Raw genomic sequence first — 232,674 nt, 5'->3', positions numbered from 1 at the left:
CAATTAATGTGTGTTTATATTCAAACAATTATTATTATTGGTATTGCAAGTATACGTTCACCGTTGACGAATTTTCTTTATTTATTTATATGCTGGATTACCCTTTGATGAACAAATGAAGATCATAATAAAATTATATGCGATGAGAAACAAGAAAAAAATTAAATTGAGTAGGAAAGTGGGCCCAAGTTGATGTGACTGACTCAATTAACGTGTGTTTATGTTCAAACAATTATTATTATTAGTATTGCAAGTATACGTTCACCATTGTCGAATTTTCTTTATTTATTTATATGCTGGATTACCCTTTGATGAATAAATAAAAAATGTCGTGAAATTAGATGCGATGAGGAATGAGAAAAAAATTAAGTTGAGTATGAAAATCGGCCCAAGTTGATGTGACTGACCCAATTAACGTGTGTTTATGTCCAAACAATTATTATTATTGGTGTTGCAAGTATACGTTCACCGTTGTCGAATTTTCTTTATTTATTTATATGCTGGATTACCCTTTGATGAACAAATGAAGATCATAATAAAATTATATGCGATGAGAAACAAGAAAAAAATTAAAATGAGTAGGAAAATCGGCCCAAGTTAGTGTGACTGACCCAATTAACGTGTGTTTATGTTCAAAGAATTATTATTATTAGTATTGCAAGTATACGTTCTCCGTAGCCGAATTTTCTTTATTTATTTATATGCTGGATTACCCTTTGATGAACAAATGAAGATTATAATAAAATTATATGCGATGAGAAACAAGAAAAAATTTAAATTGAATAGGAAAATCGGCCCAAGTTAGTGTGACTGACTCAATTAACGTGTGTTTATGTTCAAACAATTATTATTAGTAGTATTGCAAGTATACGTTCACCGTTGTCGAATTTTCTTTATTTATTTATATGCTGGATTACCCTTTGATGAACAAATGAAGATTATAATAAAATTATATGCGATGAGAAACAAGAAAAAAATTGTATTGAGTAGGAGAGTGGCCCCAAGTTAGTGTGACTGGCTCAATTAACGTGTGTTTATGTTCAAACAATTATTATTATTAGTATTGCAAGTATACGTTCACCGTTGTCGAATTTTCTTTATTTATTTATACGGAGGATAACTCTTTGATGAATAAATAAAGAATGTCGTGAAATTAGATGCGATGAGGAACGAGAAAAAAATTATATCGAATGGGATAGTGGACCCAAGTTAGTGTGTACTGACCCAATTAACGTGTGTTTATGTCCAAACAATTATTATTATTAGTATTGCAAGTATACGTTCACCGTTGTCGAATTTTCTTTATTTACTTATATGCTGGATTACCCTTTGATGAATAAATAAAGATTATAATAAAATTAGATGCGATGAGAAACAAGAAAAAAATTAAATTGAGTATGAAAATCGGCCCAAGTTGATGTGACTTACCCAATTAACGTGTGTTTATGTTCAAACAATTATTATTATTAGTATTGCAAGTATACGTTTACCGTAACCGAATTTGTTTTATTTATTTATATGCTGGATTACCCTTTGATGAACAAATGAAGATTATAATAAAATTATATGCGATAAGAAAGAAGAAAAAAATTAAATTGAGTAGGAAAATCGGCCCAAGTTGATGTGACTGACCCAATTAACGTGTGTTTATGTTCAAACAATTATTATTATTAGTATTGCAAGTATACGTTCACCGTTGTCGAATTTTTTTTATTTATTTATATACTGGATTACCGTTTGATGAACAAATGAAGATTATAATAAAATTATATGCGATGAGTAACAAGAAAAAATTTAAATTGAATAGGAAAATCGGCCCAAGTTAGTGTGACTGACTCAATTAACGTGTGTTTATGTTCAAACAATTATTATTATTAGTATTGCAAGTATACGTTCACCGTAGCCGAATTTTTTTTATTTATTTATATGCTGGATTACCCTTTGATGAACAAATGAAGATCATAATAAAATTAGATGCGATGAGAAACAAGAAAAAAATTAAATTGAGTAGGAAAATGGGCCCAAGTTGATGTGACTGACCCAATTAACGTGTGTTTATGTTCAAACAATTATTATTATTAGTATTGCAAGTATACGTTCACCGTTGTCGAATTTTCTTTTTTATTTATTTATACGGAGGATAACTCTTTGATGAATAAATAAAGAATATCGTGAAATTAGATGCGATGAGGAACGAGAAAAATATTATATCGAATGGGATAGTGGACCCAAGTTAGTGTGTACTGACCCAATTAACGTGTGTTTATATTCAAACAATTATTAAGTAAATATTAAAAATATTCATATGTATCAAGTATTTCTTTTATCGAAACTAAGTTAATAAAGATATGGTTAGTAAAAATTGTACTTTATAAAAGTGTTAAGTAACACTTAAAATATTTGTCCATTCTTGAAAATTGAAAAATCATGTAGTTAATACTTATAAGCTTTTAAGAATTTGTATATTTTACATGCAGAATAATCTGTAAAGTGCATTTTGCGATTGCACCACTGTATTTGTAAAAAAAAGCTTGTCAGCTAAAATATTTTTCGGTTTTTGAAAATTAATTTAGATCGAATTAAAATAAAATAAAATAATATAAAATAAAAATGATCTCCAAACTATATTTTGCGATTTCAGTGTACTTGTAAAAATAGCTTGTCAGTGGAGAAGCAAAGTATGGTAAATAGTGACAAATTTCCCGCCATCGTGTTTTCCTAACTTCGGTTAAAAAAGAGTTATAGCCTGTCCCAGTTACTAGATACACCTAGTATATCATAGCCTGAACTCCAAATACTGGCATCACACGAATGTCAATACGCTTTTCACACAACACGTATATTATTGATCCAATATAATTTACAGTAAACAACGTTAATATTGTTATGTACGAATCATGTAACGTAAGGTCTTAGTGCTAGTTCAGCGTTGATATAATAATCTATTCATATTACAGTAACGTTTCGCGTTTCATCATAATACTAAATACAGGGCGTTTCGTAATTCTAGGTACAAAATGGGTCAAATGAATTCTATGACGAAAATCAAGAATAACGAAATCGCGTAGACTTATTTTACGAGAATATTGAATTTAAATATTAGTCGAATACACATCTACTTAATTAATAACATACCTTTAACCTACTTCGCGTTCGAATCGCCCACAAAATGAATTTATATTTCCCGAAAACAAAATTTATAGTGAAAAAGGGTGGATATGACCTGCAATGATCTAATTTAAAGTGCAAAATCTGTAGTAAAGGACAGTAGAATGAGGCTGAAAAATTACTGCAACAATCGAGGTTGTATTGTTTACATCGAGTTAGAATAATAGTGGTGAAATAATAACTCGGCCACTATGCCTCCACTAATTCAACGCCGTTCAAATTTTATTTATGGAGTAACGTTAATTGTGTATTCTGAAGAAATTATAAACGTCAAGTAATAAAAAGAAAAGATTAATATAGCCTTTGACGAATTAAAACTACAGAATACGCAGGAAAAGTTGATAGACTTTTTTTATTCTAAAGAAATAACGAATGTCAAGTAATTACAAGAGAAAATTAATTTGCCTTTTGATAAATTAAAACAACAGAAAAACGTAAAAAGCACTCGTAAAAATTTAATTAGAAGAGCAAAATTGTAAATATGACAATTTTTTAAATAAAATATTCCTTCTCGACATACCTTATTAGAATTTGATATTTACACTAACTTTTAAAGGACACGTACACAATACTGTATCCGCCATATTGAATTGACAAAAACCTTCGAATGACAAATTGCAATGACAATAAAGTATTATGAGTTAAAATATTCTATATTTTCGATTTATTTTTTTTTTCTACAGGGTGTCCGACCACCCCTGGGAAAAATTTTAATGCCAGATTCTAGAAACCAAAATAAGACGAAAATCAAGAATACCAATTTGCTGATAGAGGCTTCGTTAAAAAATTATTAACGTTTAAAGTTCCGCCCGTACTGAATTTTTTTTCTCGAAAATACGCATGATTTCAGGGGTAGGTCTATTCACCAAAAATTATTGCAATTGACCCCAGCAACCAAAAATAATTTTTTTAGAACGATTTGAAATTTTTTAATTTTGTCGAAAAATTTCACACCTTCTCGAATTTTTTTCTCAAAAGTGGCTAGGATTTCGGGGGTATGTCTATTCACCAAAAATGCTTGTAATTGATCCCTGCAACTAAAAATAATTTTTCCAAGACAATTCGAAATTCTTTTTTTTCACCCAAAACTTTCAGCATTGACTCGAATTTTTTTCTCGAAAGTGGGTAGGATTTCGGGGGTATGTCTATTCACCAAAAATGCTTGTAATTGATCCCTGCAACTAAAAATAATTTTTCCAAGACAATTCTAAATTCTTTTTTTTCACCCAAAACTTTCAGCATTGACTCGAATTTTTTTCTCGAAAGTGGGTAGGATTTCGAGGATATGTCTAATGATAAAAAATGCTTGTAATTGAACCCCGCAACCGAAAATAATTTTTCCAGAATGATTTGAAACTTTTCAATTTTCAGGGTAACAGACAGTTACGGTCAGACATTATATTTTCAGTTATGAATTTTTTTCTCGAAAGTGGGTAGGATTTCGAGGGTATGTCTATGCACAAAAAATGATTGTAATTGAACCTCGCGACCGAAAATAATTTTTCCAGAATGATTTGAAACTTTTTAATTTAATTTTTTAATAACTTTTTAATGAAGCCTCAGTCAAGAAATTGATATTCTTGATTTTCGTCTTATTTTGGCCTCTAGAATCTCCCATTAAAATGTTTCCCAGTGATGGCTGAACACCTTGCATATACAATAGAATCACCTAAATTCCGGTTGTATCGCTAATTAACGAACAGCCTGTCGAAACGTAAAGAAAGGAGAAAAGCACTACGTCGGAAAGACAAATTGATAGATCAGAGGACTCGCGGTGACGTTGCACGGCGTGCATCAAGATACTGTCAGAAATATCTCATGGCTACTAATGAACTTCAGCCAACAATGAATAAGCTGTTCGACGCCATATTGGAAGTTCACGCTGTAATAGCTTTAATTTAGATTATGATCAAACAATAGCACGGACCATCGGATCATTATATCGTACGGACAAATATATTCGTTGCTCGAATACACGATTACGTTTAAATGAAACCCCTAAAAATCAATTCGACAGAGAAGTTACTAAAACATCTTATTACCGAAATCATATTCGTCCTTCGTTCGAAATTATTTTTTGACCAAACTTGGATAGTATTTTGGCTCCGACTGTGGATCGGTCAATCAGTAGTAGAGCCGTGTATCTGATCGGACTATGCGCCCTGACTTCGAAAATAGGTCAACGCGCGAATGTATCCATCAGGTTACGCCGACGGAAGTTATAGTTCCGTCGATAGCGTTTCGCAGAAATCGTGATTGTTCGACCCGTCCGCGATTGTAAGTGAAAGCGTGATTACGATCAAAGCGTCCAGGTGATTGAAAGTTCTCGCGAACCTGGCGATGATGGCGGATCTATTCAGCGAATTTCTACGACGAAAGAAGCGATCGGTCATTTACAATGCCTCTTAACTCGATTAATGCGTTAATTGCCGCGTCGAGCCCCTAAAATTGTCCACCGATGCTTTGTTTTTAGACGATTGGAATGGAATTTACTTTCTTTAACACCTAATCTTTGGAATTAATTTTTTTTTTTGCCCTCAATGACGGTAAAGTTACCCAAAAATAGCGACCCAAGAAAAATTAAATTGCTCGATAGTTTGTGTCGCCTGAATACGCTTTGCTGTATTCCAATTTTTTTGTTCCCTTGTTTATCTCGATGTTTTACGCGGACGATGATCGATCGTTACGGATATACGATTTCTTAGAAGATTGTGTCCGTCCATTCGATAGGCGCGTGTTCGGTGTTCTTTTCGAATACCTTGAAAGAAAAAGATCCCTGGCACTTTTCCCGACACCGAAGCGCGATAATGAAAGCATTCATGGGGCAGTGAATCAATCGTCGCGATCGTGGCCGTTTTGGGAAACGGAATTGAACGTTGTGCCTGGACACCCGATCAGCCGCATTGCGACAAATCGTTGGATCGTTGAAAAGTCTAAGGATCGATGCAACGAACTGCCGTTAGCCTCGAATTAAATTCCAATGACAACGCTATACTTCCTACGATATTAAAAGCTACGATAACGTCCGCAAGATAAACTACGAGCCTTCATGCTTGTGCAATCGTTGGAAAACTTGTCTACGAATAAATCTAAAACTCTTCTACATCGTTCGTAAATAAAATTTTCTACTTTAATTGTTATGTGTCTAAATAATTTTAACGAGGCAGATTATAAATTATTAATAGTGAAAATATGTACACTTTCTTATTTGAATAATAATAATAATCGAATAACGATATTAAATATTAGTTACACTCGAATATTTATTTAGTCCATTTGTCTATATATCCAAATAGCTAACCATTCCGAATAGTTCCAGTCCTGTTTGCGATACTTTTCAAAAGATAAAGGACCGATCGATCAACGGTAGTTAAAATACTCGCGTGTCGCGTTAAAATAGAAGTGATTATGCTCGTGGCGAAATGGATCGGATTAACAGAGACATTAGGCAAATTACGACGATACCGGAAGCTTATCTATTGTCGATTCGAAGGACTTGGTCTGAAACTACAAACGAGATAATTACTCGGTTTAGGGATCGTCTCGATTTCAATGGCGTCCTTTCATAGGCGAATTCAACCGATAAGCTTCGGCTCTGAATTCAAAGAGGTTGACATGCAATGGTTGGTTGGAATGGTATACAGGGTGTTCGGCCACACCTGGGGCAAATTTTAATGAGAGATTCTAGAGGCCAAAATAAGACGAAAATCAAGAATATCAATTTCTTGACTGAGGCTTCATTAAAAAGTTATTAAAAAATTAAATTAAAAAGTTTCAAATCATTCTGGAAAAATTATTTTCGGTCGCGAGGTTCAATTACAATCATTTTTTGTGCATAGACATACCCTCGAAATCCTACCCACTTTTGAGAAAAAAATTCATAACTGAAAATATAATGTCTGACCATAACTGTCTGTTACCCTGAAAATTGAAAAGTTTCAAATCATTCTGGAAAAATTATTTTCGGTTGCGGGGTTCAATTACAAGCATTTTTTATCATTAGACATATCCTCGAAATCCTACCCACTTTCGAGAAAAAAATTCGAAGTGTGAAATTTTTCGACAAAATTAAAAAATTTCAGATCGTTCTAAAAAAATTATATTTAATTACAGGGGTCAATTACAATAATTTTTGGTGATTAGACTTACCCCTGAAATCCTACCCACTTTCTAGGAAAAAATTCAGTACGGGCGCAACTTTAAATGTTAATAACTTTTTAACGAAGCCTCCATCAACAAATTAGCATTCTAATTCTAATTCACTTTAAGAAGTATCAAAAAATGCGATATTTTGAAACTTGAATTGTAATCATTTTTTCTTAAAAGGCAGGGCATAGTGTAATATATTACATTAATAATGATTTCTTTTATTTTATTGTAAATGAAATTATACATTTCGCTAAATACACAAAAGACTAGAGTAAATAAACAGTATTTCTGCAATGAACTATAGTACAATACACTGTAATATAGTGTATATAGTAAGTACTATAATTCTATGATACATCATCATATGATGTGACAAGATTTATAATACAAATTTTCTGTATAAAAATTGCGATTAATCCGTGAAGTATTATAATTAAACACATTACTGTTTATTTGAAACTAGGACACTATTACAAATTATCTTAATCTGAATATCCATATAATGGCCCTTCTAAATACGCTTTTTCCATGTCCTGCGAATTTCTACGAATACGTCTTCCAATAGGTTCTAAATCACTATAACATTTATCAAAAACTCTCGACACCGCTTTTCGTGCTTCATCCTCTGTAACTTTTCGTACAGCAAGTATCGATTGTAAAGCCTTCTTCTTAACACAAATCTAAACAAGAAACATTGTAAATGTGGATAAACAGGATAGACTATTTATCATCACACCCAGACCATTTTCATACAAAATCGCAACTATCAAACTATCAAAACACTATTAAACAATTCGAATATTCGGAAGACCTGTTTAATCGAATTTGACAAGCGAATAGATGTAAACAAACGACACGACGACTCAGTAAATCAGAAGCCAAATTTTTGATATTCATAACACAAGAACCAATGCATTCCTAGACTCAAACCAGGTATATTACACCTCTATTCACAGAGTGCTATTAAAAAGTACAAGAAAAGTTTTTAAAAAAAAGTGGTATCTCTGTACCAAATTATAAAAGATTCGTGTTTGCTACAAATATATTTTACCTGGTGTGCTTCTTTAAAATTAAAGAGCGAAGTATCTCCCTGTGACCAAGCACTAAGAAAACTGCAATGACACATATTTGCTGCCCTTATTTCTGTGCAAGCCAAGTGATCTAGATTGTTGAAATCCAAATTATTACGGCAAGCATCAAACATATGGATCATTTCATGGCCCAAAACACCTTGAACTATCCCTTTACTATTATTCTGACAAACGACGATCTAAAATATATAAATTATTGTACTTTAATTATTGTATTTATAAAAATTATAATACAATAATCACCTGATTTAGTTCTGGATCGTATCCACCTGTTACCGACGTGTTACATATTTCGCACGAAATATGTCGACGAATATCAATTTCACTGTAATTACAATTTCGACATATATTAAAATGTAGATGTGTATTATAAAATTTTTTGTTCGTTACGGAGATTTACTTTAATTTACTTTGGTAAACTGCACAAGGTAGAACAAAACTTTTGTAAACAGAAGTTAGTCACTGTCTTTAAACGAGATCTGTTATATAATAAATGATTTATCAATTTCTTGAACAACCGAATAAAAATTACGAACAACAATTGATATTCTTCTTCAAATTTCTTATTTTTACGTGAAACCTCAGTCAGTGGTTCAAGTAATGAAAAACAATATAAATAATGCTTTTTTAATACAAATGAAACGTTTGTTGTATTACTGAATCATTCTTATCTGTAATTAAAGAACTTCTCTTTTCAAAGGAAATAATTCGTACCACAAAATACAGAAATGTAATAAATTATATTTTTTAGCGATATATTATCTCATATTCGAACGAATATTCTGTTGATTAAAACCTAAATATCTGAAGTCAATCACATCCAAAGGTCATGGTATATCAGGTCGTTAAATTCGTTTTGACATGATTTATAATAATATGAAGAAAAAAATATGCGATGCAATTTAAAAAAATGAAGAAAACCTTGAGTTTTTATAGTAAACAAGCTTTTTTTTAATTTCACGTACCACACCCTATACAGGGTATTCGGCCACCCCTGGAAAAAATTTAAATGGGAAATTCTAGGGTCCAAAATAAGACGAAAATGAAGAATATCAATTTCTTGACTGAGGCTTCGTTAAAAAGTTATTAAAAATGAAATTAAAAAATTTCAAATCGTTCTGGAAAAATTATTTTCGGTTCCAGGGGTCAATTATAATCATTTTTGGTCAATGGACATACCCCCGAAATCCTAACAGTTTTTGAGAAAAAAATTCCTTACCGAAAATATAATTTCAGGCCAGAAATATCACTCCAAAATTTCGTGCGTATCTTTAAAACGTCATAACTTCTGAACGGATTGAAGGATTTTAATGTTTAAAAAAGCAAACAACGCGTATTTAGGTGAAGAATATGTAGAAATCCTAAAAATATTCAAAAAGTTGATCCTTGACACCGCAAAATGAGAAAAACTCCATAAAAGTGGTTCAATTTTCAAACAGCCATAACTCTTACAATAGTGAATATATTTCAATGAAACTTTTTTCTGAAGTAGAGCTCATGGGTACCTACAAAAAAGTATTAGACAACTTTTCTGTAGGGCGTCAAACAAAATGACTTAAAATGAGAAAGGCATTTTTAAGAAAAATCGACAAGGGGGTAGGTGCCTAAATTTTTCAACGAAAAAAAAAAATTTCAAATCGTTCTGGAAAAATTATTTTCGGTTGCAGAGGTCAATTATAATCATTTTTGGTCAATAGACACACCCCCGAAATCCTGCAAATTTTCGAAAAAAAAATTCAGTACGGACGGAACTTTAAACGTTAATAACTTATCAATGAAGCCTCCATCAACAAATTAGTATTCTTGATTTTCGTCTTATTTTGGCCTCTAGAGTCTTTCATTAAAATTTTTCCCAGGGGCGATAATATTGAAATATCTAAAAAGTGCTAAATTAAAAAATATCAATCTACGTGATACATGCGACTGTCAAAGTGTTAATCTATACTTATACTATAATTATAAATAAACATTAATAATAAACTAATAAAGCATTTCAACCCCAAACATAATTTTTTCTTTTTATACATAAATTATAAGAATTCAGACAATAAAATAACACATTTAATCTACAAATTACAACTCGCTAATATTCACAAAAAATAAACATATTGTGTATTACATACCATCCTGCACTCTTTAATGCCGCCATCATAAGTTTAACAAGGGGACCTAAAATGTATACAATGCTTAAACTATTTTGACTAAAACATCATTTAATTATTTAAAACATTATATAAGTTCACTTTAAATTGTTTAAATTGTATGGTACATATTTTTGTATATAATATGATAGCTTGTATCGAAACAAATTTAATTGTGTTATGCACTATGACCTTCAGAATCATATAAAGTCAGGAACAAAAGAAATAATTCGAAATACTAGTAAATACAATAATACAAAATACTCGAACTATTTCTTTCATTCCTGGCATCATATGATCTTGAAAATCATAGTGTACCACCATAGTTCAATTTGTCTCGATATACTCTTTCGTATTATACATATAAAGAAATATGTAGCGTACAATTTAAACAATTTAAAGTTAGCTTCGTATCTCGTAAATTATTGCAATGTAAACTGTCATTTTCTCGATTCGTTTTGTAATTTTTTTTTTTAATGGTAGGTAGGTTATTTTGTATCCAGATTATCCAGATATGTTTATTTTTCTTATAAGTACGTACAGTATTTTTTTCATCCAAAAATATTAAAAATTGGGGTTTAGGTTAAGTTTGGATTCAATTATGCTATGTGTCAATGTATTAAAAATTATCATGTTATCAAGATTTCTGGTGCGTATCTTCTCAATCGATGTACTTGCGAACGCAAATTTCGTTCCGACACCCGTAGTATATCGATTTCCACGAGACTTCCTTCATTTTCAACGACCGGCATGAACGAGCACTGCTTTAGTTTCATTCTTGTTCATCTTCTTTAGAAACGAAATAAATGCAGGGACACTTTCATAAAACACAATATTTCCACTTGAAACGTATACTACTTAACGTTTGCTTTTACCAATGATTGAAATTAGACACAGCCCGAATGCAAAAAAAAAAATGATCATTAGATGCTTATTTGCATGGGTTTTTCCAGGCAAAACAGAAACGATCGAAAACGTTGTAGAGGAAATCTATACCTGCCGCTGCGATAAAACGTTATTAGACGTAACATGGTATATTCAAACCTCTTTACCACCATTTTCACGAATTAAAACAAATGGTTTTGTAGAAATACTTTCGAAGTCAGACGATTCAAGAAATGAAATAAAAAAGAAATCGATTTTTGTCAAAATTCTATACTACGATACCCGTAGGAATTTTACGTACAATTTTGCGAATAACTGTACTTGCTTCATAATTGCAGCAATCGACTCGTCTATTTTATAATCATAATTTAAAGTTATTCCAACTTCTGTATCCGATGCTTTAATATCTCGTCTGTTCTTTGTATCATTTTTATCGAGGATACAGCCACCTCTTATGTAACAGCTGAACGCAATGATAAAATTTATAGTTACCTTTAGCGCGACAATAGAATATAAAGTATCAAACATAGATCCAATACACTTGTTAGATTATTGCCAATCTATTCACATACAATATTACATTAACTTAAATACATATATGAAATACATTGATAATGTACTTTAAACTATACTGTGTGTAGAAATGTCAATTACAATCATTATTAAAATTATATTGTATTATAGTATAAATATTATTATTATTATTAAATATACAAATTATTATCTACACAGGGTATTTAAAAAATATATAACCAAACTTTAGGATTCTATTTATGTTAAGAATGAAAATCCACTATAAGAATATATGGCCAAACACATTACTTTTTCCAGTCATAAACATTATTTGTTTATGACAGTGTTTGATAAAAACAGACTATAGCAATGCATATCTCTCATTCATACTTTATACACTATTGAATATGTTAAAAAATTCCGAAAGTATTTTGAATTTTGTCATACAAAATGACAATATGATTTTGGAATACTTTCGTATCAGCTACACATTCATACGATTTTTTTTACCATTATAGTAAGTAAGATAAACTCCTATTCATCATTAAAGTATAACCTTAAAATTGTGCATAGTTTTAATTCGTGCACTTTCTTCATCGTGCTTTATGTAGTTTTAATAAATTAACTTACGTAAACGTGTATCATAAATATTTATATTGATAAATTAAAAACGTGTATCATAAATATTTAAACTGATAAATTAAAAATGCGTAGAATGAAATATACCGGTTGAAAATAAGAAAACAAAGGTAATAAAGAAAAAAGTATAAACATAATTACAAAATTCGTACTCTCTGTCACACACTTGTAAACATTTGCTTCGCACTTGAGCCTGGATATTTCTTCTCGTTCGTCTACGCGAAAAAATTTATTAAACCAACTACGGGGTTTCTGTCCTCTTCTTTCCGGATAAAGATCTGAATGTTCGAACTCTGTATCAGTATTTGTACTTGGAACTGATTGTTCTTCCTTTTCCTCCTTTGTAATTGCCATAATTATATGAATAATTATGGTTTATATCGCCAATTAAAAAGACACAAAATTAATATAGAAATAACCGTATCTCACATCACGTTTTCACTGCTACTAGAATCAACCGGAGACCAAGCAGTATGCTTGAGGCATTCCCTCGTATTTTTCTTTCTTTCAACCCTCTCCAGATGGCGCGACAAACTTTTTACCATATAGGGATTTCTAAATCCCTAGAGAATCACTACCACAGACGAGGTATACGAGTAGAGAGCCTACACCTTATGGACTTTCGTGACCCAATCTGACTGCCATACCGACCTGAAAAGTCGGAGGTGATTTTAATCACAGATGAGGTATACGAGTAGACCAATCACCTTATGGACTTTCGCGGCCGAATCTGACTGCCATACCGACCTGAAAATTCGGAGGTGATTTTAGCGACCTCTTCTCATGGATGACGATCAGTTGAGAAACTATTCACTGAATTAGTGTTGATGGGCAGAAAGCTGTAGTGTGTGCGTAAATACATGTGAGTTGGCAGTGCAGTATTATCAGACGGCAAGCCTGTGGCCAAAGGAAACTGCCCCACCACTTACACACACAATGCACAACTACCTTGTATATGAGTTCTGGCGTTTCGTATAGCTTCGGGGATTCGAGAAAGCCGGCGAATGTGAGTCTACCCTTCTTGCTCTCAACACAACTGAAATTCGATCTAGCATCACTGGCATGCGATATCGAATCTCGACTGCCCAGGCATTTTTTACTTTCCGACCTATGTATGCGCATATAAGCAAAATACCATAATGAAAATACACGTTTCAAGACTCCCGAATCATATTTTAACTATTAAAAAAAAGACATTTTTTTACTATGCTTATGGACGTGCGTTCATATATTTATACTATTTATGCGATTGAGTCTAAACAACCGAATGAATTTCAATGGAATTTTAAATTTTTAAATCTGAAAAAATTTGAAAATACTGTCCTATTTGTCCTCTTTGTTTAGCAATTTAAAAAAACGCTGATTCGTTAAAATTAATCATATTAAAATAAAAGACTGGAAAATTTTTCTTCTTTCAACGAAGGAAACTCTTTTACTTAATCTTTTTCGAAGGCGAAGGTGAAAAAGTCGATTTCGCCACGGCAACAATGGTTGGACGGCGACGCATGGACGTTCCCCCGAAATAGGGGATCGGTTTTTGTTTTCCAGAAACGCGAGCGAGACGATCGAAAACGCGAAACGTGTTAGTTAGATAACGGAGAGAGTCGCGAGGTTCCGTATGAAATAAAAAGACACGACCCCTAGCAACAGCATGCGTGTTTTGTTTGCCCCACATAGTCATCCAAAGGCTAAAGCTTGAAATTAAAATCAAAATAAAAATTAAATATACAATATAAAATTTTTCTATATTGCAGAAGATAGGGATAAATTATAGTTAATTGTATTATGTAAAATTTATTTCAAACACTTGAAAAATCATCTTCAGTCTTCACCATTCATCATCAAACCTTTCTTCTTTGAATGTAGATTAACTTGTTTTATTTCCAATTAATTTATATTTACAGGCATGTTTCTATAAATTTCAAATCCATTAATCAATTTGAATTTGTGATATTATGTCAGCCAGTTTCGAAAAAATGGTTTCAAGAAAAACGCATTTAAAATTTCTGATATGATTATTAACCGCTGGGTACTCTTCCCTTTAAATGACTATAACTTTGTTACTTCTACAAATTTTAATGAGTCTACGTTTATAATAATTGCTAAATAAAGAGGACGAGTTGCAAGCCAAAGATCAGTTGCAGGGTTCTTAAAAAAGACAGATTGGCATTTTTCTTCTCATTGTTTGCGGCGTGTTTGTGAGGGATGTGTCCGATATATACATATGGATATAATCAATTCATTTTCCTTCAATAATTCTCCATTGCAAAAATTCTACAGTATTCTTACATTCTTTTATATTTAAAAATTTTCCCATATGATTAGAAAGTAGGTATACGGCGAAAGCTATACAACTTTATATGTATACAGGGTGTTCGGCCACCCCTGCGAAAAATTTTAATGGTGGATTCTAGAGGCCAAAATAAGACGAAAATCAAGAATATCAATTTATTAATGAAGGCTTCGTTAAACGGTTATTAACATTTAAAGTTCCGACAGTACTGAATTTTGTTCTCAAAAATGCGCAAGGTTTCGGGGGTATGTGTATTCACTAAAAATGATTGCAATTGACCCCCGGAACCGACAATAATTTTTTCAGAACGATTTGAAATTTTTTTTTTTCGTCGAAAAATTTAGGCACCTACCCCTATCGATTTTTCTTAAAAATTCCTTTTTCATTTTTAGTATTTTTGTTTGACGCCCTACAGAAAAGTTGTCTAATACTTTTTTGTCGGTATCCATGAGCTCTATTTCAGAAAAAAGTTTCATTGAAATATATTCACAATTGTAGGAGTTATGGCTGTTTGAAAATTGGACCATTTTTATGGGGTTTTTCCCATTTTACGGAGTCAAGGAACAATTTTTCGAATATTTTTGCGATTTGTACATATTCTCCACCAAAATACGCGTAGTTTGCTTTTTTAAACATTAAAATCGTCCAATCCGTTCAGAAGTTATGACGTTTTAAAGATTCACATGAAAATTCGGGCAGACATTTCTGGCCAGAAATTATATTTTCGGTAAGAAATTTTTTTCTCGAAACTGAGTAAGATTTCGGGGGTATGTCTATTGACCAAAAATGCTTACAATTGACCCCTGCAACTAAAAATAATTTTTCCAAAACGATTCGAAAGTCTTTTTTTTTTACTCAAAATTTTCAGCATTTACTCGAATTTTTTTCTCGAAAGTGGGTAGGATTTCGAAAGTATATGTATTCACCAAAAATGATTGTAATGGACCCCCACAACCGAAAATAATTTTTCTAGTACGATTTGAAATTTTTGAATTTAATTGTTAATAACTTTTTAACGAAGCCTTCATCAACAAATTGGTATTCTTGATTTTCGTCTTATTTTGGCCTCTAGAATCCTCTATTAAAATTTTTCCCAGGGGTGGCCAAACACCCTGTATATAGTGCATGATCGCTTCATATGGAAAGTCAATAAATGTTCAAAAAGCGTCCAGGTCCGATTTCGAGAAATGTAAGGTCTGTAAGTCACGATGGCTTTTGCCGTTTACTGACGATCCGAACGTGTGGCGATTAGGGATGCCAGGCCTGCTTTCGAGAAATATAAGCGACGTCAACGATGCAAGAGTGAGAAGGAAAGCGAGTATCAGCCTGTTCTTCTCGCTTCTTCCGAAACTCTACGAGCTCACATATACGCAATTGGGCATAGTGTGCGAAAGTGGAATGAGGAGTTCCTGGGGCCCCCGATAGGCGGTTTGATAATACTGATTTCGAGTCGCAAATACGTTTTTGCCGAGTTATTTTTTAAATAAATGATGTATTACAATTTAAAATAAAAAATAAAAGATTTGCGGTGTACGTATCAATGAGATACATTCTTAGGTATTTTAATAATCTTGAAATTTTTAAATAACCTTAATCGATTGATTATTCCAATGAAATTAATCGATTAATGTCCAATTATGGACCGAACAGCTTTCATTTCGTTAAAAAATAATACAATTTCTGAAATTTCATTTTCTGTCTCACTTCCTCTTTTGTTCATTTCTAAATCTGTTGGTAACGTTGCGAGTGACACGGAAATGGTAATGGGGCTCTAGAGCCCCAGAGAATCGGGCCGAAAAAATACATTAGGTGATAGGTCTACTCGTATACCTCGTCGGTGTTTTAACGTCCTCTTCTCATGGATGGCGGTCAGTTGAGAAACTATTCACTGAATTAGTATTGATGGGCTGATAGCTGTAGTGTGTGCATAAATACATATGAGTTGACAGGCACAGACGAGGTATTCGAGTAGACCTTTACCCAATGTATCTTTTAGGCCCATTTTTCTGGGGCTCTAGAGCCCCATTACCATTTTCGTATCACTCGCAACATTACCAACAGATTTAGAAATAAATTTCAATCCCTGCATAGTCAACTCACATGTATTTACGCACATGCTACAACTGTCTGCCCATCAATACTAATTCAGTGAATAGTTTCTCAACTGACGATGGCGCTAAAATCACCTCCGAATTTTTCGCTCGGTATGGCAATTGTTCGAACTGATGTTCAAAAAGACACGTATTAACAAAAATTAACGAATAGAAAATGAGTAATACTACAGATACAGAAGTTATACATATGTGTCTTGATAAATCTAAAAATTGATTCATAACAGTGTTATCAGATGGCAGACCGGTGCCCAGAGTAAGCTTACCCCTTCATTTACGCACACCAATCCACAACCACGTGTACGTGAGCTTAGGTGCTTTGGTCAGCTTCGGGAATTCAAGAAAGAAGGCGAATGTGAGTCTTTCTTTCTTGCTTTCGAAACAGCTGAAATCCGATTTGTGTCAACCTGCATACGATTTTGAGTCTCAGTTGCCCAGGCATTTTTATTTTCCAACCCATGTATAGCTATTACACATAAACGAGGTAAAGAATAGACCTATCGTTAGTGGGATGAACGCTATCGCTGTACCACGAGTGTCTTATAACATGAGATACACTCTTCCAAAGTGGAACCAAATGTTAAAAAGATCATGCATCAAATTGTAATGGGATCCTCGTAAGAAGGCTTTAATCTTAGTAATGATTTTAATGGGTCGATGATCAATAATGACTAACTTATGGTCACTGGTGGTCAACAGTGAGGTTGGCATCAAGGTCAGTGGTCCAGTGAAGATCCAGAAATGGTCAAGAGGTAGGACCAATCGAAATAGGGTTGTTCTCTAGACCAAGCGGTTCTTAACTCTTCACGTTGACACTGTCTCCCCACTCTTCGACTTCCCCACTTGAAGACTACCGCTGGACAAATTCTTCAGTACCCCTGGAGCATCCAGGGGGATCGGGTCTCGCGGGCCTAAGTCAGGTCATTCGTGGAACGCTGACCTCTGGGGACCAGTGCTGACCAGTGCAGACCAATGCAGATCCGACTACTGACCACTACTGACCAGTGCCGGGCCGTGATGATCACTGGTACGAACTATTTAAAATTGCTCTCCCCACTTCTATTTTGTCATTTGATACCAATTGAACGTTATGGAACTGTCCATCGGTTTTGCTAAATTACGAATTGTTTCTTATGTTACAGCTGGACCTTTGGTGCTTCTTTGGTAATGGCAACTAATGCTCAACAAGTAGTAAGCCCACTTTACTTATTTATATTGTTGCGACGGATTGAAGATGCATCGATGCGGCAACGTGAAGGCTGTTCCGCAACGATGTGAAGCTGCCCCTACGAACGAGCGGATGCGAGATCCCATGCTTTCCGGTTGCTGAGAAACCGGCAACGATTTGAAGAAGAGAACTACGATAGATCTCGTGACGAACGAACGTATTCAAAGCATCATTGTCAATAAAGTTCATAGTTTGTGTTAACAGTTGTATTACGTTGAATATTTGTTGTGTCAATATGAGTTTCTGGAAAACGCCCCGCCCCGGCGCAACAATATTATTACCACAAAATTGACCAGTTTATTTTATTTGTTTGGTCATAATTCAGTGTTGTTTGACTGTCCGGTTATATCTGGTTATTATGTTTTCTTCCTCTATTTCTATTTCTGCTTTATTTTTTGAATTGGCATGATTGTGTTGAATCATGTATCATTTTTATTTGCATATTATTTTCTGAATTTTGTTAAACCATGTATGATTTTTGTTTCTATACTATTTTATGAATTTTGATGTCACTAATTACAATAAGATTTTTATTCTTGTTCTATTTCGCTAAGATATTTTGTTTAATTCTTGGATACTTTCATTCTTTGATTTCATTGTTGGATTTAGAATAAGATTTTCATTCTTGTTCTATTTCGCAATGATATTTTGTTTAATTCTTGGATATTTTCATTCTTTGACTTCATCGTTGGAATTGGAATAAGATTTTTATTCTTGTTCTATTTCGCTATGATATTTTGTTTAATTCTTGGATACTTTCATTCTTTGATTTCATCGTTGGATTTTCAATTCTGCTCCATCTTTGTTTCTGTTCGTCTTCGTTGGTATGGTTCTTCAGATAATTTTTGTAATCGTTTGCTATTTTACTTCGACATTATTTCATGAATTTTTATCTCTCGTTACGCAAGTATAGGTAAGATGCTTCGTTTGTATCATGTGTAAATTTTGTACATTTCCTTAGATAGGTTTAACATCGAAAATCTTATAGATTCTCACTCTTCGGTACATCAGCCCGACAAATTATTCCATCGCTTTGTCTAGTTTGCATGGTGTTTATTAAATTTCCTTTCGTATGTCACTAATATGTGTATCAATTTTAGTTTCAGATTATTCGCAGGGACATCGAAGTAAGACGCCACAACCGCCGAGGGACATTTAATTCTAAGTCGATTAGATTTAAGCTTCGTCGCGAATCTTAAAATTAACGTTGAAGATGTTTTTATTCTACATATTTCCGTGTCCTACCAAGCAATTATTAAACAAGTAGCTTCTTCTCTCGTTATCTCGTTTCTTGCTTCGGTCGCCACTGTCTCATCGATTGAAACATGTGATCGGCCGTGTATCTGGTCCGAAAGATCTAATCGCCTTCCCTTGGTAAGCTTGATCGAGGGAAAATGGCACTTCGCTGGAAGGTGTGGAGTTTCCGTATTCTGCGGAAACGCATACCTTCCAGCGGAAGTCGACCCTGTTTCAGGTACTCTCTCTTTGTCAGACAGCCTAAGTCGGGTCCTTCGGGCTCCCGGCGGGTTGCGTTGGAGAAATGGAGACCTCGACTCGGGGTTGCAGTTATCTGTTTTCTTGTTGAGATCAAGTTAGCAACGGCAGTAGGTTCGATACTCGGATCCGCTGCACGGTTCAGCGTCGCGTCGCGTCGCGTATCCCACGATTTAGCTTCATCCCTCTTTTTAACCACGTAATTGCTTGGTACAACTAACATCCAAGGAACTTTGTTTCCTTCTATCGTCCGAATTTTAGCTTCAACTTGACTAGACTTGAGCTTCGACGTTAATTTTAAGTCCCTATTGTATGCGTCTCCCAATATTGCCAAGTAATTATTTAACAAGTAGCTTCTCTCGACTCGTTATCTCGTTTCTTGCTTCGATCACCACTGTTTCGTCGAACGAAACATATGATCGGCCGTCCAGTTTGTCCGAAAGATCTAGTCGCCTGCCAATGATAGATCGATTTCTAGAAATAGAAATCAATCTACCAAGGGTAGTGTCGATTCGATCCGAAGATCTGCTGCACGGTTCAGCATCGCGTCGCGTCGCGTCTCCCATAATTTAGCTTCATCCCTTTTTAAACAAAATAATTACTTGGTATTTAGACTTAAGTCCCTAGTGTAGCCGCGTGTCCTACCAAGTAATTATGTAACAAGTAGCTTCCCTTTCACTCGTCTTCCGTCGCCTTCGATCACCACTGCTTCCATGTAGAAAGCAAGTGATCGGCCGATTAGCTGGTCCGAAGGGTCAGTTGCCGCCCTCTAGTGAGACGATCCAAGGAAAAGAGTATTTCGGCCTTAGAGGGGATCAGGGACTGTTCCTGTCTACGGTAGCCCCGACTCAGGATCCCTCTCTCTGTTGGACATCCCGAGTTGGGTCCAGTTGGCTCCCAACAGGATGCTTGGGGGGAAATGGGGAACCTGTATCGGGTGCGTCGATTCCCTTCCCCTTCGATCGGACTTGCCAAGAGGCAACGAGCTGACCCTTTTGACCTCGCTATTCGGTTCGCGTCTCTCGTTTCTTGCACTATTGTATGGTGCATCGCGTCGTATTGCGTCGCGTCACCCACGATTTAGCTTCGTCCCTCTTTTAAACAAAATAATTACTTGGCATGACTAATCTAGCTTCTAAGGATGTAAAAAGGAGATCGATGGAACTTTAATTCCATCTATCTCTCTTCGGGTCTCCACTAGCAGCAACCTCCACGTGGTGAGACCTGGTAATCAGTGTCACCCACGATAGAAAAGTTATTCTTCGTGGGTGACACCGAGCTAATGGCTGCGAATTTAGAATTGTTTCTTGATATAATAAACGAATTTAGTTTTATAGTTAGACAGGTGTTTGGTTAGCCATTATGTTAAGCAGGTTATTTTTATTTGGAGACAAATTCTTTTGAAAATTCTTTCAACTCTCTTCGTTGGTTGTGCATCTTTCATTGGTTGCACTTTCGTTTGTTTCTTCTTTGACCAACGATCGTTGGTCACAGAAGATCTTTATTAATGAAGGGTGGTTGGGAATCGGTTAGGGCAAGTAATGGGGTTTCGAGACCCCATAAAAATGGGCCAAAAAAATACATTGGATGTAAGGTCGACTCGTATAGTTCGTCTGTGCTTTACGCGAGAGAGTGATTCTCTTATCATTTCTGTATCATTACCGACATTATCGGTTCAGTTTAGAATACGACTTCCACGCTCTTAGCGTTCGGAACTCAAACTAAATATTCAGAAAAGTAATTTCCAAGAGTCAAAATAAATTGTAAAAGGTAAACAAGAAAATTTGTTTTTAAATTACATAAATCTTTAAATAATCTATAATTTTATCGAAAAATAAGAAAAAGTAAATTACTATTTATTTGTATTTTTGGGTAATCGTAAAAGGCAATCGACCCGAGGCTATTTCTGTTCTTTTTAACGAATTAACGCGTCAATTGTTAATCTATTCCTTGATCGGCCAACAGCTTGGGCATTATTTACCTTATTCCTATACACGGTTTAAAAGAGATACGTTCGACTGTTACAGTTTCACGTGTTAAATATCGTTCCGTCTCGAACGTCCGCAAGAACACAAACACAGAAAAAACTTGGTTTACGAATCTACATAAGCATCGAGTATATATTAGTTCCAACGATTGTATAGGCACTCTTGCAAACGTACAGAGTGAGAAAACGCGACATTTCCAATTGGTGAAATGAGATTAGTGTATTCGACCAATAGAATCGGAACGACCATCCGTGTTACTGATTTGCCATTCATTTTTGTAATCGAACGGGGATCAGTTAGATTCGTGAGATAAAACAACGATGAACCGTCGTGACCAAACATCGATACCAAAATCACGGATCGTACCGTCCGTAAAATCAAGGGGTCCGCCAAAAATTGTACCGAGTGGAAAGGAAAATACGCAAGCTGCTGTGAAAGCAACGATTAAACAGTTAAGGAAACCCAGCATTATCGATGCAAATAAAGCAAATGGAGTTGTTGGTGCACAATCGCGTCCTTCGATCGCGAAAACGTTTTCGGCGAAGAAAACTCGTTTCCACGTTCACTGCGACAAGGCGATCGAAGATAAGAAGAGCCAACAGGTATGGAAGGAAGTGATTCTGTTAACTGGGGAACGTTAACGACGTTTTCCTTCGTTTTCAGCCGAAGGAAAGGGCTAAAACTTTGCCTCGCGTTCCACGGAAACATTCGTTGGATGCTGAAACGCAAACCGTTCGAAAATATTTACACACGAAAATTCCTATTCGCGTGAGGTAAGATTCTTTTCGGTGACGACTACGTTTCATTGGAAAATGCAACCGTTTACGTTGGTTGTAGGTCTATCTCCGCCACTGCTGTTCCGTCGAATCGACGAACGGAGACAAGATGCACTGGTACGAACAACGTCGCAAACAGGTACAGATTATCGTCAAATACTCTTGCAAGTCTTTTCATCATTTACGAGGGTCGTTCAACGAGTCCTTAAAAAAAGATAGAAAAACAAATTATTTTAGGTGGATTTTTTCTTATTTTTCAACATAATCTCCTTTTAGCTCTACACACTTTTCCAAGCGTTTCTCCAACTTTTTTAAGCCATCTAAAAAGTAAGATTTCGGAAGATCCTCAAAATAGGCATCTGTTTGGGTGGTGACCTCCTCGTTCGACGTAAACCGTTGTCCGTCGAGCCATTTTTAAAAATTTGGAAATGAAAAAAAGTCACTGGGAGCCAAATCCGGTGAATACTGAGGATGTTGTAATAATTCGAACATCAATTCCATGATTTTGGCCATCGAAACTGCACACGTGTGCACCCGTGTGCATTGTCTTGATGGAAGAGGGTCTTTTCTTGATTTCTTGATTTCTTCGCTCAACCAGTGCAATAGCGATGCATAATACTCTCCAGTTATTGTTTCTCTTTTTTCCAAGTAATCGGTGTAGATGATTCCACGTGCATCCTAATTTCACCGTCTTCGCCTTCTTCGGAGCCTGTTCGCCTTCAAAAACCCACTGTTTTGACTGTTTCTTTGTCTCTGGAGTGTAGTGGTGTATCCACGTTTCGTCCACAGTTATTTATCGACGGAGAAACTCGTCATCGACTCATTGAACGACCCTCGTACCATTTCCTGTTAATGTTCATTGGCAACTTCTCGATTCAGGAACGCGGCAACACCAATCGATGGAGTCACGCTGCGAACACCGTTGGTCCCTTCCAAGGTCTCTATGTCATATTTATCTACTGCTCGTAAGTGGAATAAACAAATAAATGGATATTTTAGGTGATGGCTCGACGGGTGAACCTCGTTGCCCCATCGACTTTGAAAATCAAGGAAGAACCGCCTCGGTGCTTCTCCGAGGCAATGGATTCGTTGCCTCCCGACTTGTACTACAACGTAGAGTATCTCGATGAACTACCAATCGTTGAACTAGAAAGGGAGAAACAGTCGCCAAAATTATCCAACAACTTTTTGAAGCAACATATGAATGCCGAGCAGAGGAAACTGGTGGTCGCTTTCCTGATTCATACGGGAGTAAGTAGAAGAAACGAATAGCTTTTCCATGAGCGTAGCCGGACTTGAACTGACTTAATCGCTGGGCAGAACCATTGCAGGTATTCGTCTAACGTGGTCTATCAAGCAGTGAAATTATTCGACGCCGCGATGGATCGAATCGCTGTCAAGACTACTCACATTCAGTTGACGGCGATGGCTAGCTTGTGGATCGCGCTCAAACAGCACGAGAACTTTCAGAAAATTCCTCAGGTTAGCAAAATTGTCTGTTGGTCTGGTTACGTCACCCTTGAGAATTCAACAAATCTGGAAAATATCTATGGCGTACTCACCTCCCGTACTCGCCACCAGAGGGCTGCGCTCTTGTCTCTCTCGCAAGCGCTCGACCGATCTTCCGTTTACGCTTCTCGAATGATCATCCGATATTCCAAGGTCCAAGGCAGGGTCTTACAAAAAGTCTGATAGGTCCACTGGCAGGCCCCAGGTCCTTTCTCGCTTTCCTACTAATTTTTTCGTTACCTCCACCAGTGAAGCTGAAAAGTCTGATAGGTCCACTGGCAGGCCCCAGGTCCTTTTTCGCTTTCCTACTAATTTTCTCGTTACCTCCACCAGTGAAGCAGTCCCACAGATCAGCTTAAATTTTTTTATTAAACAATACCTTTATAATTTTATCGATTTTAAGAAAAGCCTATTTATAAAGAAATATCTCTTGCTTCGATATTAATATTAAAAAATCGTACCGTTGGTTGTTTTTTCCATTACTCGAAAAAGTCAGCGTCGTATCTTGGTATCGTTGTCAGTTTTCTTCTCGTTCGCAGGCTTCGAAGATTCTGGCCCTCGCCAAAGGCCAGTACAGAGGGAAAGAAGATCTGCTGAGGGCATACGAACGGAAGATATTAAACACTCTACATTTCAACACAACGTTCGCCGATGCGTACTCGCTCTTCAACTTCTGCCTGATACATTGCATATCTTGCATGAACGTTTGCAATGGGGCAACCAGGCGCCTGTATTTTTGTGGCGGATACGCGGTACGGTCGCGAAACAAATTTCTTTTTCAACGCAATTCCATCTTTGGATGGGACTTTGCGTCGGATTATTATTTGTTTATCGAATAATAGCATGAACCATAATTTTCCAGATCGACGTAACGCTGCTGGACGATGCATTTTGTCGAACGTCGGCTGGTCTTATCGCTATCGCAGCAACCGAATTGGTTCTCAGTTTGGTTTATGACGATGTTGACAAGTATGCTCGGCCTCGATGGCTGTTCTGGAGAGGTATACTTTTCGCCAGGTCTCCTCGTTTCATTCACAGGTCAGTTTCGCTGGAAAATCTAGCTTTCTTGCGATCGATACGTCGCGTCCCAAAAATGTGAAACCTTTTCCAATTTTTATTTATTACTCAATTTGTAAGGTTTATAACCGGAACTGTCACAGTTACATCGAGTTGTTCCAAATATTCCATTTTTTATACTAATTCTTGAAATATTGATTTCTCGATTTGCTTTCGCTCGTGTCTTACCGAGTTCTTTGACTCTTTAATGTCGTTAAATTGTGCTCTGTTGGTTATACGTACTATATAGAATGTTCGGCCACCCCTGGGAATAATTTTAATGGGAGATTATAGAGGCCAAAATAAGACGAAAATCAAGAATATCAATTTCTTGACTGAGGCTTCGTTAAGAAGTTATTAAAAATGAAATAAAAAAATTTCAAATCGTTCTGGAAAAATTATTTTCGGTTGCGGGGGTCAATTATAATCATTTTTGGTGAATACACATACCCCCGAAATCCTACGCAGTTTCGAGAAAAAAATTCGGGTAGGTGCCGAAATTTTTCGGCAAAAAAAAAATTTCAAATTGTTTTAAAAAAATTATTTTCAGTTCCATGGGTCAATTACAATCAATTTTGGTTAATGGACATACCCCCAAAATCCCAACCATTTCCGAGAAAAAAATTCCTTACCGAAAATATAATTTCAGACCAGAAATGCTTCCCTGAAATTTGAGCCGTTTATTTTGAAAGTGGCGTAAGTCCATTTATGTTCGAATCGAGATAATGAAGGGTTTGCGTTGGATTAAATTTAAAAATATGGGTAGAATAATATTTTATCATCACAATTAGCATAATTAACATTGTTTAAGAAATAATATGTGTTTGATGGCTATGATTGGACTTACGTCACTTTCAAAATCAATGAAATGACGTTTTCAATTCTTAAGAAAGCACAAGTCCATAGGAAAACTAAATTTCCCTTGAAATAAAAATAAATGTATACACTTTTATGTTAAAAAATCAAAAAAATATTCAACTTTAATTCTTTGTTAAATAATTTTTACATTAAAATTAATATTGTTTTATTAATTATTATTAAGTCTTCTCCAGTTTGTGTATAAGGGAGAGATTTAAAATAACTATGATGGTATATAATGTAATAAATCCATTAAATCCTTGTATTTCAGGGTTGTGAGTGGTCTCGTTTTTTTGTATAGTGGTGCCAACTTGATATTATTAAAGTTTTTCGGACTTCCCCGTTGCGATAGTAAATCCAATGTTTTGAATGGTGCATCCTCGTTTGTTGTCGTTTTGTAGAATAACTTATATGGATCGCTTCTCAAAAATCTCATCCAACATATTTTAAACCAATTTACTCATTCACCGTCAGTATTTTTTAGTCTCTAAAAAGTCGCGTTTCTGTCTTTCTGTGGACAGGCGCTGTTCTGTATTTATAACAAATTCATTGCACATTGATAATTCAACTGCTACTTTGATAACACTATGCATCAAAATAAAAAAGCTGGGAACTCATAAAATTTTATTGCATAATATTTTCCATATCCATTTGAAACTCTCACAATGGGGCTTACGCCACTTTCAAAATATACTTTTTCATCGCTTCATTAACCAGCAAATTTTCGTGTTACAAAATCTTAATGATTTTAAATATATTAGTAACAAGTTGCTTCAGAATGAAACGATCATGTAAAAATGTAACTATTAAGGTAGCTAACTCGATTTTTTTGGAAAATGGACTTACGCCACTTTCAAAATAAACGGCTCATTTCATGCAAATCTTTAAAATGTCATAACTCCTGAACGGATTGGATGATTTCAATGTTTAAAAAAGCAAACAACGCGTATTTTACTGAAGAATATGAAGAAATTGCAAAAATATTCGAAAAGTTGATCCTTGACACCGCAAAATAAGAAAAACCTAATAAAAATAGTCTAATTTTCAAACAGTCATAACTCCTACAATTGTGAATATATTTCAAAGAAACTTTTTTCTAAAGTAAAGCTCATGGGTACCTACAAAAAAGTATTAGACAATTTTTCTGTAGGGCGTCAAACAAAATTATGAAAAATTAAAAACGAACTTTTAAGAAAAATCGTCACGGGGGTAGCTGCTTAAATTTTTCGACGAAAAAAAAAATACCAAATCGTTCTGGAAAAATTATTTTCGATTGCAGGGTTCAATTATAATCATTTTTGGTGAATAGACATACCTCCGAAATCCTACCCACTTTCGAGAAAAAAATTCGGGTAGGTGCCGAAATTTTTCGGCGAAAAAAAATTTTTGAAGTCGTTCTAAAAAAATTATTTTAGGTTGCAGGGATCGATTACAATCATTTGTGTCAATGGGCATACCCCCGAAATCCTAACAGTTTTTGAGAAAAAAATTCCTTACCGAAAATATAATTTCAGGTCAGAAATGTCACTCCAAAATTTCATGCGAATCTTTAAAATGTCATAACTCCTGAACGGATTGGATGATTTCAATGTTTAAAAAAGCAAACAACGCGTATTTTACTGAAGAATATGAAGAAATAGCAAAAATATTCGAAAAGTTGATCCTTGACACAGCAAAATAAGAAAAACCTAATAAAAATAGTCTAATTTTCAAACAGTCATAACTCCTACAATAGCGAATATATTTCAATGAAACTTTTTTCTAAAGTAAAGTTCATGGGTATCTATAGAAAAGTATTAGACAACTTTTCTATAGGGCGTCAAACAAAATTACTAAAAATCGAATACGAATTTTTAAGAAAAATCGACAAAGGGGTAGGTGCCTAAATTTTTAATCATTTTTGGTGAATAGACACACCCCCGAAATCCTGCGCATTTTCGAGAAAAAAATTCAGTACGGGCGGAACTTTAAACGTTAATAACTTTTTAATGAAGCCTCCATCAACAAATTGGTATTCTTGATTTTCGTCCTATTTTGGCCTCCAGAATCTCCCATTACAATTTTTCCCAGGGCTGGCCGAACACCCTGTATATGAATATTGCACGTGATAAAATTCCCCAAAAACTTTTTATTGGATTTAAATCGGTTAGATGCGTGGTCCGCTTCGTAAGTGGGAATTTTTATCGTTTAAAGTTTTAATAGCGAACATTCGAGTGTTTTCGTGAGCCACTGTAGATACGCAACAAAACGGATACTGGGCTTTACGCGCCTTTGTACGGCAAAGTAGGTTTCAGGATAAAGAAATCGATCAGTGTCGGGGCATGATGCTGACTCGTATTCTGGATTCCAAACAGGAGAATGGCGGTTTCCAGGTGGTCAAAAAGAAGTACTACCGTAGCAGGCATTGTTCCATATCGGAATATTTTATAGAAAGGATTTCCAATATGCCACTTATGGAAATATTTTACTAAGTCACTATATTAGTTAAGCTTTTAATTTATTCGCGGTTTTTATTTTGTTCTTTACGTATTTATTAATCCATAGATACAAGGTATATGTATTAAAACGAATACCAAAATCCTCTTAGTATAAAGCTCGCGATAATCCAAAATATATACTAAATAATGTAATTGCAATGTATTCATTTATGTTTTTATGCGTTTATCAAAACTCGCGGTAATATCAAAGAAATATACACTCGATAATGTAATAATTGTAATAAATTTATTTTATTAATAAACGTTGGATGTTCAAAGATTGTTAATACGAGTATAGCGTTAATAGAAAGTGATGTATATGCTTTAGTGTAAGATATTAGTGTTTCTGTTTAGTTTAACGTAACACAATCGTAAGACAATCTTCGTATTATGGCTCTAATATGAATATTTCTAAATCGCGTTTTGAATTTTAAGCGATAATCATACTCGCGTTAAATTGCAATTCCTACCACGTATAGCGCTATGATCTGTTTCGAAACCCCAATAATTATGTTCTTTCGCTCTGTAGATATTCCCCATTTAATCTGTTTAGCTAAGCAATTTTTTAAACAGATTTATGGTCGTTGCTCGTAAAGCTAACATTCGTTTTATCCATTTCGAATGCAACTTCAACGATTTAATTGATTTCGAGATCTATAAACAAGTTCACAGATGTCAAAGTACTTATGCAATATGATAATAACAGCTTAATAAAGACAAGAATCTTATTAGATTATAATACAGGGGGAGGACGATTTACAGATTTATAGATTAGCCATCGCAGGGAACCCTGTGCGCGGCCAGAACTTTGGAATTAAACGTTCTATTCAAAACGCGCAGATCAACGGAGATATACCTTTATCCCCCTTAGCCAACAGAAATATCTTGATTATTCTAAACGTTCGGAATAGCTCGTGTCGTCGATAATTTCCACCTTATTGCCACGTATTTATTTCGTACCGAGGAAATCGTGGACGTTTTCCTACAGATTTTTATCTCCCGTCCTGTTCTGTCCCGACAGACGCGAATTATGTATTAATATTAAAGTGGAATATTCATCGAGACAATCGATTTTGGTAGAAATCGGCAAATGATTCCAAACGGTTAAAAACTATAAAAAGGATCGAGCTTTCCACGTTTATAAACAACAATTGGTTAAGAAAACTATCGAACAATATCGTAAAAACGAAAAGACTAGAGAGACTTCATCTACCGATCAACCTGCGCTCTCGATTTACAATCGACCTTAATAAATAATAACTAATTAGTAATTTCACTTTATTTCTTGATCATTTTCACTGTTCTATAGAAATCTGTGATAAGGTTGAGCCTTCCAATTTGAAAGTAAGATAATAAAGTGAAATTACTCGTTACCTATTGGGGGTGGGGCTAATAAAGGCTAATTCTTTTTTACTCAGAATTCGATATTCTTTCATATTTTCAAAAAAATTCTATTTTGAAATATGTATAATTCCTGAAAGGCTTTCAGTCGAATATCTTCGATTTACAAAGCAAGCTTTAGAACGAAGTATGCAAATGGGTCAATATTGTCTCGTTCCTAAAAATGTATCTCCTCTTGTTATTCGAAGAGATCTAAATTTTGGATTCTCGATCGAGTATCTTTTGTTTTGGAAATTCACTGTGGCAGGGATGTACGCCGATAAAACGAATCGATTCTGCGGGCACGGTAAATCGAGGGGTAAAGGTTGTGCACCGAACCATGGAACGTTCAAGGGATCGTGCCCTCCTGGCAGAGGGCTCGGCCACGGGGACACCGCAGGGGGCAAAACATCCCCCTGAGTACCGGAAACGGATGCAGGAGTGGATATTAGACAGGTGGTTTGAAGTTCGCTCGTACTGACCGATGGTTAAATTAGCCGACGATTCGGGCGACACGCTCGATCGCATGTACGACCGGATGCTTTGGGACAAACATTGCGCAAGGTGTGCTTACGCTATCCTACGCGCCATTTTGCATCGTCAAAGTACTGTTCTATCAAATTTCTCACAGTAAAATCTGTCAAGAGATTCCACGTTTTCTATTAGACTCATTTTTTCATATGGATCGAGTATTTCGAGTCGTTAAACCTAATGGTGGAAGTACTGGTCGCTAGTATTACAATTCATAATTGAATGGATTGTTCCTATGGAAATTTCGTTAAACTTCTATAAAGTCATTACGTTTATAATAAAAATAAAACGATTTTTCGTTCTTAACCCCTTCGTTACAAGTCATGACTCACTTGTCATCGGATCTTGTGTATTATTTTGTGTATTATTGTGTACGTAGATTATATACCTATTTTTACTGAAATGAGCCAATTTAACTCATACAACAAAATTCAAGTTGTTTGCAAAAAAAAATAGTTCCAAATCAATTTAAATGAAAGATTTATTATTAAAAATTTCATTGAAAACATTTTTTACGTATACACTGTGTTTTTAAAATACATTTAGCAAAAGAAATTTTTTCTGATTTTTTCGAAGGATGGGAACCCTACGTAATTAGATGTAAAATAAATATTAATTGAAATACCTTTTAAAAATAAACATCGAAATTAACTTGGTGAACCAAATTATTTGACAAAAAATTGATTTTATAAAATTATATTATTTCACTAAAAATGCTCTGTTTACGCGCGATGTATAAGTCGGAATTATGAAAGAGTTCTTTTTGGCCTCAGCTAACTAATAAATTGACAAGATTGAACATGAATGTTTACGCGTAATTGGTGTTAAAATTCTGATTTTTTATGTAAGCCAGAAATTTCATTTGCAAAGCAATTAACTGTTAAATCATTTTATGAGTCAAATTGGCTCACAACCATAAAAATAGATATACCACATTGGACAATACGAAATGAGGGGGTAAGTCGAGGGGAGGAATACATATTTATGTATAATTCATTACGGAATTAAAAACCAACATATGTTATTAAAAAATAATATTCAAGTTTTTTATATATATAGCGACAAAATTCTAAATGAGTCAAATTGGCTCAGTCCATAAATCTAGTGTTAAAATCAACATATTTCTACATTTGCGAGGTATTCGTAAAACAAATCTATTCTTTTTCGTGGCCATTCCTCGTACGAACAAATTTAAATAAAATTAAATGGTATACCTAAGGGATTAATATTGGTTTTCTACTCTTTATTATTCCTTAATGATTTCTCAACTCTCGTGACCTTTCCTATGCGAAGCAGTAGTGTTGTAGAAATTTGTTTGGATTTACGATCTATGTATAATACTCGTTCGCGACGAAATTTAATCCGTATGAAAGTTCGTTTCGAGAACTGCATTGTAAGATAGGAAACGCTGTTGGGTAGGGTGGTTGGTCCATCGAAACCAAAAACTGAATCGAAAGCATGCGTAAATCGATTTCACACTCCCGCTGCGTATAAATTAATAGACACTTAGGGGCTGCGCCGCGTTTCGGGTACCAGGATGTTCCCGGGGCTGGGTCGAATAACCAGGTGTTGAACATGGGTTACCGAGTGCAAGGATGTGTCATGAAAAATCGGTTACACACGGTTCGTCCCTCGGAGAAGGGACGAGGTTTCGTAAACAATCTTTCGAGCCCAGTTTTCTACAATTCCTTATCGCATAAATGTTATTTTATTTCCAACACACCGTCAATAATAACACACAGTCCAGATAGAATTTCACATCGATATCGAAATACCACTTTATTATATTGCAACTAATAATCTGGAGCTAGAAGCTTTTGCATTTTCGAGACAAAAATGAAAATTCTGAAGAACTAGAACTCTTCTTCCGCGAAAGTGGTATTCGAATATTAAAATCGTGGTTAGCGAAACTACTTGTAATTCCCGTAACATAAATTTTATTTTATTTCTGACTAACTCTCCGTTAATAATAATAGACAGTCCAGATAGAATTTCACATCGATATCGAAATACCACTTTATTATATTGCAACTAATGATCTGTAGCTAGAAGCTTTTGCATTATCGAGAGAAAAATTAAAATTCTGAAGAATTTGAACTCTTCTTCCGCGAAAGTGGTATTCGAATATTAAAATTGTGGTTAGCAAAACTACTTGTAATTCCCGTAACATAAATTTTGTTTTATTTCTGACTAACTCTCCGTTAATAATAACAGACAGTCCAGATAGAATTTCATCGATATCGAAATACCACTTTATTATATTGCAACTAATGATCTGTAGCTAGAAGTTTTTGCATTTTCGAGACAAAAATAAAAATTCTGAAGAACTAGAACTCTTCTTCCGCGAAAGTGGTATTCGAATATTAAAATCGTGGTTAGCGAAACTACTTGTAATTCCCGTAACATAAATTTTATTTTATTTCTGACTAACTCTCCGTTAATAATAACAGACAGTCCAGATAGAATTTCACATCGATATCGAAATACCACTTTATTATATTGCAACTAATAATCTGTAGCTAGAAGCTTTTGCATTATTGAGAGAAAAATGAAAATTCTGAAGAACTAGAACTCTTCTTCCGCGAAAGTGGTATTCGAATAATAAAATTGTGGTTAGCGAAACTACTTGTAATTCCCGTAACATAAATTTTGTTTTATTTCTGACTAACTCTCCGTTAATAATAACAGACAGTCCAGATAGAATTTCACATCGATATCGAAATACCACTTTATTATATTGCAACTAATGATCTGTAGCTAGAAGCTTTTGCATTTTCGAGACAAAAATGAAAATTCTGAAGAACTAGAACTCTTCTTCCGCGAAAGTGGTATTCGAATAATAAAATTGTGGTTAGCGAAACTACTTGTAATTCCCGTAACATAAATTTTGTTTTATTTCTGACTAACTCTCCGTTAATAATAACAGACAGTCCAAATAGAATTTCACATCGATATCGAAATACCACTTTATTATATTGCAACTAATGATCTGTAGCTAGAAGCTTTTGCATTATCGAGAGAAAAATTAAAATTCTGAAGAATTTGAACTCTTCTTCCGCGAAAGTGGTATTCGAATATTAAAATTGTGGTTAGCAAAACTACTTGTAATTCCCGTAACATAAATTTTGTTTTATTTCTGACTAACTCTCCGTTAATAATAACAGACAGTCCAGATAGAATTTCACATCGATATCGAAATACCACTTTATTATATTGCAACTAATGATCTGTAGCTAGAAGTTTTTGCATTTTCGAGACAAAAATAAAAATTCTGAAGAACTAGAACTCTTCTTCCGCGAAAGTGGTATTCGAATATTAAAATCGTGGTTAGCGAAACTACTTGTAATTCCCGTAACATAAATTTTATTTTATTTCTGACTAACTCTCCGTTAATAATAACAGACAGTCCAGATAGAATTTCACATCGATATCGAAATACCACTTTATTATATTGCAACTAATAATCTGTAGCTAGAAGCTTTTGCATTATTGAGAGAAAAATGAAAATTCTGAAGAACTAGAACTCTTCTTCCGCGAAAGTGGTATTCGAATAATAAAATTGTGGTTAGCGAAACTACTTGTAATTCCCGTAACATAAATTTTGTTTTATTTCTGACTAACTCTCCGTTAATAATAACAGACAGTCCAGATAGAATTTCACATCGATATCGAAATACCACTTTATTATATTGCAACTAATGATCTGTAGCTAGAAGCTTTTGCATTTTCGAGACAAAAATGAAAATTCTGAAGAACTAGAACTCTTCTTCCGCGAAAGTGGTATTCGAATAATAAAATTGTGGTTAGCGAAACTACTTGTAATTCCCGTAACATAAATTTTGTTTTATTTCTGACTAACTCTCCGTTAATAATAACAGACAGTCCAAATAGAATTTCACATCGATATCGAAATACCACTTTATTATATTGCAACTAATGATCTGTAGCTAGAAGCTTTTGCATTATCGAGAGAAAAATTAAAATTCTGAAGAATTTGAACTCTTCTTCCGCGAAAGTGGTATTCGAATATTAAAATTGTGGTTAGCAAAACTACTTGTAATTCCCGTAACATAAATTTTGTTTTATTTCTGACTAACTCTCCGTTAATAATAACAGACAGTCCAGATAGAATTTCACATCGATATCGAAATACCACTTTATTATATTGCAACTAATGATCTGTAGCTAGAAGTTTTTGCATTTTCGAGACAAAAATAAAAATTCTGAAGAACTAGAACTCTTCTTCCGCGAAAGTGGTATTCGAATATTAAAATCGTGGTTAGCGAAACTACTTGTAATTCCCGTAACATAAATTTTATTTTATTTCTGACTAACTCTCCGTTAATAATAACAGACAGTCCAGATAGAATTTCACATCGATATCGAAATACCACTTTATTATATTGCAACTAATAATCTGTAGCTAGAAGCTTTTGCATTATTGAGAGAAAAATGAAAATTCTGAAGAACTAGAACTCTTCTTCCGCGAAAGTGGTATTCGAATAATAAAATTGTGGTTAGCGAAACTACTTGTAATTCCCGTAACATAAATTTTGTTTTATTTCTGACTAACTCTCCGTTAATAATAACAGACAGTCCAAATAGAATTTCACATCGATATCGAAATACCACTTTATTATATTGCAACTAATGATCTGTAGCTAGAAGCTTTTGCATTTTCGAGACAAAAATGAAAATTCTGAAGAACTTGAATTCTTCTTCCGCGAAAGTGGTATTCGAATATTAAAATCGTGGTTAACGAAAGAAACTACATAAGTGTTTTTTAATGGAGAGAAGCGTTGGTGGTTTTTTTCTTCGTTTTCGCCACACTTAATTCCTCGTCTGTATCGAGTGTAAGCGCGCACACGTGCCTAGGGGGATTTGCCATTTAAATCCGATCCCCTTCGGTTATCTCTCGATCTCGAGGATGAAAAATCCCATGGCACAATGGACCTGTCCCGATCCAGTATTTTCGTTACGGATTAGATCCAGACAGGCTGCGGTTTACGATCCGCGAATCGATTTCTGCGCAATAACCACATCTCTCGCAAGCTTTTGCACCTGCGCTGCGCGTCCAACAACCCCCCGAGACGCTTTTCACATTCAAGTTGGTTATTTTTAAACAAATTTATTCGTCGAACCAAGTTAAAGAAGCTTATCGATACCTGTACGTACAAGATGCAGTAATATCGTTAAACAACCACTTTATCTCCCAAGTTTCTGAAGCCGCGAGGCTTTCAAACATTTTCAACCCCCTCCTAGTTGACAGACTTCAAATTATACTAGAAATACTTCGCCAGTTGTTAACCTTAATAATTTAATATATTTAATAGAAAGGGAGACCTCATCTTTTTACATACCAATTATTTTGACCAAGTAAACTGAATTTAAAAAAAGAATTTCTTCTCAATTAAACGTGACTTCTGGCAAAAACGATCTTGCATCTTAGCAAACAACCACAAAGTGATTGTTAAATGGTAACGATCATCGAAAGTTTACTAGGAAAATCGATTTCTTTCAACGGATTTCTAAACGTTCAACAAGGTTGATTAATCTTTTCGATATTAATGTTAAAAAATTTTATTCTACGATGTACGTTTATAGCGTTCTAGATCAGAGGATTCCCCTAAATTGCATCCGTGGGAAACAGATAAATCGTCTTCTTGATTTCCTCTGGAACAGCACACCAGATGGAGCGAATAATTCATCCTAGTGCACGGAACCCTCTTAATTGCCACTATGTTAATTATCCGAACTCGACAGTTACGTTTAGTAAATTTTGTGGGAAATCGATAATGGATCGCACTTTATGTCCGGTTGGCGTGTCAAAGAAAACGTTTCCAAACCGTTTCCGCCTCGAATTAGTTCTGATATAACACTTCTTTTCACTTTCAACTTTTCTATTCTAAGAATTATTCTATTTTGGAAAAGTTGAAGTTTTTTCAAACAAATTTATATCTAGTTCCCCTATCTCTCTATTTAATTTTATCCGCAACTGTAATAACAGTAATAATAATAACACTAGAGCGTCTACAGCCAAATTCAGCAAATATCTGCATGAAATTGATACGTTTAGTGATTCGTTTAACAAAAAAAAAAAAATGAAGATAGTTCCAAATTGCAAACAGCTTTATGTGAAATTGAAACAGAATCAAAAAAAGGGTAATTATTTAGATTACGAACGGTACTTCCGATTTCAATGATTTTTGAATATGTTATAGAAATCAACATTTTGAACAACTTTTTCCTATACACATAACCGCTGCTCGGCCTTAGTTTTCGAGATATTTTCGAAAAACTGTCGAAACTAATTCTGCCTAATCGTGTGCATCCGTGTTACACTTCACGCGTTAGTATGCGATCGCCGTTTTTCTACTGTTTTGCAGGCAGCAGCACACCGACGGACACCAATACATATACACATATATAATGGGTGGGCTTAAAAATCAAATTTAACTAATTTTAGTGATTTTGAATCGAAGTTTATGTCTGGTCGCCGTTAGGCGACCAGAATATTACCTTAGACTCTAACCTAACCTAATTCATTGATTAGGAATATTAGATTAGGTTAGGTTAGGCTATTCTCCATTCCCGGCTGCCTCACGGCAGCCGGCACACGCAGGTTCAAATAAAAAATCGTAAAATTTGGTTATTTATATTTAATTGTCACTATTTGCAGTTGGAAATATTTCAGCCATAATATCAAACAATTTTATTATTCGATTATCAAAACCGTGTTGCCGCCGGAACAAAAATTCAGCTAAATACCCAACATAATGTTTATGGCGTGTACCATATCTTGGAATATTTACCCTTGTTTCTCGCCACAAGCGTTCGATATTTTGTGTGTGCGCGTTCGTTTGTGGATCTACAAAGTTTATTCTATAATTCACTCTTAAATGGATATATTCTTCTTTTTGAAGGCAATCATAAGATTTCCAGCAATCGGATATAATGGTGGTCCCAGATTTGATCCATTTCCGAATGATATCTAGCAAGGTGTCTGATGATCTGTCTGGAACTGGCACGATAAAGGCACGTTTACTGGAACGTTCAATTCCTCCAAATATCTATTGGCCCGTAAGAAGTCGTCCTTTATTAAATTTTCGTTTCCCAATCTTGGCCTCATCAATCTCGACGACTTCATTTCCACCACCGATTGAAACGGAATGTTTTTCCACCCACAATGTACACAACTCACGACAAAAACTGGCCCAGTCTACAGCTGTCGTCGATGATATATTTAGTTCATTTTGTAGAAATTCTTGTCGCAGTGGTTTTATCATAAAATGGTAGCCGATAAATCGACAAATGTCTTGAATAGAGGCACGTATTTCACTAAACCATGTATTACGTAGTGCGCTAATTTTTGAATTGCAGTTTATTTTCACTTTTTTCTAATTTCGATTTTTAAAATAGCAATAATTGTGGCACCTAAATACTAAATTATTACGGTCAAATGTCATTGGGTTTTCACTTCCACACTTCATGCAATACATACTATTATGGATCACTTTTTTTTCAATTAAAAAATCAATTAAATCATTATAATTATTACATATATTTAAATATTCGTATAATTTCATTTTGTATTATTTCCAGAAGTACACACGGTTTCGAATGGTCATTGGTCGACGTGCCGCTGCCTGCAAAACAGTAGAAAAGCGGCGATCACATACTAACACGTGAAGTGTAACACGGATGCACACGATTAGGCAGAATTAGTTTCGACAGTTTTTCGAAAATATCTCGAAAACTAAGGCCGAGCGGCAGTTACATGTATAGGAAAAAGTTGTTTAAAATGTTGATTTCTATAACATATTCAAAAATCACCGAAATCGGAGGTACCGTCCATAATCTAAATAATTACCAAAAAAAGAATCGATTCAAATGTAACCATACTAGAATCGATGGTGGAAAGAAACCTTGAAACTTTTGCAATTTCATGGTTAATCTCGATTGTCTGTAAAAAGGCTATCCATGAATCAAAGGTGCAATAGAAAAGGAAATTAGGAGCACGTGCCGTGCACGTGCACTAGAAACGGTGCGCAAGGGTACATCGAGGGTTAACCGCTTCGGCAACATTTGGCCCTACCGCGGTAACGTGTAATTATGCGTCTCCGTAACAGGTTCCATCTGATTTCTAGTGCGTTATTATATGTCGCAGAATTTTATTATTTAATAGCACAGTCTGTCGCGACAATATGCTTCCCGGAACCGTCGCGGCGCGGCACGTCACGTGGACAGAAATAGCAAAATTGCAATGCGAGTATCGTGCAACATTTATCGTAGGCAATATAATTGCCTTACGCGGGGATGAATCGAACCGAGACCATCGTGAGAACTTGTTTCAAACAGGTGCAATCAGTTATCAAATCAACAAACATTCATACGCACTGTTACTTTTTTTAATTAAAGTGTCTCTTGTTTAGGGATCAAACTGATTCAGTGTGAGCAAACGCTACACCCATCTTAAGGATAATTTGTTCATTCGCAAACGTTCGTGCAAGGTATTACATACGCGATCATTCGAGGTATCCATAACAATTTCACACACCTTCTTTTCGCTGTTTCGTCATCGATCGTGGACTTTGTCAACAACTTCTGGAGTAACCTCAAGAAAGGAACGTTCAGCGTGTGACGTGTGGTTAAATGGTCAATTGTAAAATATTATTAAATCACTTAAAGGCCGTTCTAATCGAAGATGCAGACTCGCTGTAATGTTTACCAAGCTTAGTTTTCATGTCTCTGGACCGTTCGTTTCGCCTTTCGAAGAATATTTTTAATCCATTTTTTCATGGTACTCAATCGATCCGGATAAACGCCAAAGATAAGTTGAATTCCGTTGAACTTCCGTGGGTATTTGCAATCAATCTGCTTTTAGCAGATTATAAGCAAATAAGCTGTGAGTTCAGGCTCTTAATGAGAGTAACACTTCATGTGTTCCTCTGTATACTATGGATTTGTGCTATTGGAAAAACGATGATGCCTTTTAAGTCTACGTTTTTGTTGTCCGTTATCCAGGAGATTGGCAGCTTGAAGATTTGGATGAATTTCCAATCTGTCCATGTAGTTCGTACTAAATCTCATAATTTCTTCTTTCACAGTTTGTATTCTAAGGTCTTGATGAAGTGTCTCGTTTGCCAAGATACGTTTACGATTATTCTTAATATTTTGGACCGAAATCTTTGGAGTATCTCTATGTTCAAATTGCTGGCGGTCCATATCGATTTTATTGTTGCCTTCTAAATAAGCACTATTAGCCAATACATTTTACTTGTCAGGAAATTGAGTTGTTTACGTTTGGTGAAAGTACGTTTTTTCCAAGTGAGACGTCTATCAGGGTGAATACCTAGACACTCTCTGATTGCGGGATCTCTTTTCCATAGAATTTCACTGGAGAATCCCTCGTATAAGAAAAGTCGAGGAAAAGTCAACTGCATGAAATTTCCTCGAATTTGCGTTAGTTTCCTACGACTTTTCATTTATCCGACAACGGGAGTCTCCAGAGGTTTCCTTATCGAATCGATGAAGAGGCGGAACCAGCAGCCCGGCAACCAGGGGTAGGCAGGCTCCGCCAGCGGGCAGCTCGACGAATGGGGTTGGTAGCTGGGTTTTCAACCCCGGGAATGGCTTCCGCCTTCCACACGCTTTTCTCTCTCAGTCGTGCAACATCGTTCGAAGCAAAATGTCCAGTCGAGAGTCGGTGACCGATTTCGTCTGACGGTGAAAATCAATCTGCAAACGCGACATAGTGTGCCAGAATTCTGCCACGAATCTATCGAGAAACAGAATTATCGAGCGCGGCTGTCTCGCGCTTTCCGCAAACGCTGAATCCAACCTGCAAACAATGAGAACGAACGATCAGAAAGGAGAACAACGATGTTAGCGAAAAAGAATATTTGTTCAACCGTTGGATCGAGTTGCTGAACGTTCGAGACGAGAATCGAGGATGAAGACGATCCTCTCGGAGTACTTTGGATCTGGTGCCATTCCCCGGAAGGATCCCGATTTACTCAGGTCCGACACACCGATAAGTGTTTCGACAAATCTGGACACGTGTCCTCGTCTCCTGCCGACACGTGCCGGTGTTTAGAAGCATTTCGTAGCACGCGCCGGGGTCACGTGGCGTTGATAGGATCTGTAGATCCTCGGGACGTGATCAAGGGTGCGCGGACAGGAATTCCGGTGGTGAAGATCTGCTAATTTCAAGTGTAAACCGAGGATCATCGGAAATTGCCAAGCTTGTCCAAGTGGTCTATCGGAAGAGGCTTCGAAAGTTTATTTATTTATATAATTTATTCGTAGAACGAGTCTCGAGCTCCTCTATGAAATGTACGAGTTGGAAGCGATCGATTGGGAACACTTTGCGAGTATGACGCGATAGAGTCGCCTTTACCCGTGTATCTTCGTCTAGTCAACGATTCTAGTCTAATGACCTACGATTTGATAATCATAAAGGGTCGAAGCCTACAGCGTCCGTTGATATTTTAACCGAGAGAAGAGAGAAAATAGTATCTTCGAGATGTATTCCATGGACAATATCGAACTGGACATGATGAACCGTCAGTACATGTACGAGGCTCACAGTTTCCTAGGGAATCCAGCCATTCCGGCTTTGCCACCGCATTGCGGCCCGCCGACCGCGGCCACGCTTCCACCTATTCCGTCGCAGTTGGCGTCCCATCCTCCCGGGAGCACAGGTAGCACCAGCGGCAGCGAAATTTATTTGTACGACGAGAACAGCAGCGACAATGAGAGTGCTTACAGCAGCGACCAAGAGAATCACTCCAGAGAGTGAGTATTGCTAAAAAAAAAAAATATGCAAACGATGACTAGATGACTAAAGCTTACTTACATCAGATTCTATGGCCCCCGACATCATTCGACTTTTACCTGAAACAATTTTTACACCGTCAACGAGATATTTCAAAACATTCGAGTGGCTTGATTTAACCCTTAAGTGGGATTATCGAGGCTGCTGCTGCCCTCCGCAAGTTTAAACTTATAATTATTTAATATATATCAATGTAATTATTTTCATTTACTAATTGGGTAAAAATCAACGTTAAGTAAAATAATTCAATTGAGATTAAGAGTCCGGTTTAAGGGTTAAAACTGTATACCTGTATACGTTATATTTACCTCGACTCGAATCTGGAACTAACAGTATACCTATCTTGCCCTTACGAGGAAAAGAAGCTACTAATTTATTTAGAAGAAAACCAAGTTGCTGTTTAGACTGGTTGACGTCTTTACGTAGAAAAAAAAGGATTATGATCGTTTGCAGAAGGAGTCAGAACAACAGACGTAACGGAACGTCGGGAAAGAGCCCAAGACAGGCGGTGCAGCAGAGGCAGGCAGCGAATATGAGGGAGAGGAGGCGTATGCAGAACATAAACGACGCCTTCGAGGGCTTGAGGGCCCACATACCGACTCTTCCCTACGAGAAAAGGCTCTCTAAAGTCGACACATTGAAGTTGGCTATCGGTTACATAAAGTTTCTAAACGAACTAGTCAGAGCAGACACGGGTAACGATCCATTGACGGGAAACGGTGGCCACTCGAGGTGTTCCGGTCGGGACGACACTAAGAAGGTCATAGTTCGTGGTGAGGCCAATACTGATCGCACTCACATTTTCTTTTTTCTCTTCTACTACTCGTTTGCCAATTCTCAAAGCTCTGAAACAGTTATTTGGAAAATGAAAAAATGAAGACGATACGCGTTTCGAAAGGTCACAGAGTATAGGGTTTCCCAATAACAACGATAGAACATTGAATTGAAATTGAAATAAAATGAAAACTACAAAGGACAATCTGGTGCTATTATTTTCATATTCGTTCGACGACATTGTATGTGAAATAAAATATCGTTTGAACGACCACCACGTTTTATTTTCATTCAAACTTCTATCGCTTCGATTGGAAAATCCGTTAAAATGAAAAGTGACGCTTCTTTTATGACGCATTCTACATGTTTATAACTTCTCTGTAAAAAACAAGTTTTAAAAAGTGAAATAACATCGAGTGCTAACTATTTATGATGAAATTTCAGGCAGCGAAGGGAACCCCTTTATTTTCCATTCCCTATCCTGGTCCAGGAAGTCGGACATTTCCCCGAACGGGATGATGTACGCGAAAGTTTGGACGCCGGAAGATCCGCGGGCATCGAAGAACGGCTCGTCGTTCGAGTAAACTCAGGTTTTAATCGTTAAGTCTCAACAAGTCCCGTGTTATTTAGTATTTAAGAACAAATAGCTCTAGTCGTTGATCCATAATTTATATCCACCGTATTTCTTTCCTTACCGTTCGTAGCTCGAATTGCTTTAAAAATAAATTAACTCTTTGTTCGATCAAACGCTCTATAAAGACTGTATTTTAATGTAGTTTGATTTTGCAGAATTGTAAGAAAATTTTTCTCTGTAATCATTCCCTTTAAATGAAAAGTCTAACTTATCGAACAGTATTGTGCAATTGAACACAACTGTCTCTTAATTGAAGAAATCAGGCAGATTATCTAGTCAAGCCCCGGCGATAACGTCGACAGTATTATGATCGTTAATGCTACTTAATTATCGTACTCTAAAGACGAATCAGAAATGTAGGAAGTATTTAGTCTATAACGAAATACGTCATGAAACGCGTAGAAATTTTTATGTTAAAAAAACATTTTTTCTAATTTGTTTGTAGCGATGCTAAAAAACGCGGCGATCCGACGCTTGTACAAAGAGAAAACTACTTACGAAAATTCTGTCGGAATATCTGTATCTTTTCAACGAATAACATTTCTTTTTTTGTTCAGAAATCGTTCTCACATTCTCCGACAGATTTCACGTAAACGCGTGCTACATTTGTATATATAGAACACGGTCACAAGTAAATAATGTAAGTAGATATGTTTGTACGTGAAAAGCAAAAAAAAGAAAAAGTATCAGAATGATTGTCACACCGTTGCCATTGAAGCCAAATAAATTAATATGTTCTTCGAATTCAATACTGTCTCCGATTCACCCCTCTTTCATTTTTCCCGAATTTTTCATTTTTTTACCGAACAATTCGTTGCAATCCAAACATTTGGAAATAGAGACTATTTGGAATTAGACAAGTCAGAGCATTAAATAATTTAAATATTTGGTTGTTTCAATTTTCAAATTTTTAAACTTTCCGTGCATCGACTTTCTTGGTTTCCAAATTTTCGATATTCCTCCGAGTCTTTAATCGTTATCCAAATTTCCAAAGTTTTACATCGAAGGACCGATAAACCATTAAATAGTAAGTAAATGCTACGAAGTTCAGGATGCAAAATGGCGGACTATCCAAAAAGAAGCTCCACCGAATTCTAGCAGAGAATTCGTCGGAAAAGGGAGAGCGAGAAGAGAATCAGAAGGGACAGAGAGAGAGAATTGTGGGCGGTACGTCGATATTGCGACGTCGCGACGCTCTATGACGCGGGAATAATGGCGGCGACGGCTGCGACTCTTCCCACGGCATGGTCCTCCGTTGGTCCCTCTTCGTTACTTTCCACAGCGAAATACCCAACTTTCCTTCGTTTTATCTTCCACGGTTCTCCACGTTGATACGTTAACGGAGAGAGCCTTTGTTTTTCCACGGTACTCCGTCGATTCGAAATTACAATACGACTGGTACAATATTGTTTGGATCGAACCGAGTACCTTTCTGTCCGAGTACTTCTTGCTTCTTAATCGCCTCGACTTGAAATTTCCTCGGTTAAGCGGTCGTTATACGTATGCACGTTTGTTACTTCCTCGTCGAATATTCACAAACACACTAACGCTGATATTGTCACCCGCGAGCACGGTTAAACGCAGTTATGGTCACTTGTACGTATATTAAAAATCATAAAAAGATGTGCAGCGTCACGAGGTTGTGGGGTAAGTGCCATTTGATGAAGCATGGTCCTCTTACCAATAGGTTCCTTCACTTTCCCCCACTCAGAGGCCAGATCCTTTATTAGAAATCCTTATCGTTCACCCTAAAATTATATTATACAGCGAACAATATCTTTAAAAAGAAGCCTATGCCTTTAGTGGCATTGGTGACGCCATTATTGTCTCTTGCAAAGATTCATGGGTGCTTGGTTTGATCAACAAAACTTGCAATTCGTCTTTTAGTAAACAAATTCGAAGGCACTGGTTCGGTTATTGATCAATACGCTCCAACGCGTGAACGTAGTACCACAGAAGAAAATATTGCTACTGTGAGGGAGACTGTCGCTGAGAATTCAAATTTATTGATTCCACAACGTTCTCAAGAATTGGGCATTATATTTTTGCCCAAACTCGCGATTAACGTTTTAATTCTCAGCGAGAACCGATCGAGAGGCCCAAACGATCGAAACAAATGCTGTAAACGTGAACTTTAGTAGTGTTCGTAAGTAGATTTATGTCAAAACGTTATCTACTGCCTATAATAACAATAAAAAAAACATTTGAAACAAAAATTGGTTCCTGATCCAGACCTAACCGGAATTTTCTAAAGCAAAGATCGAGACCCGAGGTAAACGATTATTTCACACTACTACCACAATATTACGAGTTTCTAGCCAGAACTGACCACGAAATGGATGATAAAAGCAAAAATTGGTTCCTGATGCAGACCTAACCGGAATTTTCTAAAAAGAGACCGAGGGAAGATTAGGATATACATAAAATACGTAAGAAACCAAGTGAACTGAATTAAAAAATAGTTCCTATAATAGAATAGAGGCAATGAAAATGTAATAATTATTTTCATGTTCGTAAGTACGTATGTGTATGTACGTCCGCCACTGTACCTCTGACGACATCAACCCGCAGCACAACGTGGGGCCGTTATCAGCTGTGAAAACAGCATTGTTTATAGACACCGCGGCACAATGATGTGTAATTGAATCCATATTCTACCCTGTTGTCTACGGACCCTTTCGAACGGAGCTAGCGGAACGCCCCTGGTGCCACGGGGGTGGTTGTACTTAACGGTTCGGAAATCGAGGGTGGTCGTCGATTTGTGGACAATTAGGGACGATACACGTAGCCCTCAGGATGAATCGGCCTTCTCTGGACTGATGTCCTCTTTTTTTCTTCCTCTACTTATACAGGGTGTTCGGCCACCCCCGGAAAAAATTTTAAACGGAGATTCTAGAGGCCAAAATAAGCTGAACATCGAAAATATCAATTTCTTGACTGAGGCTTCGTTAAAAAGTTATTAAAAAATTAAATTTAAAAATTTCAAACCGTTCTAAAAAAATTATTTTCGGTTGCATGGGTCAATTACAATTATTTTTGGTCAATGGGCATACCCCCGAAATCCCTACCATTTTCGAGAAAAAAATTCCTTACCGAAAATATAATTTCAGGCCAAAAATGTCACTCCAAAATTTCATGCGTATCTTTAAAACGTCATAACTTCTGAACGGATTGAAGGATTTTAATGTTTAAAAAGGCAAATAACGCGTATTTTAGTGAAGAATATGTAGGAATTCTAATAATAATCAAAAAGTTGATCCTTGACCCCGTAAAATGAGAACCCCATAAAAATGGTCCAATTTTCAAATATCCATAACTCCTACAATAATGAATATATTTCATTGAAATTTTTTTCTAAAGTAGAGCCCATGGGTACCTACAAAAAAGTATTAGACAACTTTTCTATAGGGCGTCAAACGAAATTACTAAAAATGTAAAACGAATTTTTAAGAAAAATCGACAGGAGGTAGGTGCCTAAATTTTTCGAAGAACAAAAAAAATTTTAAATCGTTTTAAAAAAATTATTTTCGGTTGCGGGGGTCAATTACAATCATTTTTGGTCAATGGACATTTTCGAGAAAAAAATTCAGTACTGGCAGAACTTTAAACGTTAATAACTTTTTAATGAAGCCTCCATCAACAAATTGGTATTCTTGATTTTCGTCTTATTTTGGCCTCTAGAATCTGTCATTAAAATTTTTCCCAGGGATGGCCGAACACCCTGTATATCTGCTACTTTAAACTTATTTTCAAAAAGAAGAAAAAAATAATAATTTCTAAATATAACAAAAACATACTAGATAAATATATGCTATCTGTTAACTTCAGGCTTGTGTGATTTTTATACGTCTTTGAATGTGATTATTAATTTAAATCTGTTATTTATGTTATCAAGTTACGACGTTTACACATTAGAGTGTTTATTATGAATTCTATGGAACGAAATACGAAATTAAAACATTCAATATTTTTATTTTTGATCGCGGGTCATGACACTTTACGATCTCTGCAAATTATATTTTAAAAGCCAATAAAGAACAAATATTAAATAAGATTAGTGTTTAGCTGATCGAGGGTTCGTCGTTATCGCGTCATGAAAAGTGGTTCAAACTTTATCTACGATTGACGCAGGTGTGTCCATACACCTGCTCTTATCGTTATCAGAAAATGTTATCTTGTTGCATCGGCTTTGCAAACAACACTTGTGTCTGAGTAGTAATTTAAACCCTAGAATATTGTGTCACTAATTTAACGAGGTCTGGCATACGCATCCTTTAATTGCATCATCTCCGTACACATTACACAACTTTTTGCCCGTTTGGGTTGCGTTCTTTCCTTTTTTAAAATAATAGAGCATAATACGACGAAAATGATCTTTCAACTCGTCCATTTTTGAGACAATGTGTACGATACAAATCAAAATAAATCTTGAAAATATTGTGGCAACAGGTAGTGTCTACTATCAATTGTAACCGCTCAAAAATTAAACTGAATTTGGTTGCTATCTACACTGCAAAATTACATTTTCTCCTTTCTGGCCAACCTAATACAATGTCGAGTCCAGCTAAATGGTCCGACATTGATTCCTTTAATTTGCAAAGCTTTCAGGGACCGCTATCCACCTTTCGCTCTCATCTCGATCGAAAAATGTAGCGGTTTAAGGGGAGGTGGCGCGAAAGTTCAGTACCCCACGTTGAACTTAATCGGCTCGACGAGTACGTCACGGTACCGTGATCCCGTGAAAATTAGCAAACCATAGAATCCCGCCTACGGTCCCTTTCGCGTATCAGGGACGCATTAAGTGCACCCTCTTGTCACGAGGGTAGCACTTGTGTTGATCCTCGCAGCTGGAGCGACACACAAATAAAGTATTAATTCTCGATTCGTGTTGTAATAGAGGCGCTACTCTCGACATTACGTTCACGCTGATGAATTACTACGAGGCTCATCTCGATCGAGAATCGATTCATACCGTGGATGCTCCTAGCCAACAGGGATCGTATTTCTTTACGTTTTGTCGTACACTCTACAGAAACATTGATACACGGTGTTTATACAGTGATGTAATCGTCTCTACGAAACAGTCTAGGGCCAAGAGTCTAGCACCAGGCTTCAATTTCTGAACAATTATAAAAGAAACCATAACGTCCTATGCGCTCGAATATGTGGGGAGCAATTTCGTCTTCCTGAAAACTGAGAATCGAATTAATGGTATTTAATTGAAAGGCAGAAACTCGGAGCTCCGTTACACCGCAGGGCGCATTTCGAGGGGTGCAACGTGCAAAAGAGAGCATTCATCCACCACCCTTCCGTCCCCTTCGCGTTTTGTTCGCGCGGGGTGAAAATTGGGGCACGCAAATACCTGGACAGCTGCGTTCTCGGGACGTTTTCCGAAGCGACATCATCAGTGGGCCCCACTGGACCCACACGGATCATTTTTGTGCTTGTAATTTACCGGGAATGTGCTCTACCCAATTGTCCGGGGGATACGCTAACGCCCTGTTCGATTGTCCTTAGCGGACGATTACAGATTGCAACAATAACTAAACCTCTGTCGATCCAACGGTATGGTCGGAATGTCGCCTGGAAAGAGAGAGAAGTGCTCGAAATTAATTACAGTTGCGGACAAAATTAAGTGGACAGGTAGAGCAAATAGGTATGAATTAAATTTAATCAAAGTACAGTGAAAATTCGATAAATGTCCTCGAGAGCTGTTCCGTAAATGATACATTTTTATCCCCATCACTAGGGGGATCCCCCTTAAACCAGTGAGACGAAGTGTAACTGAAAACATAGCCTTCGTTTAAATGCCCCTGTCAGTGTGACCACACTACTGTACAGAAGTTTCTTTTTAATTTTTGTTAATAAAAATTTTACTGTCACGTGGGGGAGATTTTTCTGGTTAAAATTAGACTAAACGCGATATCAATCGGTAAATATTTGGTAGCATAATATTGAATTAAATATTGTACTTGCGAGTCTTTTTCTCTTTCTTTATCCATCTTGTGCTGTCCTTTTCTATCTTCGGAAACATCAAAGAACGACGAGGTGCTGGGTACACTTATCGAATAGGAGATAGCTATTTTCAAACGGAACGCTTCCGCTGTTCCGTAAGTGATCAGAAACTGCAACACTTATGAGATAGAAGGTTTCATTAGCTATCTCTGTTCGATAAATGTACTATCCACCGACCTTGCGAAGATACGAGTACGTACATGTTTTGGGGGTGCCATTGAATACCTTTTCCCACCTCCACTGAGACATTTAAACTCGAAATTGAACACGTTTTGACACACAATTTCAAATTTTGTGCAAACTCAAATATTTAACGTATAACGGATATTTAAACTGGGGCGATAAATCCGGTTTTAACTACAATCAAATTCGAAAAACGATTCCCCTATTCCGTAAGTGTTACTGACCGGACCTGGAGTAGTGAGATTTATCGAGTTTTCACTGTAGTACGCAACATAAAGTTGCTTGTAATTTGGAACTACATTTTTTTTTGTTAAACGAATCGCTAAACGCATCAATTTCATCTAGATATTTGATGAAATTGATTGTAGAGATTAATATATCACGTTCCTGAATATAATTCGGTACTCACGGTTAAATAAGTAAATTATAACGGATCAGTATAATACAAATCCTACGAACGGGGAGATGAAACGCGAAGGTAGATAAGAATCTAAAATCCACGATGCAATCTAGTGTGAAGACTCGAGGCTCTCGATGAAATCCTATTATTTCCCTACTTTGAAACGAGCATTGTTTAGCTGTATTGCAACATTTCAGCATCTTCTCCCCAAGAGAGGGATCTACAACCGACAGATGAGTCACGGTTACTTTACAATCGACTGTCAAGTCAAAGATCGATTTTCACCTACAACTATTAGGTTTAGAGCATACATACCTTAATACCTTTTTGTAGAGACTAAAAAAACAGTACCGAATAGTACAATAAAAATTATCGAGTTCGATTACCGTTTGATCTTTTTGTATCACTGTTTTAGAGATACAGTTTTATAGTTAATAGCTTTTCCCAAACTGCGTGGGACACCCTGTATATGTGCAAGTACACGTGTACAACTAAAATCTATATAACTGAAGGTTGCATTTGAAATTTTGCATACTCGTAACAATTGAATAAGTTTGCATATAAAAAATGTTACATTTCTACCATTTTCAATTATTCTTTTATAACACTTCCTAAAATTTAAATTTATCATTGCACTATTTATGCGTGGAATAAATAATGCAATAACTAAAATATGCTTACTTACCAACTTAACGATACAAGTATAATACACACTTGTATTTTAATGTCTTATGATAAGTAATTTAAATATTTATATTTTCATGTTCAAAACGCTATATTTTATTATGGAATTGCTCGAATGGACTAATGCTTTCAAGTTTAACACTAGATTTACGGGCATTGATCGCACGTATATTTATTGATACCTTTCATGTTGGCGATTACCTTAAAATACGATTTTTCTTTTAATTAGAATATGTATTCATGTCATTGCATCAAACAAATTCAACATAAGTTGTTAAAAAATAACATTTACGCACTCTGCAATTTTAAATATGGAATCTAACATCCGTCAAATTGACGGCTTCCGTAAATCTAGTGTTAAGGCTCTGGGGTGTCGTCGAACCATTTTCTCTAAATATTAACTCTTTGCACTAGTGACTCGATTCAACTTTTGTTTATGGCGACACAAATTGAATTTACGTAATATACGAATAAAATTTAAAATATAGGCATTCATAAATTCGCGGTGGAAGCATATTTTTAATGTTTAAAAGTTACACAACGATAAAATTCCATCGGTATTGTTGGTTGTTCGTAATAATAAAAATTCATCGAATTAAATTGAAAAAATTGGATTTTGGCCATTCTAAGCCGCTTAGCGGATCACGCGCAGTGCACGCATCCCACAAATGATCCATTTAAAAACACGCGGCAAGGTAACATTCGTATCCTTCTGATAGAAGTCTTCCAGCGTTATTCATGAAACACAGTGTATTCGTACACTCTCGTGTAATATTGATTCGTCGGAGACGAGGTCGCAGGTGAGACTTCCCACGATCGTTGGCCGTCACTGAGGCAAACGCCAGGGATTCGTCTGCAGTCTCAGAAATACTCATGCTTCCATAGACTAGGAAGCGCGTTTTTCACTTCCGTCTCGAAAAAAAGAAAACTATTCACTAATACCGTAGTCCACAAACCGAAAAAACCAACCCTTCGCTTGGCGTTTCATTTCATGCAATATCTAGATTAATCTTTTCGGACCTCAAATTTAAAGCCTATCTTCTGAACAAGTTTTGAACGTAAAATACAGTGTGTTCGGCCACACCTGGGAAAAATTTTAATGGGGGATTCTAGAGGTCAAAATAAGTCGAAAATCAAGAATACCAATTTATTGATGAAGGCTTCGTTAAAAAGGTAATAACGTTTAAAGTTCCGCCCGTACTGAATTTTTTTTTCGAAAATGCGCAGGATTTCGGGGGTATGTTTATTCACCAAAAATGATTGTAATTGACCCCCGCAACCGAAAATAATTTTTCCAAAACGATTTGAAATTTTTTTTTTCCATCGAAAAATTTCACACATTCTCAAATTTTTTTCTAGAAAGTGGGTAGAATTTCAGGGGTATGTCTATTCACCAAAAATGATTGTAATTGACCCCCGCAACCGAAAATAATTTTTCCAGAACGATTTGAAATTTTTTTTTTTCGTCGAAAAATTTAGGCACCTAATTAGATTTTCGGTAAGGAATTTTTCTCTCGAAGGTGTGTAGGATTTCGGGGGTATGTGTAATGACGAAAAATGATTGTAGTTGACCTTCGCAACCGAAAATAATTTTTTTAGAATTATTTGAAAAATTTTTTTTCGCCGAAAAATTTCAGCACCTACCCGATTTTTTTTCTCGAAAGTGGATAGGATTTCGGGGGTATGTGTATTCACAAAAAATGATTGTAATTGACCCCCGCAACCGAAAATAATTTTTCCAGAACGATTTGAAATTGTTGAATTTAATTATTAATTCTCTATCAACAAATTGGTATTCTTGATTTTCGTCTTATTTTGGCCTCGAACTTTGTTACAAAGCGATATCTGTGGTAGTTTACAAACAAATGTCTAAAGAACGAAGTGACAAAAATTTCACGAATACATAAAAAACAAAAATTTATTTAAAAAAAGAAAAATAAAAATTTTATTTTTTCCTTGGTATTGTCATGCGTGGATGTTCGACACAGGATCACATTATACCAAACGACGTCAGAAATCGTGTCCGATTCCCTTTAGTAGTGGGTGTAAAATTTTCGAAGTAAACGTGATGTACTTTCACGCATTCATAGCGTGATTACTGTGTACACGCACTGTTCGATGATGAAAGTGAAACAGGATCGAGAGTGATCGTGATGGAGCAATAGCGAGCGTTAATCGCATTACTTCAACGCAACCAGGGCTAGGAATACACGTTCAATTATTTTTCTATTCAAATATTTGAACACATTTAGTGACTCGAATATTCGGCGAATATAATTCTATTCATATATTTTGTGCGTGCAAAAGTTTTGATGGATTCTCGATAGACATTCTGTATCGATACCTTTTCGTTTAAAACAATGGATAATCTGTTAAAATTCTTTGTATGTAAGGCAACCAACTACTGTCAATTGTTATTTACAACCACAAGTGGTCGCTTTGAGTTAACGATTTTGTTGAATATTGAAGATGGACAGCAGAGTTAGGCATTATTCGAACAAAATTTCGAATAAATTATTCGAATAACATCTCGAATAAGTTATTCGAATGAATTTTAATTATTAATTATAATTTCGTTTCGATCATCCAAGAATTACTGTATACATGATACAGATGTAACATTATGAATACATACGCTTATGAATATGATCTATACAAAATTTATAACAATTATACAGAAGGAATAAGTATTAAAAAAAAAAATGAAAGAAAAAAAACAAATGTGTATTTTCGTAAACCGATATCACGTCATTTTCGTAGCCCTATCTCTATAAGGGTTACCCAAACAAACAAACAAAAGACCACAGTAAAATATCGGTGTAAGTCTCTGACAGAGTTAGATAAATTTTATTCGCGAATAACGGAATAAAAACGTTTGAAATTCATCCATAAACTAGCTTCCACCCACGATTTCGCTAGTAGCCTGAGTGGTAGTTTTAAAAATCCGCCAATGAATTCTAATTTTTACCAATGAATTTACGAATTAAATGCAAATGAAAGTTAGTTTACGAACGAATAAAACATTTTTATTCGTTATTCGTGAATAAAATTTACCCAACTCTGGTCCCTGGTTTAAATAATGACAGAACTTCCGAAATACTTGAATTTCGTCCAAGAGATGTTAGTGGAACTCCACCCACTCTTGCATTTTCCAACTGTTTATAATTACGAATACAAAGTGAACGAATGATGAGTCAAACTTCAATGGCTCGATTTCGAGAACAAATATTTCGTTCAATATTTATCGCGAGCCACTACGTACTTAACACGATCTACGTCTATGCTAAACGCATGATTTCTGTGTACATAAATATATACGTACGAAATATTTAAAAGTTACAATAAATCTACGAATAGAACATTCTAATAAACAGAGACCACTGGGTTTACACAACATTTACAACAGAATTCGATCAAGTACAGAAATATGTTCTACGCTAAAAAAAGTGATGCAATTCTTTCTTGATTAGTGAATTTTTACAACATAATCGCAATGGTCTTTCTTTAACGTTTGTTTGGAACTTACTTTTGAGCTTGGAAATGCTCGCATACAATTATTGCATATAAACCCAATGTTCTCCAACGATTAGAGAAGACTTTGGTCAAACTAAAGGGTTATCCAGATTTCGTGTCACATCTTTCAATGGATAGCACTGGTAAACAATTTGATTGTTCCTTGTCATATTTTACATTAGTACAAAATTCAATTGACGCACAAACTGAAGCCTAGAGACCCTATCATACGTTGCAAATTTACTGTTTGGACTTTAATTGCAAGGTGATGTCAGTTTTGAGGAAGTAATTTTCAACCAATTGTTATCTCAATGGAAACAATGGGACAAAATTATAGCTCAGTGAATAGTGAGTACTATCGCAGCATGATTACCAACCTTTTTCTATCTCAAATTGGATAACACGAACGTGGAAGATAAGTGATTTTAACAGTACAGAACAACGTACTACGCAACAAAAGAGACAATCCCCCTGTCGAAGTAAAAAATCAAAGGATAAACGGCCTAATTTCATGAGATTATGTAATAACGCAATTGAGAAAAACGAGATTGCGAAGAAAAACCGAGATTATTTGAATGATATTCTATTCCAGAATTTATGTAATGAAATGGACTTTATATTAAGGGAGTATTGCTGTCTAGGCTGTCATTTCTTCGGCCTTATTATGTGATTTTTTTTTTAACGACAGATAGGTTGTTTTGCAGTGACATTTTGCAGATATATTTATTTGTCTTATAGGTATATATAGTATTTTTTTCATCAAAAAATATTAAAAATTGCGAAAGTTATAGCTTCTCATTTAAAAAAACCGCATTCAAACTGGCTTACACGATATTTCAAAATCTAGCAAACCGATTGACTTCTAATTTGGAGAGAATATTCAGCAGACGCGCCTTTATAGCTGGAACTAGAGATTTAAAAAAATATTGAGTTTTACTATTCTTTTTGATACGCTAAAGACAAAAGAACGATTAACAAATAGAAATTCGAAACTTGAAGCGTCGCCATTTCTTTATTTATCAGGAATCCTGGAATCCTGGAAGCCATTGGAGCACCTTTTCCAAAAGCGCCATTAAATAAGAAATTACAATTCCCACGATTTTTAATATTTTTCCATGAAAAAAATATTGTACATGCTTAGAAGATAAATAAATATATCTACAAAGTCTCAGTACAAAACAGTCTATCTATTGTTAAAAAAAAAATCACAAAAAGGGCCGTGAAATTGACAGTCTAGACAGCAATACCTCCTTAAAGCAAAAAAACTTGAAGTATCTCGAATTAGTTTTACGTAAATTTACAGATGTAACGCTCAATTTGGATAACCCTAGAAAAGTGAAATTTTCAAGCGACAAGCTCCGATAATCGATTCACGGTGGATTAGGAACACAATAATTTATTTGTACACGAACTGAAAGTGAACACAAGAACGAGAGTCGGTGTTTTCTTTTCACTGCAGCGTGAAGATATTCTTCGATGCGATAATGAACAAAATCAACGATAACGATGGGTCACATTTCCTCTTCCCCCCCCCCCCCCGAATCACACATTCCATTCTCGGGTGAACAAAGGCGATTTCAGTCTCGATATCTTAAACGACCGACATTGTTTAAGAGATCGAGATGTTCAATGATTCGATTGCAAAAATTTGGCACGGCCTGCTGTGTAAAAATATTATCGTACTGCTCTTTGTAACTTCGTTCATTCTTTTCTGTCGTGCATGCTTCGTTCTCTCTCGCATCCCTCTCTCGTACCGTATATTACCTTAAACGTACAGCAACACTACACTGATAATGCATAAAATACTCTTCATCGGTATAAACGCACTGTTGTTTTCGACGATCACTTATTATTTTTCCTCTTTTTTTTTCGTTTTTTTTTCTTTTCTTTTCTTGGAAACCCTTTCGAACTTTCTACAAAGTCGTCGATTATTGATCTTTCTCGAGTCACACTAAAATTCTGCATCCATCATCGTACAATTTACAAGGCTGGGCCTTTAACGTCGATCAAAACAAATTGTACACATTTTGATAAGACAAAGTTCCTTAGAAAATCAAGTATTACTTTGACAACAGCCATAGAGCATTTTGTCTATACGACTATTAATCAAATTAATACTTTGTCTTACGCGAAGAATATTACAATGCTATTTCCCAGAACTCTAACAAGGTTCATACAAGATGTCTGTTTTCACAACTACCAATTTATCTACTTTATGGGCGCCTAACATGTTCACTGTTTCCAAGTGTATTGCACGCTCTAATATAGCTCCATTTTACTGTATTTGCTTCACAACTGGTGTCCATGTTTTTAATACGAATAATTTTTCCTTATAAAAAATAAATCCCAAATTCTTGCCTGTAGCTGGGTAAACGCGTTAAGTTTTCTTTATCGAAGTAGAAATATTGCGTAGAATGTTGTTGATATCTTGAATACTTGATCGACGCATTGAATATTTAAATACAGAATAATCCGAAACATGTTATAATAAAATACATAAACTAATAGCGCAACTAAAAACATGGACATACACGAAAAAATATCATTCGACCGGATCTTCGTATATCGTGTGATCAAAGAACGCAGCTTCGTCGCAAAAACGACGATCTTAGAGAAGAAGGCAGTGTGTTTATTGCCATGAAACACTTATTGTCTCTCAAAAACACAAGTGGTTCCACGCTCGAAGGTCCAGAATAGTGAACATGTTAAGAACGTCGTATAAAATCACTATTTTTATCACAAAATAGCTGCGAGTATAATGTAATTTGTTGTCCGCCAAAGATGTACAATAATTTGGCTAGAATTCCCCTACTCGACACAATCGACGCACGCGAAGAAAACTCGACAGAATTTTGTACAGTAAATCGATTTTCCCTGAGTGGTGACGAGCTATCCTGAAGGTCCGGTGTCCTCACGATCTACCACTACTACCATCTTATAATTGCATACACGTTATTGTTATCGTATAATATGAGCCTAAAAAGTCTCGGCGCAGCTTTACAAAATTTACACATTCAACCGAGTTCGATTTCTCACGTAATCTTCAAACAACGTACACGCCGTTCTAAAATCGTCTTTCCTCAAATTACTATTAAAACAAGGAACACAATACGGTAAACGTAAATCATTCTTGTTAAAACAATTTCGTTGCTCCCAACGAAATAAAATATTTAAATAATCTGGCTTGTTAGCCAGGCAGTGACAAAAAAAAAAAAAATTTATTCTCTTGATCGTTTAGAACGTGTTGCACATTCTGACTATAAAATTCGGATACTTTTCGAAAGGAAAAGACAGATTTCTGTCTTCGCCTCTATTGTAATCATTGTTTATCTTCTACAAATTTTCAGTAGAAATGAACCAACCGACAAAAGAGAAACACTAGTCTCCTCGTTAGAAATACTCACACACACACACACACGCGTGCAACGCTGTTTATTTTTAATGACCGCCTCCACTCCGTCACGATGGATAAAAACAATCGAGCCAAATTCTGTCATGCTAATAGCCCTAGTCTCTCGAGCTGAAGTCCTACCATTAACTCTCCCCCAACAGCTTCGTGTACTCTTCTAACAAGTTTTGATTACGCGTCTAGCATACGGTTATCGTTAAAGTGATCGACAAAGATCGCGACTGTCGCTTTCGATTCGAGTAAAGTGTGCGGTGCCATCGAGAAAGGCAAGGTACTAACAACGAACAAAAATCAATCGTAAACGAACCCCGCTTGTTCACGAACGAAACGTGTAAAATCTACAATGTACAATCGCGAAACGCTTCTCGACTTTGCTCGAGAATAAACCTAAACGTACAAGCCAGAGATCTATATTTCGCGTGCATTTTAAATGCACGAATTCACGTGCATTAACATATCTATATTTTCTGTTTGCGATCGTTTGCGTATAACAAAACAGTCGAATATCAAGTAAGAATAGCGTTGGGCAAAAGTTATCTTTAACAACTTGCTAACGCAAGTTTTTTCGTAAATAACGGGTAGATCAAAGTTTAATTTTAATTTTAAGAAACGAAATTTTATTGGAATAATGCTCAACGCTGATCTTCTCGCGTTTGAACGAGATTAGACTATTTGTTATTTTTACCTGTAGACTAGCAAATCTACAATAAACGTAACAACCGTATAAATACACGTTCGTATTTAAAATACACGTTCGAAATCATGATCCCTAGTATAAGCGGACACGGTTGCCACAGCTTACGTTTCGGCACTATCAGTCAATCGAGAACCAAGTTAAAGTAAAAACAATTATACGTTTGTTACGAAGAGGAGAACTTCCTGATCGATCTGTCCCACGGCGACGTTTTATTGGTGGAAGGCAGTGCTCGTGTTGTACATCTAAGTAGTATGTTTTATGTATAAGATTAGAATATACATCGTCCGGCTGTGAGACAGGTCGATTTCGCATTACAATCTACTTATCGAAGGTGTAACATCTGTCGATAGCGGTGCCTGTAAAGAGATCTCTCGAACAAAATGAACAGTATGGCATTTGAATCAGCAGAACGTTGAAATCAAAGGACTCAGGACCTAGAGCAGCGATTCCTAATCATCGTATCGTAAATGTTTGGAAACAGATTCGATGAATTTTCATTTTTTATATCTTTTTCAAAATTTTTAAATTCTTCACTCTTTTGCCTTTTGCAGATCGCATTCACCTTTACGCAAATCAAATTCACCCTCTCTTGCGAATCAAGCTTTCTACGAATTTATTTCTTTAAACCATTGTAATAAAAATAATTAAAATCCGATGTGAAGTTATTGGACCAAAATAAAAATTGTACCGCACGTATGTAATAATATTTACACAAAAAACAACAATATGATCCCAAAACTTGATTTGCAATAAAGTGAATATGATTTGTAGAAAGGTGAACATCATCTGCAAAAGAGTTGATTTATAGTGCAAAAAGGTGAATATGATCTCTGGAAAAGGGTTCATTTGGAGTGCAAAACCTGTAGAAATTACGGACACGATGAACGGTGCCGTGTATAGAAACAACTTCAAAGTTTATTTATTACCATATACTGGAATTCAACAAACCCCTAAGCATGCATCGAACGTAGTTATTACCGAATAAAATAAAGGTTCTAAACTGTCTTTTTCAATTTATGGGCTCAAAAATCCAATTAGGAATCTTTGAGAAAAACGAATATTGCAAGTTTTTATACAAGAATGAGATTTATTAATCACATTATGCGTTTATTCGCATCTTCTTGCTCCTGTGCTGCTATTATCGCTGTCAAAGACACGATTACTAGGTATCAATTATAAAATGTCAATTGAATTATCCCAAAACTGTAATAGTATGAGTGACAATCACTATTTCCTTTGTAGAACGACGGATTGGCCGGAAACTTTTCAACATGCTAATTAAGTAATTCCTCGAATAAACACATATGAAAGAATAAAAGACTTTCACCTTATTTAGATTATTTTTTTTACACAATATACCTTTATATATGCAATAATAATAGAAATTTCTTCAGGTTTTGTTTTTGGAAAGTAAAGGAAATAAACTATCTGTTAGGAAATTTTTGCACGTCACTATACATCCATTTGACGAGTCTTTCCAAATACAAGAAAATTCGTTTAACCCTTTGATTACGAATAGGCGCTCAGTCGAACAGTTGTCTGTGCGTTAAACGACTATGAGCGTTCAATATGTATACTGCTCAAAGCGTGAACAAGTTTTCCGCAGGCAGCTTGTGCTTGCATCAAAATCGACCTTAGTTAAAAGGTTAAAATGTTTTTCGATGCAATCAATATGTAACGAATTATTTTCGATAATAGTTCTTATTGACTCACCCTGTATAATTGGTTCTAGATCCGACAAAGTGTTTTATTCGACACGTTCCCAAGCATTTTATACTCAATTTAACGTGCACTGTACGTCCTCGAAGCCCTGAATCCTTGTCTTCATACGTCGTAAGCTGCGTAAGAAAGAAAAAAAAGCCGTACGACGTTGATGAAATGGTTTTGCAAGAAATGCCTCTTTATAAAACGATGGATGAACTTTGTCGTACCTCCATACTTACACGCGGTTATCTTTCGTTAAAACGTACACCTACTTGTAAATATTATTGCTATTCTCGTCGCGATAGATTAACTTACAGTCTAAGATTTGTACATCTGCGGATTTGCCGTTAATTCTTTTCTTTCATCATTATGCCAACGATGGAAAGAGTGTCTCAGACGTGCTCGACGACGCGCAACCAAGGAGGAACGAAAGAAACCGAACAATCTAAAATGCCTGTCTTTTTCGTTTGTAGCTACCATTCTTCCACGAGAAGGCACAGTGTGCTTATATCCCCACTTCTGTTACAGTCCGCTGACTCACAGGTATTGGTCGAAAACGGTGACGAAGATCGGTGACAGCCAATCAGCGGACTGCAGCAAGAGTGAGGATGGAAACACGCTGTGCCTTCTTCTCGTGGAAGGGCGATACCTCTAATTGTCGTGTTCGTCATTTTTCCTACGTTTCGTACACTGCAATTCGCGATCAAATCATTCGAATCAACGCCATATAAAAAATTTCGGTTTACATATAGATAAAAATGCGTGGTATTTAGAATAAACTATGCTATTCGTCCCATTATAATTTATAAATTAATTAAACCATGAATTATATAGCGATCGAACGATAAATGCAACGGATTCTTTCCGATCGATAGTATTTACCTTTTGTCTAAAAGCTTTTCTAAATCATAGAGCTACTATGATCGATCGCGCTTAATCGAGCAGAGACCGGACAGAGGTCCACACGAAGTCAATTTTAAGCGACAAAACACGGATCGGGTTGATCGTGAAGATATGGAATTCGACGAATTCCTTCTCCATTTCTACGGATGATGATTTCACCATCGTACTCACGTCTCTCGGTTGATGATTAAGCTTCATCACTACCACGTCTGTCAACGGATGCAGCACGCTTCTGTTTACTTCCTGTTTGCATCTATCTTCAGCTAGGTTTCCCTGGTGGTCCATGGCTGGGTGGAGAAGGTCCATGAGAATGAAGGTTATGAACATTACCTACTTGATTATTTGTCAGATTGGACATAGTGGATTGGTACATGGAAGGCATGTAATTGCTCAACGTCTGTGGAACTGACCTGAAAGACGACAAGCTGTCAAAAAAGGTAACAGCAGAAATTATTGTTCGAGTTAAAAAAAATTATTAACGAACTACAGTGGCATACGAAGGTATTCGAACGCTAGCTACTAAAACTTTAAACAATGAAAACATGCATATTAAACTCAAGCCCAGAAAGTAATCTTGTAACAAGTATAAGTATCGAAATCACACATACAAAATTTGAACTAAATCCGTTAATTATATAAATAAAAAAATATTCGTTAGAAAGATATACTAAAACAGGATTACGAAAGTTTAGAGAGTTAAGTAGATAAACAATGTTTTTCTATAGAAACTGGGAACATTGGTAAATTCAAGTGATGTAGAAAAATCATGTAACGAGTATTGTGCTCTGTTATGAATAATATTAGTTTATACAGGGTGTCCCACGCAATTAGAAACAAAAGCTGTATCTCTAAAACAGTTAGAAAAAAAAAGAAAAAAATGTCATAACGCAAAATTAAAAGGCATCGAACGATGCACAAACTTAATACAATTTTATTTATTTTATGTATCTCGTTAGTCCAATGTTATAAATGTAAGCATTCAAATATATTCGTGCGCGAGTGTATATAGATGATTGAGACAGAAAAGAAATTAGGACAGAAGAAAAGAGGAAAAGTACAGTTGTAAAGGTTTCAATGTCCACCTTGGCACTCCACGCAATGGATCTGGTGTAACAGATGAGTTTCTGACAACTCCCGAATTGCTAGCAGGTGCCGGGGACACTATGTTACTTGGTTGCCCCTGATGGTACGCGGTTCCCGCCGGGCTGTGTCTGTTCGCAATCATCCCAGCAAAAGACAAATATTATAATACCCATATTTATGACTTTACCCTGAAGACAGATTCATTACCTGATCGTTGAACTAGGTTGAGGTGCGACCAACGAAGTCCGGTGTTGATATTGAGATAGAGACGCCGCAGCTGGGGGTGAAGGATCCGGCGGTAAACCATTTTCCAACGTTGCCGAATGATTACTCGAACTCGAATGAGGCATGTACGTGTTATTTACTCGTGGTTCACGGTTCACTCTCGGAACGGAAGCCGCGGCTCCTGGTGGAACGTCGGGATGTGGAACGTTGGGATGAGACGGATTAACAGTCGGATGTATATTGTTTGCTGTAATTGGTCCATGAAATTAAATTGCAAATTAGAATAATCTACCAATTTTAGCCGGCAATACACAAATTGATTCGCATGATTGTTCCGGGCCATAACTCCGTTATCGATACATTTACGAAAATATACCAAAGGAGAAAGACACGAGGGCACAACATTCCTCGTGTCAAGTTTGAAATTAAATAGCAAAAGACTCAATTGGCAACTAAATTAGAAAAGAAATTACCTGGATGCGTACTAGGCTGAGTTGTCAGCGGAATAGCAAGTCTAGCGTTCACAGCCAATAAGTGATCTCTCCTTTGTAAAAGACTATTTACATGTTCTTCTAGCCTAAGGTTCTCAGCTCTTAATTGATGAAGACACGAAAGTAGAGAAGCGACTGTAAAGAGCATTTCATAGTGTGATTAATCTCATTTCTTATACATATGGAATAACTGTGTTAAGCCTTACTAGCCGGGAAGCAATGTACTTTACATTTTATTATGTTATAGAATACAAAACTAAGAGTAGAAAATAAATGAATTAAAACAAAGTCATGCAAAAGTATTATGCTTAAAACCAAATCGATACAGAGAAAAAAATCCCCCGTTTTCACCAAGCCCATGCGACTAAAAGCATATTTTTTTGCCGTACACTCACTGTCAAAGTGCTGGGCTTGCTCCATCAAAAATTGACTTCCTTGTTCCCATTGTCTTTCTAAAAGTTGATCCAGTGTTTGAGGTATTGCTCCGCCTCCCAGTGAACCGGTAATGGAACCAGCACCAATAGTACTGGTACTGCTATTAGGATTGGTATTGCTTGTCGTATTAAAAACTGAAGAAAACGATGTAGGCGGTGCACCTGTCTGATTGGATCGTATCTGCTTGTGAAACAATGAAGCATGGAATTAAGTCGGGGAAAACTATTTCCGATATCATTCATTTAACGAACATAATTAAACATTCGTGCGTTTTCAAAGATACATACAGATGCGATCACCCGACTGTGTAGCTGGGGGCCGACTAAATTCGTTGTAGAATTATTTGCTTCTGTAAAAATAGAATGTGCTTCCAGCTCTTGTGACAGGGTGTCTGACATCTTTTGCGCCATCGTTGAAGTTGGATTCAATTGATTTCCTAACATGTGTGGTGCACTAACTCCATTTTGAAACCTATTGTATAAACTGAATTAACACACATACATGGAAAAACAATATTACAGTAACAATCGACATCGATTCTTACAGCTTGACATCTTTTTCTTCTTTAGGATTTGTAAGTGTTGGAGTACTGGATGCAGAAGGTGTAGGCGTTGTAGAGGCTGCACTGGCACTTTTCCTCTTTCGTCTTCCTGGTCCATTACTACTCATACTCTCAGATCCTGGACTGCTTGGAGGAGACTCTTTCACAGTAGGACCCATTGTATTTACCAAACCAGAATTGACGCTGCTAAAGTGTCCACCACTTAATGTGGGTCCTTGAATAATAGACGGTACAGGTGCTACAGTTACAGCTGGTGGAGGAGTCTGATGACTGTTTCTCCCTCCTCGTCTAGACGTTGTTACTGCTGAGCTACTAGATACCGACGTTACTACAGAAGAAGCTGTTGGTGGTGGTTGTGACTGTGACTGTGGCAGTGCTGGTTGACTATTCGACGATCCACGCTTTGGTTTGCGTGCTCTTTCCTGTTTATCTGACGACTGAGAGCTAAGAAAGCAACAAAAATACATATTCACATTCATGGTTATAAATCAGGTCTTTATTATATCGGCTAAAGAATACAATGTAAACCACATTATTCTTAGCAAACAGCAATAATACAATGCTAAATGTTCAAACAACGATACACTTTAGACTCAAATTCATGTAACTAGCTATACACTTATGCTAATACCAATAAATTACGCAAACATTTATGAAATTCATTGCTGTATAAGAACCAATATAAACGGACCGTTGTGCTAGTGCCATTTATAACATCACGTTACTCCTTTCCTTCGTTCGTTGCCCTTGAGGCCCCTTGAGGTAGAAAAAACAAACATAACCTCAAAGTATCCCTAAAGCTACAGACGAATCACAAGAACGCTAACAGAATCACAGTTATTCACAAAATTTCATGTTTCTCAAGTTTCCTTACGACTTGCGTCGTATGAAAATGAAATAATTAAAAAAATTGTCTCGAATTATTTTTCCTGTTTACGTAGCACGACGTTGTCGTAAACATCTTCTGGATGTCACAATGGTTTCCAACGTTTTCAAAGAAAGCAGTTGCACCTCGGTGAAATGATATTTGCCACGGTACCGTAAATTCATAGACCATAAAATTTTTCTACCTGAACCATTTTTACGATACGCGCAAAGAGGTTAGAAACAAAGTGGCTTGTTTATCCAATGGTCAGCCATTTTGATTTGATGCACTCAGTTTTGGCGCGTGTTTAAAATAGAACGCAATATTGGTGCGAATCGCGGGCATTCTTTACCTACTTTTTTATTGTAAATAAAATTTAAGAAAATACATTTGAAAAATGAAAAATGTAATTTATTCGGTCATTGATCAAAATGAAGGAGGAAGCGTATTGCATGATTATTAATCTTTTTACATCTCTGTACTGCGGGTGTCTTGCTTCCTTTCGTTTTACTGATTTTCTTTCCTTTTCTGCTGGGTCAAATTTCGTTGAACTCGAGACACTGAATGGACGAGATGGGGATCGTGGAAACTTAACCGTGCATTACTGTATTCGTCTTGTACAACGAAAAAATGGATACGAATATCCATGTTAAAAGTACAACGTGCGATGTTTGAAATTGCCACCTTCATTTACATCGACATCATTATTTTTACAGGAAAATGAACCGAATGAAACTCGTGAACCGAGTATTATATGATTAATAATTATATGATTAATATTTTAAAAGTACAATAGCTCCTCGTTTTAATACTTAATATATTTCCCCGGCTGAAAAGCGCGAAGACATATCTACTTCTGTTTTTTCAACGCGAAAGACTAGATACTGTGCCAACAAAAGCTAGCTGGTGACAACCGAAAAAATTGATGAGATTTTCTTTTTAATGAAAATGATTTGAAACATAGCCCTATTCGGATTATTTTTATTTGTGTGTAAAACGAAATATATACTTCTGAATTGCGTTTTCATTCATTAATAATACTTCGATGAAGATATCGTATCCTCGCAAGAAACGTGAAGCAATTAAAAAGTGTTCATTCATCAAAAATGTTATTTAATTTTATAACCATTGTATGGAAAATATGATGAATTATTGATAAAAATAATACATTATGTTATTTCAAAATTCGCCTGCTAAATTGTAAATTCAGAATATAACCCATTATTGTATGTAATCAAAATGATAGATAATGCAACTTTCACAAAACAGTTTCAGCCGAAATTTTGGCTCGAACCTTTAAATGATTTCGCGGTTGAAAAATTGTAAAATTATTTTTCTTTTCTCGCGCAAAGTTGCCATTTTTTCAGTAAAATTGTATACGAGGTATAAAGTTTATTTGTGATATTGTACTTACCGAGATCTCTTAGCAGGAGCTTCTTCCGGAGTAAATCTCTCCGAATTTAACATAGCACTCGACCTTAGTTCCGCGGTTGCCGCAGTAGTAATAATGCTCTGTTGCAGTTGCTGATACAGCGTAGGAGCGCTCGTTACTACGCTCTGCACCGTATTAGGAAGCGACGTTGCAGTTAATGGAACGGAGACGACTATGCTGTTCGACGTAGTTGTCGGCGACTGGGTAACAATCGACGATTGGGACTGCGTTACAGCCATTATCACAGGTGTAGTAGTTGATTCGGTACTGACTGGGGTGTTGGACAGTGACTGAATAGGGCTCTCAACCTTCAGCTATAAAAACACAAAGATACCGTAGATTTGACTAGTACTCTCGTACAGTGCTTTATACAGCGTGAAATTTTTTGGAAATTTCTAAGAACTCAAATACCAGAGTCTATTGCACATTCAGCCGCGTCTAAAGCAAGGTTTGCTGGGTCAGCCTTACCGACGAACTCCACCAGCAAAACCTAGACGAAATGCCTTCTTAGTTTTGTAACCTCTTTGAATTAATGTTCCAAACCCGGACGAATAATTTTGATGATTGCTCCATACATCAGACCACTTTTCCTTTACATTTAATCTATTGATTTTAGCGAGGATTACTGGTGGATTATCGTTTAGTAATAAATGGTATTCCATCAGCAATTTTCAATTTCTTTTGTATTTTTTTGAAATTTGTTTACCTTTTTCGATTTTTCTGGCTCGGTGGTTGTGCTCAGGCTCGTGGCTTCTGTTATGGTTGTCTGTACTACATTGTTGCTCGAAACCGCCTGCTGTACAACGGAACTGACAGCAACCACGACTGAACCGCTGGCTTCTGAGCTGACCGATTGGTTCGAGTTTTCATTCCCTATCACCGTTGGCGTACGTGCTCCGGTTTTTCTCTTTTTACTGTGGATCGAGGACTTGTTCGACGACGACGAATTCGATTTCAATTGGCCACTGTTTTTGTGGCCCGAGTTCGAGTTCGATCCCGATTTAACCGTCGCAGCGGTTACTGTGGTAGTAGTGGAAGTAGTGCCGTCATGTCCAAACACACTCTCCGATTGGGTGACGATTGTCTCTACGAAGTTGGAAGTTGTGAATTTACTGGAATTTGTGGTGTTGTCTTTGGGTGTATTACGACCGCTGCTGCTTTTGTCGTCAGCAACGCCATTTATTTCTAGACTTGGACTAGTATTAGATTTGTTTTTAGAATTGGTAGCGGATTTGGAACTTGAACTCTTTCGTTTACCACTTGACGAAGATTTTATTGGTGTTTCTGCTTCCTTTTCAGGAGACGAGTCTGACGAGCCATTATCAGCAGGTATTGGCTTGTAAGGTGGTATAGTTTTTACATTACCACCCTTTTTCTGAATATTGGATAACGAAATTGTTACTTAAGTCTATAAGTTGATAAATAACAATTTATCAAACGGCACTAAAACTCACCAATTTTGAATAGTGATGCTGACAATATCCGCAGTACTTAACGTTATCAAGATAGTTGCCAGCTTCTTCGCAGAGCAAGCCAAGAGCCTGCGCACACGTAACATGAAATTGCTGCCTGCAGCCTGTCTTGTTGCATTGCATACAGGCTCCCACATTTGCTCTACTACCTCTTCCTTGCTCCTCGCAGATATAGCACGACTGAAGTACCAAATATTATAAATATAAAATATTTGTCACAATCGCTACCAAAGTAGAAAATAAAACTGTATCAACAATGTCCTTACTTTACTAAATCTTTCCGTCGGTATAAGTTGCAAAATAATTGGCTCCATTGTTGTCACATTTCCAAATCGAACTTCTGGTATATATAGTGCGCAAACAACGTGTGCCCAACCAGCCTGATCCGTTCTCTTAAGAGCTCCGTCTCGACTTGGACACAACTCACAACGCTGTTGAGTAAATATACAGAGACGTTATGCTATGTTAAATAGATCTCTTTGCCGATATAAAGAGCATTCTTCTTGGTATATTTATCATAATAAATAGGGAAACATTAATATCAAATGCAACAATGATTGCTTATACACGCATGTGTCTTGAACCAATCTAAGACCACAAATATCAACATAAACACAAGCTGCAAGGTCAACATTTAACTCACCACGCGTGCACTTCGTTCCTGTGATTCGCATTTTCTGCAGTACCATGGTCCAGTCGGTACCGTAACGATACCATAACAAGCTGTAAAAAGAATTTGTAGATAGCATCTTGCAGCTGATTGCACCATGCTCTGTTTGTACAGTATTCTATGGAGAACAGACCTTGATGTACGGCAACGGTGCAACCTTGGCCATCGCAGTACACCAACGGATTTTCAGTCCAACCCCTCTCGTCAGAACACACGCAGCACCCTCCAAGCATCTCCTTCATGCTGTGCTCCAAGCAGTTCGAAAGATGAGACTAGCATGAGGAGCTAGGCGAGTCGTAGGTGAGGACGTGGCACAAGGTAGCTTCGCTTTCGCAATTGCATCCTGGCGATGATGATCCTCGGCTCGAATTGCCTCTTTAGCCGTGTTCCTCGATACTCGTGTACGCGTGTGACGCATTCAACGGTAGTGAATTTGTGGCTGTGACCGCGGTCGCAGGTTCCTTGCCGCGTGGACGATTCGCGTCCTGGTTATATGAATATGACAGCACCGAGAGGTGATCACAGGGTGCTGTGCATCGCGAACGTCGCGACGAAAACTTCTCCACGGAACGTGCTTGGACGGTTTGTTATTTACAACGGCGCTCTATTTGTTTCGCTGGTCGGCCATCTTATTTTTCTTGTCGCGGCCGATTTGCGCACGCGTTGCCGCGCGCTCTGCCGCGAAACCAAGAAAGCGTGTTCGAAAATACGGCTTCTATAAACGCAAGTGAAATTTAACCTAGTATACCTCGTCCAGCAAAACAAAAATTCGAATAAACTTAACCGTGTGACTAACGACAAACCCTGAACGAAAATGCGCTATACTCTGAATAAATACAGTAACGAACATATATTTTCAAACAGTAATTCTTAATATTAAGTTCTCTTATTGGTAACATCGTATAGCAAGACTACAAATAACATTTCCATTGTGATTCTTTAATGGATACATATACAACTAGTCATAAAATAGGGCATATACGAATATTAGAATTATATTTACTTGAAGAACTTGATAATAACACGACGTTTCCTTGTACAAATTTTTTACCTATATAGAATATTTTTTTTAATTACGAAGGAATTAAGAAAATATGACCAATCACGAGTCGAACGTAAAACACTAATGCTTAGGGCGGATTTCAAGAATTTATACAGGGTGTTCGACCACCCCTGGGAAAAATTTTAATGGGGTATTCTAGAGGCCAAAATAAGACGAAAATCAAGAATACCAATTTGTTGATGGAGGCTTTGTTAAAATGTTATTAACGTTTAAAGTTCCACCCGTATTGAATTTTTTTCTTGAAAATGCGTAGGATTTCGGGGGTATGTGTAATGACCAAAAATGATTGTAATTAACCCCTGTAACTAAATGTAATTTTTTTAGTATGATTTAAAATTTTTCAATTTTGTCTAAAAATGTCACTATCTATTCGAATTTTTTTCTCGAAAATGGGTAGGATTTCAGGGATATGTGTATTCACCAAAAATGATTGTAATTGACCCCTGCAAACGAAAATAATTTTTCCAGAACGATTTGAAATTTTTAAATTTTATTGTTAATAACTTTTTAACGAAGCCTCCATCGACAAATTAGTATTCTTGATTTTCGTCTTATTTCGGCCTCTAGAATCCCCCATTAAAATTTTTCCCAGGTGTGACCGAACACCCTGTATATGAGTTGTATTGGTCCATTAAGAAATAGAAGATATACTTACGATGCTTATTTTGAGAATGAAATACATGTTGAAAATTTTAATCTTATCAGCGTAGTCTACGAGAATTACTGTCTTTACGTTGTTATTGGGTTTGCACGTACGATCGGTATTCAATCATACGCATATCGCATTCAAGTATCGTCTTGTGAAAAGGCTCTAAGAAACAATAGATATATAAATAGAAAACAAATCAACCAAAATAGATAAATATAGAATCAGATTAAAAATGGAATCGAACGATGATTTCTATACCATTGAGTGGGCGAAAGAGTCACACTTACCCGAAGTAATATCGTTTCTACATGAAAATTTTGATAAAGAAGAGACTATGGTAAAAAGTCTGCGAGACAATAACCTACTAACGAGAGAAGAGATAGAATCGATGTGGATCGACCATGAACGATTGATACGGGCGATCTTCTCTTTTTCGCCTTGTTTGATAGCTTTAGAAAAAACGACTGAAAAAATAATTGGCGTGAATCTAATGATCGTCAGTAGAAACTCAACGTTCGACAATAATGTTGACGGAGTTTCTGCTGCGTTTGCCGCCAATCCACCCGTAACGAAATTAATGAAACAGTATTTCGATTATTTGTCCGAGATCAGCGAGACAGCTGATTTGTACGGAAAGTTTCCAAATTCAAAAGCCGCTGTAGAATTTTACGCGGTTGCTGTTGATAAAAATTATCGAAGAAAGGGCCTCTCAAAGGCACTAATGACCAAAGGAATATCATTTGCGAAACATAATCTAAAGGATGTTGGATTCGTGTTCGGAGTATACACGTCCGTGTACTCGAAAAAGTCGGCTGAAAAACTGGGATTGAAAAGCGTCATGGACGTCGATCTTCTGATATATAAAGATCCTGAAGGACAAGCCATTTTTCAGGACACACCACCGCACAATATTGTTTCCGTTATGGTTTTACAGATTTAGAAGGCTATCATTTTACGATAGATCATGTATGTCATCGTTCAGACTTCAATTCGTTTATTTATAGAGTATTAACAATATGTCTATATATATTTTTCTACGTATTACAGTATTCCCACTATAAATGTGCGAAAACACATAGCGTTAAATGGAAATTCTCGTGTATCTAACAGCTCTAAAAGTAATATATTTATGAATCTTTTTTTCTTTTTTAACTATTGTTAATTTGAATTGAACTTTTTTGAAAGGTTCTAGACCAATCGCTTCTAGTTATTATGTATCGTTAGTTTTTGTTTCCAATAATAATTAAACATAGAACTGATCTAAATTTAATTTTTAAAAAATTGTGTTTTATTCAGTATACAACATTTTCATAACCTTAGACATTATTAAGTATTTATACAGAAAATAGTTATTACGTTTAAATTGGAAAAAAATACTCGATAAGAAAGTAACTATAGTTATAAAATCAAAAATGATTGTTCATACTCAATTGCCTTCTAAAAAGTGTATAAAAACGATAAGAAAAGGTTTGGAATGTCTATGTTAAAAGCTGCGTAAGTCGTATTGCCGACATTTTGTCTTTAGATTTCACTTCAATTTTAATCTATGCATTCCATTTTCATATAATTTTTAGATTGATGCATAACAAATTTTTCAATCGTTCAAATAGAAAATAAATTTAAAAAAACCAATATTTCCCAGCTTCCAATAAAACTATTAACCATTAAATTTTTCCACATTAAATGGTAAATACTGACAATGTAATGTGTAAAAACATTGGAAAAAATTGAACCTTGGAAGAAATTTTTTAACAAACAGAAATCTTTCTGTAATATGATTTCTCACAATATACGTTCATCCATACATGACTTGACGAACAAAATCTTCATAATTAATATTACCCTGTGAATCTTCATGGCCAGCCAATAATGTTTCAACTTCTTCGTCACTGAGTTTCTCACCTAATATAAAGTAAATATACAATTAACTTGTACAAGATAAATATTTATCAAAATAGCCAAATTCATTTCTGATCCGTAATTTGAAGCTGAGTTGCAAATAGAAGCCACTTATTTCACACACCCAATGTTGTTAGAAGATGTCTTAGTTCAGCAGAAGAGATGAATCCATTTCCATCCTTGTCAAAATGACGTAAACCTTCTATAAAGTCATCTGCAGTATCGGATGTTCTAGATTTACTTATAGCTTGATAAATAGGTAGAAACACTTCAAAACTAATACGTTCGTCGGGTTTGTGTTGATGAGTAAATTTCTTTACATCCGATTCGGTTGGATTTTGCCCAAGTGCTCGTAATGCATCTCCAATTTGAGATACATGAATTTTTCCATCCCCTCGGCTGTCAAAAAGCTGGAATGCCTCTTGGAATTCTGTCATAATGCATGAAAAACTTTAATTACTGGCATTGTAAATAACGGTAACAAAGTTTTATATATTTTTTATGCAAATTTATTTAATCGTTCGAGTGCTGGATGTGGTTGTAAGAAGATATGCTTACTATAGATTGTCTTCCTTAGCACTCAAACTTTTAAATAAATAGTAAAAACACTGATTTGTAGTTTTAAATCAGAACGTAATACATCTATATTTCACAAACAGCAACTTTATTTACCCTCGATCGATGACATCATTCTGTTAGTCAGTTCTTGATAACTACACCCATACATTTTGCACTTTATATATTTACAGGGGAAAAAAACAGATCGAAAGTAAGTATCGTGGACAGTAAAAAAAATGAGTTGAAGTTTCTCTCGTTGGCGATAATGTGTAAGATGTAATAACGAAAACAACGACCGACGAAAACTTAAAAGAAACTAACAGGACAATATGTCGTGGCTGCGTTTCACTTTCTCCAGTTTCTGACGGTAAAAAGAACCGACAAGTCTTGAAACACGCTTTGCAATGCAATATATATTGTGCTTGATATGAATATATTGCTAAAAGTAGAATCGGAGAGAATTTAAAACGAACATGAAGGTATGAACTGGCGCGACGATTGCGTTGCTATTCACTTTCTGTCTTGCTTTCTTCGTTTCTGCTAGTACTTCTTTGAAGTACCTAACCATAAAAGGTAATCACCGACACGCAAGTCTGTGACACCAGGGTGGGTCTAATAAGGTAACGATATTCTTGACCTGAATTAAGCACCGAGAAAAAACTGTCCGCCCCTCTTTGATCTCGCTTTGCTTCTTACCGAAGAAATCACATTCGCGTTCACTTACCTGCCAGCTGATCCTCCGAGTAAGATGCCTGTAAACACAAATCAATTGCCTTCTACCTTTGTTTACCTTTTAAATATTGTCATTAATACAAGAACACGATGCAAGTTAATACTTACCATCTTGATTGCTATCGAATACGAACCGAAAATCGCACACGTATCTGCCGCTCTACTCTAACGTGTATACATACATACACGACTAACGGAGCGCCTCGATCGTACTAATTGCAAGCTTTTCAACTCAAACGTTCGTCCGTGAAGAACTGACGCGTAGTCATTCGACCTTGATATGGAAGTACAGGGGTTACCTTTAAATCACCAACAATATTTTCATCAACATGATTTCGCAGTCATTCTTATTCACCGACACGTTGAAATCCCCAACAAGTATTTTTATGACGGATGATTGTCGGTGATTTGAAACAAAGATCCCTGTTTCACGTGTATTTAAAATACACGTGTCCATGTCTAATTGAAATATATACTGTTTAATATATGAGTATTTAAAAAGTATAAATGATAATATTGATATGTCGACACAGCGGACCAATGGAATTCCGATCGCGTAACCATCTGTTGTTTACATCAATTTTATCTTTAAATTGAATGAATTATAGTATTTATTAAAAACGGCGAAAAGAAAACGCTTGTTAAGTTATAATAACGTCGATAAGATTTATGTGATGCGAAAATTTGAAAGTATAAAATAATTGAGTGTCAGAAAAAATTCATAGTAGCTAGTTTCGACTATTGTATTTAACGTTAATACGACGACACGTTCTGATATCTAAGGACTACCTCTGTCACTTCTTTTTGTTAATTATACTTTTTGTCAAGTAAATCGAAAAAGGCATACTTGTTCGCGGTACAGTTCTATTTTCGTACTATCGATTTTACCGGCTAAGTAGACATGCGTTTAACGCTTTAGCGTTCCACAATGTCAAAAGCTTCAGTCGGAAAAGTTGCTCTTAGATGTTTCACGTTACACACGTTTCTCTGTTTTCAACACAGTATGTGATGTGATTGGAACGAATGTACATCGACAAATACACATTGTGCGTATGTTACATTTTCTGAACGAATTACTCTCTAATACACCAAATGAACAATGACACCTAGAACATGTGCCTTTTCATAACGTGAGTACATGTTTCTTTTTCCTTTCTTGATTACCATCGCTTAATACTTGGAACACTGAGACAGAATTTTTCAGACAAATATAAAGGAGCACTTACAAAAGAAAAAAAATGATTGCAATTAATACCAATCGAGATCGTTTTTGTTTAAAACAAAATTGAAATTTGTTTGCATTCTAAACAGACCTGTAGTGAAACATTATCAGATTATCTATAACACGAGCAAGAGCTGTTTAGAGCTTCGTATTAAAATGATTGATCCAAATACAGAAAGTGCACTATTTCATGAAAAAGAAAATATGATTTAATATAGATATAAACAGATGATGCATACACATAAAATATGTATAAGGACATAGAAGTCAGGCACAACTATGTAACTGAAGAACTTAATGAAATTGAACTAGCTTTCTCCCGCGAATTCGCTCACCCAAAAGTCGATTTAAGAAACCCGTTAAATGAATTCTAATTAACAGAAATATTTATGAATGATTTTAATCGAATCAAAGTTGTCCAACTCTGTATTACAGGAATTCTAATCAATCGTGCAAAACGATTCTACTTAAACGAATTTAAAGCTTCGATACAAAAAAAAAAAACGCAATTTCTATGTCATCCCATTCTTCGTTTTTATCAGTTATCAATAATCACGCGTAATGTTACTCTATTCGATTACATTCGACGAGGATTAATTTTTAATTATACTCTGCTAGAATGACAGTAACTACAGTGTACGAAACAAAAGGCTTTCCTACGATATATGTATTTATCCGTAAAATAACCTGTACTATAGAGCCACGTTTGCTAAACGCGTGCATCAATCAATGTCAAGGTCTTGTGCTTTTTTTTTACGTTTCCTTATCCAGTGAGTCACAAAACTATCGGCACACGCAAAAAGTGATAAGAATATACAGGTGAAAATTAACAATAAAACATTTTTTCACGCATTTTATTTGAAAAACATAATGTTTAGATCAGTCGTGCTCAGCCTGCGGCCGGAAACACTCGCATTCATTATCAATATACAATTTATAAGTAACAAATTTAATAAAAAAACCGTTCCATTTATTCTCTGTTTCTATTGTATTAAATTTTTATTGAAATTTTTCTAATATAGAATTTAATTTATCTTCGTGTTTCTCAATATTAAATGTAATTGCTGGTGTTTGAAAGATATCGTCAAATGGTAATCTTTGACAAGCATTTGCAAAAGCACTAAAACTTTTAGCAATTCGTATAAAATAATAATAAAACTTCTCTGTTTACACACGCACACACCGGTAAAAGGTTGATTGCTATGTAATTAAATCTTTTACACGAAAGACTTAATTTAAGTTGGTTTTGATTAACAATTTCTTGGTTCGTACGCGTGCAAGATTTTTGTGACTGGCGTTGGATCTAATGGCGGCAAAGTGCCGTGTTTACTGCTTTCATACTGCTTTTTTTAATACGTATTTTCAGTGCCACGAGTAGTACGCAGCGGACGAAATACCAAAAGCTGCGATCCGTCGATAAATAAATAAGATTGGATTTAATCGCTTGCCGCTATTTTTCCAATATGTCTGCCGTTACGATCGGGGATGTACAATCTCTGCAAACCTTAACAGTTCACACGAGCGACGTAACGACCGTCGATTTTGCTGGCGATTGCATATTGGTGACAGGATCAGGGTAATTTTAATTTTATTTCATTTTTAATTCGCTTTTGCGCGAAACAAATACAGCAATCCCTCTTTAATCAACCACGACTCTTATCACAAACATACTTTATAGAATTGGAGATCTTACATAGTTATTAATCGACTCTCGTACAAACTTCGTGGTTCGTACTAATTTTTTTCTATATCTTTTCTTTTTTAGAGATAAACGCGTTCGGGTCTGGCAATGGCGAGCGACCAGAGGATACGTGGAAGCATATTTTTCACCTTTGTTAGGGCACAAGTATGGAGTCACGTCGGTAAAAGTAAGCCCGCGATCAACAATGTTAGCTTCGGCCAGTATAGACGGTACGACGTTATTATGGAACTTACGGGTAGGTTCGGTGATAAGTAATTATCGTTTCTTTCTCACTTTAAATAGTTACAAAACAATTTGCTCGAAAACGTATGCATTTACGATTACGTAGAATACTTGTAATGCGTGTCGCGTGCTTATTGTCTCTCGACAGACAGGATCGAAAATTTACACCATGGTCCAAGTGGGCGGAGAAGCTGTCAGAGTCTGTAGATTCTCTCCAGATTCGTCGCTACTCGTAACTGCCGGAGACAATGGTCAAGTTTGTCTTTGGGATTTGGTTCGAAGAAGTTTAATCAAGTAAGATAATTACGACACCGCGATAATTTGCCTAAGAATGCTCAGACTTCTGGATAAAACGATATCTTTGTTCGTATTTAGATGTTTTCAAAAACACGATGGCGCTATTCAGAGTGTATGCTTTTCACCGGATTCCAGCTGGTTAATTACGACTTGCACTTTCGGTGTCTTAAAATTGTTCTCTACTGCCGATATTATCGACTCGAGCATATCTAATAACCAATCGGTTACTGCGTTTGCCTGGGTAGACGATGCTCATGATTTAGGTGTCGTCTCCTGCGATGTTTCGACATTCCAGGAGGTCACAAGTAAGTACGTAAAATTACTATTTTATGCGGCACTTTTATTCGAGAGGATGATTCTAGAAATTAGGATAAACTGTAATTAAATTATTATTTTAAGAAAAATAATTTAATGTACAGCATATTTACTGACGGTACTTCAATCAATAATATCAAAGTTAAAGTTAAAACTATTTCTTCTTCTATAACTGTTACGCACTTTAAAAATGTAGAGAGAAGTGTAAAGAAACGAGTTAGAAAATCTTTAGCCTGTAATTACAGCATGCTTGAACACCTGCTGAGGTAAAATAATTTCCTAACATAAAATACGAAGTACGTATCACCATTTCTATAATAGTTGTTTATAGTCGCCGTGTTGGATTCTCGACATACAATGAATAAAATAACGGATTTCGAGCTGTCCTTTCCATCAGTGACCCCAACTGTTATAACCAAAATGAAGAAAACTTATAGGATAACGATCGTTTAGTCGGAAACAAAATTTTATGTTGCTTTTTAAAGAATTTGCTTCAAATTTTTAATAAAATGTTCCCCGTTACGTTTCGATATTTACATACAGGATTATCAGCGTAACTTCACCACGTTAAATAACTCTTAAATCAATATTCACTGCATATACAATATTTTCTAATCAATACGCAGTTCAGTAATGACAGTATTGTACGTTATTTGAGACTGATATGTATCTGAAATAATACGATGGACACGTACATACGAGCTAACTGCTTTCTAACATGAAAGAACGAACACGCATTAGAATATCGTCCGTAATAACATACAGAAACAATTATATTCAAACGATGGAAGACTTTTGCGTACACCTAATAATGTTCCTACATATGAGAGTACACGATTCATCTGTAGGTAACGAACCATTCACGCAACTATATCAACTAGTTACTTGTGGCAACGACCATTGCGTGAAACTCTGGGAGGTAACCGCGGTACAGGCAAAATGCGAGGCTTCGTTCACTGCCAAAATAAATATCTGCAGAATAATGGAGAAGCACAGTAGTGCCTTAACTTGCGTACGCTTCAGTGCGAATGGATTGTACATCGGTAGCAGCGGCCTCGACAAGACAGCCGTGATCTGGGAAACGGTACGACTATAATTAGGGATTAGAAGAAAAACTCAAACCCCACCTCAAAGTAAAAAATTTCGAAAGACGCGCAACTGAATGTTGCTTCTATACCAACACGTAACTAATAATAAATTCTCTTAATTTCATCCTTGGATAATTCTAATAACTTTCAGAGCACGGGAAGAATAATGGCGACATTGTCAGGGCACAACAGATACGTAGCGTGCTGTGCGTTCTCGAGGGACGGGAGTTTATTAGCGACTGGTAATTCTGCGATGCAATGTATCAGGTTGTTGTACGCGAAACAATCGATTTCATACACTTTTGAAATGTTTCAAGCACCATATTGCATTTATTACAAACTAATTAAAAAAAGTATACCGTGTTGAATTTAATTTACAATGGCGTATCTTTTGCGTGGATTCGTCTCTTTAAGTATTTACATATGATACACAAGATATTTAAAAACAATCGAAATAGGGGAGAATCTAGTACTTGGACAAGTTTACTTTATATTCGATGCAATTACAGTCGTTGAACGTTTTCGTTATGAATTCGACAATTGTTTCATGCACAACAATCCAATGGAAGTTTGATGCCCGTTTTTTTCGACGTTCTATTTTTAATTGTCGATGCTTCAGGATCCAACGACAAGTCTGTTATTGTTTGGGATCTAACGGGTAGCTTGTGCCTCGATTCGGAACTCGCGCGATCCACGGCGCCTATGTTGTTCTTGGACGAAGAGGTAGATAAACATTTTTAACGAATTCTTATATCACAGTTAATTAACTCTTCTGCTTCTTTCGTAGAGCGTTAAACACGAACGAGATGTAATGAGAAACGCAGAGACGTCGATTAACGACGTCCGATTAATTCAAAGGCTGGAGGATCAGCCCGGCGTGATAAACAGCGTGGCCATTTACGGAAATCATCTCATCGCCTCTGGATCTGGGTTAGTCATTGATATCGTTAAATTTTCAGTCGAAAAGTTACAACGTACAAGTACACTCGACGGTAGTAAGTATCGGGAAATCTTTTCAAGGTTTTTCCTTAGTTTTTTGATTGCACAAGAAAACGTCACGAGTTACGTTTAAAACAAATTTAGTAACCTTAGCGATATAACCAGCTTATAACGCTTTGTACGAGTCATTCTATATTGTTAGATTCGCGTGATACCAAAGAAACTTGATTATATCAGTATCTTATTGAATTTAGGGACAAGTTGGTGCGCGTTTGGAGCGTGGAAATGAACGAGGATGAAAGTTCCGACGTTACTATGACGTTCCAAGAAAAACCTTACAGTCCACTGGATGGTCATACATATAGTATAAACTACGTGGAATTTAGTCCCTGCGGTAGCATGCTTGCGTCTTGTTCTCTGGACGGCACAGCCATTATTTGGAATACCGAGGTAATGGGCGTATACAAGGTGACCCATTTAAATTTATCAACTCGAATATCTCCTCTAATTGCGACGATACAATAAATATTTCAGCGCATTATTGTACATTTAAAAACGTTTCATATGTATGTTGTTACCTAAACGTTACATTCTTATGGGTATTCTTCATTCCCGCTTTCGTTGATTTCTCGCAGGACGGATGTCAAGTAAAATCTTCGTTTGTAAACTCGGGATCGGGTGTTCGCGTCTGTCGATGGTCACCGGATGGTACCAAAATCGCCACAGCCGGGGATGATGAAAGGACCACACTGTGGGATGTCAGTAATATGACCGAACTTTGGTACATCACTTTCATACCTTTTTGCTAATTTACAAATGCGAGGAATGCAATTCGAATATTTTGTATACCGACCAAACATCTGCGTATTCCTAGTATTTTAACAGTCTGATATAGTAGATTATATAAATCATATTTCGATATTGATATTTCAGTGCTAAAATATTCAAATAATGCCTATAGAATATTTAGTTATTAGATTATTATTATAAATATAGATTAAAGTTTTATACGTTACGACCAAAAGGACCGTTGTTAAGTTATCCAATGATACAATAGCGTTTTCAGAGGTCATTCCGATGCAGTGAATGCGATCGCTTTTACGCACGATTCCCGTTATTTGGTTACGACTTGCAACGGTGGAACCTGGATGTTATTCGACTCCGCCGATGACAAATATTGCACCGCACTGATGGTCTGCGAAGAGGCGCACGACTTGGGCGTCCAGGGATGCGACTTCAGCCCAACAGACAATTTCATGATCGCTGGTAAACGCTACAGCCAATACTCATGGCTAATAACTACAGTAGTAGCAGTATTTTTAACAAAGCAATGGCGCAAATTAGATTCCTGTATAATAATATAGTTATCTGTGTGTTGAAATGTTTAAATTAGGCTGGTCGACAGCAAGTATGTGTCCAAGTAGCCAATTTTAGTCCTTAGTATAAATAAATAGGGACAAACTTATTGAAAGTTATGTCAAAATATGCCAAATATTTTAGACATGCCTCTGAATGGGAATGCAAAATTGAGAACTAGTATTCTCTCATTGCTTTTCTAACAGATGGAGCTATAGGTGTCATTTATTGTTTCAAAATGTAGGAAAAAGAGCGGATAGAAGTAACAACAAGCAATCCTATCTACTAGCTACTAGCGGTAACGACTCATTGGTCAAGTTGTGGCAAATAACAATTTACAAGCAAAGTGAAATCACGTCGGGTGGTACCGGAAGCAGCGACGGCAATATACGGTACGAAGAGAAAAAGACTTTGACCGGACATGGCGGTAATGTAACGTGTGTCCGGTTCTCGCCGACTCAAGGCGAAATCCTAGGAAGCGTAGCTACCGATAGAACAGCCCGTATTTGGAGCGTGGTACGTATACGAATGTCCAAGGAAACCTATAAATTATCGCCATTACTAACAGCATATTTTATAATGGAGAAAATAATGTGATTTTAGTACTCTGGTGCTTGCCTGTTCGTATTGGAAGAACACGAAAGTCTTGTAACTACCTGTGCTTTTTCCGACGATACGTCTCTTTTTATTACAGGTCTCGATCAATTATTACCATACACAGTGGCGTACCCGGAAATTTAATTAAGAAGGTGCAACTAAAAATTATCAAACACGAATATGTCATGATACTTTCCGACACCTGGCATACTCGAAAAGATAGAGAAAATGTTTATTTAATATTCATGTACAAAAAACCTAATAATATATTACCTTTACTTTTTAATTTTCTCGCATCTCCCTATGGTACGCCACTGATCGTTGCCTAGATCTGGGTTTCTCAAGCTGTGTTACGCTATAATATTCTATGTGCTAGACACGTATCTTGAAAAAATTAATTTTATATCTCTATAAAAAAGTATATCAATGACATTCCGATAACAAAAAGATAAATGTATTGATAAAATTCCACTGTATTTAGAACATGAACTTTTCAACATTTAAAAAGTTTACGAATCCCTGATCTAGATCGTACCTTTCTTTCATTAACGATAACTATTTCGAACGAGTAGGTGGCTTGGACAGAACCATTTTAATTTGGACAATACCCCAACGATTGATTTCGCAGAATGCCCTAATTGATAACTTAAGGCACAACAGACATAAGGTAAAACGACGAATAACTATGCTACAAAGCAGTGGTGGCCAAACTTGATAAGAACTATTTCCTGTACTTTGGCCACGATTTGGCCACAATTTGGCCACTGTTGCTGTAAAATACAGGTATCTAATAGGTAATTAGGTTTCGAAAAAGTCCCTATATTATAACTTTTAAGCGTAGTTATGATTCCCTGATGTAATGGCCGAGGCAAACAAATTGTATTTGGTGTTTTCAATCCCTGTTTTACGGATGCCTGTATTTCGCGTAAGAACAGAACGCCTGGAATAACGTTACATAAAACGCAAAATATTTTGTGCATCAGATTGCAGACTGGAGAGTCGACGATATCTTAAAATGGCTAAACGAAATAGGACTATCGATGTTAACAGAAAAGGCTTATATAGCAGCCATAACTGGACGGCAATTGCTTACTATATCGGAAGATGACTTAATCAAAAAACTACAAATTAAAGAAGACGAAGAAGTACGTCTATTTGCCCAACTCTGTGGCTCATTATCGATCTTTCTACGATTAACCATTTAATTGCTGTACCAGAGTTAACTCGGGAAACATACTCGCCAAGTAAATGGTAGAGGCTCGCTTAGCGACTAATATGGGCTTCTAATTTTTAAAAGAAAAGAAAAATAAAAAAGCGTTGGCGTTTCTTAGATCGACTACTGAGAAAAAACTCAACAGAAAAGTGGTTAATTGATATTAGTTTACAACGATGGTGTACTGTTTATAAATATGAATATGGTTTCAGGCAGGGGAAGCGTTTAAGACCCAATTGTATTGGCTGAAACGCGAAGATAGCAATGCTGTAGAAGTGCCTATAGACGGCGCTGAAATACCCCATGAATTTTTATGCCCTATCACGCACGAAATAATGAAAGAACCCGTTTTGTGCTCCGGTAAGAAACATAAACAGTAATTACGTTCTCGAATGAGAAAGTATAATATAATGGTAACGATGAAAGTAATTTTGACCACGAAATATTTCTCTTTTATACTAAAAATTAAAGTTTTCGCAAAACTTCGACAAATTCACCAATTATTATTAATTTCATTGTATTTAAATATTTTTCTCGTATTTCCAGATGGATTCACGTACGAGAGAGCTGCTATAAACGAATGGTTTTTATGCGGTAAATATACTAGTCCAATGACGAACAAATCTCTTCAAGACACTTCGCTTTCACCAAACATAGTGCTCAGAAACACGATATACACTTTTCTTCATGGAAACCGACCTCAGTCTTAAATGACGACAACAATATCGCTCCGTCTGTTTTAGTACAAAGCGTGATATGAATTTTTACACAAACTCGCGAAATACCTATTTCCTCCTATTACGGTACATAATTTCCAACGACTTTTGCACATTTTTTGCACTTTTTCAACTCTTCGTGACATGTACCCAAGAAAATTGTACAGGGTGTTCGGCCACCCCTGGGAAAAATTTTAATGAGAGATTCTAGAGGCCAAAATAAGACGAAAATCAAGAATACTAATTTGTTAATGGAGGTCTCGTTAAGAAATTATTAACGTTTGGAGTTCCGCCCGTACTGAATTTTTTTCTAGAAAGTGGGTAGGATTTCGGGGGTAGATCTATTCACCAAAAATTATTGTAATTGACCCCCTCAACCAAAAATAATTTTTTTAAAACGATTTGAAACTTTTCAATTTCGCCGAAAAATTTCTGCACCTTCTCGAATTTTTTTCTCAAAAGTGGGTAGGATTTCGTGGGTATGTCTATTCACCGAAAATGCTTGTAATTGATCCCTGCAACTAAATATAATTTTTTTATTATGATTTAAAATTTTTTAATTTCATCTAAGAATTTCTGCACCTTCTCGAATTTTTTTCTCGAAAGTGGGTAGGATTTCGAGGGTATGTCTAATGGCTAAAAATGATTGTAATTGACCTCCGTAACCGAAAATAATTTTTCCAGAACGATATGAAAAAATTTTTTTTCACCGAAAAATTTAGGCAGCTACTACCCCCAGTCGATTTTTCTTAAAAATGTCTTTCTCATTTTTAGTCATTTTGTTTGACGCCCTACAGAAAAGTTGTCTAATACTTTTCTGTAGGTACCCATGAGCTCTACTTCAGAAAAAAGTTTCATTGAAATATATTCACAATTGTAGGAGTTATGGCTGTTTGAAAATTGGACCATTTTTATGGAGGTTTTCTCATTTTGCGTGGTCAAGGACCAACTTTTCGAATATTTTTGCGATTTGTACATATTCTCCACCAAAATACGCGTAATTTGCTTTTTTAAACATTACAATCGTCCAATCCGTTCAGAAGTTATGACGTTTTAAAAATACGCACAAAATTTTGGAGGACACATCTGGCCTGAAATTATATTTTCGGTAAGGAATTTTTTTCTCGAAAATGGTTAGAATTTCGGGGGTATGCCCATTGACCAAAAATACTTATAATTGACCCCTGCAACTAAATATAATTTTTTTATTATGATTTGAAATTTTTTAATTTCATCTAAAAATTTCAGTACCTACTCGAATTTTTTTCTCGAAAGCGGGTAGGATTTCAGGGGTATGTGTATTCACCAAAAATGATTGTAATTGAGCCCCGCAACCAAAAATATTTTTTTCAGAATGATTTGAAATTTTTTAATTTAATTTTTTAATAACTTTTTAATAAAGCCTCAGTCAAGAAATTGATATTCTTGATTTTCGTCTTATTTTAGCCTCTAGAATCTCCCATTAAAATTTTTTATATGTATGTATATACGCGCACGGGCGCACACAAGTCATTCCAAGCCAAATCGTGCATGGTTTACACTCGATGTCAGCGATATTGGAGAAACTGAAATATGATATAGTCCACGTGAAATTAGAAAAAATTAATGACCATATCTTTTATAAAAAAAACTTTAAGGAATCCGATAATATACATATACATTGTTTAACATTGACGAGTCTGCTGCACATTAGTTGAAAATATTGAAAACCAACAAAATGATAAACCATCTTTTCTCCTAATTTCACGTGGTCATGTCGGTTTCAATTTCATCAAAATCCTTCGTATCGAATGCAAAAAGTAATCGAGTTGCCTTCAAATGATCCATAAACGGCCCATTTACGCAAAGGTGTACGAAATATTTATCCACGTCACAATTTGATACAAATACAAAAAATAAAATATTATCGTGCACGCAACTTTTTGAAAAGAAAAAACTAAAAATAATTATTAGCAGTTTTCAAATATAAAACTACTTTGAATAAATTAATTTAAATATACTGCGCAATAAAGATGGTACGGGATTCCGGTATATGCAACTATAAACAATTTAATGCAACCAACGAATGAAATACTATCTATGCAGTACGATACAATAAAACAGTTACTATTTCATGAGCTCACGATCAATATTTTTCCTTTTTCTTAATAAATACAACACACTTACTATTTCGTTGTTTGTTTACGTAAAAAAAAAACAAGAATAAATAAAGTCAGGATATTTACGACTCCAAAAGTGTTTACTTTAATCGTTCGTTTATCAACTTTTCAGCGTTAATTTATGCACGTTTGCACGAACAATATCAATTAATTAATTAGTTATAAACAATTATTCGAAGAGACAGTATAATTAGCTGAGAAAAAAATATTAGGAAAGCCTGCTCTAATCTTCTTATCATCTCGGTGCAAAATTCAACAAATAATTCGACAAATAATAACCCGATAGAAAGATACAAATATATATTAATGTGACGTATCACTTATTATAATAATATATATTAAATACCAAACCTTATTACTCCATTTGAAATTGGTACGATTTTAATTCCACAGGTGTCATGGCGTCGATTGCGTGCTGGTAACTTTTTTTGCATTCAAATTCCAATCACAAACTGCAACAGAAATAAAATACAAATTAAAATCGAATGCACCATATTGCACATACTTAATGGTAATTAAACAATGATTGAACTCAAAATAGTGTTTACAAGATATGTAATTTCGTTTAGGAAGATATAATCAATCGATGCCGGTTAAATATCGAAGAAAACGCGCGAAACCGATTCAGCTTTTTTTACAATTCCTACTCAATTTGTACTATAAATGTATTAATGTTAAACGAAGGCATCATTAGAGTGTAATAGTAATTAACAGAAGCATTTAGATGTCGATAAGTGAAACATCTATGTATACCTTGTTAATCGAGACACTGCCACAGACGAGGCATACGAGAAGACCTTACTATTTTCCTGGAATTTCGAGACCCCATTACCATTTTCGTGTTACTCACAACGTTACCAATGGATTTAGAAATGAATTTCAATCTTTCCATAGTCAAGTCAAATGTATTTACGCACATGCTACAGCTGGCTACCCCTCAACACTAATTCAATGAATAGTTTCTCAACTGACCGCCATCCATGAGAAGAGGACGCTCAAAATCACCTCCGTGTTTTCAGGTCGGTATGGCAGACAGATTGGACCACGAAAGTCCATAAGGTGTAAGGTATGCACGTATATCTCGTCTGTGACACTGCCAACATGTCCTACCGTATCAATTTCTACAGAACGAACGACGACGTTACGAATAGTCATAGAGTCGTTCATCATCGCGATTCCTGAGTCCCGATCCTCTAGATGTTTATTTCTAACGAAAGGTTAAACTGTAACGTCGTTGATCTTTGTGAGCAAGAGTACTGTGACGGTTGAGCTGCTGCTCTCACGACAGGCGGCAGCACCGTTCATTTTTTGGTGATACTTGCCATACTGTGGCTAGATTTGGCATAATTTAGTGCATCGACGGCGACAGTGTCGCCGTGACATTAGTAACGACGAACTTCCTTAGCATCTAACAGAATGGCGGGGAAAACCAACATATCGTCTCATTATTGTTAATTGTACTACAAAGCAACGAAGTACTATAACTATACATACATTGTTGACTATGAAAAAGATGCATATTTGAATTTTTCGAGTAAAAGAATATTTACTATTATGAAATAATTACGTAATTTAAGATTACTAATACTTTCAATAATGATAAACTATAAATATCATAATCTGTATTGAGGGCAAAATATTTCGCAACTTGCAAGTTTTCAATCATATTTGATGTCTAGATCATAGACAATAGATTAGAGACATTTAATTTTGTAAGAAAAGCATTTACATTAATGTGTACGTAATAGATTAAAAAATGATTTTTTAGGCTAAACATGAACACGAATTTCGAAGAACTTTCACACGACAAGGATCTAATTGCAAAATTAGAACAATTTCGAGATGGAATATTAAAAATCGAAGAGACGATTAAACTTGCTACGGATCCAGATATATACGAAAAACTTACAAATGCAGACAAAATTAAATACAATCTATTGATGTCTTATAGTGCAAATAGCATGTTTTGGATGTATTTACGTGCAGAGGGTAAGAATTTAGAAGTATGAAATAGAAAATCTGTCTAAAAATTAGTTACAGTACTTTTAAATTAGTTTAAATATTATATTTCTTACATCTGAACTTAATTATTAATTAAATTGTTATTTAAGTACTTACTGACTCAATGTAACTGTTAATTAGGAATTGACCCAACAAAACATAAAATAAGATTGGAAAATGAACGCTTAAAGAAATCTATGACACGTGCAAAACAAATAGAAGAAAGAAACACTCTTATGCCACGTATAAATAAAGATGCTGCACAAAGATTTGTTAGAAATGGATTATGGGAAATGAAGAATAAGAAATGAAAAAAGCAAAGATGTTTAAGATAAAAATGACTGTAACTTAATTTAAGAATATATTAAAATTAATAAAATGCAAGATATTAATTTCTAGTATTTTCTCTGTGTTTTTAAATATTTTTTTAAAGAATTCAATGTATCATATAGGTATACTAATATTTTGAAATATTGTTTGTCTTGTAGGACATTTTTTGCATTTATTTACTTTTCCTTCATAACCCTTAGTGATTGCAAAGAGACTTAAAACAAAAACTTTCATAAAATTCAAACATATGACAAATATAGTTTTCATTTTTGTGATAAATTTTTTCTATGAATAAAATAATGGAAACTGAATACCAGAATAATTCTAAACCAAGTACTTCAACCACATCTGATTACATATTACCTTCAAAGAGTGGAAATAACTTCACACAGATGAATCAGTAAGTTCTATTAACTCTTAATACTTATAATTACTAATGACATAATATGAACATGCACACAGTTGACACAACTTTGTTCTTTTTTCATTGCAGAAACATTTATAGATTATAATTTTAAATGACTCATTGTTTATACTCTGAGTGAACTGTATGAACTGTTATAATTTGTTTTCTCTAAGAATCACTAATACACACAGTTCATACTGTATAATATATATTTTTAAATATATGTATATTTTATTTTGTAGGATAAGTAAACTTTTCAAAGAAATAAAAATACAAAATAACATAGAATATAATGAAGAAAAAGATGAACAATTTGCAGGACAAATTGACAATATTATTCAAGAACTTAATGTAGTGCTTGTAAAACCATTCTCCTCTGATAGTCTTTTGTATTTTGGCACTCAGCTATTTTTAAAGTATGGAACAAAATACACATTGTTGGGTTATATAGATGATATATTTGGATCTATCGGAAAACCTATGTACTCTGTAACTATAGAATGCAACCCAGAAGACATATCTATCGTTAATACCCAAGTATATTATTTTCCAAATAATCCAAGTACTTCATACATGTATGTAAAACAAATGATAGATGAGGCTTCCAAGAAAGAAAAGTACAGCACTATAATAAAGCATTTATAGCAAATATAATATACATATGATTCTTATATTTTTTAAATTTCTATTTTATTATTCCATATATAAGTGGCATTAAAAATTTGTCATGTAATATTTCACAAATTACATAAAATAAATGATTCTTTTGCATAAAAATACATAACTAATTATTATTTATCCTACATATTCCTCTCTAAATAAGAACGTAAAATAGCAACAATTAGATTAATTTCAATATTTAATGAAATTTAATTAATGAATTTGTATGTATATATTAACAAAATTTTTTGATTAAATAACGTTTCTAATTCAAATATTCATAACATAAAAGCTTTATGAATATCATTAGATTTCAAAGATGAGAATTAATATTGAATAAAAGAATATATAACTTTTTAAAATTTTACACTTTTAGTTTTTGTTATCATATTATTATGTTATACAATAAATTATGGAACATGTGTAATTACATACATATTTCGTAAAAAAAGCGAATAATTCTGTAACATTGCTTTTGAAACGATAATAGGAAGAGAGAAATCTACAAATGATAAACCTATGTAATTTAGGAACAGCTCATATTAGAATTATTAACAGATTATGTATCTTTTACTGATGCGCTAGTATATGTATATCTAGTATCTAGAACAGGTTTGTAGTACCGTTAGTGCATGCTTCGTACTTGCAATTGGTCGCAACAGTCTCTCGAAACTGTAGGTTGTTGACAACGTATTTCTTATTGTAATTTATCAGCATTTTTCATAAATGACGACCATTGAAAAACGTGTACTTATCGCGAAGCACACAGGATTTGTTTTCTGATGATGCAAAGCTAGTTATAGCTTTTATTAAATCTAAGATATATCGAGTTTTACTTTCATTTGATCAATTGCCACATATGCAGAAGTGGATAGATAATATACAAAGCAAAATATAGTACAGTTATGTCAAACGAAACTATTGAAATTCCAAACAAACGAATAATGACGGTACGTATAATCGAAATAAATTTGATCCTAAGTTTCACAAATAATTTTGCATGCATAATATTTAATTAAATCAAATATTTCAAGTTATAATATACTATAAAGTACAATGTATGCAGACACGCACGCGCGCAATGCACGCACACATACATACACATGCACCTACCTACCCACATACGTTTGCACAAATATAAAATACAGATATTATTTTCATAAAATACCTATACATTTTAATTTTTTTTACTTTTTTTCTCGAATATCAGATTTAAGTAATGTACATGTATTATTGATATTATGATAATTTTCTATTTTTAATAAATGGATTTACATAATATAAAAAAAAATTTTTAAACATTATTTTGTCATTTAAATTAGTATGGTCTTTGAAATTCATGTTCATATTGGTATTAAACATAATGATTTTATTTTTCACCTATATTAAACACTGCACAAACTGTAACTAAAAAGGCCTTATTAGTATGTCGTTTACTTCAGAAAAAATATAACAATAACTCTGACCCAAATGTGCAAAAACTGTGTTGTTATGCCCATTAATAATTTTTATTATTTTACAACGAAAAGATTTATGTAATTAAAAATTAAAAACAAATTATAACGTTATGATATATATCTATTGAACGTTTTATGTTATAAAGAATCCTGTTTTTTAGACTTGTACCAATATATCGGAGCAAGCTCACCATGTATCAAGAGCAAAACGTGGACAGGCAGTGGGAAGCGTAAGAGGTTTTCGTGGATGTACCGTTTGGTTAACAGGCCTTTCTGGTGCAGGGAAAACTTCTATAGCTTTTCAAGTTGAAGCTATTTTAGTCAACCATGGGATTGCTGCTTACGGTCTTGACGGAGATAACGTAAGGAGTGGTTTAAACTGTAACCTTGGTTTCAGCAAAGAAGATAGAAAAGAAAATATAAGAAGAGTTGCAGAAGTAGCTAAATTATTCGCAGATAGTGGTCAAATCTGTTTATGTAGTTTTGTCTCGCCGTTCGAGGAAGACAGACAACTGGCGAAACAAATTCATAAAATGTCGGATCTTCCATTTTTTGAAGTCTTTGTCGATACGCCTCTTAACGTATGCGAAGCTAGGGATACAAAAGGATTGTATAAAAAGGCACGTCAAGGAACTATTAAAGGTTTTACTGGAATAGATCAGATGTACGAAAGACCAATAAATCCTGATTTAGTGGTAACCACTGAAAATTGTACCCCAGAAGAATCGGCCGCTACGGTCATTGATCTTCTAGAGAAACAATGCATTATACCGGTGCTGCAAAAATCCATAGTACCGATACGGGAGTTATTCGTTCCAGAATCGCGAATATCTTCTGCCAAGTTAGAAGCTACTACTCTTCAAAGTTTAGAAATTAGTGATATAGATGTACAATGGGTCCAGGTTTTAGCAGAAGGTTGGGCTGCACCTCTTACAGGTTTTATGAGAGAAGATCAGTATCTCCAGGTATATGCAATAATGTTTTGTAAAACACGAAATAATGACATAAAACTGTTATTAAGCAATGAATGTATTATTATTATAAGTATAAAACACTTGAACAATATTTTTAGACTCAGCATTTAAAATGTCTCCTTCAAGGCGACAAGGAAATCAATCAGTCTGTTCCAATAGTTCTTGCAATATGCACAGAAGATAAGGAACGTTTGGATGGACTTTCAGCATTTACATTGAAATACAAAAATAAAGCTCTTGCAATATTACGTAGGCCGGAATTTTACTTTCACAGGAAAGAAGAAAGATGTGGATGGCAATTTGGTACTAACAACTTAGGCCACCCATACGTAAAAATGATTCACGAATCTGGAGATTGGTTAGTAGGTGGTGATATAGAAGTTCTTAAAAGAATCAGATGGCACGATGGTCTGGATAAATATAGACTTACACCGAATGAAATTAGAACAAGATGTAAAAAAATGAAAGCTGATGTTGTGTTTGCATTTCAACTTAGAAATCCTATACATAATGGTCATGCATTGTTAATGCAAGTACGTTTATTTATTTATTTATTTATTTAGTGTTTAAATTGAACTTACATAATATGGATGGATCTAGATTTTTTTACTTATAGGACACGAAAAAGTGTTTGCTGGAAGAAAGAGGATTTAAAAATCCTGTATTACTTTTACATCCTCTGGGTGGTTGGACAAAAGATGATGATGTACCGTTACATACAAGAATTCTGCAACACGAGGCTATACTCAATGAAGGAGTCCTAGACGCTAATTCTACGTTATTAGCAATTTTTCCAAGTCCAATGATGTATGGTGGACCGGTTGAGGTAAATTTTTATGCTGTGGAGAGCTGGTAAGTTTGCGAGGCATAGGAACGCGGGGCCCGATAATTATGGTCTCTATCCTAAAGTCCGTGTCCGTTTACTGTACGTATTTTCGACATGTTATCTAGACTCTAAATGTAGAGATGAGTGATCAGTGGTGAGAGTAGGTAGATTAAATGGAAAACTTTTCTCTCTCCCCTCTTTCGTCCTATTTGCAAACTTACCAGCTCCCTACAGCACATGCACCTATGAGTTAAATATTTTATGCATTAAAAACTTATATAATATTTCTATTACTTTTTGATTCAGTTCTGTTAATTTAATATTAGGTACAATGGCATGCAAAAGCTAGAATGAATGCAGGTGCTAATTTTTACATTGTTGGAAGAGATCCAGCCGGTATACCGCATCCTGATAAAACTGCAGTTCCAGATGGGAATCTTTATGATCCCTCTCATGGCGCTCGAATTCTTTCAATAGCTCGAGGATTGCAGAACCTAGAAATTATACCATTTAAGGTTGCAGCATACGATAAAAAATATAAAAAAATGTCTTTCTTTGACAAACAGCGAAAAGAAGATTTTGAGTTCATATCAGGAACGAAAATGCGTGGTATGTATTATTATACACATATGCATATACATACCTATCCATACGTATATGGTTTTTCACTCAGAGTTGAGCAAAGTGTAATCTGATTATGTGTAATCACATTGCAATTGCACTCTAATTAAGAAGTATTACATGAAAATTAGGTAATTATTATACACTTTAAAGATTTACAAAAATTACAGTTCAGTAACATAGTTATAATGTATAGATTGTAATAACTATAATATTATTGCACTTGTACGAAATGTGCTAATTTATTTGCAATATTTTTTATTGGTTGAAAAAAAGTTGAAAAGTTTAATGTTGAAAACACTTGCAATGTTCTTTTATAGGTTTTGCCAAATCAGGTGAAAATCCACCTGAAGGCTTTATGTCAACCAAAGCATGGCTTGTCTTGGCACAATACTATCAAAACTTGGAAAAGTAAAAAGCTATTTGTAAAAACATTAGAGATTATTAAACATTTAAAATTAACACATTTAGCATAGTAAAATTAAATTAACAACTGTTGTAGCATAATAAGTATGAAAATATTTAAAACTAGTGCAATTTTAATATTGCTATACATTTGTATATTTGTACATTCTTCTTGTACAGCACAGGGATTTCAATATTTATCTGTGTATTAGATAAAATCAAATCTATTTACAATTATTGTACGATGTGTACGTTAATTTTATTTTATACTATAGATACAAAACCTAATTGTATTTTTCACGTACATTTTATACGAATATATTATTTATGACTACGTATACATTTAAAAATGTATATTTTCCTGTAATCCATAAATCATGCATAATTTTAATGTATATTCGATAAGCGATCATAAGCGATAATCGATTTTATATGTACAGTAAATACCTTAAAAATACTCTATAAAGTATCAAATAGAAAATTAACTGACATTCAAGTTTTTTTTTATTGCCACAATAAAATACAGATATGATTCACAGACAAAAAATTCGATAATATAAGCAAATAAATAAAAGTTAAAATATTAAATTGCTTTGTAGTAGAAAGAAAACTAAACTGTGAAAATGTGTAACTTATGTAATGCGTGGTGAATGAAAATTGTTTCTACTGTTTAAAATTTAAATAATTATACAATATTTTGAAAATAGTTTTAGTAAATTAATAAATTTTTGAATGGAACATGTATTTGTATAAAAATTACCGAAGCTTATATTAATGAATTTGATTTTATAATAAGAATATTAGTCATATATTTTTTAGAATTATAATTAACATGAATATTTTTACTTCACTGTTATTTAAAAAAATATTATGAAGTAATGCTAATAATAATAATTATAATGATGTTTGAGCTAGTATTTGGGCATCCATTTTGTTATATGTAAAATTCTGTAATGTAATTTTTATCCGAAATGTACAGAAATTCATATTCATATCTCTTCTGAAGTATATGTTATATTAATATATATTACAAAAAAACCACACTCAAAGTACCAAGAATGTATTAGATTTTTTCTTATTCGTACTATAATTTACAACTGTAAAATGCAATATCTCTACAATAGGTAAAAACTAATTATTGTCCACGCTTTAACCAAGTAAGAAATAAAAAATACTCGCAAAAGAAAATAATGTAATTAGTAAACGTAACAAAAACGAATGAATATGAATCACGAACGACATATTTTATAAATAAACGCATGGTTATGAATAATGTCAATTTTATTAATATGTACCATGAAATTTATATATGCATTATCAAGTAAAATATATATGTTCATTCTTTATAGATTTGTACAAAATACTTTATATTGTAGTACAGTTATTTTTTATCGTTTTTATAACTAAACGAAAATTTTGTAGTGAAAAGCATTTATGAAGTTAAAATTTGTTGTATCATCATTTTTACAATCTTAATAAGTATTTTCATACAGCGAAATAATCTTACAAAATTTCTGCTTTAACTAGCAGAAAATTATCACGACCTTTGGGGTACATATTTAGTGTATCCTTAGCGAGTGAAACCTGCATACGGTTTCAAGGAAATATACATTTTAGAATATCCATAATTTTAGTTACAGGAATGTGATTTAGCCCCTATTTATTTACCCCAATTAAAAGGTTTTTTTAAAACTGTAATCACCACAATAAAACTTTTAAAAGTCTCTTCTTTTTACAATTAATACCACACCACAAAATGCGATATTAAATTCAATTATTATACATAATGGATGCTGTGGCTAAATTGACCTCTGTATTTGCATCGGATAGATCAGGTAAGGACAACATAACTGGAATCACTTGTATTTTTCCTGAATCATCTTCCTGTTGCAAATGAACCACAGCACCTGATTGTAATATTTCATTTGTCATCATTTCGTCTGCCATTATTTCGGCAGGTTCCATATTATCTGCAGTTACTTCTTCTGTGTAAACTGTAGTATCTTCCATATTCATTATAACTTCTGCTGCATCCGAAGCTTCTCTAGACGTCTCTTCGTATTCCTAACAGAATAAATGTGGTATAAGCAAAATTCTCTATAAATTAAGAGGGAATTAATTTAATATAAAATTATATTTACCTGTTCGTAGACTTGTTCGTATTCTTCTGCTATTTCTTGTTCTTCGAATTTTACTATTCCCTGTTCTTCGAACTTAACTATTTGTTCTTCCTCAAACTGTTGATCTATCTGTTCTTCGTACTCGCCATCGGGAACCTCAGGTTCCGTTTTAGTATAAATTTCTTGTTCCTGATCGGAACAAGAAGAATCTTCTTGCATTTTTGGTTTAATATTTCGACCAGGTACTATTCTTTTAAATCCAGATCCCCCTAAACTTTCGTGTCGTCTTTCGTGTTTGTTTTTATCGCCTAAGTATTTAAAACGCTGTCTGCAGACGCTACAAGAGTATGGTCGTTCGTTTGTGTGTGTTCTCTCGTGACACACAAGAGCACTAACTTGTTTACATCTCCATGGACAGTATCTACACTGTAAAGGCCTTTCGTCGCTATGCCTATTCTGATGATGCTTAATCAATTGAATTTTTGTCTTTAAATTAAATCCACAAATTTCACACGTATATGGCCTTTCTTCAGAATGAGATATCATGTGTGTTTTCAATCTAAGCTGATTCACAAATCTCTTTGGACAATGAGGACAGGGTAAAGTTCCTTCTAGTCTATTATGCGTCACCATCATATGGTGTCTTAGTCTTACTTCAGAAGTGAACGTTAACTCGCAATCTAAACACTTCATAGGATCTTTCTCCATATGAGTGTTTTTAATGTGCGTTCTTAAAATCATTTCTGTTTTGAAAGTTTTATTGCAATGATAACACGATACTCTTTTCTTTTCCGGTGTTCCATCTATATCTTCCTTCACAACACCAGGAAGAGATTCATTGTGTATATGAGACATATGCCATTCTAACGATCTAGTCGAAATCATTGATCTATTACATATATGACACGTGTATTGTCTACCGTCTTTGTGAACTCGATTTCTATGTATAACGAGCGTCGAATGATTCGGAAATTTTTCGCCGCAAACTTGACACGAACATTCCTTTAATCCTCTGCTATCAGTTTTTTCATGCACTCTCATATGCAATCTTAAACCATCGCGTCTATTGAAACCAACGCCGCAAGTATCGCATCGAAACTGGCGCTGATCTTCATGAATTCTTACATGTTGTTTTAAAGTTGAACTATTTTTAAACATTTTGTCGCAATGTGGACATTGAATAGTATACGCTTTATGAGTATGCATATGCTTTGAAAGACTATAAAACGGTACTAATTTATGGCAGACCGGACACTCCCGTTTATTTCCTACCGGTTGATGTTTACGTATTCTATGATGTCTAAGACTTGCAGGATTTTTAAAGTCCGCCCCGCAATCCTCGCATAAATAGGCTCTCAATGTCGTGTGTACAGATTTCAAATGAAAGCTAAGCTTTTGTTTGAACGCAAACTTTTTAGGACATTTTGGACATTGAAATATTTTCTCCCAACTCATGTGCTGTGTTTTCACATGTTGATCCAACGTTCCCTGATGCTTGAACTTTTCACCACATATATCGCACAATTGCCCGAATATATTGTCGCAATGTTTTTGTTCATGTTGACGCTTCTTTCCTTTTGAATCTAGTATCACGTCGCAGTATTTACACAGTAACTTTTTTATGCAAATTACATTGTGATTCCTTTTCGCCTTGTTTGTCGGAAATTCTTCCATGCAATCTTCACAAAAATGCATAATTTTATAATCGTGCATTTTTAAATGTTCCTCGAGCACTTCTTTAGAAGCAAATGTTTCCGGACAATAATCGCATTCCAAATAGTGTTCTTCCGGAATATAATCCGCTGGTTGGGTCTCATCTATTAAATCGGGTAAACTGTTTTTAAGCACCGCATTATTCCTATCTTCATAAAGAGATATAATATCCTTGTCCTTTAATCTTGTAATCACAATTTTACGTTGCTTTAAATAATCTTGAAAATCTTGCAAGTTCTTTTCTTTTTCTCCCAAAATTCTTGCTAACTTTTCAATGTTCCCTTCTGTATAAGATTCGTCAAGTTCTTTCTGAAGAGATTCTTTCTTTTTTTTTGCTTCTTCCCATTTTAATTTAAGTTTTGCTAAACGCGATAAATATTCTTCGGTATTTACATATGCTCTTTCGCTAGTGGCCTTTTCTTTTACTGGCTCTATTATTTCTGAAATATCATTTTCAATTTTCTTAGTACTTACATTGCTATCACTATGTTTATTAAATTGTATATTTACAATTGAATCACTTCCTGTATGTACAGAACATCTTTGATTCTCTTGATTTTCGTTACGCCTAATGTAACGAGTATGTGTTTCCTCTAGTTTCAAAGGAAGAGAAATATTAGCATGCCCGCCTAATACCTTTTCCCGTTTCTTCTTGTACTCTTCTATTTGTTCCTCGATAATCTGTTCTCGTATTTCAGATTTTTTTGTTCGTTCTGGAAACAAATCCTTCTCTTTTGTAACTAGCGTCTCGTATCGCTTCAAGATTTTTTCCATGGGCTTGATATCAAAGTTTTTCTTCCCCGCGGATTTATCGTCTTTCTTTTCTAGCGCCTTATCCATTTTCTTAACTTTTACTAATAATATTTCATTCGGTTTAGAACCTTTAACAGTAACATACATAATTCCATCTTCTTCATTACTATTAATGCTCAAAGGATTATGTAGATCTAACTTTTGTACTTTAACATCTTTGTGACTTCCAATTTTATCAGAGGTATTAGACTGACAAGTATTTTCATCTGTTTCCTCGGTAGATTCTTTCTTTGTCTGCAATAAGAGCCTGCGTTTTAATATGTTTGGTTGTTTTAAAGATTCTTTTGTACTTTCACTATTATTTATAGTTTCAGATTTAGATATGCTATATGGTTTGGTAGCATAATTACTACTGTCTGTGTCTTCTACTTTAATGTATGCGTTTAGCGATGTATCATATTTATATGTTGTTTGATTAAAATCTGTATTTTCATTATCTGCAACTGAATTATCACAAAGAAAAACTGGTTGCAGACACTGTTTTATAATATTTTCCTTCTGCTGTGTATTCCGCCTCCTTACGATTGGTACTTCTACATCTATTTCATCGTCAGAATCTGCGGCATCGGAAGTGTCGGGTTGAAATGGTGGATCATCCGGATCAAACTCCTCTATAGATTCATTATCGTCACTGTCCTGTTCAACTGCCATGTCTTCAAAAATCTCAACTTCAACTTTATTTTCTGACTCATCAACACTGTCTATGATCTCAACTTCTTTCGAAGAGTTTTGTTCATCTTTTAGTGAGAAAATTGAAGATGCTCTTTGTCTGGGTATCTGTTCATCATGTTCTTTACTAGTAGATGGATTATTTGTATTGTAATCTAGAAAATTTTCTACTTGCATCTCGGAATTTTCTATATTCGTTACGGATTGCAATTTGTTTACTTCTAGATTTCTTGCTACCGTATCTGTTAGAGTAATGTGAATAGATTTTAATTTAACTTCTGCCTTTTTAATTTGCATAAAAAATTTGTAACTCATTTTTAAGTCACAGATACAGTCCATGCACATTTGAGTTGATAAACTGTCGTATGGATTTATTTCTTCTAAGTGTTTAATTTGTTGACTTAATCTCATTTGAATACCTTTCTCGCTAAAAATGTCAACTAATGGGAGTTTTAAGCCTGCGCAAGTCCTACAGTACTTCTTCAACTCCTGTTTTGTTTGCTCCAATATCGATAACCTTTTTTGTGCAGATATTTTATTGTGCAAAGAAATTTTAGTTAATTCATTTAAACTATTGGCATCGTGGGCCAATAATTTTACACGTGGTGTTATCTTCTTCAATTCATTTATATCTTTGATTTGACCAAATGGTTCTTTATTTGATACTAATGCAAATTTGTTTGATTTACATACTGCTTTAATATCATTGTCAAACACATTTTGAATACTGCTATCACTATGTTGAAGATTATCTACTTTTACTTCGCTATAATTATGATCCCTGTTATTAACTTCAATGTGCTGCATCTTTGATCCAATAACTTAAATATTTTGCATTGTATTCTAAATGTGTATATGCAAATATTTTAACTTTAACAACCTAAATAGAAAAAGAAAATTATGTTGAATACAAATGTTATCATTATATCATATTTTTATTCTTTCACAAAACATACGAAGAAATAAAATAAACAAATGATCTTATCGTAAAAGTAATTCTTTAAATTTAAGTTAAAATATTACATTCTTGAAACTTTCTGGAAAAATGACATTATATAAATATTTCATTTACCTTATTGTTTATTAAGAAAGAAAATTTAATCCATTTTGTAACGCTGCTTGTGCATGTTGTATTTACAGTGTTCGTTATTTTTCTTGTAGAATAAATTTACACAGGATTATTATATGCATCAGATGCCATTATTACGAGTTTAATGATTCATAAAAAAACTGATAAAACTCAATTCGTGTAACTTTACTATACATATATTTATTGTTACTGCAATAAGTTTGCAGTCGTTACTTTAATATTACCGATATTTTCAGACTTTTAAAATTTACGTATTTATTCGTAAAATGAAAAATGCCTTTGATTTCTTCTCTCAGAAACGATTGAATCTTTTCATTTTCTCCATAAGACAAATATGAAATTACGCTCTCATAATCGCAGGTATTCATTTTTCATCCGAAATTGAGGTTATGTGGATTTAATCATAAGGCGTATATGCTCTTGCGTTTAAGTTTCACGCAATCGTGATCGGTGTGCGTTATAACAAGTTTTCTATTCATTAATTTTACCTTACAGTACTCGTTATCGGACAGAGTAATAACATTATTCAAAAGTTTTTCTAAACTTTCACTAATATAATTTCTTCCTAACGATATCTAGATGGCGCGATTCAATAGCGCCTTTGGCGTATGTTCTTTTCGACCTACGCAACGGGCATTCTACACTTCCGAAATTCATGACTAGCTTTCGATAGCCATAGAATATTTTCGTACACGATACTCTGTAACAGTAATGTATTATTAAAATCTGTCATAGATTACGATCCGAGAGATGTAACTATCGTAAAGCAAGTCGGTTCAACTGCGCACACTGAAACGAAAATTCACGACACGTTTTACCGTCGGGTTCTGAAATTCCTTCACTGAGCTTATGACGTTGCGTATATTCGTAATGGCCGTGGTTGCATTTGTGGAATTGAAAATTCGAAAATCATAATAGTTAAATGTAATAATTATAAATTATCGAATTTTCCACGATAAAATATAAGCACGCGTATATAATAAGAAAATAAAACATATTTTTCATTTATATTAACGTTAGTAAGATTTTGTTTTTTACATTTTTATCTTTGGAGCGTATGGCTTCGGCGCGTGCGTATAATTCTACAAGGTGGTTCCGAAATAGGTGGTCATTCTTCGTGAGTACCATATTTCACTCTTTTTAAGGATGAAAAAAAAGAGTCGTATAAACATAAATTCGGAAACTTCTTCATTCCGAGATATAAATACGCTTTGTTATGATGGAATAATATAAGAACGAAGGGTTTGATGCAAATAAGAAGGCAGTTCCAATATTTGAATTGTATTTATTAGAAAAATAAAACAGGTATAGATTCTAAACTCTGTGTAAAGTTTCTTATGGCAAATATTAATTGATCATAAATTTAAAATGGAACTGCCTTCAAATGCTTAAGACTTATTTAAAGGGTTAAAATCAATGTTTCAAACACTGTTCAACACATTAAAAAATTCTTAGTGTAATCCAAATTTGATTACACATGGTAAGAATTCAATTTTTGAGTGCATCTGTTTAGAGTGAGAAATAGATGCAATGATTAAACCCTGATTTATTGGAATAGACTGCTCTATATATATATAATTGATCCATTCTATGAGGGTGCATATGATGACTACGAAGCAGACCTTTGGAGCCCAGTTATATGCATAGGATCCATCCATGAAAGTTGAAACTGTGTTCATTATACCTCGAATACAGTCTCAATTGTACTTCAATTGAGATTAAATTATTAAAAATGAATAATAGAAAAATATTCAAGCACACATACTTGATTGGTAGGAACTCTTTTAATTTTTGTTATAAAATATTTACATAGTTGTACATATCATATCATTATTACATATTAAGAAAATTTAACTTCTATGAAAACTTATATTCAAAATATGTTGAGATATAATCGTTATACAGATCTATATATTAAATCTATAATATTTTCATAATTTAAACTGCACAAGGTACTTGACGATAAGTCAATGAAAATCCTTTATTTTCAATTTCCCCCACTTCATCTCCATTTGTGACAACATACATCACGAACGGTTTCGAATATGCTAAAATAAAATAATTTATGTAATCAAAGCTTTGAAATTGTTACGAAATTTTTCAAGAAAAAATTTTTTATAAATGAGAGTATATAATAAATCGATAGTTTATAAAAACGTTTAGAAATACGTTAAAAGCTCTTACATGTTTTTGTTACAAAACCATTACCACAGAACCGTTCTACGCCAACTGGAATGCCATTTACAAATGGATGTGGAATGATAACAAAATCTTTAGTACAATTTGTCCCTGCTTCTGCTGCATATTCGGTACCTAGTCATAAGTTAGATGTGTTATTGTCGTCGATGACTGACACTAAATATCGTATTTATTATAAATGCAATTTTAAACATCATTAAGAAAACACTGTTTAGAACTTCTTAATATTTTATCATGCAATGTTTACCTATTATAGTTGAATCAAAAGAGCCTGTATCACCGGACACTGTAAACGAATTCGGAGTTGTTTGTGACCATTCAATGGCGCAATATCCTTGAGCCATTCTTACGCATACACCATAATTTGTGTTTGCCATTTGTCGAGTACCATATGCTGGGGCTATAACATTTATATCAAAAACGCGGTTACAGCAATTCTCAATTTAATTTGCATAGTTATTTCGACAAATTAAAATGTTGCTTATAGTACCTCTTGGATTTTGCGTTGTGCCATAATTAAAACTTGTTACAGTATCTGAAACGCCATTGTAATATTGTAAACATCCGTTCGGAGCTGTAACAAAGGTATAAAATATACGAGTATTTAATAAAAGAATATAATATAATAATGTACATACCTCTATAAGTGGCGTCGCAGGGTATTTGTTGAATTCTAATATTCCAACGACGTTCTGTAGGGTATTCAGAATTAGTGTCGATCGATAACATAATTGGTGAACCATTATTAAAATCCATGTAAACTAGAAAGTTTAAGAATATGTTACAGGATTTGGAAACAATTATTTTAAATATTTATTACTTTAATATCTTGTAAATTACGGTACGTCTATGTTTCTTATTGTTACCATGTTGGTTTGCGTTTTCTCCACAAATTCGAGGCACTGATGTTGATGATCCAGAAGCTAGAAAAAGATCGTAGTCACAAATTCCACTGGCATTTGGTGAGGCAAGATTAAATTCCAAAAAGTCCAAACGTAACTACAACAAAAGTTTTAATGAAGTTCTAACATTTTGTTATTTTGTATCTTATATATGTATTATTGTTAGGTATATAATATATAGTAGGTATTTGATGTCTTACACATATTTTGCATATTATGCATACCTGACATATGTTTGAATTACAACGATTCACTGTTATTATACATCTTCCTGTTCCATCATAAGTTGTTGGATATTCTGGATTTGTAAAATATGTATTATTTACGTTTGTAGTAGATCCGCATGATTTTTGAACTATAAGAAATTAATTATAAATCATTCATAGTGTACCTTTTAATTGTCATGAATGTAAAAAATGACATTTTTATTAGTTTGAATTTTGGAGAAACCCAATTATTTGTTTACTTACAAACACAGCAGACACCATGTCCGCTTGCACAAGTGCCAGATGCTGTTCCACCATAATCACGGCATTCTCTTCTAGTAAAACAAGTGCCATTTAAGTTGTTGCTAGCCAGGCATTGTGAATTTGCAAAACGGACAACACTGAATAGCGGGAAAACTGTTTGAAAATCCTTTTAATAATTTAACGTCACTTGCACACTAAACAAATTTATCTTACTCTTTATGAAAAACAAGCATTGTATTTTTGTCTAATCACAAATTTGTATGAAATTAAATTACATAATTTTTATATCAATATTTATTAAAAATTTATAAGGGTAAAGGAACAGTTCTTACGTTAAAAATAAACAATTTGTTGTAACAATCACCTTGTTACAGTTTATTAAAATAAACCTAATATTATGTATTTCATTTCCAACTTTTGTTTGTTAATAATTCAAAAACAACGTTATTCATTTTCTTGTTAAAAATAGTACTCACATCTTCCTCTAATATTTGAATTTTGGATTTCCTTGACATTATTACTATCCGATAGGCCGGTTCCACAGAAGACAGAATTTCCAAAAAGGAAAATCATTAGAGGGACTATGCACAACATCTTTCGGATTATAACTGTTCGAAACACGCTCGATTCTTCCAAAGATTTCGTTTAACGGTACTCAAGGAATCAGAACAATTAGCATGTAGACAAAAACCAACTTACTATTTGCTCATGTTTACATAACTGTATTATCAATACCTAGCACAGAACAAGATTGGTTAATGATAAACGAGCAAATAAAATTTGGATTGTTTAAATATGCATTATTTTATACTATATTTAATCAGTTGATCTTTATACCTGGTACGAGACTATCTCAATTAATTTTTATATATTTTCCATACAGATATATTAAATATGTTTAATTCTTTGATCATATAAAATTAATATTTGTATAAGAAGCTTTAAAAAATGACTTTAAAGAAATTTAAAAAAACGGCGTATTATAACTTTTATGCAGAACAGTTAAATCATTTGTCTTTATTGTACGACTTTATATTCCGATAATATTATTTCATGAGATTAAATTATTTAAAGATTGTTTGATTTATGTTTATTTTATCGAAGATTTTGATATGTTTAAATCATTTGAAATGTACAACAGTTTATTACAATATAAAGAAAATTTAATTAATACACGTGTATTTCATATTAATGAAAGAATTCTAATCAGAAAATTTATTTAATGTTCTACAAAATGGACAGTGTCCGTATCGTAATAAAGCCAGTTCATAATCGTCCAAATGAAATAGCTGAAAAGAATGATGAAAAGTTATTATTATTCCTACAAACTATAGCTATTATATTGCTATGTGCAAGTAGCAAATGAAAATTTTCTAAACTGGATAGAAACGATTTCCCATACTACCATGAACATTATGTTTATCGATCATTTTTTTATTATCTTAATTTAATTTGCTTTTGTGATAAAATAACTTTGAACTATTTTCCATACCTTTAGACAAGATTTGCAAACAGTAATTTGTAGATCGGGCAAAAGATTTTTAAAATATCGTGTTTTAAATGGTCTTGGCCACTTTATGATCAATACAGTACATGGATCCATACTCTTTAAAACACTTCTTCCCACAATTATAGTAGAAGTACTCGATTTTTCCTAAAATACAAATTAGCAAATGTATTACAATCAAATAAATTACTGCTAATTTAAAAACTGTGTGGTAAAAAATGCAAAATTTTTATCACCTACTTATTTTTTTTTTTAATTGTAAACAAAGGTACATTATTACGTACTTGATTAAAAAGGAACATAAGTAACAGTTATATGAAAAATATATCATCTACCTCATATTTCATTAAACGTGCAGTAAACATATCTATTTCAGGAGCAACGGTAAGCTGATCTTTATCTATTATATTGTCATTTGTTGATAATGATTCATTTATTAGTTTTTCTGCTTCTTCGCCTGAAATACCTTCCTCCAATTCAAATTCAACTAATGGCAGAATTTCTGAAATTATGTATTGTAAAATACTTTATTTATTTATGGTAAAGTTGTCTGTTTAAATATTGTATTTGTTTCACGTTCTTTTAAAGAATCTACATATACAATGAAATGAAACTTACCAAACATTACAAAGGAATATTTAAATTTTAAACGACACTGCACACAATGCCCTTGATTATCTAGCGATAATAAAGGATTAAAAGTTGAACATTTATAACAAAGTGGCATAAGTTCCTCGGGATCTCTATAAGGTGAGGCTCGAGCCAATAAACTTGAAGTTTCTAACTGGCCAAGTTGACTCGCTGGAATTCTTGTTTTACGTAGTTTTTCAAGCAACTGCATTGTCAATTTATGAGCACCAAGAATGGAAGCTTGTTTCAACAAAGTATACATTATAATAAATCTTGAGATTCCTTCTACTTGAATATTCTGAGTTTTTGTTAAAAGAAATCGTGAAATGTTGAAAAGAGCCTCTGGCATTAAAGATGTAAATGGTTCTTCCTGAAATGGAATAATTATTGTCCTTACCATGATTAAAAATTTATTAGATAATGCAAATATAAAATAAAAAATTACTTCATTAAGTTTTTTACTTACAACATATTTGTGGATTTCGTGATAAGCATAATATATGTCAGCCTTTTCATAATACTGGGTAAATATTGTTTGTAATTCGTCGTCGCTTCTGTTAAGGTTTAAACTGATTTGTGATAGAAGCCAGTAAAAATAAGAAGCATCGCGAAATCTATTCTCGGCAATAGCATTTTTCGCCAACATCGTTAAAACCATTACAGATTCTTCCGATTGCCCTGCTACCTGAAAAGCTGCAAAATTGTGGAAAATTTTTTGAGTATTTGTACCAATGGTATTCATACCACTTTAAAAAAGTTTAGTAAAAATAATTGTCACGAATAAACAAATTCAAATAAAATTTGTACGCTTACCTTCCTGTGCTTCGGAAAAATGACCAGTCTCTACTAACCACCTAGCATACGGTCCATATATTCTTGCTTTCAGTTTGGGATTTCTTTCAGCTAATTCGAAAGCTTCTGGCCAAGCTCGAGCATCCACTAAGACATCCGCTACATCAGGATCGTCTCCCAAACGACCAAAAATTTCAGCCGCACCATGGGTTGCGCCTAATTTCTTCAATTTTTTAGCAATTACAGTCAAATTGTCTCTGTCTGATTTATCGAGTTGTTTGCCCACTTTAATTAACATATCGATCCAACCATATTCTGCGATTATGTTAATGGCACGGTCTATATCTCCTGCCGAGAGAAATGTTTCCGCTGCTGCACGAGGTTCTCCGAGACTCTTAGCCCACTCTGCTCTTTTGCGGAGTAATATCGTACGATCCTAACGTATTAACAAAAATAAAATATTTCTTTCATAAGAATTAAGCTTATATTGAAATTTATATCGCATAAAAATACTACAAGATTTAAAAAGTATTTAGAAACGTATACACTAACCTGGCTGTTTCCACTAACAATAAATTCTTGCGCGATATCAAACATACGTAAATCAGAATACATTGTCAATGCGTATTGCTGTAATCCAGCTTTCTGATAAAGCTTTGCAGCATCTTTCAATTTTCCCATAGCAGCAGCAGCAGTAGCCATACACGCTTCTCTTCCCCATTCGCCGGATTTAAGTTTTTCTTCTACTTCGGACACGATTTCTATATACCGTAGGTTTTTGACTCTAGCAAAGGCAGAGCATGCTGTACTTAACTCTAGGTGTTCCAAAGCATGAGTGCCTAGAGTAAACCAATCTGAATCTGCTACCCCAAGGCATGCTATATGGTAAGCATGAGAGAAAAGGCCAATGTCTAGATACTGGTACATGAATAGAGATAATGGTACCTGTATGCATGCAATATATAAGTTATTAGTACATATAACATATCATTTATGATTTGTTCAATGGAAATATCTTATAAATCATTTACAATTTTTTTGTAAATTTAATTCCTAAATATTTAAGTTCAACTTTACCTCCATTGTAATAATACAAGATCCATTTAAACAGTAAACTTTCGATCCATTATGACCCACAACAAATCCAGTAAACTTTTGTCTATACTCCGTAAAATTTCCCACTTTAATTATTAAATACTCTCCGGTTGAAAAACACATTATATCCTCGAAATTACTGTTAAATGCTACACTGTTTACATCTTGGAATTCTTGAAGTATTTCCTCCGTATACAAATCGAATACATAAAGGACTCCATGATCGCTAACGACTGCAAGCTTTTCTTTTAACGAACTAACATCAATACATCTTACAGAGCCTTCAATTTTTGTTAAATGTGCTGGGAAGGGATTATCTAAATATATTTTTACTATATAGCCTGTATTTAAACCTACAAAAGAATAAAGAGAAGAATTTATTAAATAAATTGCATTTTTTCAACAAAATTAATTTAAAAAATAATCAATAAGTTACATCAAATGGTAAACAGCGATGTTTTATGCAACAAACAAATAATCTAATTATAAAAATTTACCATCAAGTATTCACATATCTCTATTAATAATACAATAGAAATTAATTTGTGTTCGTTTTAAGTAAATTTATAAAACTGCATCCATTTTATAACACAAACCTGCGATTAAACATTCTTGACCAACTGGACCACCAACGACTTTTATATAAGTTATAAATCCGTCTAGTATCCATTCTCTTTCTACAATTCCAGTTAGAGATAAACTCTGTAATCTCCTTTCTGTACATAAAACTAAGTTATTTGCTGTAACAACTAATAAATTGCAATTCAATGCTTGATTTAATTTTTCGCATATACGGTAGTGCATTCCATCATTGGAATTTGTTGGTTCATAAATTATCACACGTTCAGATAATTGGACTGCTAATCTACTCTTATATACAGCAATGCGGGAGATCTAAAATTAAAATGATAATCCCTGTAAAGGGTATCATTTATCCGTACACTTTACTTATTAATAAACTTTATTTACAAAGGTCCAAAATTTTTGAAAGCCAGAAATATAATAATAAATGTTTTATTTTTATTTACGAATAATAGATAATTTTGCTAAACTTGTTTTTAGTAGTTGATTAAATAAATTAATTGTAATTCTGAAATACATAACTAAATATCATCTAGTACTGTTAAAAACGTATCAGATCATTAATTTTACTTACCAAATCTTTACATTTGATTCGAACCTTTTCACCAGTAATCAAATTTTGTATTATTACATCAGTCATATTTTCTCTGTACGCGTATCTATCTCCGTATAATCCGTGTACAACGTTCCACGATAATTGCAAATATGTTATCGTACCATCCTTACAACCTAATGCCTAAATTGTTAAGTAAGAAATAGTTTGACAAGTTTTTATTTAATAGGATAATTACATACAGTACAAACTGCAACAAAGACACAAGTGTATCTTTAAATAATAAAGAACTCAAATTCTTACAATATGTGTAGAAGTTGGGTGCACAGCACAGCTCCAAACCCAAGAGGAAAATGTACCACCAACACTGATTAATTGTATTCCATCATACGTCATTAATATACATTGTTTATTACTTCCTGAAATCAAAATATATTGACCTCCTGCAAAATTGCACATTTTGAGAGGAATGAAATTTAATAATCTATCTTTCCCAACTGGTTTTCCTGCTATCGAATAAAAGGATATAGTTCCATTCCATTCTGCTATACAGAGAACATCTGTAGAATTTTCCCTGCGAACAATGCAAGATTCAATATTAAAATAAATCGTGTATTAGCTTTGTATATCGATGCAAAGATGAATCTTTTTTATTCTATAACTTGCATAAGACTTAATTCAATAATTAAAATTAATATTGTAACAAATTAAAATTTAAAAATCATTAGCACAGTAAAATAATAGCTGTTTATTACCATTGACGATTCCATAGTAAACTCCATATTGGTATTTCATTTTGTCTATCGATACGTATCTGTTCTTCTCCATTCTAAAATTCAAAGTAATTTAAATTATACATTGAATGACAAATACAAATCTTCCATAGTCGACTGCATAGACTTTAGAAGAATAAAACAAACTTTATTTCTAATGGAGACATAGCCAGTTGCTAATCCAATGGCTAAGTATTGACCATCACTTGTCCAAGCACAACAATTGACTCTGCCTTTTGATTTATGTTTCACAACTGCTTTCTGTTCTGGAGACCAAAATGCTATATCTGATAGAGAACAACTCAAAAGCTGATGTGATACTGGATTAAACTGCATAGCTTGAACAGCTTCATTGTGACTAAAAAATCATATTGTACTGAATGGTTTGTTGTAAATATGTAGCAAATATTTCAAATACAGAGATGTAAGGTTTTAATGGCCAAAAGTTAATGTTAATATTTATGGATACAATCAAACACAAATTTTTGAATTTTGAATTTGAATACTATAACTAGTAGAAAACTATTTAACATACGAATATTTAAGGATACCCTCCAGTCTTGATGTCCAAATAATGACACTCTTATCTGCACCTCCAGATGCAAATTTTTTACCATCTTTTGCATAACATACACAATAAACTACGTCCTTATGTCCTACAAAGTATAAATATAAATATGATCTATAATTTTCTTATATTATTAAAACCTAGCCTCATGATTTTTCTAATCACAGATTACAGTAATGTTTTTTAGAATTACTTTTTATAGAAGTTAAACTTCTACAATTCAAACTACCTTTCAGTGGCTGAATCAAAGCTCCTTCTGTGGTCTCATAAACCAAAACTTGCTGGCCAGCAGCAATAACTAATTGACTTCCATCTGGATTAAAACATAAGTCGTATATACTGAAACAATGTTTTATACACACATAATATATTTTCCATTGTTCTTTCATACAATTTTTAGTAATTTAACATTAGTATTTTATTACAAAAAATATCTTCTAAAATTACCACCATTCTAGTTTGTCTTGAACCTTGTCGACCCAAGCTGGCACAGCTTTCATCGTTTTACCGTAATAAAGAAACGATTTTTCAATACAACTTCAAAGTATTATTGGCATTATTATTTGTATACACGCCAGATGCTATGGTTTCCACGGAAACTGTTACAATGGCGGTGTACACAGAGGACATCGTAACATTTTCGGTAACCCCTATCACTAGTACTACTTAATTTACATACTTAATTTTGTCAGATATATTAAGCTGCTTCCATTTACAAAGCAGCTTTGGTTTTCATTTATTTAAAACAAGGGAAAATACAAAACTCTTGCTTATATTCATAGTAAATTTCTAAAGAATAATATACTCTATGCATCAGTCTGGCCAGATCTGGCATAATTGAGCACTGTGGCTCACTGTGGCGGTGTGTCAGTCAGTATCACTGAAGCCGCTCGCGCGGTAAGGCATGTCGGCTTTCCCCACTACTCCGTTAGACGCTAAGGAAATTCGTCGTCGCTATTGTCGATTTCGATGCACTCAATTATGCCTGATCTGGCCACATTGATCGGAGATTTTCTGCATATTATATACAAAAAAACAGGTGGCAGTAACTTTTTCATTCGAAAATAAACATTCGGTCGATTAGTAAGCAACATAGGATGAAAAGGGACAAAACCGTTAATTGAATTGCGAAAATTATAAATCATTACGAAAATGAAAAAAGTTTAAAATAAATATCCACTATACAGTACATCATAAAGTGTCATAATACAAAAAATAGATTGAAAAAAAACTTCTCTAACACCAACTTAGTGTAACTTCGGTCCCGATGTTATTACGCTAACTTTGGTTGAACTATATCAATAAATTTAATACAAACAACGACGAATATTTATAAATAATTAACTAAACCTATTATCATTATTATTATTATTATTATTATTGTTATTATTATTATTATTACTATGACAAAAATAGTTTACACATATTAAGAAGACTGTAATACACTCTCTGAACATAAAATATTCCAGAATAAAAGCCAAATAGGAAGTACCATAGAAATTGTTACATTATAAAACCAATTTCCAAATATCATTGAATCCATAATACTGAAAACATATGCTTGCTTTGTGGCACGGTATGCTCTATACAGAATCAAAAGAATAGAATCTGTGGCGAAATTAATGTATGTGTAACACAATACGAGTAGACTTGAGATCACAAATGGATGTAAAAGAATCCAGAAAAAGAATATCACTCTGCGAAATCTGCAACATAATTGAATGATATATTGGCCTGAGAATGTTGTGAAATAAAAAATGCCTCAAGAATAGAAACTGTAGGTATGAATATTGAAAATAATTTGTGCCAGTTTAAATTAGTATACAAAAAATCTCAGTAGTCAGTTTTTCAAGTTAGGCTTACTTGCTGGTAGAATTTTGTTTTGGTGTTATTGGTAGAATAGCAGGAACATAAACTACAGCAGCAACAAGGGCTAAGGAAAAATTATGCATTGCTATGCACATCAATACAGTGGCCAGTTCTACTGATGTGATCACATAAATTAAAGCTGCATTTTTATACTTCGTTCGTCTAGAAATAAACAAAATTATTTTAATGATTTTGTTAAATTTACATTACAGCCAACATTGAAACTACCTTTTACAATAAAGTGGCCATATTACTGTTAGAATAGCCATTGCCAAAAATCCAAAATATATAGAATCTTCTGTACGAAGGTCCCATATTTTACTGCCAAAATAAGTTAATGCATGAGGAGATGATGCAATTACAACTCCACAAATGTGTGCCCATAAAATCTCTGAAGTTATAGTTCCAATATCAAATCCATCTTTCTATAAAATATACTACATTAATGCTTAAATTTTATCAATATATATATATATATATATACAATATGTAATAAAAATAACTTATAATATTATAATAATTTATATATGTAATAAAAATAACAAACCTTTACTTGTTTAATATTAGTACTTTTTTTATTTTCTATAGAAGTGGATACTTGAAGCCTTTGCCACATAGAAAATGCTTTAATAAACACTACAGCAATAATTAAAACTAGGGACCTTATATAGAGCCCTAAAACGATCATATTTATTAAGAGTGCAAAATTCAAATACTTACATGACTATACAATTAAATGAACATTCTGTTTGAAAAAAGATTTGAAAATTTTTACTCACCAATGGAAATATAAGTATCAGTCGATGGAAGTAGGTAAAAAAAGTAAGATTGATGAAACCGTTCTAGTAAATTATTTAACGATCGTACTATGCTCTCCACTATGCGACCTACTTGATATAAATTTTCATCAGAATTTTGTTGCCCAGGTTCCTCAAAACCTTCCAAAGTAATTGCTTCAATGCCAAACCTTCGATAATATTTCATTTGTGAAAAAATATTAAATTATATTAAATGCGCTGACCTCTAAATTATTAAAATTTAATAATGATTGTAACTGTAACTTATTCATCACTCTTTTAAATATTTATTTATACCTATGAAAAAGCCCGTGATTTCCTGTTGGAATTCCAGTAGCCTGAGTAGCAATCATCATAAGAAGTGTATTAAAATGATACCACCAATTTTTAAATTTATCTTTATATTTAATATCAAAACGTCTGTGAAATGATTGTCTGATTCCTCCTTTAGCAATCATATTTTGTGCTAAATTGAAAAGGTCTAAATTGGGTAGTTGTCCATTTAATCCCTCTACCTAGGCAGTAATTTAAATTGATGCAATGATAAGACTTTTTAGAATTTTTTTCGACAGTTGTAATGCTTATTTCGCTACAGTATTCATAAACTTTAAATAATTGGAAAGCTCAAATGATTCCAGTATCTTCAAACTGTAATGAAAAAGTTGTAGGAAAATTTATATTTTGGTCGTACCTTAACGTCAATAGATGAAATTTTCATCGAATGTAATTCTAAATTAATAGCAGCTTGAATGGAACCAGCACGACCTGAAAGATCTCCAGATATAACTACACCTTCAGTACCACTTGTAACTCCATGGTATGCATCTAACCATGCCTGAATTCCTAATTGTTCATGTTCTGTTATTAAGAATATAATATCTTTTGCCCAATATGTCTGCCCTAAAAAAGCAAGAAACAACACAAGTTTCGTAAAATTGTTGTATTAATAAATTACGGTAAGTATATATTTTTATGTACAGAATTTTATTCTTAACAGTTTTGTATTCTCATATTGTAATATTTTTTAAATTATACGATATTTGTGTATACGGAATTAATAAAACACTTACTTCTACAAAATTTGGCAAATGCAAGAAGAAGAGCAACAGAAGAAACAGTATCTAAATAAATAGTGTGAATTGGCCTAAAGGGAACACTAACTACAATTGCTTCTGTACTAGCTGCTCTGGGTGCTCTTATAATTCCATATATATTTTTTCCTGTAAACTAAATAAAATCATTTTAATCTGCAACCTATTAAGTATTTCCAATTCAATTTGTAAATTACTCGTCTTTTAATAAACTGTTTGGTTTAAACAAAATTTCACTCTGTAATTTGAACTACTTCAAGAAATAAATTTCATATTTGAAATCAATTTGATTATTTTTTATTTACCCGTTGTTCTTGGAAGGGATATATTAATGAAAAATTATGTACGAAAACGTCTAATTGAAGCTGATTTAATTTAGCAGCTAGCCACGCGTATGGCATTGTATCAGGATTCCGTTCCATTTCATGCATTAATTCTACGTAATTTTGTTTTGATATTTGTTCCAAGTTACTTTCTTTTGTAACCAATCCAGGCAACAATGCATTTTCAGAAAAATAAGTATCTGAAATGAAGAAACTAATGTATGAATATTATTTAAACTTACAATTATTTTACCTTTACAAAGACATTAAATTATAAAACTTAATTCATATAGGATGACTTATTTTCATCAATATATACAAATATTACTACAGTTATTAATGATTTCAAACAGTGTTTTACATAAATGTTATGAGGTTTGCAGGAAGTAAAGTCAAACGAGTTTCTATGTGAACACACATCATATAAAGACATTTAATTAATAATAGTAAATGAAATACCGATAGCAATAAAATTAATTGATAATTGATAAATAAAAACATAACCTATTCTTTCTATTTTAAATTCCACATTAGTCTAACACTTACTGTCATTAAATGTCGGTAAAGCGAGAAGTAATATCCAAATAATTCCACTGACATAAAGAAGAAAACAGAGTGGTTGTTCCCATTTTAATAATAATTTTATTATTTTTCCAGATCCGGCTGTAGGATCTGTCAACAAACCCATATTCGGCTCTACTTAGATTTAACTTAACCCTCAATCTGCTTTATGCGAATACGACTGTAGAACCATTGTGGCCACTACTAGAACTAGGTTTAGATGACAGTACGCTGGGACAATTCTTCAATTACGCCATCTATATCACTTAGTGGTAATCTCTGCTCATCAGAATATCGATACAAACTGTAATCGATCAACTGTCATCGACATTTATAACATTGATACTGTTTTAAATCTCTTTAAAATTGAATGGATATTTTCCTGAATTTGCATAATTAACAATGTTGTAGATGTGTTTAAACGCGATTTTCTTGAAACTACATTTTTCCAAATAATTGTCACGACATCTAAAGTTTTCAACATAAAGAAATCTTCAGCACATGCATCTTTATCGTCCGTACCATAAACTTTAAAATCTAATATTTTTTACTATATTCCTTTTTTCTTATACATGCCAAAAATAAAACAAAAACTCGATAAACTATCTTTAAAGTGCATCTAACATTGTAACTTTCAATATTATTGCTTTATTTTGGTATCGACCATAGCCACATTTATATTAAACACAATGATTTTTTATTTGCGCATTTTAGATAGGCAGAACGGTTAAAATCATGGGCCACGATTCGTGGCAACCGTGCAACGATCTTAAATATTTTTACATGAAAAAAATTATATATACTTCTTAAATAGGCTAAAAGCATGAGATGAAATTCGACACAAAGGTGTCTCTTTCTTTAATTCCAAAGAATACATAAAAAATTGACGTCTAGACTAGAATGATTCTATCAAAAGGAAAAAGTTTTGCTGACGCTGGTGACTTTCTCTTTGGAGTAAAATTATTGTGGTTTATTGTAATTTGTAACTACTTGTAACAGAGGTCATTTGAACTCTAGGGAATTACAGTGCAGAGATATGTTTGACGTCTCCTTTACGAGTAACTCATGGACAATCAAACAGCTGATTCCTTCTCTGGTAGAGCACATGTGCGGCAGTTTGGTGTGATATTACGACTTTTTCTTACGAAGTAATGAAGTTTTAATAAAGAAGTACGTACTCGCACAACGGGAAGAAATTATACCGCACAATTTTACTCGAACGTGCAATGAACAAGAAAGAATAACAAGTTTTGTCTAAAGAAATTCTTGTCTAAGAAAAATGGCTGACCGTGATAGCGCATCTGAAAGCGACTCGAGCTCGATCGACGGAGGACCAATAATGATGCCACCGTCTCCTGTAAACAGAGAACAACTTCAGAAAAGAATCGAATCATTGCAACAACACAATCGAGTCCTTAAAGTTGAGCTAGAAACGTACAAATTGAGAGTAAAGGCTTTGCAAGAAGATAATCGTAGTCTTCGTCAAGCCTCTGTCATTATAGTAAGTTGCTTCTGTATTTTTATTAAGCCCATAAAACCTAAATGTATTAAGTGGTCGTATATATATATATATCTTTTTATGCGAAATATTTACAAAAAAGAACATTATTTGGTGTAAAAACGATTCGCTCTTGCTATGAATGTTTCTTTTGATTTTTTTTTTATTATAGTTACTAATTTTTATAGTTGAAAAATTGACGATTTGTATATTTCCGACGCAGTTTTAACTCGCATTAGACCCTTCTTTGCAGATGATCTGAACGTTAAAATCTAATTTTTAAGATTTTAGAGAATGCTGATCATTTATGAAACTATTTAGCCAATGATTTTTCAATGGCTTTTATTTTCCTTTTTCTGTAGATTTTTGCATAATAGACATGTCAATTTAAAATACCAAAATTTACTTTGTAACTTTCAAAATTGGGGACCACCTTTTAAAAATGGCTAGCTGCTTTTTTATTTATATTATCTACTTTTAACAAGATTGTCAAATCCTTCAAAATTATCAATAGTAAAATCTTTCAAACACTTTAAACATTTTACTTTAATTCATATAACATTTCCAGAATTTGCAATGTTTGAAGATAGGACATTACTTGAACATTTGTGTTAATGTCAACTATATTATTTAAACAAAGTAATTTGAAAATGGCTATTCAGAAAGTACTATAATAATCTGTGTTTTTAAATTTGATTTTTAATAAACAGAAAGATTATATGTGTATAAAATACATATATTGTACATTGTTTTAAATATTCTTTCCGGTATATTAATTTCAAATTGTAAAACAATTAATTTAGTTTATATCATCAATACAAATTAGTTGTTAATTTTAATGTTACTTTTTTTAAAAATAATTTTCATTACATCTAAATATTGCATCAAATTTTTACAATTTCAATGAACAATTTTTACAAAGTTGTTCAAGAATTAATAGTGTAATGAAAAGTTAGTTACCACAAATAATATTTATCGTGTAATAATAATAATAATATTTTTACATTCTTAATATTTTACATATTGCGATTATGTCATATTGTAGCAAGCTAAAGCCGAGCAAGAAGAAGAATTTATAAGTAATACACTATTGAAGAAAATCCAAGCACTTAAGAAAGAGAAAGAAACATTAGCGCATCACTATGAGCAAGAAGAGGAATGTTTAACAAATGATTTGTCAAGAAAATTGAATCAATTACGTCAAGAAAAATGTCGCCTGGAGCAAACTTTAGAACAAGAACAAGAATGTCTTGTTAACAAATTAATGAGGAAGATAGAAAAACTCGAGGCTGAGACTCTTGCAAAACAAAGTAATTTAGAACAACTCCGTAGAGAAAAAGTTGAACTCGAAAATACGCTCGAGCAAGAACAGGAAGCATTAGTAAATAAATTATGGAAGCGAATGGACAAATTAGAGGCAGAGAAAAGAATGCTTCAGATAAAATTGGATCAACCTGTATCAGATCCGACCTCGCCAAGAGAAATTAACAATGGTGATACTGCTACTAGTCTCAGTACACATATTCAAACTTTAAGAAGCGAAGTAGCCAGACTAAGACATACGTTACTCATCTCTCAACAAGAACGTAAGAATTATTTCTCTACATTAACGTGAACGTAAAAAGTGTTTGTCAAGTATTAATTGATTATAAATATGTTTATTAAATGAAAAATTTACTTACGATAAAAAAAAAACCTATTTCAATTATGACAGACTCTTTAATTTGTTTCTAAATTAATTGCAAACCTGTACAATTATTTAAATATATGTATGTATTATTTACATTAGACACGGAGAAGATGCAACGATACGTGAACGAAGAAAAACAAATCCGCGAAGAAAATTTGAGACTACAAAGAAAATTACAATTGGAAGTAGAACGTCGCGAAGCTTTATGCAGACATCTTTCGGAATCAGAATCGAGGTAAATAATCGTAGTATGTGAAGTATGAAACTATTTCAGTTTGATTTCAAATTTTATCTACTTATTAGTTTGGAAATGGAAGAAGAACGGCACTATAATGAAATTGTGATGTCGGGTGGAAATATAAGAAATCGTACTGTTTCCAGCCCCGTGCCGTACAATCCTTCGCCTAGTTCCTCTAGACCACTAAGTCCAGGTAATTATTGTAACAATAGTTATTATTATTTGTTTCTCTTCTTTATATATTGTTTTTTATTTGCAAGCGCATAATTGTTAGGTATTCAAAATATTGTTTACTTATAGGTTCATCGACCAGAGAGGGATTTAATACAAATCGATGTTATGCTTGTGGCCAGCCTACTGCAATTCCATTTGCAAGTTCATCACCTCCTTCCACGGTAAGTTGTGTTTTGCTGCAATTGTAAGTTTTAAGTTATAATATTCTAAATGTTACGTAACTATTTTATGTGTTAAAAGCTTTTCGCGACCTAGGTTTTTGCATTTACAATTGTTCAAAAAATTTCCAAATATGAACTGTTTATTTTAAATAAGATTTGGACGTATGCTATTAGCCTTTATTAGTGCATCCTTCGAATTTCTTTCTTCACAAGGATGTTGTATACTTGTATCCGAAGTTTCTAACAATTTTAACTGCATATTGTATTTAAAAACTTCATTTTTGTAAAATATATTTTAAGTTCAACATTTTTTTTTTTCTTTTTTTTTTAATATTTTGTGATATCTAAGCAGGGTCATGTGGTAACATCATCCAATAGACGCACATCAGACAGATTTGTCAAACCAGCAATTCCTCCAACTATTGTAAGTCCAGGTGGTCCACCAATCGCTAACACGGCTACAAATACAACTGGCGGATCACCAATGGATATTGCTAAAACATAAGTCAGTTGAATTTCTTTAATAACAAATATTTCGTCATGTATTCATATAAAGTACTTCTTTGGTTGATGCATTTGTACTATGTGATTGTATAACATACATGAGAATTATTTTTAAGAAAAATCTTGATTTTTCTAACATTTGAATTGCTTCGCATTCGTAGTACAGTGCATAAACATTAATAATAAAAAAAAATATTCCTAAAAATGACTATACTATAAATACGATTTTACTTTGTATCAAATTGCTTAGATGTTTTTGATAGTAACATTATGCAAAAAAATATTTACAATAAAAATGAAATAGCCATTTATAAAATTCTGATCTGCTTAAAAATAGCCTAATGATATAAAAATTGCTGGAAGTAAGAGATTTTAATACGCTCGTTCTTCTAATTTCTTTTTACGTTTCATTATCACGTATTATAAACTAGAGCATTCTCTTTTTGACGTTCGCTGTAGTGTGAAAAAAGTATATTTTCTAATTTAAGTATTTTTAAAAAATATTTCTATAGTTACTATGTAACTTATTTGAATTTCAATATTCTTTTCATTATTAATATTAATCTTTGCAATGTTATTGCATGGCATAATATGAAGAATAATAGTACAGTTTTCTATGAGTTGGCTTATTGTAGTTTTACAAGTAATATTTTTAACGAAACTAGAAGAGCGAGAAAATATTTAAAACACGATATAACTTTAAAAAAAAAATAAGAAAAATGCTATTACAAAATTTTAGAATATCTATGTTATTAATCCTTTTCAAATTGTTATCAATATTTTTAATATTATTGGTTTAATATTTTGTATACAATCACATAACTTGACTACTTTACATATAAACATTTGTATGTTACGTTTAAGTTCAACATTAATAACATTCAAGTTAACATAAACATGACATTGTTGCATTTATATACTAGTATACTGAACATTTAGAAAGATAATTGCATTATTAATATTTGTAACGTTAATTTTCTTATTTTCAAATAATTCAAAGATCGTGACGTTATTATATTAACAATGTTATAAGTGTCAACTATATAACTTCGGTTCGTAAGCAATATCTATTTAATTTGGTGTATTAAAAGCATGTCACTATATAATGTGTACAGTGCTAGTTTAATTTTAAAAGGAAGTCTATCTTACTGATTCTTGACAATATTTCATTTAAAAAGTTGAATTATTATATTTTGCTTTTCAGTCATAGTTTTATCTGTTGTTTTGTAACATATGTCATGTATAACATATGTTCAATCGATATTTATATGCATGTGATAAAATAAATCGTAACAATTTTGTGTTCTATTTTTATAATAATTTGAACATTATTATTCACAATTAGTGCTTAAAATCATTAAAATCATAAGATTTTCCAATTTCTCGTTAGAACTATGTTAATGACAACATTTGTTCAGTATCCAATAGGTCAATTTTTTGATTTTAAACAATATTAATTTATTCTTTGTATCATAGAACTTCCTATAATACAATTTATACATGTAATATTTGGGTATCATACGTGTCGCAATATAAAATTATAAAGCCATTAACGAAAAGGCAAAATGATGTAACTGAAAAGCTAAATTAAACGGTAAGGTGAATATTTATCTAAACTAATTAAATTAACAAACAAAATTATCAATTTCTTTCCAGCTTTATAAAATAGATGTTTTATGAATACTCTATGTGTGGATAAAACATTGTTTGCTACATTATATAGAAAAATATAGATGTATCAATTGTCATATATAAAAAGATTTTGTTAAAACAAAATTATTATTATTACTTATCAATAATTATATGCAGATATATATTTCACTATTATGTATTATGTACTTTACTCAAGCTTTTACTAAATACAGTCACTTTTTTGCTATTATATCCCTTCAAATTTATTGTTATCCTTATAAAAAATTATATAAAATAATGAGATATTACAAAATATTGTACGGAGTGTTATATATACAGCAAATGCTATAGCAAATATTATTACAACATTACATATTACATATTATACAAATATTATACCGGGTGTTCAGCCACCCCTGGGAAAAATTTTAATAGGAGATTCTAAAGACCAAAATAAGACGAAAATCAAAAATATCAATTTGTTGATTAAGGCTTCATTTAAAATTCCGCCTGTAGAACGGCAATCTGTAAACAGCTGTGTACACGTGATGGTGGTTCTCACTCAGCATAGGAAACTCTATTTACTGACGTATCGACAGCCTTACAGTTTTGTGAGTGAGAACCACTATCACGCGTACATAGCTGTTTGCAGATTGCCGTTCTACAGGCGGAACTTTAAACGTTAATAACTTTTAAACGAGGCCTCAATCAACAAATTGATATTCTTGATTTTCATCTTATTTTAGCCTCTAGAATCTCCCATTAAAATTTTTCCCTAGAGGTAGCCGAACACCTTGTATATTTGGAAAAAAGTAATTTAATGTACATTTTTAAAATTGTTTTTATTCATCCAATAATAGGTAAAACCAACTTGCATCGTATTTCCATACTCTGGAAATCTTTTAAAGAAATTTTACTTTGTTGTTTTTATACATTTTAGTTTTAATTATTAAAATTCTTTTATATTAATTTTTTTTAACGAAGATACAACTACTCTAGATATTACAACCCACATAATTAAAGAAATTGAATCTTCATGATAACATGGCCAACTTAAGAAATTTTGTATAGGCCATAACATGCCTTTTGGAAAGATTATTACTGGTTTATTTTTGTAGAGGTAAAACAAAATCAACATAAATAAAGCCTGAAAAATGTATAATTACCGAATTATTATATATTATTGTTATTTAAAGAATGAATGAGAAAGATACCTACATTTAATATATGAAAACCATATATTGCAAATTGTTGTATCTTCCCTCTGGAAGACAATCGCTCATTTACTAAAAAGTAAATATTACACAGTGATAATTACTTTAATAGATCCTATTTACTTCAAAAGAGACAAATATATGATCAGCTTATATGTCTATAAAAAACTTCACAAATTAATCTAAAGATTGCATTAAATATAAAATGTACAATTATGTTTCTTAATAAGAATATTTACTTATAATCATATGAACGAAAATATATTTCTTCGTACTATGTATTTGTTTTACCTGTTTCTTTAAAAATGCAAATTAATTTATTACATTTACGTTGAAGTTTAGCATATTTTGAAAATTCTTCATTTAGGATTATCCCACCCATTTCGTGCTTTAGGTTAACCAGTTCGTCTCGTAATTCCGTAACATGTTTCGATACTGTATATACACGTGATGTAATCTACAATGAAAATGGTAATTTTAAATAATGCTACTATTACTATAAAGTATTAATATTACAATGCTTACATATTTTATTAAAATTGGAACAATATATTCTAAAAGGCAACTTATGGTTGATACTATAAATAAATTCATTTCAGGTTTTCGATAAAATAACGTTCACGTTTTACAATTTTTTAAATGTAATGTTACTCGACAAACATTCTTTGAAATTAACGCAACAAATTTTTTGAAGTTTACATACAGAGTAACAAGTGTAACAACCAGAAGCGATACTTCGCCGTTTTTGGGGAACAAAATCGATATACGCATGTGCACGAATTGACCAATAGGACTCGCCAGGGATGGTATCATCCGAATTGAACGTTAAAGTTTATTTCAAATAAATGCTTCGCGAGTTCTGTTCTATGGGATGTAACGATTAGTGGTCACAGAACTCAACAGTTTTAATCATGGTATTCATAGAACGGAATGTTACCGTAAAGAATTATCAGGTATAATTATCGCAGATGCAATAATAAGTCAACAGATGACATGACGTTTTTTAAATATATTTTTTTTAACATTCTTTTGCACATTATATATTTACTTTAAGAATAATACATATTTTTAAATTACTAGTGCAAGAGAAACTTTAAATGATATTTTTAATGTAATTTCAACACACTGTATTTTTTATGTATACAGGGTGTTCAGCTACACCTGGGAAAAATTTTGATGGGGGATTCTAGAGGCCAAAATAAGACGAAAATCAAGAATACCAATTTGTTGATGGAGGCTTCGTTAAAAAGTTATTAACAATTAAATTCAAAAATTTCAGATCGTTCTGGAAAAATTATTTTCGGTTGCGGGGGCAAATTACAATTATTTTTGGTGAATACACATACCTCCGAAATCCTATCCACTTTCGAGAAAAAAAATCGGGTAGGTGCTGAAATTTTTCGATGAAAATAAAATTTTTCAAATCGTTCTAAAGAAATTATTTTCGGTCGCGGGGGTCAATTATAATCATTTTTGGTCATTACACATATCCCCGAAATCCTGCGCATTTTCGAGAAAAAAATTCAGTACGGACGGAACTTTACACGTTAATAACTTTTTAACGAAGCTTCCATCAACAAATTGGTATTCTTGATTTTCGTCTTATTTTGGCCTCTAGAATCCCCCATTAAAATTTTTTCCAGGGGTGGCCGAACACCCTGTATAAAATGAATGAATTTCAACGAGTAAAATTTTGTTTTTGTCTCGTTTATTCATGTATAATTTTTGTATTAGTTACATTACATGAACATTTCTTACAATTTATATTTCTCTGTATTTTCAAAGCATTAAGTATATGTATATATAATGTTATTATATACATATATATAATAACTTTAGATTCCAAAGCTAATAGTACATAGGCCAAAACGAGATCATTGTATAATAGCAAATAAACGATGCAAGATATAAGTATTTTCATACCACCTATAACCAGACCATTAAGTGTATATTTTATCATGTATTTATACGTTTGCATTAATACATGTATCATTAAAATTATTCTAAGTATAACTTTAAATTCGGATCAATTTCCATAACAGAGCTCTGCAATTCTGTAATATTACAAACACGATTTTCTCTTAAATCGAGGAACTTTAACTTATGTTTTTTCAGTAATTGTAATATTTCATCCAAATTTTCTAGTTTATTATTTCTCAACGATAAAATCTCAAGATTTTGTAACGTCGGAAATTTTTTCAAACTTTCCAACTGGTTACTCGACAACGATAATTTTTTACAATTTTGTAGAAAATGTAACTCATGCAAAGAGTTTGATAGGAAGTTTGCTCCGAGATTTACTTCTTCGAAAAAACTAAGATGTTCGTTATTACTCAATGTTGTTAAATTTAATCCAGAAAGATCAATTTTTGACTTTATTTCCTCATCTTCTTCTGTATTCCACAATTCATACAATTTGTATTCTATTACATATTTACTTTCTAAAAAAAAATATTAATCGTTTAGTTAACCAAAATAATGAAACATTACTGGAGTCATGACAATGAAAACAAGAATTATAATTGCAAGGTGCATATTACTAATACACTTAATACTATACAAAGTGTAATATTATTTTAACTTTTGTAGCTTAGCTGTTAAATGTACTTACGTAAATCTCTGTAATAATTAATCCGAAAAGAATCAATATTGATAAGAGCATTCAAACTTGTTAAAATGTCATCATTAAATCTTTCAAAGTCGATTTTTCTCATTAAATGTACACTGGTAAGAAGAGCCCATTTATTATCAGGTTCTAATTCTGCAAGTTGCTTATAATCCAATAACTGTCCCAATAATTGGTCTTCGGTACGATGAGGTTTAAATTTCTTTTTTTTATAAATCCACTTTTGATTAGAATAATATAAAGGGTAACACTGTCCTTCGATATCAATCATGACTTCTTTTATGTCATTAAATTGCTTTTTAAACGTCCCAAACCACAATTTAGAAAATTTTGTATTTTGCCAAGATTTCCACAGAACATTTTCATTTTCATTGTTTATTTGCAAACATATTGATTCTATCGGTATATTTTTATCAATGAACAGAATTACATTGTTATCCTTCAATAAAACTTGAGAAAGAGTAGGAGAAAATTCATGAGTACTTAATAACCATCTTTGATAGAACCACGCACTAGTATCATTAGGATCTGTAAATGTAGCGTTCCTTACCAAATCCAGTTCTACAAAAAAAAAAAAAAAAAAACCAATACAATTCTCTTATTATACATTACAAAATAGATTTAAAATAAATCTCACATATTTATACAATAATTAGTATGTGACAAAAACATTACCATCTTCTTTTTTCTTATCAATGTCCTGTTGGTTGCAATTATTAAATATTTTTGATAAAAGTTGACTTCTGTAGTGCCAGGAAGAATAATTAGAAAAATTATTTAGTATCTTTGAGGTAGAAAATTTTAATTCTTCTTCAGGAGAAATTCTTGCCTTTTGCACAACAAATTCTCTATGATTCCAGCAATGAACTTAAATGTCATATGAAAGAAAAAAATGATACATTTGACATTAAAACTAAAATTAGTATTTATATTATTAACTTACAGTTTCTTTCATCAAAATCCAAATACTTAGTGCACAACATTAATTCTTTTTTCCAGTTAGGTTCATCCATATGATCCATAATCCACATTCTTTGGTACCATGCAGTATACGATTTAGGATTTAGTTTCAGACAGTTTTCAGTAAGTATTAATTCACGGCGATGAAATTCTTTTAAAACTTCTTCATTCCTATTTCATCATATTTTAATTAATAAAAGATGTTCTTTGTTAAAATTTTTTTCAGTAAAATGGATAAAGAGGTTACTTAAATTTTAAATATTTTAATTAATAATAAAGATTATCAATAATATATTATTACCATTGATTATTTGTATATGCTTCTCTGCGAATGTTCCATAATGTATAAATATCTGGTAGCTCTAGTAGCAAACACTCAGTCCTTTTCATTAACTCATCGTCATAAATTTTATCTTTCCTCTGTAACGTTTAAAGCAAAATCTTGACTTTATACGTACTGTCAACCTGTTTAATTGACTTATTTTGATATTCATATTTCATTTGTATCACTTTCCTAGTCTGAATTTTCGTTTTTCACTTAGTCTCTAATTAATATATTTATTTATACAAGCTCACAGTGCTAAAGAATTTAATACAAATATGTATGTTACATGATATAAAAAAAAAAATTACTTTTTCAAACACTATATTCATGTTAAATCTATAGTGTGTAACTTTTTTAACCTTCTCTTTCTCTTTCAATGCCTCTTGTTCTGCGCTTGTTCGAACTTTTACTTTGCCATGCTAAAAGTCATCACTCATTAATTTTTCATTTAGAACAGAATTTTTCATCAAGATACAGTTATTAATTTTTATTACCATTTTGAGTGTTTTGTAATTTTTTCACAGAAGGTGTCTTAACCTTTAAGTTATTCAATTCTAGGATTAAGTTTATTTGTATACTGCTTTTATTTACATTTTTTATTTTATATATTTAAGTAATTAATAAATTCATTTTATTGTCAACTATTTATTTTTAATACTTATAATAAAAACATTTATATAAATGTTTTACACTTTGTATTTACATCAACTTTGTTTCACAACCTTTTGGAACTATTTCCTTTATTAGAAAACAAATTAATTACAATTAAATGTATCGGTTCAATATTTATTCTATTTATATTTTTCTACTGTACTATTCAATGCAATCACAAACACAATCAGAAAGTTCAAGCCTATAATGTAGACTCTACAATCTTATATCAATATAACCAGATCGCACAAAATCGAGTGCATCGAAAACGAGAAGAGTGACAATGAATTTGCTATAGCTCCCTAGCGGAGCGGTGGGAAAAGCAATATGTGTGTTACACACATTTACTAAGAATAGCAATGCATCGATATTTTGTTTACAAATCTTCTTATTCAAATCTAACTTTCTCATCTATAGTTAATTCCTGTGAAAATTGCTACGAAAACTGTCACGTATTATTAACAAACTTTAGATTTATTAGTTTGACTGTCTATTTAAAAATTTAACAATATATCTACTACACGGTAGAGTAATATAGATCATGATGTAGTATTCGCATCGATGCATAATATAAACAATTGGATCGTTGTTTATCCTTCTATTTATGTTCAAAATTAACATAATCGATGTAAGTTAGATATTCTGCTGTTCTCTGGGCAATAATCTTTCTCCTTGTTCATTCTTTCGAATGAGAAAATTTCGAAAAAATATCGATGGTTTCAATAGTATCGATTTCCAACAACGATATATCATGTATCGTTGCAATTCTTAACTGTGACATCTGTGACTTGGAAAGCACCGGTTTAAATAGTGGATGCAACAAATAATCCAAATATATTTCATTCACAAAATATATAAATTCAAGTTTGATACATCAAGATATATTGTTACTATTAAATATGAATAGAAATACATTAATTCGGAGTTATTTCAAATCTTTGGTATGAATTGTTTTCTTGTATCGCCTTATATTTGGTTAATTGGAAGCAGTAGTAAACAATAATTAACAACCATGCAATCAAGTATGTATGTAACGCCACGAATTTTTACTGCAATACAAAATGTAGACATACAGGAACTATCAATATGTTCTCATAAAGAAATACGACCAATTTTACCGTGTTTGGTACGTATGAGCCTCATTTCTCCGCTAGACATTACGAAAGATTGCGTGGAAGAAAGAAAACAAGTTTTGACAATTTTATCTGGAATTGAGTCAGTAAACTCAATAATTGCACTGCTTTCGATTGATTTTCATGCGTTAGAAACTGATGTTCGAAAAGAGCAACAATTAAGGTTAGTTTCATGGGTGACATTAATGCCTCTGCGCTTGTCATTGTTGTTGAAACCGTAAATTAAATAGTATATATAATTATATGTATATTAAATTGTATTTACAAGAGATGTATAATCGACTTTTTTTTAGGCAAAAGTTAGGCAGTTTGCAACGAGATAGTATACTCGCTCAGTCATTACAAAGCGGTCTTGCCTTAGAATTTGAACGTAGCGAATCTACCAGAAGAATAAGGCTAGTTCTAAGCGAATTATTATATATAGCCTGTCAAGTACAAGAGCTACAGAAGAATCAGGAATTTCAAATCAAACAGTCAGATTTATTTGATAATGCAGTGTATATGGAAGAAATTAGTTATGTAATTTGCATCGCTCTTGCAGAATTACCGACATTATTATCAATATTAGATATAGCAGAAACATTATTACATGTTAAACAAGGACCGGAAATAATTTGCTGGATAGTTGCTAATATTCCAGATAGCTTTAGCGAAGTTTGCACGCATTTAATTGCCAATGGAGAAAGACAAGAGGAATCAACGTTAGGCAGGATTAGGACAATGGCATTGACAATGTTATGCCAGATGAATCCAAGTCAAGCATTGGCAGTAAGAGCCAAGTGTGTAGAACTTTGTAGAATGCCTGCTTTAGCAATTACATTAAGTCTGGAACATGAAAATATAACTAACGCGTTATCAGAAAGTGATATAGTTGCTTTTGTATCAGGATTATTGCTTGGTAGCGATCAGCAAGTAAGAACATGGATTGCAATGTTCATTAGGAATGGACAGAAACGCAAATGGGAATCTCATACAGCGTTACAATCATTAAGAGAGGAACTGCTCAAACGATTACAAGCGATCACTTCCCAAAATGCAGGTCAATTAGCTGAATGTCAAGTGGTTCAAGCTAGTGCGTTATTGCGCCTTTATTGCGCACTGAGAGGTATCGGAGGTATTAAATTTCAAGACGACGAAGTAGCAATGATCGTTCAGTTGTTGACATCTCATCCTCCACCATCTCCAGCTGGTGTAAGATTTGTTTCTTTGGGTCTTTGTATGCTTATCGCGTGTTCTTCGTTGATAGGTCATCATAATCTTGAAAAGCGGAGTATAGAATGGGTGCAGTGGCTCGTTCGCGAAGAAGCTTACTTTGAAAGTGCTAGTGGTGTAACAGCAAGTTTTGGGGAAATGTTACTGTTAATGGCTATACATTTTCATAGTAATCAACTTTCGGCTATCTGCGAACTTGTATGCGCAACTTTAGGTATGAAAATACCAATTAGACCGAACAATCTAACTAGAATGAAACAAATTTTTATGCAAGAGATATTTACCGAGCAAGTCGTCACTTCTCATGCTGTAAAGGTGCCGGTAACGGCTAATTTAAACGCAAACATTCCAGGATTTTTACCTGTACATTGTATTCATCAGTTATTGAAATCACGAGCATTTGCAAAGCATCGAGTACCAATAAAAAATTGGATTTACAAACAGATTTGTAATAGCGTGCCACCGCTGCATCCAGTTCTCCCTGCTTTAGTCGAAGTATACGTCAATTCGATTTTAGTAATCAATAATAAAACATCAGAACATACGAACAAACCAATTACGGAAGGTGAAATTAGAAGGGTATTTCAAAATAGCGTTTTTGGTGCAAATTTTGATTTTAAGAAAAATGCTATTAGTGTTCCTCAATGCGAAATAGATAATACGGATATCGATATTCAAAAACCTTCTCTAACGTCGCAATTATTATTATTGTATTATTTATTATTGTACGAGGATGTCAGATTGTCCAACATGCACGCATTCATATCGCAGGATAGAAAAGTTAAATCGTACTCGACCGAATTTCTGTCGGAGTTACCAATAAAATATCTACTTCAGTTGGTTCAAAGAGATCAATTGAATTATGCTGGCTTGTTTTCCCCTCTTCTTAGACTGTTGGCAACTCATTTTCCGCATCTTTCGTTAGTAGACGATTGGCTCGATAACGAGATGATTAATATAGACTCTACAATTGCAAACTACGAGAACGTAAAAATTACCGATATCATGATTATCGAAACATTTTCCCATATTCAAACATGTCCTTCGAGAACAGGAAGACTTTTAAGACAATTAATGTCGATGAAACCGACTGATATATGGCCTCATGCTGAAGTTATAATTTATTATTTTAAGGCAACATTAAATTCCAAAGTTCCTAGATATATTCAAGGTAACATTTTATTTTTTTTTATATATATATATAGTATATTATTATAAAAGAATTTTAATAGAAGTATTAATTTAATCTTTTAGAATTGTACAAACAAGTATGGCTTAGGTTAAATACGGTGTTACCAAGATGTTTATGGGTTTTGTCGATAAATGCACTATTAATAGAAAATTCCGTCGTAAAAAATGTTTTTTTAACGCAAGAAAACATTGTATTAGACCCATTACAAGTATTGCGATGCGATACAAGAGTCTTTAGATGTGCTCCAATTTTATCCATTATTTTGAGGTGAGGTTTTGAAACTTTCATCGTATTTAATGTTTCATTAAAGATATTCAATCCTATCGGTTATCATTTTATAATAAATGTTTTCAGAATTTTGCAAGCTGCATTGGCAGCTTCCCGATCTCAGCTGTCTAGGCATGTACAAGATAAACCATTAACGGAAAAAATTGGTCAACTGTCGAGTGAAACGGAAAGAGAAGATTTAAGAACAGCTTTAGTAGCAGGTCAAGAGAGTGCAGCCGTACAAATATTATTGGAAGCGTGTTTGGAAACAAACGAAGATAGAGAAATTCCTGGTCAAATGTGGTCGCTAAGGGAGATTCAAAGCATCATTTGTTCATATCTACATCAAGTGTTTATAGCAGATCCATCTTTGGCCAAATTGGTCCATTTTCAAGTATGTTCACCGCAATTTAAAGTAGAAAATATGTAATAAGCGTGCAAATACTTTCGTGAATGCGTGTATGTTCTATAAGTAAAACTTATATGAATACTCTATGAATACTATCTTTCTTCACAGGGCTATCCAAGAGAATTGTTACCGATTACAGTTACCGGTATTCCATCTATGCACATTTGCCTTGACTGGATTCCTGAATTATTATCTCAACCGGAACCAGAAAAACAAATATTCGCAGTGGATTTGGCTTCGCACCTTGCAATTCAATACGCTCTACCGAAGGCTTTAAGTGTTTCACGTTTAGCAATTAATACTCTTGTGACACTTTTAGGGGTTCTATCCGCTAAAGATCGTGTAATCTTATTTATGCCAGCACTACCAGCCTTGACACGTATATGTTTAGCTTTCCCACCATTAGCCGAAGATACTACAGGATTATTGTTACAGCTTGGTAGAGTTAATTCTGCTCAAGCGGCATTAGGAGATAAATCTGCAGATATTTTGTGTCAAGAAGTTACCGAAACATTTTGTATGTTATTGCAAAAAGCTATACTACAATCACAAGTGTACTGAAAAGTTAAGCTTTATTTTTCATGTATTAATTATGGAGCTAATGTTTCATTAAATTGTATCATATTAGAACTATACAAATGTATACGATTTTTTCCACGTTTTTCGTAAAAAATAATTAAGTTTATCTTGTATGTTTCAAATTAATTTAGAGTCATATTAATAAAGAAAAGAATAAAATTATTGAGATGTTAAGTTTTGTAACAAATATGTAAAATTGTAACATATTTCTAATTTATACAATATTATGAATTGTATCGGGGTATAAATGACGAAAATTAACTTTTAAAAAACAGTTTTTCCTAACATAACTTATTACTTCTTTATATTTTAGATACAAATACGTTTAGTATTAATATTTGTGAAATATATATTTATAATAATAACAAATCAAAATAATACATATGTTCCATGCTTTTTATTTATATTCTTCTCCACATTACCCATTAATTTCTTCTTGACCTCAAATCCTCTGATGCTAAAATGCCCAAGTTTATCGTAGAATAGTTCGTTACCGTCCACGCTAGTTGGCGCTTATTTAACGACCTCTGGTGCTAAAACGCCCAAGTTTGTCGTGGAATAGTTCACTATTTCCACCGATAGATGGCGCTTATTTATCGACCTTGTGGCCACCATTCGTAACTTTGGCGCTCCAACATTAATACAGTCATGCCTCTAGTGGCCAAATAATAGAAACAGTTTCACCATCAAGATCACACAGTTACTCTATACACTCTCTCTCAGTTCCTTCCGAACCTTACACAAGGACACACGCCACAGCTGTAGCTACATACACAAGTATCTTTTGAGTTTCGCCACGTTTTTTAATCATCAAGTTTATGTAACGTTTTCATTTGTGTTTTATTAAATAAATAAATAAATATACGTTTAATTCAATTCACCTCGTTCACTAGTATATTTGAATATAGCCACAAGCGCTATAACCTCATGCACTCTGGTGTTAAAACGCCCAAGTTTGTCATGGAATCGTTTGTTACCTTTAACGCTAGATGGCGCTTATTTACCGACCTCAGCCCCTCTAGTACTAAAAAGCCCAGGCTTGTCGAGAAATCCATCTAGCGTAGACGGTACGAACTATTCCACGACAAACTTGGGCGTTTTAGTACCAGGGGGTTTGAGGTCGAAAATAAGTGCCATCTATCGTTGAGAATAACGAATTATTCCACGACAAATTTGGGCGTTTTAGCACCAGGGGGTTTGAGGTCGAAAATAAGTGCCATCTATCGTTGAAAATAGCGAACTATTCCACACAACTTGGCGTTTTGTCATCCGGACTTCCGGAGTGCCCAGAACATTTTCAAAATGCTGGCGGCCTGGCAAAGAGGTGGCATGTATCTTATAACTAAGAAAATTATTTAGAAAGGAAAAGAAAGGTAAAAAATGATTAGAACACATAGAATTCTTTAAAATTATATAATTTATTGCCATAGATTTACATTATACAAATCTTTAATACATATACATGTATATCTTGTATATGTATATATGTATATCTTGTCAGTAGTTGTCAACGAAGGTCAGCAGGGGCCAGTAGGAGCCAGCAGAGGCTAGCAGAGTCCAGCAGAGGCTAGCAGAGTCCAGCAGAGAGAAGTCACTAGTCATCGTTATACGTTGTCAGAAATACTAACAGTGGTCACCAATGGTCAGCAGAGGCCTGTAGGAAAATTCAAAAGTACTTAAAGTATTTTGATTTTGAAAAATCGTATTAATAATATACATATGTACGCTCATACATAGGAATAGTAAAAAAATATTTCTTTTTTTTCAATAGTTAAAATATGTTGGGGGGGAGGGGGGTACTTTACTTATGTTAGCCTACATAGGTCGCAAAGTAAAAATGCCTGGGTAGTCGAGATTCCAAATCGTATGCCGTTGACGTGAGTTCGGATTTCAATTGTTCAAGAGCGAGAAGGCATGTTAGCTTTTCTCTCTCGACTCCCACGAGGCGGCCCGAAATTACTTCGGGCAGCTTCGGAGAATCGAGAAAGAAGGCATGTGTTAGTTTGCCTTTGTCGACTTTCCGAAACTCTACGAGCTCACGTACGCGTGATCTGGCATAATGTAGAGAGCACCTTCGGTGCAGAGATGCCAGAAAAGCACCGAAGGTGCTTTCTCACACTATGCCAGATCACGCGTACGTGAGCTCGTGGAGTTTCGGAAAGTCGACAAAGGCAAACTGACACATGCCCTCTTTCTCGATTATTCCGAAGCTGCCCGAAGTAATTTCGGTCCGCCTCGTGGGAGTCGAGAGAGAAAGGCTCACATTTGCCTTCTCGCTCTTAACAACTGAAATCCGACCTCCCGTCTACGGCATACGATTTGGAATCTCGAGCCGTGATTTTCGACTGCCCAGGCATTTTTATTTTCCGACCTATGTAGGCGCACATAAGCAAAGTACCCATAATGGAAAAAAAATTTTGTAAAATTTATTTTACGGAAATACACGTTTTAAGACCCTCTGATCATATTTTAATTATTGAAAAAAAAGAAATTTTTTTTTATTATTCCCATGTATGAGCGAACATATGCATATTAATAATACGATTTTTCCAAATCAAAATTCTTTAAGATTGAAAATTAATAAATTAAAATGAGAGTCCACTCTTTGCCAGTATCGTGCACGCTGTGGCATTTTTCAATAAGAAGAGTTCTTATTTTTATAACATAAACAAAAAAGTAGAATTAATAGTTGAGGAAATTAATTAATAATGATTTTCCTCGATATATTTTGAGTTAACCGTATCAATTTGATATGACGAACTAAATATTATATGTTTGATTTGGCTTAATTTTGCATAAAAAAATGATTGTATCGATCCATAAAAATTAATAATGTGCACGATACCGCTCAATGGAAACCACGGAAAGGTGGTGGTCTCTTCCATCAGGAGGGAAATGTAAAAAACTGTTATTTAATTATGCAATGTGCAATATTGAAATGTTTAAACTAACGTAATGAAAAAAGAGCTCGTGAATACATTAATTTTTAATTAATGTACATACGAGCTATAGTCACGAGATTCCCACCATCAAACCGTTTAAAAACAAAGGAATAGTGATCCCGTTTGCCAGTATGATACAAAGTATGGGTTGGATTTTAAATTTGAAAAGGACATAGTCGAATATTTTTAAAGGTACAAAACAGCGTTTCATTTTAGAACAGTAACATGAGTTAGCAGGTACTATCATAAAACTGTTTTAGCCAGATATATCCCTTTTTACCTGAAGTATAAGGTAAAAAGTACGAGGTACAAGTAAATCGAAATCCGAAAATCATTCACATTATATCAATGTAAATGAAGCGGCCTTTCCATCAGAGTTAAATACAAAATTTTGTAATTTCTGTGAGAACAGAATTCTCATTAGATGTACGTGGTTTTTAAAATTTTTATGTTTTGACTGTTTTTACGAAAAATACCATTCAGATTCATGTACTTCATATATTGAAAATAACACATGTTAAATGTAATTGGTAAATTCAACTTTAAAAAAAAATATTCGAAGATCAGACAAAAATATAATGTCACATTTAGCGTACGATTAAAATATAATTAAGAAAAAAAAGATTTCTTTCAGCAGGGTTCGAACCTGCAGAGCAAAAGAAGCTTGAACTTGCAATCAAACACCTCATCCTCCACGGCATGCTGATTATTGGTGAAATTGGTTCTATTCTTGAAGATAAGTAGCTGTAATAACTTTAATAATATCTTGCAGTAAAACTTAACCCAAAATCGGGTACCATTCCAACTTTCCCTTATTAGAATCGAGTTTTCAATTTGTTTTAGCGAAAATCCCAGCCGGTTAAGTTGTTTACTGCTGTTTTTAATTACCAAGCATTTATTTCTCAATTAACCCTTTGCGAGTAAAACCATTTTGCACATTATTCTAAAACATTTGTGGTATTCGTTTTCAATGCGATTTAAGTAAGCATGTAATGTATAAGATTTCATTTAAGTTTTTCTTTTCTAGAGAAGATAAAGAAAAAGTTTATTTAATTTTTCTTAGATAAAATTGAATTCTTCCCAAGATTTATATGAAACATTTAAAAGATCTTTTATAAATTACGCCTATGTATCGGAATAACTATGAAACAAGAGATATAATCATTATTATCCATGGGCTGATTATAGACAAAGACTAATCGGACTTTGAAATGAGAACATAAAACTGAAATGTAAAGTTCCATTTAAATTCATTCAGCCATTTATACTCAATCGTATTAATAATATACATATGTACACTCATACATAGGAATAATAAAAAAAAATTTCTTTTTTTTCAATAATTAAAATATGATCAGAGGGTCTTAAAACGTGTATTTCCGTAAAATAAATTTTACAAAATTTTTTTTCCATTATGGGTACTTTGTTTATGTGCGCCTACATAGGTCGGGAAATAAAAATGCCTGGGCAGTCGAAAATCACGGCTCGAGATTCCAAATCGTATGCCGTAGACGGGAGGTTGGATTTCAGTTGTTAAGAGCGAGAAGGCAAATGTGAGCCTTTCTCTCTCGACTCCCACGAGGCGGACCGAAATTACTTCGGGCAGCTTCGGAATAATCGAGAAAGAGGGCATGTGTCAGTTTGCCTTTGTCGACTTTCCGAAACTCCACGAGCTCACGTACGCGTGATCTGCCATGGTGAGTATCGCACCGGGTGCTGAATCTGGCATCTATGCTTCGGTGCACTTCTGGCACCTCTGTTCTAAAACCATTGAAATTTTACTAAGTTGGTACATCAATTCAAGTCTGCCGTCTGGTAACACTGCTTTATAGTAAACATTGACCATGTGCAACTTTAACCTAGAATATAAAATAAGCTTTTAAGTATTACATGAATCATAGAACATTTTTAAAATAGTTTGTGATTGTTCGGGAAATATTTTCATATAGAAAATGTTGATCATGAAATCCTCTTTTGAAATAAATATTCTACATTTAATATGAGACAAAGGGGATAATACTATTATACATAAAAATAAAATTTTTCCTTCTTACCTTCTAATGTGTACAATTTTATTTAATAAATAAAAGATGGGTTTAACAAAGCAATATTTGAGATATGTACCGGCTGGGAACTCAAATATAATTGCCAGCCCTTCTTGTAATATTGTTTTTGTAACATTACAAGGACAAGAAGGCAGATTTGTTGCGGTCGGAGCATGTGAACATGTTTTTGTATGGGATTTACGTCTAGGAGAAAAGGTAAAGAACGAAATATATCGTATAAAAAATTATGAAAAATTTCACAAATCCAGTACTTGAAATTTCTATAACAATACCACTATTTTGAATAAGTATGGCAAGAATTTTGATAATGTTAAGAAATAATTATGGAATAGAAAGCACAAAACTTATCTATAGCATTTAAAAACACTATGTTACATCCGTTATAAACAAAATATTACAATTTAATGTATAAAAGCTTAATGAAATTTGAACAAGACTTTTAAATTTTTTTCAAAAACTAAATTTGTAATGTTAATAAGTGGTACTGCCACAATTGTGTTATTAGTCAAAATATTTTGTTTTTTGTACTAACTAATTTTTGCAATTTTTTTGTAATTTGTAGTAATAACTTTTGTAATTTTTCAACTTGGTTTCGCACATATCTAACTGAATTCTTTAGTTGTTGAATGTCGTTACATATTGATCTTAAGCTTGTCGACTTTTATTTACAAGGTAAATTTTTAAACTCGATTATCTCAAAAACTACATCTAAAATGAAGAAAATTTCTTCTTAGTTTTTCATAAGAAATCACTTCCTGTTTGCTTATACATGTTATTTAGTTGGACCCTGTATGTTTTGAATTATTTAGTGGCTGAATTTTGTTTACAGCAAAACATTTGATTATTTTTAAATTCAATGTATAAAATTACATAGAAAAAAAATTGGAAAAAAATGATTTTACGATGCTGACCAAAATCACAAAATTTTTGAGAATTACATGTGCTAAATATTTGTTTTAGGCTCAAGTATTATCAGGAGATAAAGTAAATGTATCGTATTTGGCGGCATCTCCTAATCAACGATATATAGCAGTTGGTTATATGGATGGTTCTGTAAAAACATTTGACTTGCGGTCCGGAGAAAATATAAGTGTATTTATAGGCCATCGATCTGAAATTACAACTTTAGTATATGATAAACAGGGACACAGATTAGCTTCTGGTGCTAAAGTAAAATATTTAGCTTCATGAAATTTATGTACTAATTAGGTTCCTACAAAACCCATTTCCATTTACTATTCTCTAGGATACAGATATTATCGTTTGGGACATAGTAGCAGAAACTGGAATATGTCGATTAAGTGGACATAAAGGTGTTATAACTAAACTGGCATTTATGAAAGATCGCAATATTCTTATCAGTGCTAGTAAAGACACTTTTGTAAAATTTTGGGATTTAGATACAGAACACAATTTCAGAACCCTCGTTGGTCACAGAACAGAAGTAAATATTATTTAAAATATACAAAATGAAGCACTAAACTAAATGTTATTGAGGTGACCTTTCTTAAAGGCCTCACCCCATAGATATAATTAACACGTTCGCTACCACGCGTCACATATTTGTCACACGTCGAATTTTGTCACAGACTAACGTCACGCATGTGTGACAGCAATAGTTGTCTATTTTATAACCATATAAACTGTCGATCATTATCACATTATGTAAACGACTATACAGGGTGTTCGGCCACCCCTGGGAAAAATTTTAATGGGAGATTCTAGAGACCAAAATAAGACGAAAATCAAGAATACTAATTTGTTGATGGAGGTTTCGTTAAACAGTTATTAACGTTTAAAGTTCCGCCCGTACTGAATTTTTTTCTAGAAAGTGGATAGGATTTCGGGGGTAGGTCTATTTACCAAAAATTATTGTAATTAACCCTCGCAACCGAAAATAATTTTTCCAGAATGATTTGAAATTTTTTAATTTTGTCGAAAAATTTCACACCTCAAATTTTTTTCTCGAAAGTGGGTAGGATTTCGAGGATATGTCTAATGACCAAAAATGATTGCAATTGAGCCTCGCAACCGAAAATAATTTTTCCAGAACGATTTGAAATTTTTTTTTTTCGCCGAAAAATTTAGGCACCTACCCCCTTGTCGAATTTTCTTAAGAATTTGTTTGACGCTCTACAGAAAAGTTGTCTAATACTTTTTGTAGGCACACATGGGCTTTACTTCAGAAAAAAATTTAAATGCGATATCTTTACTATTGTATGAGTTATGGCATTTTGGAAATTGGACCAGTTTTATGGAGTTTTTCTCACTTTACGGGGTTAAAGAGCAACTTTTCGAATATTTTTGGAATTTCTACATATTGTTGACCAAAATATGCGTCGTCTGCATTTCGAAACATTAAAATCGTCCAATCCGTTCAGAAGTTATGATGTTTTAAAGATATGCATGAAATTTCGGGGAACAATTTTTAGCCAGAAATTATATTTTCGGTAAGGAATTTTTTCCTCGAAAATGCGTAGGATTTCGGGGTATGTCTGTTCACAAAAAATGCTTGTAATTGACCCCTGCAATCAAACATATTTTTTTTAGAATGATTTGAAATTTTTTAATTTTGTCGAAAAATTTTACACCTCTCGAATTGTTTTCTCGAAAGTGGGTAGGATTTCGGGGGTATGTATATTCACAAAAAATGATTATAATTGAGCCCTGCAACCAAAAATAATTTTTCCAGAATGGTTTTAAATTTTTTAATAACTTTTTAATGAAGCCTCAATCAAGAAATTGATATTATTGATTTTCGTCTTATTTTAGCCTCTAGTATCTACCATTAAAATTTTTCGCAGAGGTGACCGAACACCCTGTATAGTTGGCTTATTGAGTACATTTCATTTATATAAAATTGAAAGCATGCACTTCATTGAATAAGATTACTATAAATATAATGTGGTCTGTGGCAAACAGTTTTCCAACTGAATGATGGTAACGAATATGTTAATTTTAAGTTCTTTACAGAATTATTAATAAGAATACTTCCATTAATCAAGGTTTGGAGTCTTACTTTAGCTAGAAATGACGAATATTTAATAACTGGTTGTAACGATACTGAATTATATGTGTGGAAAATATTTTTTACTGATAGTGGAACTACAGATTTTGAAATCAATTTACAAGATTTAAATATCGCCGATGATTCCGAAATTAACAACATGGTATATTTTTGTTAAATTATATTTGCATTTAGAAATACACATACTATTCTATGTATTTAATGAAAATGTTATATTTTGTCAGAGATATCCTTTAGGATGTAAGAAAGCTGGAAGTATATTGAGGAGCAGTCGTGGGAGGGTTGTATCTCTTGAAATTGATACAACACATACTGTTATAGGATGTCATGGCGTAGACAATACTGTAGATTTGTTTCAATTTTTACCTGATGACAAAGTAAAAAATAATGTGGTGAAACGATTACGGAGAACAAGGAAGAAAGCAGAAATGTGTGCAAAGATGTTTCTGTACTATATTTATATTAATTATTTTATTAATATTTAAATGTTTTTTAATATAATATATGTATTTTACGGATAGAAGCGGAAACAACGCGGAAGCAGATTTTTCAGGTGTACCGACAATAAGGGATGAAATCATTCGTTTACCTGTTATTAAAGTGTCTGCCAAGACGAAAGGACTAAATTTAGTGATGGGTGGAGGAGAAGAACTCAGAGTATGTTACGTAAAAAAGATCTGATTAAATAATAGTTTGATTAACTAATTTCTATATTATTGTTTCAGGTATGCGTTGGATTAAATAGTAATTCTATCGACTTATATTCCCTATTTACGCAAGAGAAAGATGCCGAAGTAAAACATTTAAGATCAATAACTAGTCATGGTCACCGTACAGATGTTCGTTCCGTTTGTTTTAGTTCTGATAATTTGGCTTTTGTAACGACAAGTGGAGATTCTGTGAAATTATGGAACAGGTATTAAAACATAATGCAACAGCTTTGCAAAAAATCTTAACGGAATTTTATACTATCTTCTTTTTCCTTGTAGGCCAACACTAGCATGTTTACGCACTGTTCAGTGTGGTTATGCTTTAACGGCAACATTTGTACCAGGCGACAGGCATATAGTAGTTGGTTTAAAAGATGGTAAAATGCTGATTATCAATATTGCATCAGGTGATATTTTAGAAGAAGTTCCAGCACATTCCAAGGAACTTTGGAGTGTCACACTATTTCCTGATATGGTGATTTCAAACAACTTATATTTAATCTTTTCAATATTATCTATTATTCAAAATGTTATATTTTATTATTATTTCATAGCATAATATATATTTTTGATTACTTTTTATCGTATAGAAAGGAGTAGCAAGCGGAGGAGGAGATCAAACTGTCAAATTTTGGAATTTCGAACTTATTCAAGATCCTGATAAGGAAATTAAGGCCAAAATTTTGTCTGTTTTACATACGAGAACTTTAAAATTGGAGGACAGTGTATTATGTGTCAGAATGAGTCCTAATAATAGATTTGTTGCAGTCGCGCTGCTTGATTCTACTGTAAAAATCTTTTTCCTTGATACGTTTAAGGTGATTATGTATAAAAATCCATGTATAATTTTATGTTTAGTTTACCAAACGATTCGAAATGATAGGTATATAATGTTTTTTTTTAGTTTTTCATTTCACTTTATGGTCATAAATTGCCAGTTTTGTGCATGGACATATCTAGTGACTCGACGCTCATCGCCACTGGTTCTGCTGACCGAAATATCAAAATTTGGGGTTTAGATTTTGGAGATTGTCACAAATCGATATTTGCGCACGATGACTCCGTAACAGGACTTTCATTTGTACCTAAAACTCATTACATATTTACTTGTGGGAAAGATGGAAAAGTAAAAGAATGGGATGTCGATAATTTTCAAAAAATTGTGACATTACAAGTAATTAATTTTCTTTAAATAATACTTCACAATATTATGATAAAGACGTTAATGACTCCAATTTGAAATCGCACAACACTGATTTATTCAGGGACATTCAGGAGAAGCATGGAATTGTGCTGTTTCACCGAATGGTATTTATGTTATATCCTGTGGATCTGATAAAGTAGTTAGAATGTATGAACGAACCATGGAACCTTTAGTCCTACAAGATGAAGAAGAGGAAGAAAGAGAACGTCAAGAAAATGAGTTAGTTACTGGTGAAACCACGGTTGTCCCCGGACAAAAGCCACAATCTTTACCTTCAAGGAAAACTGTGTCTAGTGAAAGAGGGGTAAATATTAATAAATTATATAAATCGGTCGATTTGCTCACGAACATTGTTAAAATTATGTATTTTTTAGGCTGAATTGATACTGGAATGTTTAGATGTATCTAAAACATTCAATGAACAGTTATCGAAAGTAACATCATCAAATACGGCGCCTGTTGTTCCTTTACAAATGCAAGCTTATAATTGTACAACTGTAGAGGATTATCTATTGGAAACAATTAAGCGAATTAGAGCAAGGTAACAATAGAACAAATTGAAATATGTGAATTCCTTGTGTAAAGGGAAATCGAAAAACCCATTACTATTCGGCGATCCAAGGCTTCGTTATTTAGATACAAGCACTTCCGATTTCACATATTTATTAACGCCCTATATATTAGACGGACATTAATAATATAAATAAATTACATGATAAAATAATCATTTTTAGCGATTTGGAAGAAACGTTACTATTGTTGCCATATTCAGCCGCCTGTGAAATTCTTCAAATGCTTCCCAAACTATTAGAATCAGATTATCACACAGAGTTACTTGCAAGATTAGCATTATGCCTAGTACAAGCTCACCATGGTCCAATTGTGGCTACTCAAGAACTTTTACCTACTTTAGAAACTGTCAAAACGCTTACTATGAAAAAAGTTTCAGAACTGAGAGTAAGAAACATTGTTTATATAAATTATGATTGAATAATTGTCTATAAAATTTAATTTGACTTAAAATTAATTCGTTTAGGACACAGTTGGATTCAATCTACATGGAATGTTACATATGCAACGTGTTATCGAAGAAAAGGAAGGAATCCAACTTTTCACAGATGCAACTAAAAGCAGTAAACATAAGAATAGAGCCAGAAGAAATAAAGAAAAAGCAGTGAAAAGAGCAATCATGTCCTTATAAAACTTAATAATAATACGAATGTTTTGTACATATTAAAAATATTAAATATAAAAATGTTGGTTACTTTTCTTACTGTATAGTACAATTGTTTTGCTCGAACAGTGAATTAAGAATTAAAAATTAATTAATATAATACATTAATAAACAATTTTAAAAACGTATACACAAGTTATATATAATTTAAATAAAACTTAATTTTTGCACATCATTATCTTTGATAGTATTTTAATATTGATATATATATTTGTGTGACTCACTTCGATAATTTTAACGATTCATAAACTTTGTTGCATCTAATTTGCATACATAAATCTGTCATAAACGACGTTACATGAGATTCCTTATCTCTCTGTTTACCACTTTCAAACACAGTGACAAGTGTCATTCTGGGGTCAGTATTATACATGGCATATACACATGAATCCTAAAAAACAGATCAATTTATACAATTATATATACACAATTTATCAAATTTCATCTAATAATATACCTTTACATTTTTACTATAAATAATTTTATCCATAGAAAGAAGTTCTGCTTGTCGTTCTTTAATTCGTTTCTGTATATTTTCTAAATGAATCGACGAATTTTGTACAAACATCTGAAACGATGATAAAAGTACTATACGAATATTTCTTTATAAGATACAATATCTTCTATAAATTATACTATACACAATATATTAAATCTACTTTTTATATTCTCAAATATTTTATAGAAGTTATAGAAACTTACACCAGGGCAACTAAGGACAACAGGGAAATGTTCAGAAGTATTTGGTTCCCTGCGAGGATGTCTATAACCTGGTCCTGAATCTTCTACTCCTCTAGAGTCAAATATTATTAAAACTGCTAAAACATCATGTTTACGTTGGAAACTTTGTATTCTGAAATAAAAATATATTAATCTTCTGCGAACAATAATTTATATAAGTAATATTACTTAAAGATTATTACTTATGATAGTAATCCACATTTTGCTTGCTCATAATGCTTCTCATCTCTCCCGGACTAGCCTGTTGACTTAAAGTAGTGTGGAAATATAAAGAGCATTTAGCTAATATATTACTGCGTAGTTTCACTAACCATTGGTACAATGCTGGTTGCTGATTTGCTTTTAAAAAAGTTGCACCAAAACCTAATTTCCAAGACTAAAACCGTTATATTTGAAAATTAAATGCTTTTACTTATTTTAAGTTTCTACATACAATACCGACCTCTTTGTTTTGCAAAGTTCTTTCCCAAGCCGACATTCGTGCTTGTGCGCCGTAAAGAGACATTAACGTTGATAAAAATCTCCAATGTTGAAGCTCAACTTGTGCTTTCGTTAGTTGCACTAATATTTCACACTCTAACCTGATCAAAATTCATAAAAGATAATCTCCACGATCGCAATCTCTATTCTTTAATCAATAACAATTTTTTTTTTGTTTTTACTTACGTTAAGCTTGTCTTAAATGCAGTTAATGCTAAATGTGAACAAGACAAAGAATGACTTTCCACTATTCCTTCTATGCACTGCAATAATTCTTGGTATTTCATAACTTTACTATTTATACTCATATTGTACATTTTTTCATAGCTATAATACAATAATGTTGCATAAGATTTTAAACAACAACTTAGAACAATAATATACTAACAAATCTATTAGCTGTATTTTTGCTGTAATATATTGGCACAGTTGATTAGAAACCTCTGCAACCGTTGCACCAATAGAGTTGGTACCCCTAGTCATTTCTTCCATTCTCTTTAGATCAGATTTCAACAATTCATATACTGTTCTTAAGGAATTCTACATATATTGAAACAAAGTATTAAATAAATATAATAAATTATTTGTTTTCATATGAATTAAAGCATTAATATACTTACATCTTTCCTTAAAAATCCTTTATTTTTAGTATGAAGAAAACCCATATCTGCATATGAATGTTCTGCCACTGCTATTTGTGGTAAATGCATAAGTAACATTCCCCATGGACCCATCTGTGTTTGACGACATGATCCACGTTCTTTTTCCTATTCATTATTAAATAATAATTCAATGCTTTGTATAAAATATAGCATGTATAACGTGTTGTAGCTTACAAACATATTCAATGAAGCAAATATTAAAATATTTAACACACTAAATTTGCTGAAAAATTATGCTGATTGTAGTTGTATATTAAATTTTATAAAATCATTATCTTTTTCATATGATTTTATGATACAGAAAGAAAATTATAAAAAAATTATTTATGAAACTCTTACATGCTCTACACAAAACGAGAAAAGATAAAAGCGCAACTTCAGTTTAGATTTATTATGCATAATACATAAATGGAAACAACTAAAAGTAACATTTGATCATTCGACCTAACTCGAGGCTTTGAGACTAATAAAACACATTTCATTAAAAAGATACTACTAACTAAAAAAGAAATAAAACCATATCATTGGTGCGTTATATATAGTACAAAGAAAGATAACCTAAGAAAACAAATAAAAAAAAATACCCAATTCTATTGTAAAGATTACAATGTGGGATTACAATTTATGTAAAATAACATATGTTGTAATAAAGTCATGTATACATACTAATATAGATATGTAAACATTTATATTAGTTCTATCATTTTTATGAACAAAACACGCTTATTTATAAATTGTTTTCATTTTTCTTACATTAAAGTAACATATCTAAATAATCCATGAAGAAAAAGAGATTGATAAGTTTTGGGCTAATTTTGTTAAAACACTGGCAAGGGATTAATAAAAAATTTAAGGAAAAGCACAATGTTTTCTTTTATCTAATAACCACTTACAATTAACTCCTTGGCTTTGTCTGTACACAATTGTGCAACTTGAGTGAAAAAAGTGTTAAGAAACTCTTCTTCGTGATCCATTTTTTACATAATTTTATTATACAACTACAAAACCAGACACGTTTAGTTTAAGCATTAATGCATCTAAGGTTATGTTGCCCTTAAACAACACATACATACTAAGTTTAGTGATGGGATTTCGAATGCGAGTCGAGATTCCAAATCATATGCCGTTGACGGGAGTTTGGATTTTAGTTGTTAAGAGCAAGAAGGCAAATGTCAGCCTTGCTCTCTCGACTCCCACGAGGCGGTTCGAAATTACTTCGGGTAGCTTCGGGAATCGAGAAAGAGGGCACGCGTCAGTTTGCCTTTGTCGACTTTCCGAAACTCTACGAGCTCACGTATACGTGATCTAGCATAATGTGAGAGAGCACTTTTGATGCATTTCTGGCATCTCTGGGACGCTCCGGGAGGAGCCTCGACAGGCAAGGCAAGGCGGGGGACTGTGATGTCTCACTAGAGTTCCCGGTCCCTCGCCGCAGCGCCCGAGGACGGTCACCGTGGGGTTTTAGCTGGTAAGAGTCCGGCACTACCCCGAGGCCCTCCCATACTTAAGGGCCTCGGCCCTCGGGGTGTCCATGAGGATTTTCCCAGGTAAAAAAAAAAAAAAAAAAAAAAAAAAAAAAAAAAAAAAAAAAAAATGGCATCTCTGGGACGAGCACGAGCTGCGAAAAGGACGCGTGAGAGGGGGAATCCTCCGACACGCGGCGCTGTCGCCGTGTCTTTCGTCCGTCTTTTTCTAACGTATAAACGTACCTTTTCTCTGTACTCGTACGTCGAACCGATTGTTCGAACTCGAACGTTACTTGGTCGATCGCGTGATTTTCTGAAAAAACCCGAAAATTATGGTTTTTCTAGTTTATATTGTGTCGCGTAACGGACGCCGCGACCGAGAATCCACTGGTCGGTTACGTACCTCGAAAACAATACTGTTTAACGAATTTTATTCTATGTTCAAATACCTCGAATTAATGCGATATTTAAACAGATATACTTAAATTATTGATCACTAAAAATGTTGTCAAAGCTGCAGAACAAATTTGTTACAAAAATGTTCCTTTATACTTTGTCAATTATAATATACAGGGTGTTCGGCCACCCCTGGGAAAAAATTTTAACGGAAGATTCTGGAAGCCAAAATAAGACGAAAATCAATAATATTAATTTGTTGACCGAGGCTTCGTTAAAAAGTTATTAACGTTTAAAGTTCCTCCTGTAGAACGGCAATCTGCGAACAGCTGCGCACGCGTGATAGTGGTTCTCATTCAGCATGAGAAACTCTACTTAGTGACGTATCGACAGTCTTACAGTTTTATGAATGAGAACCATTATCACGCGTACGCAGCTGTTCGCAGACTGCCGTTCTACAGGCGGAACTTTAAACGTTAATAACTTCTTAACGAAGCCTCAATCAACAAATTGGTATTCTTGATTTTCGTTTTATTTTGACCTTTAGAATCTCCCATTAAAATTTTTCCCAGAGGTAGCCAAACACCCTGTATATAACTCACGTTTTATATCTGTATTACACGTTGCATTGACTGGTGAAAACAATCGCGAATCACAATGTGTGAAATTTCATACCTACAGATTTATGAAAAACTATAAAAACATACATGTGTAAACGATACTGACCTACATCATTACAAATGCGTAGCAATATACTAGACCGCACACTGGGTGCACCAGAAATTTCCCTTTCCTTCCAAGCAAATGTGAGCCTTTCTGTTGGGATAGATGGTTGGTAATGCAGACTGCAAGTTGGGGTGACAAAACTTTCTTTATTTGTTATAAGATCTACTAAGGTCTGTCCGCGATCGTCGCTTGTAGAAGAGTCCTTTCTTTTTCGTTTTCTTCTCCGTATCACCCCTCCGTTCGCACTGGCAAAATTGTTAAACAACCCTGATTGGTTAACCCCACACGTTGGGCCTTTCTAATCAGGGCCGTTTATTTTCCTCAAATCACCGCCTATTTCTTCCGCCCTCGGCATGCTTGTTTTCGAAACGGCGTGGTGATCGAGGGGGACGACGTTGCGTCTTCACTGCAGGATTTCCTTTGGGCCACACGCGCTGGGCCCACTTGGCGAAACTCCGATGGGAACGCGTCGAGTGTCCTCCGGAAATCCCTAATTTACGACGGTCTTTATTTGCTGTTGAGGGACTCAGAAAAAGAATTTACTGAATACATTCGCTACGCGAGTCTGGAAAATATCTTCCTCAAAAACAGCTTCGATGAACAAGAGTCGTAAATTACGTGGGCCGTTTGCACGAAAGAAAACTCTCTTGTACGTACGACCGGACGCTAAATTTCTTTCTCGCTCTTTCATCGCTACCCGTTCTATTATCGTCAAATGACATGAAGAAATTACATTTCTCGAAAGCAGACTTTGACGCTTTTTGAAGATTCATTGACGTCTGCGACCAACTACTATATCAAAGAAATTTTTTTTTATGTCTTTACATTATGTGATACCTTTATTAATAAGAATATACCAATTTTGTTTAATTTAAAACGCAATAAAATTTCTATGCAACATGGTCTATTTTATCATCTGAAATCCTGTGCCGCAAAGAGTTAAGGAACACTGGTCGTTTCGACTGCTATAAACCTCGCCTAGCCGCGAGTCTTGGCAGCCGACCGCTACAGTTTCCTACAATGGTGTAATTTTTCCTCGATGCTATTTCTTGGTTCAAAATTCGGAGGTTTTATGCTAGGGCTATGGATTGGCTTGCAGATGTGACAATCTTGGCCTTGTACGCACTTTTCTTATCATAAACTCCTCCTTAGCGCGAGTCTAAGAGGCGAGTTGATTTAGCCTCAACAAATTCAAATACTAACCCTATTCCCCTGCAACATTCAGTACCTGATCCTTTGTTCAGCACAGATAGTAACCTAACTGACCACAGTTAATGATATTGAAGTACTACATAGCATCTAGTAGGAGGAAAATGTCGCAGTACCGTACTTCCACGAGAAGAAGGCACAGCGTGTTTACATCCCCACTCCTGTTGCAGTTCGCTGACTCACAGGTATTGGTCGAAAACGGCGACGAAGATCGGTGACAGCCAATCAGCGGACTGCAGCAAAAGTGGAAATGTAAATACGCTATGCCTTCTTCTCGTGAAAGGACCATAGGAGGAAGGCCGAAGGACTTCTGTAGCCCTTAGAGAAAAGTGATCGACCTTTTGACCCTTACCACGAGAACCATTTGGGTCCGATTCCTTCAACGAAGAAGAGTTACGCATCAGAACTCCATTCGAACTTCTCATAGGTCGAAAGCTACATCTGAAGGATGATTTCGAGCTACGTAATGCCATTCGGAAAGAAGCGATTGTGGAATTCCAGGAAGACAGAACCGAATTGGGGAATGAAGCGAAAAAGAATATTCTCAAAATTCAAGAGGAGAAGGAACATTCGATAGAGGACGGAAACTTGCTAAGAAGTACAAAGTTGGAAATGTGGCGATCTAGAGGACCCAATTTGGACCAGGTCTACAAGTTTGTCCAAGATACTTAGAATCATACAAAATCATGATGGTACTGAGGAATGATCGTTACCCGGTGGAGAAATTGGGCGAAGATGAAGGACCGAATCAAACTAGCACATCCGCCGATCATCTTAAGTTTTGGCCTCAACATCGAGGACTAGATTTAAATATCGATCTACCCGTTGGAGAAAATTATCAAAATGAAGACAGGCATCAAGATCGATGCCGATTCTAGGATGGCCGAGTGTGGAAATAGAGCAAAAAAATAGATCTAAAGTTTTGCAATCGTGTCGTTACCGTTATCCGTTATTGTTATTATTATGTTTCCAAAAAATGTGAGTCTCATAGAAAACGAACAAGGAAATCGGCACCGAGCATCCGCGCGAGAAGGGAGCGTTTATTTTAAATATCACGTCATTGTTCATATTAACTGTTCCCTTTCTTATATTAAACCAACCGGCTCAGAAATTCCTGCTTTCTTTCACGATCCTACATATAAAAATAAAAGCTATTACTATTTTATAAAATTTGAACATTTAACACAGTAAACTTATTCATTAATCATAAACACGTATTGTACAAATAACTTTAAAATATAAAATATTAACAATTGAGAATTATTAACTGTTGAATATTGTTTTATACCAAGCGTTATAAATACTATATTGTCGTCACATATCTTCCGTGGGGCTGATAAAAAGTGCTGTTAAAGCAAATAGTAAAAACACTAATCCACCAATTATGGTCACTAAAAATACAAAATTTTTTCATTTTTCATTACTTTTGTATTGCACCATTCTAACAAACTTTTATATAAATAAATATTTGATAAGTTGCCATAATATTTTAATTTTTTAGAATCTGCTGATGTATTAATATTGGAAAAAAATATTTTACCTGTTCGTACTGAAATTCTCTGAGCTATCATTCTACCTCCTAATACTGCTAATCCTGTACAGAAGAAATGTCCTAATACTCCACCTACTACAACTCCATAAACATGCTGCAAGTAATAGATTTTTCTAATATTTTGAAACTGATGATAATGATTATTTTATGTTTATATTTTATATTTGTGTTACAGTTTTAGTGTTTAAATATAACTATTCATTACCTCTCTGGCTGCAAGTATAATAGTTGTAAGTTGTGAGCGATCGCCCCACTCCGCAAGGAACGTCAGTGTAAATGCTTGAAGAAATATTCTAGAGAGGAGCATCAATGCACTGATTTTTGTTGTTTTTTTAATAATACCAGTCTCTAGATCTTGTACTCGAGTGCTTCCTGTTTCCTTTTCGTACTGAAAAGTGTATGTTTAAAAATGATTTCATTCTTGTAAAACTGTTATAGAAATAGCTATGAATTAATCATTCAATAAAATTTACATTAAAAAAAACCTTTGAAACAATTTAAATGAAAATTCAATACCTCATCTTCTCGTTTTCTTAAATCAGTTTGTATTTCTTCTAATTCATCTTGTCTTTCTGTTGTAGACATGTAATAACCGTCTCGTAGCATTTTCAAACCAAATATAGCAAAAAGAGCAGTAGAAATGTAATATGTATAGGCTCGAGGGATTATAGTTGCAGCATATCCAAAAATCACTGAAAATTAAATTGAAATATAATGTTCTAATAATTTTTATGACTTTCCTTTCTAAGGAAATTACTGTAATGATAATGTCAACTATATAATTATAAATACTTGTAAATTGTTCGTTTAAGAGGAATACATAATACAATACATTAATCATTTTTAACTCATACTAAAATTCTGAATTTTAAATAAAATTTAATTTAAGTACGTTTCAAGCGCTGGATTAAAAAGATTATCAAGGATTAGAAAGATTATCATATGCTGAGAGAAAAATAAAATCTTATTACACACTGTACTATAACAGACCCATTAAATATGTTACCAATAGAATAATAAAAATATCAGTGAATAAAACACTCTATAAAAATGTATCAAACATTATCCTATTAGTTTGTGAACAGATATTGTTAATTCTTAGTTGTCACATTGCTTACAAGGAGAATACAGGACCTTCGGGTCACCGATTTCATTGAGATTTTGAGCACTGGTAGCTCTTGCTACCTCATTTACAAATATATACCATTATAAGGTTAGATACTCAATTTTTTTTTGAAATATTTACAATTAAAACGTTTCGATACACCTGGAAAAGAAATTGAATGGACGTCAGTAACCAAGAGTTGGTGTGGCTAAAGTATTACACGTTAGATTGCTGACTGGACGGATCAGAGTTCGATTCCCCATACATGCAATTTTTTTTTAATTCTTTGTTTTTCTTTTCTGTATTTGCATATACATAATATTTTAATTTCAAATTTCAAAAATGTATGTATTTCAAGTAACAATAAATAGAAATATTTTTTCACACGTAATTGTTTGTATAGTAAATAAAATTTAAAGCTAATATTAAATAAAAATATTTTCATACATTTTTTTAATTTTATATAAAATATCTTGTATATACAAATATAGAAAAGAAAACAAAGAATTAAAAAAAAAATTGCATGAACAGGGAATCACTCTCTGACCCGTCTGGTCAGCAGTCTGACATGTAATACCTGAGCCATGCCCCTTGCTTACTGGCATCCATTTAACTATTTTCCAAGGAGTATCGAAGCTTTTTAATTGTAAATATCTCAAAAAATATTGAGTACCAAACCCTATAATGGTATATATTCGTAAATGGGGTAACAAGCTCTATCAGTGGTCAAAATCTCAATGAAATTGATGACCCAAAGGTCTTGTATTCTCCTTGTTAGTGAAACTTAAGTTGATATACAAATAAAATTTAATTTGCAAATAACTTGGTACCTGTTAACGTTAACCCTTTTGATATGGATTGGTTAGATTGTACAGCAACCCCAATGGCCGAGGTATTGATCACTCATTACATTCTCTACAGCACATGGGTCACACAGCCATTATAATACTGACTACAGCTGTCATTTATATCAAAGAGGTTAAACATATACTATAATATGCTTTTATTTACCATCAGATACTCTGTAATTTTTAAACAGAACAGAAAATGATTTCTACATTTCTGTAAAATGATAAGCCTACAAATGACTAATTATTACATTCCATATTCCTCTTGATACAACAAAATTTTTACTTAACCAATCTTATTGTACAACGAACAGTTAGAAAGTAATTTAAGATCGTCAAAATAAGTGTATTACTTTAAACATAGGTACTAGCAATTGTTTGTTAAAAGTTTCATGAATGGCAATACCTGAAAGGACAGTCATTAAAGCTAAAGCACTAATTGCTCCTACAAAAACAGTCAATCGAGGATGTTTCATTGCCATAATAGCAGCGATGAAAAAAGTTTTGTCGCCTAACTCGGAAACGACAATGACTGACAAGGAAGCTATAAATGCATGTAGAAAACTAAAGTTGTCCTTGGTTTGTGATGTCATCATGCCATCGGGTTTCTAAAATTTGTCATGAATATTGTTACACCATACTCACATTATTCAACATAGAAAAAAAATAATTAAATACTTACCGCCGACGTCATAACATTCTGATATTTATCATCATATCGAGGTTCATTCTCGCTTGAAACTACTGATAAAAAATATATACTCGTTATGTATACATACAAGTGTTCGGTTCTCACTACAAATCGGTTGGATCCCATTGTTTTTCGTTAGATATTAAATGTATGCACGCTCAAAGATAAAAGCGCATAGCGCATGCTACGTTTCTAAGGACACTTTGCTTGGTATCTTACTATCTTGGAAATCTTGTGATTATTTGTTCACAACGAAAGTCCGACGCCTGCGCAGGAGCTTTCGTAAGAAAATATTCAGGATCTCAAATTGATAGTTTAAAAATGATCAGATTTTTAAAAGAAAATCTGAATTCTGCTCAATTTTTAAAATGTTCATTAAATATAAATCCATCTGTAACATTGGGATTTAATATCTAGATTTGGACAGGTGACGTGTTAACAAAATCGCGGCCATCCTCGTGTATTGTGACAGATAAATATCTATTTACCCAGTAATCTCGCGACTTCAAGTTTTCTTTTTCTCTTTCTCTCTCACATTCTTTCTCTTTAATCGAAGCATTCCAGAAAAAGACTAATTAATACATTATTAAGCGGTGGTTTGAAAATGGCGGAAATATGATCTCTTTTTCTTCGTAGCTGTAGCACGCTGTTCTCTTTTTCTACTTGGACTGCACCGCCAATTACGAATATTACGATAGAAGTTCTATCATAGAACGTTCAAGTTTGTCGAGAAATAGTACACTGTTTTTGGCGCTGGGTGGCAATGCAGTCGACTAGAAAGAGAGGACAATAACATAGAACCACTGTTTGATAATTTACTAATTACTCTTTTCCTGGAATTATTTTATGAACTTTTAGAGTTTAACACTGTAGTTTAGACTCTGGACAAGATTTAAGGATATCTTTTATAATCATTCCGTCCGTAATTAAATAGTTATTAACAAATATCAGAAGTCGGCTTTGTTCGAATTTATTAACGTAACGACTTAGAGAACAATCACTAATAACTAATTAATTTAAGCGAGCAAATAATTCATCGATTAAAGCAGACAGTAATAGAATCATAAATATTTCGATTTCCAATATTTGTTAATAGCTTCTTAAATACAAGCGAAGTGGTTATAAAAAGAATCCTTCAATATTGTCCAGGGTCTATACTACATTGTTAAACTCTAAAAGTTTATAATTTAATTACAGAAAAATAGTAATTAATGAATAATCAAGCCGTGATTCGATTAATCGAATTGGCGAGAATATCTCTCTGTTTCTCTCGCGCAATATTGCTCTCTTTTTCTAACGCCATCGACCATCTTTTCTATCTATGATCCTGTTATTTTTTAATAATTCGAATCCCAATTCATAGATGGCACCACGTATTACAAAATTTTTAGCGCGATGATTTAAATAATTATCGTTTCCAAAAACCGGTTATTACTAATTAATTACATGAAAAAATGTGTTGGCACATAGTTGTAAAACTTAATTAGATATTAATTAGATTCGAAAAATGTTTGGAGCAATTATAATAGATTATAAAATATTAGAATTTATAAAAATTAAGAAATGAATGGGAAAGATAGAGAATGTAAATAAAAAGCATGAAAGTATGTACTCTGATTTGATTTTGATTTTTGATTGATATAAATATAAGGAATGTTTTACACATTTCTAACGCTATTAAATAAAAATATGCCTCGAAATCCTGATAGCACGTCTTATAAATAAATTTAATTGATGAGTAATATGTTTTTATAGTAATTTTATGATTGAAAATATTTGGTTTTAGGATACAAAGAAATTTTTGTAATCTCTGTAATAAGCTGAGTGATTGTGCACATTAAATAAGTGGATGTGGTCCAGATTGTCATAATCAATTGCCATTTTCATTGCTAAGCATTCAGCAGAAAAACCGAAAGCTTACAGCATACTGATCATATTTTAACTATTGAAAAAAAATAAAATCTTTTACTATTCCTATGACAAGCTTATACAATCATTATTATTGGAAATCTATTCGGATCTTGAAATGAGAACATAAAACTTAAATGTAAAGTTTCATTTAAATTTATTCAACTATTTAGACTCAATCGTATTAATAATATACATATATACGTATGCTCGTAGTAGTGTGCGAAAGTGGAATAAGGGCTTCTCGATGCATCCAGTACTGTACTTCGCTAACTTGAAGTCCTGTGGCAGGAATGCAAGAAAAGTAGAAGGGATACATGTATTCCCACTAACTATAGAACTCTAGTTCGCTATTCGTCACGGCAGTTGCACACACATGTGGACTGCCTGGGAGCAAGGGAGCGAGATAGATAAATGAGTGGTCCGACTCCTCCTGCCCCTGTGTCGTTCTGCGGGACTTCAAGTCAGCGGAGCATGGTAACACTGGGGATAGGTGATACAGATCAAAAGTGTCGATACGTAAAATGGTACTTGAATATCGATATAACTAAAATATCAATAGGAATACAAGCTACAATACAACTCAATGAAATGTACCGAAAATTAACCCTTTGCACTCGTATTTATTTATTTTATTTTATATATACATACACATTTAAGAAGATTCTAAAAGAAAACATTGTAACAAGGGTCTCTAGAATGAAATACTAATGTAAGTATATGTATAACAATAAAATAAAATTTAAAACGTATAATGTCGCCTGTACGGCGACATACGAGTGGAAAGGATTAAGCAATAAGTAATTGAACAAAAAGTTGATCCTTTATAACATAGCAAAATAGCAGACCAGTAGTATTGTAAGACATAATTTATTGAATATTTGAATGTTAGAATATATAAACAATCTATTTACACTACGTTAAGATTTTTCCAATAATCTTAAAAACATTCATATTAAATTACTATTGTTATATCCGTCTAACACTAAATCATTTTATCACGAAAAATCAACTTATTAAATCTATATTCGTATACCAGGATTATAAGTACGGAGAAACATGTTTTTCATAATACGATTAAATTTTAATTAATTAAATAACAATATTGATGTAATATTTTTTTTTTGTTTATAAATATAGATTTAACGCAAAAATGAGATTATAGTATATAATAAAGATCGCACGATTTAATTTTAAGAAAGTAATGAAGTAAAAATTAGTTATAAAGTTAGTCTAAAGAGACAGCATAATACTAGCTTGTTATAGCTTAATTACAATTTCTGAATAGCCATAAATACGAGTAATATAACACGTTCGTAATTACGTTTTGTAACACATAAACTTTATATAATTAGTAGCAGCATAACCTATATGTAACTACTAACAAAATTGAACATAAATGCTACAGTTAATGTTGCACTGAACAGTATAACCTTACGTACATTACTTTTCGTGACCTATGTCCTATTTATTTAATATCATGTTTATGTGTTATTGGTTCTTGATTCAGTTTAAGAACTGCAACCCTGAAAGATGTAATTTATTAGTTTGTGTAAACAACAAATGTGTCAAATATTTATGATCAATACATTTATATGAAAATTTAAATGAAATAATAATTGAAATATTAGCCTTAATACGTATGTAACTCTTGGTTGCGTGACAATTTTCTGTTATTTTCTCTAAAATCGTACTGTTCCATTTACCGTTTGTACTTTAAAATTTCTGTCTGCAAAGAGCTTACATGTACACATTCGTTTTATTGTTACCTAATTAATATTAAGAAAAGTTAATTCATGTTGGACTCGGCTGACTGGTAGTTGTTCTACATTGTGCTTCAGTTGCTCGAAGCTTTTCGAGCCTATGTAATGGATCCATTAGGCATTTTTCATCGGAATCAACAGGCTCAGCTGTATCTGTAATACAGATAGAATATGAATTGTATAAAACCGACAATACTTTCGTTTCAATACTTCATCTGAATCGTGTACCTGTTGAGTATTGATTATTGGTTTGAGGTATAAGATTTTGATTTTTTCGTGCTTGATCAATGTCTCTTAAGCCTTGTTCTATAAAATCTTGAAAGAATTGGTGAGACTTTACCAGGAAAGGTTGTACATCCGCTTCAGGATATTGAAGTTTAAAATCATATAGCTGCATTAAACCCTATATAAAAAATATAATGTAATCACTGCATCGTAAAAAACAGAAAATTAAACATCTAAAATTATTATATATTTATTATGTTACATACCTCTCGCGTGTGTTCTTTAGATCCAATCTTTTTAAATATTTCGGACAATTGTTGATGAGTAAATTTTGACAAATGTTCTTGAGTTTTACCACTATTACTGGATTTTACTGTTGTCCTCGGATTGGTATTAATTTCGTCTAGCTTAAAAGTCTGTTAAATATTCTTATGATTAATTAAAATTTGTACGTACTTCTTTGTTAAAACAATTAATATAATATGAATATTTAAGCAAACTAACCGCAATTAGCCTTATGAGATAAGAATGCAATTCTGATTCTTTTGTGTTATTTATTCGTGTTAGATGACTGAGTATTGTACTACCTTTCACGCGAGTCATACTGTGAAGAATTGTTTTAATTGTCCTCAATGGAGTATCGGACTCTTGTTTTTTCCACCACACAGTTGGATAATCCTACATAACGTAAATTCATAAATATCGTGTTCATTAAAAATAATGTTCATATAATATATATACATACAGGATATCACACGTAACTGAAAAAAGCTACATCTCTAAAACGAATAGAGATACAGAATAATGTTACAAGGCAAAACTAAATAATTTGTTAGATACATCAATGTATAAAAATGAATAAAATTACATTCAGTTTGTGCATCACACGATGTCATTTAATTTTGCCTTGATATTATTTTGTATATCTAACCGTTTTAGAGATATAGCTTTCCCTAATTGCATGGGGCTCCCTGTATATAATGTATAATGGATAGCATACTTTAAGGAAACGGTGTACTTCTAAAAGAATTGTATCATAATTTAAATCTGCAGCCCAATTAGGAATTGTCTTTACTATTTTCCATAAACATTTCATAACTAATTCTTCGTACTTGGAAGGTGCAGTTGATTCAGCACACCCATGAAGTAACTTTATTAATGCGCTAAAGATTAAAATGATATAAATAAAGTTAAATTCAATTGAAAATGTTACTAAATATGCATTAATCTCAATATCAATAGAGGATACGAAGTTTTAGAATTTTACCATATAATAGTAGTATGATTTGAATTGTCTATTATTTTGCATACAATATTATTGATCACACGATAATATACTTCTGGCTGATGTAAATGATTTAATTTGTTCTCAGCTAACAAACTAATCATTTGATCCACAAGTTCTTTTAAGTGTATCAGTGGAACGTTCTTTCCAAGAACTCCAGTATCATAGAACTGTAAATAATTTCACAATAAATACAATGTACCTATCATACATTATTTTATGCGTAACTATGTTAGAAAACTGTATTTATGTAATGATTCTTACTGCTAGTATAACCATAAATGTGTTTCTAAAACCTTTAGAGATATCTGTACCCCCTTGTTGTAAAGGATACGTTTGCAAAAATTTTAATTGCATGTTTATCGAGCCAATAAACTGATCTTCTTTTGACTGCAAACTTAAAACTTGATGAGATTTTATCAACTGCAAAATAATTTCAGATTACATGCGTACGTATAAGTAAATTCAACAAACAATAAAACGTATATTATAAATACAAACGTTGTCTATGCTGTTCATCGCTTGTATTGCAACAGATAAGTCCAAACTAGACATTGCAAGAATTTTGCGTTCAAGACTATCATCTTTACTAGCGTTAACTGTACCTAATTGTTGTGTTGCTGATGCGGACTTTGACACTAACAATTTCGGAGGAAAAATCGAAATCACCCTGAAATATGCACCATATTATTCCAATATTAGATTTTTAAACTGTAACATTAACATTATAAACTTTTAATATAAAATAGTAAAAAAATAAATAAAAATGAAACAACTGAAGATCATAAATTATAATTCTATTCCTTTTAATGTCGAATCCAAACAATTGCAATAACAGAGAAATATAATTATTACTTACGGTGATTTGGGTGTATTTAACGCATTCGGAGCTTCAAACAGATCATCTAAATTAACCTCTGTAAGAACAGGATTGCTATACTTTACAGGTGCTTCTAATTCGATTCTTTTCAAAAAATCCATGTCAAGCCCAAACGGACCTGTTACTTTTGACTGTGTCAATGTTGGAGAATGTCTAAAAGTTGAAATTTATTTCAAATTATCATTTGACACTAATGACATAAAAAGATATCAAAATATAAATATATTAATCCACCTGTGTTTAAATATGATCACAGGTGACAATAATCGTGTTTTTGTGTGTTAGTATGTGACTATACGAAACAATAATCGCGTTTATCCGCGATTCTATGTAATGTAAGTGTTAATAAACGCTTTTATGTTCATATAAGTGAATATAATCATTGCGTTTTTTTAAATCTCAAGATATTGAAAAATAGATCTACCACTCTTATGAACTTCAATAAAATTGCTTATGAGAATGAAGGCAATGCAAAAATGATATGAAAGGAATAAAAGAATGTATAATTTATATAATACATACAATTCATTCTGTTGTGGTGGTGGTTGCGGTGGTGGAGTAGATTGTGGCTCAGATATTTCTTCATTTTCTTCTTCAGATTCTGCCTTAACATCTTCGTTGGAAGGAATTGGGTTTGCACTTGAAGGGGCCGAAAGTCTGTTAGTTGAAGCTGACTTTGTTGGACGATTTTTAGCAGCCCTCTTTATACGCTCATCTAATAATGACTGATCTTTTTCAGATATCTGAAACACCCATGAACCAATTTCCAAAAAACATGTAATACTTTCGATTGGATGTAACTCTTATGAAATTATTACCTGACCAATAAGTTTATACACTCGTTCTCCTTGAAGAAAATATGCTTGAACGATACAGTTTAAAGCAGCATTTCGAACAGAATTATCACGATCTGCTATTTGTTTTGCTATTTCTTTTAATGCTACAGATGCAGATGGTTGACAAACAGACAATCCATAATTTTCTATAAGAGACCCTAATTGGTCTAGGCATTCTAAAAGCAAAGAAGAAAATTGAATAATTAAATACTGCTCAATTACATTCTCTACCCTTTATTTTTATTTATATTATGTACCTGTTCTTTGTCTAGCATTTTTAGATTTTAAACCTTCCATCACATACAAAAATAATTTGCTTACTGGATACACCAGTGCTATTTGTTTAAATAAAGCCCGAACTCCGTTACGCACAGCATCTTTTGGATCGCCAATCTATGAAAAAGTTTATTAGATACAAATTATATGTTAATAAATATGTTACATTATAAAAGAAGAATAGAAGATTTACTTTGATAATGAGATATGGAATAAACGATGCTGCTTCGTTCTCTAACATATGATATTGATCTTCTATCAACAGATTGAACACCATTCGCAAATACTCTAAACCTTTCAATAATACAGAAGGATTAGTGTCAAAAAATCTTAGCGTCAGCCATTTGAGAATAAGGTCCAAATTAGACACTAATGCTTTATTATTATCAGGCAGATCCTAAAATTTTTAGAATTATTAAACTTGTATCCTGTAATAATATTACGATATAATGTTAACACTTTGCCAACCGCACAATTTTTTCTAAACTATGTGCAAAAACATGGCTTTACTTAAACTTCTATAACTGCTAAAATATGAGAATTAATAACATGAAATTTTTGTAATACTATTCATCTTGTCTTTGAGGAACTAATTATGGACAAAATTTCGTGAAATATCATATAATAATTAGTTCCTATTGGTTATAAAAATGTTCAGTAATATTTCATTATAGTCATATAAAGTTATAAAATGAGACTATTTTGTGTGTAATTTTATCAATGTTAGTAAAAATTATTTCTATAATTACGAATTATTATAAAATGTACTTAATTATGGTTTGAACTAGCTAAACTCTACGGAAGATTAGCAGCATAAATGATCTTAAATATGTAGACTGATTTTGCTCTCCAAATTAACCCTTTTGTAGATCATAGTCACCTTTATGCAAATCAAATTCACTTTGTTGCAAATTACAGAGAAAATATACATTTAACACAGTGTATATATTTGTAAGCGTAAAATGCGGTATGGCACAAAAAGGGATATTTTTCCAATTGGTTGGCAATATGTTAATGTTTCCTAAAAAATATTAATAGAAAGTTTTTAAATATCTACCTCAGTTAATGCTTCAATAGCTTTAAGATGGTATCGAAAGTCTGAATGAAACATATTTGCTATTAAAGTTTTATTTACATTTGCAGCAGTCATAAGTTCCTTTAAAAGTTCAACAAATTCTTCTCTGGGTGTAGTAAAGTTCCATTTCAGAACTTTCAATTTTTGCTCATCGATCACCCTTTGGTGTTTGAGATTATTAATAGCCAATAAAGGACTTGTATCGACATCATCGTCTTTTTTACGAGCACTACCAGGTTTTGATGGTACTTGATTCTGTTTAGTCTTAACTACCGCTTTCGATGCTTTTAAAACTCCAGCACTCTTAACAACTTTTTGACTATTTTCTCCTGGTGGTTGTTTTTTCGGTAAAGGTTTAATAGGTAAATTCGGTCGAGATTTATCCAATGCAGCAAGTACTACTGTTCTCGATCCAGGTTTTAATTTTTCCGTGTTCCTAGCCATCGCTTCGTAAGAAAGATGAATCATAAAACCCAATACTGCTTCTTGAGCATTTTTCCGAACATCAGAATTACGATCTTCTAAATTACTGTACAAATATGGAAGACATACGAGAAGTTCTTCTTTCGATATCTGTTTTACAGGAATCAGCGGTAATTTTTCTGCTAACCAATTCCAAACTTCGGCCCTAAGTACCGGTGATCCAGATTTTAGAGCATCTCCTATTATTTCTCCGTCAAAAAATTCTTTGTAACCGCATTGATCTCCCCATGTGTTTATACACGAAATTGCTGCTGTTCTAATCCAGTTTTTACTATCACCCAAACATTGTATGAAACCAGGAAAAAGGACTCGAATATGTTGTTTTGCTGGTGGGCCCATAGCAATAGCCAATACCTGACATATGCCTAGAGTCGACTGTGCTATTTTGCTATTACTGTCAACCAATCGTAAGGCTAATCCTTGAGGTAAATCGCCAATAGAGCCTTTTATGAATTTTGCCTCTGAGATAATAGCACTTATTTTTTGTAAACCCTCATTTCGCACCTAATGTTGCAAAAAATTTAATTTATTTTCTTTTGACAAAAAATTGTTCTATCTTATTAATATTACAAATAATATCATATTTACTTTCCAATTTTTGTCAGATAATTCATTAAGAAGATTCTCTGAAATTTGATTACTGATATCAATCCGTGGAATGAGATTATTAATGTCAAGCTCATTGACATTAGATTTCTTATCTATTTCAACATCATCATCATCATCACTTATTTTATCCTTTTTGTTTTTTACTCCACGAACTGGTATTGGAGGAGTTTCACCGTTATGCTAAACAATAATAATTTGTTAATATTATACTCGTTACTGTTACTATCGTAATTTATATAAAGAAATATACAACATAAACCACCTAGCTTTGTCTCCTTAACTATCTCTTAAATCATCTATTACAGTGAGTATAAAAAGTATTCATAGAGCAATCACTTTCAACAAAAACATATAGAATTGCATTTACTGTACAAAAATTTCAACAAAAAAAATGTATACATATTCTTAGAAATCTCCAAAACAAATGTCATCAGGAAGAAATTATTTATTTATACTTTTTATGAAAATTTGGTTGTATCAAGGGGGATATATGATGAACAGAGTATAATTATGATAGCACATTTGTAAATAATAATTTACTATAATAGCGAAAAATTACCTTTTCGCATTCTTGTTCAATTTGTTGACGTAAAGCAGGTTTCTCATTCTCAAAAAATACAAGCAATGGTTTACCCATATATAAATATAATGTTCCTAATAACGTAATGGCTGCAGTACGTACACCAGGATTTGTTGCTGCAACTGCTTTTTTTATATTTTCCATTAGAGATTTGACATTGATACTAAAACATATATTTGTACAATATAAATACTGCTTCACATAATCATTAGTAAATGTTGCATAAAATGGTTCTATTACTTACACACAACCAAATTCTGTAAGACCCTTACACAATAATGTTAATGTTTCTTGTTGAACTTTAGGATTCTTTTGATTAAAGGCAAACGCCATTATTTCATCAGCCACATGTTCAAAACTTGTTACTTCTGCTATTGCTAAAAGAGTATCTCCAGCAACTGTACTATTTTTAGCATCCCCTAATTTCTCAGTTATGTCCATAAGGCAATATTCGCAAACGGTGCTGTAAGGAAATCAGTTAATAAAATAAATGAATAAATTGTTTATTCTATCATAAAACGAAATATCAATCAGACAAAATATTTACGTTGAAAATGGAAAATTTTCTGCCAAGAATTTTACTATTTCTAATCGTAATTTGAGAACTTGGAAATTTGTGTCTTTAAAACCTGGCTTTCTTGCTAAGGTCCGTACAATAACTTGCGTAAATCCTTCTACTGGATCCATTTGTTTTACAGACTACAAAAATAAAATTACCACATTATTTATTTATTTCACTTTATTTGCCATATTAAAGACAAAAATAAAAATTAAGTAAAAATACATTCCATTACCTCTAGAAGTTGTTCAACTGCTGTTAAACGATTCTTCCAATTACTATCGACAAGATCTGATAGAATGTCGGGTGGTAAGAATTGCATTGCCATTTCTTCTATTTCCTCAGCACTATAATTTTTCTCTGTTTTCGGTTTTGTAACAGATGGCTTTTTTGAAACAGCTACAATAAATACCAAAAATTAAATGACATTTATTACAATCATAATATTACTTTTGCTTTCCAACTTCAATATCTACCTAAATTTGTCAAAGACGAAGCAGATGGTTTCTTAGCTGGTTTCTTAACTGTGCTAGTATTAGGTCTCTTTAGAGTTTTTGTTTCTAACTCTTTAGGTTTTTGTGTTGATTCAATTTTACTTGGTGCTGTGTTCGGTCTTTCCGCTGCCACTTTTGGCGCACTAGGAACTTTAACGTGTATTACAGCTTTTTCTGCACACTCTTTTATCTAATAAAAAATTAGTACAAGCAAAATCATATATACACTACGAAAAATTCAATTTCTATTTACAGAATTAAAAATTAAGTATAATTGTAAAGTACCTTTGTCATTTTCAAATTATCAATATCTGTAAGAAATGGCATCATGGCTTTTTCACCAATTAATTTCATTGCTGTGCCAATAGCCTCTGCAGAATTATCTCGAACAGTTGGATCTAGAATAAAATTCACTCTTCAATATATTTTATACATGATAAGAGATTCTACAAAAATCAATTTTAAAATATACCTGGTTCATTTAAAGTTTTTAAAAGTACACCAGTATATGCTTTTAACAACTTTTTATTCAAACTTTGTGGCGGTGTGCGAGAGAAGCATCTTGATAAATAAGCAGCTGTTTCTGCTTTAACTGCAGGATTTTTATTTTCTAATGCAGCAAGTGTGTCTTCTAATATAATGTCAATAGTAACCTAATATAAGCAAAATATATAATACTATTTCAACATATGTTTGCATGTGTATTTGTGTCTGCATTTAAAAAGTATCTACTGTATTATTAAAATGTTTAATTGAAATTAACTTATTACTAAGAATAGAGATAATATAACATTTTTAATGTATACTTTGTAATAATTGCATATCAAGAAAATTACTTACACTAAGAAAAATAGCATCTGCAGCTTCTTTAAGTGCTTGAACAACATTTTGTTTCTTTTCGCGAAACTTTTCTAAAATTGACGATAGACAAGCTGTTGCATAAGGTTGAAATCGTTTTTTAAGACCTATAGCTAGTCCAGCTAGACATTTCCCTGCCAGTGCAACAACTACTACGTTAGTATCTTTGGATATAACCTGTTCATAACATTTAAAAAATATAATAATAATAAATTTTATATAGTAAATGTAATACATACCTTTTTCAAAGCTCTCACCACGTCACCATAATCACCATTCTCAAGCTTAGGATTTTTTACAAGAATCTCTAAAGCTTCTAAAGCTTCCTTTCGCTCTTGCCATTTTTTAGCTTCAATTTTGTCATAAAAATCTTTTGGAAGTTTAGAAAGAATATCAACAGGCTCTAATAATTCGTAAGGATCAATTTCTGGTATAGGGCTGCCATCGCAATCATCTTTACCATCTTAATGACAAAGTGTGTTTTGTTACAAAAAGAAATACAAAAATAATAACAGATAATTTTTTATATATTTACCTTCACCATTCTCACTCATTGAATCTACAATACATATTGTTTTTGGTTTATGAGATTTCAAAAACCGATTCGGTATAACTTTCTCTTCTTTCAAATTATTAAACTCTACTTCCAATTCTGTGATTTGTACTGGCTTTAGTGTATTTAATTGTTGTTTTAAAGGAGCACCTATCCACCTGAACATTTCAGACAAAATTACACAAAATATATATTTGTATTGTCATAGGACACAGTTTAAAAATACTTAATGTCAAAAGAATACCTATAAATTTCAATAACCATGAATTTGCCACTATCTCTGACCGTTTTGTCCCTATCTTCAAGAAAACTAGGCATCTTTTTTATCAAAGGCTTTATATTAATTACTTTAGGACCAAAGTGTCTGTAACATTCAAACAAAAAAATAATAAAATATTATACAATGAATATAAAATAATTTTCTTTTTATACTCCATTTCATTTATACTAGTAAATGATACAAATAACACATAATTACCTTAAAGCCAATGTTAGAGTGGAAATACATGCTGCAACAATTTTTGGATTTTTTGCATCCGTTCCCTTTAATAACTCTTCTTGAACAGCTTCATGCTTTTCAATTTCTATGTACATTAATGTTATTTGCACTGCTAACTCTTTTGTCTTAGCTTTAGGAGCAGCAATACATTTAGAGACTATTCCATTCATAACTTCGCCAACAGTCCTACAAAATTATATATAAGCAATTCTAACCAAAAACCTTAAAATTATTCGTCATTAAAAAAAATACATATTGATAAGTCATGTTAACACAAAAGTAATACTAGACAATGCATCAATTTTTCTACAGGAAACATACTTTCCTGCTACCGCAGCATTTTCAACAAAAGCTAATGCTGCCTCCAATCCTTTTTCTTGTGCCGCAGCATTGCTATCTACTACAAACTTTTTAATAAATCCTAGATACTTATTCCACTCAGGAGACTTTTCATCGTCAATACATTGGAATGTGTTTACGCATTCTTCATAACCATGTAAACGTGCTCTCCATAACTGCGATAACATTAATCATTTTATAAAATTCATTTATTAAAAATAGATGAAAATATAATTAGAATAGAAAGAAAAGTAAAAAACTACGTTGAAAAACGTATTACCTTATGCACACATCGTTCTTCTAATGGTAATTTAATATACTCCGTATTTTGTTCCATATTTTAGAACCTATGGGGTTTTAAGCTTCCTTATATTTTGTATAGGATATTAACATCTTAGATAAAATATTACTTTAACAAAACCACATACTTAATATTAATTATATTATATTAATAGAGATTAAATAATTATTATGCTAAATACATATAGTACAAGCAATTACACAGAAATATAGGTAATATTATATTTTTACATTATAAATTAAGTAACAGATGACGGATAGATAGTTTAATTTATTTTACATGTTTAATTGATAGTTGCAATTCTTATTAATACTTTTCATAAACGTCTATCATGTTTAAATATGAGAAAAGAATTTAATAAATAAAAAATAAGCGAATACTAAATGCTGTTTCTAAACTTTGTAATTAATACATTAAATGAGAAGCTAGAAATTGTTATTTTATTTAAGTAACTAAAATTACATACAATAAAAAAACTCATTTTATAATTCAGTTAAAATTATAATTGAATAGCATTACTTGTAAATAAATTTGTTATAAACCGATGTATTCCAATATCAACGGCTCGCATATTTTGTACGTGCTTCAACGAATATTAATGCATTATTACAGATCGTCCTTAATAGAACACACAAGAAAATACGACAAATTCTGCTTGACGGTAACAACAGATTTAGGACATCAGAACATAATAGTCGAAAGCGTTCGTCATTAAAAATCTAAACCTACCTTACAAAACGAAGATGTATGAGAATCACTTTTGACAGGACATTCAACGTACTTTGAAAAATCGTAAACTTAATTCATTAGAATTGTCTACACAACCAAATGGTCAATTTTCAATAGCTCTTGACTCCGTTACATTTAATATTCAAATACAAATCCTTCTTCCGAGTTCCAACCGTTAATACTGAACGCAAACAAAAAGACAACTATATTTTTCGAAACTATGAATTTCCGAACCCGGTCAATGTTGCAATTAACCGTTCGCGTCGATAGATGGTACTAAGAGCGAATTTCTTTTGTCCTGAAGTTTATGCCTCGTTCTCTGAACGTTACTTTCAAATTTTAAACTTTCATTCAACTTGTACTTTCTTACTTTATTATATTAATTTAAAATAGATATGCTAACAAATTAGATAACAATGTTACAATTATTTTTTAATATCTTTATTTATATTTATCAACTTTTTAAGACCAATGAATTCAGATCAGATGTGGGCAAACTTTATTCGCGAACGGCGAATAAAAATTTTAGATACATTATCGATTCATTAAACCGACGACCAAGCAAATGGAACTATGGAATAAAATTTTTCCAATATTGATTCAGATACATGCATTTTTATATAAAATATTTAACAAATTTTAATATCAAAAATCTGTCTGTTCAAATAATATAATAATATGTAAACTTATAAATGGCATACCTCAGACTGTTGGTTTATCGCTAGTTTATATTGTATAGTATGTAATAGCTAAAATTTTAATTAACATGTATATATATATACATTTTGCAACAAAAATTTAACACACTATGTACTTTTGTTGATTTTTGTAAATGTAATTGGTTAATAACAGTTTTCATATTAGATATCAATTTTTAGTTAACAATAGACTACTTATATTTAGATTAAACATATTTACTTTGCCTGTTTATTTAACTCAAGGTTGATAACGTAAACGGTAATGATCATCACTGCGACAATATAATAGCACAGCTCCAATGTTGTTTTCTTCAGTTAATGTCAATGCCAAGTCCTTGAACTGTTCATACAAGATAATATTTGATACTGTTTAATATCTACCATATGTTTTGATATCAAAATTTTGTAGTAAAAAATTGAATAACTGATTTTCTAATACCTTGAGAAATACAGAGTGACCCAAAATTAGTGCACTAGAATATTACATTACTGTTAATTCTTTTACTGATTTATTTGTTTTGGATTTCTTGTAATTCATTTTGTTATATTATTAATAATGAACATTCTAACAGAAAGTTTGAACATTGTTTTCCTTGGACTATCAGTAAACGGAGCAATGTTTGTTTACATTCTGTGATCTTTGGGAATCTTAGTCATAAGAGATTATAAACCTTTATCAGCCACTTTTGATACGTGTTTACAGTAAATGTGTTATAAAAATGGTATATATTGTTAAATTATTTTCTAATTCTTTATACATATAATCTTAGAACCCATCTCTTTTTATAGTATGTATCATATTATAGCAAATGCATCAATTCAACATGCATATTTCTTTTATTAGTTGAATGTTACAAATATAAGCTGTTCAAATATTTTTCTTGTTTGAGTGTAGCTGATGACTAGGATAAAGGATTTGACTATTAAGTATGATTGTTTTTGTATAGGATACAATGTCAAATATTGTTCATTATCAACATTTACCTCTACCTCAAATTATTAGTTTTATATTCTTTTATAGATTTCATATCATATTATATTTATATTATTTTTTAATATTCTAAAATAAGATTTTCTATTTTCGTAATAAATATACTAAAGTATAATAAAATGATTTGTTATTCTTATTAAATAATTTTAAAAAATTATATCAATATAGTGTGCTCTTTGTTTGTTGAATAGGATGCATGAATACATGTATATGTATATACCATAGGTTCTATTAAACTATCTTTTCGAATGAAAACAAAACCAACAAATAATGGAATTTTCTCATAATTTAAACTATTTACTCTGCTTATTACAATTAATCATTGAAAATAATTCTTTAAACATTAAATAAAATAATTATACAGTCAGTACTTTATTGACTTTCATGATTATTCTAACTGTAATTCCTGTAGTATTTTTTTTTATTTAATTTGAGCTGTTAATGTATTATATTAAAAATGATATTATATACCTCATATTATGCAAAAAATGTTTTATGCCTTATATTCCTTTTCTTATGTTGTTTTCTTAGTATGAATCTGCAATAAAAACAAAAATAATAGGTGCCTTAAAAAAAATGTTAATTGTAAAAATATTGCTCTAAATTTCAACTAAATGCAACAATAAAACTTGTTTATATATTTAGTTTGTTAGCTTATTACAATGGAATTATAAGACAAATGATTATTTGTTACATGTATGAATGTGTTATGCACATAAATCATAAGTTGTAATTATGAGATAATGAATTGTTTCAATAGATACACGAATTAAAAAATTTATATTAAGAGTAACAATTACTGATTTATTGGTAGGACTACTATGTCAATGGTACACTTATAACCTACAGTGATACTTATAAAATAATAGAAAACTGTTTGAACGTATGAAATACATATAAAAAAGTACAGTAATGTCCGTTTGCGCTGAAGCATGCAATCTGTATAACATGAAACAAGTTAACACATTACTTCCAGTTTCGGGTTAATTGCTAATTCGCACGTGATTAGCACCAGTATAAATGTGTAAGATGCAGAAGTTATTCTCCATATTATAAGAAAGCAGTGTGTAAAATGATACTTCATGTCATAAACAAATGCACATATAGTATATACTTACTTTTATACAAATATTATAAGTTTTAGTACTCTAAGTCTAGTACTGCTTTGAGAATCAAATATTTTGGGCATATGAAATGCTTAAAAACAGGTTTGGAGCAGTACCAGAAACATATTCATATAATTTTTTGAAAAGTTTATTTATCCTAAGAGATATACAAAACAAACATTTCTTTTATAACTGTTATAATTCCTCTATAATAATACAGAAAATTCTGTCGTAATTTTCAATATCCGTTTTTATTATTTATCTCCATCGAATGGATACCTTCGTATCAGTACAATTCATTTTAACCAGCTATGTTAAAATTATGCACATCTGCAAATCAGTATTAAAATATTACAATTTCATATTTTACAGTATTCGTCCTCTAGCTCCCTCTAAAACAGGTTTTTGCTTATATAATCATACAATTATCCGTTACATGACAATGTGCAGGGGAGATGAAAAGCTTTATGTCAAAAAGTAGTGGTTACCTGCTGAGCCAAATCAAGGTGCAAGTCAGTCTGACTGTAACAAAGCCTCTTGTATATTCGTTTTGCATACCAATCTTGGCCACGAAATTCACATCTGCATTACCTAGCCTGTTTTTTGGTATGCTTCTTACACAGTTGGCTCTAATCTCAATGATTAAAATCTGTACATACTAGGATCTAGGAATGTTAATATTACAAGAAACCATAATAATTTATTATAATACAGCCTGCTGTACACCAGATGACTCGAGGCAATACAAGACACGCCCTATCTTACTTTCTTAAACAATGAACGGAATCACATGATTCTGAAAGGATTTAACGTATTTCCCTTTATTGGAAAAATGAACATGAGAGGGAGGATGACGATGGTAAGGGCAGGGACTACTTGAATCAGCTAAAACTCAAAATACAATTCTAGTTTGGTTTGTCTTTAACGACTGTCCATTGATTTCGATAAGAACAAAAAGTCAGTATTTTATATAATTATAAGACATTGAGATTATAATAGTTCTTAAAACAACATAAAAGCAAAATTTGTATCAATTTTATAAAACAAATCGGATGGTTTCGATCCTGTTTTCTTATGAATAGAAATTATTTCGTTTTATATATGGTTGTAGGACGTCAAAATACCACTGCTCCATGGCTGAGTTCTATCATCCCAATTTTTTGATTTAGAAAAGTTGTGAATTAGATATTTGTTTAGATTCCAATTACTTATAAGCTATAAGGCTCAATCTCCTGGTTTAGAATACATTGTTAGTGGAAACTATCACATGTTGACGCAGATGTAGAATCGAAGTTGCATTAAAATATACTTATCCTAATACTTACAACTATACGACACGTACTTAAATCAATTACATTCATACAAAGCAGCCCCATGCCCCACCTGCGACAGATTTGATTTAAAGAAATGTTCTGTACAAAGATATACAATAAGTCTTCTTACAACTGGCAACGAATGAACTGAACTGATAAATATCAAACTATATCGACTGATACCGCCCAACTATGGAGCCGCCGTATCCTGTTTTACGATTTGTAACTACGTTAGCTTTTAACATAGTCTGGAGACAATATCAACAATGATTGAGCCCCTGCGCCTTCCACCTGATAGAAAGTGGGCACCATATCTTTCCATTCTGCTATCCTACGCCATTTTACATGATACTATCAATATGTTAAAATACAAATGTCACTCATTCCGGTCTTCTCTCGCACGTCTCACATACATACAATTTTAAAATAATTATTATAATCGCGGGTATTTTAATTATTATTGTAAATAATCGGGGACTGGTGATTAGTTATTTGTTTTCCTAGTGGTGTAAGTACGCTCACGCTAAGGTCAATGGTACGTACAGTAGGTGAGGTATGCTTTCAGGATCAAGGACACGGGGTGATAGATGAAATTTTGTAGTGTATCCGCTATTCATCATCTTCTTTATATTCTTCTTCACTGTCGCTTTTTATGGTACTCACTGGATTTGCTACTACAGGTGCACCATCTTTCATTTTCTTTTTGTACGCAGTCATTTCCTAGATAATATACAAAATAATTAACACATACGATTTTATACAAACATTAAACCACTGCAATAACTTTTAGTATAATTAATTTCATTTAAATTTGATACTTGACAGTTTATAATCGTACAACTTTAAAAGAAAAATGAACAAAGTAATAAAAAGTGATATTTATGGATACATACCCTTTCATATCGAGCTTTGTCTTGTTCTGCCATAGCCTCATATTTCGATTTGGTTTCAGGATCTGCATCTGACCATTTCTTACCAAGTTCCTTGGCAATATCGCCTACACCGAACTCGGGATTCAGCATCTTCACTTTTCCGCGTTCGTCATTGCAGAACCAAAAGAAGGCAGATCTAAAAAACGAAATAAAATATAATTACCCCACATTATTTCTTCATAAATTTAAGAGAACGCAATATTTAAAAGTAATTATACATTATTTGAAGATTTTATATTTCATCATATTATTAGGAATATTTAATTCTAATATGTTTACTTACAAAGATCTTTTGGGAGCGTTATGATCTTTGATGTGTTTACGTTTCTTGCCTCTGCCTTTACTTTCGCCTTTCGGTGGTGTATAGTTTTGCATTTCCGTATCATATCTCTTCTTATCCTTTTCTGCCATTTCATGAAAACGTTTCTTTTCTTTGTCTGACATAGTCTATAATCATAAAGTACGTAACACTAATATTGATCCAAAGTTACAAGAAATTATCATAGGGGGTTTCTTTCGAATAGCACCTCTGGTTGATCGACATGAAATTTAGAGGGATTAGATGTGAAGGAAAACTGGTATCAAATAAAATTTTAGCTTCGGAAAATTAATAATTTCCGAGATATTAGGGTAGATTTGTTTACTTTTCATTTCGATACTATACAAATTTAAGTTGGATTAGAAAAGTATATTGCAAGCTAACATTTTCCGGCCAATAACATAATAATTTGACATAAAAGTCCATTTTCCGTGGAACGCCATATAAATTTGCTCGTTAGTAGAATCAAAAACTGTATCGTCGTCGATCAAATTCCCGCTGGGCGCGAAACTACTACACAACGAAGATGTTGTGTGCATACGTATATACTTAGTTAACAGCATTTATAATTTCCAACATTTTTTCATTAATTTCTTAATTTCCTTTTATATTTGGCATTCACCTCCACTTCAAATTTCATATCGATTAACCGCGTAAAAGTAACAATGGGCAAGATTAAATATCTTGATATTTTAAAACAAAATAAACCTGACGAGAAATTACAAATACTAACAGTATAATATTTCTAGTAATATAATGAGCACCAAACGTATGCACTTCGTGTATTGTTAGGAAATTGTTCTGTACCCCTTTTGGTATGAGACAGATCGCATAGCGATTCCAATGATTGTCAATGAACCATTAATGAATACTACAATCAGGACTTGTAAATTATTATGATATAGGTCTACATTGTTAAAACAGTTGTGAAAAACTTTTATTTTGAATAACTGTTATAAAGAACCTGAATTTTGAACTATATCGGTGTAAGTGAACTATATCGGCTCTCATATACATACATAGGTTCTATAATCGTTATTTTTTATGTTCTATACAGGCTTTGAAACAGTTTCGAATCTATACATATACATATGTGATGTAAATGTTTACTGTAATGATGATATCAGTGTCTACCGGTTTGAAATTGAAAACAAAAGCTTTTAATGAACTGCATAAAGTATACATTACGCATCCTAAAGAAAATCCTCGAATTTTCTGACCATCACAGTTCACGAAAATCTCGAAAAGACTAACGAAAGCTGATCTGGCCATCAAAAACGTAAAACAACAAATATTTAGACTATACAGGGTGTTTGGCCACCCCTGGGAAAAATTTTAATGGGAGATTCTAGAGGCCAAAATAAGACGAAAATCAAGAATATCAATTTCTCGATTGAGGCTTCGCAAAAAAGTTATTGAAAAATTAAATTAAAAAATTTCAAATTGTTCTGAAAAAATTATTTTTAGTTGCGGAGGTCAATTACAATCGTTTGTAGTGAATAGACATACCCTCGAAATCCTGCGCATTTTCAAAAAAAAAAAAAAAAAAAAAAAATTCAGTACGAACGGAATTTTAAACGTTAATAATTTTTTAACGAAGCCTCCATCAACAAATTGGTATTTTTGATTTTCGTCTTATTTTGACCTTTAGAATCTCCCATTAAAATTTTTCCCAGGGGTGGCCAAACACCCTATATACGTTGATTCAGGATCATTTTAATAACTATATAGAAGCTAAAAAATAACAGTTATAAAACCTATATGACAGCTGATACAAGAACTTTAATTTAAATCGATGTAATTCGACTTTTAAGTCCTTCATAACAATTATTCAGAATAAAAGTGCTTCATAACAGTTTCGCCTAGAACTTTTACACAACAGCTTGAAACAATTATTTTAACAAAGAAAAGCTTAGAGCTGCGCGTGGCAGTAGTTAGCTATACGCCATTGTAAGAAAAAAACATTAAAATAATATTTCTGAAATAATATTCTGTTTGTAATTTTTAAAATAAAATATACTTGTTCTTACAGTAGTAAATATTAGTTGAAGGTAAATATATTTTTACCATCGTTGTTGAATCGAGAACTGCTTACAGAATTGATTATCGTCGGATATTGGGGATTGGTAGTGTAGTGGTAGATTTCTAATAAACGAAGAGGGGGTTGGTTTTCATATACGGTGAGTCAAGGAGACCGGGGAGGGTGAGCCTCGGGTTTAGGTGGATTGGTCGATAAGGACAGGGCTGAAGCGTAGTTGCAATCTAAAAATTGTTTTAAAAATTTATCCTACTCTGTATCACATTTGAAAGCATACGAATTTTTTAATAAAAGAAACACAATATTTATCAGAACCTATACGGTAAATAAAAATGTCATAAGACTTGAGCAAAAATCAATACGCAGAACAAAGTAAGAAATAAAAATTAACATTGGCATTTGGTTTGTAAACGATTTCTGAAAAAAACCTCATCCTAGGTCGGATCGTTATGTTCTATACCATTAAATACATAAGCGTGAGGAAACAGTCGCGTTACACCTTTCTTTATCATTAAAAGAAAAATTCATTTTAAATTTTAAATATAACGATATAAAAGAGACTTTGTTTAATTACTTATAAGCCGACTTATTTTTCCTTTTAAGAATTGTAATAAAGTATATTTAGAGTAAAACATCACATGAAATGTCGTCTTAAAAGTTTGCAGCTGCTAAGACATTTTACCACGATAACCGGAAGGTTAACGTATTTAATCCTGCTAAAGACCATGTGGCCTGAAGTCCACAAGAAAAGTACGCAGAAAGTGTCTCCCTTTCCGAGGGTTAAGGTGGCCAGATGTTAGAGTGACACCTGTTCATAATGATGTTCTTTTACATTTCCAAGTTCTTTTGCCGAAAAATATGTCTGAATTTGTTCGTTCACTTTGAAGCTCATGATATACACAATGGATAAAAAAAAGTATTCGTACATTTGGTTCTTTTTTGCAATAACTTTATGCAACCAAATGATGCATTAACAAAACTTGTTTTCATTAATAGTCTCATTAATATTCTCGCCAAATTCTGTCATGGACAAAATTGACTGCAAAATGAATATAAAAATTTGATCATCTATTTCAGAAACATCTTGTACAAACAAACAGTTAATAAAATAATGTACAAAATTTAATCATTTATGGAAGATACACTTGTAACTAGCATAGCATTAGCTTTCAACGCGCAGCTACATAAGGAACAAATTCTATGGAACATCTTGTTGTAAACCGGTCCTGATTTTAATTCTATTCGTGACGGAATTATCGACAGTCAGTAAGTGTATAGGATAACCGTTAATTCTAAATATTATCTGTTCACATTAAACTAGTTTCCTGACTACAATTCAGTATAACTCTCATGATTAGAAATCAAACGTGATTTAGATATTCATGATATAGTATATATAGACATTTTGCGAATGCTTTGAAGCTGCAACAATAAAGATTAAACATAAATTCCATATGTCAATTCAATTTTCAAGTATAATATTCCAATTGGCTTTATCCGTTTCTTTATTTTTGTAAGAAAAGTTTTCAAATGCTGTTTTGTACTGTATCAATTCAAAATAATACGTTAGAAGCATTACTAATATTTATGAACGTTTATTTATAAAAAATCTTTTACAAAACACCAGCTGAATGCTTATTATTATTATTGTTGCAAATGTTAAACAATTAAAACGATTTTATTTAGTCTATTAACTTCAATATGAAAATATGCAAGCAAGTAATCTTTAAAGAAATCAACACATATCAACTACCAGACGAGGTCACTTAACTGTAAATTACTTCTTAAATTAAGTACATTTTTACAACGCCAGACACCATTATTTTTCTGAAACGCGTTTAACGAACTAATTACAGGAAAATGTATTTAAAAGAGTGTACTAAGATGTTCCATTAGACATATGTTAATTCGTTCGAGGCTAACCTTTGAAATTCAATGTTGCGTACATTGGGTGCAGAAGGTCATTTTATGTCCTCGAAACTTTCACTAATTTTTCTTTATCATGCTTGTGATTCGATACCATTACAGTCTCTGACTAGTCCCGTGAATATTTGAATACTTAAATAATGTACTTCTTCAAAATAACTTATAATAAATAGACATAGATACATCTTATGAATAGAAACACGAACCACTATTGTTAGATGTATGTGTAATATATTGAAAAAAAAATAATGAATACAATTGCTTTCTGTTTGATTTGCTCTTACATTCGATTACTCTTCTATGTATTTCATTTACGATTTCACAAAGTCACATAAAGTAAATGAGATATTTTCACTTCTTTCTTAAATAGTATATTAAATGACTAATTTAATATTAATAGGTGATCAAGATTTTTGGGAAATTTAGAAATATAGATCAAATGTTTAATATACAAGGTGTTCGGCCAACCCTGGGAAAAATTTGAATGGGAGATTCTAGAGGCCAAAATGAGACGACAATCAAGAATATCAATTTCTTGATCGAGGCTTCATTAAGAAGTTATTACAAAATTAAATTAAAAAATTTCGAATCATTCTGAAAAAATTATTTTTGGTTGCGGGGCTAAATTATAATCATTTTTGGTGAATAGACATACTCCGAAATTCTACCCACTTTCGAGAAAAAAATTGCTTACCGAAAATACAATCTGAAGCCTGAAATGGTTCCCCGAAAATTTCATGTGAATCTTTGAAACATCATAACTCCTGAACGGATTGGACGATTTTAACGTTTCAAAATGCAAACAACGCGTATTTTGGTGAAGAATATGTGGAAACCCCCCAAAATATTCGAAAAGTTGCTCCTTCACCCCGAAAACTGACAAAAACCTCATAAAAATGGTCCAATTTTTAATGAGCCATAACTCCTATAATAGTGAATATATTTCACTGAAATTTTTTTCTGAAGTAGAGCTCATAGATACCTACAAGAAAGTATTAGATAACTTTTCTATAGGGTGTCATACAAAATTATTAAAAATCAGAAACGAATTTTTAAGAAGAATCGACAGGGGGGTAGAGAGGATGCGTAAATTTTAAGACGAAATTAAAAAATTTCAAATCGTTCGGGAAAAATTATTTTCGGTTGCAGGGATCAATTACAATAATTTTTGGTGAATAGACCTACCCCCGAAATCCTACCCACTTTCTAGAAAACAATTCAGTAGGGGCGAATCTTCAAACGTTAATAATTTTTTAACGAAGCCTCCATCAACAAATTAGTATTGTTGATTTTCGTCTTATTTTGGCCTCTAGAATCACCCATTAAAATTTTTCCCCAGGGGTGACCGAACACCCTGTATAAATGAATGTTGGATATATTGGAAGTCCTAAATTGTTTAATATCTTTGAGATATAGTCAATATCAATAGTCCTTTGATTAGGTGATTTTGAGCAATATACATATTAATTATAATTTCAGTAGGAGCAATATTATAAATACTTAATAATAATATGATTGCTTACCTTCCACCTCATTGCACACTTTTTGGAGAACTCTCGGAAAACAATTTTTTCCTCGGGATGTTTCTTTTTGTGTTCCTGGCGACATGTTTGCACGAAGAACGCATACGCGGTCATCCGTCCTCTTGGCTTTGAATCCTTTCCTCTCGGCATATTGTCTCGCTGTAGTAAGCTCTGAGCGTTATTTTGTTGAAGATTATTTTGTTGTTGCGTTAGCTGCTGCAACTGGTGCTGTAATTGAAGAAATAAAGAAAACAATTAATGAACGTGATTACAATTGCCAGGTATCATTTAACGTCAATATCGAAAGTATATTTCCAAGAACAATCTCTTTATGATTATGTTCATTAAAAATAAATAATTTAAGTAATTCGTAACAATTAAAATATTCACTGGTTCGATGTTGTAAAATTTTAGTGATTATATGTCATTCAACTTCTATGTACGTAATTCTCTTTTGTTTAAAATCTTGGCAATTTTGATTAAAAACTGAATCTTCTTGAGTGCTCTATAAATATATTGAATTATTTGAATAAATTGGATCTATTTAAATAAGTCAAATACAAAGATTTTATTAATATTTCGAGTACCTCAGAAAAAAAGTATCAAGTAGCTTAATAAAATTCGATCCGTCGAAAATACTCGAACAATGAACTCAATTTATTTTTAACTACGCGAAATATTTGAAGAATTTAAATTCTTTCAAATTACTCAAATCGTCAATGAAATAAACATCATCGATTTATACAGTATTGAAATAATACTCGTGTAAACAAACGGATCAAATATTGTTTTGTGAATTATTCGGAATTGAACTTCCTCGACCTATTCGAAATGTTCAAGTAATCGATTTAATTCAAGTACTGAAGTCATTCTCAGCTGCATAGACACTTTTGTAAGTGACTACATTTAAACTCTTATTCGCCTCTTACCAATTTCGAACCGTGGTAAATGTAATTTTTCAAAAATTTTAAATAATTAGTCCATGTAGAGATGTACGTACACAATTAATATTAATTTCATATATTACTACTATATCACGTGCGATATATTAACGACATATTCTTTATTTCTTTTAAAAATATTCTTAAAAATAAAAGTTCGTATTACTAACAAGATTCCCTTTTCATATGCGAAGCGTTGCTTTGTGAACTAAAATAACATTAGCGCATAACAGCAATGCGTGCAGATATATTATAATAGAATACTATATGTATGTAAATTTTTACTATATGTGTATTATGTATACAAAAAATAGTTAGCTGAATATATTACCTCTCTTTTGTGTATTTATACTTTACGAATTGTTTAAAATAAATTGTTAATATAGATTTACAAATTTTTAGTCAATATACATGCCATAATGCTAAATAGAGTGTCTGAACTAAACGTTCTATCGAGATTTAAAAAAAAGTGTTATTAAAGAAAGCAACGTATAAACCTTCTGAAGATAATGTAAACGAAAATTAAAATTTCTATACAAATTTACACAGTTTGTACCCCAAATTGTTTTTTAATCTAATGTAATTATTAACATGGGTACAGCATTACCCTCGTATTAATTAAGACGTAACTATTTATCGCATAACAGATTTTTTATCAACATTATTTATTACGGAGCGAGCATTATGCAAGAACTTTATAAATAATATCATACTGTACTATAGTTTTGAATGCATCTAGTGTAAGTACTTCGCGATTATAATTTTAATTTAATTGTTAGGCTAAAATTCTTAAAGCATGTTCAATTTGTTATTTGCAGAATAAATTACTTCTTTTACAACTATTATATTTGATATATAATTTATATATATGTAATTGTTTAAATAAATAGACATATTTATTAATTTATTTAGAGAAAATATTTTGCAAGAAATCATATTAATATTAATACATTTGTAATTGCTGTCTAATTAAGCATAGATACCGTATAACAATAGAAATATAGTTTCTTTAAAAACTATACTATTAAAAAATAAAAATTATAATGTATCTTATTATTGAGATACTAAACTTTATAAATAAACCATTAAACATAGACACTTGCAAAAAACAGAACTTTAATATCGTCGTTAGTATTAATGACCAATAAATAAACATTATAAAAAAAGCATTAAAAATTGATTTCCTTTAAGTAACATCATATCATCAAGATGCAGTTAAAATTACTATTTGATTGTATATTACTATGTGTAGTTAATAAACATGAACCCGCAGGACCGAATAGAGATCGACTGCCTATATGTTTAGAGTTTAGTATAACATTCAAATGCATGTAATAGTAATTATAAAGAAATATAAAAAAGAAATTTAATTAAAAAAATGTTTCTTGAAAAAATTTCAAATTTTCAAACGTAAATCAATTGGAAATTGTTACAAAATAAATGTCCACATTTATAAAGTAGATTTCTATTCATATTAATTTCCAATTATTCCCGGGAGTAAGACCGAAGATTCTATTATTTGTATTATTTTACAGGGTATTATTAGTAGATACATTTAATGCATTAAAATATAAGTTATATTTCACGTCTTTTTAAATTATAAAGAAATATTTGTCATAAAATTAAAGTGAATCTACATTGTTTTCAATAAAAAAAATAAAAATTTTGTGATACATGAAAATTCACTACAATATAAATGCATTGATATCATAATATTATAACTTAAGAATAAAATATTTGTCTTATTATTATTTGAATTATTTTGATAGCTAAATTACATCATATAATCACTTTCGTTGCTACTTTCGCAAATTGTTCTCTCTTTCTGACAGTTCAATAGTAAGTGTAAATAGTAGTAATAGCAAACTGACTATCGGTATAATTATCAATTTAAATAGTAAAAGGTTTTGTTTGTTACGATTTGAAGGACCGAAGTAATTTTGTTTAAATATTTGTACTAAAGCAACTAATACGATAATAACCGTAGAGAATAATGTACTTCAATCATTGACATTGTTTTATGTATATTACTTATACTACAAATTTATAATATTGAAACAATATCCATTTATATTTAAAAGATTCAATAATTCAGATTAAACGTATCAACAATGGCTAAACAAAATATCAAATATTATTAAAATAAAAATTTTAGTATAACAAATACGTGTCATGAAAGGTTAGATGAAATTATATTATCGATCGCTAGTCTCGATAATTTCAAAAATTAATCTTAATTGTGAAAAATTTATAACTCTCAGAATGTTTGTCTTCATTTGAATACAGAATGGAATTTGAATCACACTTAATCCTTCTTAGAATCAACTGAAATGATCTGTATGACCTCGAGTGTAAGAGAAATCATATGTATACATACATAAATAGTTTTAACACATGATTAACTTTTATAAATGTTTACGACATTTGTTTTGTACCTGACATGTACTTCGTATACTGTAAATAATATTCTTCGACCTTGTTTAAAGTACATGACAATTAAGTACAAAATGATGTCGATGAATTTATAATATATTGAAATGGTCTGCTACAAAATTAATTGATCTGCAAATAATATGGTAGTACATAAAAATTCGAAATATGTAAAATATATTCATCTGAAACAAATTTTCAATTTTTCTAGTATATGCAGTTTCCAATTATAATTTTTCATTTCAATTATTCGACCTCGATATTTACGATAAATACAGTATTATTGTTAATAATTATCAAATTTTAATAAGTCCGTCTGTATGAAACACAACTGAACTGATTTATATTATAGCTTTAAAAAATTTAATGTTTGCACCGTGTACGATATACAAAGTACATATTACTCGAAAATTTCGAACTTTCTATTGTGGTACATCCAATAAATCGTTCAATTACCACTCTTGGTCTTAATAATTTGTTTCTTTGGTGATTCTACTATAGTTAGTGATTATGAAATTTTAATCAGTTATCCGTGTGTTTATTTCATATACGTTATTTTACTTGAAAACATATTAAACAATGATTTGAAACAAAATCTCATTGAAATTAATTGCTACGTTAAATTTCCATTCAAATATGTAGTTTCTTTTTTATCAAATTGAGGTATAACTTATTCTTTCAACCTTATGCGAAACATTAATAACATAAGAAAAACACACAAAAATAAATTACAATTTATCAAAAAATTGAAGTAATTATAAAAAGAAAAAGAAACATAGCCCGTAAATTTAAAATACTTGTAACATATTTGAAAGTGTATATGAAATACATTCCTTTGATCCTGTTTCTCATAAAACCAACCCCAACAATACAACTGGAAAAAGAAGAGAAAATACATAGCCTACATAGAAGAACATACATAGAAGATATAATAGCCTTCCTTTATATCTCGATTAAAGTGAAATTTATCACTCGTACTATGAAACAGGAACGATTCTGGAAAGAATGAGTCACACAATACATACAATTTTATGAATACAAATCGATGGAACGAACTCAGATTATTTTTATCTAACTTTCTTTTACCAAATTTGTTAACGATCATAAAATTGTTTTATTTTTATATACACGAAAGAATGTAAGTTTATCTCTTTCATTTACCTCTATCACCATAATCTTAAATTTTCAGACCACTTTCAGACTTTCACTCCATCTGATAGATAGAGACTTCGAACTTAACTTTCATTTGAGTCCTGCTTTTAATATTATTCCAAATACATTTTCAATATTCTGTACTCAATTTATGCAAAGTAGTAATGATGCATTAGAATAATTATTTCCCACGTTTAAAAACATAGTTCAACATAATTGATACTACAGAACAATTATTCGAAGTATGACAAATTTACTTACATCTGGTGTACACTGTGTGCTATAAAAAGAAATGGTTGAAAAATCGTTGAGAAAGAATATAGTACAAAAATATGCAAGAAATGTTTACTTAGTAAAGTCTGCAAATCAACCCTATTAACAGTACTGAATACTTGTGAAACAATTATTCAGCATAAATAAGAAACTTTTCAAAATGTACGTAATTCGATGCTATAAAGATGTAAAAACTTTTCATTAAAAGAAATGATATACGTACAAGCATATTTTATGGAGAACCGAAATAACTGATTGACGAAGCGAACCACATTATCATCGATTAATGTGATCTCTTATTTTAAAGCACACTGTATACTGTAGTTCAACAGTAACTTGTTGACATTCTTGTATGAATTCGAACTTGTGGCAGGACTGTGTTTCAAAGATAAGAATGTTTATATAGACTCCTGTTTTTCTATTCGGTCGACATATTTGCTCGCAAAGATACAAAAAGTGTTACGACTTGAAGCAGTCGAAGTCTAATTAGCAAAATCTGTATACGTATACACGGTGTAATAAGGATCTTGTTTTCAATTCCTGCATCTTAAATAATTCATATACTGATAATTAAGTTTTCCATTACAAGAAACATAGTAGAGACTTAACATTAAATTGTATTACTCAGTGCACGAGGTTCTACTCTAATTAGATTAGAACGTAACCACGAAATACTTAAAACCGTTAAACATAAGATAGAATGGTGGATAATTGTTCAAATTCAATTTTTATACCAAGCATAGACAATTGAACAAAAAACTTTAAGCAACGGCAATATATAAAAAATATGACAAAAATAATATTTACAGCAAAATTTAAGAATACTACATTCTGATTACTAAGTGTGTATTCAATTTATTTTCATAGAAGAGTAAAATACAATTTGAAGTATCAAAAAGAAATTAAACGTTTCATCAAACAGATATTTCAGCTTTTTCTACATGTTTGAATGTAATTCTTGTACAAATAAAGATGCCAATATCTATCGACGAAAATACAAACCAGAAAAGCAAGAAAAAGAATTTACCCGTATTCAGAATCTCTGAGAAACAAAATTCAATTTCCTACAATAAACCGGACAAGTTTTACACTTTCCCCCTTTTCAGATAAAAAAAAACTATTACTAATCGGAATCACTGATTCTAATTGTAAACGATTATAATATAGACCACAACGATTAAAAAATGAATTTTCAAATTTTCAAAATTAATCAAAAGTTAGGACCTTGGAATACATTTTCAAAATAAAACAATTACTTAATATTTCATTTCTTTTCGTATCTAAAAAGCTAATGTTGAAATTTCTGTTTTTATTACAAATAGCTGAAAAATCAATTTCTAGTTTACAAAAACACTTTGAAAACAAAAGATTTTTTAAACCTTCAATAAAGAAAAATGATTTCTAAATTTATTTTTTTTATCACTTTTACTTAGCGGGGGAAAAAATTAAAATTCTACACATTGAAAATGTCCAACAATAATATCTTTTTAACCAGAAAACAACATTTGTATGATTTTTCAGAAATAGAGACAGGAGAAAACAAGATATCAATTTTCAGATTTCTAAAACAATCTGGAAGGGACAACCACTTTTTTCTTTGCGCAATGAGAAGAAAAAGACAATCATTAATTAGAATTCCTATTTTCAATTAAGAATTCCAACCGATTAAGAAATGACCACAATCTACAAGTCGAGCTACCACAAAATAAATGTACAGGCTTTTAAAATACCTGAAAAATGGAGTCCTTCTTTCGCCCTTCAAACAGGGAAAATAATTTGCTTCTTTTCATAGCAAACAGGGCAACTATTGATCGGAATTTTTGTATCTAATTATGAACGACTAAACCACACTACCATAGAATGGATATACCCAAACCTTCATACTCTCCGAAAAACAGAATTTCCATTTAAAAACCAATTTTCGAACTATTAAAAACTTCGAAAAATAGAATTCTTTTTCCATCTTTAATCAAAGAAAGATCCCTTTTTTGGTACCAAAACTACGACGAGCAATCAAAATTTTGGAAAAATGGAAAAAAATATACTTTTCTTACTTTCAATCAGGAAGAAAATATTGAAATTTTCTTTTTTTCGCAGTTTTTTTCGTTACTTTTTCATTTAATGAAAATTGCGTGTTTGTGAACAATTAGAAAAAAACAATTAGTTACTTGGAAACTTGAAAAAAATTCTCTGTTTGTTTTTAAAGAAAATTAAAATTCCTTTATTTTTGTATCAGAAATATGACAATTAATCGAAATTTCCATTTCTAATTGTGAGTGTCTAAAAGATGTAAATCAGAAGAATCGAAAAAAAGGAAGGGAACCGGGCCCGGCGCGGCAAGAGCCACTGTACGAACGTACATACGAAGAAGGCTGCACGAAACCCGGAATCAATAGCGGACAACGGTCGGTGGGGCAAGAGACGCGAGTCAGGATGAAACGCAGACGGTAGTGCGAAAGCAGGCATGATAGAATCGGTTATTAAGATTTTCTAAACATCACAAAACTGATATGTATTCAGTTTGATCGTAGCCATAACTATAGGCACTGAATGTGCAACAACGATGAAAGAATTTTTCTGTAAAAACTATACTAATATTCAATAATTGAGTATACTAATAACGGTATACTAATATTCAATAATTGAGATCCCAGCAAAATATAAAATAATACATGTCAAATGTACCACTTTGACGTATTTTATAACTTAAAAATCATGTAATCGTATATTTAAATTAATAAGGTAAATGGTAGCAGTTTCCCCCAAAGTAACTATTTCATTTAACAACATTCAGACAAATTATTGTCTACCATAATTAAACAAAAGTCTGATAATATTGCCGTTTAAGTTACTAAATAACTGTACAAAATGAAATATATAAAACAAAACAAAGTTTACAACAGAACCAAATGGAAGTATGAATTAAAGTAAACATATCTTTATGGTAACCTTACATATATCCAATGACAACTTGATGATTGGTTGAATACAGCTATAATTGCTGTTATTTCTGTTGTATTGTTACTTCCCTATTTCCAGCTTAAAGATCGAGCGAAATACTGATGTTTGCGAAATGCTCAAGTTATTGAAAAATCCATTAGCGATTTTTTGAAATAACAATACCATGAAAGCCAACTATCCACTTGCGATTGTTAAATCTACGTATGCGATCAAGGTATACTAGAAGAATAAAACGCTAGAATAATATGTGATTGCGTATTTCGGACCAACACTAAGAAAATCGAAAAACCTCCGAATCTATCTACGGAAGAAACGAAAATGTGAACAATAATTGTAAACTGCAACGTGTTGCCATTTAGAAATTTAAATGTAACAGTTAAAAAGCATTGCAAGATCGATTGGTAAGAAATATTAAGACCGGACCAGGTTCTTCTTCCAGGTGCATAGAAGAATCCCGCGCAACTAAAAGTAAGCGAAAAATTGTATATGTATATATAGGGTATAAAAAAAAGTTAGAAGCAGGCAACGACAAGAAAAGAGGAAGCATATAAAAGGGGGTCGATCGTGGTCGCAACATACCGGGGACATAACGGGGGGCGTGGACGTTTGTGTGGTAATGGGCGAGAGGTGCTGCTGCTGTTGTTGGCCCTGCAATTGCTGATGCAGGTTGTTCTGTCCGGCGTCCATAACTCCACCTGGGTACCACCACTGTACGCCAGGCGGTGGTGCGGATGGTGTACCAGGTACACCTCCGCCTGTTCCAGGCCCCGTTCCTAATCTATAATCATAGCCTCCCCTCATGCAGGAGCCAACCGGCGAAGACGTTGAGACGGGATTCGACTGCGTGCCCGTAGTGGCTGGGTTCTGAAAGCTGGAGGCCATCTTGTAGGAGAAAAGCTGCTGAGTAGCAGCCGCGGCAGCTGTACTCCTCACGATATCCTGATGATGCTGTTGTTGCTGTGCTTGTTGTTGCGATAGCTGTTGTTGTTGTTGGTTCATCAGGTGCTGATGTAGATTTTGTTGTTGTTGCTGTTGTTGTTCGGCCGAAACGGTGTTTAAACCCGAAGGCCACCAGGCGGTACCACCGGAGGCATCCTCGCGGCTTCCTGGGCTCGGTGTGCCCCAGCCACCGGCTACGCGGTGGTGTTCCGACATATCGTACACGCGGACGGTCTGTCTGTCACTTCAGCCTCGTTTACTGAACCGTTCCTCCAACAACGAAAAGAAGGACGCACGAAGAATTTACACGCTCACGCACTCACCCACACATACGTTCCTCTGTCTCCCTCATACAGGGAACACAACCACACACATACACACACACAATCTCTCTCTCCCTCACACTCACACACACACACAGCGCGCGCGCGTACGCACGCACGCACTCGCTCGCCTACTCTCACGAGAAGATATACACACACACTCACGCGTACCCTCACATTCGTACGGAGTCTTGTTCGTAGCCGTCGTGTACGCAACACGCACCGCACGCGCTACCGTGCTCTCTCACTGTCGTCACACCACGTTTCTCTTGTCCAGCCGGCGCACTACACGATCACTACTAGTACTCCCGGTTGCACAGGCGGCTTCATACACGCTTTTTCCACGTTGTATAGGAGAAGGTCCTCGTGAATACGTACGTTATACTTGGGATGCGGTCTACTCGACGCTACGCTCAACCGTTCGTTAGCTCCGTGAGTAGGTACGGCGGGTAGAGGAGAAGGACGGGCGGGTGAGTAGGGGAGGGCGCTCTCTCTCCCCTTCTAGCTCTTTCTTTTTCCCTCTGTCTCCCCACCATCGACAGATACAGTGCGTCTCTTCGTCTCTCTTCTTCCCTCCCCTAAGTACTCATGGAGCCTTTCATTCGAGAAACACAGCGTTTCTTCTCGGTGGTACCGATAAAAGTATCAGGCATAAGATCGTATCCTCATTCATTTACGCGTACACTGTCGTCTTTTTTACGCAAAAATACATCTATATTGCCGTTTTCTTCCTCGGAAACGTGACGTCTCTTCTACTTCGCGACACACACGTCGCTAATTATGCACTCTATGCGACATCACGCGCGCGTAGAGACGCAATGCTTTTATGCGTGCATATGCACACCGACGCTGGATGGATGCACGGTGGTAGTGGGAACGCGTAATAGCTTTTTCACATGGAGAAGCTTACGCGCGGATTGCTTCTCTCGCCACCGACTCTACACGCGATGCCGCACACACAGAGGGCGAAGCTGGCGAGGACGGCCTGGCTGGACGCTTGTACATTCTCTCTTTCTCTTTCTCCAACTCAATCCCCCTCCACTTGGCCCGAAGTCTCACTCGCTACTTGTCTGTTTGTCTCTTTCTCCGCGTTCTTCTATCCTTGTTCCACTCACACGAGCTTAGCCTTCCTTCCAGCGGACGCCGGCGAACTCGTACAGCGTTGCCAAGCCACGCTTTCACCCGCCCGCTCACAAAGGAAAACCCGAGCACGCCAACCAATCGAACTACATTACAGTCATGGTGGGGATGGCGGGAGACTACCACTACCGACGTCGAGGCAACGTCGCTTTCTCTCTTCCGTTCGTAGAGAATTCGAGAGCCATGGCTCGTAGTCCCTGGTAAGGTAGAGGGGCAAACGACTGCAAACCCTTCTCTACCCTTGAAACTCGAGGTCAACTTTTAGGCAGAGAAAGAGAGCGAAAGGGAGAGGAAGATACACCAACTCTGACTTGTCGCCGTGCGCTCTTTCTTCTCGCACCTTTTTTTACCCTTCTTAGTTTCGTTACACTGCTACGGCCACTGGAATTTGCTCCACATTGGCACTTCCTGCTTTTCGCGCACCCTTTTTCCTGCGTGTCAAGTCGGCTTTACCGACTGAAGAACTCTCACTCCATGTTACTTGTCCAGTCGATATGGAAGAACTTTTAAATTTGCGAAGAAACAAATTATAGAAGAATTCTCGGTAATTTCGTTTGAATTGCATAAAATTATACTTTGGTTCTATCTACACGTCAATTATAAACATAAAATATGCATATACGTGTATATACATATAAAACATGTATCAGTATCTACGCAATCTCGTTACACAATAATCCACCTTTTCATTAAATATTTTCTCGTATAATTGTCACATCCCTTCTAGAAAATCAATAAATTTTTGAGTGTTGTAAATATTTAATTTACATCTTCTCCATTGTCTAAATAAAATGTTTTTCTATTAGCATGTTTTATAATAATACGTACCGTACTTTATTTTAAAATATGTTTTTATAATAATAGTTACTTTTGACTAAGCATAATAAATATACAATTAATATATTGGACAAAGCTTCACATTAATTTTAGTCTTTTTTTCTACAATTTTACAGACAAAGCAAAACCAACATTACCGAGTCGGATTTCACTGTAAACGCGGATATTATTTTATTATCATAATACAAGGTAAACTTATACGTGAATAAAATTATTCATATACTTTTTGTGATTATTTAAAACATTGTTACTGCTTTACAATAAACAACAGAAGTTGACTTGCATCAAAAACGAATGTCATGTACCGATTGTAATTTCCAATATATAAGTACACCATGAACATTTTTGATCAATGTCAGAAGAGAAATCAAATCTATTAATATAAAAACATCGTAAGAGCAATCAACGCGTATGTTGCCGTATTATTCATGAAAACCGAACTCCGCAAGAAATGTCTAACGCGCAAGAAACAACGCAAAATTGCACAATCTTTCAAAGTTTCAATTTTTTTAAATCATCCATGGGTAAGACAAAATGAAAATGTATATCATAGGATTTGTACATTGGGCTTCCTTTCTTCCCACTCAACCCCCAATCAAGAGGCGGGTGAGTCGGAGGTAACCCGGCGAATCGAGAGAGAGGAGAAGAGAACCGGGTCCGGGTCAATAAGACGCGTGAGTGAGTGAAACAGAGATGGAACGACAGTGAGAAACGGAGGGAGCGAGCAAACAAGCAAGCGCGCGGGAGAAAGAGAGAGGTACAGCGACCGCGCATTCCCAGGGCTAGGCAACGTAACGAATGAACGAACGAATGCAAGAAGGGGCACCACGGTGAACAAGGGAAATGGTGGAATGGCAAGAAAAAGAGAGGCACTGATGACGAAAGGAGGGAGAAAGAGAGTGAGAAAAAGAAACATACGACGAAAGAGAAAAGGCACAGCAGGCAACGAGAGTCCCGGCTTCAAATTCTCCGGCTCGTGTTGGCACCGCGATGTTCGCTCGAGCGAAGCGAGCCGATTCCCACCGAAACGAACCGATCTTCCACGAACGCGCAATTCCGAAAGTCTGTCAGTGTGAGATCTATACATATATGCATGTGTATCTATATGTATGATTCGATGAGATTAGAAAACGATAATTATTTTTACAAAGTAAACAACCTGTTGTTTATGCAATTTTCGTGAACTTCAAATTTTTTAGTAATTAATTTTAAAAAATGTTGTATATTACTTGAGAAATATAAAAAATTACAAATGTATGAAATTATAAAAGCCGTGCAACTTTATCTTCGACGATAATTTTAATTTTTGACGAGAAGATATGTCAACTAAAAACGTTAGTCTTTTAATAGCATTGAGTATTAAAAGCTAAATATATGCAGATAAATGTACACTTTCTATGTATACAAACAAATCGCTGAGCCAGTATTTGTATTTCAATATTAAATCAATAACAGGAAATAATATTAAAATAAAAGAGCTAATATATTTTATGATAAAAGAAAAAGAAAAATTAAACATTCAACATTTACCCTTATTAAGTACTACTACGTCAAATATTTTCTTTATATTACATTATAATTAATGCCAATAAAAGGAATAAAAGTATATACTTCAAATTTGTACATACATTAATAACAGTGTGTATAATGTATGCGTTAAATTCAAAACATTCATTTTGTCTGACACACTTTAACTGATACTAATTGATCCATCGATTTAAAATATTTTCGTGTTCTAAAATTATAAACATTAACAAAATCTACGTATGAATTATACGATATAAATAAATGATTATATGAAACTGATCGAGACATAGAAGTAACAAAGTACAATTGATGAAAGCATGCCGACAACAGAATATAAATCCTTTCGTCATTTTTCGGGTATTATTTTAATACTTGATACTCTTATCCGAAATTTAGTGAAGCAAAAACAACTCTTTTCGCTTTGAAAATGTATTTTTCAACAATAATCTCGATTTCATATTATTCATAGCATTCTTCTGTTTAATCGATACGTGTCACGATTCTAAAACATGCGTTGCTACAAAATTTGAAAGCACGATGTAAGAAAAGAAACGTGATATATCTACTATGGACCAAAGCCAAATGAGTACACATCCATACTCCATACCGTGTATACAAAAGTGTTATATTTGCATTTGTCTAATGCACTTGTACAAAGAAACAATGCAAAATGTTTAATACTTTTTCTTTTACATATACATATGTTTTCCGCATCTACGAATGAATTTACAACACCTGCCTGTGTAACGTTCTCCTGTTTTTTTTCTTGACATCGAATAAATGGTAATTGTGAGCTACATGTATAGAACGTTGAACGTACGCCTGTCAGTATTACGCAAGATCACTTTCAATTTTATTATTCCTATATTTGAGTCTGCTCTTACGTTTCGTTATAATTTAAATGAAACGTTTATTTAAAACAAATTATACCTTTTAACTGCCAAATTAGAAAATATTAATTTTCCTAAACATAAATACCAATTGAAAAAGTAATTCCTACACAATACTTATTAATTTCCGAGAAGTACAAATATTACTGATTTAAGATAACACAGTGATACCAAAATAACATAAAAACACATGTTCCTTAAATTGCAAAAGTTATATATAGACAAAAGTAATACCAAGAAAATATTTCGCTAAACAGTTATGCAATGATACTATTTTATTCTTAAGCTGAAGTTAATTTCTTACTTTTACATGCTATCTTCAAAATATTCACGTATAATATCAAATAGTACGGAACATTTCGCTATGCGTGCATTAAAACGTAAAATGTTATATAGCATATATAGCAGTCTTTCGAATACTTTTACAAAAATGACGAGTTACACAAGAATCTCGTAGAAATACCATAAATTTATCCAGAATTAATTTAGATAGCATCGTAAATTTCCTAGTAGACATTTTGTGTTATGCCAATTAATTAAATTTATTATATTAATGTTGAAATAAATTGTTGAAAGTTTTTTTTAACAAATATTAAACTAGCATGATGTTAGTCTGATAAATAAAACGCTATGTTGTAATTTAATATTGATTAATATACTCCTACATGATAATATTATTTCTAAAATTTCATTCCTAATATACATCAAAATGTATTTTGCAATCGTTTGATAATCTAATATCCTGAATAAAGTATTATGTTTTTAAAAGCTGTATACGTATATCAAGTTTTTAAGCACAAAATGTTTATTTGTAATTTTCATTTAGTACTTAAAATCCTATTTTCATAAATTAATTACTATAATACGATTATGAAAATGAACCTGAACCTACTAAATTTGTGTCTTGTAAGTAATATACTATTGTATAAATGTTCATTTTAGTATTCAACGTTGGAAGTTGAATTGCTTCGATCAATTTTATTTCAAATTTCCCTCTACCCTGATCTGTAAGTAATCATATGTACACCTTTTCTAAATACATACAGTGCTGGAAAAAATATTGGCTCAGTATGATTATTACGATACAAATGCGTATAACTACTAAACAACTTAATTTAAAGAAAATACCTTTTGACATATATATAAAGGTAATCTATTATTTCTATGTATACTAATACTTTATGGTACGAATAATTACATAAATACTATTTTTACGTTATTCACCAATCAGAAAACCTTTTAACGTTGTAAAGATAGGTTCGATTAGTTCTAATAATTACCGTAAACATTCTTCAGATTTCACTCACATACCTGACACGGATAATACATTGGAATTGTCCAAATAAAAACTGGCCAAATAAGTGACTATAAAAATAGGATATCGGTGTACATACGAAACTGTAAACAATTACTTATATTGTTGTATATACTATTTATTCACATTATCAGTAACTTTGATGTATGTGCCCTATGCCTTTTGTTCAGGACAAAATAAATGCACAGTTGTCGTGAAAATTTAAAAGCTAATGAAATATGTATTTTTACAGAATAAAGTAAATAAATTCATTTTTTGTAATGTTGTGCAAAATTTATGTCTGTATCTCATTCACCAATATATAAAATAAATATGAACATATTAATAATGCTAATATTAATTTAAATAAATATAAATATGTGTAAAAAATTAATCTTTTATCCATTAAAAATATGAATATTAAATGTATAATCATAATAACGGATATGTTAACAGCACATTTTCCACTTTTTCTAAAATGTTAATAGATTGAATCTCTAAAAACATGGAAATACGTAAAATATAAATACTTGAAGGAAGAAAATTTTCTATCGCTACTTAACAATGATTTAGAACAGTGTCATTAAGTTACTGCAAAATTATAATTTTCAAATGCACGTACACCAATTAAGAAATATCAGGAACTATTATGTAGGTCAATGGACCACGAGAATATGAAAATATATGTTATGTCAATATAATATCATAGATACGACGTATCAAACAAACTCTTTCGAAAAGATTAACTTTTTAACATCAGCTATGGAAGATTCATCAAATCGTTAGGAAGTAAAAAATAATGTAATGTTTCTTCGCACTATACATGACTTTACATCAAAATGGTTGGTTAATATTACTCCAACTATTTATGAAACATTCTGTATAAATAAATCGTTATGTAACTTGTGACTGTAGAACATAAATATATTATGTAAAAACTTACTACATAAGTGTACAACCTTTCAGTTGCGTTAGTTACAGAAATACTACAAATATACATTGATAGTGTATTATCAATATTTGTAAATTACGTACATAATTTTGTAAAAGAAAAAATTTCGTGCATAAACAATAAACGTATTATAATTCATATGTTTGATTTTAGACTTTCTCCGATGTTTATATTCATAAATTAATTTTATCAAATGAACTAAAAATTTAAAATATGATACTACGTATTAATTTTGAATGAAAAGATTAATCTTTACAAGCCAGATTTAATTTTGGAAATGTCTCGTTAGTGGTACAACTAAAATTTATTCGCATATGCGACTAAAAAACGTTGTTTCTTGTACCATGTCAACAAATATAAATTTATACATTTATTTTATACTGTATAGAAAATACAAAACAATAAATAAAAGATTGTAAACTGCAGTTTTCAATAGTAATATAATTAGTTTCTAATATAAATGTTTAAATACACAAAACATCTCATAACAGAATATACTCGATATGCACATCTATGTAATCGTTCGTACATTATATGCTTTTTGTTTTTTGTTATTTTATCATTTATTTTTAAAACGAAATATGAAAGTCTGAAAAGCCAATAAATTCTTTTTTATTTGATACATTTTACATGAAAACAAAATTGTATTCTTCAATAATAATTAAGAGGAACTGAAATAACGAGTAGAGTTAAAAATGTATAAAAAAATCTGCAATTTCAAATATTAATATTAAACAACTTTATAGAGATACTTCATTAAATGTACACTGAAATAATATTAAAATACTAAATCATGTCGTAACAATGTAAAACTGAATTTTATCATCAGTATTTTATCGAACAACTTTTATAAAAACATGCAAATTGTATTCGTACATTTAAAACTTTTAATTTGTTAAAAATAATTATAAACATTGATATTAAATTACGGTTCACGAAGTAATTTTCATACAAAATTGAAAAGCTGAATGTATTTACGTATCCGTTAATACAATACATTTTTTTTTAAATAAACTTTTTTAAATTTACATGTTAATTGAACAAATACTAGTTACATTAATTTTTTTCTATCACTTTTGTAACAAAATTATTGTTTATATTTTGAAAATATATATTTTTTATACTAGTAGAAAGCTGAGAGCATATTACTTACATAATTGACAATAAAATATGTAATACATCATTAACAATCATATTTATTCTAATATTAGAATCAATTTTCATATGAAATGTCTAAAGTTCATGTATAAAATTTATTCATATAAATTTGCTGCTATTATTCAATTTCTTATTATCTTAATCAGAAATATGATGCTTTCTTGATAGATTATTTATAAATTTTTCTACAATTCAAAATTATTGTATTAACTTTCCGTACTAATTACTGAATTTTCTTGTATGTATGTAACTGTTCATTAAATTAAAATCAAATCTGTACATTGAAAAAAGTCATTTTTTGATATACATTATTATCTTGTCATTTGTTCCCAAACCGCCCCGTTCTAAGATACGTATTTTAACAATTTTAGAAGACGAATTTTCAAATTAATTAATTGAGTATTAAATATTTATTTACTAAAACAATAAATATATATGTATATATAAAATACGAAATATATTTCAGGTAACCGAAAAAGTATAAGAGCTTTATTCAGATCATAGTATGTACAGAATGTAATCTCTTTGCAATAATTAGTTGTTATATTGTCTCAATATCGATTCATTAGTATTCTTAATACAGATACAATATTAAATGTATCCATGTAATACAGAATTATAGTCGCTCATTCATATATAGGTGCCTCACAAACTCTGTCCATTAAAATATCTTTAAAACTTTTGACGATCATGAAAAATGTTTTATACAAAAATTAAATGACTTTAAGAGAAGCATAATTTCATACAATTAGGATTTTCTGTAGATAGATGCGTAAAGAACACGTGAAGGTCAGTAATGTTTTTTTTTTTAAAGTAATCATATCCTTCAATTCTTTATTTAATGCAGCTCTTCATTCCTTGTAGAAAAGTATTAAAAGTCACTTATAACGAAAAGCATTAGTTTAAAAGATATCTGAATGTAAATATTGTATACTATATCGTTTAAATATTATTTTATAAAATAATGGTCTCCTTCAAATGGTATTCAGTATTTTTTAACGTATTAACCGATTCAATTACCCACTTTCAATAAAAAAGTACTGCATCATTTATGACAAAAAACCATTACTTTAAAAGATATTTCAACTTAATAATTTACAAGTTTCAATATTTACATTCAAATATCTTTTAATTTCATTATTTTTCACTATACATGGCGTGATACTTTTCTAGGGAAAATGATTAGTTGCCTTAAATATTGTATTAAAAAATATATAATTCCGTTTAAAAAAACATTAATGATCCTTATATCTATGTCCTCCACGCGTTTACTCGGGAAAAAAATAATTACAGCAAATTATGCGTCCCTTGAAACTATATAATTTTTGTCCGAAACATTTTCCACTATCATCAACAATTTTGAAGATATTTGAATGAACAAAATTCACGAGATACACTATATATGTACGTACACACAAAATACTGGATTGTTCTTGATTTCATAATATTGCCTCACCTAAATTTTGTTATATACCTAACTCGTCAGTTTTCGTGCTGTATGCAAAAATAAGTAGTATTAATTTAAAATAATAAATTTCCGATATTTTCATCTAAATTACAATATAATTTTTGTACATATTTACATTTAATGATTTTTTTTATTTATACATAAAAAAATATCTCATAAAAAATGTCTTAATTTATTAGATATTTTGTTACTTTTTCATTTTTAATTATATTTTATAATTCGACTTTATATATTTGTTAAATAGCCACATTAACCGCCTGTCATGTTATCTAATTATAATATAAAAATATTTACTTCATTTTCATCAAGGATAACAAAATTGAAATCATGAAATAACGTTAACTTTAAGATCAAAAGGTTTTGAAGTACATTGTTTACCATGTGATCGTGGCTTATGAATGAATCTTATCTTCAATTCATCAGTCTCAAAACGTTGAAAAAATTACAAATATTCTTTGATACTGTAATAATTATAAATACGCTTCACATTACACTTGTAATAACAAAATACCTAGGTTGGCAATGTTATAAAATTAAAATTAAATAAACAGATCAAACAATTTATGGAATAACCGATAAAACTTGACCCTATTGAAAAGTATTTTTAGTTTGTTTTTACCTAAAGTAGACACAGAAATGTAGCCTAACGAGTTTTCATATATTTTATAAATTTTATAAACAAATTTAATTAATATAGAAAACTATTGTTAATAATAATTGTGTTTTTTTAAATATTCCGTACTATAAATATTACATCTGACTAGTAATATTTTCATTTCAAACATTGCAAATTCGTTAAATAATAACGATAGCAATCAAGAATCTTACATACAATAAAAAAAAAAGAATATATATTTCTGTGAAAAAAATCGCAGTTGCGATAACATGTTCTGAATATAAGCAAAAGAAACAAGTAAGTATAACATCACGTATACATCTCCGCCGGACTACATATAACCTCATATTACGCAGATACAACAAGTACGGTGACGTTTGCGTATTGCAAACATGTCTTCCGTACATTGATTATATTCCCACCATTTTATGTATAATCAGCTTCACATATTCCCAATATAATGAACACATATTTTATTTACATTAAAAATATAAAATAAGCCACGTCGACAAATTTCAGAGACCAACAGAGAGATTACATTTTCAGCGTATGAATAGAAAAAAAATTGAAGAAAAAAGGTAGTACCATTTTGGCGCCTTGCATCATGTATATTTTGTCGACGATATGGCGCATACAGTAAAAACAGACGCTTAAAAGACGCTTACGTTTAAACATACTGTGCATGACACTCCTTCTTCCCCCTCCCCCTTTAACGCGACCAATTCAATTACTTTAAACAATATAATCTACGTAATTCGAGCTCTACAAGATGTATATCGTCACAAAAATATAAAATAATTCGGGATGTGAATATGCCAGTGTCGATTATACGTACGTCTAGCTCTCAGAGCCTCGAGAATTGGACATGAGCGGGAAATGAAAAGCAACGCAATATATTGTAAATTACGCCACAGATAACAAACTGATGACTAAAAGTCGCTCTTATTTTTTACAAGTTTTCCAACTGCTCGATGCTCACCATTGTAATCTACACGTCAACTGGCAAATTATTCGTTATAAAACTGTGACGGGTACTATAGTACAAGATCCCATATATGCCAATGCATGGCGCAAGTAGCCAAACAGAGACGGATCGTACGCGGGCTATAGCCTTGACGGTTGATTTATGACGAAACACCCGTAATATAAGCCTCGCCGACATTTTATGTTACAAATCTAGAGTATCTATGTTTTCACGATAGTAAAAACTGTCACGCGATATTTCTCCACATATTAGCACATAACGATAACAAGGTACACGAGAACCTTCTTGCTAAACACATCTCCGGGCAGCCATTTGCTATGACGGTTGTGTAGAAATAAAAGGTATATGCACAGTACGCAGCACAGTAGCACTTCACCGAATATTTGTTCATATTACGCGTATCATACGGCGGTGGTAGCCTAGTAATCAATTGTTAGTCGTTGAAATCTGTCAACGCTTGAAAAGAAAAATATTTAGATTTTTCTTACCTGGACAGTCCTCTACAGCTAAAAGGATTCTCAGCTTCGAATATCGCGACCCCACGCCACTTGTGCGGCATATGAAAGTGTATGGGGAAAATCTGTATTACCATTGGCTTATTTCAGATAAGCCGCAAAAAGTAAGCCAATCAGCATCAACCTTTTATGTTTTGAAGCGTTTCTTTTTACCCCCCCCTCAATAAAATGTCTGCTGGTGGAAAGAGCGGGAAAAATCGTGCGTGGAAAACCGTTTACAATCTATTGTTGATATTGCACTAACTATTGTCCATTTTACTTAATCGAACAAATGTATTTTTAGTATTAAAACGTACTTATTATCTTTAAGTTCATTAACGGTATCTTTTAACGTACGAATAATTTAAATTATTAAGGTTAGGGTTTATTATTATCGTAGATGGCGTTAGATTCTGTAGACTATATATATTAAGGCATAAATTACAGTACCACCAACGTGATGCAACCAATACTTACTATATATGTTTTTTAAAGAAGTAAACATGTTCTATTGTTAAATGCACATATATGTTAAAATATTTAAATATAACCAATACTGAAGTTGTATTAAATTATACATTTTATAACATATGAATAACATTTGATAATTTTTAATATAAATTATATTTAGGAATCATCTTTTCCTACAGGTTATTAACAAATTGAATTCTAAAAACCTGTTATTATGCTCACAATTGTTAACAATTTCGAAATAAACTATAATAAGCAACTATGAGCGCTTAAAAATCAAACAGAATGACTTCAAACAGTGCATAGATAGATATTTACAAACATGAGTGCTTACAGCGTAAAAGTATCCGAACCGAACACATAAATAGGGGGCCAATGTCTGCCCTCTGTTAGTAATGTGTAGAAGTTGCATTTCATTCTAGGATTTTTAGGGGGCTCCATAAGCCAGCTACAGATTGCAATGATATTTAAAGTACTTGGTTTTGTGGTTAAATGTTATCACTAACCTAAGATTAAAATGTTAATGTAAACGGATACATAGTAAAATATCAACGTAAATATTTATTTGTATATTTATTTATTTCTTTTGAGCATCTAATTATTTACGTTATTTAAATTGCCAAATTTAAATGCGATTCCTAATTTTATATTGACTCCGATTTTATAATTTTATATGCGAAAGTAAGTATACATAGGTATTATCAACAAACGTGATTGAAATATGAGAGAAACTTTAAGCATTTTTCTATTGTTTTTGAATTTTGCACAAAGGACATTTATATATGTGCTGGTTATTATGAAAGTGGCTGAAGTCATACATTTCCTGTTTTGAGAGATTTAAACGTTTGCATTTGATCATATTAAAAAATATTTTTCCATGCGTAATGCAAAATGTATCAAAAATTAAATGTTCTGCTAATGTAAAATTTATCAAAGTTCATTAAATTTCATAAATAACTTTAAAATTAACAGTATATCCTAATTAATAACTTGACAAGCATTATAAATTTCATTGAGAAAACAACTTAATAAAAAGAAAAGAAATTTATTTTTAGAATTGTATTATTTATTTTATGATTGCAACTTTATAATTATTATTTCAATAAATTTGTTCACTTTCTACTTTACTACATGATTTTCTGGATTTCACACTTAAAGGGCTTTAAAATATTCATGATGAATTGGTGAAATGTAAGATAATAAGTTTATGAAAATAATGGACAAGTTATCTAGGAAAAGTCATCGTAAACAAAAACGAGCTTACCATAGACTTCTAAGAGATATGAATATTAAATGTTGTGATAATCCAACAAAGGTTAGTATTTTAATTAAAAAAGTAAAATAATTTATAATAATAACAGCAGAAAAACACGATATGTATGTTTTATTGTATGTTTTTGTATAGTGTATGATGATTTGTAATGCTGGTTTAGTGACTGGCTTACAAAGAGAAACATTGCAAAATGTTATAGATCCATTGGTCAGTAAATATGATTTAGTAATGTTACCAAATAAATCATATTGTTTTATTAAATTTTATTCTATAAACGATGCTGAATATGTGTATAATAAAATTCATGGTCATATTAAACTTGAAGGACAAAATACACCATTGTATGCATCGTTTACAGAAGCAGGTATACAATGTAATTCCTTTCAAAATTTATACTATATTTTCTTCCATTTTTAGAAAAACCGAAATAGTATATAAAATTCATATATTTTAATTTCATTTTAGATCCTAAATTAGATTACTATCAATTATCTTCTGATCTTCCTCCTGGGCTTAGAATAATAGAAAATTTTATAACAAAAAACGAAGAAAAGGATTTGTTAAATACTCTGAATTGGAATAACGAAGGTACTATAAAGATATATTTTTAATGAAAAGGTATTTCAGATTGTTAAATGTTAGAAATTTATAGTAGTTCAATTGTTTGCTTTTTAGTATCTAAATCATCAGACTTAAAACATAGAAAAGTAAAACATTTTGGATACAAATTTGAATACGATTCAAATAAAGTAGATTCTGATAACCCAATTGCACCTATTCCTGAAATTTATCAATTTTTACAAATACGATTCAGAAAATATGATATTCCACATGAATATGATCAGCTAACAATTAATCACTATCTGCCTGGTCAAGGTATATTTTACAGTGCATCCTATAACAGAAATTTCTTTATAAAATAACTGATATTTTACAATTTAAGGAATTCCACCACATATTGATACACATAGTGTCTTTGAAGATACTATATTATCTTTGTCATTGGGTTCAGCATGTATTATGGATTTTAAACAAAAAGATAAAAGAATTTCTATTTTTTTACCACCTCTTTCATTACTAATTATGTCAGGAGAAGCTCGATATGCATGGTCACATGGAATTTGTCCTAGGCATAATGATGTAATAGACTCTGTAAATGGAATTACAACACAGCCACGCAACACAAGGGTATCATTCACATTTCGTAAAGTAAAAACAGGTTCTTGTTGTTGCACTTTTCCAGAATATTGTGACACAAAAGAAAACACTACTTTCATTGATGATAAGACAGCTACAGGAATAGAAAATTCTTATGTTCATGAAGTATGTTAGAAAGCATATTTTATACTATTCATATTATTTTTTTATTATTTATAGAAAATTATTAAATAATATTTATAGGTTTATGAAAATATTTCAAGTCATTTTGATGAAACAAGACATAATCAGTGGCCGAATGTGTCAAAATTTCTTCAGTCATTAAATCCAGGTGATATTCTTTTAGACATAGGTTGTGGAAATGGTAAATATCTCTACGAACACAAACATATATTTAAAGTATGTATATTGATTATCATTCCTGTTTCCATTAATTAATTGTTAAAACCATGAATGGTAAAGACGAACTTGATACTGCAGATTGGATGTGATCGAAGTCAGAATTTAATGAAAATATGTCGTAATAAGAATTTTGAAGTCTTTTTATCTGACTGTTTATACTTGCCATATAAAAATAACAGTTTAGATGCTGTAATAAGTATAGCAGTAATTCATCATCTCTCAACGCATGAAAGAAGAAAACAAGCAATTTCTGAATTAGCACGAGTTCTTAGACCAAATGGAAAGTGTTTAATATATGTATGGGCAAAAGAACAAGAAATAGATTCCACGCAAACAGCTTATTTAAAATATAATACAACTAAAAAGAAAAATAAATCTTTGTATAAACAAAAATTGACAGAATATGGTGTAACATTACCAATCCACGAAAATCGTACAAAATTCACATCTACCGATATGCTTGTTCCCTGGAAAAGGAAAGGAGGAGGAGACTTCCTTAGATATTATCACGTATTTCAAGAAAATGAATTAGCACAATTATGTTCAGAAATAGTTGACTTTATAACGAAAGATATATACTATGATCAAGGGAATTGGTGTGCAATTCTACAAAAAAAGTGTGAGATAAATTAATTAAAATAAAATCTGTTAATAACAAATATAATGTGTTTTTTAATGTATTTGTAAATACTAAAATCTCAAAATTAATTGAAAAATAAAAGAGAAATACAAGGATGCTTTATATGTTTTTACCTTTATTGGAAAAAGAACAAAATACATGGAATATGTATACTATACAGGGTTTTGGATATAAATAGTCCCTGATATCTAGTTTTCTCGTTATAAACATGAATAATGCATTATTAGACAAGACAAGTGCACTGTACAAAGCTCACTCTGCTTGACTTTTACTTGCTATTGTGCTTCAATTGTATAACATATTTAATAGCAATATAGATTATCATTATCATTGTCATTAATAATAATATTATTATTATCATCGGCATCATAGTTTTCATTGTTATTACTATTGATATTAATATAATTACTTGTATTAGGTATCGTTTGTAAATATATTAGCACACCTTATTCACAAAAAGAATAGTATCCCCAATTATAAAATTAATATGGAAAAACAATTGTTTTCAAATGCTATTTCCAAGATTGCAACTAAATTTTATATCAAGTGTAAATTTTCTTTAGAGATTAATGCCATCAGTGTACATAATATATACAACGATCGACAATACTAAAACTATTAGTAAAATTGTTATATATTTTCAATTGGCGAGTGCTTGACTTAGGACAAAGTATACTGTCCTTTTTTCCTTAATGTATCGAAAAACTTACACAGGCCCAACTTCTTCAGGATCATAATTTTTTACTCTTTTATTATATGCAATTATTTCCTAAATAATCAAACGTTAATCTTGAATTTTTCTTTTAGGTCTTTGAATAAAAAATTTAACAAATTTTACTTACTCTTTCATATCTGGCTCTATCTTCTTCTGCTATTGCCATATACTTTGATTTAGTTTGAAGATCTGTACTCATCCATAATTTACCCAACTCTTTAGCAATATCACCTACTCCCATTTCTGGATGTAGTTCTCTCATTTTTCCACGTAATTCTTGGCAAAAGTAGAAAAATGCAGACCTGAAATAATATTTATAAAAAATACATCGAACACTAATCGACATCACAAACACGTACAATGCTCTTTTCGGTGCATCTTTGTCTCTATATCTTTTTGTTCCCCTACGTGTCGGTTTCTCTGTTTCGTCATGGCTCACATAATGTCTATCATAATAATGCATTTTCTTATTGCAATGTGCTCCATCTTCAAGATGTACAATCTACCATGAATGAAACATAATTCTGTTAATTATCAAAATCTCATTGGTGTTATTTAAAGTAAACTTACTTCATTCTTTACTGGTACTGCATTGATAATAAAATTTTTACTTTGCATATTTGACCATTTTGCTTGATTATTTGAGACACTGGATACATTTCCAGGTTTCATTACAGGTTCACCACATTCTAGGTGTTAAACAATTAATTATGTATGAACTCATAAATTAATAAAATCTCCATTTAAAAATATCATGCTTTTGTAATATATCATTAATATTTAATAATTCAATTTGCAACGTGTCTAGTGTAAATGTCTCAAAACATAGCAACATTTTACCTGGTGTCATATTTGTTTGACCAACAATCATTGTGTCTCGCATTCCAGTATTCAAAGAATTATCACCAGTCTTTGTAAGATAAACATTTTTCCTATCAGATGATTCCATAGTTGTAGAATATTCTTGTCTAATATTCTTTGCAGAAGAGATCAATAAAGTTTCCAAAATTGTAATAATCTATAATAGTGTTACGTTGCTTTACTTCATTAAATCATTTTATAAAAAAAAATGGTAGAATCAATAAAGAACTAATACCTGTTTATGTTTAATATATAAAATTAAAGAAATATATATTTACATATTTTAAATATTTAAAAATCAATAATTACCTCCTCGTTTCTAAATTAATAATGAATTTGCTTATAATAACCATTGAAAATTAAATATAGTCATAATAAAACATATATAAAATAACAATATAAACAGAATCCATGAGTTTTATATCATTCTTATACTTTCATTTATATATTAATTTCTATATTTGGATACAATTTTATAACGACTATTAAATATTACTTACCACAAATATAGTTATATGAACCATATAATACTCTATTGTCACGACTTTAATTAAATACCATTATGGATAATTTTCTCACGCTCTGTAGAACAAACATGATAAAATTCAAAATCTTGTAGTATAAGAACAACAATTTACGAACAAATTTAATTATGAATGAAGAAGTAAAATATACTTTTCACTGTTTCATTCAATATCGTATAATTGATAATATAAATATATTACATTTTATTGTTTAATTTTATTGATATTATTTATAACAATTTATTCTAAATTCTGGTACATTTATCTCGAATACGTCACTTTTACAAGCATTACGAGTCACAATGTAAGTTACATACCGCGTGTAATAATAATAGATTGAACATATATATATATATATATATATATATATATATATATATATATATATATATTCAATAATATTTTTGCAAATTCTGAATAAAAAGTAACATTGTCAAAACAATACATTTCTTCGTTACGATACAAACTGTGAAGAGGTACACTTGTAATATCAAATGCTTTTTCAGAAAATGAATATATTTGGTAAAATCACAAAAGTAAAAAAATTAATACTGATAAAAATAAGAAAACGAACAGAAATAACAAAACATTCGAATATAATAAAAATACGCAAGTAATTAAAGTACGAGATGAATGTAACAGATATTTACCTACAGATGACGTACAAAGGCAATCGCTACTATACAACACAAAATAAAAGCTGCCTTTCACGAGCTACGACGGTGCACTACTCAAAAATGTTGGAGAGTGATAAACGAAACAGAATTAAGTCTAACGCGTAGAAGGTGATTAAACTTACCAATAATAATTGAAAAACAACGTTGCAAAGGTGTTCGTAAGAAGCGACTATAAGCAACGCGGAAAGTAACTTATTAAGCATTCATTCTACAGATCGGTTCTATCTATACGTATCTATCTGTACGTATCACGCGTATCGTGATCAGCATTATACACGGAACACGTATGATACTTAAACGCAACTTTAACTAAACACTGATATTCAGATTTATTGAAATTCCAAATATTCACTAATACAATACTCGTCAGTTATTGAACCATAGAACGCGGATTATTGACGACAGGAGTCGACGTTAAAAAACAGATCGTATAAACCAAGCTAATTGAAGCAGATATGACCGGGCATGGCTATTTGACGGTGTGTATGTGCACGCATAATGCGCGCGCGCGCTCGTGCATCATACCCACTGACCATTTATAATATTATTCGCTTTTATTAAATATTGAAGTTTCCATTTTAGTGTCAAATATTCTTTTTTCTTTGAATTTTATTCCTGAAATCATATTAGAATTAGAGAATCTAAAAATTTATGTACTTAACCAAGGAAATGTTAAGGTAAGTTCATACGTTCAAATGTATGATTTTGTATAATTTCGGACAAAACTCTATTGATTGAAATGAGATCCGAACATTATTATCAAAGTAATGTAAGAATTGCACGAAATACAAGAAAATTATTGATAAATATGACTAATTTCAAAATTATCTGTTATATGTTCTTGATATATCAACTTCAAAAGTATATGCTGACAATAAGTAGACAACAACTAAATCAGTATTATTATTGATTTATGTAATTTACATACTTTTATAATTGTTTATCGATAATGCAAATTAAGTTTAAAAACTTGTAAATTACTATATATCGTACAATCTGTACTTTGTCCACTAGAAATAAAACTCAGATAAACTAAATTTTCATTCGTTCGTACACCTCTACTCAGGAATGTATCGTAGGTTTGACGCATAGTGGGTCGGTAAATAAATGTTTATTTTTATTACCTTATTTGATATCTTCATGTATTTTTTCGTATTAACTCTTTCACTATAGAACTGTAATTATTATACATAAATAGTAACTTGTATTAATTTCTATTGAATTTGCTCAAGACTCGGCACTTTGCCTTTCAGTCGTGTCGCAAGTCACGTGGTTATGTTTACTGAGTCTTCTTGGCCGAAGTATATCATATACTGTATAACTGTATACGTATAGTACAATCTAAGTTTTATATCGATTCTATCATAAATGAAATATCGATTAATAAATTGATGTATGCTTGTCAAGTATCGATACTAAAATATTTTTTAGAATAGTATTTAATAATTATATAATATTTTATAAAAATAATTTAATGAACAAATAATTTATACCATTATTGATTATGAATAGATTGAAAGTATTCATAATAAAACATAAATGATAAAATACTCTGACATTTGAATTAAGGTTATATTTATTTTGAGCATTCTACTTTTAGTGTTCACATGCTACACGTGTAAACAAATATACAAAATCATGAAGGAAACTTTGTTATCAAATTGTGAAAGAAAATTCGTAAATAAATCAGTGGAAAGAGGAACGGTATGATTTTGTTAATATTTCGTTGCTTCAATTAGATGAGTGTACATGATTAAAATTATTCAAATTTTTTTAGCGATTAGATGGCAGAAATTTATTGGAAGCACGGCCTGTTAAAATTTATTTTGGATCCAATTGGGGAAGTTGCATGGTTTTACTTGGACAAACTAGGTATAATTGAGATTAAATACGATGTTTCTTATTTTTCAAAATTTTCATATAACACTAACAATATATTATTGTAGTATACATATATTTATTTTATTATCTTCCATTATATAATTTTCACTATCTATTTAATTAGATAAATAACTATAAAGTTTATAAAATATCAGTAAATAATCATTATTTATAACATATATGAATATATTTTGTGATATTACCAAATGATAATTTCATTACAGAGCTGTAGCACAAGTAACATCTGATATTCAACAACCTAACACTTCTCGTCCCAATGAAGGAATGTTACATATAAATGTTGAACTTAATCCAATGGCTGCGCAACATTTTGATGGTGGTAAACAATCTGAGTTTTCAATATTGATTAGCAATCAACTCGAGAAGTGTTTCAAAGATTCAAAGTGTATAGATTTAGAATCCTTATGTATAGTAGCTGATAAAAAGGTCAGTAATCACCCAAAAACTAAAAATATTACATAGAATTCTAATATCACATGTCTCGTTATTAAGATATATTATATCTAAATAGTTCAGGATTAACCATAGATATTCTAGTGAATAATGGTTATAATAATTTTCAATATATTAAATTAAGTAATTCATTTGATATAGGTATGGAATTTAAGAGTTGATATTAATATTATTAATCACGATGGAAATTTAATTGACTGTGCATCGATTGCAACATTAGCTGCTCTTTCGCATTTTCATAGGCCAGATGTAACTTCGACTGGTGAAGATATTATAATTCATCCATTTTCTGAAAAAGATCCTTTACCTTTAACGTTGTATCATTATCCAGTTTGTATCTCTTTTATAACATTCGAAAGGTCAGTATCTTTAAATAATTTAATTATATTAAGTAATAGAACTTTAGATATGGGTATTTTCTAAATAAAATTTTGTCTCTTTAGCGGCAATACAATTATGGATCCTACGTATCTAGAAGAAAGAGTTGGAGTAGCTCAACTTACTCTTGGTATAAATTCGTATAGAGAAGTTTGTAGTATGCATTTTAATTATTTGACAAAAACCATGACGGTGGAGGATGTTATATCAGCAGTTTCTAATTATGCTGCAAATTATGCTGCTGAGTTACTGAAACAGATTAGAGAAGCAGTAACATATGATGTGGAAGCAAGGTTTACTTTATAAAATTGTATTACTTAATTGTTTTGCAATTAGTTTAATATGACATGTCTAACTTGTTTTAACCCTGTACACGTCTGTGCAGGTATAAAAAAGACGATCGTAACACAAATCGTTTTAAAGAATGTATAACAATGAAGAAATTGACTACAATGTACAGTGAATGCATTAGTATTAAACTACGCAAATGGGGTGAATTAGAAAAAGTCAAATCTGATGGTAAATAAGTTTATTTTAACAATCATTTATCAGTTGGTTCATTTCATATAAAAATATTTTGAATTTAATGTCATAAATGTGTTTAGAAGCTTACACAGAAGAAGATGAAAATAAGTATAGAATTATTAAACCTGGAAAGGGTTCTGCTGAATTAATAATAGATACTGTGAGTATCTTTTTAATTAGAAAAAGATAAAATTGAAATACTTTAAATGTACTTTATAAATAATTTCTGTAGGGCACATCAGTTGGTGAAGGTGGTCCTAATACGTGGAATATGTCAGAATCATCTGAGGAAGAAGAAAGTGCCGTTGAAATTACAACTCAAGTAAAGAAGGAAGAAAAGAAAGTGTCAGATAATATAGGTACCATTACATAATTTGACAGTTTCTTTGCATGGTTTTAATCTACATAATTCCTTTAAAGTACGAAATATAAATCACTAACTGTTTGATTATTACTGTTTTAGAATTAAACGAAGACAGCGAAGAAGAAACAATAGAAATGCTGGATACAAAAGATATACTGTAATAAATATAAATTAATAAAACCAATAAACAAAAAAACAATTTTACAAGTAGTATTTGATTATTTTCTTTACTAAATAATTATACTTATTTGTTAGGTAATAATTTAAAAACTATAATATAAATAAATAGTATGTTAAGATGTATTGTTACACATATATTTTGTGGTGTATTGTATACATAGATTTTATAAAATACCTATGCCTATTAACAAGTAAAAATTCATACATATGCTTTTGATCTCACTAGTAAAATATTATTACAGTAACAAAATTTATGAAATAAAGTCTAGGTTATGTGGTATCATTACTTAAACCATTTTTTTGATCCAATTTATTTGCATTAGTTTTTACTGTATAAATGAAAAAACTTAGTGCTTCTTTTTCAACTACAGGGATGGTTTTGAAATGCTTCATAAGAGTCTGAAACAATAATTACTAATAATACATTTATATTCCCATCAAATTTTATATCTGGTTCATTTTTATAAACTTTCTTTCATGAAAAAAGACAAACATTATGATACTTAAAGATAAAATATGCTGCTATTCATATCAGATACATTCGCTTAAATTACTTACATCGGCTAACTGAGCTTTGTTTAAGCCTGGACGTGTAGAAACTTTATAGTGCCTTTTGTACCGCCTTAATGTACCAACTTGTAATTGAAAAAGATCAACCTCTGGAAGATCATTATCTGTTTCACCCGAATCTTCTTCTGAATCCTTACGTCTGCGCTGTTGCTGTTGCTTAGATCTTGCACATTGTATTACTTGTTTATGATAATCACAAATGTATATATGACGCGCCTATTGACAAATCAGATATAAAATGATATAAGAGTCTTACCTAATCATATATGATCAAACCTTGGTACTCATACATTCACTTTAAAACTTTGATTGTTCATGGGTGATTACAAACAGAATCAAAAAACATTAAAAAAACTCTGAACGAATTATTCATATTACCAAAAGTTAATAAATAAAATTTGTATATATCACTATGACATTGTTCAATGGCTTTAATTACCCATGAAGAATCTAAAAGATTTGTTCACTATGGATACTAAAGTTCCATTGCCCTCTATCCAATAATCTAAACTTCATTAGTGACATATAATATTTACAATCATACAAAAGAACAATATTTTTAAATAAAATTAAAAGAGGACGAGTTTTGTGAATAACCTTAATTGTAACTTTTCTTGATTATTAATCTTACCACTTGATCGAGATTAAGTTTTAATCGCCGCTGAGTTACAGTTTTTTGAATACGTTTGCTGTAAGAAGCGTTGCCAGCTGGCCGAGTGCATCGTTCACCCTCATCTACAAGGCAACAAATTTGATCAGCAGCTCCTCTGGAATCTTCTTCACCGGTACTGAATCCATTCATTTTTTTTTTATTCTTAACATCAACTAAATCAGTATGAAGAGTATGTAGAACTTTAACAACCTCAAAATGTCACGACGTACGTATTTGCGTCAAAAAACGGCGTGTCCCAGAATAAAATGCACTTGGCGATGTCTGCTTTTCACACTCATAATTTTCCGTTGAATTTCATTTGTTATTTGTTATTTACTAACGAAATTCATTTCTTTTTTTCGCGATACAAAGTAATTCTTGTTACACGATATTTAGTTTGTATTCGAAGCAAAGATTCAAGCTTACAAATCGATAATTTAAACAGTAGAGTTTGCGTATTCCGAACACCTTGAATTATACGACGTCGTATAACATTTCACTTTCTTTCTTTCAAACAATTTGACATATGAGTTAGTTTTATGCGTCCGCTACAACAAGTATTTTGAAAATCTTGTTAAAATATAAACATTCAAACCTACTATTTCCTTGCAATGTGTTTTTGTTTTTATAGATTTCTTTGAAATTCTATGGCATAACACTTCACACGATTTCACCGCGTTTTATTATTTACACCACTACGTTGAATCACACGTTTACGCGATGATTACATATGTGTATACGCATACATATTATGTACATGGATCACATGCGATATGGACAACTTTGAAAAATTCCTATTCAGTAACATTCAGTATTACCAACTTTATGTATGGTTACTAACGGAAAACAAAATAATTTTTGTTGGTGTTACGCTATCGCGCGAACTGGGTTTGATACTGTTGCGAATCACGTGGTTGGTGAGTTAGGGAAATAGGGTCGTGGGACGGTGCCCGTGGAGCGCTGAACCGCTCTGCTCGGCGAGGCGCGCGGAAATCAAACAACTCAATACGTTAAAAATACTTTAACAACTTTATTCAGTATTGTTCTTTAGATTCTCTAAGTAGCGATTGAAAAACGTTCTCTAGCGCAACACGTTAGCTCGTATAGACTGAGAGAGCCCCGGCCACGCGGGCTCGGTCTTATATATCCAGTCGTCCCGATCGGCGTTTGTTTCTTCCTTTCCCCGGTTGCCAAGTTTTCAGCGCGTGCCATGGAATATTCCCGATCCTCCGAGCGAGAACCGGCGACATGGCCAACCGAGCGATTCCCACACACACACATAACCGCGCCACAAGCATACAGCCTATCTCTAACGGTCAAACTACATTGTATGCACAAAGTATCGTCAACGGTCTACAAATGCTCGGTTTGTGCCTGGATTTCCTCGCGTTGAATTTCCTACCATAATAATACGCATTACAATACGCGATTTCATTTGAATCTCCCTCGCTCAAATCGCAGCTTCGATGGTGAGAAAACCAGTTCCAGCAATTTCCCGTCGCGCCGCTGCATGTACATAAACCCTACGTCATGCAAATGCGTAACAATACACATAGCGTTGCAACGGGGATTAATTGGAGCTCGATTAATCATCATCGAGTGTAGGATCATGTAGTTGCATTCAAATTAGGAGCGAAATTCAAACGGACTAGCATGTGTAATATGTAATACTATTGTTACGTCGGGATTCCATCGGCATTGGTTAAAAAGGATTTCCCTATACTTACTTGGTTTGATTTTTTTCCGGGGCGACGCTGCGGCTTCTGCGGTAAGGCGGCGTTGCGGGTTGGCGGCGGAAGTCTCGATTTCGATTGGTGGAGCCTAATCTCCGAGTAATTGCATGATCCAAAACTGCAAAAACTGCAGTAATTGCAGCCGATTCAAAAGGATATCGAGACGGCGTTTTTGCTGACGACGACCGGAGCAGCGGGTTCTCTTTGGCATTTCAATTTTATGAGTAAAAGAATATTAAAAGATACTAGTTCAAATTTAACGAATGCTGTTGCCACCCAGAAAATTAAATTAAGGAAAGGAATTAATTAATCACCACTAAAATTGGAATACTTTGGTTTATTATTCAAAAGAGGAGCCCTTGCACGGCTCTGATATATAAAATTCGCGTTACAAATGATCGCGACTTTCTCCGGGCTCTCTTCTTCTGACCGACATGTCTGTCAACGCAACGAATAAACTAACTAACTTGACTAAAATCCGATTAACGATTCTTCATTAGGAGAAGACGCTCCTTTTATTTACTGACAATTAGAGGAGTGGGAGACCTTCCCCTGTGTTCCGATCTCCTTGCAATACTAGCCATATCAGGTATCCCTGAATATCACCGGCAGAGACTTCGCGCCCAGGAGCGTTCTCATACTCCTCCGGTCACCTTACGCCGGATGTAGATAACATTCCTTAATTTATTTATCACGCTCGGCTAATTGATTTTTACATACTTTTATAAGGCCTAAATGAATATAATAATTAACAACGCATAACTATAACGATGAATAAAATTAAATATCATACCTAGCGATTGAATATAATAATTGCTAGTGAATGAACATACTAGTTATAACGTGTTGTGAGAAGATTTCCATAATCTAGTTACCTACTATCTAGTAACTAACTATACATGATATAGGGAAAAGGGGCCCTTTTAAAGGGCCAGAGTGGGGAGACGTACGCTGCACGGACGTTACACTATTGTATGAAATTTAACGCGGGCAATCAAACCGGGGAGAGTCGAGGGTCATAAACTTTCTTAACGGCTGTGTTCAGGATTGGTGGGTTTATAATACAGATGTAACTTCTCCACTATTTTTGAAGATTAAAATTTCGAGACCTTTTTATTTAGTAAATTACGTTACGGTCATTAACCGCACTCTAAACTCCATTCGAGACTTGGAATCCTTGGAGCTCTTTCTCGCCTCAATATCGATTGACGATTTCGTAAACCCGCGTTGGCGTACAGCTGCGAGACACAGAGGGCTTGGGAAGCTGACGACGGCTTTCCCAAAATTATTATTAAAAATGCAGTGTTCTCGCTCACCCTTGCGTGGCCTACCTGGACGCTAGACAGCAAAGTGAGTGGGAATGTTGTAGCCAAAGGTATCAAGGTGACGACATTGAGGATTGGCTTGACCAATCCTCCCTCCGGTGAGCAACGTTCGTCGCTGTCATCTTAGCAGGAGCAACCGAGGTTTCCTTATTGGGAAAAATAAGAATTTAGGGTTAGATTAATTCTTGAGAGAGAGCAGAGCGAAATTAAAAATTTCGACAAGTCTGTAAATCTTCCGAGTTGACTCTTAATAAACAAAAGTGGAAGTTACACCGAAGCATTTCGAGTTCTTCATTTTGCGCGCTTCGCTGAGCAGAGCGGCCAGCGCTCCATGGGTACCAACGCACCTCCTCGTTCCCCTAGACCGCCGATTCGAGACGCAATACTGGTAATGCAAAATGCAATATACATGACCTGTGATTATCAAAGTGGTTAAGTCAAGAAACGAGTATTAATAATTTTGTTTATTATACTTTTAAAAACAAAAATACAATTAAAAATAATGCCAATATTAGAAGTGATACGCAAAGATCCTGCACTTTTATCGCTATAAACTTGGCAAATTGTGTTACCGGTGCGCCGCCACAATTATCATGAAAATTCGCCACTGTATCAATCGATGGTGAAGCGTTATCAGGGTGACATTCTCTAGTCTCTTTCGTGTAACGTGTTTGTGCCGTGAAAGAACGTTTTGGGTTCGGCGTATTAACGGCGCAATTTGAAAAATGGCATGGTTACGCGGTCGTGCTGTTTTCCAGACATGTAGACGTACATTTTCTCGAAACATTGTTGCGCGTAGAGACGATACAAGTAAATTATAGATGGTCTTCTTACGTTTAGAAAATCGTCAAACTTTAGCTTTTTACACCTTTGTATTACGTAATGCGATAGAACAATTGTTTCCATAATATTTGTACTTTTGTATTAAGTACAAGTAAAATTCCTATTTATAATCATTTTTCGTTATAGATTTCACTGATCCGCTAGATCATGCAACCGGACAAGAGAAACGAGAATTACTTGCTGCAGCTGCTGGCAATTTTGTAAGTTTTCATAATGTGTAAAAAAAATTCGAAATAATAACACAGTTCTTTCTTATTCAACATACGTTGTATTCGATACAATAATATATAAAATTAAGTAATGTATCGTTTCATTAATCAAGTAATATTCTATATCTCTTACCAAATAAACTATTAAAATGTTAATCAGTCACCTTTTTATCGTACTTTTATATTATTTATGAAATATAGAAACTTTCTATAATTTTAGTGTATAAAATAATAAAACGTTTTGCATTGTCTTTAATTTAATTTTAAAGTTCAACATTCGTTAATCGTTCATTTTAAAGTTTTAATACACATTAAATTGATGCAACATAAAATTTCTTGTGGAGAAAAAATATTCATTTTTTAAATATTATTATATATATTTGATATTGTTTTAAATTAGAAGATATTAAGTCTTCTTTTTCTAAAAGGAAGTTTAGACAAGCATCTGTATGGTATGAATTTTTATTCTCATATGTTGAAGTGTATTTTCAATTTTTAAAAACTGAAAGGTTTATTCTACGTGTATTTAAAATAAGGTATTACGAGCAAAGTTGTCAATAGAAACTAGTCAGTGTTTTTTAAAATTTTCTGTAAAGACTTTTATATTAAATACTTAAGATTATATAGTCTAATTTATATAATTTTTTATTGTAGGATCCATATCATATGAAAGCCTTAGAAATAACATCTGACAGCACAAGAGAAAATCCAAATTTAGTACCTAGCGTATTCAAAAGTCGTATTGTTGGATGCGTTTGTGAACAAGATGCTTCTCACGTGAATTGGATGTGGCTACACGAAGGCACTCCACGCCGTTGCGAGTGTGGTCATTGGTTTAAGCTAATTGAAAAAGCACCTCTTTAATGTCTTTTTAGATTAATTAGTGAGTTATTTAAAACATAGAATTAATGTTATACAACACTACAGATTGCTTTTTATTTATACCCTTCCATATCCTATCATTGTGCTTTTATAAATTAATAAATAACTAATATGTCAGTGTTGGTAAAAATTCAGTAATAGAGAATTAAAAATAAATTTTACGAATCTTACATGTATTTTTATTTCTAGCAAAATCCAATACAGTTATTATTCCTGTTTGCTTAAACGTTTGTAAGATTCAGCAAATCCTTTTGAGTAACATTCATCATATGTGTTGACTTTCAGAAAAAAAGATGTCATTTTCTTTTAAAATGTTTTAAAATATTTTCTTTGTATAAGTATTAGAAACTAATTCAAAAACAGAATGGAATTTATTTATTTATTTTCTTGTAATAGATATAATATCTCGTTTGAGTAAAGCTATCAAAAGATGATGATTTTCTGAGAAAAATTTTGTAAAATTAATCTGTAATATATATAATAAATATAAATAATCAGCGACACATGTGATATTTCTTTATTAAATTCCCGTATTAATGACTTTCTTTATTCAGTAAATAATTGTATCGATGTTTTATGATTGTGCTGATAATAATATAAATTTTGTACAAGTCTATACTTATGTGTCATTTGTGTATCTATCTTTCATTGATACTTTATTACAGTTTGTAAATATATATTTTATCGATACACTCTAATAATATGTACCTTAAACCTGGTCAAAGTTTATTATAGATTATTTATTTATAAATTAATTTTAAATACAATTTACACCTTGGTACAATCTTCGAAAAGATGTGGTTCTCGTAGTTGTTAGAATGTCGGTCCTTGGTCTACGAAACAGTAGTACATGAGGTTCTAAAAATAATTTATGTTTAATTATAATATAATTAATACAATTTTAAACATATTACGATATATTTCCGTATTTAATAGTATATCATAATAGACTATGTATATTGAAATCAAATTGAAGTGATTATTATTATGTTTTACAAATTTATTTAATAGATTGCTATAAAATGTGTTTTACGGAAATTTGTTAATTGCGCTGGGCGGGCAACGCCCTGGAGGCGTTGAGCACTGCCCTTACTATCCATGAAAGAGAAGGGGTACCGCCCGCCATGAAAAGAGCTTGTATTATAGTTACACGTAATACTGTAATATTCCATTTGAGGAAAAAAATATTTTACATACAGATTTAGTTACATGTTAAATTCTTAATGATTTTTTCCGGCAAAATTGCTGACTCTCCATGTAAAATATCATTAAACAAATTTTTCTTTTCTATATTTATTCGAGTTTAGACATGTTTATAAATAAATATTATTTATGTCAATTACCGTTTCAAGTGATAAAAAAAACTTAACAACGGTGTTTCCGTGTTATTGTACTATAACAATATTACTGTTGGTAAGCATACGATTGTTTGATCTATTAATTGAACATTATTTTAGAAGTTTAAAATTGATTGACTAATTATAATTTTATAAAACGTTTTATAAATCATTTTTTAACGTTTCAATTGAAAATTATTTAAATTTAAACAATTTCTTCTGGAAAGTTGTAAATTTTAATCCATTTCTAAATTTTATAATTATGCAATATTTTAAATTTTAATATATGCAAGTTTTAAATTTATGGTTTTACACAATTTGCATGTTGTCACAATTTGATTACTATTTAAAATTAAAATTTACGATTATAAATAATTTTGTTTTTTAATTATGGATGTTATTGTTTATTCTATTAATTGTTTAACAGTTAAATTTTATTTTGAAATATAATTGTAAAATTTTTAAGATTATTTCAAAAATTTAAGCGTTAATGTCTGTACTATGTATTGACATTTCAGAAGATGTCTTTTGACGATAAACATTTTATGTGTGCTTCTCAACTAAATATAAAAAAAAGAAAGTTATCAAATGATAGCAAAGTCTATTCTCAGGACGAAATTAAAAGAGAATCAGAAGAAGGTAACTTTTCTGAAGATGAACATGTATTAATCTCTGAAGATTCGATCGAAGAAGACGGTAATTCTGGTAAAGATGAATTTCATTTTCTTGCTGAAATTGCATTAGGCATCGAAGAATGGTCAGATGACCCACCACAAAGAAGTTGCATACAATTTATTGGAAATCCTGGATTAAAGGAAATAGTGCAAGAACAGACACCTTTTTCTTACTTTTCCCTCTTTTTTACATCAACATTTTTAGAACTATTAGTGGCAGAAACTAACGCATATGCAGAAATTGTATTTTTGCAAGATTGTGGAGAAAGAGCAAGAATTTCTGACTGGAAAGACACTACTGTAGATGAAATAAAAATCTTCCTTGGAATACTATTTTTGATGGGACTCATCAGAATAAATCGCATGAATGATTGTTGGAGGAAACATTATTTGTTCAATTTACCTTTTGGAAAATTTATGGGTCGTGACCGATTCTTATTGCTTTTAAGATGTCTTCATTTTGATCGGTTACAACACTCTGATGATAATTTAAGTAAAGTAACTACTATAATTGATTATTTCAATCAAAACATGGATAAAATTTATAGTCCTTTTAGGGAACTTTTGATAGAAGAAAGTGTGGTTCTATGGGGAGGGCAAATAAATTCCAGAAATTATACGATAAATAAGAAACATAAATATGGTATAAAATTACATACTTTGTCCGAACCGTCTGGTATAATTAATAAATTACACGTACATGGGAGTACAAGCAATGAAAATGCAGGAGATATGAATCATATCGAAACGATTGTTGACAAATTATTAAGTGGGAAGACAGGGAAAGGCCATGCAATTTTTATGGACAATTATTATAGTAGCGTGTCATTAATTAACGATCTTCTTATAAATAAAACCTATTGTACAGGAAGTTTACAACCAAAGAAGCTAGGTAATCCACCAGAGGTAATACAGAAAAAATTACAAATAGGAGAATTTGTATATAAGTATAACAAACAAGGAGTTTGTTGCTGTAAATGGAAAGACAGAAAGAATACTTATAGCATATCAAGTGAGTTTGGAGGAGAACTTGTGAATGTTAAAAATAAACAGGGAGAGGAGAAGAAGAAACCTAAACTTATTATAGAGTATAATAAACATATGCAGAAAGTTGATAGACAAGATCAGATGCTATCATATTATCCTTTAACACATAAAACTCTACAGTGGTATAAAAAACTGGGCATACATACAATGCATATAATGCTCAATAATGCTCACATTCTTTATAATAAATATTGCGGTACCATAAAAAAAGATTTGCATGATTTTCAGTTTGAAATTGTTTCAACATTATTGCCCCCACCAGATCAAAATATTCCATCATTTACACCGCAATTTAAAGTACATTTACCAGAGTTACTTCCCAAAGGAGCAAACAACAGAATTATGAGGAGAAGATGTAAATTATGTAATGATAAAAAAAATATTAGATTGGATACGATTTATCACTGTTCAGATTGTCCATCAAAACCTGGCTTGTGTTTAACTCCTTGCTTCAGAGAATTTCATAAATATAAGTGAATTAGTTTTTTAATATATTACATGTGTTGACAAATTTTTTAATGTTGTAAATATTAAAATAGATCATTTTAATACTTATATTTGTTACGAGACACTGAGACTGATTTCTTATATTTTTTATTTTCTCTATATTATATTATTAATCATAAATTTACTACATAAATATTGTAGAAACCTATTTTTTTTCAACTTTATATTAATCCAACTTGTTCCCTTCGAAGAGGAACAACACTTTGACAAGTCAAAAATTGTAGTTTATATTGGTTATGGTCATGGTTCTACAAAACTATTATTATATTCATTCCATATTGGTTTTGAAACAGTTCTATATTAGTTCTGAAACGATTCTATGTTCTATATTAATTATGAAATGATTTTGTTATACATATATTGATTTTATAACTTTATCTATTTTTAATAAATAAATAAATAAATTTGTTGATATATACTTATTGTATAAGCATAAAGTTATGTATAATTTATTTATTTTTTATTGTATAAGATATAGTGACAAAGTATTAATATTAATAAAACAAATATGAATTAAAAATACCCAATGGACATTAATTTAATACCAATAATCATCCGATACAAAATTTTACAAAAATTGATATACATATTTTTTAGAGCATGCAGAATACAAAAACAATTCATAATTGACATAAGAACACTTTAGAATCATTTTAGAACCATGGTTATAAATCATAATATTTTTTTTATTCATAATCAGTACACCGTCATTTTGGTTCTTATAACTATTTCATAACTGAAATTAATATAATAACTGTTTTCAATCTATACAGGGTGTTCGACCATCCCTGGGAAAAATTTTACTGGGAGATTCTAGAGGCCAAAATAAGACGAAAATCAAGAATATCAATTTCTTGACTGAGGCTTCGTTAAAAAGTTATTAAAAAATTACATTAAAAAATTTCAAATCATACTGAAAAAATTATTTTTGGTTGCGAGGCTCAATTACAATCATTTTTTATGAATACACATACCCCTGAAATCCTACCCATTTTCGAGAAAAAAATTCGAGTAGGTACTAAAATTTTTAGACGATATTAAAAAATATCATATCATACTAAAAAAATTATATTTAGTTACAGGAGTCAATTATAAGCATTTTTGGTGAATAGACATACCCCCGAAATCCTACGCACATTCGAGAAAAAAATTCTTTACCGAAAATCTAATGTGAGGTCAGAAATACTTCCCTGAAATTTAATGCGAATATTTAAAATGTCTTAACTCCTGAACGGATAGGAGGATTTTAATTTTCCAAAATATAAACAACGCGTATTTTAGTGGAGAATATGTAGAAATTCTAACAATATTGAATAAGTTGTTTCTTGACATCGTAAAGTGAGAAAAACCCCTTAAAACTGGTCCAATTTTCAAACGGCCATAACTCCTACAGTAGTAAAGGTATCATTGAAATTTTTTTCTGAAACAGAGTCCATTGGTACCTATAAAAAGGTATTAGACAATTTTTCTGTAGAGCGTCAAACAAATTTAATAAAAATGAAAACCAAATTTTTAAGAAAAATCGACAGGGTGATAGGTTTCTAAATTTTTTGACGAAAAAAAAAATTTCAAATCATTCTAAAAAAATTATTTTCGGTTGCAAGGGTCAATTACAATCATTTTTGGTCATTAGACATACCCCCGATATCCTGCATACTTTCTAGAAAAAAATTCAGTACGGGCGGAACTTTAAACGTTAATAACTTTTTAACGAAGCCTCCATCAACGAATTAGTATTCTTGATTTTCGTCTTATTTTGGCCTCCAGAATCTCCCATTAAAATTTTTCCCAGGGGTGGCCGAACACCCTGTATATATTTAATATCTGCATCATAATCAAATAATTAAAAATATTTAAAACTATTAGTACGGAAACTTTATATTTATACACGATTAATATAAAGAAAACCATTTTTTTATTTTTGCAATGAATAAACATTATAAATTTTTTAAACCATTCTTTTATATCCGTATTAATATAATAAGCAATATTTATTTTTATTCAATTAAAACGTACAGTGGTTCACAAAATTATTCGCTCAATCAATAATGAGGCAAAGATGAACGAAATAATCAGGCAGCGAAGGATTTTTTAATGTTTTTTTATTTGGATATACATAACTTAGTGTTCAATGTAAGAAAATCGTAAAGTAAAATTGAAAAGTTTTGATTTATAATTGAAAAAAATGAGTTATAACAAATCTTTATGCTTTTTCATGTCACAAAATTATTCGCTTACGCTACGAACCAACTAAAACAAATGTAATCTATAAATTTGATGAGCATTTGTTTCTGTCTATCGTTGAAAATAGTATAACGTAGATAAGCAGCCAGGAAGCATTAATTTTTAATTATAGCTTCTCGTTTTAACACTTCATTATCATAGGTGGAAAAAGTAAAAAAACAAGTCTGGAAGTTAGAAAAATTATTATTTTTCATCGGAGAAATGGGAAATCCATTAGAGGAATCAGGAAATTTGTTTTGCTGAAAAAGAAGTTTTTTCCACGAAACAGTTAGAAGAATACTACGGAAAAATGAGTACAACGGCCGCATAGCAAGGAAAAAACCTTATGTAAGCGAAATTAACAGAAAACAAAGAATAGAATTCGCGAAAAACTACAATTAGTCACGAAAGTCTTCGTACACCCCCTAAAATAATAATTTTAAAGAAAATAAGCAACAATTTCGTATAATATTATATTCATTTATTATTATGTATGACATTATTAATTAAACTACATAAAAATTTATTGTTTTTTTTAAAGAATATTTTATACAATGAAGAAAAAACGAAATCTGTATGTCACAAAATTATTCGTACACTAAAATACGAAGGTAGTAAATCTAATAAATCTAGTAAATTTTTGAAACATAATACCTGGGCTTCCCCGACAATGTTTTGTTACATTGTCATGATGTGATTCAATTGAAAGATGTCTAACAATCATTTAGCTATAATGAGTGCTTCTAAGAGAAAAACAAGCATTGAAATGCAGGAATTAATTGTTAAATTGTATAAGGAGAAGAAATCTCTATGTGAAATTGCTAACATTGTGAGCAAAAAACATTCTACTATTCAGTACATAATAAAAAAATTCAAAATAACGGGTAAATATGAAAATAAAACACAGTGGTCGTTCTAAAATCCTAAGTAATAGAGATGTTCAATCTATACTGCAAATTATTTGTCAAAATCCAAAAGTTAGTGTTCCAAAAATAGCCGCAGAAGTAAAAAATGATTTTAGGAAAACAGTACACCTTGAAAATATTCGAAGAATTTTAAGAAAATCTGGATATCATGGTCATATGCAGCGGAGGAAATCCTTAGTCAGTGACATCAACCATTCTAAGAGAATTGAATTTGCAAAAAAATATGAAAATAAGAATATACAATTTTGGGAAAGAGTATTATTCACTGATGAAAGTAAGTATAATATTCTTGTAGCGGATGGAAGAGGCAAAATATGGAGAAAAAGCGGCACAGCATTTGTAATCAAACAATTATTGTAGGAGGTGTGCGAAGACTTTCGCGACTCACTGTATATTTCAAAGTTTCCTGAATTTTGGCATAATGCCATATTTTGCGACGAAAGCAAACGCAAAAGCAAGTTTGGCAAAAACCAAACGCGGAATTGGTTCCCAAGAACCTGCATAGTACTGTTAAGCACGGGACGATCATAGAATGATTTGGGATTGTATTAGTTATCATGGTGTGGGTAAACTGTAGATTATTACAGATACAATGGACAAACTAATGTATTTAAACATTTTAAAAGAAAATTTAAAACAAAGTGCTCAAAAGATGGGGATACAAACATAATCGAGATTAGTGCAAGAATGGTTGTTACACAATTGCCCGAAAGTAATGAAAACTCCACCTCGGTCCTCGGATTTAAATCCTATCGAGATGGTATGGAATATATTAGATATTAAAATACATAAACACTCAATTACAAATAAAACTGAACTACAAAACAGATTACAAGAGGAATGGCAAAAAATTGGCATTAATTATTTAAAAACAATAGTGTGATCAATGCTAAAAAGACTTGCGGAAGTTATAAAACAGAAGGAGTATCCCACTAAATATTAATTTCGTTAAAATAGTAATTAATATAAAATGAGCGAATAATTTTGTGTATTTTTACAATTATAAATTAAAACTTTTCAATTTTTTTTACGATTTTGTTACATCGAACTCTAAGTCATGTATATCCAAATAAAAAAGCTTTAAATAATCCTTCGCTGTCTGATTATTTCATTTACCTTTGCCGCATTAACGACCGAGCGAATAATTTTGTGGCCCATTGTATATGAAAATAAAACATTTGTATCAAATTTTTAGCATTTGATAATTAGAATATGAAAAAGAATACTCTTGAATTGTATACCTGGTACATGCATCATGTAATGGACCCAACCAGGACTTTGTTGAACTCCTAAGTTTCTCCATTCAGTTTCCGACATAAGATGAGTTTTTGGAACATGCCTCGCTAAATCAATTGGCAGAATAACATGCCTATGAACAAGCAGCGATTTAAATAAAATTTTCATTCTTGTCACAATAATATTATATAAAATTCTAACTCATGTGTCGAACAATACAATAATAATTACTTATATCTTTACATTACACAAATTATTTGTAACATGGATAGATTATATTAAATTTGGTTATACATAGTTTACACATTAGTTATTTAAATTTTATGTGTACACATTAAAGAAAAGTGAAGTATATACACATTAAGATCAGTATTCGTAAAAAATTATTACACTATTCTAACTTTTAATCAATATATTAATTATTTATCTAACATTTTAATAACAATTAACTATATTTTTATACAAACCTATATTCATACTTATCATCGCTGTATTTTTCAGAATACTGTATTTGATCAATTGGCATATTGAATCCCAAAATGTAAACATTTGTTAATTTTATTTTTTTTTTCTTTAATTGTTTTCGTAGCAATTATGTAGGCATACAATAACCAATTTTGCCTTACTTTTGACAATATATAAAAAACACATATGTAATCGTCTGCAAACAGATTTGACAAGTATTAAATTTTATTAAAGAGCGGTAACAAGTAATAAGAGGACTTCGCGCCTTTTAAAAAATCAGTGCGCCCTCTTACAGTTTTGTTTAAATCAAATACAAAAGAGTTAGAAAAAATTTGATACGTAAACGTACCTATAATAGTCCGTTCAATGCACGATTAAATAAACACACGTGTTTAACTGCTTACGAAGGAATTACTATCGTCCTTGTTCCACGTTCCACGAGAAGAAAGCACAGCGTGTTTACATCCCCACTTCTGCAAAGATGCTAGATTCAGCACCCGGTGCCCTACTCACACATACCAGATCACGCGTACGTGAGCTCGTAGAGTTTCGGAAAGTCAACAAAGGCAAACTGACACATGTCCTCTTTCTCGATTATTCCGAAGCTGCCCGAAGTAATTTCGGACTGTCTCGTGGGAGTCGAGAGAGAAAGGCTCACATTTGCCTTCTCGCTCTTAACAACTGAAATCCGACCTCCCGTCTACGGCATACGATTTGGAATCTCAAGCCGTGATTCTCGACTGCCCAGGCATTTTTACTTTCCGACCTATGTATAGACGCACATAAGCAAAGTACCCATAATGAAAAAAAATTTTGTAAAATTTATTTTACGGAAATACACGTTTTAAGACCCCCTGATCACATTTTAATTATTGAAAAAAAAAAAAAAAATTTTTTTTTTTATTATTCTTATGTATGAGCGTACATATGTATATTATTAATACGTTTGAGTATAAATGGCTGAATGAATTTAAATGGAACTTTACATTTAAGTTTTATGTTCTCATTTCAAAGTCCGGTTAGACTTTGACTATAATCAGACCATGGATAATAATGAATATACCTCTTGTTTTATAGTTGTTCCGATACATAGGCGTAATTTACAAAAGATCTTTTAAATGTTTCATATAAATCTTGGGAAGAATTCAATTTTATGTAAAAAAAATTAAATAAACTTTTTCTCTATCTTCTCTAGAAAAGAAAAACTTAAATGAAATCTTATACATTATATGCTTACTTAAATCGCATTGAAAACGAATACCACAAATGTTTTAGAATAATGTGCAAAATGGTCTTACTCGCAAAGGGTTAATTGAGAAATAAATGTTTGGTAAATGAAAACAGGTAAGCAGCTTAACCAGCTGCGATTTTTGCTAAGACAAATTGGAAACTCGATTCTAACAAGGAAAAATTGGAAATTGAAAAAAACAGAAGCGACTTCTGTTGCAGTTCGCTGTTATACAGGTATTGTTCGTGGGGATGTAAACACGCCCCTGTGCCTTCTCGTGAAAGAATGATAGTTTGTTCGTCTCTGAGCAGGACTATTAGGAGCGTACCGTAGATACGATATACGATGCGTAACAGATCCAGAATTTTTACTAAAACATTGTGGATCAATAGAATCATCAAATGAAACCAAGGACTTACATATATTAATATACGAAATACCGGTATTTTACCATTATGTTTCGGTTATAGCTTCATGATTCTTATAGAAACCAAAATATACACATACCGGTATGACCTCTATATGAAAATACCGATACGTTTATTTACATTTATCAATAATTTTTTCGGTTCCTCGATTTCATTACAATTTTCTCTTATTAATCTCTTACACTGTAAGAGTGTAAAATGGTATATTGATATTTGCATGTATAAATAATAACTTATACAATGGATAAATTTTGTAATATTTGTATTTACATGTTTGAAACATAGTCCCTTACCATTTCGTTCAGACCCGTTATATGATTTTGTTTACACGATATCCTGTGTGTGCAGGAGATTGTACGTACTACATATTGCTTGAAACATTGACTTTTACGCAAAAAAGCAATTATTTAAAAGTTGAAAATATTCAAACTCGTGAAATTAATAAATTTTGCTATTTAGTAATTTTTGAAAAATGCAAGATTTATGCCCAATTTGTTTAAAAAACGGCGTAAAAAAAAAAGTAAAATTACTGCAAATTAATTTACAAGAAGGTGTCCGGGTATGTGAAGAAGAAAAGGTAAATGTTTGTATGAAATATTCATATTTTCTTTTATGTTGATATAACATCATATTATTTAATGATATAACCTCATACAACAACAAAAATATCTTTGAAGATTCAATATAGTCTCATGTTATAAATAATTTTTTATACCACAAATTTATACTAAATAATTAGTGTATTTATTTTCTATTTCAGTGTATATGGCCTTTTGGCTATGAAGATTTTGTAATTTGTCAAAGAGTAGTGGGAAAAATATGGTCTTGCTATTGGGATGATTATAAGTCAACGTCAAAATTAAAAGAAGCTGTTGCAACATCAGCAAAACCAGCATTATATAGTACCACTACAACATGTCCTAAAGACACGTCAAATAAATGTATTTCTAGTTCTATTTTAGATACAAATCATTTAAAAAGTATCGATAATATAAATAATAGTTCAAATACAATAGAAACAAAAGCTTGTGATTTACAAACTTTGGATGATAAAGATTCTTATATACTGTCACATAAGAACAATACGGAGCATTGTAATACAGATAATAATATTTTAAGTAAAGAAGCTACTATTTGTTCAAATATAAATGCCAACAATTTGCAATTATTTAATAGTAACGCAAAGAATATAAAAATTGAAAATGAATTTATAAATTCAGTAGACTCACACATCAAAGACGATAAAGATTTTTGTACACAAAATATTCAATGTAATAGCAATGTAAGAGGAATTCCTAAGATAAGAAGTATTGAAAAAACAAGTATTGATATTTCTAATGTTATAACAAAGAATCAAAATTCTATTCATGAAGACTTAGATAAAAAGGTTTCAACTGTTAATAAGTCAGCAGATAGTGCAGAAGAAAAATTAATATCTTTAACAAATGGTAACAATTTAATAGAATCTGAAAAATTAGTAAATTCAGTGCCATCTGAAAATATTCAACATAATAATGAAGTAGCAATAACAAAATCGAATTTGAGTGTAACTAAGATGGAAATAGATGGTTTACCCCCTATAACATTATCTTTTGAAATTCCTGCGAGTACAACAATTCCTAAAACAGTAACATCTAGCATACAACAAACTGATTATAAAAACAATACTGCCGAAGGTATAGTCAATACAAAATCAAGTATTTCAGAAGTGAAAAGTGTATCACGAATACGAAATGTAACTAGTGGTAAACATTATGCAAAATTCAGTTTTAGTGCCATTAAGAAAAAAGTTGACTCAAATAATTCCATTAATACAAATAATAATAGTATGGATTCTATTAATATGAAGTTAAATCCAGCAATAAAAGATGTAGGAAATGACTTCACAAATTGTGCAAAGAATGAAATTTCAAATGAAAATTTCATGTCAAATAATAGTAACAACTCTGGAATAATCAGTAATTTATCAAGTCAAGAAACTATAACATCTTCAGAAATAAATACTAGTGTCAATATAGATACCGTCTTAGAAGATTTTTTAAGTAGTGATTATAGCGTTTCTGAAGATATAAATGATGAATGGATAAATTCACTATTAAGTTAACATTAAATTAATATATGAAAATGTAATTTTTAATTTTCTACAACAATATTAAACAGTGTTTATTCTGTAATATATTTCAGTAAATTTATTATATTTAAATCCATGAATAAATTATAATATTTAGGATGTTCGACCAAGTTCCCGATCAGAAAATACAATGATGTATTCATTTTTATTAATTATTATAGTAGTAAAAATTGTTCCTAAATCTGTTAAAAAACACAGTTCAAACACGTCGAAGTATAGCCGTTTTATTTAGATATCTCACAAATTTCAATACAAGAATAATCTGATCTTCATATAGTTCTAAAAAAATGGAAATAAAATTTTGTACTAAGAACTATAATATCGTATTAAATTCCATGTTGTTTTCTTGAACTATAAATTAATATAAATGTTATCATTTTATTAACATATCTTGCCATAAAATAATGTTTATAATCTATAAGAAATTTATATCGTATACATATATTACAATACTATACAAGTTATAAATAAATTATTATGACAATAGAAATTATTTTTTTAATATTAGCAATACTATATGCTGACAGTTGTTTCAAGATATTGTAATTGTGTAAGTTTTCAAAAACTTATAAACTTTAGCCTTTTTTTTGCAAAAAATGATCACATAGTACTTAAGAGTACAAACGTCTATAAAATGTAATAATTAAATGAGCTGATTTCAACTAAAAACATTCCTCATTAAATTCATATTTCTAGAGTCCACTTAAAAACATATATTTCTAGTTACAATAATAAATTGATGAAGAATTAGTTTTGAATTTATTGTACTTGATGAAATCTAAAATTTTGGTATATGCAAAATTGAAACAAACCTAAGACATTTTCAATGAATTATAATAATACACCAAATTTTTGGAACATAAAAAAAAAATGTATCATACAATATAAAACACTTTTTCTAAAGTTTCATAAGAGATATACTTAACAATTTTAATAGTTACTTATAATATGAAATGAACATAAAATCTTAAAAAATAGTTGCAGAAAATATATTTATATTTTACAATTATAGTAAATTGTAAAACAAAAAGGTAATTTACAATGTAATAAAAAAGCGTTTACAACTATTACGTATTCAGCTTTTTTCTTTTATAATTTCTTCTTGTACAATTTTTACTTCGCGTCCTAAAAAATCATATTTGGGATGATTTGGTTCTGAATCTTGATCTGTATCTGAACTACAATCACTATCACTAGAATCTTCATAAGAACCGAGTCCAGGGAGTATTCCAATACATTTCATTCCTCCAATTTCATTCATTATGGTCTTACTCTCTAAAGGGACATTATTAAGTAAATTAACTTCAGATTCAACATTTTCTGTTACTTTCTGCTCATTTACTTGACAGTCTTCGTTTTCTAGTACATCTTTACTATCATCGGTTGATAACTTTCTCTTAACACCCTGTATAACATCACCTAGACACATAACATTGAAATTATATCGAGACAAAAAAATATTTCTAAATTCTGATGGGTTGCAATATAATTTAATTTTCATTATTAATTAATGATTTACAATATTATAGAAGATTCAATGTAAGAAAAATAGAATATACTCTTACCCTGTTTTTGCTTTTCAGAACGCTTGACTACAACACCAGCCAATAATTTTAACTGCGATGTACGACCACTGAAATATAAAATTTAATTTCCAACATTCTAAACTACACAATAATAGCAAATTCATAATTATAAAATAAAATTATAAATTATTATAATTATAAATAAAATATAACTATAAATTTCTGTGTAAATTTACTTTTTCTTTACTATATAATCGTAAGAAAATTATAATTAGAAATATAAAAAAATATTACCTTCCAGAAGAAACATTTTTATTTATAATTTGAGGATTTTTTAATTCTTGCTTTAATTTTTCATTCAATGATTTTTCTTGTAATGATGCAACAGCTGCTTTAAAATCACGCATTTCTTTTTCTTCTTCAAGATTCTTTTTACGTTCTTCTTCCAATTTAGTTCTATCTACTAAATCCAAGAATTCTACCTCGTCATCATCTAAACCTTTTATCATATTTTCTAAAATAAGAAAAATTATTGTTTAAAACAAAGAAACATAAGTATAACTGTATTTCTGTATTATTAACTTACTTAGTTTATGTGCTTCTTCATATTCTGCATCTCTTTTAGTTTTTTGTTCTTGCAGTCGTTCGTACAAAGATCTTGGATCATACGATTCTTCTGGAGCTTCTACAAAAATTAGAAAATGTATTTAATAACAATTAATTATGTGAAATTATATTTTCAAACAGTATAACTATAACATTTTCTAAGTAAATAGTGAAGGATATGTATCATAGAGTAAAATAAATAATAATAACCTAATGGTTGATCTGCCGTTCGAACACGTTCCCATTCTTGTTGTCGTATCCTTCGTTGTTCTGCAATTTCAGCTTCTGATATAAATCCTGAGCTCATTTTGAACTAGAAACGATATATATTTATAAACTTAAACTGTAAATTCTTTGAGAAACTAAAACATTTTAAGTAATAATAATTATCGATTCCCAATTATATTTAGAACTAATACTATTTATTTAAATACCACATAAAAGATAAATATGATATTTATAATACATCTAACTATATTTGACAATAAATTTCATTTGTTTATTGCTGTTTGTGTTTATATTATTATCAACGTAAAATAATTAATATCAAACAAAGTATAAGATTTTAAAGAAGTTTATGTATGTATATGCAGTCATTAAGAACTGGAAATGAAAGAGGTTAGTATTAAAAATTGCCTATATAATAAGTAATACCATATATTGCATAATTGTTGCATAATATACACTGTATAATACAAATATACACGTACGATATTCAATATTAAAAAAAAAAACTTACCAATGTTATCTTTAAGAATAAGAAATGATGTGACAGATACGAGTATACAATAACACAAAGGTTTTCTTAAGCACTTTTTTCAAGGTCTTTAATTTTAGAAATGTTTAACATTTATAACGAATTATTCTCTCCTATCTTAATATTCAAAATTGTTATAAACACTTTTTAAGCTTTATATTTAGTACTTTAAAATTGTATGTCCTCAAAATTAAGTCAACTTTATTGTTAACATCATCTATACAGTATTATTTGTGGTATCCTTAATCCATACACGAAAATTTTTGTTTTTAATTTATTAATGGGCAGTAATTTATTAATACTGATAATTTTTCGAATTAGTTAAAGTCTTTTTACTGTATAGATAAAATTAATGTTTCTAAATCAGAGATCAAAAACGAATATTTAGTATTATCTGCACTATTGCGAGGTTAAATTCCAGATATAAATTTGAATGATTACAAATGTAGAGTAAAACATTAAATACTTAATCATGAGCAAACCAATTGTTCGATACAATTGTATTTATAATCATTTAAAGTGAAATAACTCTTTACAATGTCTTATAAACGTATCTTACGAAAACGATACTTCAGACACTTTGCAGATTGCCAGAAGTTACCGAACTATGACTATATGCGCTTGCGCTCAAGTTGAGCGCTCACTTATAAAATTTACATACAGTAGATTTCTTCAAACTCGAAACCAGGACAATACTAAATAATTGAACTATATTGTGTTGCAAATCTAGCTTCCAGTAACCAGCTTGAGTGACGCATGAAGAAAAATTAAATTTGATCATTAAGTCCATCCAATATACAAACATAACAGATGCCGATTGTCGCAATGTAGCGATAATGTATTTGAAATAGCAGGTAAGCGACAGTGTCCTGCAGCAGGACTCCCGCTGAAGAAACACTGCGTGTCACGGATGCGTACGTATAAGCTGAATTCGATGTCTGGTGCGAAAGAAATATTACTAATATCTCGGAAGCTAGTGCCGATTGGAAATTTTTCCAGAGAGATAAGTTATTAAAAAATTATATAAAATTAATTTTCATGCGGAATAATTTTAAATAACTTATTAATATACAAACCTATATTAATTACGTTTGGCACAATGACTAGTTTTTTAAACTACTTGTCAAAAACGTATTGTCAAACACCGATTATCAGCTAATCGCAAATAGTTAAGAAAAGACAAAAAATAAAAATGTATTTCAAATATTTTTATTTTTTTAACAAATTATACATAGGTTTCTGGAAACTCGAATGTTACATCCCGACCTGTTAATTTTTTATACACAGCAGCAAAGGTGTCAACCTGTGAACAGAATAATATATTAATAATAGAATAATATATTTAAATATCTTAAATATTTACAGAAAACGCAATTGGGTATGATGAATATAAATAAAAAATATACATATATAGTATTATATTATTCTATGCTTTTGATCTATTTGTTTAATTAGTAAAAATGTTAATTCGCAAGAATGTTTCATAAATAACATACAGTACGACTATATTAATTACTAAAATTATATTTACCTTATGTTCAATATTTGTTTGTTCATTTTTGTCCAAATGAACTTTGATGAGCTGTGTACCATCAAGTTTAATTCGAATGCGTTTTCCAACAATCTCTACAGGATACACCAAATCTTCTAACAGTGCATCATATACAGCAGTCAAAGTACGGCTGAAGATTATTTTCATCACATATATATTGTCAATCAATGTATTATTACACACAAATAGGTAAATAATGTTTACTAAACATTATCTATCTGAATTGCACTATTAAATCATACCTTCTTGGTCTCTTTTGCTTATTTTTAGTACGTGTTTTCCTTGTTGGTTTAGGTAGAATTTTACGTTCACCAACAAACATGACATGTTTTCCAGAGAATTTCTTTTCCAGTTCACGTACAAGTCTTGTTTGAATTTTTTGGAAGGCCTTCAGCTTTGGCATAGGTACATATATAATAATGCACTGTAACAAATATTATTTTAAACTTCACAGGGTACCTATTTTAATCGAATATGATGATATATCTTTTAAGGAAGCTATGTTATAAAAAAACAATATAAATAACGACAAATTAGTTAAAAACAAAGAGAATAAAAAATAAAGAGAATGTTACTTTACCTTTTTGTTATTAGTTTCTATTTCGCGTGCTTTAGTGATGTAAAGTTCTCTCAACTGTGATTTTAAATCACTATTCATTTCTAGCTCTAAAAGAGCTTGGGAAATACTTGCTTCGAAGGCATCTGGTTCGGCTCCACCACTCTTTATTATTTTAGCATTAGCCGTGAACATCTAGAAAAACTTTTGAGGTTAAAATATTGTTTATGTGTAGTTCATCAATTTAAAATTATTTTTCAGTTTCATAATAATTTTAATTACAATAGAACTTTTATTTAGGACATGTAATATACAGAAAAATACAGTTTTAGGAACAAATTTGGCAAATTGCAATATGCTGTCAAATATCTCGAGTACGTTGTATCACATAAAATCCAATTTTATCAAATTTTCTAAGCACGATCCAAGAAAAAGTCTTAATTCATCTAATAGATTGCAGTACTGCAAGAATCATGCAAAGTAACATTTAATGGTTTGCGGTTCATTTTAATCTTGTTTTTACTTCAAAATCAAAATCTTAATCGCGTGTACCTTGACGATATCCGGACCGCATGAAAAGGACTCAGAAGCGGTTAGGTAGAAGTACCAACTGTTTAATGTACAAAATATTTTTATCTTTTGTTATAATCTATTATTATTTCTTAAAGAACATTATTATCAGTTAATGCTCTTTAAATACCTTTATGTTTTTAAAAGTATTGCATTATTTTATTTGAAATACTTTTAAATACAAATTGTTTTTAATAATTTTATATTAACATTTTAATTGCATACGTATTTTAATTAAAGTCAACCTTTTGATTAGTACATTTTATACAAAAAATTATTAACAAAGTAAAGAATATAATGTAATTATACAGATATAATCATAATATACATTTTATAATTGCAAATGTTTAAAATGATCTTAAAATAAAATATTTTGTTAAACTGTCTGAATGAATTTTTAGAAATTTATTTCTTTTTTATATTTGGTAAATTTGTTTAGAAAAATTTTATGGGTTATTTTCAATGACGCCTAGTAATTTCATGTCTAAGTAAAACATGTTTGCACTGATGGCATGACTTCAAAGTGTTTAGTGGCGCCACATGGCACTCAACTTTCAACTATCGTTTTGATGTTAGGTAATATACGATTGATATTGTTTTCAACGGTTGTATGGAAGAATATCGGTTGATGAAGTTGTAAATTGAGATTGAAAACATGGAAAGTTTGGAAAGAACAGAACAGCCTTCAAAGAAACATTTTACAATATTTGGACACCGAATTATTCAAACTCGGTGTCAAAGAGACTCTTTGTTTTATGGTATCATCGGTGGCATAACTTCTGGGTTAATATCATTTTTATTTACAAGTCAACCACGAAAGTCTTATTATATATCAATTGGGAGTTATGCCATAACAACACTTACTTATGGGTGTTATTGTTCCTATCAAGATTATCTAGTGAATGAGCAAGGAAGAGCTATTCAAAGAGCTTTATATGAATCAAATTTATTGGGTACTGAGACAGAGTCAGATGATTAATCAAATTTAAAATTTGAATCTGTTTACAGTTCTTCTTCATGAAGAACATTATATACCTATATGTATATAGATATGTATTTGTATATATTTAATACAAAGGAATGTATAGCAAAACCATGTATAATGGAAATGTACTTATATTGTTATTGTAATATGACCCATAATTTATGTACATAAATAATGTAACGATTTTGATAAGTGGTAATGAAAAATAAAATTATATAAAGTTAAGTAACCGAAACTATATTCATTAGTATTCTATATATTATAGGTATTATTTTACAAAAATAATTATTCATTTACATTAGGTCTACGTAATGCATTTTATTTTTATTTAGATTTTTAATTAGTGTTGGGTCGAAAAAAAACAACTTGGTAACTTTCTGATAAAGGAAACATTCATAAATTACAAAAACAATAAATATTTATGACTATACTGTATGCAAAAGAACACCAGCTATGATTATTGGAAAGAGCAACTTACTTTTATACCTGTAGAACTGCATTTCATTAATTTTATTTAAATTTAATTTGATTAAATGACATTTAATGAAAACTTAATTTTGATTAATCAAAAGTTTATGCCAAGTTTTACAGTGAAGTTTGATACATTGAAATTAAGATATTTTCAAATTTGCATTTTCAAAATTGTAAAATAAATCTGCCCTCTCTTGAGATGAACAAGTTTATAACAAGTTTAAATGTAATTAAATAGTATATATTTATAGTATAGATTTGAAAAATGATTTGTAATTAAATCGTAGCGTCAAGGGGGTTAAAATATGTATTATGATTTAATTAAATTATTTGACAATTTTAAATATTGTAAAGATATAGATTTATGTATATAATTAATTAAAGTGTTCCCAGACAACATTTCTTCATTTTATAGTTAAATGGTATTAATGTAAATATATAAAGGGATTTCAAATTATCGTATTATTAAATTCACATGAAAAATAAGGTAATGACTACAGGAGTAAAATTGAACTGAATAAATTTCAACGAATCTTTACATTTAAGTTTTGTACTCTCATTTCAAGGTCTGATTAGACTTTGAGCATAATCAACCTATGAATAATAATGATTATATACTAAAAATTAGTATAATAATTATAAATAAAAATTTTTTTTTTCAATAGTTGAAATATGATCAATACGTTGTAAAGCATGCTTCCATTTCTTCTGTTTAATGTTTGGCGATGGAATGGTTGTTGATTATGGCAACCTGGACCACACCAAATCTTATTCAATATGCACAGTCACTCAGCTTATTACAGAGATCACAAAAATCGCTTTGAGCCTTAAAACCAAATATTTTCAATCA

General features: G+C 32.2%; 32 protein-coding genes, 1 long non-coding RNA gene and 1 pseudogene across 84 annotated transcripts; 14 read left to right on the top strand and 20 right to left on the bottom strand.

The window, feature by feature from the left end:
- Window positions 1–7,529: 7,529 nt before the first annotated feature.
- Window positions 7,530–13,038, bottom strand: LOC143343827 (mitochondrial inner membrane protease ATP23 homolog). Its single transcript, XM_076769101.1, has 5 exons — window positions 12,739–13,038; window positions 10,532–10,577; window positions 8,652–8,733; window positions 8,369–8,587; window positions 7,530–7,997 (listed from the first exon to the last, which is right to left on the bottom strand). Exons 1-5 carry the CDS (start codon window positions 12,938–12,940, stop codon window positions 7,800–7,802), a joined length of 747 nt encoding a protein of 248 aa, XP_076625216.1. The 5' UTR covers window positions 12,941–13,038; the 3' UTR covers window positions 7,530–7,799.
- Window positions 13,039–22,020: 8,982 nt separating this feature from the next.
- LOC143343484 (uncharacterized) lies at window positions 22,021–42,720 on the top strand. The gene is made up of 10 exons (XM_076768430.1): window positions 22,021–22,302; window positions 22,364–22,473; window positions 22,538–22,615; window positions 23,356–23,413; window positions 23,476–23,727; window positions 23,797–23,958; window positions 24,525–24,737; window positions 24,848–25,023; window positions 41,578–41,897; window positions 42,343–42,720. Exons 1-10 carry the CDS (start codon window positions 22,021–22,023, stop codon window positions 42,480–42,482), a joined length of 1,791 nt encoding a protein of 596 aa, XP_076624545.1. The 3' UTR covers window positions 42,483–42,720.
- Window positions 36,947–37,757, bottom strand: LOC143344082 (uncharacterized; annotated as a pseudogene).
- Window positions 39,750–41,184, top strand: Fer1 (48 related 1). Its single transcript, XM_076769215.1, has one exon. The coding sequence runs from the start codon at window positions 40,813–40,815 to the stop codon at window positions 41,086–41,088; it is 276 nt and encodes a 91-aa protein (XP_076625330.1). The 5' UTR covers window positions 39,750–40,812; the 3' UTR covers window positions 41,089–41,184.
- A 12,141-nt stretch (window positions 42,721–54,861) lies between the features above and the next one.
- Window positions 54,862–68,002, bottom strand: Alh (coiled coil domain containing protein Alhambra). Of its 8 annotated transcripts, none has more exons than XR_013079940.1 (14): window positions 67,409–68,002; window positions 67,249–67,328; window positions 66,872–67,036; window positions 66,588–66,785; window positions 65,840–66,508; window positions 65,116–65,447; window positions 62,819–63,280; window positions 62,562–62,745; window positions 62,229–62,457; window positions 61,822–61,974; window positions 61,331–61,595; window positions 61,123–61,251; window positions 59,147–60,450; window positions 54,862–59,066 (listed from the first exon to the last, which is right to left on the bottom strand). XR_013079940.1 is itself a non-coding variant. In XM_076768024.1 (14 exons), exons 1-14 carry the CDS (start codon window positions 67,515–67,517, stop codon window positions 60,300–60,302), a joined length of 2,955 nt encoding a protein of 984 aa, XP_076624139.1. In that variant the 5' UTR covers window positions 67,518–68,002; the 3' UTR covers window positions 54,862–60,299. The 8 variants fall into 8 exon arrangements, 6 of the variants coding, with proteins under 6 accessions (XP_076624139.1, XP_076624133.1, XP_076624138.1 ...); XR_013079941.1 differs by having other exon boundaries at window positions 54,862–59,271; window positions 60,212–60,450; XM_076768024.1 differs by having other exon boundaries at window positions 54,862–60,450; window positions 65,840–66,219; window positions 66,391–66,508.
- Window positions 68,003–69,088: 1,086 nt separating this feature from the next.
- On the top strand, window positions 69,089–70,167 carry LOC143343866 (uncharacterized). Its single transcript, XM_076769191.1, has one exon. It carries the CDS (start codon window positions 69,220–69,222, stop codon window positions 69,925–69,927), a length of 708 nt encoding a protein of 235 aa, XP_076625306.1. The 5' UTR covers window positions 69,089–69,219; the 3' UTR covers window positions 69,928–70,167.
- Window positions 70,168–70,252: 85 nt separating this feature from the next.
- Window positions 70,253–72,538, bottom strand: Mlc-c (Myosin light chain cytoplasmic). 2 transcript variants are annotated; one of them, XM_076769194.1, is made up of 4 exons: window positions 72,285–72,538; window positions 72,169–72,196; window positions 71,011–71,316; window positions 70,253–70,889 (listed from the first exon to the last, which is right to left on the bottom strand). In XM_076769194.1, the coding sequence occupies exons 1-4, from the start codon at window positions 72,285–72,287 to the stop codon at window positions 70,783–70,785; spliced, it is 444 nt and encodes a 147-aa protein (XP_076625309.1). In that variant the 5' UTR covers window positions 72,288–72,538; the 3' UTR covers window positions 70,253–70,782. The 2 variants fall into 2 exon arrangements, with proteins under 2 accessions (XP_076625309.1, XP_076625308.1); XM_076769193.1 differs by lacking the exons at window positions 72,169–72,196; window positions 72,285–72,538 and adding an exon at window positions 71,559–72,141.
- Window positions 72,539–72,674: 136 nt separating this feature from the next.
- On the top strand, window positions 72,675–84,028 carry LOC143343862 (WD repeat, SAM and U-box domain-containing protein 1). 3 transcript variants are annotated; one of them, XR_013080025.1, is made up of 19 exons: window positions 72,675–73,306; window positions 74,765–74,974; window positions 75,164–75,335; window positions 75,471–75,616; window positions 75,698–75,924; window positions 76,783–77,018; window positions 77,174–77,264; window positions 77,642–77,745; window positions 77,810–77,952; window positions 78,216–78,411; window positions 78,597–78,742; window positions 79,019–79,227; window positions 79,562–79,833; window positions 79,921–80,011; window positions 80,487–80,581; window positions 80,898–81,059; window positions 81,340–81,487; window positions 81,674–83,598; window positions 83,962–84,028. XR_013080025.1 is itself a non-coding variant. In XM_076769185.1 (18 exons), the coding sequence occupies exons 2-18, from the start codon at window positions 74,862–74,864 to the stop codon at window positions 81,835–81,837; spliced, it is 2,715 nt and encodes a 904-aa protein (XP_076625300.1). In that variant the 5' UTR covers window positions 72,675–73,306; window positions 74,765–74,861; the 3' UTR covers window positions 81,838–83,960. The 3 variants fall into 3 exon arrangements, 2 of the variants coding, with proteins under 2 accessions (XP_076625300.1, XP_076625301.1); XM_076769185.1 differs by lacking the exon at window positions 83,962–84,028 and having other exon boundaries at window positions 81,674–83,960; XM_076769186.1 differs by lacking the exons at window positions 72,675–73,306; window positions 83,962–84,028 and having other exon boundaries at window positions 73,807–74,974; window positions 81,674–83,960.
- On the bottom strand, window positions 78,575–84,952 carry LOC143343871 (uncharacterized). Of its 2 annotated transcripts, XR_013080028.1 has the most exons (4): window positions 84,756–84,952; window positions 84,354–84,454; window positions 78,978–79,309; window positions 78,588–78,710 (listed from the first exon to the last, which is right to left on the bottom strand). It is a non-coding gene; the product is annotated as an uncharacterized LOC143343871 (long non-coding RNA). The 2 variants fall into 2 exon arrangements; XR_013080027.1 differs by lacking the exon at window positions 78,978–79,309 and having other exon boundaries at window positions 78,575–78,710; window positions 84,756–84,950.
- A 79-nt stretch (window positions 84,953–85,031) lies between these two features.
- Window positions 85,032–86,404, top strand: LOC143343870 (nuclear nucleic acid-binding protein C1D). 5 transcript variants are annotated; one of them, XM_076769198.1, is made up of 3 exons: window positions 85,032–85,068; window positions 85,771–85,991; window positions 86,145–86,404. In XM_076769198.1, the coding sequence occupies exons 2-3, from the start codon at window positions 85,778–85,780 to the stop codon at window positions 86,312–86,314; spliced, it is 384 nt and encodes a 127-aa protein (XP_076625313.1). In that variant the 5' UTR covers window positions 85,032–85,068; window positions 85,771–85,777; the 3' UTR covers window positions 86,315–86,404. The 5 variants fall into 5 exon arrangements, with proteins under 5 accessions (XP_076625313.1, XP_076625315.1, XP_076625312.1 ...); XM_076769200.1 differs by lacking the exon at window positions 85,032–85,068 and adding an exon at window positions 85,084–85,160; XM_076769197.1 differs by lacking the exon at window positions 85,032–85,068 and adding an exon at window positions 85,218–85,477.
- A 133-nt stretch (window positions 86,405–86,537) lies between these two features.
- LOC143343867 (uncharacterized) lies at window positions 86,538–87,444 on the top strand. Its single transcript, XM_076769192.1, has 2 exons — window positions 86,538–86,733; window positions 86,982–87,444. The coding sequence occupies exons 1-2, from the start codon at window positions 86,621–86,623 to the stop codon at window positions 87,382–87,384; spliced, it is 516 nt and encodes a 171-aa protein (XP_076625307.1). The 5' UTR covers window positions 86,538–86,620; the 3' UTR covers window positions 87,385–87,444.
- A 591-nt stretch (window positions 87,445–88,035) lies between these two features.
- Window positions 88,036–92,731, top strand: Papss (3'-phosphoadenosine 5'-phosphosulfate synthase). The gene is made up of 6 exons (XM_076769188.1): window positions 88,036–88,349; window positions 89,018–89,821; window positions 89,929–90,363; window positions 90,447–90,656; window positions 90,983–91,265; window positions 91,598–92,731. Exons 1-6 carry the CDS (start codon window positions 88,305–88,307, stop codon window positions 91,690–91,692), a joined length of 1,872 nt encoding a protein of 623 aa, XP_076625303.1. The 5' UTR covers window positions 88,036–88,304; the 3' UTR covers window positions 91,693–92,731.
- Window positions 92,410–98,977, bottom strand: LOC143343860 (uncharacterized). Its single transcript, XM_076769178.1, has 3 exons — window positions 98,070–98,977; window positions 93,824–97,877; window positions 92,410–93,746 (listed from the first exon to the last, which is right to left on the bottom strand). Exons 2-3 carry the CDS (start codon window positions 97,802–97,804, stop codon window positions 93,453–93,455), a joined length of 4,275 nt encoding a protein of 1,424 aa, XP_076625293.1. The 5' UTR covers window positions 97,805–97,877; window positions 98,070–98,977; the 3' UTR covers window positions 92,410–93,452.
- A 942-nt stretch (window positions 98,978–99,919) lies between these two features.
- Window positions 99,920–102,254, bottom strand: LOC143343865 (uncharacterized). Of its 2 annotated transcripts, XM_076769190.1 has the most exons (9): window positions 102,135–102,254; window positions 101,659–101,811; window positions 101,413–101,543; window positions 101,153–101,285; window positions 100,925–101,047; window positions 100,777–100,860; window positions 100,534–100,686; window positions 100,272–100,400; window positions 99,920–100,135 (listed from the first exon to the last, which is right to left on the bottom strand). In XM_076769190.1, exons 1-9 carry the CDS (start codon window positions 102,250–102,252, stop codon window positions 100,026–100,028), a joined length of 1,134 nt encoding a protein of 377 aa, XP_076625305.1. In that variant the 5' UTR covers window positions 102,253–102,254; the 3' UTR covers window positions 99,920–100,025. The 2 variants fall into 2 exon arrangements, with proteins under 2 accessions (XP_076625305.1, XP_076625304.1); XM_076769189.1 differs by having other exon boundaries at window positions 100,777–101,047; window positions 101,127–101,285.
- Window positions 102,255–102,815: 561 nt separating this feature from the next.
- On the bottom strand, window positions 102,816–108,725 carry Oseg1 (intraflagellar transport protein Oseg1). 5 transcript variants are annotated; one of them, XM_076769180.1, is made up of 16 exons: window positions 108,609–108,725; window positions 108,388–108,497; window positions 108,126–108,246; window positions 107,738–107,948; window positions 107,573–107,646; window positions 107,121–107,391; window positions 106,839–107,000; window positions 106,279–106,576; window positions 105,665–106,035; window positions 105,140–105,532; window positions 104,609–105,023; window positions 104,262–104,488; window positions 103,784–104,165; window positions 103,501–103,667; window positions 103,151–103,312; window positions 102,816–102,947 (listed from the first exon to the last, which is right to left on the bottom strand). In XM_076769180.1, the coding sequence occupies exons 1-16, from the start codon at window positions 108,656–108,658 to the stop codon at window positions 102,861–102,863; spliced, it is 3,501 nt and encodes a 1,166-aa protein (XP_076625295.1). In that variant the 5' UTR covers window positions 108,659–108,725; the 3' UTR covers window positions 102,816–102,860. The 5 variants fall into 5 exon arrangements, with proteins under 5 accessions (XP_076625295.1, XP_076625294.1, XP_076625296.1 ...); XM_076769179.1 differs by having other exon boundaries at window positions 108,606–108,719; XM_076769181.1 differs by having other exon boundaries at window positions 108,388–108,471; window positions 108,606–108,637.
- Gaa1 (glycosylphosphatidylinositol anchor attachment 1) lies at window positions 108,683–112,975 on the bottom strand. The gene is made up of 10 exons (XM_076769187.1): window positions 112,785–112,975; window positions 112,221–112,438; window positions 111,895–112,051; window positions 111,516–111,724; window positions 111,122–111,339; window positions 110,807–110,994; window positions 110,575–110,702; window positions 110,256–110,452; window positions 110,022–110,189; window positions 108,683–109,864 (listed from the first exon to the last, which is right to left on the bottom strand). Exons 1-10 carry the CDS (start codon window positions 112,924–112,926, stop codon window positions 109,585–109,587), a joined length of 1,905 nt encoding a protein of 634 aa, XP_076625302.1. The 5' UTR covers window positions 112,927–112,975; the 3' UTR covers window positions 108,683–109,584.
- Window positions 112,976–113,693: 718 nt separating this feature from the next.
- LOC143343375 (coiled-coil domain-containing protein 6) lies at window positions 113,694–119,006 on the top strand. 3 transcript variants are annotated; one of them, XM_076768225.1, is made up of 6 exons: window positions 113,694–114,300; window positions 115,343–115,883; window positions 116,087–116,222; window positions 116,369–116,418; window positions 116,526–116,620; window positions 116,970–119,006. In XM_076768225.1, the coding sequence occupies exons 1-6, from the start codon at window positions 114,079–114,081 to the stop codon at window positions 117,123–117,125; spliced, it is 1,200 nt and encodes a 399-aa protein (XP_076624340.1). In that variant the 5' UTR covers window positions 113,694–114,078; the 3' UTR covers window positions 117,126–119,006. The 3 variants fall into 3 exon arrangements, with proteins under 3 accessions (XP_076624340.1, XP_076624339.1, XP_076624337.1); XM_076768224.1 differs by having other exon boundaries at window positions 113,697–114,300; window positions 116,291–116,418; window positions 116,973–119,006; XM_076768222.1 differs by having other exon boundaries at window positions 113,697–114,300; window positions 116,291–116,418.
- LOC143343376 (guided entry of tail-anchored proteins factor 1) lies at window positions 116,928–121,512 on the bottom strand. 2 transcript variants are annotated; one of them, XM_076768227.1, is made up of 4 exons: window positions 120,496–121,512; window positions 120,262–120,427; window positions 119,975–120,042; window positions 116,928–117,114 (listed from the first exon to the last, which is right to left on the bottom strand). In XM_076768227.1, exons 1-4 carry the CDS (start codon window positions 120,562–120,564, stop codon window positions 117,079–117,081), a joined length of 339 nt encoding a protein of 112 aa, XP_076624342.1. In that variant the 5' UTR covers window positions 120,565–121,512; the 3' UTR covers window positions 116,928–117,078. The 2 variants fall into 2 exon arrangements, with proteins under 2 accessions (XP_076624342.1, XP_076624341.1); XM_076768226.1 differs by lacking the exon at window positions 116,928–117,114 and adding an exon at window positions 118,993–119,903 and having other exon boundaries at window positions 120,496–121,227.
- Window positions 121,513–121,661: 149 nt separating this feature from the next.
- Rabggta (Rab geranylgeranyltransferase subunit alpha) lies at window positions 121,662–124,797 on the bottom strand. 3 transcript variants are annotated; one of them, XM_076768219.1, is made up of 7 exons: window positions 124,376–124,797; window positions 124,190–124,300; window positions 123,858–123,976; window positions 123,540–123,727; window positions 123,272–123,463; window positions 122,582–123,157; window positions 121,662–122,411 (listed from the first exon to the last, which is right to left on the bottom strand). In XM_076768219.1, exons 1-7 carry the CDS (start codon window positions 124,376–124,378, stop codon window positions 121,969–121,971), a joined length of 1,632 nt encoding a protein of 543 aa, XP_076624334.1. In that variant the 5' UTR covers window positions 124,379–124,797; the 3' UTR covers window positions 121,662–121,968. The 3 variants fall into 3 exon arrangements, with proteins under 3 accessions (XP_076624334.1, XP_076624335.1, XP_076624336.1); XM_076768220.1 differs by having other exon boundaries at window positions 124,241–124,300; XM_076768221.1 differs by lacking the exon at window positions 124,190–124,300.
- A 498-nt stretch (window positions 124,798–125,295) lies between these two features.
- On the top strand, window positions 125,296–129,654 carry Ints2 (integrator complex subunit 2). Its single transcript, XM_076768981.1, has 5 exons — window positions 125,296–125,828; window positions 125,959–128,048; window positions 128,132–128,336; window positions 128,424–128,730; window positions 128,854–129,654. Exons 1-5 carry the CDS (start codon window positions 125,545–125,547, stop codon window positions 129,304–129,306), a joined length of 3,339 nt encoding a protein of 1,112 aa, XP_076625096.1. The 5' UTR covers window positions 125,296–125,544; the 3' UTR covers window positions 129,307–129,654.
- Window positions 129,655–134,102: 4,448 nt separating this feature from the next.
- On the top strand, window positions 134,103–140,537 carry LOC143343343 (WD repeat-containing protein 3). Its single transcript, XM_076768148.1, has 14 exons — window positions 134,103–134,527; window positions 135,293–135,502; window positions 135,579–135,776; window positions 137,338–137,502; window positions 137,585–137,790; window positions 137,882–138,017; window positions 138,086–138,276; window positions 138,350–138,545; window positions 138,661–138,888; window positions 138,975–139,244; window positions 139,336–139,578; window positions 139,649–139,815; window positions 140,009–140,231; window positions 140,311–140,537. The coding sequence occupies exons 1-14, from the start codon at window positions 134,357–134,359 to the stop codon at window positions 140,473–140,475; spliced, it is 2,769 nt and encodes a 922-aa protein (XP_076624263.1). The 5' UTR covers window positions 134,103–134,356; the 3' UTR covers window positions 140,476–140,537.
- On the bottom strand, window positions 140,053–144,204 carry LOC143343344 (KICSTOR subunit 2). Of its 4 annotated transcripts, XM_076768149.1 has the most exons (11): window positions 143,461–144,204; window positions 143,285–143,389; window positions 142,350–142,496; window positions 142,118–142,269; window positions 141,916–142,056; window positions 141,692–141,830; window positions 141,432–141,625; window positions 141,211–141,361; window positions 140,966–141,076; window positions 140,733–140,899; window positions 140,053–140,190 (listed from the first exon to the last, which is right to left on the bottom strand). In XM_076768149.1, exons 2-11 carry the CDS (start codon window positions 143,363–143,365, stop codon window positions 140,184–140,186), a joined length of 1,290 nt encoding a protein of 429 aa, XP_076624264.1. In that variant the 5' UTR covers window positions 143,366–143,389; window positions 143,461–144,204; the 3' UTR covers window positions 140,053–140,183. The 4 variants fall into 4 exon arrangements, with proteins under 4 accessions (XP_076624264.1, XP_076624267.1, XP_076624265.1 ...); XM_076768152.1 differs by lacking the exon at window positions 143,285–143,389 and having other exon boundaries at window positions 143,465–144,200; XM_076768150.1 differs by lacking the exon at window positions 143,461–144,204 and having other exon boundaries at window positions 140,972–141,076; window positions 143,285–143,457.
- A 2,920-nt stretch (window positions 144,205–147,124) lies between these two features.
- On the bottom strand, window positions 147,125–151,072 carry LOC143343346 (putative divalent cation/proton antiporter TMEM165). Of its 2 annotated transcripts, none has more exons than XM_076768154.1 (7): window positions 150,873–151,072; window positions 150,376–150,797; window positions 150,100–150,301; window positions 148,257–148,432; window positions 147,946–148,128; window positions 147,729–147,834; window positions 147,125–147,579 (listed from the first exon to the last, which is right to left on the bottom strand). In XM_076768154.1, exons 2-7 carry the CDS (start codon window positions 150,508–150,510, stop codon window positions 147,503–147,505), a joined length of 879 nt encoding a protein of 292 aa, XP_076624269.1. In that variant the 5' UTR covers window positions 150,511–150,797; window positions 150,873–151,072; the 3' UTR covers window positions 147,125–147,502. The 2 variants fall into 2 exon arrangements, with proteins under 2 accessions (XP_076624269.1, XP_076624268.1); XM_076768153.1 differs by having other exon boundaries at window positions 150,376–150,775.
- A 2,302-nt stretch (window positions 151,073–153,374) lies between these two features.
- Msps (msps cytoskeleton-associated protein 5) lies at window positions 153,375–164,956 on the bottom strand. Of its 3 annotated transcripts, none has more exons than XM_076768536.1 (31): window positions 164,637–164,956; window positions 163,887–163,999; window positions 163,589–163,782; window positions 163,247–163,453; window positions 163,013–163,132; window positions 162,751–162,926; window positions 162,455–162,678; window positions 162,198–162,392; window positions 161,830–162,010; window positions 161,643–161,755; window positions 161,340–161,547; window positions 161,099–161,262; window positions 160,852–161,003; window positions 160,549–160,767; window positions 160,284–160,467; window positions 159,704–159,904; window positions 158,615–159,619; window positions 157,751–157,954; window positions 157,539–157,674; window positions 157,264–157,457; window positions 156,968–157,188; window positions 156,425–156,598; window positions 156,067–156,235; window positions 155,830–155,988; window positions 155,548–155,735; window positions 155,281–155,443; window positions 154,785–154,958; window positions 154,547–154,696; window positions 154,284–154,458; window positions 154,062–154,208; window positions 153,375–153,818 (listed from the first exon to the last, which is right to left on the bottom strand). In XM_076768536.1, exons 2-30 carry the CDS (start codon window positions 163,941–163,943, stop codon window positions 154,087–154,089), a joined length of 5,829 nt encoding a protein of 1,942 aa, XP_076624651.1. In that variant the 5' UTR covers window positions 163,944–163,999; window positions 164,637–164,956; the 3' UTR covers window positions 153,375–153,818; window positions 154,062–154,086. The 3 variants fall into 3 exon arrangements, with proteins under 3 accessions (XP_076624651.1, XP_076624650.1, XP_076624652.1); XM_076768535.1 differs by having other exon boundaries at window positions 163,887–163,953; XM_076768537.1 differs by lacking the exon at window positions 164,637–164,956 and adding an exon at window positions 164,427–164,588 and having other exon boundaries at window positions 163,887–163,953.
- A 2,607-nt stretch (window positions 164,957–167,563) lies between these two features.
- On the bottom strand, window positions 167,564–186,305 carry LOC143343212 (high mobility group protein DSP1). Its single transcript, XM_076767858.1, has 5 exons — window positions 183,819–186,305; window positions 175,483–175,710; window positions 169,960–170,123; window positions 169,638–169,812; window positions 167,564–169,464 (listed from the first exon to the last, which is right to left on the bottom strand). Exons 1-5 carry the CDS (start codon window positions 184,392–184,394, stop codon window positions 169,354–169,356), a joined length of 1,254 nt encoding a protein of 417 aa, XP_076623973.1. The 5' UTR covers window positions 184,395–186,305; the 3' UTR covers window positions 167,564–169,353.
- Window positions 186,306–196,482: 10,177 nt separating this feature from the next.
- On the top strand, window positions 196,483–199,883 carry LOC143343365 (tRNA (carboxymethyluridine(34)-5-O)-methyltransferase alkbh8). 4 transcript variants are annotated; one of them, XM_076768199.1, is made up of 8 exons: window positions 196,483–196,886; window positions 197,492–197,648; window positions 197,739–197,970; window positions 198,072–198,194; window positions 198,282–198,482; window positions 198,550–198,929; window positions 199,008–199,163; window positions 199,245–199,883. In XM_076768199.1, the coding sequence occupies exons 2-8, from the start codon at window positions 197,541–197,543 to the stop codon at window positions 199,797–199,799; spliced, it is 1,755 nt and encodes a 584-aa protein (XP_076624314.1). In that variant the 5' UTR covers window positions 196,483–196,886; window positions 197,492–197,540; the 3' UTR covers window positions 199,800–199,883. The 4 variants fall into 4 exon arrangements, with proteins under 4 accessions (XP_076624314.1, XP_076624313.1, XP_076624316.1 ...); XM_076768198.1 differs by having other exon boundaries at window positions 196,484–197,014; XM_076768201.1 differs by lacking the exon at window positions 196,483–196,886 and having other exon boundaries at window positions 197,521–197,648; window positions 197,806–197,970.
- Window positions 199,884–199,901: 18 nt separating this feature from the next.
- Window positions 199,902–203,065, bottom strand: LOC143343368 (high mobility group protein B1-like 1). Of its 3 annotated transcripts, none has more exons than XM_076768211.1 (7): window positions 202,706–203,063; window positions 201,883–201,964; window positions 201,362–201,539; window positions 201,092–201,210; window positions 200,881–201,023; window positions 200,649–200,823; window positions 199,902–200,575 (listed from the first exon to the last, which is right to left on the bottom strand). In XM_076768211.1, exons 2-7 carry the CDS (start codon window positions 201,904–201,906, stop codon window positions 200,513–200,515), a joined length of 702 nt encoding a protein of 233 aa, XP_076624326.1. In that variant the 5' UTR covers window positions 201,907–201,964; window positions 202,706–203,063; the 3' UTR covers window positions 199,902–200,512. The 3 variants fall into 3 exon arrangements, with proteins under 3 accessions (XP_076624326.1, XP_076624327.1, XP_076624325.1); XM_076768212.1 differs by lacking the exon at window positions 202,706–203,063 and adding an exon at window positions 202,557–202,597; XM_076768210.1 differs by lacking the exon at window positions 201,883–201,964 and having other exon boundaries at window positions 202,706–203,065.
- Window positions 203,066–203,661: 596 nt separating this feature from the next.
- On the top strand, window positions 203,662–206,415 carry Rrp45 (exosome complex component Rrp45). 7 transcript variants are annotated; one of them, XM_076768203.1, is made up of 10 exons: window positions 203,662–203,678; window positions 204,184–204,287; window positions 204,361–204,455; window positions 204,689–204,911; window positions 205,080–205,297; window positions 205,382–205,609; window positions 205,702–205,835; window positions 205,922–206,001; window positions 206,074–206,200; window positions 206,305–206,415. In XM_076768203.1, the coding sequence occupies exons 2-10, from the start codon at window positions 204,222–204,224 to the stop codon at window positions 206,364–206,366; spliced, it is 1,233 nt and encodes a 410-aa protein (XP_076624318.1). In that variant the 5' UTR covers window positions 203,662–203,678; window positions 204,184–204,221; the 3' UTR covers window positions 206,367–206,415. The 7 variants fall into 7 exon arrangements, with proteins under 7 accessions (XP_076624318.1, XP_076624319.1, XP_076624320.1 ...); XM_076768204.1 differs by having other exon boundaries at window positions 203,666–203,682; XM_076768205.1 differs by lacking the exon at window positions 203,662–203,678 and adding an exon at window positions 203,704–203,976.
- Window positions 205,896–208,330, bottom strand: Sap30 (SIN3-associated polypeptide 30). 2 transcript variants are annotated; one of them, XM_076768214.1, is made up of 3 exons: window positions 207,587–208,330; window positions 206,944–207,171; window positions 205,896–206,125 (listed from the first exon to the last, which is right to left on the bottom strand). In XM_076768214.1, exons 1-3 carry the CDS (start codon window positions 207,755–207,757, stop codon window positions 206,099–206,101), a joined length of 426 nt encoding a protein of 141 aa, XP_076624329.1. In that variant the 5' UTR covers window positions 207,758–208,330; the 3' UTR covers window positions 205,896–206,098. The 2 variants fall into 2 exon arrangements, with proteins under 2 accessions (XP_076624329.1, XP_076624328.1); XM_076768213.1 differs by lacking the exon at window positions 205,896–206,125 and adding an exon at window positions 206,505–206,784 and having other exon boundaries at window positions 207,587–208,328.
- A 2,771-nt stretch (window positions 208,331–211,101) lies between these two features.
- Window positions 211,102–212,641, top strand: LOC143343525 (cytochrome c oxidase subunit 5B, mitochondrial). Its single transcript, XM_076768503.1, has 3 exons — window positions 211,102–211,475; window positions 211,635–211,708; window positions 212,372–212,641. Exons 1-3 carry the CDS (start codon window positions 211,391–211,393, stop codon window positions 212,579–212,581), a joined length of 369 nt encoding a protein of 122 aa, XP_076624618.1. The 5' UTR covers window positions 211,102–211,390; the 3' UTR covers window positions 212,582–212,641.
- Window positions 212,642–212,914: 273 nt separating this feature from the next.
- On the bottom strand, window positions 212,915–221,491 carry LOC143343527 (cyclin-dependent kinases regulatory subunit). Its single transcript, XM_076768504.1, has 4 exons — window positions 221,364–221,491; window positions 221,017–221,210; window positions 220,555–220,682; window positions 212,915–213,457 (listed from the first exon to the last, which is right to left on the bottom strand). The coding sequence occupies exons 2-4, from the start codon at window positions 221,073–221,075 to the stop codon at window positions 213,357–213,359; spliced, it is 288 nt and encodes a 95-aa protein (XP_076624619.1). The 5' UTR covers window positions 221,076–221,210; window positions 221,364–221,491; the 3' UTR covers window positions 212,915–213,356.
- A 1,059-nt stretch (window positions 221,492–222,550) lies between these two features.
- Window positions 222,551–225,498, top strand: LOC143343750 (uncharacterized). Of its 3 annotated transcripts, none has more exons than XM_076768956.1 (3): window positions 222,551–222,751; window positions 223,019–223,247; window positions 223,431–225,498. In XM_076768956.1, exons 2-3 carry the CDS (start codon window positions 223,143–223,145, stop codon window positions 224,772–224,774), a joined length of 1,449 nt encoding a protein of 482 aa, XP_076625071.1. In that variant the 5' UTR covers window positions 222,551–222,751; window positions 223,019–223,142; the 3' UTR covers window positions 224,775–225,498. The 3 variants fall into 3 exon arrangements, with proteins under 3 accessions (XP_076625071.1, XP_076625069.1, XP_076625068.1); XM_076768954.1 differs by having other exon boundaries at window positions 222,956–223,247; XM_076768953.1 differs by having other exon boundaries at window positions 222,551–223,247.
- Window positions 225,499–225,776: 278 nt separating this feature from the next.
- Window positions 225,777–228,309, bottom strand: LOC143343751 (PSME3-interacting protein). Of its 7 annotated transcripts, none has more exons than XM_076768958.1 (7): window positions 228,157–228,304; window positions 227,673–227,758; window positions 227,144–227,246; window positions 226,914–227,012; window positions 226,622–226,841; window positions 226,367–226,434; window positions 225,777–226,220 (listed from the first exon to the last, which is right to left on the bottom strand). In XM_076768958.1, exons 3-7 carry the CDS (start codon window positions 227,238–227,240, stop codon window positions 225,877–225,879), a joined length of 828 nt encoding a protein of 275 aa, XP_076625073.1. In that variant the 5' UTR covers window positions 227,241–227,246; window positions 227,673–227,758; window positions 228,157–228,304; the 3' UTR covers window positions 225,777–225,876. The 7 variants fall into 7 exon arrangements, with proteins under 7 accessions (XP_076625073.1, XP_076625074.1, XP_076625072.1 ...); XM_076768959.1 differs by having other exon boundaries at window positions 228,250–228,267; XM_076768957.1 differs by having other exon boundaries at window positions 227,673–228,309.
- Window positions 228,310–228,883: 574 nt separating this feature from the next.
- Window positions 228,884–230,403, bottom strand: Rps7 (ribosomal protein S7). The gene is made up of 5 exons (XM_076767796.1): window positions 230,351–230,403; window positions 229,823–229,993; window positions 229,485–229,666; window positions 229,222–229,372; window positions 228,884–228,993 (listed from the first exon to the last, which is right to left on the bottom strand). The coding sequence occupies exons 2-5, from the start codon at window positions 229,991–229,993 to the stop codon at window positions 228,916–228,918; spliced, it is 582 nt and encodes a 193-aa protein (XP_076623911.1). The 5' UTR covers window positions 230,351–230,403; the 3' UTR covers window positions 228,884–228,915.
- Between the last annotated feature and the right edge of the window lie 2,271 nt (window positions 230,404–232,674).

The sequence above is a fragment of the Colletes latitarsis genome, chromosome 7 (genome assembly GCF_051014445.1).
Source record: "Colletes latitarsis isolate SP2378_abdomen chromosome 7, iyColLati1, whole genome shotgun sequence".
In the NCBI taxonomy this organism is placed as follows: domain Eukaryota; kingdom Metazoa; phylum Arthropoda; class Insecta; order Hymenoptera; family Colletidae; genus Colletes; species Colletes latitarsis.
Note: the sequence above shows the minus strand (reverse complement) of the source record. Positions and strands in the feature narration are given on the sequence as shown.

What these genes read in the sequence shown, in the direction of transcription:
- Mlc-c (XM_076769193.1), bottom strand. Translation starts at nt 71,613, where the DNA reads ATGTATGGGTGTAGTTATCAAGAACTGACTAACAGAATGATGTCATCG. An exon ending in AATGATGTCATCGATCGAGG is followed by an intron (nt 71,317 to 71,558) that starts GTAAATAAAGTT and finishes GCATTATGACAG; the next exon opens with AATTCCAAGAGGCATTCCAG. An exon ending in ACATCTTCTAACAACATTGG is followed by an intron (nt 70,890 to 71,010) that starts GTGTGTGAAATA and finishes ACTTTATATTAG; the next exon opens with GTGAGAAACTCAGTGACGAA.
- LOC143343750 (XM_076768956.1), top strand. Translation starts at nt 223,143, where the DNA reads ATGCAAGATTTATGCCCAATTTGTTTAAAAAACGGCGTAAAAAAAAAA. An exon ending in GGGTATGTGAAGAAGAAAAG is followed by an intron (nt 223,248 to 223,430) that starts GTAAATGTTTGT and finishes TTTCTATTTCAG; the next exon opens with TGTATATGGCCTTTTGGCTA.
- Rps7 (XM_076767796.1), bottom strand. Translation starts at nt 229,993, where the DNA reads ATGTTCACGGCTAATGCTAAAATAATAAAGAGTGGTGGAGCCGAACCA. An exon ending in TAGAAACTAATAACAAAAAG is followed by an intron (nt 229,667 to 229,822) that starts GTAAAGTAACAT and finishes TATTTGTTACAG; the next exon opens with TGCATTATTATATATGTACC. An exon ending in AAGCAAAAGAGACCAAGAAG is followed by an intron (nt 229,373 to 229,484) that starts GTATGATTTAAT and finishes AATAATCTTCAG; the next exon opens with CCGTACTTTGACTGCTGTAT.
- Fer1 (XM_076769215.1), top strand. Translation starts at nt 40,813, where the DNA reads ATGTATTCCATGGACAATATCGAACTGGACATGATGAACCGTCAGTAC.
- LOC143343862 (XM_076769185.1), top strand. Translation starts at nt 74,862, where the DNA reads ATGTCTGCCGTTACGATCGGGGATGTACAATCTCTGCAAACCTTAACA. An exon ending in CCATTATTTGGAATACCGAG is followed by an intron (nt 78,412 to 78,596) that starts GTAATGGGCGTA and finishes GATTTCTCGCAG; the next exon opens with GACGGATGTCAAGTAAAATC. An exon ending in AGACAATTTCATGATCGCTG is followed by an intron (nt 79,228 to 79,561) that starts GTAAACGCTACA and finishes TTCAAAATGTAG; the next exon opens with GAAAAAGAGCGGATAGAAGT.
- LOC143343860 (XM_076769178.1), bottom strand. Translation starts at nt 97,804, where the DNA reads ATGCAGCACATTGAAGTTAATAACAGGGATCATAATTATAGCGAAGTA. An exon ending in ACGAACAAGTCTACGAACAG is followed by an intron (nt 93,747 to 93,823) that starts GTAAATATAATT and finishes TTATTCTGTTAG; the next exon opens with GAATACGAAGAGACGTCTAG.
- Papss (XM_076769188.1), top strand. Translation starts at nt 88,305, where the DNA reads ATGTCAAACGAAACTATTGAAATTCCAAACAAACGAATAATGACG. An exon ending in TGTATGGTGGACCGGTTGAG is followed by an intron (nt 90,657 to 90,982) that starts GTAAATTTTTAT and finishes ATTTAATATTAG; the next exon opens with GTACAATGGCATGCAAAAGC. An exon ending in ATCAGGAACGAAAATGCGTG is followed by an intron (nt 91,266 to 91,597) that starts GTATGTATTATT and finishes GTTCTTTTATAG; the next exon opens with GTTTTGCCAAATCAGGTGAA.
- LOC143343866 (XM_076769191.1), top strand. Translation starts at nt 69,220, where the DNA reads ATGGAATCGAACGATGATTTCTATACCATTGAGTGGGCGAAAGAGTCA.
- LOC143343343 (XM_076768148.1), top strand. Translation starts at nt 134,357, where the DNA reads ATGGGTTTAACAAAGCAATATTTGAGATATGTACCGGCTGGGAACTCA. An exon ending in ACAAGGAAGAAAGCAGAAAT is followed by an intron (nt 137,791 to 137,881) that starts GTGTGCAAAGAT and finishes TTTTACGGATAG; the next exon opens with AAGCGGAAACAACGCGGAAG. An exon ending in GTGGAGGAGAAGAACTCAGA is followed by an intron (nt 138,018 to 138,085) that starts GTATGTTACGTA and finishes TTATTGTTTCAG; the next exon opens with GTATGCGTTGGATTAAATAG.
- LOC143343376 (XM_076768226.1), bottom strand. Translation starts at nt 120,564, where the DNA reads ATGAATTTATTTATAGTATCAACCATAAGTTGCCTTTTAGAATATATT. An exon ending in TTCCAATTTTAATAAAATAT is followed by an intron (nt 120,428 to 120,495) that starts GTAAGCATTGTA and finishes TTTTCATTGTAG; the next exon opens with ATTACATCACGTGTATATAC. An exon ending in ATGGTTTTCATATATTAAAT is followed by an intron (nt 119,904 to 119,974) that starts GTAGGTATCTTT and finishes TACATTTTTCAG; the next exon opens with GCTTTATTTATGTTGATTTT.
- LOC143343484 (XM_076768430.1), top strand. Translation starts at nt 22,021, where the DNA reads ATGAACCGTCGTGACCAAACATCGATACCAAAATCACGGATCGTACCG. An exon ending in AAAATTCCTATTCGCGTGAG is followed by an intron (nt 22,474 to 22,537) that starts GTAAGATTCTTT and finishes CGTTGGTTGTAG; the next exon opens with GTCTATCTCCGCCACTGCTG. An exon ending in ACGAACAACGTCGCAAACAG is followed by an intron (nt 22,616 to 23,355) that starts GTACAGATTATC and finishes TTCTCGATTCAG; the next exon opens with GAACGCGGCAACACCAATCG.
- LOC143343751 (XM_076768957.1), bottom strand. Translation starts at nt 227,240, where the DNA reads ATGAGCTCAGGATTTATATCAGAAGCTGAAATTGCAGAACAACGAAGG. An exon ending in AACGGCAGATCAACCATTAG is followed by an intron (nt 227,013 to 227,143) that starts GTTATTATTATT and finishes TAATTTTTGTAG; the next exon opens with AAGCTCCAGAAGAATCGTAT. An exon ending in TTCTGAAAAGCAAAAACAGG is followed by an intron (nt 226,221 to 226,366) that starts GTAAGAGTATAT and finishes TTATGTGTCTAG; the next exon opens with GTGATGTTATACAGGGTGTT.
- Oseg1 (XM_076769179.1), bottom strand. Translation starts at nt 108,658, where the DNA reads ATGAAAGCTGTGCCAGCTTGGGTCGACAAGGTTCAAGACAAACTAGAA. An exon ending in GAATCAAATGTAAAGATTTG is followed by an intron (nt 106,577 to 106,838) that starts GTAAGTAAAATT and finishes TTTTAATTTTAG; the next exon opens with ATCTCCCGCATTGCTGTATA. An exon ending in TTTGCAAATCTTGTCTAAAG is followed by an intron (nt 102,948 to 103,150) that starts GTATGGAAAATA and finishes CATTCTTTTCAG; the next exon opens with CTATTTCATTTGGACGATTA.
- Rabggta (XM_076768219.1), bottom strand. An exon ending in TGAATATAGTGTTTGAAAAA is followed by an intron (nt 123,977 to 124,189) that starts GTAATTTTTTTT and finishes TAAACGTTACAG; the next exon opens with AGGAAAGATAAAATTTATGA. An exon ending in GCATATACAAATAATCAATG is followed by an intron (nt 123,728 to 123,857) that starts GTAATAATATAT and finishes ATGATGAAATAG; the next exon opens with GAATGAAGAAGTTTTAAAAG.
- Gaa1 (XM_076769187.1), bottom strand. Translation starts at nt 112,926, where the DNA reads ATGGGTTTGTTGACAGATCCTACAGCCGGATCTGGAAAAATAATAAAA. An exon ending in TGATACTTATATTTCCATTG is followed by an intron (nt 110,703 to 110,806) that starts GTGAGTAAAAAT and finishes TGATCGTTTTAG; the next exon opens with GGCTCTATATAAGGTCCCTA. An exon ending in TGGCCACTTTATTGTAAAAG is followed by an intron (nt 110,190 to 110,255) that starts GTAGTTTCAATG and finishes GTTTATTTCTAG; the next exon opens with ACGAACGAAGTATAAAAATG.
- Sap30 (XM_076768213.1), bottom strand. Translation starts at nt 207,757, where the DNA reads ATGAATGGATTCAGTACCGGTGAAGAAGATTCCAGAGGAGCTGCTGAT. An exon ending in AACTTAATCTCGATCAAGTG is followed by an intron (nt 207,172 to 207,586) that starts GTAAGATTAATA and finishes ATTTGTCAATAG; the next exon opens with GCGCGTCATATATACATTTG. An exon ending in ACAAAGCTCAGTTAGCCGAT is followed by an intron (nt 206,785 to 206,943) that starts GTAAGTAATTTA and finishes TTATTGTTTCAG; the next exon opens with ACTCTTATGAAGCATTTCAA.
- LOC143343368 (XM_076768210.1), bottom strand. Translation starts at nt 202,786, where the DNA reads ATGCTTAATAAGTTACTTTCCGCGTTGCTTATAGTCGCTTCTTACGAA. An exon ending in TTGTTTTTCAATTATTATTG is followed by an intron (nt 201,540 to 202,705) that starts GTAAGTTTAATC and finishes ACACTATTATAG; the next exon opens with ATTATTACAATTTTGGAAAC. An exon ending in GATGCACCGAAAAGAGCATT is followed by an intron (nt 200,824 to 200,880) that starts GTACGTGTTTGT and finishes ATATTATTTCAG; the next exon opens with GTCTGCATTTTTCTACTTTT.
- LOC143343527 (XM_076768504.1), bottom strand. Translation starts at nt 221,075, where the DNA reads ATGCCAATTGATCAAATACAGTATTCTGAAAAATACAGCGATGATAAG. An exon ending in GATGATAAGTATGAATATAG is followed by an intron (nt 220,683 to 221,016) that starts GTTTGTATAAAA and finishes GCTTGTTCATAG; the next exon opens with GCATGTTATTCTGCCAATTG. An exon ending in TTACATGATGCATGTACCAG is followed by an intron (nt 213,458 to 220,554) that starts GTATACAATTCA and finishes AATTATTTTTAG; the next exon opens with AACCTCATGTACTACTGTTT.
- LOC143343870 (XM_076769198.1), top strand. Translation starts at nt 85,778, where the DNA reads ATGAACACGAATTTCGAAGAACTTTCACACGACAAGGATCTAATTGCA. An exon ending in GATGTATTTACGTGCAGAGG is followed by an intron (nt 85,992 to 86,144) that starts GTAAGAATTTAG and finishes ACTGTTAATTAG; the next exon opens with GAATTGACCCAACAAAACAT.
- LOC143343365 (XM_076768199.1), top strand. Translation starts at nt 197,541, where the DNA reads ATGAAAATAATGGACAAGTTATCTAGGAAAAGTCATCGTAAACAAAAA. An exon ending in TGCATCGTTTACAGAAGCAG is followed by an intron (nt 197,971 to 198,071) that starts GTATACAATGTA and finishes ATTTCATTTTAG; the next exon opens with ATCCTAAATTAGATTACTAT. An exon ending in TCTGAATTGGAATAACGAAG is followed by an intron (nt 198,195 to 198,281) that starts GTACTATAAAGA and finishes TTTGCTTTTTAG; the next exon opens with TATCTAAATCATCAGACTTA.
- LOC143343827 (XM_076769101.1), bottom strand. Translation starts at nt 12,940, where the DNA reads ATGGCAATTACAAAGGAGGAAAAGGAAGAACAATCAGTTCCAAGTACA. An exon ending in GCATTAAAGAGTGCAGGATG is followed by an intron (nt 8,734 to 10,531) that starts GTATGTAATACA and finishes TTGTAATTACAG; the next exon opens with TGAAATTGATATTCGTCGAC. An exon ending in ATTTTAAAGAAGCACACCAG is followed by an intron (nt 7,998 to 8,368) that starts GTAAAATATATT and finishes TTTCTTGTTTAG; the next exon opens with ATTTGTGTTAAGAAGAAGGC.
- LOC143343865 (XM_076769189.1), bottom strand. Translation starts at nt 102,252, where the DNA reads ATGTTGTGCATAGTCCCTCTAATGATTTTCCTTTTTGGAAATTCTGTC. An exon ending in GTAATTCAAACATATGTCAG is followed by an intron (nt 101,286 to 101,412) that starts GTATGCATAATA and finishes CTTTTGTTGTAG; the next exon opens with TTACGTTTGGACTTTTTGGA. An exon ending in TTTTGATTCAACTATAATAG is followed by an intron (nt 100,401 to 100,533) that starts GTAAACATTGCA and finishes ACTTATGACTAG; the next exon opens with GTACCGAATATGCAGCAGAA.
- LOC143343344 (XM_076768149.1), bottom strand. Translation starts at nt 143,365, where the DNA reads ATGGATCACGAAGAAGAGTTTCTTAACACTTTTTTCACTCAAGTTGCA. An exon ending in AAGGATTTTTAAGGAAAGAT is followed by an intron (nt 142,270 to 142,349) that starts GTAAGTATATTA and finishes CAATATATGTAG; the next exon opens with AATTCCTTAAGAACAGTATA. An exon ending in GAACTTTGCAAAACAAAGAG is followed by an intron (nt 141,626 to 141,691) that starts GTCGGTATTGTA and finishes TAACGGTTTTAG; the next exon opens with TCTTGGAAATTAGGTTTTGG.
- LOC143343212 (XM_076767858.1), bottom strand. Translation starts at nt 184,394, where the DNA reads ATGTCGGAACACCACCGCGTAGCCGGTGGCTGGGGCACACCGAGCCCA. An exon ending in CGCCCCCCGTTATGTCCCCG is followed by an intron (nt 175,711 to 183,818) that starts GTATGTTGCGAC and finishes CTTCAATTACAG; the next exon opens with CACCAGTTGCAGCAGCTAAC. An exon ending in AACGCTCCCAAAAGATCTTT is followed by an intron (nt 169,813 to 169,959) that starts GTAAGTAAACAT and finishes TTCGTTTTTTAG; the next exon opens with ATCTGCCTTCTTTTGGTTCT.
- LOC143343867 (XM_076769192.1), top strand. Translation starts at nt 86,621, where the DNA reads ATGAATAAAATAATGGAAACTGAATACCAGAATAATTCTAAACCAAGT. An exon ending in AACTTCACACAGATGAATCA is followed by an intron (nt 86,734 to 86,981) that starts GTAAGTTCTATT and finishes TTTATTTTGTAG; the next exon opens with GATAAGTAAACTTTTCAAAG.
- LOC143343346 (XM_076768154.1), bottom strand. Translation starts at nt 150,510, where the DNA reads ATGGGATCCAACCGATTTGTAGTGAGAACCGAACACTTGTATGTATAC. An exon ending in TTTAATGACTGTCCTTTCAG is followed by an intron (nt 148,433 to 150,099) that starts GTATTGCCATTC and finishes TTTAATTTTCAG; the next exon opens with TGATTTTTGGATATGCTGCA. An exon ending in GAGAATTTCAGTACGAACAG is followed by an intron (nt 147,580 to 147,728) that starts GTAAAATATTTT and finishes TTGTATTTTTAG; the next exon opens with TGACCATAATTGGTGGATTA.
- Alh (XM_076768018.1), bottom strand. Translation starts at nt 67,517, where the DNA reads ATGAAGGAGATGCTTGGAGGGTGCTGCGTGTGTTCTGACGAGAGGGGT. An exon ending in AGCCAGAAAAATCGAAAAAG is followed by an intron (nt 65,448 to 65,839) that starts GTAAACAAATTT and finishes GTGTTTTTATAG; the next exon opens with CTGAAGGTTGAGAGCCCTAT. An exon ending in GAAGAAAAAGATGTCAAGCT is followed by an intron (nt 62,746 to 62,818) that starts GTAAGAATCGAT and finishes TTTATACAATAG; the next exon opens with GTTTCAAAATGGAGTTAGTG.
- Msps (XM_076768536.1), bottom strand. Translation starts at nt 163,943, where the DNA reads ATGGAACAAAATACGGAGTATATTAAATTACCATTAGAAGAACGATGT. An exon ending in TGGTGAGAGCTTTGAAAAAG is followed by an intron (nt 162,393 to 162,454) that starts GTATGTATTACA and finishes TGTTATGAACAG; the next exon opens with GTTATATCCAAAGATACTAA. An exon ending in AAGTACACCGTTTCCTTAAA is followed by an intron (nt 154,959 to 155,280) that starts GTATGCTATCCA and finishes TACGTTATGTAG; the next exon opens with GATTATCCAACTGTGTGGTG.
- Ints2 (XM_076768981.1), top strand. Translation starts at nt 125,545, where the DNA reads ATGCAATCAAGTATGTATGTAACGCCACGAATTTTTACTGCAATACAA. An exon ending in AGTTCCTAGATATATTCAAG is followed by an intron (nt 128,049 to 128,131) that starts GTAACATTTTAT and finishes TTAATCTTTTAG; the next exon opens with AATTGTACAAACAAGTATGG. An exon ending in CCAAATTGGTCCATTTTCAA is followed by an intron (nt 128,731 to 128,853) that starts GTATGTTCACCG and finishes CTTTCTTCACAG; the next exon opens with GGCTATCCAAGAGAATTGTT.
- LOC143343375 (XM_076768222.1), top strand. Translation starts at nt 114,079, where the DNA reads ATGGCTGACCGTGATAGCGCATCTGAAAGCGACTCGAGCTCGATCGAC. An exon ending in GTCAAGCCTCTGTCATTATA is followed by an intron (nt 114,301 to 115,342) that starts GTAAGTTGCTTC and finishes GTCATATTGTAG; the next exon opens with CAAGCTAAAGCCGAGCAAGA. An exon ending in CTTTCGGAATCAGAATCGAG is followed by an intron (nt 116,223 to 116,290) that starts GTAAATAATCGT and finishes TCTACTTATTAG; the next exon opens with TTTGGAAATGGAAGAAGAAC.
- Rrp45 (XM_076768203.1), top strand. Translation starts at nt 204,222, where the DNA reads ATGAAGGAAACTTTGTTATCAAATTGTGAAAGAAAATTCGTAAATAAA. An exon ending in AATCAGTGGAAAGAGGAACG is followed by an intron (nt 204,288 to 204,360) that starts GTATGATTTTGT and finishes AAATTTTTTTAG; the next exon opens with CGATTAGATGGCAGAAATTT. An exon ending in AGAAAAAGTCAAATCTGATG is followed by an intron (nt 205,836 to 205,921) that starts GTAAATAAGTTT and finishes AAATGTGTTTAG; the next exon opens with AAGCTTACACAGAAGAAGAT.
- LOC143343525 (XM_076768503.1), top strand. Translation starts at nt 211,391, where the DNA reads ATGGCATGGTTACGCGGTCGTGCTGTTTTCCAGACATGTAGACGTACA. An exon ending in TGCGCGTAGAGACGATACAA is followed by an intron (nt 211,476 to 211,634) that starts GTAAATTATAGA and finishes TTTTCGTTATAG; the next exon opens with ATTTCACTGATCCGCTAGAT. An exon ending in CTGCAGCTGCTGGCAATTTT is followed by an intron (nt 211,709 to 212,371) that starts GTAAGTTTTCAT and finishes TTTTTATTGTAG; the next exon opens with GATCCATATCATATGAAAGC.